The following is a 283,476-nucleotide window of genomic DNA, read 5'->3' as shown; positions in this document are numbered from 1 at the left end:
ACCTATGGGGAGACAGTGTTCACTTTTTTCCAGTATTTTTCAGGTATTCAGGGAATTTTGCTTAACCACCAAGAACATTTTTTACTTGCTTGCATTATTACTCATGTCCTGTTAATACTGATTGAGCATCCAACCATGGCAAAGATGATGTGAGAAGGTGATCATCTCATAATTAGTCGCATTTTACCACTGAGGAAATTAAGGGAATTAATTTCCTTACACACCTTAAGGAAATTAAGGTGTTTGCTGTGAGGTTGTCACCAGGCAGGTACCAACCAAGTGATGACGCTTTGACCAAACCCAGTGATGTGACCCTGACAGTCAACCTTCCCACCGTGTAGGCAACCTTCCCAACCTTCCTACCAGGACCGTGTAGTTATCATCTGTTCTCACGTGAGTATGATTAACTTATCAGTGTCTGTAGGATCACATCACACAAGGCCTCAAGGGGGTGAAATCCCTAAACTAGCAAGTTTAGAAAAACAGGTGAAATGTCCATTTTGTTGCTTCAAAAGAGTGAATCCCGGTTGTGCTCTGTGCTTCCAAGACTGACAGGGGTGGGGCAGGGTGGCAGGGAGAGGGCAGTGGGAACACATGAGGGAGAGGGCTCCTGTGCCACACCAGTCTTTAGTGGGAGTGTGAGATGAGCTTTCCCACGCCATGCACAACCCCCGAGAAGTAACCAAAATGGCTAAGGAGTCCCGGGGGCAGTGAGGCTGCAGGCTAGGGGTAACACTCAGTATGACCAAGGCTCTGGTGGCTATGAGGGTGGTTTCCTAGGTCTCTGAACTCTTGGTATCTCTGCTTCTGGTTGGTGCAATAAGACAGGCTTGGGGTTAGAAACATCTGCTCTCTACTAGCCAAGGACGCAGTCATAGTAGGGTGAAGAGGAGACACCACTAGGCTGTCCCCAACTGGGTAACAGAAGTCCTCACACTTGACAGACCAATGGGCTTGGCATTCCACCTCCGGCAGGCGATGTGGATATAGGATGTAGAGTTCTCAGAACCTCTAGCAGCAGCAGAAGGGTCTCAGGTCTCGGAGTCCTGGGTTCCAGCTCTCTTGCTCATCAGGCTAATATTAGCACAAGTGATAGGAATGCCTGGAAGACAAAATTCACCTTCCAGAACAACCCTCAGGGTTGTGCTCAGGGTCAGGCCAAAGAAGGAAGCTTCTGGTACCACTCAAGATATCTGATTTAGGGCGAAGAGTGATGTAGTTAGGGTTGGCCAGTGATTTGACAACTGCTAACATAACCTTTAACACGTGTATTAAAATGAATACTGAGCTTAGTTCAGTCTGTCATTTCCTCTTAATACTTGAAAAGCCACAGTTTTGTTTGAAAGTTCCCCCCCAAAGGCTCTAGCTAGTGAATTTATTCTTCTGCTTGACTGCACTTGGAACTCTGAAGTCAGAGCCACCTTGAAACTGAAACTGGGGAAATCCCTGGTATCTCTGGCCGGGAGAAGAAGCAAAAGTATGTTCTGAAGTTTATTAAATAATTACCCAGTTGTTGACATGTTGTAGGAGGAAGAAAGAGCTGAGGTGCTGGCAAGTAGGAATAGAGACTAGTTAGGATTTTGGGTCATGGGGCTTATAAATGTGGTAGAACATTCTGGTGTTCCCTGACCTTTGGCTCAAATCAGGGCACGTGTTCTTCCAAGTAGACTCAGTTCACCAGGCCTTGGCGTGCAACGTCATTAGTTTGACTGTCTGAATGACCATGGTCAGCTTGGATCCAGTTAATGCTGAAGATACTCAAAAGTCTTTAGCTGTTGGGAGCAGATGTAGCAGTGACTTGAAAGGAGTAAAATAAGTGAGAAACACAAGTTGGAATTGGCCATTTTGAATCTCATCTGCAGTCGGTGTGAATGGCAGATGAGGGCAGGTTTCCTAATGAACGGTTCTGAGACTAATTCGCTTCCGAGGTTCAGAGTGGAAGGATAATCCTTTTCCTCAGAATTCCCCAGACTTCAGCCATTTCTGTGTCTCCTTTGTGACTTTTGTGATGCTCTTACTGCAATTTACTGAATACTTGTCAATGACTTAACTATCTTTATCCATTCATCTGCTGAGGAACATTTAGATTGCTTACATATCTTGGCTATTGTAAATAATGCTGCTATGAACATAGGGGTACATATATATCTTTTTGAATTATAATTTTGTGTGGGTATTGCCCAGGAGTGGGATTGCTGGATCTTCTGGTAATTCTATTTTTAGTTTTCTGAGGAACCTCCATACTGTTCCATAGAGACTGAACTAATTTACATTCCCACCAACAGTGTAGGAGGGTTCCCTTTCCCCACACCCAGTTTAGCATTTGTTAACTTAACTATGTTTATTTTAAAGAGAAATTTCTTCTCCCACTGCTTCTTCTGGACTGCCTGGTTGGTAAATGGTGTTACCATTCACTGGGTTGCTCAAGGTAGAAACGCTCTGCTCCTCACCCCCACCTAATGCTCTGTTAACTTCATCTCCTATGTACAGGGTTAAAAGATAATTATCATCCAAACCAGGGCATTCTGTAAGTAAAAGTGACATTATTAATAAGTGTGCCAGAAATAAACTGGGTCTGTCAGAAGCAAATGGGGACTGTGTCGTTAATCATCTCTATGGCCATGAATCCTCTTCCTCCTTCCCATTCCTACCATCACTGTCTTAGTGCAGGCCTTCATAATTATTTGCTTGGACTAGTGCAAAAGTTCACTATGGTTTCCTTGATTTCATTCTTGGTTCTTTTCAACACATGTTACACACCACACATACATACACGTGTTATATCAGCCTCTTAAAATCCTTCAGTAACTCCCCATAGCTTCAGGATAAATTTCAAATTCCTCAGTATGGTTTACCAGGCTCTTCACAGATCTGGTTCTTTTTTATCCTTCCAACCTGTGAGCTCATTTATTTATTCATTCATTCAACATTTATTGAGAGTTACTCTGGATTGGCACCATGCTAAGTTCTGGAATATAACAATAAAGAAGATGGCTTTCTGCCCTCAAGGTATTTATAGTGGAGAGGAGAAACAGCCAAGGAAACACTAGAGTAAAGAAAGAAAAATGGGCAGTGGTGAAGTACTGCCCTTCCTGACCTCACTGCTCAAGGGACCTGGAAGCTTGATAGAAATGCAGAATCTTAGGGCCCCAACTCAGACTCACTAAATCCAAATCTGCGTTTTAATAAGACACACGTGATTGGAGTTAACACTAGTTTGCAACGCTGGGTCTGTGGGACCATACTAGTTGAAGAGCTTGGTTTGGGTCCTCAGGGAGGGTCATGTCCGGAAGGAGACTAGAAGGAGGAGACAGTCTACTCAGTGGAGGCGAGGTGGGAAAAGGGATTCACCTGTGCTGTGGCACCGAGGCAAGAGAACATCTGCTGTTTGGTGGGAATTGGGCTTTCCTGGTGGTTCAGATGGTAAAGAATCTACCTGCAATGTAGGAGACCTGGGTTCGATCCCTGGGTCAAGAAGATCCCCTGGAGAAGGAAGGAAATGGCTACCCATTCCAGTATTCTTGCCTGGAGAATTCCATGGACAGAGGAGCCTGGAGGGCTACAGTCCATGGGGCTGCAAAGAGTTGGAGATGACTGAGTGACTAACATCTTCACTTCACACATTGTTCAGTATTTAGATTGGAGGTGGGGAGCCTCATCTAACTCAGAGATACCCTTATTTAAGGAAGAAATTTGATCAGTTTCAGCATATCCATTTTTTATTTGGGCCTATCTGGAAACTGTGATTTAGAATGTATATTTTAATTCATAGACACAAACAATAGACGAAATGACTAGGAGCTTGGCACGGTGGGTGGGGTGGGGGTGGAGAGGAGAATGGGGGATTATTGTTTAATGGGTACAGAGTTTCTGTTTGGGATGATGAAAAAGTTCTGGAAATGGATTGTAGTGATGGTTACACAACACTGTGAATATACTTAATGCCACTGAAACTGTATGCTTCAAAACGGTGAAAGTGGCAATTTTTACATTGTGTATATTTTATTGCAGTAAAAAAAAAAAAAATCAGTACTTTTTTTGTCAGAGTCAAAGATTTTATTTTCAAGTTCCTGCTTTGACACCGCAGCAAGTCAGGTAACTTCTTGGAACCTCAGTCTCTTTACCTGTAAAATGGGAATAACGATATTACCTGCCTCATAGACTTGTCATGAAGAGTCACTGAAGCAAAGCCCATAAGGTATTGGGGAGTATGTTGGGTTTTCCTTATGCCCATTAACGACGCTTGCAAAGTATGTTCTTCTTTTGTCTATTAATTTTTTTTTTTTGACTGCTTTGGGTTTTTGTTGCAGCTCTCAGGCTCTAAGAGCAGGTGGGCTCAGTAGTTGCTCAGTAGTTTGAGGGCTTAGTTGCCTCACGGCATATGGGATCCTAGTTCCCTGACCAGGGATAGAACTGTGTCCTCTGCGTTGGAAGGCGGATTCTTAACCACAGGGCCACCAGGGAAGTCCCTTGAAAAGCATGTTCTTATATCTTCAGCACAATGCCTGGCACAACTAATCCTCTGCATCACTGCTATTTTCACTCCTTCCACATCCTCTTTGAGGTAGCTGTAGCTACACATTAGAATCACCTGGAGAGTTTTGTACATCTCTAGTGCCTGAACAGCTAAATCAATTTCAGGAATAGAGCAGAAGCATCATTATTCCAAGTGATTCCAGTGTGGAACCAAGGCTGAGGAACTCTGTTCTAGCGTGGTTCACAAACTTTAGTGTGTATGGGAATCACCTGAAGGACTTGTCAAAACAATTTCTCGGTACTCTCCCCTTCTCCAAGTTTCAAGTTTAATAGATATATAACAGTCTCTCACTTTATTCATCTATCTGGTGGCCCTTTCCTTTTGTTTGGAGTCTACCCACTACTTAGCTTCTTGCAGACCCATCACTCAACTGAACAATAACACTTAAGAATTAACACTTCTCTTAACAATGCCAGTCACCTTCTTCAGGCCAATGGTCTCAATATTTGCCAACTGTGGCCTTAGACACAATTCACCATGTCTCAAAGTTCTCCTCCTTTGAACCCAGTAGTGTTGTCCTTATTTCTCTTTCCTTCTCCCTCTCCCTCTTGGAAGTAGGGATTCCCGTGTGGGACTCCCATGACCATGTTCTGGGTTTCCTATATTCATCCCTTAAAATGAGCACAGTCTTAGCAGTGAAATGGACATGGGTTTATATCTTGCAACCTGGGCATTCTCACCGAGTTTCATTTTCCTCATTGGTGAGTCTTGCATGATGAGAATAGTACTCCTATAAACGATAAACACCCAATGGTTACAGTGTTTTACCTTTAAGAGCATGGTAAAATCTTGACCTTGAGGAGAACTCCAGGAGTGGTGGGACTGACCTATAGGATGCAGAGGGCAGAGCCAGGGATATCAAAACCACAGTGTGGAGGAATAAAGCCAAGATTTACCAAAGAGCAAGGAAATGGGCCCAACCAAGGATTTTCCAGGATACCTGGGCAGACAGGGAGGTGAGAGATAGGCTCTGAGAAAAGAAACTGACTGAGAGATTCCCTGTGACCGCATTAACGTGTGAGCCTGCGTACAGGCACGTGCACAGGATGGGGTGGTTAATAGTGCTATCATGGGCTATGGAATGACCCCAGAAGACACCCGCAAGGGGATTTCGACCCCATCAGTGTGGAATTCAGTCCCTTTGGCAAGAAACAAAGTGATAAACCTGCTACAGTTTGCACCATTTATTATGGTCATGTGCAAAACATGACCACGGGGCGTTACTCAGAGCTCTTGTTACGACAAGACGAGGTCTCTGAGTGCTGTTTCCCATCGGTGATGTTATTCAGCAGGATGGCTCACATGTTGAAATCTGAGACTCCTTGGGTGAAGCACCCCTCTGCAGGCTGTACCAGATGTTGCTTGTGTAGCTCCCCAAGCCCAGAAAGATGAGTTAATCCTTGAAGGAAATGATTCTGAACTTGCCTCAGACTCAGAGGCTTTGATCCAACAGGCCATGGCAATAAAACACTCAGCTATCAGAGAGCTGTGGGTGGTAGTCCCATCTCTGAGAGGGGAACAGGGCCACTGGCCGCCAGCTGCATTCCGGAAGGCCTCCAGATGAGAGAGCCAGGAGCAGAGGCCTCACTCAGTGTGATGTCGTGAAAATCCTGGACTTTAAACACATGTAGTCATAAACGAAAACTTCCTTACCCTTTACAGACCCCACTGGAGTATCACGCTCTCCAAGATGCTTCTCGGGAATGTTCCAGGCCTCACTGACCCCACTCACTTTCCTTTACCCTCATGCTCCATAGCACACAGCCTACCCCTTCATGCTTCTCCAAATACAGTCTTCTGCCTTCAGTTAAGCGGTAAGTTCCTAGAGGTCCTAAACTAAGTCTAGTTTGTATTTCTTTGCATCTCTGAATGTCTAGCATTCTAAGAGCCTTGTGGTTGTTGTTTCATCCTTAGGATCCAGCATAGTACCTGGCACACAGCATATGCTCAGTAAGTGTTTATTAAATGCTTATGAAATGAATGGAATTGTTGGTTGATAGCAAAGCTGAGCTGGCATGACAAAACAAATAAGAGAAGGTGTTACAGGTACCTCTTGTTTTGTTTGCCCAGCACCTCACCCGCCTTCTTCCAGAAGTTTCCTCATTCTTCACCCATCTTTGTGGTTCCATAGGAGCTGCCATGTTGTTTGATGGCTCTCTGGAGTTTGTCTGACTTAACACTACTTCACTGAGTCCTTCTAGGGGGGTTTTCACCTTGGAACCAGAGGGAATGTTAAGCTAATCTCTTTTAGGTGTCCGAAGCTATGTAGCTATACTGGTACATTTAAGAGCTATGGAGCCCCATGTTTTTCACCACCTGGAGAAAGGTGATGGCTAGCTAAAGGAAACATGTAAGTAAGAACATGAAGGAATGGAGGTACAGAGACAAGAATGAATGAAAACCCTGATGGTCTTGGAGTTCTGTGTTTCAGTGTTGGCTGTGTCCCAGGCATATGCCTCTTCGGGTTTCACAGGTGTCACATTAACCCTCATAACAGCCCCTTCTTTTGCTTCAATGAGTTTGAGTTAGTTCTCTGTCATTTGTAACCATACAAGTCCCAACTAATACAGAAGCTCCTGTTCTGTAGTAGAGATAAAGACTCCATCAAAAAATGAATAAAATATTATGCCACATTATGAAGTTTTGAAAACAGGAATATTTCAGAATCTCCCATCCTCATTTGTGATTTTTAATAAATCCCTCTGATATCCCACCCAGAGCTTGCCCAGTTCTGAACAGAGGGAAGGCACAGGGAAGCTACAGTTTCTAGTAGGTTGATTCTTTATTTTTCATTTTTGATGACTTTTTAAAAAGTTTATTTTTGGCTGAGCTGGGTCTTCATTACTGTGAAGGCTTTTCCTTAGTTGCAGCGAGTGGGAGCTATTCCCTAGTTGTTGTGTGCAGGCTTCTCATTTCAGTCGCTTCTCATTGAGAACCATGGGCCTTAGGGTGGGGCAGCGGGCTTCAGTCATTGCGGTTCCTGGCCTCGACAGCACAGGCTCAATAGTTGTGGCTCACGGGCTTAGTTGCTCCGAAGCATGTGGGATCTTCCTAGATCAGGGATCGAACCCACGTCTCCTGCACTGGCAGGTGGACTCTTTTTTTTTTTTCCTTTCTTAAATTATGAAAGTATGAGAACATGTTTACAGGAGACTTGGAAAACATAGGACAAAGCTACATAGTTTCATTGTATATTACAATTATTTTTTTATTAAGATTTTTAGTTCGTTTCAATATCAAATTCTCAAAAATTAAACTGTACAGAAAAGTAGAAGGATATAGTAGACCTGAAAAGCAGCATGAATCAATTCAACATAAATAAGATTTATATGGGTTTCACACAAGAGATGACTTTTTATCTATGTGTGCATCTGCACTTGCTGAGAATCAGATGCTTGGGGCTGCAGGGCCAAGTGCCTGTAGAATAGTGGGCTCTGAATGGCAGTCAAGAACTAGACATGAAAGGATGCTCTTCATGAACAGGGGTGATGGGAAAGAGCCTTTGAGCAGCTCCATATGAGACAAGATGCTGCTAGAGACTTACTAGTACCCACATCGTCTGAGCTTCAAATCCAGGTAAATGGCCCAGTGCATAAGCGGGAACTTATGGCAACAATGGGAGAAGCTTATTTGATGTTGGGTCCCTAGCACTATGGCTCTGGTGACCCTATATGTAGAGCTAATCTTTAGCATCAAACCCTTCTCTAGACACACTGGTCTACTTATTGCCACCCAAATAGGCCATGTGGATCTTATCCTTGGCACATCTGCTCACAAAATTCCTGGCGCCCGATAGCTCTCCTTCCCTTACTTCACTGCTTTCTGTTCACGTTAAACTCATCCTCCAAGGTCCAGCTATCTTATTTTCTACAGAAATGACTTAATTCTAATCAGTCACATCTGGCATTTCATCATTTATTCTAAGAATGGTAAATATGTGCAGTATAACCTCATGCATACGCCTCATTCCAGGAAAACATCACCAAATTGTATGGGTGCTCTCTTTCTCCAAGACTGTCAAGAACCTTAGAATTCTTCTTCACGTAGTGCTTGAGGCAGCTGCTGAAGGCTCACAGCAAGTGACACGAGACCTAGTTGCTCTCTCTGTTCCATTCCCTCATACTGTTATTTGAAGTTTCTAACTGTGCTTGTCTTCTATCACCACCTGGGCTATTAAGTCCTTTGGGACAGGACCAGTAATAGTAATAGTAACAAGAATCTTAATAACAATAATAATATCCACAATCATGATAACAAAAACAACAATAATAGTAGCCACAAATACTTTTTAAACACTTATAGGCGCCGACACCCTACTAACTGTTTTACACACGCAGTCAGCCCTCTGTATCCGGGCTCTGCATCTGCAGATTCAAACAGCCTTGGATTTCAAACTGGTTGGCTGAATCTGCATGGATGTAGAACCTTGTGCGGAGTGCTGACTGTACTACCCATTTATATAAGGGGCTTGAGCATCTGCAGATTTGGGTATCTGTTGAAGGTGAGTGGGTGGTGGAACCAATTCCACATGAATACCAAGGGACAACTGTATTCTCTAGTTTAACACTCAACACAATTCTGTAGATGAGGGATTAGTGTTATCTCTGTTTTATAGACAGGGATTCTGAGTTTCTTATTTATTTTATAAGTTGATTTTTTAAATAAAACTTGTAAATGTTTTAGGTGTATGGCATGGTGATTTGATAAACATATGTAGTGAAATGATTACTGCATTTAAGCTAATTAACATATCTTTTCTCATAGTTACCTTTTTTGGTTATTGTTAGTGAGAGCACCTTAAATCTACTGTCTTAGCAGATTTCCAATAATCATTATGGCATTCTCAACTACAACCCGAACATTAGATCTCTAGACTACATAACTGCAACATTGTACCTTTGACCAACATCTCCCCACTTCCCTCACCTTCCCTCCCCTGTTAACCATCATTCTATTCTTAACTCCCATGTATTCAACTACTTCAGATTCCACATATAAGTGAGATAATGCAGTTTTTTTCTGTCTGGCTTATTTCAGTTAGCATAATGTCTTTCAGGCTCATTCACATTGTTGCAAACGGCAAGATTTCCTCCTCTTTTTTTTTTTAAAGCTGGATAATATTTCATTGTATACATTGGGTTGACCAATATATGGAAAACCCAAATAAACTTTTTGGTCAACCCAATATATACACTATAATTTCTCAAGCCTCTCATCTGTCAATCAACACTTAGATTGTTGCCACATTTTGAGACGAAAGATGATAAGTAACTTGTCCAAATGTACATAACTGGAATGTGGCAGAACTGGAATTTAACCTCCAAGCCTTTACTCTTACCCAACATGGTATATCATCTTGAATCTTCCAAGAACCAGAAAGTCATGTACATCATAAGTATTTGCTAAATATAGGGTTGTTGTCGTTTTTTTTAAAATAAAACAGTTCAGTTTAGTCACTCAGTTGTGTCCAACTCTTTGGGACCCCATGGACTGCAGCACACCAGGTTTCCCTGTCCATCACCAACTCCTGGAGCCTACTCAAACTCATGTCCATCGCATCGGTGATGCCATCCAAACATCTCATCCTCTGTCGTAATAAAACAATGAGGTTCTTCAAAAGAGAGAGTGAAATTGAATTGAAAATAAAAGAAGCAATTTCTCCTCCCAAAGAGTTGGAGCATTCTTGAAAGGGGTTTCTTGCCCAATGTCCTTGGCTGAGGGTGATGCCATTTCGCATTCCACAAACAAACACACTTTATGGAAACAGGAATACGAAGGATCAGCTCTGGGGAGGAGATGGACACTCACTCGGGTGAAGAAGCAGCTCTGAGAGCTTGGGAGCCTCCTGGTGGATCTTCATGGTGGCTCTGCCACCTCCCAGCCTCTGGCACCTTCTGAGACTGTAACCTCATTTGTAGAAAGATTCATTTGAACTCAATGAGCACTTTTCTGAAGTCTTCTCTGAAATATTAGCCCTACAAGAAATTCATACATAAAGTGATTCTTGTTGTCAGATGATATTGAGAAACTGCATTTCCCCTTGGGAGACACACAATCCATGTTCAATGATCTGAGATGACCAGCCAGAAAGAACCTGCTTATCTAGTATTTAATTAATGTTAATTTTTTTTAATTTTAATTTTTTTTTGGCCATGGGATCTTAATTCCCCAACCAAGGATTGAACCCATACCTCCTGCATTGAAAGCACAGAGTCATAACCACTGGACCACCAGGGAAGTTCATAATTAATGTTTACTTAACCCAGTGTTTCCTAACCCATTTTGGTTTCACATAATAACTGCTAATATTTCTCAGAACTAATACCTACATTTAGGTAAAAACAATTGGCTAAATATTTTCTAAAGAGCCTTCCTAAAACCCTCTATGTCTAGAAATAATAATATAACTTGACTATAAACTGCCCTTCAGTGAATTAAAGGTAGAAGCATAGTTTCAAAATTTTGAGATTTCTTTGTCAGCAAAGTTTTCAGGGTGTTAAGATAACATGCTCAGGTTTAGCCCTTCACCCTGCCCTGTGAGTTTCTGGAAGTGGACGATAGGGGGCACTAGTAGACCGCAGTAATGGTCACCCCTCCACAAACAGCAGGAAAGAGGAACCATAGTTGTAGCAACCAGAGCTGTTCCTTTTCCAGGGCAGTGGAAAGCTACTGAGAGTCAACTCCTCTCCCTTTTGGGTCTCTCTCCTTCTCCTCTGGAGAAAAAATTGGGATTGAATCAGGATAGATAACATTGTACAGTTGCCCTTTACCTTTCTATGTACAAAATCATATAAAGCAACTCTTTCCAACTGCTTGTGGTTGGTTGTGTTCACTCTGGGGCTTTGTGTTGGTTCTGTTCACTTTGGGGTTGTGTTCACATTGGTCCATGGAAGTTCTTAGTGGACTAAATGTAGAGCCTATGAGTTGAAAAAGGAATTCTTTCTTTAATCAATTCTCTCATTAAAAAAAAAATTGTACAGGTGAAGAAAAGAACAAATTTCACAAAGATATAAAAAGTTCTTTGCAATTAATATTTTTCTCTAATCTTTGGGTGCAAGGCTTATACAGTAAGCCTTTTCAATGATGTGGCTATAAGAGACTTGGAGGCAAATGGGATATACATAACTCAACTTTTTCTCACTTATCCCCTCTTTTGTCCTCATTTTCCTATGAAGGAGGACAAAGCGGGCAGGCTTCCCTGTCCAAGTCAAACACAAGAGATTGGAGTGACTGGTTCTAAGTTGATATTTTCATTTTCCCAACATCTTCCCTCACTGTTAACTCCCACCTCGGCCCCAGGCTGCCTCTATACAGAACCCACCCCTTAGGAAAAAAACTTTCCATGGGTTACACAACTTTTTCTTCAAGAAAAGCATGAATAAGATTCAGGAGTGTAGCCCACAGAAACTAACAAAAGACAGAGAAATCAATTTCCGCAGATAGAAATTCTCTACATCCTGGCTCAGACGAACTTTGAGCTTGGAGAGTCTTCAGCCTTCACCCGACTTCATCTGGCTGTGTGCACAAGGGACCCGAGTGCCCAGGCCATACAGGGAGGTGTGCCAGCCCGGCCGCCGGAGCTTCCTCCGCCCTCAAGCTGGACCCCAGGCCCCAGCCCTTAGGTCCCAGGCACTCATCTCTGCAGGCAGTATGGTGCACAATCAAGAAACAGCTACATTCCTCCCTGATTCTCCCCACGTGTATGCATGCTAAGTTACTTCAGTCATGTCCCACTCTTTGGGACCCCAAGGACTGTAGCCCACCAGGCTCCTCTGCCCATGGGATTCTCCAGGCAAGAATACTGGAGCACGGCTTCCCTGGTGGCTGAGAGGCAAAGAATCCACCTGCCAACGCAGGAGATACATGTTCAATCCCTGATCCAGGAGGATCCCACATGCCTTGGAGCAGTTAAGCCCGTATGCCACAACTACTGAGCCTGTGCTCTACAGTCTTTGAGCCACAACTACTGAGCCTGTGAGCTGCAGCTACTGAGCCTGTGCGCCCTAGAGCCTGTGCTCCACATAAGAGAAGCCACTGCAATGAGAAGCCCATGTACCGCAACCAAAGAGTAGACCCCACTTGCCACAACTAAAGAAAGCTTGCATACAGCAACCAAGACCCAGCACAGCTAAAAATAAATACACACATAAATAATTAAAACAAAAAAGAATACTGGAGTGGGTTGTCGTTTCCTCTTCCAGGAGATCTTTCTGACCCAGGGATCAAATCCAAGTCTCTTATGTCTCCTGCATTGGCAGGTGGATTCTTTACCATGCTTACCATCTGAGAAGCCCTGATTCTCCACCCTATATGGAGCACCTTGCTTTCGACCATCCCATTCTTGTCCCAGTGAGGACAGTGGAGACAATGGAACATGGAGGGTGATGCTGGGCCAGGGGGCAAAGGTCAAGTTATGTGCCTGATGTTTTGATCCATCTTTACCACTGGCCTCTCTCAGACAGGAAGACTGGGAAACTTGAAATTAGGCAGTTGAAGCTACTCAGAAAGTTTTCAGAGCCTTAGAATTCTAGGAAGTCCAAATCATAGTCCCAAAAGAGGGAAAGATTCATGAGTAAAGGATGAAATGACAAACACAACATGGTAAAGCAAACATACTCCAATAATAATCAATTTTTAAAAAGGATGAAATGAGTGAAAAGGATCATCCTTTAAAAAGGTTGAAATAAATTGAACACCTCCCCTTTTATTGGACACATTTTTTTTCTTTAGAATTTTATTATATTTGTTTTTTGGCTGTCTTGGGTCTTTGTTGCTGCACAGGCTTTTCTCTAGTTGTGGAGGCGTTGTTGCTACTTTCTAGTTACGGAGCACGGGCTTCTCATTGCTGTGGCTTCTCTTGTGGAGCAGGGGCTCTAGGGCACGTGGGCTTCAGAAGTTTTGTGGCATGTGGGCTCTGGAGCATAGGCTCAATAGTTGTGGCACACAGGCTTAGCTGCTCCGTGGCATGTGGGATCTTCCCGGATCAGGACTGAACCCACGTCTCCTGCTTTGGCAGGTGGGTTTTTACCTCTGAACCACCAGGGAAACTCTATATTTTTCTTCAATCCCACAGTCACTCTCAGAGTTAGGCATATTATAATCTCCTTTTATAAAGGGAGGGAGGGGATCTGAGTGGTTAAGGAAATGGGCCCGAATCACTGAATAAATGAACTCAGTTTTGAACTCAGGTCTGTGTTCAGAGCTCAGAACCATTACACCATTACTTTCTGTTCTCAGCTCCTGTTTGCTGCTATAATAACATTCAATTCATATCCTCTAAATGTGAAAGATTTTTTTTCTATACTTTCTTCAAGTGTGCAGAGATAATTATATTCGACAATGACATTTGTGTCCACCTTTCATAGTCATTGGAGCAAGCAAGTTCCCTAACTTGACCCTGCACCCCAGATGCAATGGGAGCCCCTGCCTTGCCCTCGGGGAACTTGGATAATGGCTACAACATTCCAGTGAGCAGCAGCTCCTCCAGTCCTGCTTCCAAACTGCTTCTGTTAAAAGAATTGTCAATTCAAAACAAATGTGCTGTCATGAAGTCTCACTCCTATACCAGACGCTCAGCTCTGGGTCCCTTTTAAGGTGAGTCTGAAATATCAAATTGCCAACATTCACTGGATCATGGAGAAAGGGAGGGAGTTCCAGAAAACATCTACTTTTGCTTCATTGACTATGCTAAAGACTTTGACTGTGTGGATCACAACAAACTGTGGAAAATTCTTAAAGAGATGGGAATACTGACCATCTTACCTTTCTCCTGAAAAACCTGTATGCAGGTCAAGAAGCACCAGTTAGAATTGGACATGGAACTGGTTCAAAGTTGGGAAAGGAGTAAGTCAAGGCTGTATACTGTCACCCTGCTTATTTAACTTATATGCAGAGTGCATCATGTGAAATGTCAGGCTGGATGAATCACAAACTGGATTCAAGATTGCCGGGTGAAATATCAACAACCTCAGGTATGTAGATGATACCACTCTAATGGCAGAAAGTGAAGAGGGACTCAAAGAGCCTCTTAATGAGGGTGAAAGTGGAGAATGAAAAAGATGGCTTGAAACTCAACATTAAAAAGAATGAGATCATGTCATTTGGTCCCATCACTTCATGGCAAATAGATAAAAAGTGAAAGTAGTGACAGATTTTATTTTCTCGTTTTCCAAAAGCACTGCAAATGGTGACTGCAACCATGAAATTAAAAGATGCTTGCTCCTTGGAAGGAAAGCTATGACAAATCTAGACAGTGTATTAGAAAGCAGAAACATCACTTTGCTGACAAACATTCATACAGTCAAAGCTATATTTCTTCCAGTAGTCATATACAGACGTGAGAGTTGGACCATAAAGAAGGCTGAGCACTGAAGAATTGATGCTTTCAAATTGTGGTGCTGGAGAAGACTCTTGAGAGTCCCTTGGACTGCAAGGAGGTCAATTCTAAAGGAAATCAACCCTGAACATTCATTGGAAGGACTGATGCTGGAGATAAAGCTCCAATACTTTGGCCACCTGAGGCGAAGAGCTGACTCACTGGAAAAGACCCTGATGCTGGGAGAGACTGAAGGCAAAAGGAGAAGCGTGTGGCAGAGGATGAGATGGTTAGATAGCCTCACTTACTCAATGGACATGAATCTGAGCAAACTCTGGGAGACAGTGGAGGACGGAGGAGCCTGGCGTGCTAAGGTCCATGAGGTTGCAAAGAGTCAGACACAACTGAGTGCCTCAACAGCAGCAACAGAAACAACTGAAATATCACTCAGAATCAGGCCCTGTTATCCAGACTGCAGCCAGGATGGATTGAGGCTTTTCTTCTGCTACCATTCCTGGGCTGAGCTCTGATCAAATCCTTTCTTTAAAGTACAGTCCAGGGTTAACATTTTATGGGATCAAATACTTGGCCTATTCACATCTGAGCTGTCAGTGACCAGAAAACAAAATTTCTTACTTGGGGAATTTGGGCACCCTTTTTGATTTTTTACCAAAAAATAATTTTTTTTTTTAAATTTTGTGTTATAGAAAAATCTAGTCTGGGGATTCCTTTGCAAAAGATGTATGTGTCCACTATATTTAACATGGATAACCAACAAGGTCCTACCATAGAGCATATGGAACTCTGTTCAATGTTATGTAGCAGCCTGGATAGGAGTGAAGGTTTGGGGGAGAATGGACACATGTATATGTATGGCTTCATCCCTTTGCTGTTCACCCAAAAGTATTATAGCATTATTAATCAGCTATACACCAATACAAAGTAATAAGTTCAAAAGAAGAAAATGTATATGTGTCAGGCATCTAGAAAAAGAGAACATGTAGCAATATAACAACTTGCATTTAAGAGCCAGTGAAGGCTTTCAGAAAATGTATGGAATTTGGAAGTAAAAAACCTGAGTGTGAATCCTATCACAGCCTCTTATTGCTTAATCTCTCTGGGCTTGCATTTTTTTCTCTGTGGAATGCAAGTAATAATGCCTACATACATAATACATAGTTCATACATAACTGTTGAAAAGATTCCTATAAAGTACTTCATAAAATTTAAAAAGATACTATTATTGGTATTGCCGCAGCACTAAACAGCCTGCCTGTGATTTGAGAGGATAACGTTCAGTCTTGCTCCCTTGGGGCACACTTTTATTCTGGGTGTTTACTGTCTGCCAGGCCTTACATGTGGAGAAGGAAATGGCAACCCACTTCAGTATTCTTGCCTGGAGAATCCTGTGGACAGACGAGCCTGGTGGGCTGCCATCTATGGGGTCGCACAGAGTCGGACACAACTGAAGCGACTTAGCAGCAGTAGCAACAGGCTTTACATGTTTTCAGGTTCACAGACTCTAGCTCATTCCTACAACAATCCTAGATGGTTGATGCTGTCTTTAGCGTCTACATTTTATTTATTTTAATTTATTTATTTGGCTGCACTAGGTCTTTGTTGCGGCATGTGGGATCTAATTCCTCAACCAGGGATTGAACCCAGGCCCCCTGCATTGGCAGTTTGGAGTCTTAGCCCCTGGACCACCAGAGAAGTCCCTAGCATCTACATTTTGTAGCTGAGGCCAAAAAGTGAAGCAAAATCTCTGTAGCTATGAGCTAATAAGTGATTGAGCCTAGGCAGTCTATTCCAGAATCTATTCTTTTAAGCACTGTATCAGTAAAGTCTCACTTTGGAGGTAAGTAATAGAAACTCAAAATAACACTGGCTTGGGCCTTCCCTGGTAATCCAGTGGCTAAGATTCTGTACTCCCAATATAGGGGGTCCAGTTTCGATCCCTGGTCAGGGAATTAGATCCCACATGCCGCAACTAAGATCCAATGCAGCCAAATAAATAAATTAAAATATTTTTTAAAAATAACACTGGCTTAAACTAGATCAAAGCATATTTCTCTTTTATGTGAAAGTCCAGAGGTTGACAGTTTGAGACTAAAGCAGAAATTCAGCTCCATACAGTGCTCAGGACTCCTAACATGTTGTCTCATTCTCAGCATCTGAAACAGAGGCTAGAGCTTCAGTTTTTATAATCCATCTGCTTTCCAAGCAGCAGGATGGAGGAAGGCATAGGATAGAAAAAGGATAAAACACATGCCAGTTGTTGATTGTGGACTGTTCCTGGGTGTGGCTATACAACATTTCTGCTAATATCTCATTGAACATAATAGCAAGAGGGCTGGGAAATACAGTCATTATTCTAGATGGCTTTGTGACCCATGGAAACCAGAGGGTTTGATTACTGAAAAAAGGGGAGAGGCAGTCAAGGGCTAGTGGATGTATGGAGGAACAGTGGCAGATAAAGTTGGAGAGGTGGGAAGGGGCTGGGTGATGAGGCCCTACAGCTCACCACTCAGCTCACCAGTCTTTGGGTTCATCTCCCATTTGGGCATGTACCAAGGGAAGGCAGGGATGTCCCTTGAAAACCACCACTTGTGGCCATTGACTGGCCCTCAGAAGCTTTGTAATAGGCACTCCCAGAATACAGTGCAATTGTTCCCCTTGGTGGTGGACTTGGGACTGGTTCCAGTCTCAGTCTCATTAGCTCATTGGGTTAGAATGGGGATAGGTGGCTTCTGATTCATGTTTCCAGAAAGTCCAGAAAGAGGAGGTGGGGTAGGAGGACCCCAGGACAGACTACACAGCCACTAAATGGCCTTTGGCTGGCATCTCTGAATCTCTAGAGAGAGCCTGGATGCCACATGCTGGAAAGTGACTTCACTGTTTCCAAAGATCTTTCCCATATGCTATTTCTTTTGGAACACATAATATCATGGTGATAGGGGTTGCTCTGCTCCCTATTTTTCCAAGGAGGAATAGAAAGTCAGAATCTTATGTGATATTCAGTAGGATGAGGGGAGGTCTTAGAATCTGCTTTTTTTTTTTTTTTTCATAAGAGTGCCAGGGGTTTCTTGCATGTGTGATCAGTCATGTCTGACTCTTTGTAACCCCATGGACTGTAGCCCACCAGGCTCTTCTGTCCATGGGATTTTCCAGGCAAGAATACTGGAGTGGATTGCCATTTCCTGCTTCAGGGGATTTTCCTGACCTGGGGATCAAACCTGTGTCTGATCAAACCTGCCAATCTGCATTGGCAGGCAGATTCTTTACCACTGTGCCACCCACTAAGGTGATTCTTAGGTTGAAATAACTCTGAGAAACTGGTCACATTTTGGGAGGGTGCAGATGAATCAGGAGACCATAAGCTCCATGACGACTTTCAGGTATGTCTTTTGTCATTACCACAGCATCTCCACCTGTCACATTGCAGGTACTCAATAAAAATTTGATGAAAGGATGAATGAAGACAAATTTAGGTATCCAGCCTCTTGGATTGGAGAAAGCAATGGCACCCCACTCCAGTACTCTTGTCTTGAAAATCCCATGGGCGGAGGAGCCTGGTAGGCTGCAGTCCATGGGGTCGCAAAGAGTCGGGCATGACTGAGCGACTTCACTTTCACTTTTCACCTTCATGCATTGGAGGAGGAAATGGCAACCCACTCCAGTGTTCTTGCCTGGAGAATCCCAGGGATGGGGGAGCCTGGTGGGCTGCCATCTATGGGGTCGCACAGAGTCGGACATGACTGAAGCGACTTAGCAGCAGCAGCAGCAGCCTCTTGGATACTACTGTTGGGACCAGCCCAACAATGAACCGACCTGAGGGAGTGGTGCAACAATTGGTGTAAGGGCCTTAGACTTAAGAAAAGACGAGGTTATGCTCTTGTCACTTCAGATGATGGACAACAAAATTGTATACCAGGAAGACATGTTAAAGAAAGGAAAGAAGAGGACATGGTTCAACATCAATCCTCCTGGAGAGCCGCCAGTGATGGGGATAACAAGACTGACAATCAGCAACTGCCCCAAACCGGCTCCAAGGACCAGCAAAGCCAAACTGCCCACTTGGGGTCAATTGGAGAAATTTGACCATTGAAGGGGAAAAATTGGTCAAAGAACAGGGACAGCCTTTAACCTCAGCTACCTTGTTCTTGGCTATGTTACCTGTGGTAACTACCACGGTTGGTGCCAATCATACTTATTGGGCATATGTGCCCAATCCTCCCCTCAGTTCAGTTCAGTTCAGTCGCTCAGTCGTGTCCAACTCTTCGCGATCCCATGAATCGCAGCACGCCAGGCCTCCCTGTCCATCACCAACACCCAGAGTTCACTCAGACTCACATCCATTGAGTCAGTGATGCCATCCAGCCATCTCATCCTCTGTCGTCCCCTTCTCCTCCTGCCCTCAATCCCTCCCAGCATCAGAGTCTTTTCCAATGAGTCAACTTTTCGCATGAGGTGGCCAAAGTACTGGAGTTTCAGCTTTAGCATCATTCCCTCCAAAGAAATCCCAGGGCTGATCTTCAGAATGGACTGGTTGGATCTCCTTGCAGTCCAAGGGACTCTCAAGAGTCTTCTCCAACACCACAGTTCAAAAGCATCAATTCTTCGGCGCTCAGCCTTCTTCACAGTCCAACTCTCACATCCATACACGACCACAGGAAAAACCATAGCCTTGACTAGACGAACCTTTGTTGGCAAAGTAATGTCTCTGCTTTTGAATATGCTATCTAGGTTGGTCATAACTTTCCTATTAAGATCAATTATGTGGGAGGATTCTTCTGTTCCAGTTTTCATAAATGGCCCTTCTTGGTTACCTGGACCTTTTGACCCGAGCCTTCCTTTAAAACCAGAAGAAGAGGGCTGACAACTTTCAAATGTTATTGTTAATTATACTGTGGGAACAGATCTTACCCCTATATGTATGAGAGTGGAAACTCATTGTCTTAAAAGAGGATTACAAAGTTGGCTATCTATAGTTATAGAACCTTAAGTGATCAAAATTAATTTTTTTCTTATTAGAAGCATTTTCCTTATATATCACAGGAGAAAATACTTCTATGTTTCTGCCCCATCTACCTAACTGTATTATTTCTATAAAATCAGGAATAGAAAGTTGGATACAATGGAAATTATGTTAAGCTAATACTGGACATATTATGGCCAATACTTCTGATGGAGAAATTATTGATTGGAGTCCCAAAGGAGATCCTCTGGATAAAAATAATAATTTGGATTTGTCTATATTGTTAAACAATACTTTAGACTCCATGAATAACATTGTTAATAGTTCTATATATTGGCATGGAGGGAGTTTCTCCCCTCCCTTACCTCAATTACCTTATTTGCCTTTACATTCAGAATTATGGAAAATATCAGCTGCCTTCCAACTCATAACAGCATGGAAGGGACAATTTAATTCAACAGTATCCGGTCATTCCTTACCTTTTGATAAATATTCAACCCATTGGATTAAAGCATGTGTTTGTTTACCTTTCATATTTTTGATAGGACCTACTTTTATAATGCCTCTTCTGGGTTATTCACTTGTCAAAATTGTTCCTTTTACACTTGTATCAATTCTTCTCTCCAATTTAAGAATGACTTTCTCATCACCCCCAGGTGAAGGGCTGGGAGCAGTAAAAAGTACATTGTAGAAAAACATCTTGAAAACAAGAGGTTGAAGTACTGATATGACTGATGGAAAACCATTAGTGACTGTTCTCGTAACCAGAGCCTTGAGGGGATTGCTGAGAAAGGTTGTCACTAGCTGAAGAGCTAAACAGAGTCATGAAAGGCCTGAAGGTTTGACATTGAGGACTGTGCATTGTATATCTTTATCCTCAATCTGAGATTGTAAAAAACAGATATCTCTAGAGCATGTACAAGGAAATAGATGTTAGCAATAAAAAGCAGGCAAGGATTAGGATCTGAGCCTTTGCCTGCAAGCAGCATCAGCTCCCTGATCCCCACCTTATTTCTGAGTCTTATTTTTCCTTATTCTTTTGTGGCACCGTTCCCTCAGGTTGGTTCATTGTTGGACTGGCCCCAACATACTACTTCTCCTAGTGCCCTGGAATAAATCTAGAATGAGCTCATATTTTTCTATGCTTAGTGCTGACAAGGTAGGAAATAACTACTATTAAAATCTCCATTTAGGACTTCCCTGTGGTCCAGTGGATAGGAAGCCTCCTGCCAATGAAGAGGACATAGGTTCAATCCCTAGTCTGGGAAGATCCCACATGGCGTGGGGCAATTATGCCTGTGTGCCATAGCTACTGAGCCCATGCTCTCTAGAGCTTGTGCTCTGCAACAGGAGAGTAACTCCTGCTCACCACAACTAGAGAAAGCCCATGCACAGCAATGAAGACTCAGTGCAGCCAAACAAAAACAAAAAAACCAAACAAAACCCCTCAAACCCTCTATTTAGAAGCAGTAACTGAAGTTAAATGACTTGCCTAAGATTATAAAGATAGGAAGGAAGCACTAGAACTAGCATTCAAATTCAGGCTCTTAAATATCATGCTCTTTTGTTTCTGTCATAGAGAATAACTACTCCATGTCAGGAAATTTCCCATAGCGCAAATCATTCCCCATGAAACAGAAAGTCTATTCTATAGATATTTAACATAACAGTTAACCTGATACACAGATATGAGTCCTGTCATTTGACACCAATGTTATAGAAAAGTTCCACTCCACTTCATAGCCTATTTGCTTGTATTGAAGTGCCAAACTAGATTGCTGGAGAGCACTGTATATTGACCTTGAATGTTGACTTTACTAGTGAGCACACATCTGTTTTTGTTAATGGGGATGAGGGCAATCAGAGCGAGCTGTCAGAAGCAGACATTCCTGACGTGGAATTCTCTTCCAGTCTGTGAAGTGTTATCTATCATCCCTTGGGCTGGAGAGCAGGTTGTCAGTTTAGACAGCGGCCTGTTGGACCCAGAAGCTTCTGGACTCTTCTGTTCTTTCAAAAGAGGCCTTGTTTCTTCAGGGCCTTCAGCTGAAGTTGAATCTTAAAGGAGATGTGAGATTTTTGTGGAGTGACTACTTCAAAAGGACCCCAAGCAGGCTTGGAACAGTAACAACAGCTCTGTGGGAGTCCTATCTAAACACTCCTTTCTTTTCCAGCAACAGATTCCAAGTACAGGAGCTGACCTCTTTTCTGATCTGCCTTCTCAGGGTCACGTCCCCCCCACAGCTCTCCTTTGCCCACTTTTGTATCCACTGCCCCAGCTCTAGCTTGTGTGGGGGAGGGGAGGTTGTCCACATTGGGAATGATTTCCTTCCTTGACTGACATTCCTTTACAGACCATGTGACACACACATTGCTCAGCGTTGCCTTGTAACGTGTTGGGCATTAGCAGCCTTCATGTGTTTCCTTGCAAGTTCCCCATTTGTCTTCTATGCAGGGTGGTTGGCCCTTATACTGACTGACCTCTATAAGACAGGCATGTAGGTCAGTTAGCAGGTTTTGTGGGGACTTGGCTTTGTCACTCAGCTACCTTACCTGAAGTGTTAGTCACAAGTCCAGCTCTTTGTGATCCCATGGACTGTAGCCTGCCAGGCTCCTCCGTCCATGGAATTCTCCAGGCAAGAATACTTGAGTGGGTAGCCATTCCCTTCTTCATGGGATCTTCTCAACCCAGGTCTCCTGCATTGCAGGCAGATACTTTACCGTCTGAGTTACCAGGAGAGCCCTTACCTGAAAGAAGAGTTGATGACAGGACTGTATGCTCCTCGGAGGCAAGCGATTGTGACTGGGTTTGGGATCCACTCCACCACTCCAAGCGATGAGAACAGTTGTTGATTCGTCAACTGACTAAAACTGTATCCCCTGACATTTTAGTAAAGTGAAGCTTTTTCAAAGAGCAGTGTATGAAAAAACAATAGAGCTTCGAGGTGTGAATCCAGAGAGTCTTGACAGTAAGTCTGCTAATGAGGTGGTATTCATAGTCTGATTTTATATTTCTTTTCTAACTCAATAAAAATGTGATTTTTTTCTCGGTTACAAAAGAAATATGATGACTTACGGTTCAATAATTCCATATGCAATTTCTTAGACTTTTGACATTTATATCCTGCTGTGAATAGTTATACTGCTTATCATCTGAGATATCTGCTCATTTCACTGGGAGAAGCTTTTTATTATTATTATTTTTTAAAGCCAGAATTTTTATCCCCTGACTAATCGTTGAAATCCTTAAGAGGAACTGGATGTTGCAACAGCTGCTTGCTTGGGTTTAGGCGTTGCTCTTTCATGGAATCCGTGCCTGAATCTGAGGTATAAAATTTTTAGGTGCCTCATTTGACCAGCCCCTGTAGTATTTTGTCTTTTAGCTTTAGCACTCCAATTATACTTTCTCTTTCGCTTGGTCGGGTAACCACACTTGCCATGGGTCTACTTCTGAAGGTGGTAGGCCTTGGAGCCACAGCAGCCGAGACCAAAGAGTGGGAGAAGCATTTTGAAATACATGTTACCTCTGGTCATCCCAGCCATGTCCCGTCACCTCTCTATCCCCCACACACCACCTATAAGTTTCCCAAATTATAACTTGGTCAAATCAAAGGAACTAGAGGTTTGCGTCTTGGGCAAACAACAGGTGGTTAAAGATATGAGCCGGAGGGGACCTGCACCCACTCTGATGCCCTTGAGGTAGCGGGACTTGAATAAGATACGTCTAAGTGTGAGAATTGTACATGACCTTCAAGGTCGTGGGAACCCAGATGGACTTAGCTCTTCCTGGAGCTTCCCCTGTCTAAGCTTGCAGGGCAATGAGCCATCAACACCGAATCTCTTATCTTTACACTGCAGAGGTCCAGATTCTCCACCACCCTGGAAGTTGGAAAGATACCTGGTATTGAGCTTCCTGACAATTTTGTCCTTTGGGGCACTCAGATTGGATTTAATTTAATGTAGAAAAATAAGGAAATACTACCATATGCACTCTGAGTGTGGTGTAGGAATTTTTAACTATGAATAATACATGAAAGAAAAAGTCAACCTCAATTTCAAACAAATTAAAATTTAAATGAAATTTTTTTCTGCCCTGTTAAATTAGTGCTGTGCTTAGTTGCTCAGTCATGTCCGTCATGTCCAATTCTTTGTGACTCATGGACTGTAGCCCACCAGCCTCCTCTGTCCATGGGATTCTGTAGGTAAGAATACTGGAGTGGGTTGCCATGCTCTCCTCCAGGGGATCTTCCCAACCCAGGGATCAAACCCAGGTCTCCCACATTGCAGGCGGATCCTTTACCATCTGAGCCACCAGGGAAGCCCTGGTGGATGTTAGATTAGTAAAGAGATTTTTAAAAGCTCGTACTTGATAGTAAGTGAAGGTACAGTGAAATGGGTACCCTTGTCTACTTTCATTAGATATATAAATTGATGCAATCCTTGGTCTCATAATTTGGTAATTATTAAAGAGGCTTAGGGACTTCCCTGGTAGTCCAGTTGTTAGGACTCTCTTCTTTCACTGCAGAGGGCACAGGTTTGATCCCTGGTTGAGGAACTAAGATCCTGCATGCTGCATAGCTAAAAAAAAAAAAAAAGTACTTATTAAGAGTCTTAAATTTTGACCCAGTAATTCTTTTTCCACCAATTTATTATAATTAAGTAATCAGAAATGTGGATAAGTATTTATGCACAGAGATATTCATGGTGGTGTTTTAGCTGTAATAAATGTGATGTAATGAATTAGGTAACAATGTGTCTCTAAGAGCAAGAAAATGGTTAAATAAATGATGACACATCAAGATTTAATATTGAAGTAGTCATTTTCAATTAAATTCAATTCATTTTAGTTGCTCAGTTGTGTCCGACTCTTTGCGACCCCATGACCTGCAGCACGCCAGTCCTCCCTGTCCATCACCAACTCCCGGAGTCCACCCAAATCCATGTCCATTGAGTCGGTGATGCCATCCAACCATCTCATCCACAGTCATCCCCTTCTCCTCCTGCCCTCAATCTTTCCCAGCATCAGGGTCTTTTCAAATGAGTCAGCTCTTCGCATCAGGTGGCCAAAGTATTGGAGTTTCAGCTTCAACATCAGTCCTTCCAATGAACACCCAGGACAGATCTCCTTTAGGATGGACTGGATGGATCTCCTTGCAGTCCAAGGGCCTCTCAAGAGTCTTCTCCAACACCACAGTTCAAAAGCATCAATTCTTCTGCACTCAGCTTTCTTTATAGTCCAACTCTCACATCCATACATGACCACTGGAAAAACCATAGCCTTGACTAGATGGACCTTTGCTTTTCAATATGCTATCTAGGTTGGTCATAATTTTCCTTCCAAGGAGTAAGCATCTTTTAATTTCATGGCTGCAGTCACTATCTGCAGTGATTTTGGAGCCCCCCAAAATAAAGTCAGCCACTGTTTCCACTGTTTCCCCATCTATTTGCCATGAAGTGATGGGACCAGATGCCATGATCTTATTTTTCTGAATGTTGAATTTTAAGCCAACTTTTTCACTCTCCTCTTCTATGTTCATCAAGAGTCTCTTTGTAATCTTAACATTTTCAAGACAAGCAAACACATAAGCACATATCCTGGAAGGAGATATATCAGAATGTTAACAGTGGGACTGCAGGTAATTTTCTCTTCTTTCTGCTGTATATTTTCCAGATTATCTATAATTAGCTTGTATTACCATGGTAGAATATATTATTCTTTCTAACCACTACCCACCCACCCCCTGTCCATTGTCAGGTGTTTACTGTGCCTCCTGTGGGGAGATTTTATGTCTTCATCTCACTGGATTTGGTTCAGTCATGTGACATGCTTTGCCCAGTGAAATGTGGGTAAACACAGCATTTAGCATGTTGGAGCAGAAGGTTTATGACTCATCTTGAGTTCTGGCCAATGCTCTTGCTCTTTCGTAGACATGACCTATGTAGAAGCTGTTCTTTCAGCCTGGGTCCTGAAATCAGAAGACAGAGCAGAGCCCAGGGTGTAAGATAACAGAAATATATATTTGATCCCAGTTCCTAGCCCATAGCTCCTAAAACCCTTGAAATTCTCTTAGTGATAAAAGCACTGGTGGGAGTATCTTTTGCTCTAAAATTTGGTCTCTGACCCAGGTTCCTGACACAGAGCTTCTAAATCCCTTGGAATTTCCTGGGTGATAACAATGTCTTTTGTTCTAATTCGGTGACTCCTGGTGGGTAGGAGGCTGATCACCAGAAAAATCAAGAAATGATTAGAAGCTTGGAATTTTCAATGCTTACCCCCATCCTCCAGAGAAGAAAGTGGCCTGGAAATGGAGTTAATGATTGGTTATGCCTATGTGATGAAACCTCCACAAAAATCCCAAAAGTACAGGGTTTGGAGAGCTTCTGGGTTGGTAAGCACATGGAGGTGCTGGGAGAGAGGTGCCTAAAGAAGGTACTGAAGCTCCTCACCCCTTCCCCATACCTTTGCCCTATTTATCTCTTCCACCAGGATGTTCACCTGTATCCTTTATCATATCCTTTTATAATAAACAGATAAATAGTAAGGGAACTCCTTTCCTGAGTTCTGTAAGTTGCTCTAACAAATTAATCAAGCACGTGGAGGGAGTGGTAGAAACACTTGCTCTATGGATGATTGGTCAGCAGCCAGATGGGGACTTCTAACTAGCATCTGAAAGGGTGAGGAAGAGGGGTTGTCTTGTGGGACTGAGCCCTTAACTTATACAATCTGACACTATTTCCACGGAGACAGCGTCAGAACTGAGTTGAATTGTGGGACATCCAGCTGGTGTCATAGACTTGTTTGGTGCGGGAACACCCTCATCCCCACATCTGGTGTCAAAAGTGTGAGAGTAAATAGGAGACACACAGGAGGAGGACTGAGTCTTTCTTACCCACAGGGCCTGGTGAAAGTCACAGCCTAGCTCAGCCTCCAGATAGCATGAGGAAGAAATAAATCTCAGGGACTTGTAATAAGTTCCTGAGATTTACTTACTACGAAAATTCTTTTTTTTTACTTTCAAAGACATACATAAAGATAAGGCAACCTGTGACTCTTAAGTCACCAAATTCTAAGTCTTTCCCATAAAAGATACTGCTTTCTTCTTATTCCCATACCATCTTTCTTCCTCCTTTGCTTTCAATGGCAAGGTGTACCAGGGTTGTCATGTCCTTGGACCTGAGAAGAAGTAAAAAAGGAGCTCATCTCTTCCTCAGTAAGAAACATGTTAGGACTTCCCTGGTGGCTCTGCTGCTGCTGCTGCTAAGTCGCTTCAGTCGTGTCCAACTTTGTGCAACCCCATAGATGGCAGCCCACCAGCCTCCCCCATCCCTGGGATTCTCCATGTAAGAACACCGGAGTGGTTTGCCATTTCTTTCTCCAATGTATGAAAGTGAAAAGTGAAAGTGAAGTCACTCAGTTGTGTCTGACTCTTCCCGACCCCATGGACTGTAGCCTATCAGGCTCCTCTGTCCATGGGATTTTCCAGGCAAGAGTACTGGAGTGGGGTGCCATTTCCTTCTCCCTCTGGTGGCTCAGTAGTAAAGAATCTGCCTGCCAAGGCAGGAGACACAGGTTCAATCCCTGATCTGGGAAGATCCCATACGCCAAGGAGCAGCTAAACCCATGTGCCACAACTATTGAGCTTGTGCTGTAGAGCCTGAGAGCTGCAAATACTGAAGCCAACATGCCCTAGAGGCCATGCTCTGCAAGAGAAGCCCCACACTGAGAAGCCCGAGCACCACAACTAGAGAGCAGTCCCAGCTCACTGCAACTCGAGAAAAGCCTGTGCAGCAACAAAGACCCAAAACAGCCAAAAATAAATAAACAAAATTATTTTTTTTAAAAGAAGAAGTACTTCAGCCTTGGTAGAGAGAGAGAATGGCATGATTTAGAAATCACCAACCAGCACTGAATTCTCATCATTCCAAATTAAAATAGAATTATTTCACCCAAAACCCAGCCAGTGATGTTCATAAACCACACATATAGGGGTTGATCATTTGTACACAGTATACTCAGTTATTCAAAGAAAATGTGGCTTTCTCAGTTTCCTACAAATGATTCAACCTTCCTTATGAGCCCAGTCTGCTGAGTCACAAGGAATTTATGTTTAAGTATCTCAACATCCCCTCCCTGTCTTCTCCCAGATTACCTGGAAGTAACAAGGGTTTGCTTGTTGTCACTGTGGAGGTAGGCACGTGGAGATTCTGATCCCAAGTGGCTCCTTGGCTCTTCATTGACTTTGAAGAGTGATTTCCCCTTGAACCTTTACTCCTCGCTCTACTAGCAACCTTCTGCAGACACCTGGGGCTAGAATACCCCAGGCCTGCTGTTTCTCAGTTCATCAGGGCCTGGGGTCTTCTTAATTAGTCTCTTCTCAGCTTTCTGAGGTTGTGTATTTCTTTGAAGAACAGCTGGGATTTCCATTTGATTCCAGCTCAGGTGGTCTGCTTTTTAGTTCCACTTTGGTCACCTTCTGCTGAGCTGGCCAGCAGCACCACTGACTACTTTCTGTGTCTTTCACTGGCCCTGGAGGGGAGCAGGCACACTTCTGGATGATCTCCGTGCCAGATGGGAGCTGGGGACAGCTGGGCTTAGCCATGTGGCAGCCCAGATTGGTAGAGGGGGAACTCTGCTTCATTCCAGCTGCTGTCCTTGTGCAGAAGAGAAGGATGTGAGCTAGACTTCCTGCCCTTGGCCTTGGGTGAAGGTCATGGAAGAAAGTGGGCCATTGACCAAGGATCAGAAGTGAGGGCTCACTGGACTCCTCAAACTGAAGCAGGGTTCTCTTCTGTTTCTCCAAGAACCATGCTCAGGCCATGTCTGGGAACATATTTCCCATCTGTTTTTCATTCCTCCAGCACAGAATGTGGGAGGCCAGAATCACACAACATTCCCTTCTCACTCCCCAGATGCCTCTGAACTCCCTTGAATTTTTTGTTCCCATCCATGCTGAATTACTTGAACGGCTCCCAGCACACACCATACTATTTCATACTTCTGAGCCTTTACCCGTGCTGTTCTCTCTTCACAGGTTGCCCCTTCTAACACCCACTTCTACTCAGACCCCAAGACACTGCACAGGACTCTTCCCCCAAGCTGCTCGCTTGCCTCATGGCAATTTGCATGATGAGCTTCTTCAGAGAGATCTGCTGTGTGTGTTTTCATCACAAGACTCTGGGGTGCTGAAGGGAAGATTTCTTTTTAATAATTGAGGCTTCTTTTTAAATATTTATTTTGACTGTACCTGGTATTAGTTGTGGCAGGCTAGATCCAGTTCCTTGACCAGGGATCAAACTCAAACTCCCTGCACTGGGAGTGCAGAGTCTTAGCCACTCAACCACCAGGGAAGGCCCTCATCTGAAACATTTTTATTTTCCCGAGGCACAGAAAAAATGCTCAGTAGATGTTGGTTTAAAAATTTAAACCTCTGGTTTAAAAAATTAAATCTCTCTCTCTACAGAGTGACATGGTATCTCTCTGTATTTCTTACAACTGCATGTGAATCTACAATTATTGCAAAATAAAAAGATTTAGTTAAAAAAATAATCAACTTTAATGTAGAGCATCGGTTATTCTCAAAAGCTCCCTAGTTACCCCCTGGGAGGAAATCAGAGTCTGAAGGAAGTCCAAGGGCTTCATGAGGTTGCTATTTCCAAGTGTGTGTGGGGGGGACTCTATGAACTACTAGTAATTGAGTGCCCTGTATCCCACTTGCCCTCAGAACTATCAAGTTCTGAAGGGCTTCGAGTTGAGGGACTAGCATCTACTAGAACACACAAATGATAATGCCTATTATAAAAGGGATCTTTTCAGGCAGATTGATTAGGAAAAGTGGTTTCCTCTAGGCTTTGTAGGCAGATAGTGTCTGTGTGAGGAAGAAAATATGGGATCTTCTCCTCCGGGTGCCGGCACCTACACAAACAGACCGAAAGAGGCATAAAGGCCAGTTTCAGCACCACCCTGCCCCTCAGCCTTGCACATGTGTTTAAGGCCTCACCTGAATACAGCCCTGGCCTGAGTATTCACCGTCTCACTTCAAAGGCCTGACAGTTATGGTTCCATCCACTTGGGGTGTTTGCTTATGTTGAAACATTACTTGTGTGTGTAGCAAAAACTTATTGTTAATTTTTAAAAATGAGTCAAGGTAAGTAAAGAGTTACTGTGCAGTTCATTCATTATGAAAATTAGTTCATTTTCCACAAAAATCTTCTGCTTGGAGTTTGTTCCTAGTGAAAGTCATCTATGTGGGGATTCTTTTTTCCCTGCAGGGTGAAAATGAGGATGCCCCTTTATATGTGGCCCTCCAGGACTTTGTTAATCAGGCAGGAGATGAGTTTTCAGTAAGATTAAAATCTGCTGCCTGAAGTGGGGGGTGCAATCATGGCCTGTCAAAATCCCTTCTTATATGTCTATACGTGTTTGTTTTTCAGTCATTAAGTCACGTCTGACTCTTTACGACCTCATGGACTGCAGAACGTCAGGCTTCCATGCCCTTAATTATCTCCTGGAAATTGCTCAAACTCATGTCCATTGTGTTGGTGATGCCATCCAACCATCTCATCTTCTGCTGCCCCCTTCTCCTCCTGCCCTCAATCTTTCCCAGCATCAGGGTTTTTTCTAATGAGTCAGCTCTTTGCATCAAGTGGCCAAAGTATTGGAACTTCAGCTTCAACATCAGTCCTTCCAGTGAATATTCAGGATTCATTTCCTTTAGGATTGACTTGCTGTCCAAGGGACTCTCACGAGTCTTCTCCAGCACCACAAAATGTATTGGTGTCTACTTTGTCTTTGACTTCTTTTTCATGAGGCTGTGAGCTCCTTGTGTGTTCTTCACACCTGCGTGCTGTCACACCAAGGTGGCACAGACACTCACTTGACCAGCGACATGCAGCAGAAAGTAAAGCATGGTTTCCTGGGGAAGCCTCCACACAGAGAGTCTAGAGAATATGTCAGTACCTGGGCTTCCACAGTGGCTCAGTGGTAAAGAATGTGCCTGCAACGCAGGAGATGTGGGTTAAGTGAAAAAGTCCTTGTACAACTTTTACCATAATGCCTGGTTAATAGCCATGAGTAGTGGTGTAGCAGCGGGGCTTCCTAGGTGGCGCTAGTGGTAAAGAATTCACCTGCCAGTGCAGGAGACAGAGACTTGGGGTTCAATCCCTGGGTTGGGAAGATGCCCTGGAGGAGGGCATGGCAACCCACTCCACTATTCTTGCCTTTAGAAACCCATGGACAGAGGAGCCTGGCAAGCTATAGTCCATGGGGTTGCAAAGAGTCAGACACGACTGAAGTGAGTGAATATGCACACACATGAGGATGTACCCTGGGCCTACACCATTTAACAGAGAGAATATGTGCTGACCAACCAAAGTTGAGTGCACCCTGGAGACCGTTCTGGGGGAAGGGTCCCACTCTGTACTGATCCGGTGTAGCAGGTAATATGGGGGCATTCCTGGTTAAAGAAGCAGTCTGGTTGGAAGACAGTGCTTCTAGAGCTCAGCAGCTGCACAAGGCTGTTCTTCCCTCCAGTGGACATAGACCCTCTCAGCCAGCCTTTTGCCAAACTACTGAGGGGGTGGCTGGGGTTTGTCTCTCCTCTGGCACTAAGTAGGTGATTGGGCATTCTGTAAGTGTTGAATGGATAGAACTATTATTGTTAGGAGAAGAAGGGGATGACAGAGGATGAGATGGTTGGATGGCATCACCGACGCAATGGACATGAGTTTGAGTAGGCTCAAGGAGTTGGTGATGGACAGGGAAGCCTGGCATGCTGAAGTCCATGGGGTCGCAGAGTCAGACACGACTGAGCGACTGATCTGAACTGATTATCGTTAAGAGGAAGCTCATATTGATTTCATTTAAATTTGCTCTCCTCCCACATGGTTAGCTATGATAAGGCCCCTTAGGGGTAAATGAGCTGGGTAGGGTGGGGGGATTTACTGTGCCTGTCCACTTCACAGGGAAAGGAGTGGGCCAGTTAGCTATGATGGGTTATTTTTGTACCTAGATCCCTATAATGGAAAACAAGTGAACTTCTTTTTCCTGCTGGGTAGAAGATGTAGCCTCTGGAGAGGCATGGGTGTAGAGGGACCAGGTGGTGTGCTTTCTGCTCTGCATCACAGCTTGGGCAGAGCAGCCCCTGCTGTGTCCAGGAGAACCTTGTGACCATTCTGGACGAGGTCTGGTTAGGTATGGCAGTCACGTTGTCTCGACCAAAACATGAGGGCACTTGGCAGCCATATGGAAACTGTTTGGTGCTCTTTTGGAGATAGGTGAAGGGGGAGAAACAATCCAAGATCCATCAGGAAGATGGGTTTCTATAAGCTCTGAAGCCCCAGCAACCCTAGAAGTTCCAGATCTGCTATTCTGGGCTCAACATGGAGCAGGATGAGGCTCTGAAGGGGGAGAGTAGGTGAGAAGAGTCTACATCACTGAATGGCAGGCTCCCACAGTTGCAGTGATCAGGAGGGCTCACATTTTCTGGGGTCAGGGAAGGCAGGGCTCAGTGTGAGGTATCCTGGCCACAGCCAGCTGGCAAACACAGGGTAGAAGGAGCTGCATTTTCTTCCATGAACAGTAGGAGCCACTGCAGCTTTAGAAGGCAGAGGTTGCGCTTCTGAGCATGGGGCAAGCCTATTTTTTTCTCCCTCAAATTTAAGAGACTCCCAGGGTGGGATGATTCTGTGACTTCCTGGTAATGGCCAGGTCCATGAACTTGCCATGGCCTTCTCTGCTGAGGGACAATATGGCCCAACCTACTACTTCTATGGTTACTACTACTACTATCTGGTGCTACGGCGGTGCTCAGTCGTGTCTGACTCTCTGTGGCCCCGTGGACTGTAGCCCGCCAGGCTCCTCTGTCCATGGAATTTTCCAGGCAAGCATACTGGAATGGGTTACCATTTCCTACTCCGGGGGATCTTCCCAACCCAGGGATCAAACCCAAGTCCCTTGTGTCTCCTGCACTGGCAGGTGGATTCCTTACCACTAGAGCCACCTGGGCCTCTACTATTACACCACTACTCATGGCTATTAACCAAGCACTATGGCAAGAGCTATACAAGGACTTTTTCACTTAACTCTCAAAATAACTCTATGAGGTAAGTACCACTGCTTTAAGAATCTGAAGCTTAGTGAGGCCATGTCAACTGTTAAAGATAAAACAGCTTAGGGTGGTATAGCCTGGATCTGAACTCAGCCCACAAGCTTCACTATTAATTACTCTGCTTTGCATGTGCCTCAAATGTCTCAACAGTCAGAAATCTTTGCAGCCAAGATATCTTCCTTCAGAAAGTGCCATGTGGCAGGAGTTGTATTACCCTCTTCCCCTCTGCGGTCCCGATGCCTAGGCCAGTGCTTGGCCCATAGTCGATACTAGATATATATTTGGGGAATGAGTACAGGGCTGTGGATGTAGCAGAAAACCAGCAGTCTGTCCTGAGCCTCTTTTGTGAAGTGAGGTAGGAATCGTATTCCTATATCAGGTCAGGGAAAGGAAGCCGAGGACTATCAGGCTATTCGTGCTTTTTTGCGTTTCAGATTCAAAACAAGCATTGTTTTATGATCAGAATGAATTATCCTGACATTCTATCATATCTTATCAGACTCTTCTTTATTCAAAACATTGTTGGTACTATTACTTAATAAACTGGAGCAAGCAATAAATTCCACTGGTCTACAGAGACTAAGGTTGGGTTCCCAGTACCAAAATGATTTTGATTATTGAGTTGGCATATACCCCTAAACATTCCTAAATCAGTGGTTGGCAGCGGCAAGATTCTGAGAGAAAAAGAAAAAAACAGTGCACGCGTGTGTGCACACACACACACAGACACACATACCCATCCAGCAGCTTCAATGCATCTTGCACGTTAATGGATTCCTTATGGATTACATGGCTGTGATTGTGAAAGAGGACAAAGGACTAGAAGTAACCTTATTTCTCTAAACAACAAAAAAATTCTTTTTAATATTCCTTTGAAAAGTCATTTTTTTTTTTTGAAAAGAATAGGAAAAAAAACCCTAATATAATGAAACTCTTAAAAATGTGTGTCAGCAACACGATAGGAAACCAGAATAAATGGCAAGGCAACCACATGAAGCCGATCACAGAGTGAGTTCGTTTGTGCTCTACCAGAGGATTGAGATGGAGAAAACAACCCGGCGGAGGGAGAATGCCACTCATAGTAAGACGGCCTGGCATGGGGGCAGGGGTGCAGTAGGGGAGGAACATTCTAGAATTCAAAGCAACAGACTATTCCTATTATATTCCTAAAATCTGTACAATGAAACCTGTTTATATTATCCTCAAATTAATTGTTCACTGTTCAGATTTCAGAGTCCTGGCCAGTGACCCACCAACGATTTCCTTATTCATAACATTTTCTTTTCTCAGTCCCCTGAAAAAAATAACGAATGAGTTTCTCCGTTTGTAAAGCTGCTCTGAAATGTTTCCTTACGTCATGGGGGCTGGAAGGTCATTTTGGGACACTGGATGCAACGGGGGGCCCTTGGGCCGGGAACCAGGAGATTTTGTGACTGTGAGGCAACTTCTGATCCCATTAGCTGATGGTTGACTGACATTTTGGAACAAGATTTTGCAAGAGGCTGGGGAAAGAAGGAAAAGAAGGAGCATGGGAAGGAGGCACTTAAAGGATTGAAAAAGCAGGAATGAGCTGAGTGCTCCCAGATTCAAGGAGAATTTTATTATTGGACACAGACCTGTGGTGAGCTTTCAGCTGGGATCTCAGAGGCCCAGCTTGAGGGGCATCATACAGGTTTTCTTAGCATTTTGCTGACCTTACCAAGCAAACTGTGTCCATGAGAAAAGACAAGTTAACTTCTCATTTAAAAATTGAGCAGCAATGTATACAGACATAATGGGGCAGCCCTTCCTGGAGGGTTAAAAAGTGGTATTTTAGAAAAAATAAAAGGAATTACAGCTTCACATGCATGGAACTTGTTTATCAGAGATGTGACATAAGCTAAAAATAACTAGTATCATGAAAGATTAATCTAGATTCCTTGGTACTAGGTTTCTAATAATTAATTACTGGAAGTGAAGGACTTCAGGGGATATTCTTAAATTTTCATCAGTATTCCTCCCAGAGGCAGAATATTGGTTGGGTTGAATAGAGTCTGACTGAATGTTTAATTTCTCATTGAAAACAGTAATTACATTTTGAAAGATCTCAGGAAGCTCCTCTATCCAAAACGTGTTAGAGGATTAAAAAAAATAGGAAAAGATTTTACAGTCAGTGCACTTTGAAGCCCACTTGCACTCTGTTCTGGTCATTCTTGGCTGTGGGACCTTGGTTAAATTATTTAACCTCTCTGAACTTCCACTCAATGGTATAAAGACTAAAAACATGTGCCTAACAAGGTTTATGTGATGAGCAGGTGTGATCATATGTGTAAAAACTTAGTGTAGGGCCTGGCACATAGGAGGTTACCAATAAATATTAGTACCATTTATTTTCTATATCTTCATGTTCACTCCTGCCCCACCACCTCCTGCTCTCCGGTTCCTGAAATCTTTTCACCAATGACAGAACCTTTTCTTGCATATTTAAAAATAGGGAATTCCCTGGTGGTCCAGTGGTTAAGACTCTTTGCTTTCACTGCCATGGCCTGGGTTTGATCCCTGGCCAGGGAACTAAGATCGCACAAGCTGCATGGCATAGCCAAATTTTTTTAAAAATAAAATATAAAATAATGTAATCAGTACAACATAACATAAATATATAGCATAACATCGCTAAGTACTGTATCATATATTTCATCTTGTTTAATCCTCAAAACAATCCAATGACATAGGTACCATTATTGACCCCATTTTACAGGGAAAGAAACCAAATCTAAATAGGGTTAAACACTATTTCAAAGATCTATTGCTATATAATAAAGACCCCAAAACTTGGTGGCTTGAAGTGACAACCATTTTATTATATCTCATGATTCTGAGTTGACTGGGCTCAGCTGGGCAGTTCTTCTGCTCCATGTGATGTTGTATGCCCATGATGATGCGCATTTATCTGAAGATTTCATTTTCCTAGAACATCCAAGATAGCTTGCTCACATGGCTGGCAACTGGTACTGAATGTCAGCCAGGAGCACAACCAGGACTGCCCATCAGAGCACATCCATGTTCTTCCATTGCCTTTCTTGGGATGGCTGCTGGACTCTGAGAAGGAGCAGTGCAAGACAGAAAAAAAATGGAACCTTCCAGTTTGCTTAAGGCCTGGCCTCAGAAGTCTCATAATATTATTTCTGCTGTGATCCAATGGTCAAAGCAGTTACAGGCCCAACAAGGTTTAAGAGAAGAGGAAGCACATTTCACCTCTCAATGGTGGGCTTCCCTTGTGGCTCAGCTGGTAAAGAATCTGCCTGCAATGTGGGAGACTTGGGTTCGATCCCTGGATTGGGAAGATCCCCTGGATAAGGGAAAGGCTACCCACTCTAGTATTCTGGCCTGGAGAATTCCACAGACTGTATAGTCCATAGGGTCACAAAGAGTCGGACACGATGGAGCAATTTTCACTTCACTTCGGAGGAGCGGCAGGGAGGGAAGGAGTTGATCACAGCCATGGTTGGAGACTATTTGCCACAAATACTTTGCCCAAAGTCACAGAGCTCGTGGGTGTCAGAGTTAATATTCCATATGCTCAGCCACTAGGTCACACACATACATGTGACAATATACAATTAAATACCAAAGTCTGTGGAAAACATGGTAAGCACAATATCGTTTCAGAGGAGAGATCATTACAAAGTCAAGAACTCTAAAAAACCCTAAACTGAAAAAAGTACCTATTTTGTGCCCCTTCTCCCCGTGTGATATAGAATGAACGTTATTTCTTGAAATGTCACAAAGGTTACACATGCTAAAATAAATTCTTTCTAGATTTTTACATTTCAAAATTCTGGATACATTAATTGAATCTGAGGTTTCTGTGTGTGTGTGTGTGTGTCCATGCATGGTGAGGCACGGGTGTCGGGTTAGAACCCTGACTTACAAGCACTCTGAACACTACTCAGCCTGCTAAATAGACTCCCCATCTTCAGAGGTATCCCAAAGTAGCATTGAGAACCAGATTGCAAAGAAGGAAGATCAACATGAAACCCAGGTGCAGCTGGGTAAACTCTGTTTTGCCTTGGCCTTGCTGAAGGTAGATGCCTAGGGAGCCCTGTTGGGGGCTGGGTAGGAAAGATCCTGCTTGAGATCTTCCCAGTGACTGATCTGGGAACATCCCGGTTTACACCACTCTTACTAGTTTCATTTGGAAAGGGATTGACAAGCATAAAGCACACCCAGTCATCATAACCCTCCTTACAAAATTTTCCAGAGAGTTTATCAACCTAAATCTGTCTTATATTACCTATCTACCAGGACTTTCTAGTACAGACAAGGACTTGGGGACTTTTTTGAGTCATTCTGAGCAAGCGTCATCTTTAGATTATTCTCTTGCTAAGGTGGCTTCTATCATTTTCATTTGCAAAACCTTTTCTCTTTCTTCATATTTGAAAGAAACCCAGTATGACTGTTGTAATTTTTTCATGCAAATTGCAAATATTTAGAATCCCTGTCAAAGGAATGAAATAAAAGCAGATGTTTTTCCCTTATGCTGGCCCCAAGTAATACCACATTAGAAAACAGAGAGTATTTTCAAGTCTCCTTAAAAAGTATTTCAAGAAAATAAACATTTGTTGGATGCAAACAAGAACAGAATATGGTATTTTTTAATATGAATGTAGACTTTAGAGCTAAGAAGCCTAAGGCCCAGAGAGACTTGAGTGACTTGTGTAAGGTCACAGAGTGAGTTTACAGCCAATTCAGGATGTGAACTCAGTTCTCTCCAATTCAGCCTGATGTTCTTTCTATGCTCCATGTGGTAGATGGATTGCAAAGATGGCCCTGATATTTCATGCCTTCCCGTGTTGACATCTTTGCAATATGACTTAGCAGGTCCTCTCATCACCTCTGGAATCTGGGTCAGTATCACATGTAGTGGAATGGTGGGATGTGATAGAAGTGATGGTGTACCACTTTGGAGCCTTAATCTCAAGAGTTCTTAAGTGTTTCCACTTGTTCTATTGGAATCTTACTAACACCACAAGGACAAGCCTACGCCATCCTGATAGAGAATGAAAAGTCACAGGGAGAAGATCCAAGTTACTCCAGCTAAAGTCAGACTAGCCAACAACCAGTCAACTAGGACATATGACAGAACCTAACTTGAGCATCAGAGCCCACAGCTGATCATGAATGAGCATAGCTGAGACCAGAAAAACTACCCAGCTGACTCATGAGCAATAAAATATACTTATTTTTTAAGCAGACTCCAGCAAATCTTTTTTTTTAAAGGGCTAGATAGTGAATATTATAGGCTCGTGAGGCCTATGCTCTATAGTAACTTTCTTCTCTTTGCTGTTGTTGTTGTTTGACTGACTCCTGTCTGACTCTTTTGTGATCCCATGGACTGTAGCCCACCAGACTCCTCTGTCCATGGGATTTCCCAGGCAAGAATACTGCAGTGGGTAGCCATTTCCTTCTCCAGGAGACCTTCCCAACCCAGGGATGAAACCCATGTCTTCTGCATTGGCAGGTGGATTCTTTACCACTGAGTCACCAGAAAAGTGGTAGTTTATTGTAGTGTAAAAAACAGACAAACATATAAGGCAGATAACATGTAAATTAACAGGCACAGCTATATCCAAATAAAGTTATATTTACAAAGACAAGTGTCTGGCTCACAGACTGTAGCGTGCAGACCCTTCATTATAAGTCATCGACTTTGGGACGATTTGTTATACAGCAAGAGTCAGCCAATACACTGATTTTGACTTCATATCCCAAACAAAGAAAAGTACCAACGTAACTGCCAAAGAACTTAGTTACAAAGATAAAAGGGAGGAGTAGAAGGGAAACATCTCCACTTTTTTGAAGTTCACAATTTACCTGTAAAGCCTGTCAGCAACCTTTCTCATTTCAGTTTAGGTGTTGCTGTCGGAGAGCTGTTATTCCAGCCCTAACAAACAGGGTTTCTTGGGGATAGCCAAACTACTGGGGGACAAAATGGAACCTATTATGGTTGGAAACTCAGTTTTTAAGCTTGATTCTGGATTCCAACCCCAACTGAAACAGAGATGTGGAGAGACCTTTTTTCCTTAAAAGTATTTTACTTATTTATGTGTTTATTCTGGCTGCACTGGGTCTTCATTTTGCACATGAGCTTTCCCTAGCTGTGGCAAGCGGAGGCTACTCTTCATGGCAGTGTGTGGGATTCTCATTTTAGTGACTTCTCTTATTGTGGAGCGCGGGCTCTAGGCACAAGGGCTCAGTAATTGTGGCACAGGGGCTTAGTTGCTATGCAGCACGTGGAATCTTCCTGAATGAGGAATCAAACTCATGCAGCACTGAAGGCAGATTCTTAACCGCTGGACCACCAAGGAAGTTCCTGGAGAGCTTTTAAAGCCATATTTGGACTCCCCTGCCTAGTTCTCCTCATTCTCATGGTTTCTATAGCATTGGTTCTTCTGACCACATCCTTCTTGAAACCATCTCTTTCCTTGGCTCCCATCATGCTTTGAGCTCATTTCTTTCATCTCTGGCCTATCAGCAGAAACTCCCTACTCAGAGTTGTTTTTCCTTTTTACATTTTGGCCCTAAGCCACTCTTTCTTTCTGTTATATACCAGTGGGTCTGAGGTAGAAATATGTATCGGAATTCCTCATAGAAGCTATTTAAAGCTTGGAAGCATTATAGTCATGATTTGAAAAAGCTCCTCATGTGACTTTGGTGGACACTCCGGTAGCATTTAGTATTTTCCAAAGATAACCCCCAATATTTCCCATTTCACATGCCCTTCCACAATGTGACTGTGTCATTTTACCCATCAGGAAGTAGAATCTATTTCTCAGCCTCTTGGATCTTGGTTAGTTTCTGCAAAGTTTAATAGAAGTGAGACTGCCAGTCCTGGACATGGTCCTTGACTGACCTGGTAGCTTTACTCCTGCCTCTTGTAAGAAGTGTGGCCAGAGATCCTGAGACTATGAAACTCAAGTCATATGGAGCAGCCCAAAGGATACCCAAAGTTCTACCTCACGTGTAGAACACTGAGGCACCATGTGTAAATGAAGAACCATATTGAAAGTGGCTCCTCCAGGCCCAACCATTAAAGTTAATACCATGTGGAACAAAACTATATAGCCTAGTCCTTACCAAAATCTTGGCCCACAAGATCATGAGCAAAATAAATGATTGTGTTAAACCATTAAGTTTGGGGTAGCTGTTACACAAAAATAGGTAAACCAGACCAACCTCTCTCTCCATGCGTACATACAACTGTGTGAAGAACTATTGCCCTATACTGTCTACCTGGCTTATATGGTTCCAGCCACTGATGATGGGTTGATAGTTCAGAAATCATCTTACCTCTTTTCTGAGTTCTGGACCTGGTATTTATATAGATTTACATAGAAGTCCTACTGGCAATACACTTCAAATGCAACACATACTGAACTGAACACATCATCTCCTTTTTAAAAACTCCTGTTCTCTTTTGCAATTAATTGCTCCCATTGTCTACCAAGTCACCTTGGAGTAATTTTTCACTCTTCTCTCTTATCTGGGGCAGCCAGTAAGTCACAAAATCCTCTTTTTTCTCTCTACTGTCATGGTTCTGGTTAGTTCTGTGTCATCTCTCAGCTACATTATGATGGTGGCCTCCCATGTGGTCTTCTTACTTAGCCTTTCTTTCCTCCACCTTCCACATGATGGCCAGAATGGCCTTCCTAAAATGAGTCACTTCACACTTCTCACTGTGGCAATCAATACCACTCATTGTTGAGGAACAAAGTAACTCCTCCTTTATAACTCCCAGCTAACCTGGTCTATGAGTTCCCTTTCGAGGACTCTCATTTCTGAGTGGGCTCTTTTCTCAGCATAAAATGGCTTTGTTTTCCTTTTTCACATGTAGAAATCCTTTGTATTAACACATGCCAAAACTCAGTTCAATGTTCATCCTCCCCTGGATGCATTTTCTGGTTGCTCTTTTGCACAGGGCTGCCTCTTACAGCTGTGCAGGATGTGTACTACACAACTTTAAAGAGAGCTGTTCACAATGACTACAGTGTGAATTGCATCTCCTAAAGTTATATAAATATATATAAAGTTATATAGTCATAAGTAATTTTTCCTTCTCTGCACAACTTCAACATGGTTCTTTATTTTGTTTCCTTAAAAATCACTTCTAAAATACCCACTATATGCCAGGCACTGAATAAAGACCACAGACACAAAGGTATGTTATCAGGTCTCAGTCTTGAGTGACTTAAAGCTGGGGTAAACAGACATATAATGAAATGTATGTTATTTACAAAAGAATTTCACCTCTATTTTTATCTTTACCTTATTTTTTTCCATTTTGGAGTTGGTTGAGAAAATAAAAGAAAAAAAGGGAATTCCCTGTCAGTCCAGTGGTTAGGTCTCAGTGGTCTCACAGTAGGGGCCCTGGGTTCAATCCCTGATCAAAGAACTAAGATCCCACAAGCCACGTGGCATGGAACAACAACAACAACAAAAGAGTTGGTTAAGAGTTTCTATTTTATTTTTTAAAGAGTTCTATTTTAGAATACAATTCTTAGGGAGTGAAGTCCTCTCTTATTTATCATGGCCTACAATTAACACTTGGCTTTGCTCCATATAGTCTCAGATAATGGTTACTAGATTGTATCAGATGTACTAATTGTTAACAACAAGAGCAACCATTTATTGGCCTTTACATGGAACCCTGCTAGCAGCATGATGCTGGATGGGAAGTACACATGTAGAGCTATGGCAGACTGCTGTGAGTTCACTCTACCCTAGTTCCTTTTCTTACTGGGCACTCTGCTGGACTGCTTTTCCCAGTCTTCCCTGAAGTTAGGTAGGACCATATGACTGATTCTGGCCAATAAAATGTGGGTGGGAAATGATATATATCTAAGTCTGGTCTACAAAACTTTTTGCTTAATTGTCCAGTCTTCCAGTCTCTCTCTTTCCCTCCTGCAGCTTAGTGGAGAAGACTTTGAAGATCTCAAAGAGGTAACACTTCAAAGACAAAAGAACTTGGGTCTCTGAGATACTATTTAGGGCATCATTGACTAACCAAGAATACTTGCATTACACTATTGCATGTGTCAGCCATAAAATTGTTTTTCCTCTATCAAATGTGGTTTTTATTCAACTGACAAGAACTTTTCTACAGCTACACTTGTGGAACATCACATGGCAAAAAGAGGAGTTTCTTCCTCTAGACTTTTTCCCTTTTTTTTCTTTTATCTTATTAAAAGTGAGATTGGTCCTAAAAATAGAGAAAGAAGTTGAAGACTGGTTTTTATTATTGTCAGTTTGCTGCTGCTGCTGCTAAGTTGCTTCAGTCGTGTCCGACTCTGTGCGACCCCATAGACGGCAGCCCACCAGGCTCCCCCTCCCCTGGGATTATCCAGGCAAGAACACTGGAGTGGGTTGCCATTTCCTTCTGCAATGCATGAAAGTGAAAAGTGAAAGTGAAGTCACTCAGTCGTGTCCGACTCTTAGCGACCCCATGGACTGCAGCCCACCAGGCTCCTCCGTCCATGGGATTTTCCAGGCAAGAGTACCGGAGTGGGGTGCCATTGCCTTCTCCATCATTGTCAGTTTAAACTTGCCTAATTCAAGTGCTAAGTTTAAGGCAAGCTTCCTAGATTGATCATGACTACCTACTTTTCAAGAGTACCCAGTAGATTCCAAAATTGAATCTACTACTCTAAGTATGAGCTCTCTCATCTCCATGATCAGGAATAATGGCTTGTTTAATCTCTCACTTTTATAGTCCTTGAAATACATATGAGTGGTAACAAAACCAAAGAGCTGGTCAAGTTCTCCCAAAATATACTTTAGTAAACCAGAGAAAACTCTTTGGTGTAGAGTGTGAAAAGGTCTAGGGATCCCCACGCCTGGTTAGGATGAGGCTAACCAGTCTATTACCTACAGAGGCTGCCTAGGATGGGGTGGCTGATGTTTAGGTCTGTAAATGCTGGGAAAGAAATAGAGAGAACTAAGTTTTGACTTCCTTAATGCCTTAGAGCCAGATTGGCACTTGTCACCACTCAATGACTTGTACTCATGTGACAACCTTACCACTTCCTGTTTTGATCCAAAAAAAAAAAAAGAACTCTAAGAGAGAAATGAGGCAACAAAACTGAAGAAGGCCCAGTATGTCCTTTTTTTCTCTTCCATTTATTCAACATACATTTCATGTTATGTTGTTATGTTGCACCTATTATGTTTACAACTCTGTGTATATGTTTGGAAGGATGGGATTCAAATAAATGTAATAAACAGATCTGCTTCCAGGGAAATGTTTAGATTGATGGGATTAGACATGGCAAGCAGCTGTTTAAAAGAGATTATAGAGAAGATAGGGCACTGGGTCTTATGATACAGAGCCAGGTTCAAATGCAGGCTTCACCAATGACTGTGCTTCGAACTTGAGCACCTACTTAAACACCTAAATTCAGTTTCCTCATCTGTAATTTTTGAGGATTGCTGAAAGACTTAGAGAATTTCCTGGCACAGTGCCTGGCAAACAGTAGGTGTTTAATAAGTGATAGCTCTTCTTACATGGGGAGACAAGGCATACACACACATCTGAGCAGTTGGATGTTTAAGAAATGGCAAACAATTGGCATAGACAAGAAAAATTGTTCAGTATGGAGGAGGGAAATTACATTAGGCTGGAGCAGACAAAATAAGTCATTAATTTTTCTTAAGTCTTCCTTTTGAAACATTTCTCAGTTCTAATCTAATATGGATGCCAAATCTAAATGTATAATTCACATGCAGGCATCACCCTGAAAGGTATAAATGGAGAGAGGAATTCATTGTTCTAGAAGAAAATTTCCTCTGTTGGGTGAAAAATTCACAGCAGGCTTTGCTGATTCATATATACACATTTGTGTGTGTGTGTGCATGAGTGTGCACTCACATGTGTGTGACAGATATGCTATATGTATGAGAGATAAGTCATAGAAATTGTTTATATGCTCAGGAATAAAGAATTATGATACAGTTTCTAAAATTACAGAGATCCGGAATTCAAAGAGGATCTCTCAATCCAAGCCATTCATCTTACTACAGAGGAAACAGACCCAAAGAGGTGAAATGACTTGTTCAAGGCCATATAACTAGGTAACTTTAAAGCCAGGACTTGAATCTTAAATCTTCTGTATTTCTGGCCCAATGCCCTTACTACTAACTCCTTTCTAGTCAAGGCTTAAGGAGCTATTCCATAATGCAACTGGACAGAGCCCCCTTGAGGTCTTAGTTCCAAGGAGTAAAGACTTCCCCCGAAGACTTACCAGTATTATGGACAGAGGTCAGATTTGAACTAAAACTCTATTAATGGAGTTCACAAAATAGTTAAACATACTTAAAACAGCCCTCATCTATTGAACACTTGCTCTGTGCCAGGCGCTGTGCCAATTGCTTTATATATATATATATTTCATGTATTAATTTACTTAACTTTTTATTTGTGAGACAGGCATCTAAGTTCTGTGCTAGGATCCAATAGTGAAAAGACGTACATGGTTCTTGACCTCACGGAACCTCTAGCCTTCCATGTGTGCTGTGTTCTTAGTCTCTCAGTCATGTCTGACTCTTTGCGACCTCGTGGACTGTAGCCTGCCAGGCCCCTCTGTCCATGGGAATTCTCCAGGCAAGAATACTGAAGTGGGCTGCCATACCCTCCTCCATGGGATCTTCCCAACCCAGGGACTGAACCTAGGTCTCCCACATTGCAGGTGGATTCTTTACTGTCTGAGCCTTCCATAGCTTTGTTTATTACATCTGTTTACAGGTGATTTAATGGGCCCAGAGAATAACAATGATGGCTACCAAACATTGACCACCTACCCCACACCAAACACTTTTCCAAGCAGTCTCTGAGTAAATCTATACAACAACTCTGAAATAGGAAACAGGGCATAGAAAGCTGAAATGTCTGGTTCACACAGGTAGTAAGCAGTAGAACACAGACTGGAATCATGGTTTTCTGGTACCAGTGTCCATGATTTTAGCCACTACCTTACACTGACCAGTTGGATTCCAGTTATGCATGCTAAAAGATGGTACAGATGATGTCAAAACTCTGCCAGTGAGACCTAGGATCCAAGAAGCATAAATTACTGTTTACAGACAAATTCTGTGTTTTTGGCAGTTGTATATAGATAATAATATTTGCTTGAGTGCTTATCATATGTCAAAGTACTGCGCCTGTATACCTGATATCCAAGTAAAACACAAGCATAATACTGGCCTGTAGTAGATCCTCAATATAGTAGACAAATGGTAAGCAGTAGGGATAAATAAGTAAGGCTGGAGTAAACCTAGAAATTATTAAGAAATAGAGGCTGCTGGTAGTTACGTGTTGGATATGCATTTGGACAAAGATATGTTTATATTTTCTCAAGGCTGTAGTTTCTTAATTTAAATATAGAGGTTACAAATCTCTATATAAACCTTCACTCACCTGTTAGAAAGAGGGCAATTTCTGCAGAATTACATATTAGTCATAAAATTTATTGTGTTCTATACTTTATCCATCTGTTTAAGGCATCCTGTTGCAAGGCATGGACACACTCCTTGAAAATAAAAACACACACTTGAATGATTTTTGGTTTCACATAAATTCTATTAAAGAAAAACAAAACAGTGAAATCACAAAATTTCTCCATTCCCTTCCACCATATGGGTTTCTTTTAGGTTTAATAATATTATAAATAAAGCAGCCTCAAGATTAAATGCAAAACAGTGAACAATTTAGAAACATTTTGAAGAAGCAAGTATTATATCCCAGTGTTGCCAGACTTTCAACAAAAGTAAGATAGAAAACAGAGCAAGGACTCTCATTTGTTCTATCAAGAAAGCATAAATATTGGCTCCGTATTAAGCCAACCTCTTGCAGCTGTACACCAGCTCTCCACTATTAAAAAGATTCTTAAATTCCCAGGGAAACAAAAATCAATTTCAACCCTATAAGTCTGTATATAAATCTATTGTGCTTTATTCCAAATATTTTCTCATCAAGGAGCTTGGAACACATTTTTTTTTTTCCTGAAAGAGAAAGTCTCCAGTTCACCCATTACACCATTATAAATATTTGAATGACTTCCAGTAACTTTGCTTAGAAAAATCTCAATGTCTGCATAACATGTTAATGACAGCTCAGCAGCAATGTCAATACATTTCATTTCCCGGCAAGACAATCATTCAAAGCAATAGATTGGAATTCTGATTGCCCTTTTCATGTATTATATTTCACTTTTGTCACAGCACATTGGATGGTTACTCTTGCCCTCTTGGCAAGATACTCATTTCTGAGCTTATATTTAAAATCTATTTTATCTGTTAAAGCTTAGAATGAGCTAAGTGATTACTATTCTAATCCTAAATCAATATGCGTAGTCAGGTCTTGAAAGAATTCCAATCACTGTAGTCCTCGTTTATATTATAGATGGATAATAATGGCATTCTGCTGTTTTCCTTGGGGCTCATTTTATGTGTTCTATTTGTCAGAATTAAGGTTGCTGGTCTAGTGATTATGGTTCAAACAAAGAAACGGATGTGATGTTAATTTTTGGCAAAGGGAAATATATATATTTGCTAAAGTTTGGAGAAATAGAGTAGGATACAGTTGTACTTCTCAGACTTTAGTGTGCATTAGAATTTCCTGCAGAGCTAGTTAAAACAGATTCCTGGGCCCCACAGCCAGTGATTGTCATTGTAAGTCTGTGTAGAGTTCGGGACTTTGATTTCCAACAAGTTCCCAGGCGATGCTGATGTTGCCAGTTCAAGGACCACCTCCTGAGGAGCAGTGAAACAAAATGGAGTGGTCAATAACAAAGGCTAAAATCTTGCCTTTGCCATTTACAGGCTTGTTGATTTGGGGTAATTTGCTTAACCTATTTTTAAGCCTTAGTTCCCTTATCTGCTCAATGGGCTTTTTATAAGGATTAGATAATCCTATGTGTCACTTGACAGTGCTGGACAGATACCTGGTGTGTGTGAAATAAATTACAATCTTGGCTATTAGAAATGATGAATTCTCCTTTTCTGGGATCTGTCTGGTTGAATATGTAGTTCTTCTGTTCCCTATTCTAGTGTGTTTGACAAATTCTTTGTTAAGTATGTCTAGATTAGGAGTTATCAGATAGATGCATGAGCAATGATTCAGGATTTGAATTGCTCAGGTGGGACTTAAAACAGTTAAATATTTTGATCCCTGGGCCTTCCAACCAAATACCATGCTGAGACTTTGATTCTCTGTCCTTTGAAATATTTTTCATTTAAATTGCTTTCTAGTCCATATCTCTACAGTTATATTTCCTTATGAATGATCTTTTAAAGAACAACATCAGTTTATTTTCAAAATCAAACTCAAATCTTTGGAGACTAATATCCATTCTCTCCATATTTTGCTACTAAGAAGCCTGGTGTTCTGCCAAGGCAACATATTAATAAATTTAAGCTTGAGATTTTCATTGTCATGTGAACGTTGAAATTGGCTCTCAATTACACAAAGCAGCCAATTCAACAGGATACATGTACTGGATTTACAACAAATGTGTCTGTGAAAAAATTAGTTTAAAATCCCTGATTTTGTGGTTTGCATTTAATTTGTTAAATAGGCATAATCCATCAGTCATAAGCATCTCAGCCAATTCAGGGTAAGTTAATTTTGAGAAACATAGAATTTTACTTTAATCAAATGTTAACAAGTCAATTTGTCTTGCATTCAATCATTTATTGGTTTTCGCTTAACACTAAGTCCCATTTCTGTGGTAGGTGATGGTTTAGACTCTTGGGGAAAACACTTACCCCAAGCTCCCAGAGTTTACAGTTTAGGTAAAAGCACAGTTATTAGAACCCCATTTTAACAGGCTGATAAATCTCCAGTCTTTACCAGTTAACAAGCTGTAGAAAGTTTCAGTCCATTATTTGTGTTTATACTTTGGCCACCTGACGTGAAGAACTGACTCACTGGAAAAGAACCTGATGCTGGGAAAGATTGAAGGCAGGAGGAGAAGGGAATAACAGAGGATGAGATGGTTGAATGGCACCACTGACTCAATGGGCATGAGTTGGAGCATGCTCCGGGAGTTGGTGATGGACAGGGAGGCCTGGTGTGCTGCGATCATGGGGTCGCAAAGAGTCGGACACGACTGAGCGACTGAACTGAACTGAACTCATGAATCTGTTAGCCATCATCCAAAGCTTCAAATACACTGGATGATGTCTTCTAGAAGGAGAACATTTCCAGAGCTCCTAACCAAAGGAGAACTTTACTTCCTATGATTTTTTTCTTTTTGTAAAATGAATGTAGAGAAAGCAAATCAAGTCAGCTTTGTAGCTTGTAACTAGCTGTTACACAAATTCTCTTGTAAAATGACATGATTGAAGACAAATGTGTGTGTGCACTAAGCCGCTTCAGTAGCCTCTGACTCTTTTCGACCCTAAGGATTGTAGCCTGCCAGTTTCCTCTGTTCATGGGATTCTCCAGGCAAGAATACTGAGGTGGGTTGCCATGCCCCCCTCCAGGGGATATTCCCAACCCAGGGATCAAACCCACATCTCTTATGTCTCCTGCAGTGGCACACAGGTTCTTTACCACCATGGGCATCTGGGAAACCCTGAAGACAGGTACTAGTCTGTATATCAAACTTGATTTTTTGAACTTTTCTAAAGATGCAGAGATTTACATTCAAATGACCTGTTATGCACCAAATGTTGAGGCCTACCATCCAGTGTGATAATATCTGGAGATGGAGCTTTGGGGAGGTAATCAGAGTTAGATGAGGTCATGAGGGTGGGGCCTTCATGATGTTATTAGTGTCCTTATAAGAAGAGACACCAGAGAGCTTGCTCTCTTTCTCCCCAATGTGAGGACACAGCAAGAAGGTGTCTGTCTATGAATCAGGAAGCAGCTCTCACCAGAAACATGGCTCCTTAGATCTTGGACTTCCCAGCCTTTAGAAGTGTGAGAATAAATATGCTTTTGTTTAAGTCACTCAGTCTATATTACTTTGTTATGGCAGCCTGAATAGACTAAGACATGATTTAAGAAAGATGATTTGTCTTAATACAAAGGGATTAGTATTAATACAAGAAGGTGGAATACTTCAAACTTATCTCTTGTCATCCTCAAGCAGGGGCCTCAGTCTCAGTCTGTCAGTCTGGCTCTTGGCCACTACCAGCACATGATTTGTTCTTTCTTGCCTCCGGTAGGCACTCTTTGTGCTGTTTTCTTTACCCCAAAGCTTCCACTTCTGGCTCAGAGGCTCATATCAAAGTAATCTTGATTAGGCCTACTTATTTCCCAAATGATCTTTCATTGAAAAGTTTGTTTCACAGTATACACTTATTTGCATTTCTCTACTGTGTCTTCATGTGGTTCGAGGATATAAAGTTTATTTCCTTAACAAGACCTTGAGCATCTCCAAGCCAAGCATAGGGTCTAGACTTTTCCAATCTGTTGTGTTCTCTACTGGCCCTTGTAGAGTATTGTGCAAATAAAATGGGAATAAAACTTACCTAATGAAGATTAAACTAAATGCTGAGAGCCAACGAATGTTCTGAGCAAATGAATCAAGTAATGCAAGGAAGTACAATAAAAGCCTGGCTCCAAAGCCTATGGGTGGGGGTGCAAGAGGGTTGTTCTGGACAAATAAGTTTAATAGATGGCTGAGGATTTATCCTTTTAAATACCAAGAGTTTTAATTATCTTATATGGAAACATTTCCAGTATATTAATCTTCCCTGCCTTCTAAAATAATGCATTATAAACATTATCCAACTTGTAGTATTGTGCTATTACACTGAGAAGCCCTCAGGCTCTTTGGAGGTATGCAGAACTGTTTGTCTCTATTCTAAATGGCTGCAGATCACTGTTTTATTTTTTTTTTTATTGTTGCTTTGTTTTTTAGCTTTTTTTGGGTCCTCCCTTGTTGCTAGACTGTCAGTCTCACTGATGCCAATGTGACTGATTATGCCATGTCTATTCCCTGCTCCTAATTTGCTGCTTCTCATCTGAAATGAGCTTGTAAATCAAATACTGAAGCTTGCTGTGGTTGTTGTCATGATTATTATTGTTAAGGATGTGTGTAATCTGAGAGCAAAGGGCTCTGTGTGAGGGCTTGCCAGGGTCTCCAGGGCTAAACTGCACAAGAGACAAATACATATATGTTATGAACTCCTAGTTCAGCTTCTCTGAAGCCTTTTAAACTTAATTTCCATTTTTGCTTTTCTGGTCTGAAAGTAAAACTTTCTGGAAATTCATTTTTCAGATCAATTAGGAATTTAGCCATGAGTTTGGCAAGGAATCACTGAGTGCTTACAAAGTGTAACATACAGGCTGGGTGCTGCAAGCTGGGCATTTAAAATGGGTACTCCATTGTTCAGCTTACTCTCTGTTTTCTGAATTGTACTAGCACATAGTAGGTACTCAAGAAATATCTGTTCATCAATGAAATGAACTTTATTATCTGAGCAGATACAAGATATTGATATACATACTTACACAAACAAGCTTGCAATATAAGCTGTAGTAAGGATTAAAACAAAAATACAAAAAAGTATATACAAGGACTAAAAGATTATTTCCTGCTGGAAAATGCAGAAAGTCTTCATGGAAGAGGCAGTGGTTGTGACTGGGACTTGAAGGATGGGGTCATATTTCAATTAGCAAGAAGTTAAAGAGACAAAAACACCACAGACAAAGGCCAGATGCTAAGATGGGCAGGGCGTATTTGGGGGACAACTAGTACATTTTGACTGTAGTACATGGAAGGGAGTAGGGAGATCACATTATAACATTATATTGGGGTCACAGCATGGGTGGGCTTTGACTGTCAGGCTAAAGAGTCTGGATTTTGTTTATTAGGTAATGGGGAGGAACTGAGGGTTTTTGAGCTGGGGGATGACATGCTTTGAGCTGGGCTTTAGAAATCTTGGTAAATGTTGGAATTTAGGAGTTAAAGGGAAATAGGGCTGAGGTAATTCCAGGGGCACAAGTGGGAGACAAGATGGGCCTGAACTGGGATGTAGGCAGTGAGAACAGCAGAGGAGTGATTGTCAGAGATACTGCAGAGGTAGACGAAGAGGACGTGGCAACTTATTTTTGTTAGGAGCGATGGAGAAGGACATGTTGGGTATAACCCCAAGTGATGAACTTTCCAAAACAAACTAGAAGAGTCCAAAAGAACAGGCTTAAAGAGATGGTGATGAGTTTGTCTTGGGACATGCTGAGGTGTGAGAGTCAACTGTTGATAGCTCTGCTGTGAAAAGCATGAATGGGAAACTGCCCTGAAAAACACTAAAAGGAAAACAAATATAAAATTAGGGTTTACGTGAACCCAGCTCACAAAAAGGAGTTAAAAGGTCAACGTCCTATTTTTAGTTCTTTCTTGACATGACTGTATTAAAAAATACAGTAAAAAATGTAATAGTCATTCTTATTTTCAAGTGCACTTTGAAAAAACTTCTACTTGTTTTTCCTTGTCTTATCAAGAGTAATCAAGTGCCACTCTTGATAAGACTGGCACTATAATATTAGTGACTTCCCTGATGGCTCAGACAGTAAAGCATCTGCCTGCAATGCGGGAGACCCAGGTTCGATCCCTGCATAGGGAAGATCCCCTGGAGAAGGAAATGGCAACCCACTCCAGTACTCTTGCCTGGAAAATTCCATGGACAGAGGAGCCTTGTAGGCTACAGTCCATGGGGTCGCAAAGAGTCGGACATAAAGAGTCGGCGCTATAATACTACCTGAGCATTATTGGAATTGCTCATGGATTAGTAGCAGCTCTCATCTGAAATAAGACAGCGAACAAGAAATATACTGAGAAAACTTCCCCCAAACAGCAGGTGTATTTGACTTCTACCATCAGAAACAAAGATGTTTTCAGATTAGCAGGCAGCTTCCCTCCATGGAACAAGAACAAGTACAGAAGCTAGAATATTAACTTGGATTTTGTAGATTGGAAATATAGGATTCTGACCTGTAAACAAGAGGGAAAGTACATTCTAGGCGAAGAAAGCCGTGTATACAAACCTAGCATGAGAGAATGATATGGCACCATCAGGGGATGGCAAGAAGCCATCTGGCTGGAGCATGTGTGTAGAGAATATGAGGGAGAGGCCACACAATCAGGGAACTAGACAGAGCTGCAGCTTGAGAGCTGGGATGGGGCCAGGGAGTGGGGTGGGCTTCATATACAACACTGAATGAAGTTTGCACTTTATTAACAGTGGGAGCCATCCCAGGGGTCCACTGGGGAGGCACGACAATCAGATGGGTCCAAGCAAACTCTGGTGGCTCTAGTGGATGACTTAAGAATGGAGGAACAGAGGCAGAGATGAGGATGCTATGAGGTACTACAGAAAGCAATTGAGGATCTGAGTAAATGAGGTTATGAACTTAGTTTAGCCTATAATGGGCTTCCCTGATGGCTCAGATGGTAAAGAATCCACCTGCAATGCAGGAGATACAAGAGACACAGTTTTGATCCCTTCGTTGGGAAGATCCACTGGAGAAGGGCATAGTTACACACTCCAGTGTTCTTGCCTGGAGAATTCCATGGACAGAGGAGCCTGGTGGGCCCTAGTCCACGGGGTCTCAAAGTGTCAGTAAGACTGAACGACTAACACTTACACTTCTTTCACTTTAGCCTACAGTAGATACTCAATGTGTGCTAGCTCATAGACTATTCAGGTTGACAGCAGCGTTTGACCCACCCATCAGAATTGGACGAGCCTCCTCTTGGATTCAAATCAGCCCTAGCAGTAGGTTGCTGGGCCAGATGCCCTGAAATGTGAAAGGTGTGTGAGCGTGTGTGTGTGTGTGTGTTAGTTGCTCAGTCATGTCTGATTCTTTGCAATCCCATGGACTATAGCTCACCAGGCTCCCCTGTCCATGGAATTCTTTTTTTTTTTCAGCAATTAAGATATTTATTTCATTATAATAATACTAAGAAATATTGTAAGGTTGTGCATTTTTGTTTTCTTCTTGTTCAGTGATATTGTTTTTTTTTTTAATTTTATTTTATTTAACTTTACAATATTGTATTGGTTTTGCCATATATCAAAATGAATCCGCCACAGGTATACCTGTGCTCCCCATCCTGAACCCTCCTCCCTCCTCCCTCCCCATACCATCCCTCTGGGTCGTCCCAGTGCACCAGACCCAAGCATCCAGTATCGTGCATCGAACCTGGACTGGTGACTTGTTTCATATATGATATTATACATATTTAAATGCCATTCTCCCAAATCATCCCACCCTCTCCCTCTCCCACAGAGTCCAAAACACTGTTCTATACATCTGTGTCTCTTTTGCTATCTCATATACAGGGTTATTATTACCATCTTTCTAAATTCCATATATATGTGTTAGTATACTGTATTGGTGCTTTTCTTTCTGGCTTACTTCACTCTGTATAATAGGCTCCAGTTTCATCCACCTCATTACAACTGATTCAAATGTATTCTTTTTAATGGCTGAGTAATACTCCATTGTGTATATGTACCACAGCTTTCTTATCCATTCATCTGCTGATGGACATCTAGGTTGCTTCCATGTCCTGGCTATTATAAACAGTGCTGCGATGAACATTGGGGTACACGTGTCTCTTTCCCTTCTGGTTTCCTCAGTGTGTATGCCCAGCAGTGGGATTGCTGGGTCATATGGCAGTTCTATTTCCAGTTTTTTAAGGAATCTCCACACTGTTCTCCATAGTGGCTGTACTAGTTTGCATTCCGTCCACGGAATTCTTAAGGCAAGAATACTGGTAGCCATTCCCTTCTCAAGGGAATCTTCACAACGCAGGGATATAACCCTAGTCTACCTCATTGCAGGCAGATTCTTTACCATCTGAGCCACCAGGGAAGCTGGAAGTGTGAAAGGTACTAGAAGATTAATAATGTAGCCAGAAGCCAAGTTTTATCTTTGGTTTGGGGCACATTTTAATGCAGAAGATACATGAAAGCAAAATACCACCAGCTTCTGGTTGATCTGCTTCCTTACAGCATACAGAGCACCCTGAGGCATAGTCATACTGGACAGGGACATGGCAAGTCCTTTGTAGCGGGGTGCAATGGAGTTTCTAAAAAGTTCAAGGGAAAACTGCAAGAGATCTCTGTTAAAGAGACTCTATTTGTTGTTTAAACATAGTGAATATGTACTGCCCTACAGGTTCATTCTGTCCAACACAGTAATCACTAGACATTAAGCATTTGAAATGTGACCAGAGTTCAAATTCAGATTGTCTGTGAGTATAAAATATACACCAGATTTCCAAGACTTAGTGTGAGAAAAATAATCTAAAATATTTCATGAATACTTTTTGTATTGGTTATATGTTATAATACTGTTAGATTTATTGCATTAAGCAAAATGTATTGCTAAAGTATACTTTTTGAAATGAAGGTCTTTAGAAAATTTTAAATAATTTTATGTAGCCTATATTCTATTCTGTGGGACAGGACTACTCTGATTTTTCTGAACTTTTTCCTTGTAGTGATGCTGTCAACATGTGTACTAGGAAGAAATTAAAAGTGTAATAAATAGGTTAATGTATTCATGTCTATTATCCAGAATTGCTTATCTGCCTTTCAATATTACTATGGAGATTAGCTCACCTGTGCACAGAGTCGGACATGACTAAAGTGACTTAGCAGCAGCAAGCTTGTTTTAATGTTAATGGCCATGGTGTTCTGTACAGTTTTCAGAATATAAAAATTATATATATATATATTTGAAACAGCTCATTTTTGGGGGTTATTAATAATCAAGAAAAGATAAGGAAGGGAAAAGATCCCATGTTAATAACTTTCATATCAGGGCAAGCTGTATTTTGACATGTTTGAATGGACTCAATATTTCTAAAGAAGTTGTTTGTTGTTCAGTTGCTAAGTCATATCCGACTCTTTGCCACCCCATGGACTGCAGCATGCTAGGCTTCCCTGTCCTTCACTATTTCCTGGACTTTGCTCAAATTCATGTCCATTGAATCAGCGAGGCTATCCAACCATCTCATCCTCTGCTACCCCCTTCTACTCTTGCCCTCAATCTTTCCCAGCATCAGGGTCTTTTCCAATGAGTTGGGCTCTTCACTTCAGGTGGCCAAAGTATTAGAGCTTCAGCTTCAGCATCAGTCCTTCCAATGAATATTCAGGATCAACTTCCTTTAGAATTGACTGGTTTGATCTTTCTGCAGTCCAAGGGACTCGCGAGTTTTCTCCAGCACCACAATTCGAAAGCATCAGTTCTTCAGTGCTCAGTCTTCGTTATGGTCCAGTTGTCCCATCTGTACATGACTACTGGAAAAACCATAGGTTTGACCATACAGACTTCTGTTGGCAAAGTGATGTCTCTGCTTTTTAATATGCTGTCTAGGTTTGTCATAGCTTTCCTTCCAAGGAGTAAACACCTTTACATTTCATGACTGAAGTCCCCAACAGCAATGATTTTGGAGCCCGAGAAAATAAAATCTCTCACTGCTTCCACTTTCCCCCCTTCTCTAAAGAAGAGATTATTGCAAAATACCCATCTCTTGCAAAGCTTGGAGCCAATATCTCTTCCATTAGAATATCAAGTAACAATTGGGAATTCTCAAACCAGAGTACTTGAAGAATCATCTTGCTTTCACATTGGTAAACACCAAGTAACTGTTCAGAAAAAGCATACCTGGATTCAACTGCAAGGCTTCCAATTCTTTTCTTTTTTCCCTGTGGGTTAGTGGAAAATGTAACATTTCAGTATCATACTGATCTTTAGCTTAATTTCCCCTAATTTTGCAGAACCATCCTGCTTCACACCCTTATGATTCTACGTATTTGGTGTGTGTTAGCATTTAGCAGAATGTGAACTAATCTCAAGGATTCTCCACCAAATGGAACTGATTATGCAATGAAAATAAACTTGAGAAAGGTTCTGAGACATTACGTATTTTACTATGTTTCTGTAAGGCTCTTTGCATGTAGAAAGCAAGTAAGTTTGTTTTTTAAATAAAAATGGCCTCAAAAAAAAAAAAAAAAAAGCAAAATCTTATTCACTGTCTTTGAAGTGTGAGAAAAAAAATTTTTTTTTCCATATGTTAAATAATGACTATGAAATTCAAAGGGGAGAATTACAACCTGAGTGTTGCCTGCCAATGGATGGTCTGCTGTGCTTCAAAGCAGTTGGGAGCAGTAATTATGTACATAGACACTCTGATAGTGCTCAGTAGATACTGAACCTTTTGGACAGAACAGGCAGTTCTTAAATACCTGTCACCAACGTTACATGGCAGAGCAAGATGGAACTGAAAGATTCTTATGTCAAGTCTTTAATACTGGTACAACAAAGATGACTTCATCTGTGCAGTTAGTGTACAAGCTGTTCCCACTCATCTCATAGCTCCATGAGGAGAAACTTATTTTGACTTTGACTTGCCCTATTTTTCATGCATACTGAATGTTGCAACCTTATGTCAACTAAAATTTCTTGGCCTAATAATTATAGCCAACATTGAAAAACTCTTCCCTCAATTACTCGTGCAAACAAAATGAGGGGAAAATAAATTAAACACAGCCTTCTCATCCTCTTGTTACCGCCCCTTCTTCACCTCACAAGCTGTGGTCAAAATGTTTCAGCACCTTTTTCATCTGTAAAATCAAACTCTTTTTCTGCTTAGTAGTTAAATTTTTACAGAGCTTTGTTTTACTACTATTATATTTTCATTGCTTTATTGCCCTGTTTGGGCAGTGTATTCCCTAAATTTTTAAATAATTTTTTTTTCTTGTTTTTGGCTGCCCACGTGGCTTGTGGGATCTCAGCTCCCTGACCAGGGATTGAACGTCGACTCACGGCAATGAAAGCACTGAATCCTAAACACTGCACAGCCAGGGAACTCCCTAAATTCTTTGACTTAAAGGAGAGAAACTCTATGAAATTATTTTTTTTTTCCCCATTCAGATTCTAACGTCTAAAGGGAGAAGTTTGAAGAGAGGCATGGACTTCTAGAAATATATGGCTATTATGAGGCTTGTGTATATGAGAAACAAATTTTGACTTGATAGCTCATATACAAGAAAATTTTCAAATACGAACATATTATGCCCCAGAGAAATCAGGAAATAGATTTGTGGCTTAATTTTGACTCAGCGGTGAGCCTAAATAAACAGACTCACTGCTCTTTCCATCAAAATCTGAGAAGAAATATCCAAAACCCTTTCAAACTTACCATTCTTCCATATCTTGCTAGTGATAAGCCCTAGGAGTCTGGGGACTGTCAGCAAAGTTACTTCAAGTGGTGCCAATTTCTCCCAAGACTTAAAGGATCCATATTCATTATTACAGAGTGGAAAATGGATGTAGAATAAGGACAATATGTTGGGAAATGCTCCCTTTGAAAGTATCAGTAAAAAGTCACATATGCTATGGCTTGTAGGTGGCACTCTCACCCAATGCCATGTTCCATTTTAATTTGGGGGAGAATACATTACCAAAAATTTTATTCTCACTTAAAAATGTATTTCCATTTAATTCCACATCTGATTTATAAAAAATGAGGGGGGAAAAGATTTTTTTCCTCTTAGTGTTGGAATGATATATGTAGTTTTATTCTCATGTCATTCTACTTTTCAGAAGAGCAAATGTGCTAATAGAGACAAAAGAAGACCAGCTGTAGAGATGATGGAAGAAGCCCAAATGCTCACTATGTACTAATACAGTTATTAGCTTTGAACCAAATTTACTTTATCCTTCTAAAAGAGGATCTGATTTAGGGGATGATTTCACTCAAGACTTTTTTTTTTTTTTAGCATTTAGCCTGGTAGCCTGGAAGTAACAGAGTCAATGTGCTAATACTAGCTTTTTTTTTTTTTTTTTTCTTAGCACTTTCTAGTCTTCAGGCCATAAATTACAGAGTTAGACCAGGGCAAGGCTGACTGATTTTGGCAGATGAGGCATATGAAGCATTTCCTTTGAGGAAAACTTAGGGCACTGGATTGGATCACCATGTGATGGGTACACAATTGATTAGAAATGCTGCTCAAGGTGGTATCAGTAGATACCTCTGTAAGTTAACCAGAGACACCTACAGTTTATGCAGGTTCTCTCTTAGGATCTTTTATTTTGTTCCTAAACATTTTATTTTAAAAAATTATTTATGTATTTATTTTTATTTAATTTTTGGTTGCACTGGGTCTTGGTTGCTGCGCACAGGCTTTCTCTAGTTGTGGTGAGTGGGGGTTACTCTCTGGTTGTGGTGCGCAGGCTTCTCATTGCAGTCGCTTCTCTTGTTGCAGAGTACAGGCTCTAGGGGCAGGGGCTTAAGTAGTTGCAGCTCTGGGCTCAAGAGCACAAGCTCAATATTTGTGATGCATGGGCTCTGTTGCTCTGTGACTTGTGGGTACTTCTTGGACCAGGGATCAAATCTGTGTCCCCTGCATTGGCAGGAAGATTCTTATCCATTGCCCCACCAGGGAAGTCCTTTCCTAAACACTTTAGAACTGATATGGATGAATGTTAACAACACCATGATGAATATAGGAAAAAACAGGGTATATTTTGGAGAAGAGAATCAATAATGTTCTTGGCATATTAGGAAAATGGTTAGGCTTAAAAGAGGAAAAGTTCATTGAGGACAATGTTGGGAGGAAAGAGGATCCCATTCATTCAAAAAAAGTATTGAATGCCTATGATGTACTAAGCACTGTTCTAAGTGGTAGCTGAATTTCCAGGAGCCCACAGAATAATTAAACATTAGGGTCTAAAGTTGACACATGGGGCTTCCCATGGGCCGCTGGTGGTAAAGAACCTGCCTGCCAATGCAGAAGACATAAGAAACATGGGTTTGATTCCAGGTTTGAGACCTGGGAAGATCCCCTCAGGGAGGAAATGACAACCCACTCCAGTATTCTTGCCTGGAGAATCCCAAGGACAGAGAAGCCTTGTGGGTTACAGTCTATAGGGTCACAAAGAGTTGGAAATGACTGAAGTGACTTAGCATGCCCACAAAGTGGACACATTGAATTGCCACTTGCATTTGTGGAGGATTAACAGGGACCACATGTACCCTTCCTCCTTAAACAACGGAAAAACTGGTCAAAATCTATGAAGCTGGTTTTTGGACATTGGAAAACGGGCAATTCAAGGCAGAGAAATCTCTGCCAAAAAGGAGGAAGAAAGCCTAAGATGAGCCTGATGAATGTTTCAGTTTACTGCCTGGGGAGTTCCCAGGTCCTGCACAGAGAAGGGGATCCCAGCAGGCTGGGTGATCTTCCTGAGCTGTGGGACAGAGTTCAGGGATGCTCAGGCAGATAGATTTCACAGGGCATAGAACTTGAGAGAAGGAAGCTGCAATGAGAAAGAGTTCCAGATATCTTCAGAGGTTCTCCCTGAGTCTTCAGTTAAATAATAATTCACAAATTTCACAATTTTCAGGAAACTAGCAACACTGGAGAAGAAACCATAGCAAAGGAGATGGTGGCTAAGTTCCCAGAGCACACAGAGATCTGGGAATAGTTTGTTCCTGCCAGCTAGAATAGAAAGACTTCCAAACATACAAGGAACTGAGGGAGATTTCAGAAGCATATTGCCTCAACAGAAGGGCCAAATTAACCCTAAAGGCTGTTCTGTGCCCACCAAACAAACCTGAAGAGCAACTCTTGAAAATATCAAACTCTTCCCAAGTAATTTAATTGCATCTTATTGGAAAGTACAAAAATATTTAAAGGATTACAAACATATCCAATACCCTCCAAAAATTAAGCTTGCAAAGTCTGACATTAAAAATTACCAGACGTGCAATGAAGCAGGAATATAAGATTCAGTATGAGGAAAAAATCAATAGAAACAGATTTAGAAATGATATAGATGGTGGAAATAGTAAAAGACATAAAACAGCTACTATAAATATATCCCATGTGTTCAAGGAGTTGGAAGGAAAGCATGAGCATGACAAGAAGTGTAAAAGACCCAACTCAAACATCTACAGTTGAAAAGCAAACTGGATGGGACACAGATTAATAGCAGATTTGACATGGCAAGAAAAGATCAGTGAATTTGAAGACTGCAATAGAAACTACCCAAAATGAAACACAGAGATTTAAAGGCTGGAGAACATGAATAGACCATCAGAGAGCCTTGGGACAACATCCAGCAGCCTATCATATGTGTACTTGGAGTTACAGAAGGTAAGGAGAAGCAAGTGAAGACAGACCAAATATTTAAAAGAAACAATGGCTGAAATTTTCCATGTTTGATAAAATTTGAAGCATGGCTTGGAAAAAGATCCAGGGGATCTTTCTTTTCTTTTTTTTTTTTTAAACCATAGCTAGTTTTTTAAAAATTATTTTCTGGCTGTGCTGGGTCTTCGTTGCTGTGAGGGGTTTTCTCTAGTTGCAGCAAGTGGGGGCTACCCTTTGTTGTGGAGCACGGGCTCTAGGGCACACAGGCTCTAGTAGCTGCAGCACGTGGGCTCAGTAGTTATGGCTCCCTGAACTAGAGCACAGGCTCAACAGTTGTGGTGCTGGGCTTAGTTGCTCTGCAGCATGTGGCATCTTCTGGGACCAGGGATGGAACCTACGTTTCCTCCATAGGCAGGCAGATTCTTTTCCACTGAGCCACCAGGGAAGCCATCAGCAGCTCTTTTAAAATTATTTTTATTATACAAAGCACTATCTCAGAAGCCCCTTCAAGTAGAATGCTCTCCCTCTGTTTCTCCATCTTCTCTGCTTAGCACAGACTTTTTTTGTTAACTATAAATCAATTTATTTTAATTGGAGGCTAATTACTTTACAATATTGTAGTGGTTTTGCCATACATTGACACGAATCTGCCACAGGTGTACATGTGTTCCCCATCCTGAACCCACCTCCCACCTCCCTCCCCATCCCATCCCTCTGGGTCATTCCAGTGCACCAGCCCCAAGCACCCTGTCTCATGCATGGAACCTGGACTGGCGATCTGTTTCACATACGACAATATACATGTTTCAATGCCATTCTCCCAAATCATCCCACCCTTGCCCTCTCCCACAGAGTCCAAAAGACTGTTCTATACATCTGTGTCTTTTTTTCTGTCTCACATATAGGGTTGTCGTTACCATCTTTCTAAATTCCATATATGTGTTAGTATACTGTATTGGTGTTTTTCTTTCTGGCTTACTTCACTCTGTATAATAGGCTCCAGTTTCATCTACTTCATAAGAACTGATTCAAATGTATTATTTTTAATGTCTAGTAATATTCTATTGTGTATATGTACCACAACATTTTTATTCATTTGTCTGCCGATGGACATCTAGGTTGCTTCCACGTCATGGCTATTATGAACAGTGCTGCAATGAACATTGGGGTACACATGTCTCTTTCAATTCTGGTTTTCTTGGTGTGTATGACCAGTAGTGGGATTGCTGGGTCATATGGCAGTTCTGTTTCCAGTTTTTTTTAAGGTATCTCCAAACTGTTCTTTATAGTGGCTATACTAGTTTGCATTTCCACCAACAGTGTAAGGGGGTTCACTTTTCTTCACACCCTCTCCAGCATTTATTGCTTGTAGACTTTTGGATCGCAGCCATTCTGACTGGCATGAAATGGTACCTCATTGTGGTTTTGGTTTGCATTTCTCTGATAATGAGTGATGTTGAGCATCTTTTCATGTGTTTGTTAGCCATCTGTATGTCTTCTTTGGAGAAATGTCTGTTTAGTTCTTTGGCCCATTTTTTTGATTGGGTCATTTATTTTTCTGGAATTGAACTGCAGGAGTTGCTTGTATATTTTTGAGATTACTTTTTTTGTCAGTTGCTTTGTTTTCTATTATTTTCTCCCATTCTGAAGGCTGTCTTTTCACCTTGCTTATAGTTTCCTTTTTTGTGCAGAAGCTTTTAATTTTAACTAAGTCCCATTTGTTTATTTTTGCTTTTATTTTCAATACTCTGGGAGGTGGGTCATAGAGGATCCTGCTGTGATTTATGTTTGAGAGTGTCTTGCCTATGTTTTCCTCAAGGATTTTAATAGTTTCTGGTCTTACATTTAGATCTTTAATCCATTTTGAGTTTATTTTTGTGTATGGTGTTAGAAAGTGTTCTAGTTTCATTCTTTTACAAGTGGTTGACCAGTTTTCCCAGCACCACTTGTTCAAGAGATTGTCTTTTCTCCATTGTATATTCTTGCCTTCTTTGTCAAAGATAAGTTGTCCATAGGTGCTTGGATTTATCTCTGGGCTTTCTATTTTGTTCCATTGATCTATATTTCTGTCTTTGTGCCAGTACCATACTGTCTTGATGACTATGGCTTTGTAGTAGAGCCTGAAGTCAGGCAGGTTGATTCCTCCAGTTCCATTCTTCTTTCCCAAGATTGCTTTGGCTATTCGAGGTTTTTTGGTATTTCCATACAAATTGTGAAATTATTTGTTCTAGTTCTGTGAAAAATACCGTTGGTAGGTTGATAGGTGGAGAAGGTGATGGCACCCCACTCCAGTACTCTTGCCTGGAAAATCCCATAGATGGAGGGGCCTGGTGGGCTGCAGTCCATGGGGTCGCTAGGAGTCAGACACGACTGAGTGACTTCACTTTATTTTTTCACTTTCATGCATTGGAGAAGGAAATGGCAACCCACTCCAGTGTTCTTGCCTGGAGAATCCCAGGGACGGGGGAGCCTGGTGGGTTGCTGTCGATGGGGTCACACAGAGTCAGACACAACTGAAGCTATGCAGCAGCAGCAGCTTGATAGGGATTGAACTGAATCTATAGATTGCTTTGGGTAGTATACTCATTTTCACTATATTGATTCTTCCAATCCATGAACAGGGTATATTTCTCCATCTATCTGTGTCTTCTTTGATTTCTTTCACCAGTGTTTTATAGTTTTCTATATATAGGTCTTTTGTTTCTTTAGGTAGATATATTCCTGAGTATTTTATTTTTTTCGTTGCAATGGTGAATGGAATTGTTTCCTTAATTTCTCTTTCTGTTTTCTCATTGTTAGTGTATAGGAATGCAAGGGATTTCTGTGTGTTAATTTTATATCCTGCAACTTTACTATATTCATTGATTAGCTCTAGTAATTTTCTGGTGGAGTCTTTAGGGTTTTCTATGTAGAGGATCATGTCATCTGCAAACGGTGAGAGTTTTACTTCTTCTTTTCCAATCTGGATTCCTTTTATTTCTTTTTCTTCTCTGATTGCTGTGGCCAAAACTTCCAAACTATGTTGAATAGTAGTGGTGAGAGTGGGCACCCTTGTCTTGTTCCTGACTTTAGGGGAAATGCTTTCAATTTTTCACCATTGAGGATAATGGGTTTGCTGTGGGTTTGTCATATATAGCTTTTATTATGTTGAGGTATGTTTCTTCTATTACTGCTTTCTGGAGGGTTTTTTTTTTTTTATCATAAATGGATGTTGAATTTTGTCAAAGGCTTTCTCTGCATCTACTGAGATAATCATATGGTTTTTATCTTTCAATTTGTTGATGTGGTATTTTACATTGATTGATTTGTGGATATTGAAGAATCCTTGCATCCCTGGGATCAAGCCCACTTGGGCATGATGTATGATCTTTTTAATATATTGTTGGATTCTGTTTGCTAGGATTTTGTTAAGGATTTTTGCATCTATGTTCATCAGTGATATTGGCCTGTAGTTTTCTTTTTTTGTGGCATCTTTGTCAGGTTTTGGTATTAGGGTGATGGTGGCCTCATAGAATGAGTTTGGAAGTTTACCTTCCTCTGCAATTTTCTGGAAGAGTTTGAGTAGGATAGGTGTTAGCCCTTCTCTAAATTTTTGGTAGAATTCAGCTGTGAAACCGTCTGGTCCTGGGCTTTTGTTTGCTGGAAGATTTCTGATTACAGTTTGAATTTCTGTGCTTGTGATGGGGCTGTTAAGATTTTCTATTTCTTCCTGGATCAGTTTTGGAAAGTTATACTTTTCTAAGAATTTGTCCATTACTTCCAAGTTGTCCATTTTATTGGCATATAGTTGCTGATAGTAGTTTCTTATGATCCTTTGTATTTCTGTGTTGTCTGTTGTGATGTCTCCATTTTCATTTCTAATTTTGATTTTGATTCTTCTCTCTTTGTTTCTTGATGAGTCTGGCTAATGGTTTGTCAATTTTATTTATCTTCTCAAAGAACCAGCTTTTGGCTTTGGTGATTTTTGCTATGCTCTCTTTTGTTTCTTTCGCATTTATTTCTGCCCTAATTTTTAAGATTTCTTTCCTTCTATTAACCCTGGGGTTCTTCATTTCTTCCTTTTCTAGTTGCTTTAGGTTTAGAGTTAAGTTATTTATTTGACTTTTTTCTTGTTTCCTGAGGTAAGCTTGTATTGCTATGAACCTTCCCCTTAGCACTGCTTTTACTGAGTCCCATAGGTTTTGGGTTGTAGTGTTTTCATTTTCATTCATTTCTATGCAGATTTTGATTTCTTTTTTGATTTCTTGTATGATTTGTTGGTTATTCAGCAGCGTGTTGTTCAGCCTCCATATGTTGGTATTTTTAATAGTTTTTCTCCTGTAATTGACATCTAATCTTATTGCATTGTGGTCAGAAAAGATGCTTGGAATGATTTCAATTTTTTTGAATTTACTAAGGCTAGATTTATGGCCCAGGATGTGATCTATCCTGGAGAAGTTTCCCTGTGCACTTGAGAATAAGGTGAAATTCATTGTTTTGGGGTGAAATGTCCTATAGATATAAATTAGGTCTAACTGGTCTATTGTATCATTTAAAGTTTGTGTTTCCTTGTTAATTTTCTGTTTAGTTGATCTATCCATAGATGTGAGTGGGGGTATTAAAGTTCCCACTATTATCGTGTTACTGTTAATTTCCCCTTTCATACTTGTTAGCATTTGTCTTACATATTGCAGTGTTCCTATATTGGGTGCATATATATTTATAATTGTTATATCTTTTTCTTGGATTGATCCTTTGATCATTATGTAGGGTCCTTCTTTGTCTCCTTTCACAGACTTTAGTTTAAAGTCTATTTTATCTGATATGAGTATTGCTACTCTTGCTTTCTTTTGGTCTCTATTTACATGGAATAACTTATTCCAGCCCTTCACTTTCAGTCTGTATGTGTCCCTTGTTTTGAGGTGGATCTCTTGTAGACAGCATATATAGGGGTCTTGTTTTTGTATCCATCAGCCAGTCTTTGTCTTTTGGTTGGGACATTCAATCCATTTACATTTAAGGTACTTATTGATAAGTATGATCCTGTTGCCATTTACTTTATTGTTTTGGGTTTGTGTTTATATACACTTTCTGTGTTTCCTGTCTAGAGAAGATCCTTTAGCATTTGTTGGAGAGCTGGTTTGGTGGTGCTGAATTCTCTCAGCTTTTGCTTGTCTGTAAAGCTTTTGATTTCTCCTTCATGTTTGAATGAGATCCTTGCTGGGTATAATAATCTGGGCTGTAGGTTATTTTCTTTCATCGCTTTAAGTATGTCTTGCCATTTCCTCCTGGCCTGAAGAGTTTCTATTGAAAGATCAGCTGTTATCCTATGGGAATCCCTTTGTGTGTTATTTATTGTTTTTCCCTTGCTGCTTTTAATATTTGTTCTTTGTGTTTGATCTTTGTTAATTTGATTAATATGTGTCTTGGGGTGATTTGCTTTGGGTTTATCCTGTTTGGGACTCTCTGGGTTTCTTGGACTTGGGTGCCTATTTCCTTCCCCATTGTAGGGAAGTTTTCAACTATTATCTCCTCAAGTATTTTCTCATGGTCTTTCTTTTTGTCTTCTTCTTCTGGGACTCCTATGATTTGAATGTTGGGGCGTTTGACATTGTCCCAGAGGTCTCTGAGGTTGTCCTCATTTCTTTTAATTCTTTTTTCCTCTCTGTTTCATTTATTTCTACCATTGTATCTTCTACCTCACTTATCCTATCTTCTGCCTCCGTTATTCTTCTGTTGGTTCCCTCCAGAGTGTTTTAACCTCATTTATTGCATTATTCATTATTGATTGACTCTTTTTTATTTCTTCTAGGTCCTTGTTAAACCTTTCTTGCATCTTCTCAATCCTTGTCTTCAGGCTATTTATCTGTAACTCCATTTTGTTTTCAAGATTTTGGATCATTTTCACTATCATTATTTGGAATTCTTTATCAGGTAGATTCCTTATCTCTTTCTCTTTTGTTTGGTTTGGCGGGCAATTATCCTGTTCCTTTACCTGCTGAGTATTTCTCTGCCTTTTCATCTTGTTTAGATTGCTGTATTTGGGGTGGCCTTTCCGTATTCTGGTAGTTTGTGGTTCCTCTTTATTGTGGAGTTTCCTTGCTGTGGCTGTGGTTGGACGGGTGGCATGTCAAGGTTTCCTGGTTAGGGAAGCTTGTATCGGTGTTCTGGTGGGTGGAGCTGGATTTCTTCTCTCTGGAGTACAATGAAGTGTCCAGTAGTGAGTTCTGAGATGTCAATGGGTTTGGTGTGACTTTGGGAGCCTGAATATTGAAACTCAGGGCTATGTTCCTGTGTTGCTGGAGAATTTGCGTGGTATGTCTTGCTCTGGAACTTGCTGGCCCTTGGGTGGTGCTTGGTTTCAGTGTAGGTATGGAGGCTTTTGATGAGCTCCTATCGATAATGTTCCCTGCAGTCAGGAGTTCTCTGGTGTTCTCAGGATTTGGACTTAAGCCTCCTGCTTCTGGTTTTCAGTCTAATTCTTATAGTAGCCTCAAGACTTCTCCATCTACACAGCACCAATGATAAAACATCTAGGTTAATGATGAAAAGCTTCTCCACAGTGAGGGACTGTGGAGAGGGACACAGAGTTACATGGAGAAGAGAAGAGGGAGGAGGGATATAGAGGTGACCAGGAGGAGAAGAGGGGGAATCAAAAAGGGAGAGAGTAAGCTGGCCATTTATCTCTTCCCTATGTGCTCTCCACAGTCTGGATCCCTCAGAGATGTTCACAGAGTTACACAGAGAAGAGAAGAGGGAGGAAGGAGACAGAGGTGGCCAGGAGGATAAAAGGGGGAATCAAAAGGAGAGAGACAGATCCAGCCAGTAATCAGTTCCCTAAGTGTTCTCCACAGCCCAGAACACACAAAGAGATTCACAGAGTTGGGTAGAGAAGAGAAGGGGGAGGGAGGAGACAGAGGCAACCTGGCAGAGCAAAAGGAGAGTCAAAAGGGGGAGACAGCAATCAAGCCAGTAATCTCACTCCCAAGTAAAAATGGGTACTGAAGATTGGGTTCTTAAAGGTACAAAATTGATAACAAATACCAAAAAGCAAAGATTAAAAATCTAGAGTAGAGGTTAGACTCTCAAAAATACAATATTAAAAAAACAAAACAAAGTAACAAAAATTATAATATATATATATATGAAGTTTGCTTTAAAAATAGCATCTTTTTTTTTGCAAGGTAAAAATAGGTTATAAAAATGAAAATTAAATGAGTAATAGAGGACTTAAAAGTAAAAAACAAAATTTAAAAAAATTAAAAAAATGATAATAGTAAAAATATATCTAGGACTTTCTCTGGAGCTGTTGTAGACAATGTGGGGTCAGTTCATTTTCAGATAGTTCCTTGATCCAGCTTATACTTCTCAAGATCTATAGGCCCCTTCCTATATAGTCAGTGCTAACTACAGGGTTTTAATCTATTGCACCTGTCACTTCCAAAATGGTTCCCTCTATTTTAGCTTCTTCTGTTTGCTGGTCTCGTCAGTGTCTAATTTCTGCCCTGACGCAAGGGGACGGTGGTGGTCACTTTTTTAGGCTCACTTGTTCAGTCGTGCTGTGGGGAGGGAGAAATACTGCAAACAAATATCACTGGCATGTGTGGGGAGTGCTCGCAGTTTTTGGCCACACTGGGTTTGCCCCCTGCTCACGGCATGTGTGCTTTCCCAGTCTACACTGCTCAGGCTCTACGTTGCTCTGCCGGGAACTGTCTGAGGTGAGCTCTGGGTTGCGTGCACTTCCCAGGTCTAAGCCGCTAAGGTTCAGGTTCTTGGGTACTCCACAAAGGCGCAGACTTGGTTGGGCCTGTTTTTTGTGCCCTTCCCAGGTCTGAGAAGCTCAGGTGACCAGGTTGCTTGGTGAGCGCAGGCGCCCCCAGTTGGAGGCTGTGTCTTATCACCTCCCCTGTCGCAGCCACTCATTTTTCTGGGTGTACAACCAGTGTGCATTCTCAGGTGTGCCATGTGTCTTTCTGGGGAGCTGATCTCTGGCTGCGACCCTCCTGGTGGATGTCAACCATCCAGAATCCCAAGAAGTCTTGGTTAGCAACGAAGCCTGCTTGCAGTTGGTAGAGGATACCTCTCTGGGGCCGTGGTTGCCCCGCTTCCAACTCTGGCTGCCCTTACCTGGTTGTCTCCGGCGGGGGATGGGCCGGTCCGCAGCCACTAGCTCTGCTCAGTCCTTTGTTCTGTGAGCGGGCCTGGCAGTGTCTTAGGTTAGGGGTTTTCATGGGATAGCTATCCCACAGTCTGGGTTGTTATCTCAAGTTAGTTCCCTCAGATTGTCCTCAGGGCATTCAGACCCGGTCCTTACCCTAAGCAATGCAGCCCCTGCCTCCCTGTCCAGCCCCTGCTTGCTAGTGGGGGATGTAAGCGTCTGGGCTGCTTCTCTGCTGGGAGTTGCTGTTAGGCACGTAATCTGTGGGTTTTATTTATTTATTTATTTTTTCTCCTGGTTATGTTGCCCTCTGAGATTCCAAGGCTCACCACAGACCCACCAGTGAGAGTGTTTCCTGATGTTTGGAAACTTCTCTCTTTTTTAAGACTCCCTTCCCAGGACAGATCACCTTTCCTGCCTCTTTTGTCTCTCTTTTTATCTTTTATCTTTTGTCCTAAGTCCTTTCAAAGACAATGGGCTGCCTTTCTGGGTGCCTGATGTCCTCTGCCAGCATTCAGAACTTGTGTTGTGGAATTTGCTCAGCGTTCAAATGTTCTTTTGATGAATTTGTGGGGGAGAAAGTGGTCTCCCTGTCCTATTCCTCCACGATCTTAGGACCGCCCCCCACCCCAACACAGACTTTTAAGATCCAGCTCAAATCCCACAGTCTCCCCAAAAGTTCCCAGTCCCATGCAACTGATTTCATCCTTTCCTGACATGGATCCCTTTTAACCACTATTTGTTTGACAATTAATCATGCTGACAGGAGTTCTTGCATAATTGTTTCTATTTGAAGCATTTGTGTGTGTGTGTGTGTGTGTGTGTGTGTGTGTGTGTGCGCGCGTTCAGTCATGTCCGACTCTTTGCAACCTGCCAGGCTCCTCTGTCCATGGGATTTTCCAGGCAAGAATAACTGGAGTGGGTTGCCATGTTTATGTCTTTCTTCCACCCAAGCTCTGGATTCTATCCCTTCTACCTTCAGAATAGTCTCCTCTTTTCCTATTCAGGTATCTACTATTGCTAAAAAAATTTAAAGGTTTAGCGACTAAAACCCTCCCATGTGCCTTCCGCCCTACTTGACTCCTAGCTGTTGTTTCATCTCTTCCTCTTCTCAGCTAAATCTCTGAAAAGATTCTCCTTTTTTTCTCAGTGCCACTTATACCTCCACCTACTGCTTTATGGTTTTAACCTCACCACTGTTCTCATAAAGGTCTCCGGTTACCTGTTGCTGTTGTTCAGTTGTTCAGTTGCCCAGTTGCCTATTTGCTACCAAATCCAGCAGGTGTTTTAAGCTTTACTCTTTGTTTATTCAACAAAATTTATTAAATATATACTGTGCACATGGAGCTGGAAATATGATGGTAAGAAGTACAGATGTCCTTCTAGAGCTCAAGTCTGGCACAGAAGTCAATTAAGTAACAAGATATGGCCTTAGTTGATGGTGGCTGCTCCCTCCTATCTGAACAACTCTGATATTGGCTTCTGAGATGCCATCTTTTCTGGACCCTCTTTACCTGACTGTGCCTTAATGGCCTTTTGCTGGCCTGCTCTTCCTCTACCTGTCCTGTGAGTACAGCGGTTCCTTTCCTTCTGGTTCCTTCCTTGGCAGCCTTCTGAATCTATATCTCAAGTTTCCACATGATCTCATCCAGGTCCATGGTTCCATCTTTGTACTACAGGATGATACAACCAAATCTATATCTTCAGTCCAGAGTTTTCTCCTAAGCTCCAGACTTGCTCTACTGAACAGCTTCATGTGGATGTCCACAAGTGGTCCAAAATAAACAAGTCTCAAATCGAATTATTATTTACCCTAAATTTGTTCTCCTTTGTAGTCCTTAAATTGGTACATGGTACCTTGTCATCATAGCCTTAAACCTTGGTATCATCCTCAATGTCTCTGTCCTTCAAATCTCACAACTAGTTGGTCACCAAATTGTATTGATTTGCTTTGATGGGTCTCAAATGAGTCTTTATTCCTATAGCCAGTGCCTTAATTCAATCTTATAATTTCTCTTTTGGATCCATTAGTCCTACCTCCCTGATTCTGGCCTTGGTTTCTTTCAGTCAGGTCCGTGCATCAAGTAGATGCATCTAAAGTGGAACCCAATAATGTCACTTCCATATCTCTAATTGAATATCTTTTGATAGCTCTCCACAGATGTCCAGATAAAACACAAAACTCACATCATGACCCATAATGCCCCAACCGCCCACCTCCTCTCTCTCTTCATCCAGAATTACCCAGTTCCTTGGATGCCTCATAGTGTCTCATATATCCTGGTATTTGTCCTTGAAGCTCTTTCTACTGATCTTGCCCCCTCTTCATGGCATTCTTTAACACTCATATCACACACTGCTCCACCTAAACAATTTCCCTGATATTTCCCTTCTCCAAGGTGAGATTAGATGTCCTTCCTCAGTACATCCATAAAATATTCCACATGTATTCTTTGTGGAACATTCATCTTGATTTTTACAATTTTTTAAATTTATTTATTTATTTGGCTGATCCAGGTCTTAGTTGTGGCACATGGGATCTTTAGTAGTGGCATGTGAACTCTTAGTTTCATCATGTGGCATCTAGTTTCCTGGCCAAGGATTGGATCCAGGTCCCCTGCATTGGGAGTAGCCACGGGACCAGCAGGGAAGCCCCATCAGTATTTTGGATTTTAATCATTTTAATAGGTATGTGGTATAATCACATTGTAGTTTCAATTTGCAATTTCCTAATGATATATGATGATGAGCAATTTTCATATTTTTATTAGACATCTGGATATCTTCATTAATAACAGATTCAATTTGCTAAGACATTTTAAAGAAAATTTACCTCTGTTTTCATGAAGGATATTAGTCTATAGTCTTATTACAATGTCTGTCTGCTTTGGGTATCCTATTAATTTTGGTCTCACAGAATGAACTGGGAAGTGGTTTTTCCTTTCCAATGTTCTGAAAGAGTTTGTGTAGAATTGGCATTATTTTTTCCTTAAATGTTTGGGAGGATTCACCAATGAATCCATGTGGGTGTCCAGTTTTCTTTATGGGAATCTTTTAAACTATACATTCAATTTCTTTTATAAATATAAGGCTATTCAGACTATTTATTTCTTTTGGAGTGATTTTTGATAGTTTGTGTCTTTCATGGAATTTTGTCATAGATTTTACCCTTGGGGTTTTAAAAATTTTGCTCTCTAGATACTCTGTGTTTATATACGCCATTTAATTTAAAAACTATGCTGACAGTTTCTTAGAATTTTCTAAGGTTTGATTTGGAAACTAGACTGATAGCATAACAGTGTATAAACTAGTATGGTTAAGATGTCCCTAAAATGACACCACCCTTATGGCAGAAAGTGAAGAGGAACTAAAAAGCCTCTTGATGAAAGTGAAAGTGGAGAGTGAAAAAGTTGGCTTAAAGCTCAACATTCAGAAAACAAAGATCATGGCATCTGGTCCCATCACTTCATGGGAAATAGATGCGGAAACAGTAGAAACAGTGTCAGACTTTATTTTTGGGGGCCTCCAAAATCACTGCAGATGGTGACTGCAGCCATGACATTAAAAGACACTTACTCCTTGGAAGAAAAGTTATGACCAACCTAGATAGCATATTGAAAAGCAGAGACATTACTTTGCCAACAAAGGTCTGTCTAGTCAAGGCTATGGTTTTTCTAGTGGTCATGTATGGATGTGAGAGTTGGACTGTGAAGAAAGGTGAGGACCAAAGAATTGATGCTTTTGAACTGTGGTGTTGGAGAAGACTCTTGAGAGTCCCTTGGACTGCAAGGAGATCCAACCAGTCCATTCTGAAGGAGATCAGCCTTGGAGAAATGATGCTAAAGCTGACACTCTAGTACTTTGGCTACCTCATGCGATGAGTTGACTCATTGGAAAAGACTGTGATGCTGGGAGGGATTGGGGGCAGGAGGAGAAGGGGACGACAGAGGATGAGATGGCTGGATGGCATCACGGACTCGATGGACGTGAGTCTGAGTGAACTCTGGGAGTTGGTGATGGACAGGGAGGCCTGGCGTACTGCAGTTCATGGGGTCGCAAAGAGTCGGACACAACTGAGTGACTGAACTGAACTGAACTGAAGAAAATGTAAAAGTAGTATTACTTGATTGTCACGGGGTCACATATTTTAATATAAGTAAAAAAAATTGAGATATTGATATTAGAATATCTTTAACTATAAAACATTTTTCACAGCTCTATTTTGCAGATTACAATTTGATATTTTAATAAGATTACTGAAATTTTACGTATTTTGTTTTGGTGTGAATAACTATTAGTATTATTGTATTAATAACTATTAGTAACTATAAGTATTAATATTTAAGATAAGAATATTACTGATAGATTAAGCATTTCTGTTTATATAAATCAACCTGTTTTCTTTTTTACATTTCTTGGGGTAATCATTCAACTCCTCTGGGCTTCAATTTATTCACTGGTAAAAATGAGGCAATTAGACCAGAGATTTTGCTAACATTTCTTCTAGAATGTTATTATTCCAATACTTAGAACTTACCATGAAAAAAGCTTGTGATGTTAACTATGAATCAAAGTATTTATTTTTAAAGTGCTTTAACCTAATTATGTTAGTTTAAACATAAGTATACACAGATACCTAGTAAATACTTTGTAGAGAGTGTGAAATGAGTTTTTTCCAAATTTATTTATTTGTAAGCTGCCAATTGAAAGTAATATTGTTTGGGGAAGAGAAGAAATGGGGTCACAAATAAAATTGTTACACTCCATGTTCCAAAGGAAGATAAATGCTTAATTTAAAGCTATCTATCTGAAAGCAAAGCCAGAGGGACACTTGCTTTAGTGTCAGTTCTTTTGTTTATTAATCTTACTAACAAGAAAGGTAAAATGGAATGTTTTTGAAAGGACACCTTGGCACCATTGCAGCATTTGTTTAAAGTTCAGGGTTAAATTGTGGGAATTTAAGTTCTTCAGGAATTCTGGAAATCAAGTTTGTTTTGGGGAAGAACTTGATCAGAAACAAAACAGTTTTCGCTGAATGTTACATTGTCTGGGCACTCTTCACCAGCACATGGACACAATTTATTCTTTGATGAGAGCCATGCTCTAGTTCAGATAAAAAAGTTTCACAGAGGATCTTGGTAGGATATATTTAAAAGGAAACCTTTAAAAATCATACTATGATTACAACATACTGTATAAAGATATAGATTAAGTCATTGTTTCTCCTTTGCTCTTTCTTGGAAAATTTTTAAAACTAAAAATTAAAAATTTTAATGAAAAGGTTCTGGAAATCTTGAGGGTGGCTTACCATTCAGTTTGTCTTTCTATCCCAGAAGAAAATTATACATTTTAAATAAAGTTAAGTTCAGGTTGGGCTTCCCAGGTAGAGCTAGTGGCAAAGAACCTGCCTGTCAATGCAGGAGATGTAAGAGACACGGGTTCAATCCCTGGCTTGGGAAGATCCCTGGAGGAGGGCATGGCAACCCACTCCAGTATTCTTGCCTGGAGAATCCCATGCATGGACAGAGGAGCCTGGTGGGCTACAGTCCATACAGTCGTACAGAGTCAGGCACGATTGAAGCAACTTAGCCCACACACAGGTTTAGGTCAGTTTGGTGTTTTGGAAGCTGTAGTGGATGCTTCTGGTAGTGCCTTGAAACACCTCCCCCAGGCCCACGTTAGACTTCAGCCACAGGTAGTGGACAGTTCACCTCAACCTCAGACTCACCTCTCACTGACATCCACCCTCCTCAAATGAATGCCCCATCTCTCCACTTCCCGATAGTGTCCTTTTCCAGGCCATGGAGCCCTTGAGGCCTAAAGGCAAATGTATCCCCAAAGTGGAGAGGAGAAATGTCCTCAACTAAAGGGTCCAGACTAGTGGATATACGATCCAACCTCTAGTTCTTCTGGTAGACAGTTCTGAGAAGCACCTGCTCATTTCTAAAGGGGTGCTGGGCAAGTCCCTGGTGGCTCAATGGTAAAGAATCCACCTGCCAATGCAGAAGAAGTGGATTTGATCCCTGATCTGGGGAGATCCCACATGCTGTGGAGCAACTAAGCCCCATGTGCCACAACTACTGAGCCTGTGCTCTAGAGCCTGGGAGCCACAACTACTGAAGCCCGAGTGCTCTAGAGCCTGTGCTCCTCAACAAGAGAGGCCACAGCAAGGAGAAGCCCGTGCATCACAACTAGAGAGCAGCCCCCACTCACTGCAACTAGATGAAAGCCCAGGCAGCAACGAAAAGCCAGCACAGCCAATACATAAATAAACAGGTGCTTGTCCTGGAATCAAGTCCTGAACACTCCCAACAGAAATCTTGATAACACATCCTTGTGTCACATTTTCCTCCCTCTCTCATTCTTTCTGCTCTCCCACTCCCTAGGATTAATTCCAAGATCAACTACTTGTACCCAAATGTTTGTCTCAAGGTCTGTTTCAGAGGACTATAACACATGACTTTGGTTTGAGAGTGATCCTCACAAACAGACCATGAGGATGGGATTCTGGAATGGGATCACTTACCTCACTGATAGGATAAGCAGGGTGGTGGTAATCCCTGGTCTGCATCTCAATTCCTGGGAATCTCACCTGGGATGGAATGAAACAAGAAGAAATGGGTTATCCAGTATCTCTGTCCCTAGAATGGTTTGGGGGTAAAGGATTGTGGAATTTGTTAGCATTTGTTAACTGCCTTGGAAGCCTTGAAAAAAGAAAGTAACAAATTCTGATCAGCCAACTGTCAAATTAGGGCACACTGAAAGCCAGAAGGTCACCTTGGCAGTGTTTAGAGTGACCAATATCTCCTTAGCCATAGGACTTCCATAATGATAATCAGGCTCATAGTATAATTTTAAGGGTGGCAGAGCTGCAAAGGAGTAATTAGGCTCAGAGTGTAATAGTAAGGGTGGCAGAGCTGCAAAGGAGATGAAATTTGCAGCTTGCACAAGTCTCCTTTGCTAGTATCATAGCTCTGATAGCAAAGGACAGGGACTGACACTTGGGTTAAGACGATTTTGGGAGATGTGCTTGAACAGCTTGAATTCCTGGTTTTCTCTGAATCTTCCACACCAGACAAAGCAGTTCTTTCTCCCTCTCTAGAGAAGAGCAGCCTCCCCTTAGCTGGAGACTATGCAGTGGCCACCTGAAGTAGATGTCTTGTAAGATGACTCTAATGACCTCAAAATTGAACCATTTTCCTACAATTGCCATGAGAAGAATAACTAATGCCAAGTCTGAGCTGAGAGAGAAAACATAGTTCTTGATCTGGGAACAGATAGCTTTTACTGAAAGAACTGTAGGAGCTGGCTAATAATTACTGGCAGGAGTTTGGAGAACATGTGTGGGAATAGATCTTGAATGTGCTGGACCAGTGGCAGAATATAAGATTGGATAGAGGAGAGTTTATTGACATGGGAACACACTCTTATGATTTAAGATTTAACAACCTGGTAAGGACGGTTGGTGCTAACAGGGTATTGGAATGACTTCTTGAAATTTGGTGGCCTAACCAAATGAGATGGACAGGCTGGAATTGCCTTGTCAAAGTACTAAAGAAGAGGTTAATGACTCAAAGAGGCAGGAATGTTAGAATGGATTTATGTCATGTGTTGAGAAAACTAGCCTACTGTTTTCCTAGGAAGAGCCCAGAGGCTACTCTGTTTACTAAGGCATGAAAGACTGTATTAATGAGAATGGCAATAATATCTTTGAGAAAATTAGACTTATCTAGACCAGAATTCACAGTAGGAAATGATGTCACAAGATTGGGCTCTCTTGCATTAATTGAGATGATAGAGTAACGGCAGGGGGCAGGTAGTGGTATTCCAAATATCTCTGGCAAAGAAGCAGCAAAGCTGAAGGGGCAACTGAGGTTCCTTGATGTGTAGGTAGCACAGTGTACCTCATGTTCAAGGTGGAAGGCAGTAGACTAGAGTGTAGTTTTACTTATAAAACCCAAAAAAGCAAGAGCTGGTTAGCAGAAAGTTGATGTCAACTGTTATATAATGGGAAAGTGTTATCCTATAACTATTATTTTATGTCCATCGGTTGAAAAGGTGGCCAGTGCTCTTTGAAGGATGCTATCTAAGCCACTACAAATATATAGAATAAATATTTACCTACTTTCTCTAGAGTACCATAAGCAACTTATCAAAGTAACTTTACAATGCAATCCTTTCAAAGGTAGTTGGATAAGAGGGCTGAATTGACTTGATACCAAGTGATCTAAAATGTCATGTCCCGTTTCATATATTATACATGTTTCAATGCCATTCTCCCAAATCATCCCACCTTCTCCCTCTCCCACAGAGTCCAAAAGACTCTTCTATACATCAGTGTCTCTTTTGCTGTCTCGCAGAGGGATGGTACGGGGAGGGAGGAGGGAGGAGGGTTCAGGATGGGGAACACGTGTATACCTGTGGCGGATTCATGTTGATATATGGCAAAACAAACACAATATTGTAAAACAATAAATTGTAAAACAATATTGTTAAAAAATAAAATAAATAAAAATAAAATAAAATAAAATAAAATGTCCCACACTTCAGAGTGGGAACTTATGGATGCCAGGTAATAAATGAAGTCCTGGCTCCAGTCCATCTTACAGTAGTTTCAATTGATCCAGATGGGTCCCTGTAGCAGTCAGATGGGTCCCTGGAATTTTCTTAACAGTTTTACATTGGTTCCCTGCCATGTGGAATAAAATCCATATGGTGGGGAGGATCAGGCAGAAATCTCTAAAATTGTACTCCTTTCCCCCAGGTAAGATAGTAATCCAAAACCAATATTGCACTCTGAGTAGAACTGCGAGATGGGCACCACCTTCAAAGATGTAAAGAATGCAGAGGTGGCACCTTCTGCATTCACCTGTAAGGCCTCTGCTAAAACCACAAGCATCATGGTAGGAGACAGCTGACTACCATAAACTCAACAAAGTGTCAGAACTGATCGTGGCTGCCATGACAGTTAATATACTTTTTCTGGAATGTATCAATGCAAACTCTGGCATGGCATGTGGCTGCTGATTTGACAAACTTTTTTTTCAATCATTAAGAACATCAAAAGTGTTTAACATAGGAAGGATAGCACAATGCATGTTAACCTATTGTCACTCTCCTCTTCTCTCTTCCACAGGGAAGCCTGCAGGTATCTTGTTCATTTTGTTATTCCATGGCACCTCGTTCTGTTCCCCTATGCTGATAAATCAGGCTGATCATATCTGGTGAAAAGGAAGTGGAAAAGACTCCTGGTGCTCTATAAGACACACACAAGCCAGAGAATGGAAGATTCAGACCCTGCAGATTTTAGGGGCCAATGGTCTGGAGGATGCTGGGACATGCCCTCCAAGTTAAGGACAAGTTATTGAACTTGCACCCTCTACCATTAAGATGGTAACTTTGACTCTTGAAATTAAATGCTGCTCTCACTCATATTTGGGGAAGAGTTGGAAGCTTCTCGTTTGAAGTGGGACTCAGAGCAAGACAGAGTACTCTGCTGCAGGCTCAGGCTGTGATGCAAGCGGCTCTCCTGCTCAGGCTATATGACAGATTATCAATGCTACAAATATCTGTGGTAGAACATTGTATGGCATCTCTGACAAGCTCCAACGGAAGACTAACAGTACAGCCATTAGGTTCTGGAACAATGGCCTGCCCTCTCATTGTTTGAAAAGCAACCCTTGGCATGCCTCTGTGCCTAACAGACTCTCAGAATGTGCTCCCATATGATACCAAGTTATGAACCAGAGCTACCCATCATAAGCTAGGTGTCAGGTTCATTAAATCATAAGATCAGATAGTAACAGTAACAATCCATTATTTGATGCAAATGATACATCTCGGATCAAGCCTGAGTAAGTCCAGAGGGCACATGTAAGTTACATATACAAGTAGCCTAGGTTCCCGTATCATTTACTTCTCATGCAGTGATGTATCTCCTTAACCTACTCCTGTGATCCATGGAGAATCCCCTATGGTCAGTTGTATCACTATTTATTGGTGCAATAATGTTTTGTAATAACCAAAAAAATCTTTGATACTCAACCATAAGCATTCATTATTGAGGTGTCAAGGGCCAACTGAGAATTGGCTAGGGAGGTTTTCTGATCTTGACTGGGCTTTCTCACATCCTGGGATTAGCTGCTAAGTCACTAGAACAACTTAGTTCTGCTCCACACATCTCTTTCTTCATCAGACTATCCATCATGTTTCCATATCAGTGGCAGAAGCATGAGAGAAGGCAGACCAATCATTCAAGTATTTTTCAAGTTTTTGCTTGGATCAGATTTATTAACATTCTATTGACTCAAAGAAAATCACATGTCTAAGTTCAAAGTCTCAGGTGAGGCAGAATGTTCCACCCAGAAAGCAAAGGCAATGGAATTTTATGAGAAAGGGCATGGAGACAGGGAGAAGTGAAGAAGTAAGGCTACTGCTGAGGTATTAAATACCAGATGGCAGAGAAGGAAAATGTGGGCCTTGTTCCTGGGTGGACCAGTTTGATATTTGGTGTGAGCCAAAAATGGCTGGTTTTCACACTTAGCCTCTCTCAGAGGTGGCTAGAAGGATTAGTGATTGGGAAAAAATCTTCCTGACAGACACAGCTTCAGATAGTGTACTTGGGTCACTCATGGTGATGGAGAAAGATGTGGCCTGAGTTAAGGATAAACATAAATTTTTCTATAATTTTTTTTTTTTTTTTTACAGGAAAGTGTGTAGACTTTTGTATCATGGAATGTCAACAAAAGAGTATTCAGCTGAGGAGGCAAAGATAAGGTGGACAGGATGATTCTTTCAGTAGACTTCAGCCAGCCTTGTCCTTGACCACTTGAGGCTTGCACAACAAACCCATAAGTGAAGTAAGTGTGATGGCAGAGACAGAGGTTATGCATGAATGCAACAACTTGGGCTTTTTCTAAGGCTAATGTAGTTATGTCACTATTGAATACGCGATCTGTCAGCAGTAGAGACCAGTGATTTTGTAACACTCCAGAAGATAAATTAGTCACTTGGGAGCAAGTTATTTGCATTAATTTTCTTCTATCTTGGAGGAGGAAGCAATTCTCTCCCATTGTAATTAATTTGTGTTCTTGTTTTCCCTTCCATCAGTCCCTCTGTCATCATTACTGATAGTCTACAGAACGCCTACTACCAACATGGTATCGTGCATTACCTCACCTCAGATCAAGAACTATTTTGTGGCAAATGAAGAGCAACATGAATTACTGGATCCATGATCCTAACATATGCAGCATTATCTAGAAGCAGTCAAAAAGGAACCACAAAATGAACTATTACTTAGACACCAGCTTGGAGACGACAGCGTGCAGGGCTGGGGTGCTGTTTTTCAGGATGGGATACATGCACTGTTCCAAAAGCCAGTATGTGATTCCACATCCCCAACTGCTAGGATTCATGCAGCTAAGAGCCAAGGGGATAGAAAGAGGACTGGCCCTCCAGTATTCTCAGAGACCTACAGGCATAATGGTGCTTCCCACCCTTACCACGTTGGAGGTCACCAAGGTGGTCACCTTGATAAGGTGGTAAGGTGGTCACCTTACCACGGGATTGGAGGTTATTTCAGGGGAACAGGAAAAAGCTAGCACATTTCTATCAAGAAGCACAGTAAGATTTAAACAGAACTGCAGCCAACTGATCCTGCTGGACTGCTCATGTCTCTGGGGCAACAAGCAAAAAAAAGGGGAGTTAATGTGTTGGTTAACAAGGAGCTAAAATTACAACTACAAAATGAAACAAGGAAAATGTATCTGGAACTCATGCAATTCAGTGATTTGCCTGATTCCTGATGCTTCCATGCCTGGTGTGAACAGCAAACAGACAAATGTGGTAACTGTAGCTGAAAAGGGGCACAGTAACCAAGGCCCTAGATCTTGGAAAGGATGAAGGTCTGGGTCACTCTACCAGGCAGCTAAACTAGACCTGCTGAATTTCTGGAAGAGAGCAAGCAAAGTCTCAAATTGGTAGTGCAGGAAGAGGATGATGAATATGAGTTTTGGTCTTTGGTTCAGTTGTAGCAACAGGAGCGATAGCTTGTCTCACTAATCCTCCTGGGTAGTCTTCAACAGACTGTGACTCCTCATCACTTTGAAGATATGGTGATGGGTAGACTTAACATGGGACTCAATTCTGAATAGGCAAGGGGTAGACAGCAGAAAACACTTCTTTTGTCCCACATCACATCCTTTTGTCAGCTTCTGCCATCAGCTCACTCTGAACCACACTGAAACTACCTACAATTTAATCTCTATCTGATGACAAATATCTGAATTTGATGGTATATCTAACTAATGCACAAGCTGTGAAAAGCTTTACATGCTAATAAATACTACCAATAAGTTCCAGACCCACAATAAATGTGATATATAAGCTTCCAATTGTCACAAAAAATTTCAATCCAGTATTACTTTCTGCCAGAAATTTAACAACTCTTATGATACAAGTGTACATAATACTTTTCATGCTAAAGTATTCACAAAAATTGAATCATTCACTTTGCCAAATTCATTTTTTTTCTTTTTTCTGCATTGAGTCTATTTTTGATCACTAACCTCACACTGACTTCATTCTACATGCTCCTTGCATCTCTGAAATACTCCATCTTGGTACTTTATTTAGGCTATTCTATTTCTCAGCAGGGACCTTTATTTTGGTAACAAGACATACTGCCAGCTTATTATAAATGCTTTATTTATTTTTTAACACAGAGGAAGCTTGGTGGCAGATCTGTAGCCACTTGATGTTTTTATAACTAAGAATTACAGTTCAGGCTCTCTTATAGAATGTAAAGGTGCACTAACACATGTATATGTAATTGTTATGAAAATTAAGCTTAGTCACTAAAAGAAGATTCGCTATCTGAACTTTCTTCTGTGTTTTTTTCACCTTCACCATCAGGCACTGGAGCATCTGGCCTCCTGAAAGAGAAGGAAAAAAAAAAAAAAAAGAAATTTAACGGTTTTTCTAGTTGAAAAAAAAATTACTTACTGTAAATTAGGTTCATCCTAGAATACTGCTGCTAATAAATCTGCCAAGTCTGCATCCTTAACTGAGAGCCTCCTGCTCTCTACCACAGCATGCTTCTCACAGGCTTCTCCAGTACCATGGGGATTCAGTGCTATTCCTGTACAGGCCATGGCACCACTTCCTCCTGCCAGTCCTTACACAGTGTGCTACTTCAGCACTTTCTGCTTCTCATTACCATGGAGACCCAATGACAGACAGAAATGTGATCTGGAGAGGCTGGCATGACCAGTGTTAAATCCTTGCAGCCTCCAAGTGTCTGTAAGGTACAGAGAGAGGAAAGCTAGAAGTGGGGAAAAAAAGAAAACTTTCATGTTCAGGAAAGCTGAAGGGAGTAATTTAAAAATGGAAGAGATTTCAAGAATGGCCAGTAAGAAACACAGGTAATACGGAAATCTTGTGGGGGAGGAGAGTGACTGTTCAAAGGTGGTTCTTAATATCTGCTGAGTGTTTTCACTTATATGCTTTATCATCAGATAAACATAAGAAGAATTAGTTCATAAAAATAATGTCTTGAAGATTCCCTAGGCAGAAGATGATGTGAGAATGGTTGAACTCCAGCTTTGTATAGATGTGCTATAAAAAAAACCACAGGAAATTTATTGGTGTCATTAAAACAGTCAAATTGATAGGTTCCATAGTGTTTATTAATAAATCATTTCAATCAATGTGGCAGCACTATCACTCAGCACCTATTCACTCTAACCAAGAAAGCAAATTAAGCAAAGTATACCTGGGGAAAACTAAGAGGGAAAGGAAGACTAATACAGCTGCTCTGTTTTAGTAATTAAAAGCTACAAAACTTATTTTTCTCTCAGGCTCCTTAATTCTTAATAAGATTTAAGATACCAACAAACAAAACTCTTCTTTGCCACAAATATAATAATTATTGCTAAAATAAAATGTATAGTCCCCTACTTACTTGTTATTATGAATTATGTTATTAGTTATTATGAATTATGGCCGAATTCTGACTTAGTTTTTAATACCATGTCTGTCGTGCTATGAAGCAAAAGAAATGCTGGCATTGCTCCCTAGCAATGGGTCAAACATAAATCCCTTTGCTCTGCTGTACAATTTTAGATTATGGGGGGCGGTCCTAAGATGGTCGAGGAATAGGACAGGGAGACCACTTTCTCCCCCACAAATTCATTGAAAGATAAGTTGAACGCTGAGCAAATTCCACAAAACAACTTCTGAACACTGGCAGAGGACACCAGGCAGCCAGAAAGGCAGCCCACTGTCTTTGAAAGGAGGTAGGACAAAATATAAAAGATAAAAAGAGAGACAAAAGAGTGAGGGATGGAGACCCGTTCAGGGGAGGGAGTCCTAAAAGAGAAGTTTCCAAAATCAGGAAACCCTCTCACTGGCGGGTCTGTGGGGAGTTTTGGAATCTCAGAGGGCAACATAACTGGGAGGAAAAATAAATAAATAAAACCCACAGATTACGTGCCTAACGGCAACTCCCAGAGGAGAAGTAGCCCAGATACTCGTATCTGCCACCAGCAAGGTGGGGGCTGCACTGTTTAGGGTAGGGACTGAGCACGTATGCCCTGAGGGCAATCTGAGGGAGCTAATGTGAAACAGCAACGCAAACAGTGTGATAGCCAGAGAGAGAGAGAGAAGAGAGAGAAAAGAGAGAAGAGAGAAGAGAGAGAAGAGAGAGAGAGAGACAACTTCCCTGTGAAAAGCTCTAACCTAAAGCACTGCCAGCCTGCTCACAGAACAAAGGACTGAGCTAATACCACAGGATAGCTAGCCGGCTTTGGACTGGCCCATTTTCTTCTGGAGGCAGGGAGGCAGGTGGGCAAGAGCCAGAACCAGAAAGGGGCAATCTCCGCCCCAGAGACAGCATCCTATACCAAACTGTGAGCAGGCTCCCAGTTGCTAACCAAGTCTTCCTGGAATCCTGGACGACTGACATCTGCCAGGAAGATTGCAGCCAGGGATCAATTCCCCAGAGGAGACACACAGCACACGTGAGACGGTGCTCCCGCTGTGCATCCAGGAAACCCAGAAGTTGGGACAGGGGAGGTGATAAGATGCCCCACCCCACCTGGGGAGAGTGCGCTCGCCAAGCACCTGGTCGCCTGGGCTGCTCGGACCTAGGAAAGGCACAAAACGCAGGCCCAACCGAGTCTGCGCCTTTGTGGAGTACCGGAGAACCTGAACCTGAGCGGCTTAGACCTGGGAAGTGCATGCAACCCAGGGCCCACTTTAGACAGTTCGCCTGCAGAGCAACCTGGAGCCTGAGCAGTGTAGACTGGGAAAGCACACACGCCATGAGTGGGGGCAAACCCAGTGTGGCCCTGACAATGCGAGCACTCCCCACACACGCCAGTGATATTTGTTTGCAGTGTTCCTCCCTCCCCACAGCATGACTGAACAAGTGAGCCTAAATAAGTGATCACCACCGCCCCCTTGTGTCAGGGTGGAAATTAGACACCGGAGACTTGCAAACAGAAGAAGCCAAAATAAACAGAGGGAACCTCTTTGGAAGTGACAGGTGCAACAGATTAAAATCCTGTAGTTAGCACTGACTACACTGGAAGGGACTTATAGACCTTGAGAAGTATAAGTTGGAACAAGGAACTATCTGAAACTGAACTGACCCCACACTGCCTGCAACAGCTCCAGAGAAATTCCTATATTTTTCTATTATCATTTTTTTAATTAAAAAAATTTTAAGTCCTTTATTACTCCGTTAATTTTCATTTTTACAACCTACTATTACCTTGCAAGAAAAAAAGACCCTATTTTTAAAGCAAATTTCATCTATTTTTTAATACAATTTTTGTGATTTTGTTTTGTTTTTTTAATATTGTATTTTTGAGAGTCTAACCTCTACTCTAGATTTTTAATCTTTGCTTATTGGTATTTGTTATCAATTTTGTACCATTAAGAATCCAATCTTCAGTACCCATTTTTACTTAGGAGTGTGATTACTGGCTTGATTGCCCTCTCCCCCTTTTGACTCTTTTTCTCCCCTAGGTCACCTCTATCTCCTCCCTCCCCGCTTCTCTTCTCGCTTAACTCTGTGAATTTCTTTGGGTATTGCAGGCTGTGGAGAACACTTAGGGAACTGATTACTGGCTAGGTCTGTCTCTCTCCTTTTGACCCCCTCTCTTCTCATCCTGTTCACCTCTATCTCCTTCCTCCCTCTTCTCTATATAACTCCGTAAACCTCTCTGGGTGTTCCAGGCAGTGGAGAGCACATAGGGATTTGATTACTGGCTAGATTGCTCTCTCCCCTTTTGATTCCCCTCACCTCCTCCTGGTCACCTTTATCTTCCTCCTCCCTCTTCTCTTCTCCACGTAACTCAGTGAACCTTTCTGGGTGTCCCTCACTGTGGAGAATCTTTTCTACGTTAACCTAGATGTTTTATCATCAGTGCTGTGTAGATGGAGAAGTCTTGAGGCTACTGTAAGAATAAGACTGAAAACAAGAGGCAGGAGCTTAAACCCAAAACCTAAGAACACCAGAGAACTCCTGACTCCATGGAACATTGATCAGTAAGAGCTCATCCAAAAGCCTCCATACTTACACTGAAACCAAGCTGCACCCAAGAACCAACAAGTTCCAGAGCAAGACATAACATGCAAATTCTCCAGCAACACAGGAACATAGCCCTGAGCTTTAATATACAGGCTGTGAAAGCCACACCAAACTCAAGAACTGGACACTTCATTGCACTCCAGAGAGAAGAAATCCAGCTCCACACACCAGAACACCGACACAAGCTTCCCTAACCAGGAAACCTTGACATGCCACTCGTCCAACCCCACCCACAGGGAGAAACCTCCACAATAAAGAAGAACCACGAACTGTGAGAATACAGAAAGACGACTCCAAACACAGCAATCTAAACAAGATGAAAAGGCAGAGAAATACTCAGCAGGTAAAGGAACATGATAAATGCCCGGTGAATCAAACAAAAGAGGAGGAGATAGGGAGTTTACCTGAAAAAGAATTCAGAATAATGATAGTGAAAATGATCCAAAATCTTGAAAACAAAATGGAGTTACAGATAAATAGCCTGAAGACAAGGATTGAGAAGATGCAAGAAAGGTTTAACAAGGACCTAGAAAAAAATAAAAAAAGAGTCAATCAATAATGAATAATGCAATAAATGAGGTCAAAACACTCTGGAGGGAACCAACAGTAGAATAATGGAGGCAGAAGATAGGATAAGTGAGGTAGAAGATACAATGGTAGAAATAAATGAAACAGAGAGGAAAAAAGAAAAAAGAATTAAAAGAAATGAGGACAACCTCAGAGACCTCTGGGACAATGTCAAACGCCCCAACATTCGAATCATAGGAGTCCCAGAAGAAGACAAAAAGACCATGAAAAAAAACTTGAGGAGATAATAGTTGAAAACTTCCCTACAATGAGGAAGGAAATAGGCACCCAAGTCCAAGAAACCTGGAGAGTCCAAAACAGGAAAAACCCAAGGCGAATCACCCCAAGACACATATTAATCAAATTAACAAAGATCAAACACAAAGAACAAATATTAAAAGCAGCAAGGGAAAAACAATAAATAACACACAAGGGGATTCCCATAAGGATAACAGCTGATCTTTCAACAGAAACTCTTCAGGCCAGAAGGGAATGGCAGGACATACTTAAAGTGATGAAAGAGAAAAACCTACAAACCAGATTACTGTACCAAGCAAGGATCTCACTCAAATATGAAGGAGAAATCAAAAGCTTTATAGACAAGCAAAAGCTGAGAGAATTCAGCACCACCAAACCAGCTCTCCAACAAATGCTAAAGGATCTTCTCTAGACAGGAAACACAGAAAGTGTGTATAAACTCAAACCCAAAACAATAAAGTAAATGGCAACAGGATCATACTTATCAATAATTACCTTAAATGTAAATGGGTTGAATGTCCCAACCAAAAGACAAAGACTGGCTGAATGGATACAAAAATAAGACCCCTATATATGCTGTCTACAAGACATCCACCTCAAAACAAGGGACACATACGACTGAAAGTGAAGGGCTGGAAAAAGATATTCATGCAAATGGAGACCAAAAGAAAGCAGGAGTAGCAATACTCATATCAGATAAAATAGACTTTGAAGTAAACTCTGTGAAAGAAGACAAAGAAGGACCCTACATAATGATCAAAGGATCAATCCAAGAAGAAGATATAACAATTATAAATACATATGCACCCAACATAGGAGCACCACAATATGTAAGGCAAATGCTAAACAAGTATGAAAGGGTAAATTAACAGTAACACAATAATAGTGGGAGACTTTAATACCCCACTCACATCTATGGATAGATCAACTAAACAGAAAATTAGCAAGAAAACACAAACTTTAAATGATACAGTAGACCAGTTAGACCTAATATCTATAGGACATTTCACCCCAAAACAATGAATTTCACCTTTTTCTCAAGTGCACACAGAACCTTCTCCAGAATAGATCACATCCTGGGCCATAAATCTAGCCTTGGTAAATTGAAAAAAACTGAAATCATTCCAAGCATCTTATCTGATCACAATGCAGAAGATTAGATGTCTAGTACAGGGAAAAAACTGTTAAAAATTCCAACACATGGAGGCTATCCAGTATGCTTCTGAATAACCAACAAATCACAGAAGAAATAAAAAAAGAAATCAAAATCTGTATAGAAATGAGTGAAATTGAAAACACAATAACCCAAAACCTATGGGACTCAGTAAAGGCAGTGCTAAGGGGAAGGTTCATAGCAATACAAGCTTACCTCAGGAAACAAGAAAAAAGTCAAATAAATAACCTAACTCTAAACCTAAAGCAACTAGAAAGGGAAGAAATGAAGAACCTCAGGGTTAGTAGAAGGAAAGAAATCATAAAAATTAGGACAGAAATAAATGCAAAAGAAGCAAAAGAGACCATAGTAAAAATCACCAAAGCCAAAAGCTGGTTCTTTGAAAGGATAAATAAAATAGACAAACCATTAGCCAGACTCATCAAGAAACAAAGGGAGTAGAATCAGATCAACAAAATTAGAAATGAAAATGGAGAAATCACAACAGACAACAATGAAAGACAAAGGATCATAAGAGACTACTATCAGCAACTATATGCCAATAAAATGGACAACTTGGAAGCAATGGACAAATTCTTAGAAAAGTATAACTTTCCAAAACTGAACCAGGAAGAAACAGAAAATCTTAACAGACCCATCACAAGCATGGAAATTCAAACTGTAATCAGAAATCTTCCAGCAAACAAAAGCCCAGGACCAGACAGCTTCACAGCTGAATTCTACCAAAAATTTAGAGAAGAGCTAACACCTATCCTACTCAAACTCTTCCAGAAAATTGCAGAGGAAGGTAAACTTCCAAACTCACTCCATGAGTCCACCATCACCCTAATACCAAAACCAGAAAAAGATGCCACAAAAAAAGAAAACTACAGGCCAATATAACTGATGAACATAGATGCAAAAATCCTTAACAAAATCCTAGCAAACAGAATCCAACAACATATTAAAAAGATGATACATCATGCCCAAGTGGGCTTTATCCCAGGGATGCAAGGATTCTTTAATGTTCTCAAATCAATCAATGTAAAACACATCAACAAATTGAAAGATAAAAACCATATGATTATCTCAATAGATGCAGAGAAAGCCTTTGACAAAATTTAACATCCATTTATGATAAAAACCCTCCAGAAAGCAGGAAAAGAAGGAACATCATTTCAGTTCAGTTCAATTCAATCACTCACTCGTGTCCGACTCTTTGCGACCCCATGAATCGTAGCATGCCAGGCCTCCCTGTCCATCACCAACTCCCGGAGTTTACCCAAACTCATGTCCATTGAGTCGGTGATGCCATCCCTCAACACAATAAAAGCTATATATGACAAACCCACAACAAACATTATCCTCAATGGTGAAAAATTCAAAGCATTTCCCCTAAAGTCAGGAACAAGACAAGGGTGTCCACTCTTACCACTACTATTCAACATAGTTTTGGAAGTTTTAGCCATAGCAATCAGAGAAGAAAAAGAAATAAAAGGAATCCAGATTGGAAAAGAAGTAAAACTCTGTTTGCAGATGACATGATCCTCTACATAGAAAACCCTCAAGACTCTACCAGAAAATTACTAATCAATGAATATGGTAAAGTTGCAGGATATAAAATTAACATACAGAAATCCCTTGCATTCCTATACACTAACAATGAGAAAACAGAGAAACTAAGGAAACAATTCCATTCACCACTGCAACAAAAAGAATAAAATACTTGGGAATATATCTACCTAAAGAAACAAAAGACCTATATATAGAAAACTATAAAACACTGATGAAAGAAGTCAAAGAGGACACAGATAGATGGAGAAATATACCATGTTCATGGATTGGAAGAATCAATATAGTGAAAATGAGTATACTACCCAAAGCAATCTATAGATTCAATGCAATCCCTATCAAGCTACCAACAGTTTTTTTCCACAGAACCAGAACAAACAATTACACAATTTGTATGAAAATATGGACCTGGAGGAATCAACACTATGGTACTGGCACAAAGACAGAAATATAGATTAATGGAACAAAATAGAAAGCCCAGAGATAAATCCACGCACCTATGGACACCTTATCTTTGACAAAGGAGGCAAGAATATACAATGGAGAAAAGACAATCTCTTGAAGAAGTGGTGCTGGGAAAACTGGTCAACCACTTGTAAAAGAATGAAATGAGAACACTTTCTAACACCATACACAAAAATAAACTCAAAATGGATTAAAGATCTAAACCTAAGACCAGAAAGTATAAAACTCCTTGAGGAAAACATAGGCAAGACACTCTCTGACATAAATCACAGCAGGATTCTCTATGACCCACCTCCCAGAGTAATGGAAATAAAAGCAAAATTAAACAAATAGGACCTAATTAAACTTAAACGATTTTGCACAATGAAGGAAACTATAAGCAAGGTGAAAAGACAACCTTCAGAATTGGAGAAAATAATAGCAAACGAAGCAACTGACAAAAAAGTAATCTCAAAAATATATAAGCAGCTCCTGCAATTCCAGAAGAATAAACAAACCAATCAAAAAATAGACAAATGAACGAAACAGACATTTCTCTAAAGAAGACATACAGATGCCTAACAAACACATGAAAAGATGCTCAACATCACTCATTATCAGAGAAATGCAAATCAAAACCACAATGAGGTACCATCTCACTCACGCTGGTCAGAATGGCTGGTATCCAAAAGTCTACAAGCAATAAATGCTGGAGAGGGTGTGGAGAAAAGGGAACCCTCTTACACTGTTGGTGGGAATGCAAACTAGTACGGCCACTATGGAGAACAGTGTGGAGATTCCTTAAAAAACTGGAACTAGAACGGCCATATGACCCAGCAATCCCACTACTGGGCATACACACTGAGGAAGCAAGAATTGAAAGAGACACGTGTACCCCAATGTTCATCGCAGCACTGTTTATAATAGCCAGGACATGGAAGCAACCTAGATGTCCATCAGCAGACAAACAGTTAATAAAGTTGTGGTACATAAACACAATGGAATACTACTCAGCCATTAAAAAGAATACATTTGAATCAGTTCTAATGAGGTGGATGAAACTGGAGCCTATTATACAGAGTGAAGTAAGTCAGAAAGAAAAACACCAATACAGTATCAGATCATATCAGATCAGTCACTCAGTTGTGTCCGACTCTTCGCGACCCCATGAATCACAGCAAGCCAGGCCTCCCTGTCCATCACCAACTCCCAGAGTTCACTGAGACTCACGTCCATCGAGTCAGTGATGCCATGCAGCCATCTCATCCTCTGTTGTCCCCTTCTGTATGCTAATATGCGTATATATGGAATTTATAAAGATGATAACGATGACCCTATATGCGAGACAGCAAAGGAGACACAGTTGTATAGAAGAGTCTTTTGGACTCTGTGGGAGAAGGCGAGGGTGGGATGATTTGAGAGAATAGCACTGAAACATGTATATTATTATATGTGAAACAGATCACCAGCCCAGGTTCGATGCATGAGACAGGGTGCTCTGGGCTAGTGCACTGGGATGACCCTGAGGGATGGGATGGGGAGGGAGGTGGGAGGGGGGTTCAGGATGGGGAACACATGTACACCCATGGGTGATTCATGTCAATGTATGGCAAAACCACTACAATATTGTAAAGTAATTAGCCTCCAATTAAAATAAATAAATTAAAAAAAATTTTAGATTATGCCCACGAGGAAGTCACATGTACTCAGTATAATAAAGTGTTGGAGCTAAGTACAGCATTTAGTGGTTTTGACTGATGCTCCACTGCCTAAAATGCTAACATGGGAACAGTCTTCATTAGTCTCCACAGAAGCAAGAACTCTATTAGTAGTGGGTATAAATACTGGGTTCAAATCCTAGCCTTGCTATGTAGTTTCTGAGCAACTTTGGGGAAGCTATTTAACTAGACTGTGTACCCAACTGACTGACTGGATTGTTGTGAATATTAGGATGAATTACTAACTGCAAAATACACTGAATAATACGTGGCACATTGTTGTTGTTGTTCAGTCACTCAGTGGTGTCCTGACTCTTTGTGACCCCATGAACTGTAGCATGCTAGGCTTCCCTGTCCTTCAACATCTCCCAGAATTTGCTCAAACTCATGTCTATTGAGTGGGTGATGCCATCCAACCATCTCATCCTCTGTCGTCCTCTTCTTCTCTTGCCTTCAGTCTTTCTCAGCATGAGAGTCTTTTCCAATGAATTGGCTCTTTGCATCAGGTGGCCGAAGTACTGGAGCTTCAGCTTCAATATTCCAACGAATATTCAGGACTGATTCCCTTTAGGATTGACTGGTTTGATCTCCATGCAGTCCAAGGGACTCTCAAGAGTCGGCTCCAACACCACAGTTCAAAAGCATCAATTCTTCAGTGCTCAGCCTTTTTTATTGTTCAACTCTCACACCCAAACATGACTACTGCAAAAACCATAGCTTTGACTATACTGACCTTTGTCAGCAGAGTGATGTCTCTGCTTTTTAATACACTGTCAAGGTTTGTCATGTGGCACATAGTAGGTATATTAAATAATGGCTAGCTATTATTATGATTATAATTCTCATTGTTATCATGTACCTACTACTTGGCCAAGAAAGTTTTTAGGTGTTGCAGGTACAGAAACAAATAATAAGTAGTTGCTGCTCTGAAGTTGATAATTTAGTGCGGGAGACAGAAAGAAATAAACTATTCTTATACAGTGTGATACACAAAATATAGTTGTACTAACTACACTTGTTTGAAAGGAAAAGGTAATTCATTCTACTAGCGTTAGTCACAGAAAACTCAAGAAAGGTGAATACACTTGTGAAGCGTGTTGGGATAGGCATGAATTTGTCAGGAACAGAAAATGTGGGAATAAGTGAGGATGAGAGCATTCTGAATAAAGAAAAAAACAGGGATGGTGCAGCACAGTGCATTTGGGACCTATAAATCTTTTGGTAGCTAGGGTGTAGGAAAGTAACTGGGGTAAAACAGTAGATGAGATTAGGTCATTTGGTAGGGACAATAGGTGGAGAGTGGAGAGAAGTTATATGAAATGTCAGCTTTCAGTGAAATCACACAACTAAGTTTAGGAATTTTAAGAAGTCATTTTTAAAAAAATTTAAGTATGGTTGATGTACATAATTATATAAGTCACAGGTGTACAATGCAGTGATTCATAATTTTTAAAGGTAATATTCCATTTATAGTCATTATAAAATATTGGCTATATACTCTGTGCTGTACAATATATCCTTGTAACTTACTTATATTATACATAAGTTTGAACCTTTTAATCCCCTCTCGATATTGCCCCTCCCCACCTCTCCCCCCCAACTGGTAACCACTAGTTTGTTCTCTATATCTGTGAGTTTGCATCTTTTTTGTTATACTCACTAGTTTGTTGATTTTTTTCAGATTCCACATGTATAAGTGCTGTCATACAGTATTTGTCTTTCTCTGCCTGACTTGCTTCACTTAGCATAATACCCTCCAAGTCCATCCAAATGGCAAAACTTCATTCTTTTGTATGGTTGAATAATGTTCTATTGGATATATATACCAAGTCTTTAACCATTCATCTGCTGATGGACACTTAAGAAGTCATGTATTTTTTTAATTGAGATATAATTTCACATACCATAAAATTCACCATTTAAAATTGTACAAATTAGAGGGTTTTTTTTAGTATATTCACAAGGTTGTACAACCATTACTGCTATCTAATTCTAGAATATTTTAATTACTCCAAAAAGAAACCTAAAACTCATTAGCAGACACATTCCATTTCCTTTCACTCTCATCCTCTGACAACCATGAATCTACTTTTCTGTGTCTATGGATTTGTCTATTCAGGACATTTCATATAAATAGGATCAAGGATATTTAACCTTTTTGTCAGGATTCTTTCACTTAATAAAATGTTTTCAAGGTTCTTCCATGTTGTAGCATTTATCAGTACTTCATTCCTTTTTATAGCCGAATATTATTCCATTGCATGGATATACCAATTTGTTTATCCATTCATCAGTTGATGAACATTTAGGTTATTTCTACTTTTTGGCTATTATGAATAATGCTAGTGGAACATTTGTGTACAAGTTTTTGTGTGAATGTATGTTTAGAATACTCGAGTACAAACCTCAAGTAGAACTGCTGAGTCATGTGGTTAACTCCATGTTTGACTTTTTGAGGAACTGTCAAACTGTTTTCCCCAGTGAATGCATCATTTTACATTTCCACCATCAGAATATGAGTTATAATTTCTCCATATCCTTGTCAACACTTGTTATTCTGTCTTCGTTCATTTCTTCCTTTTCTCATTTCTTTTACTGTGGTATAATACACATAACATAAAACTTACCATCTTAACCATTTAAAAGTGTACAGTTCAGTGGTGCTGAGTACATTCACAGTATTGTGCAATCATCACCACTTAACCAACCTCCAGAATTCTTTTCATGTTGCAAAACTGAAACTCTGTACCAGTTAAACAATAACTCCTCATTTCTCTCTCCTTCTAGCTCGTGACAACCACTCCTCTACTTTCTGTCTCTATGACTTTGTCTACTCTAGGTACCTCATGTAGGTGGAATTATACAATACCTGTCTTTTTGTGACTATCTTCTTTCATTTATCATGTCTTCAAGATTCATCCATATTGTACCATGTATCAGAATTTCTTTTCAATTTTAGGATTAATAATACTTCATTGTATGCAGATAATACATTTTGTTTATCCATTCACTTGTGGATGGGCATTTGGGTTGTTTCTACTTTTGGACTATTGTGAAAAATGCTGCTATGAACATGAGTATAAAAGCATCTATTTGAGTCTCTGCTTTCACTTTTTTGAGTATATGCCCGGAAGTGATTTTTGGAGAAATTGCCATACTGTTTTCCATAGTAATTATAATTTTACATTCCCACCCAGAGTGCACAAGGGTTACAATTTCTCCATATTCTTACTGATACTTTTTTGCTTGCCCTCATTCATTTTTAAAATAAATTTAAAGCTACTTTGAATTGTAATTGCTATGAAAACAAAAGAAAAGCTACATACTAGAGTTCGTTTTGTTATATAAAAAACTTCAAAAATTGTGAAAATCAAATAAGGTTAATACATGAAAACATTTTATAAGTTATAAAGCTTTAAAAATGTTAATGTAATAATAAAACTCTTAACAGCATTTCCAGACTGGATATTCATATTAATATTCTTAGGGGGAATAGTATTTGGCTTTTTAATGATCAGAACTGCTCTGGCTTGATTCTGTGTGTGTGTGTGTGTGCACATACCTTTTAATTTTCTTTCATAGAAACAAGTTTTAAAGATATGTTTTAAATGGTTGCTACTTTAAACTACAAGTCACACTTCACTATTAAAATGTGGAAATGAAGATTTCATAATACTCAGTATTTTAAACATATAAATGAATCACTACAAAAGACTATGTCAGCAAAATGCAGAAAAAAATATGAAGTCAAATTCATGATTTATCATGTATATATTTTTAAAAATCTCAATCTTTAGTGGTTATCTTGGTAGCTATATTTTAATAAGCATATTTATATAATTTGTGGCATTAAGATTATCAATAAAAGTCTTAGTAAAAGCAAAATTTTTAAAGCTTAACTTTAAATTTCTTACTGTTTAATTTCTTTAAAAAGAGATATTTTCAAAGATTACTAGGTTGACCTCAACTAAAACTGAGCCAAAATTTAGAAAGGAAAGGACTGCTGCTGCTGCTGCTAAGTCGCTTCAGTCCTGTCTGACTCTGTGAGACCCCAGAGACAGCAGCCCACCAGGCTCCCCCGTCCCTGGGATTCTCCAGGCAAGAACACTGGAGTGGGTTGCCATTTCCTTCTCCAATGCATGAAAGTGAAAAGTGAAAGCAAAGTCGCTCAGTCGTGTCCGACTCTTAGCGACCCCATGGACTGCAGCCTACCAGGCTCCTTTGCTCATGGGATTTTCCAGGCAAGAGTACTGGAGTGGGTTGCCATTGCCTTCTCCGAAAGGACTAACCATATACAAATCAGTACTTTTTAGCAAACAGAATGCTATGTGTATGTTATTTCTGCCATCTTTCTCCCATTTACATAAACAAGACTGTCAACCACAATCCCTGCTGTCTTCATCCTTTCCTTATACCGTTCCTTGTTTCAGTCACATAATCCAGGACTGGCAGGTCAGGAGAATCATTCTCTGCAAAGAGACCGGCGTAAGGGAAGGCTCATAAACCAAATGGGGACAATCAGAATGCTTCCCTAGAAATGAGCTATGGACTATGAAGAAGGGGTTCTCTTTCCTTTCAGTTGGTGAAACTAGCAATATTACAGCCATTTAAAATATAAAGCAACTATTATTTGCTAACTCCTTGTTTTCCAGGAGGAAGCTCATCAGCAATAGGAGAAAAGTGATTATTATGCCACGTTTGATTAAAGGCAGACCGAGGAACAGGTGAGAGAAAATACCAACCAGCCAGCAATAATAGTGCTGTGCCCCTGATTTTGTCCTGCTTAGACTTCTTAGGGATGTGAGTCAATAACTTCCCTTTTTACTTTAGGTAGATTGAGCTATGTTTCTGTGATCCTGTACATAAAGGAGTCTTAAAATATAAATATCATTGATCTGATTTGTTTTCATTAAAAACAGATTTACATTTGTGCTTAAAATCAAAACCACTCTGATGGCAAACATTATAAACATTCTTTAGAAAAACATTTATTTATGTAGGTAAATAGTTTAAAGATATTTTTCATTTTCTTTCAATTTAAAACAGTGGAATTTAAAGCAGATGAAGTGCCAAAAACATTGTTAGTACAAATACTGCTGAGTAGCAGGGTTGTGGGGATAGGATGTGATAGTTATTCAAATCACTTTTCAATATCAACTATAGCACACACAGTTATAATGTCACATGATACTTGTTGATTAGTGTCGTTCTCAGTGTTAGTTGCTCAGTCATGTCTGACTCTTTTTGACCCCATGGACTGTAGCCCACCATATTCCTCTGTCCATGGGATTCTCCAGGCAAGAATACTGGAGTGGGTTGCCATTCCCTTCTCCAGGGGATCTTCCTGACCCAGCAATCGAACTCAGGTCTGCCTGTGTTGCAGGCAGATTCTTTACCATCTGAGCCACCTATGCAATAGCAATAAGTGGTCTTAAGGAAACAGCCAAACACTGAATTCCTGAACTAAGATTACATTGACTATATAAAGACATTTGGGATAGTTAAAAAAAAAAAAAAGACAATTTTGACTGCAGTAACTAGTAAGACTTATTTCAGCATTACATTTACTCAAACTACACAGTTTGGTCTTTTCTATTCTGAATGCCCATCAAGGCAGGTATACCTGTTCTTTGCTGTGGTAAGCAGATTCCCCAGCCAGAGAAACGACATAATGCCTAATATGATAAAGAAAAAGAAAGCTAGCTATCCTAGGTAAGATGAGTTTCTGCCATTTATCTTGGGGTTCTTACATCCCAATAGCTCCCCTAACTTCTTGCTTGCTAGACATTGGCAGACCCCAACTGTTTTTAACACTACTTCTTCAATATTTTTATTATCTCTTATCTCTTACTGTTGTGAAGCAGAAGTTAGAACTAGACATGGAACAACAGACTGGTTCCAAATTGGGAAAGGAGTACATCAAGGCTGTATATTGTCACCCTGCTTATTTAACTTATATGCAGAGTACATCATGAGAAATGCTGGGCTGGAAGAAGCACAAGCTGGAATCAAGATTTCTGGGAAAATATCAATAACCTCAGATATGCAGATGACACTACCCTTATGGCAGAAAGCGAAGAAGAACTAAAGAGCCTCTTGATGAAAGTGAAAAAGAGGAGAGTGAAAAAGTTGGCTTAAAGCTCAACATTCAGAAAACGAAGATCATGGCATCCGGTCCCATCACTTCATGGCAAATAGATGGGGAAACAGTGGAAACAGTGGCTGACTTTATTTTTTGGGGGCTCCAAAATCACTGCAGATGGTGATTGCAGCCCTGAAATTAAAAGATGCTTACTCCTTGGAAGGAAAGTTATGACCAACCTAGACAACATATTAAAAAGCAGAGACATTACTTTGTCAACAAAGGTCCATCTAGTCAAGGCTATGGTTTTTTCCAGTGGTCATGTATGGATGTGAGAGTTGGATTATAAAGAAAGCTGAGCACCCAAGAATTGATGCTTTTGAACTGTGGTGTTGGAGAAGACTCTTGAGAGTCCCTTGGACTGCAAGGAGATCCAATCAGTCCATCCTAAAGGAGATCGGTCCTGGGTGTTCATTGGAAGGACTGATGTTGAAGCTGAAACTCCAATACTTTGGCCACCTGATGCTAAGAGCTGACTCATTTGAAAAGACCCTGATGCTGGGAAAGATTGAGAGCAGGAAGAGAAGTGGACGACAGAGGATGAGATGGTTGGATGGCATCACAATGGACATGGGTTTGGATGGACTCCGGGAGTTGGTGATGGACAGGGAGGCCTGGCGTGCTGTGGTTCATGGTGTCGCAAAGAGTCAGACATGACTGAGCACCTGAACTGAACTGACTCTTGTGATCTAAGTCTCCAACAGTGGACTAATCACAGTTATCTGACAGTGTTTTTTCCTGTTCTATACTTTCTAGCCAGTATGCCAGCCAGTGGTCAAGGACTGGTTGTTGTTCGCTTGCTAAGTCATGTCTGACTCTTTGTGACCCCATGAACTACAGCACACCAGGCTTCCCTGTCTTTCACTATCTCCCAGAGTTTGCTCAAATCCATGTCCGTTGAGTAGGTGATATCATCCAACCATCTCATCCTCTGTTGCCCCTCTGTTTCATCCTCTGTCACTAACGTCTGGTAATTACCTTGAATGGAGTACCAGTTAAGCAAGAACTAGAAAAATGGAACAAATAAAAAAACCCATTTCTGGAATTGCTCATCTGGGGAATTGAGATCAATTCTATGCTCAACTAGTCAAAATCCAACCTTTAATCCATTATGTTGTTCGGTAGCAGGAGACAGGCAAATCATCGGCAGATAAGGAATTCCCTTAGAGGGCAGGAAACTCTGCTGGATATGCCTTGAATATAATTAAATAAAGTTTTCTTGCTTTCCAGTATCCTTTTGTTTATCACTAATAAATCTCCTCTCGTCTCAGTGATAAGTAGGCTGAAGTGGTTACTTTTATTCCTGGTAACCACAATCATGGTCACTGCACAGTCTGAGAAAAGGGTATAAATTTCTTTTGAATAGATATATCCAGGACAAATGCCAACTGAGCTGGTTCTGTTTAAAGCCTGCATAACTCGATTTCTTTAGCCAAATCAGTATGCTGCAAACTGCACTCTCCTACTAACATTAAGAATGTGACCAGTTAAATTTAAATTTCAGAAGTCTGTTCTTTACTACAAAGTTGAAAATACAGACTTTTCAGTTTGGGAAAACAGAGAATATAACTCAAAAGGATAATTACTCTGTGTATATTATATATGTCTGTGTTGAGACCACAATGGTATACAGGCAACTACGGGACTATAAACAAATTGTGATCTGAGAGCCTGGTAAATCTAGTTGTTTAGAACTTGCTACATATTCTTCCATTAAAACATTCATAAATCACAACTAACATTTACTGAACATTTACTGCTTGTTCAGAGCTGCGCTGAGTGCTTACTTAGTCTGAATGAATCTATAAAGAGTGAACTCTTCTATTTCACATTTATGAGGAAACGGATGCACAGATTGATTAGGTAATTAGTTCAGGGTCATACAGCTAGAAAGGGGCAGTGCAGAATCTGGACCTCAGCAAGTAGACCATTTCTAAAGTCTGCCTTAGACTGAGACTTAACCACCAAGGATTTCATCTCTTGCTAGACAGGTTCAGAGGCTAGACTATTTATCTTAGAGTAGTAAAAGCAGTAATTACTAGTAATAGTAACCTTAGTTATGGGACATAAATGAAACCATAGAATAGGATAGGGAGAAACATTTTTCCTTTTTCTTGGTAAGAGAATCTAGGCATTGACTGAAAAAATTTATAAGACATGATTTATCTGCTCTGTATTTCTAAAACAGATCAACCTGAAAATTTTCTATTTTCTTTCCCTTCCATCAACTTGTGTGTATGATGACAAAGGTGACAAAGTACTCTTTCACATATCTTTTTAATTCACTGCATTTTTTAAAACTAATTTTTACAAGCTAGAGCCAAGAACTAAGTCTTGGTTATATAAGCCCTATCATCATTTTTAAAAACTTAGATTTTTAAGAAGATTAAATAATCACTAAGAAGTAGCAAACAAATACTATTTATTTGGTAATTATCTGGCATTTTCTTCAGTTTTATAGACTTTCTAAAATTCAATGATAGTCATTTTTGTAGGAAAATAGCCAGGTTCTCTTCTCCCTTATCAAATAAACTGTTTTGGTTCAAAGTTATATACTCTTAGTTTCCAAACTGTTATAAACACAAGCTAATTGAGTAACAGTGTATTTTCTGATCAGTATTTATTCCTATATTAACCTCAGTTTTACTCTTTGTTCAGTGCAAACAGATTTAGACTACTTCTTCCTACAGTTACATAAGTCTGTCTCACTACCTAGGGCTAAAAAAAAGTTTATGTTTATACTTTAAAAGAGAAAAGAATCATCTTTACTGAAAGTTCTTGGCTTAGGCTTAATATGTACCTAATATTCTAAATAAAAGCACACTCTTTCCTTGGATGGCACATTTTCTTCTTCATCTCAGACTTTCTTCCCCTTAAAGCAAGGCTCCTTAACTTTTATGTAAACATGATTCCTAAAGTGACAGAAGTCCTCTTTAGCAAGGTGGTTGATTCCACTTATCATATCTAGCTAAACGTAGCTGCAGCTGGTTTTCTAGTGGTAGTGGTGATAGGTTACAGTGAGTCACCCTACTCCAACCAGCGCCCCTTGTGACCAATGGCATGTACTCATGAGGTAATGGGTCAGAATTCAGGCTCCAGGCTGTGGTTGAGGAGCAACTTTTCTGTAAGACAATGTTAACTGTTACTGGAATTCTACCCTAAAACTTGGCACCACCTTGCAGCTGAATGTTTCTCAACATTTACAGACAATGACGTGCGCTCAAACTTGCTAAGTGAGATACATCAAGAAAGTACTGGAGGTCCTAGGGGTTCTCCCCTTGGTAATCATCCACGAACTTCTTAAAAAGGTGATACCTAAATGGGATCTTAAAGAATATCAAATCAGCTTGGCCAATAACATGGGGGAAGGAAGTGCCATGGGGAAGAATACAAACTTTCAAAGACACCAGGAAAATGGTCAGAGAACCATATAAGTAGTCTGCTACAGCTGTAAGAGACAGGGATGCATGGATGATTGGCAAGAAATGAAGCCAGAGTTTTGATGATAAATGTATTTATTTTCAATTCTAAGATCTCAGAGCATATGTTAGGGGCAGCAGAGAGTCACAGGAAGACTTGTATGTATGAATAGATGAACTATATGAAGACATCCACTTAAGTTTTTAGTGACGGACTGAAAGAGAATAGAAAACCAAAAAGGAGCAATTAAAATAAATCAGGTGAGAAATGATGAAGGCTTGAACTAAACAGCAATGACATGGAGGCATATGGTCAGATGTGAGATTAAAATGAGGAAACCACAGTGACTGACATAGTGAGGGGAAGGGAGGATGGCAGAATCAAGGGTGACTTTCAAGTTGCTAGTGTGGGTAGCCAGTTGAAGTAAAGGATTATGAAGGAGTTTCAGGCTAGGCAGGGGATGCAATGCAGCCAGGAGGGGGTGGAGGGAATGGAGAACTAGCATACGCTGATGCTTATAGGGCTGCTAATTTCCCATTTATTACATTTTCTCTAGAGAAAAAAATCATCATTTTAAAGGTCATTTTAGCTCTCTGTTAGTACAGAAGCTCTATTGTGTATTTCCAGAAGCAAAAAAGAGGTCATGGTCAATGTTAGATATATTTACAACATATATTCCAATGAGTACCAAAATGGATTGGACCCATATGTTCAATTCACATTAAAGTATGTGTCACAATCCATCTGCTTTTAAAGTGTGTCAGAAACAATTTCCAGAACAAATGCCAAATATCCTGGAGATGTTTGGTTCAAATTACCAATCCATACCATTGTACTTGAACTGTTTGCTACTGAAATATATACTAAATGGAGATACGTGAAGGAAATCTGTTCTTCTAATTTCTTCAAAATATGTTTTTAAATTTCATACTTTGAAAGATAAAATGAGAAAAAGATTGCATATATGAAAGAAAAAAATGCATACATTTTCTTGAAGGGCTCAAGGCCAAGAATTCCAAAGTATACTGCTAGTATAGTATGAATGCCTGGAGAGCTAACATAGCTAAATACATTGGGGTGAACTAAAACCCCCAAACTGGAAAGACTCTTTACATGTGTCTAGATACTTGCAAAAGAGAATAGTTCTGAATAATCCATTAAGATATATCTTATCCAGGATGAGCTGTGTAGCCAGGTTTGTCTGGATGGAATAAATAACTGTCAAATTTCTGAGTCACAACTTTCCAAAACATTTTTTATAAAACTCACACAAACAATATCTAGTTCCATAATAACCATTACCATAGACTTACTCTATTTATTTTCCCATCTGGCTCAACCTAGGTCATGTAAAGTAAATTTCCTATATACTAAGGTCTCATACATAAAAAACTGCTGAGTGACTGAACAACAACAAATTAGAAATAAGAAAAAGAGGATTGGGAGGGACGGAGAGAGAAAAAATGCAGCACAGAAAGAAAAGGAACAATGCTTCTTGTGGATACTACTGCTGTCAAACAAAAATGTCATCAATTTCCATCTCTTTTGCATATACAGGTTCATCACCAATTTATTGAAAATACTCCTAAAATGTTTTAAGGCTAGTTTTAGTAGTATAGCATAGATTTTTCACTTTTTAAACATAGCAGACACATTATTTGTGGAGGAGGTTTCCTTGACCATAAAACAATGTATAGGAAAAACATATATAGAGCTTGAAATGTTTTTATGAAGACTGATAAATTCAACACCTTGAGAGTAATATCATTATATCATTAGAACTACTTACTCAAGAAGATCTGGGTCTAGTCCTTCTGATATCATTTTGTTTCTTATTGCCATCACTGGAACACCCTAAACAAAGAACACAAGATAATTCAATTATTAAATATGCCTCCTTCATAAAGACATACAAATAAACCAATGGAACAGAACTGAAAGCCCAGAAATAAACCCAAGCAACTAATATTGGACAAGAGAGCCAAGAATACTCAGTGGAGAAAAGAGTCTCTTCAATAAATGGTGCTGGAAAAATTAGATATTCACAGGTAAAAGAATAAAACTTTACCACTATCTTGTACCACCCATAAAAACTAACTTGAAATGGGTTAGACTTAAATGTAAGACCCCAAATCATGAAACTCCCAGAAGAAAACACAGAAAGCTCCTTGACATGGGTCTAGTAATGGTTTTACAGAAATCATACCTAAAGATTAAGAGACAATGTAAAAAGTAAACAGGTGAGACTACATCAAACTAAAAAGCTACACAGCAGAAGAAACCATCAGCAAAGTGAAAAGACAACCTATGAAGTGGGAAAAATATTTGCAAATCATATTCCTGATAAGAGGTTAATATCTAAAATATATAAAGAATTCATAAAACTCAAGAGCAAAAAAAAAAAAAAAGAAACTTAAACAAAAAATGGACAAAGAACTTGAATAAACATCTTTCCAAAGAAGATATATGAATGGTCAACAGATACATGAAAAGATGCTCAACATCACTAGCCACTAGAGAAATGCAAATTAAAATCACAATGAGATATCACCTCATGCCTGTTAGAATGGCCATGATTAAAAGACAGAAGATAACAAATGCTAGTGTGGATATGGAAAAAAGAAAACCCTGCGCACCGTTTGTGGCACTGTAAACTGGTAACAGCCACTGTGGAAAACAGTATCGTATATAATTCTCCAAAAAATTAAAAGGAGAACTACCACATGGTCCAGCAATTCCAGTTCTGAGAGCATATCCAAAAACCTCCAAAACACTAACTTGAACCAATGTCTGCATCCTCATGTTCATAGCAGCACTATTTATAATAGCCAAGACATGGAAACAATCAACATGTCTACTGAAGGATGAATGAATAAAGAGTGTATATACATATACACACAATGGAATATTATTCAGCCATAAAAACCAACAGAATCCTACCATTTGTGACAACATGGGTGGATTTTGAAAGCATAATGCTAGGTGAAATAAATCAGGCAGAGAAAGACAAATACTGTATGATCTCACTAATATGTGGAATCTAAACACAAAACAAAAAGCCAAACTCCTAGACAAAGAGATCAGACTTGTGGTTCCAGAGACAGAGAGGAGGGCCAGGAGGAATTGGAGGAAGATGGTCAAAAGGTACAAACTAGTAAGAGTTATAAATAAACATGGACTAGGGATGTAATGTACAACAGGATGACTACAGATAATACTTGTATATGATATGAAAGTGTTAGTCACTCAGTCGTGTCTGACTCTTTGCAACCCCATGGACTGTAGCCCACCAGGATCCTCTGTCCATTGAATTCTCAAGGCAAGAATACTGTAGTGGGTAGTCATTCCCTTCACCAGCGGATCTTCCCAACCCAGGTCTCCTGCACTGCAGGCATATTCTTTACCGTCTCGGCCATCTAACAGTAAATCCTAAGAATTCTCATTACAAGTGAACTTTTTTCTTTTCTTTATATTGCAGCTATATGAAGTTATGGATATTAACTAAACCTAGCGTCGTAATAATTTCATGACAAAAGTGAACCAAAACATCATACATCTTAAATTTATATTGTGATGTATGTCAATTATTTCTCAATAAAACTGGAAAAATATAGAAGCCAGAAAAAAGGCCTCCTTCTATATGGTTCATTATTTTAAATAACTCTTATTTTGCTTTTATATTAATATGTGCATAGCACTTGAATAATCTAATAAGGTATATATTTTAAATGACTTAATGGAATCAGTGCTATCCAATACCACATAAGCCCAAATTAAATCATTTTAATTTATCCATTACTGATGCTGCTGGATAGAAGCCAGATATCATATTCTCACTCTTCTTATATCACCAAAAAAAAAGAAAACACTGATAAGTCAAATGATTAAGGCCTTGGCCGGGATGGTGCCACGAACACTTAACAATATGAATAAATGTCTTTTCAAATCAAGATTTCAGGGCCTTCTCCTCTTAAGTATAGCTATGTCAATGTTCCTTTCATAAGCAAACGGTCAAATTTCACTTGGACACATTACGCACAAAGGTCAAACAGAATTCAAGAACTCTTCTGGGATTACATTATATATTGTCTCGATACCAATACAAACACAATGTAATGATAATCCTAGAAGTGTGTAAGTCACAAAAATATTGAGAACATGTGAATTTCAAAGTTCAGGATAAGAACATCAAAACAGAAGAGGATATGTCAGAAATAAATATAAATTTACTTGAAAAGGGGACTGATTTGATATAAACATTTATTGAAAGCTCACTTATACAGCTCTAAGGGGAGCAGATGCAATCAAGTCTCTTTGTCAACTCCTCCACTTTCCCAAAAGATGAGGAAACACTAATCTGATGTGTTAAATTTTAGGACCTGGATTGTATCACCTTCAAAAGTGAGGTCACCAAGCTTTAAAAGGTTGTACATATGGTGGGGACCCTTCTCCCTCATATTGCTTCATCTCACATGGCAGAAAAGCTAAGCTGAGCCAGGGTCCACATGGGAAAATCTCAATCACCTCTCTATGGTGTTGTGTGCTCTTCTCTTTGGCCCTCCCTTGTCACTAGTCAGTTGTGACATTCAGTTTTGAACCTAATGTATAGAAGAGGCCATTACAGTCCAATTTCACAGAGCCTTACCCAGAAGTTTCTGGGCACTAACCTAGATAAGGCTCCCCTGCTTTCTTCTGCAGTTGTTCCTTGTATGTTTTCTGGTCTCAGGGATCTTACAGGGTGAAAATAAATCTACTGGGGTTAGCAGTAGAATTCTACTATCACAATCCCACACCTCAGTGTTTAATACCACAATGGCAGCGCAGTGCTTTATGATGAGAAAATAAAGACATAATCAGCCCCTGCCATCAGAGAGTATAGTCTAATAGGTGTGTTAAAAAGATGATCACAATACAGTCATAAAATTGGTAACAGAGATCTGCACAATGGGCAAGGTGAGATCGAAGGAAAGGAAGACTGAGTGAGAACCAGCAAAGAATTCACTGAGGTGAGTCTTAAAGAGGGTACAGGGATTTATTAAAAACAAACAAAACACAAAGACTTAGAAATATATATAAATCTTCAAATAATCTGTTATACATAAACTTGTTTCAAAAATATTTTAAAGAACAAATATAGGTATTTCTCTCCAGAAGGCTGATTTTATTTTACATTTTACCCAATAAATATGTATTGAGATCCAGGCAAGTATATATAAAAATATGAGAGTAAAATGTGTCAGGAGCCACCACGGGAGATCCCACCCATGACAAAGGTCATGCAGAGAAGACCTGACAGGCAAAGGCAGATTAGGACTCGAGGGATTCCCTAGACCTGCTCGAGCATCTACCCTGAAACCAAAATCTGTCTGTCTACTGTTTACTATATTATGTCTTTCAACCACCCTTTTGATATTAGCAGGGGGCTATCTCTGACCACCTTTTTTTTAGAGAAAATCAACTTAGGGCTCTAAATTGATAAGTCTCCTGGGCATGAAAGGAATATTTTTATTTTAACCCCTCTGTTGGCATTCTAGCTTGCTTGACAGGTTTTTTTTTTTTACTCTTATAACTAACGCACATCATTGTTGACAACTTCCCAACCATGAAAGGCACGGGAAGCCTAAACATTCTAAAAGTCCTAATGGGCACAGAGTCCTTTAAGGGGTGAAAAATTATTAAAATAGTAGTGGTAAAGGGCTTTATTATTGGGCCAATGCTTGCTGCCAAGTTCCCATATCCCTTATCTACTGTGCACCTGGGAGTGCATTAGTTAATGTAGTTGAAATGTAAGAAAAACAAGTAGTAGCCTTGGTATTAACCACACCAGACCTTTGAGCTAATAAGCTCTTTCTTTGTTGTGACCCACTGCACCTTTGCTCCGTGAAAATGTAACTCTGTTTAGTACTTTCTGAGGCTGACACAGACTAGAAATATAAAGAAAAAACACTTTCAGGGAAAACAAGTTTTCTGGTTGATCAACCTTTATCAAAAAAGGTTCATAAAATGTCAACAGGCCTCCAGGCCATAAGATAATGTACATAGCATAAGACCCTTGTTTATAAAAAGGCAAAAAAAAAAAAAAAATCCTGGTTTCAATAAGGACAAAACTGCTGGAGTGTTTGGGCTGACTCTGCATGACCTTGCATCTTTCATTTCCCTCTATGTTCAAGTCAGGGTATCAGTTCAGTTCAGTTCAGTCGCTCAGTTGTGTCCGACTCTTTGCGACCCCATGAATCGCGGCACGCCAGGCCTCCCTGTCCATAACCAACTCCCAGAGTTCATTCAGACTCACGTCCATCGAGTCAGTGATGCCATCCAGCCATCTCATCCTCTGTCAGGGTATAAAAGCTCCTTTTAAAAATAAAGTTACGGGTCTCGCTCACCGAAGCTTGGCCTTCCCGTGTCATTCATTCGCCGACGCTGTCCATCCTGAGGGTACCTTTAGATCCTGCTGGGGCTGGACTCCAACAAAAATGGATTATAAATTTATATGCAGAGATTTCAAAGTTAATGACCATATATTTGTCACCGAAGTGGTACAGTTCAGTTTAGTTGCTCATTCATGTCTGACTCTTTGCAACCCCATGGACTACAGCAAGCCAGGCTTCCCCTTCTGTCACCAGCTCCTGGAGTCTACTTAAACTCATGTCCATTGAGTCGGTGATGCCATCCAACCATCTCATCCTCTGTCGTCCCCTTCTCCTCCTGCCTCAAATCTTCCCCACCATCAGAGTCTTTTCAAATGAGTCAGTTCTTCCCATGCGGTGGCCAAAGTATTGGAGTTTCAGCTTTAGCATCAGTCCTTCCAATGAATATTCAGGACTGATTTCCTTTAGGATGGGCTGGTTGGATCTCCTTGCAGTCCAAGGGACTCTCAAGAGTCTTCTCCAACACCACAGTTCAAAAGCATCAATTCTTTGGCACTCAGCTTTCTTCACAGTCCAACTCTCACATCCATACATGACTAGTGGAAAAACCACAGCTTTGACAGACAGACCTTTGTTGGCAAAGTAATGTCTCTGCTTTTTAATATGCTGTCTCGGTTGGTCATAACTTTTCTTCCAAGGAGCAAGTGTCTTTTAATTTCAAGGCTGCAGTCACCAACTGCTGTGATTTTGGAGCTCCCGCAAAATAAAAGTCTGTCACTGTTTCCATTGTTTTCCCATCTAGTTGCCATGAAGTGATGGACCCGATGCCATGATCTTAGTTTTCTAAATGCTGAGTTTCAAGCCAACTTTTTCACTCTCCTCTTTCACTTTCATCAAGAGGCTCTTTAGTTCTTCTTCCCTTTCTGCCGTTAAGTGTGGTGTCATCTATATCTGAGGTTATTGATATTTCTCCCAGCAATCTTGATTCCAGCTTGTGCTTCATCCAGTCCAGCATTTCTCATGATGTACTCTGCATATAAATTAAATAAGCAGGGTGACAATATACAGCCTTGACGTACTCCTTTCCTAATTTGGAACCAGTCTGTTGTTCCATGTCCAGTTCTAACTGGTGCTTCCTGACCTGCATACAAATTTCTCAAGAGGCAGGTCAGGTGGTCCGGTATTCCCATCTCTTTTAAGAATTTTCAAGTTTGTTCTGACCCACACAGTCAAAGATTTTGGCGTAATCAATAAAGCAGAAGTAGATGTTTTTCTGGAACTCTCTTGCTTTTTCGATGATCCAATGGATGTTGGCAATTTGATCTCTGGTTCCTCTGCCTTTTCTAAATCCAGCTTGAACATCTGGAAGTTCACAGTTCATGCATTGCTGAAGCCTGGCTTGGAGAATTTTGAGCATTACTTTACTAGCATGTGAGATGAGTGCAATTGTGCAGTAGTTTGAGCATGCTTCGGCATTGCCTTTCTTTGGGGTTGGAATGAAAACTGACCTTTTCCAGTCCTGTGGCCACTGCTGAGGTTTCCAAATTTGCTTGCATATTGAGTGCAGCACTTTCACAGCATTATCTTTTAGGATTTGAAATAGCTCTACTGGAATTCCATCACCTCTACTAGCTTTGTTCGTAATGATGATTCCTAAGGCCCACTTGACTTCACATTCCACGATATCTGGTTCTAGGTGAGTGATCACACCATTGTGGTTATCTGGGTCATGAAGATCTTTTTTGTATAGTTCTATGTATTCTTGCCACTTCTTCTTAATATCTTTTGCTTCTTTTAGGTCCATACCATTTCTGTCCTTTATTGAGCCCATCTTTGCATGAAATGTTCCCTTGGTATTCTAATTTTCTTGAAGAGATCTCTTGTCTTTTCATTATAGTTGACTGGAATGCAAAAGTAGAAAGTCAAGAAATACCTGGAGTAACAGGCAAATTTGGCCTCGAAGTACAGAATGAAGCAGGGCAAAGGCTAGTAGCGTTTTGCCATGCGAATGCACTAGTTATAGCAAACTTTGTCTTCCAACAACACGAGAGAAGACTCTACACATGGACATCACCAGGGGGTCAATACCAAAATCCGACTGATTATATTCTTTGCAGCCAAAGATGGAGAAGCTCTATACAGTCAGCAAAAACAAGACCAGGAGCTAACTGTGGCTCAGATCATGACCTCCTTATTGACAAATTCAGACTTAAATTGAAGAAAGTAGGGAAAACCACTAGATCATTCAGGTATGACCTAACTCAAATCTCTTACAATTATACAGTGGAAGTGAGAAATAGATTCAAGGGATTAGATCTGATTGACAGAGTACCTGAAGAACTATGGACAGAGGTTTGTGACACTGTATAGGAGGCAGTGATCAAGACCATTCCCAAGAGAAAGAAATGCAAAAAGGCAAAATGGTTGTCTGAGGAGGCCTTAACAAATAGCTATGAAAAGAAGTGAAAGGAAAAGGAGAAAAGTAAAGATATACCGTTTGAATGCAGAGTTCCAAAGAACAGCAAGGAGAGATAAGAAAGCCTTCCTCAGAGATCAATGCAAAGAAATAGAGGAAAACAATAGAATGGGAAAGAAGTGGGACAGATCTTGCCAAAGTAAAAGTGAAAGAAAGTGAAGTCGCTCAGTCATGTCTGACTCTTTGCGACCCCATGGACTGTAGCCCACCAGGCTCCTCCATCCATGGGATTCTCCAGGCAAGAATACTGGAGTGGGCTGCCATTTCCTTCTCCAGGGGAATCTTCCCCACCATTAAGTTCAAATTATTTTTAATTACAATCCTTATTTTTAAAATCAGAAAATGTATTAAAAATTTAATCCTTACTTAGAAAAAAAGCCCAGAAAAGAGAGCTGTAGCAAGAGTCAGAGATGCCTTCTACAACTATAATCTCTTATTTTGGCTATGGAGGAGAAAAAGTTGAGGTCTCTACAGCTTGCTAGGTTAGAGGAGGCTGGGAAAGCAAAGGCTTTCAGATTCACAGGTTACCAGGAAGACTCTCTTGTGGAAGAGGCAAGGCTGCCATTTACAGGCCCATCTACATATTCACCTTCATAACTGCTACATTTTATATTATAAATTTGTTATACCTAATCTATTAAGACTCTGATAGCAACAGATACTTTAATGCATCCTAAATACTAGATGGATGAAAATAAATAGCATCATTGTAGAATTCTCTTCAAGACCATACTTCTCAAAACAATACTGTTCCATGGGGCAATCTTTTAAGGTATTCTGCAAAGTGAAATATGGTAGGTTTAGAAGACAAAGGAGATAGAAGACAAAATTTTGGATCTTTTGCTAGCTTATGAGGTTTAAGGATAAATGAAAGATAGGGAGAAAAAAAGCAATTATTTGCTTTAGGGCATCCAGTGTGAACAGACTCTAACATTTGGAATAAAGTATGCTCAAGATTAAAACTTGCACGACTTTAAAAATATATTACCTGGAGCTAAGACTTGAAAGATTTTGAAATAAAATGTACTTAATAATAACTTTTTAATAAAAATTATTTAACAGTAGAGGAGAAAGCTGATCACTTGAAATACAAGTTTGGAAATTTTTACTTGATAATTTAAATGCCACTCAACTCTTTTGTATAACAGGGAAAGTTAGGAGTTTGAAACATTGCATAAAAAACACTGAATTGCTAGGGAGAAATGGGAAAAGAGCAGAGTTAAGGTCATACTTTAAAAAAACTTTCAGTTTTTATTAACTATGGTTTGATGGTATAAGGTCTTTGAAACTCAACTACATGATTTATTTATTATAATTTAGCATAATCCACAGGATATCACTGGAAAGGTTATATAAATAAGTTATAAAGCCGAGAAAACAGAAGGGAGGAGAAATGAGGATTGAAAAAAAAGTTTCCTAAAATACAGCAGAGAAAGTGTGTACGGGATTGGAGAGGGGAGGTAGTGGGTGGAAAGGGAGAAGTGGGGAACAGGGAAGTTGGTAAAACTAGAAAAGCTTCCTATTTTAACATTAGTTTCCTGGAAATGGTTATAGTATAAGAATAAGAGAAGCCTAAATCTGTAAGCTCTGTATTTTATCCTTAGTTTCTTAAAACTGGTTACATCATGAGAATATAGGTATTATCAAAATTTGGTGCATCTTTAGTCATTTCTGTATATGAATATAAAGAAAAATACATACAACTATCTTACTATATTAAAGACTTTACTATTATGATTACCTTAACACAAATCTGATTAAAGCGCAATACAAAAATAATTTGGCCTATGTTCCAAACAATCTATTTCAAAGAGATCTGCTGCTGTGTTTCCAGAGATGTTGTTTAGAAAATGTTGTTTTGCTATATTCTTCCTTGGAGGTTAAGAAACAGTCTGGCTTGTTAGACATCAAAAAGAAGCATCCAATTTCTGATCTCCAAAAGACAAAGCTACTGGTGGTCTAAGGAGGACATGAGAGACCTCAAAACTGAAGTCTACTAAACTGTGGGATTATTTTTGGCAAGTGATAATGATAGTTTGTCCAACATAAGTAATGAAGAAGAGAGAAGGCAGCCATAAGCCTGATGTTCCAAAAAATCATGTCTGTATTTGCGTCACTGGAGAAAGTGTGTAAAGAAGCCACACTAATGAAATTATGATGGCAATACTAATAGTTAAACACTACTTTCTTATATCACAAAAACTGTTGGGAGGATTATAGGACTGCCACTATTTACATCTATTTATTATTATGTTAATGAAAACCAAGATACTAAATTCCTTTATAAATCCTGTTGAAATTCTCCTACAGTTTTAGATTAGAAGAGGGAGGGGAAAAAAATAACCCTCTTACTCAATCTAACAGAAATAAATGATTTTCCTTTTTAAAAATAATAATATACATATTTTCAAGTTTTTTCCTCTCAGTTTATGAGCCTGTATCACAATTCAGTTATGAAAGATAGAAAATATGTTATCTCTTATTTAGGTAAACAATAAGGATCTATGGAGTTGATAGGTAGATGGTACTTTTTGTTATTGGAAGGAAGAGGGAGTGAGTAGGAATTGAAAAAATGCTATGGGTTAGAAAAAAGCAGCCAGTCCTCCAATCAGGCTGTGTTTACTTAAATTTTAATTTAGGTAAATGGATTCAACCATTCCTTTGCCTTCTGATTTTCTATAGTGCTGTATTTAAAATATCTATTCCATTATATGCAATATAAGGTATTACATTTAGAATAAAAATTTTAGGTGAAGTAGTCTATATAATAGATAATAAATGTTTACTGAACAAATAACATAAAAACAATTACATGCTCAATTATCTCCTTGTGAAAGCTTTCCATGAAGGGATATAAAATTTATTTAAATAAATCTCTTATCTTAATCACTGTAAAATGGATGATGGCTATCTAAAAAAAAGCAAGCTTCATTTCTAATGACGTACAGATTTAGAAAATGCTATGACGCTGATATTAACTCTCATACTGCTGCCACCAAGGATCATTAATTTGAACCTAAAAATGTGGTCAAAAAAGTGGCTCAAAAATTTTGCTAAGCTGCTAAGTCACTTCAGTCGTGTCTGACTCTGTGCGACCCCATAGATGGCAGCCCACCAGGCTCCCCCGTCCCTGGGATTCTCCAGGCAAGAACACTGGAGTGGGTTGCCATTTCCTTCTTTACAAATCTTGACTAGCACTAAATACAGTGGTTTCTATGGAGCTAAAGAGTAATTTCTTTTTCAGTGATTATCTCAAGTGATTATTATCCCAGTGAGAAAGTGTTTCTCACTGACTGCCTATCAGATATCTTTAAAGATGTAAGAACAAATCACATGATAAAATGGACAAAAATGACACCAGCCATGATGACCAAGGCCCAGGCAGTTATTATTACTTCATTCATAAAATAAATACGTTAGCAGTTCCATCTATAGCTTTTAGAAATGTGAACTAAAGTTAACCTAAATGCCTATCAAGAAAAACCCTTAAAGAAATTATTTCAAAAACTGAGGGATCTATTATCATGAGATAATAATTCACAATACAGCTGTATCGATTTCCTCATGTGTTGATTTTCCCCCAGGATATTCCTGTAATATGGTAACTATTAGGTGTAATGACCAAAAAAGCACATGGTGTTTTCTTTGTACTCAAGTAATTGTTGACTTCACAGTACTCTGTGGAAGACTCATTTCCCCCCTTCATTATAATGCAATGATAATATCTATAATTTGAAGTCTTGCTTTGTTAGGTCAATTAATGCTATAACTCCATTATAAACGTCAGCTACACTACAATCCCTAATTTCACTCAAGTGATATTTGTTCTCTGAAATATGTATTAATAGCATTTTCTAAATTTAATTATACTTTTGCTTTCTAGCTAGCAATTAAAAACATCAAAAGAACTTCTATAGCAAATCATTTTGGAATTTGTTGCTTAAAAGTATAATAAATTCAGATGGACTCCTGTTCAGTTTTTGAAAACATTATTATATATGCCTATTAAAAAGGACTCAATGAAATACCTGCAAATATGGTAATAAAAGCTATACACATACCAGAATTCTTAGTAGTTAATTATAAGGATATTCTACTGATCAAAATCACAGAATATTTACTTCCGAATAGTCTCATAGTGGTAATGTGTTTGAATTAGTGTTTCAGGAGTCTTTCATTCAATGCTCCTAGTGATGCATTCAAAGAAAGATGACAAAGATGAGGCATTCTATGTGGGTTCAGAACCACAATGAAAGGGACTGAATCAACTGGTCATCAGCACATAGTCTAACCAACCAACTGAATGAAAGTCATTCATGAACTTGGGCTAGAAAAAGAAAAAGAAGAGAGAAGTTAGGATGCTGTCTTCTGAAAAACTTTGGTAAAATATAGGTACATCTGGAATTTTTTTTAAAAACTGCAGTATTAAGATAGATACAAAAGAGGTAGATATCTTCAGGTAAAGGAAAAGATAACTTTCATTTTTTCCCCAATAAAATTCAGTATTTTAAAATCTACTTTATTTCCCTTTAAAACATACAGTTAACACATTAGCATTTTCTCCAAATTATAGCATAATACTTACCAAAAAATTAATTCACAAATGATGTTATCAATTCAAGACAAATTATCTTCTATACTAGGACTGACCACCTCCTTGTGAATGCTTATGCTGAGATCCTTGTTAGAGTGTGGTACTAAAAGTGCCTTCCTGGGACTTTCCTGGTGGTCCAGTGGCTAAGACTCCATTTCCCAGTGCAGTGGGCCTGGGTTTGATCCCTGGTCAGGGAACTAGATCCCACATGTCGCAAATAAAGATCCCATACAGGATGACAAAGACCCAACACAGCCAGTAAATAAACTTTAAAAAAAAAAATGCTTTCCTCAAGTTGATGGTCTCTAAAACCTCTATGACACTTTATCCCACCTGAGGTGAGCCCATTTAGTTATTAAAGCTCATTTGCTTCTCTGGTCTTTACTTTTTCTCCCATTAATTTACATATCTTAGACAACTTCTTTATAGTTAAGGTGAAAATCACAATATTTCTAAAAAGAGTAAGCAACTACTTAATTTACATTACTATTATTTCCTCCTTACCAATCTGTAAAACTTTTATGTGAGGGCCCTTACTTCTGTCATAGGTGGTCAGCAGGAAAAAACACAGATGGGGAAATCAGTTGGGTAACTAAAAAATACCCAAATTACAGTTGGTTTCAGAGTAAAAGAACCATACTACACATTTCAGCAAATATAAAAACTGTCATTCTTAGTAAATCTTCAAAAGCTTCCTTATGAAATTTAATAGTGGTGTACTGTTCTTTCTGTCACAACTTCTATCATAAGAGTTAAGGAGTTATTTAAATTAGTTGGAATGAAAGATATGAAGTCAAAAGATAAAAATATTTTTCTGCTAAATCCCCTGGTCTTTATATTGTTTCCCATTTATATATCACTTAAAAAAATCCCTAAAAAACTTTTTAAAGGAAATTCCTACTAAATTTAAAACTACCTTAAGCTTATCCTCTGCAGCCATGAAATTAAAAGACGCTTACTCCTTGGAAGAAAAGTTATGACCAACCTAGAGAGCATATTGAAAAGCAGAAGGTCTGTTTAGTCAAGGCTATGGTTTTTCCAGTGCTCATGTATGGATGCGAGAGTTGGACTGTGAAGAAAGCTGAGTGCCAAAGAATTGATGCTTTTGAACTGTGGTGTTGGAGAAGACTCTTGAGAGGCCCTTGGACTGCAAGGAGATCCAACCAGTCCATTCTGAAGGAGATCAGCCCTGGGTGTTCTTTGGAAGGAATGATGCTAAAGCTGAAATTCCAGTACTTGGCCACCTCATGAGAAGAGTTGACTCATTGGAAAAGGTTCTGATGCTGGAAGGGATTGGGGGCAGGAGGAGAAGGGGACGCCAGAGGATGAGATGGCTGGATGGCATCACCGACTTGATGGACATGAGTTTGAGTGAACTCCGGGAGATGGTGATGGACAGGGAGGCCTGGCATGCTATGATTCATGGGGTCGCAAAGAGTCGGATACGATTGAGCGACTGAACTGAACTGAACTAAGCTTATTCTCTAAAAATTCTCTCCCCTGTATTAGATTGCTTACTTCTACTTCTTTTTCTTTCTTTTGTGCACTATTATGGTGTTATAATGAATGTAACGCAGATGAAGTAAAGTTTATTAGTGTTTAGCAAAATAAATAAACTGAAACAAGGAATTAAATCTGAAAGAACTGTTTCAGATAAGCTGTCCCACACATTACCTGAATTATTTTACTTATGAGACTGAAGATACAAAATATGATGTGGAGAATAAATTCTTACAGAAATATAATCTTTTCGTATCTACTGTTAAAAAAAAACTGATTTGACAAATTTAGCATCCTAAATTTATTATCTTATCAATTATTTTTAAAAGAGGATTATTTTGTGTTCCCAATTCTCTTATGTGGCACTTATTCCTCCTTTAAAAAGTTTTTATTTACATTAATTCAAATTATCTGATACATTACTAAAAAACAAAGAATTCATACAGCAGCCAAATAACCCTCTACAACTCTACAGGAGACAGGCATCTGTGTAGATCAACTTGTTGGTGTGTGACCATTCATCAAATATGACTTAAGAATTCTAAACCCTCCTGAAGTATACAGTTCAAAACATGTATATATTTCTAGAGATTATAAACACCATAAATAAAAATAGTTATGGTTAAACAACTAGTTCCCATAAACAAATTATTGAAATCAATACTTTCATGGCAACTGAAGGCTACACAAGGATAGCTATAATGAAAAAATATGCAAGCATTAACATTCTGAGCTGTATGGTTATGGGCAAAAGTGGTTATTAGTGAAGATTATATGAGGAACAGATAAGCACCAAGGCAGGTGAATCACCAAATGGATACTGACAACCATTCAACTTAGTAGTCTCTGCCCACTACATGCATTCCCTTCAGTGTTCTAAGGAAAACAAGAAATCAGGAAAACAGATACATAAGGAAAAGCAAGAAATTTCAAACGTGAATTTAGCAATACTGTTGTTTACTGCTCTAACAAAAACATGTAAGAAAAATAAAATAGCAAGGAATAAACATAAGAGCAAATACATCATAAAAGCAAAATTTCTTAACTTTAAATGTGTACATGACAAGACTGGTTCTGACCTTCCAAACTTTCATCAAGACAACATGGGAAGGATTCAAAAAACAGCCAAAATATTGAAAAATTGTAATCTGGAAAACTGGCATAATTCTTTACATGTGGTTTCCTTAGAGGCTGGTTCACTGACTTTATCTGAGAATAAGTAATTTCAGTAGTGCTTTTTTTTTTCTTTGCCAAATACAATGAAAAGTACCTGTTCTAGGTTTTCTAATTACTCAGGCCATGGCAAAGGATGGGTTGTTACCTCAGGGGCTCTCCATTGGCAGCTAACTGTCACATTAGCTTAGGAAAAATCTTTATCCAATCTTTCTTATGTTTGATGAAAGACAGAATGTAGAGGAAACAGGATGACTGTGGTCACTGAGTTCCATTGTGTATGCTCAGTGCTCAGTTGTGTCCAAATCTTTGCCTATAGACCCCATGGACTATAGTCCATCTGGATCCTCTGTCCGTGTGATTTCCCAGGCAAGAATACTGGAGTGGGGTGCCATTCCTTCTCCAGGGAATCTTTCTGACCCAGGGATCAAACTGTCTCCTGCAATGGCAGGTGGATTCTTTACCATTGCACCACTAGAAAGCCCTGAGTTCTACTTATGTCAACTCAAAGTAACTACTCATGTGGTTCATCATTCTGCTAAGCTTTGCTTCTTTCTTTCAAATGGAAAGAAAGTTATAGTCAAATGGAAATGAAACTGGTAAGGAAAAATATTTTCCCTTTTCCATTTTCAAAGTTGGCTAAATTACACAATTAAACAGACAGATATGTTCACTTTTATCTTTTCTTTATCTACATTCATATGTGTGGGTAATCAGTCACTGTCCATGCCAGCTTTTACCTTCAATGAACAGTGTGATACTAAAACACCAGAGAAAACTGTCTGCCCCTAAACCTTTATGTAATGAAAAAATGTTGACCTTGATACTGATCAGTAAACTTTAGCTATTATAAAGGAAACAAAACACATATTAAAATACCTACAGAATTAGAAATTTTTTTAAAGTGACATAGAGTTGTTAAAACTACATCTGCAATAATGCTTTCCATACCTTTGACTACATATGAACCAGCAGCTTCTCCTTTTGACTATATTGTTAATCAGTGATGAGAAACCTATCCTGGAACTCTCTACACCATGGGAAGTCACATGGAGGTCATATCACAAACGAGGTTTTAAAGCCCTGAGCCACTCTTAAAAACCTATGCCTTACCTAAAAAGCATTCTACTTTATGCTTGATTAGTTTCCCCAGGTCCAAGGTGTATAATTTCTTGATGTACATTTTAAGAATCAGTTGGAGATGCTTTCCTTAGGTAATGGAAGTCACATTTCCCCAGGCCAACATCCAGGCTGGCAACAGATGCATCAGAACCACCAGAACCAAGGAGATTATTCAATTCACATTTAAAGCCAGCCAAAGAAAACAGAGGTTAAAAAAAAAACAAAACTAAGTGTCCGAAGAGACTGTTTTGGCAAATATGGTTTCAAAAAATACAAGTCATTAGCTTCTTAATGTGGAAGTCGGATTTTCCCAATGAACAATTTATTACTGGCAAAGTATTCACCAAGCTCTGCCAGTAAAAAAAGGGGGGAATTGTTGGAAAAGTGATCTAGGCACACAATTCCAGTTAAGTTATAAATGCAATATGTAATTTAGTAAAGACTTGTGCTGCACTATTATGACAACAAACGTTAAATCAGAATCAATTATGTGCCACATTTGGAACACAACAATATTACTCACTGAAAAATCTTGTGCAAAACTTCCTTTAAAAGGAAAAAAAAATCAGAAAAAGCCAGCAGGTGTTCCAGGAACATTCTTTAATAATGAGATCCAATTTGGAGATCAATTAATGGGTCAAAAATTTAGAAAGAACTTTAGATATCGTTTTATGAATGAAGGGACTGAGATCTTAAGAGGCAATATGGTCAGAATATGGTCACGTGGGATTGCGTGACAAAGCTAAGAAAGTATAGCGTGATGCATCCGGAAGTACAGCGTAAAGGTCTGGGTGTCCTCGGAGGCACCTGAAAGGTCTCAGAGGTAACTGGTTCCTGGAACTGCAGTCATTCTTGTATCTCACAGAAGGCAGTAATCCAGGGGTGAAAGAAAAAACAAATGAGACTAAAAAGCAAGGTACCGTTTATTTCCCTGTGCATTGGTACTTGTGATTTTTGAAAGACTCTGTTGGCTTCTGTTTAAAGCAGTTTATATTAATTAAGTAGTTTTAATTACCTCATCTCTAAAGTGAATTTACAGGGACATGACAAGAGAAGCAAGGCCAATATTAATATAAAAGCAGCACACTCCAGGAGACATCTAGGACACGGGAAGAGGAAGTTTTCAGGGTAGCTTACAAAGAAAGCCAGAAAAGACTGTAGTCCATCCTGATACCCAGAAAGCCTGATTTTTTTTTTTTTTTTAAGTTTGTGTTTGTAAGTTACAGGATTTTCTGTGTCTTCCAAGTGATCACTACATTGGAAGTCAGCAAATTCAAACTTCTATACAAATGGAAAAGCTTAAAGAGCTTGAGAAACACACTCACTGTCTTCTGAGAGAGAATGGCATGGTTCTAAGTAATAATTCAGGAAGGAAGGAAAAGCAAAGATTACAAGAGGGTTGAGGGCCTAGTAAGCATTAAGATTTTGGAAAAAGATGAGAAACAGTATATGTGGGATTACAGGTATAAGACACTGCTTCTGTACAATGGAGATACGACAATCTCTTCAACAAGTGGTGCTGGGAAAACTGGTCAACCACTTGTAAAAGAATGAAATGAGAACACTTTCTAACACCATACACAAAAATAAACTCAAAATGGATTAAAGATCTAAACCTAAGACCAGAAAGTATAAAACTCCTTGAGGACAACATAGGCAAGACACCCTCCGACATAAATCACAGCAGGATTCTCTATGACCCACCTCCCAGAGTAATGGAAATAAAAGCAAAAATAAACAAATGGGACCTAATTAAACTTAAAAGCTTTTGCACAACGAAGGAAACGATAAGCAAGGTGTAAAGACAGTCTTCAGAATGGGAGAAAATAATAGCAAACGAAGCAACTGACAAAGAATTAATCTCAAAATTATACAAGCAGCTCATGCAGCTCAATTCCAGAAAAATAAACAACCCAATCAAAAAATGGGCCAAAGAACTAAACAGACATTTCTCCAAAGAAGACATAGAGATGGTTAACAAACACATGACAAGACGCTCAACATCACTCATTATCAGAGAAATGCAAACCAAAACCACAGTGAGCTATCATCTCACTCTGGTCAGAATGGCTGCGATCAAAAAGGCTACAAGCAATAAATGCTGGAGAGGGTGCAGAGAAAAGGGAACCCTCTTACACTGTTGGTGGGAATGCAAACTAGAACAGCCAGTATGAAGAACAGTGGGGAGATTCCTTAAAAAACTGGAAATAGAACTGCCATACAACCCAGCAATCCCACTGCTGGGCATACACACCGAGGAAACCAGAATTTAAAGAGACGTGTATCCCAATGTTCATCACAGCATTGTTTACAATAGCCAGGACATGGAAGCAACCTAGATGTCCATCAGCAGATGAATGGATAAGAAAGCTGTGGTACATATACACAATGGAGTATTACTCAACTATTAAAAAGAATGCATTTGAATCAGTTCTAATGAGGTGGATGAAACTGGAGCCTGTTATATAGAGTGAAGTAAGTCAGAAAGAAAAACACCAATACAGTATATACTAACGCATATATATGGAATTTAGAAAGACGGTAACAACAACCCTGTATGCGAGACAGCAAAAGAGACACAGATGTATAGAACAGTCTTTTGGACTCTGTGGGAGAGGGAGGTAGGGGATGATTTGAGAGAATGGCATTAAAACATGTTTAATATCATATAAGAAACGAATCGCCAGTCCAGGTTCGATGCAGGATACAGGAAGCTTGGGGCTGGTGCACTGGGATGACCCAAAGGGATGGTATGGGGAGGGAGGAGGGAGGGGGTTCAGGATGAGGAACATGTGTACACCCATGGCAGATGCATGTTGATGTATGGCAAAACCAATACAATATTGTAAAGTAAAGAAAATTAAAAAAAATAAAATAAAAACACCAATACAGTATACTAACACATATATATGGAATTTAGAAAGATGGTGACGATAACCCTATATGCGAGACAGCAAAAGAGACACAGATGTAAAGAACAGACTGTTGGACTCTGGGAGAAGGCGAGGGTGGGATGATTTGAGAGAATAGCATTGAAACATGTATATTACCACATGTGAAATAGATCGCCAGTCCAGGTTCGATACATGAGACAGGGCACTCAGGGCTGGTGCACTGGGATGACCCTGAGGGATGGGATGAGGGTGGATATGGGAGGGAGGTTTAGGATGGGGGACACATGTATACCCATGGCTGATTCATGTGAATGTATGGCAAAAACCACTACAATATTGTAAAGTAATTAGCCTCCAATTAAAATAAATTAATTTACAAAAAAATGACACTGCTTATGGAGCAGCAACTAAAATTTTAAATGACAAAAATATAAAGACAATTAAAAACGAAAGAAATCATATTACTGCCCTCAAATTAAGTGTCCTGCGGCACTGTTAACTCCCTTTTGAGTACAGAATGGTTATTTTGGGGATCTGAGGCGTAGATTTATTTTTACTGTTGGTATATACAGATTTCTTTCAGAAAGACAGGTTTTCTGCAGACCATGCTCTCTTTCCTTTTTTTGATACAAACAATTCCTTAAATTCCAGAATGCAGGCTTCTAAAATTCAGCTTTGATAACATGTAGTAATGTGTATGGTGAGTGACAAACTACTTAAGATCATAACAACAAGACAAAGTAAAACTCGTTTGATGAATTATGCTGATATGGTCTTTATGTTAATAACTAAATTTTTATTAAGTGGGTAAGCAAGAAAATCTTACTCTCAGAAGTTGAGGAAAAAATGGGCATTTTAATGAAAATCCACAATGTTCTTGGGAAAGTGAAACATTTTCTAGTATTGATAAGATAATTTCTAATAAAGCTACCCTCTAGAATTAGCTGGGGTTAAGCTCTTACATCAAATTTATTTTTCTTTCTTATATTCATTGCTCTCAGTCACTGTCAAGGAACTGAATCATCTTGGAAGAATAAACAACTGTTTAGAATAGGAAGGTAATTTACTATCCTGGAGTACAGAGATACAAAGCTATCTAGATTATTCCCATGCTAATGACAGAAACTGAAGGATTCAAAGCCACAGATTGCAAAGGGTGTCTAATGACTCTTCTCCACTTGTGTGAGGTATTTTCTAAAGGAGGGTGGTATTGTACTTTAAAGCTATAGTTTTGTAAAGACAATGATAAAGGAAACACAACTAGCTATGCACATGTCGCTGAATCATATTTTAGGGATGACTTATGACACTAGAATGATTATACTCCTGGAAAAGTGTTAAATAATTTAGAAGAACCAAAATTATGCTTAGCAAGACCCACAGGTATGATCAAGGGGCTTTAAACTGAAATCAAAGGATAAGAAAATTCCTCAACTACAACTCTGAGACTACGAACAATAACAACATCATAGGAGAGAAAAATAAAGTAGAAGAACTATGAAGTTAAGAGATATAAACAAATAGAAAACAAATCCAACCACCTAAAAAGAAGTGTGTGTGTGTGTATTTGTACATAGCAAACTTGAAATTTCAAATAAGTGAATTTTAGGGACTAACATTAGTGGGAAGGAATTCATGAGTGGCAACTGACATTTGAAAGGAGTATGTTACAATGTTATATAATGGAAGGCAGAAGATACCTTTAAACCGATTCATATAAACTACTTGGAGATTCCTGAACATGGGATAAAGGAATCATCAAGCTAAGTTAAAAAAAGGTAAAGGCTGTATTACCAGAGGGGACGTACTTTTTGGTCACCTGATCAGATGGAGGATTTAGGTCAAGTTTTCCTGAAACAGGCTGCAAACAAACACAAGGATGAGATACAACCATGATGGGCGGGTGACATTAGCTCTTTATATGTACTGGCAGCTTTAATTTCATTCAGATCAGAGCATCTGACAGACTCCTAAGTTACCCTGTTGAAAACTGCATCCTTCAACAAAGGAAGCAATGAGGGGAACTGATTCAATGATTTCATACTTAAGTTTAAACAAAAAGCCAGAACTAAATGATGATGCAGAAGTGACAAGAAATCTAGAGTGACCATGCCAATGAAAGACAATTCTGGGCTCTGTCAAACAAGTTGCTACATCTGCAACTGGATATTTTGAAGGTCACTCATGATATTCTTAGGAGACAGGAAAAATAGTGGATTTATAGATAGCTTAGTAACTGTCATCTGAAGAGTAATGACAGGCAGGTTCACATCAACCTTGAGGGTCTATTTTTGATTTGGGTCTATAAAATATTTTAAATCAATAACTTGAAAAAATAGGACATTTATACACTTCCAGGGGATACAAATTGGGAAAGAGTTAATATGCAGGATAAAATAGTACATTCCACAAATACTGGGACTTCCCTGGTGGTCCAGTGGTTAAGACTCCACACTTTCACTTCAGGAGGTGGTGGCTTGATCCCTGACTAGGGTAGTATGATCCCACATATTTGGGGATCTCAGTGTGGTCACTGAGTGTGAGCTCAGTTTGGCCACTCAGTGTGGTCAAACAAAACTGAGTCAGCTCAGTTTGGCCACTCAGTGTGGTCAAACAAAAACAAAAAAGAACAACAACAAAAAAACAGATGTTGATTGAGCAACCTTATAGGCAAGGTGTTAAAGTGAATATAAAGATTGGCCAAGGCATAGGTCTTTTGCTCATGATTTTCTTTTCAACACAGTAGATAAAAATATTTTTAAATTATCAAGGAACAAGATATGAAGTAATAAAAAAAATACAGATAAAGCGGTTGAACAGATAAATGAAGGGAGACATCATCACCTCTGGCTTTGTATGTCAGTGGGTTCAGGATCCAAGGTAATGTAGTTAAAGTGTTCATAGGAACGTGTCAGATGAGTAGAATCTGGACAGGTAGTGATCAAGAGGAGGATCGAGATTCAGAGGTGGAAAAGCATGGAGCTTATATTGAGAAAGTTTTGTGGTTTTGTCTGAAGAATGAAATGTAGGACAGGGAGCAATAGGATACAAAAGTTGGGTAATAAGGTTCTGGGATACAGGTTGGCACAATGAACTAAAAACAATAAAATTAAATTTAACTTGGATGAACTTATAATTTCAAAGCAAAGATGCTGGTCCCTGTTTTCTTCTTGAAAATTATTACCCCCAAATACTAAGGCAAAAAAGAAATAACATGAACTCCAATTTTAATGACTAAGAGGCATCCATGAACCACAATAAATGGAAATTAAAAGCAGATAAAAGAATGATGACTTAGCAGAGCAAAGGAAGGCCAAGTCCATGTGCCTAAAGAGGAGGATACCACAAAGAAGCAGCACTTCCAGAACCCTGGAAATGTTTAGGAATTAGAAACACCCGTACCAAAGGCAGAAGGAGGCAGAGGACCAAAATCAAGAATGTTGGGTTAAAAACAGCAAAAACACTGAGGCAGAAGAAATTAAACTCCTGCTCATGGCCACACCAAACAAAAAGGATGGGCTTGAGCTAAGAGCCAGGTACCACTATAGAATAAGATAGTTCAAAAAACTATAATTTTAAAAAATAGTTTAAGAAATAAGGAAATAGTTTAAAAAATAAGAAAAACAACAATTTATTGCTTCTTAAATGTTTTTAGATAAAAATTACTTGAATGATGTTATAAAACAGTGTAAAATATTTGTAAACAGTTCTTAATCAGAAGAGCATTTTCCAAAACACATATGCTCTGGCTCCAAGTCTCAACTACAGAGATTCTCGTTTAATGGGTGGGAACTAGCAACCTGTATCCAGAAAGTTTCTTACTCTGAAGACCACTGAGCTAGTGTAAAAAAGTAATCTATCACCAAAACCTATCAAAGGTTAAAGTGGCATTTCATTTTCATTCATAGGTATATCCTATGTGCCTGATATGGTTCTAGGATCTGGGAATACCAAAGTAAACGAAAAATCCCCCACCCTTGTGGAGTTTATATTCTAGAAGCAGGAGAGACACCAATAATGTATGTAAAATATGTAGTATTTTGCACATAACTGAATGGTCATATGAATAAAAATACAGTTGGGAAGGAGTCAAGGGAGTGGGACCAGAAAGAAGGTAATATTTCTGCAAATATTTGAAGTAAGAAAAGGAAAAAATAATAAAATATTTGTGAAAAGTGTTTCAGGGAGAGAGAACAGATGCAAAGGCCCTGAGTTAGGCAACTGTCCATTGATTTATTTAAGATACACCAAGGAGGCCCATAGAGCTGGAGCACAGTGAGTGAAGATAACAGATTAAAAAAGTAATAAGGGAGCTGAATTGTACAGGATCTCACAGGCCTGTGAAGGACTTTGGCTGTTATTCCTAGTGAGATGATAAGCTATATGATTAGAAGAATGAATATGTAAAGAATCCATTTACAGATATACATACAAACATATGATATATGAGCTTCTGAAAAGCAATGAAACTTGTCTAAGTAATTAATAACAAAAATAAAAATGTTAAGTGGTGTCTGGAAACCTTAGCTGGCTAAATAAATCTAGACAATACTTAATATGGTACTTTAGAACTAATAAATATTTGTGGAATAAATGGACAATGAATTTACACTGAAAAAGGAGATTGAGAGTTTTTCAAATTCTTGTAAAATTTGAGGCAATGTATTAAGAATATAACAGTTACCCTAAAATGGGGTCTTTTATTAAATATTTCATGGTAGTCTTACAGATACAACGTAGATTTTACTATTTCCTAATTATATCAGTTAGGCAAGAAGAGACTAAATAAAAAGCCTTTCACAGTTACTCTAAAACTTTTGAGTTTTCTTTTGTTTGAAACAGTCAAAGACATAGTTTTTAACAGTTCATATTTTAAGCTTAGCTTAAGCTTTCATCGGTTCTAGTTTTAAAAATTCATTCATCATGATTCACACTCAAACTAGCGCCATTTTATCTTTATTAGTTTAAAAAATTCATATATTTTCACTCCAAAGTCTGTTTTTTTCTCCCCAAAGCCTAAAACCCAGAGTTTTGACTGCCAATGAAGAATTCTGAAAGTGAGAAAGCCATTTCTTCTGATAGTTAGAAAAAGTGACTGTACTTTCTTCTCTCCATTGTCACCACTGTAGCTTCTAAATAAGCCAATCTACTCTTTTTGGTTGTCAGACAGTCTTTGTTTTTAAATTATTTTGGTGATAATGCCAAGGTCAGCAAAACTGTTCTTATTTAATGTTAGTATACTTCTTGTGCCTGATAACAAAATTTTACAAAAGCATTAAATTTTTTGATCAACTGAAAAAGGACAGTTAGCTCCTTCCACTACTGTAATAGGACTTTCTACAGGAATGAAAAGCAACTAACTTCTGCAGTTACAAAACAACAAATATTGTGTTATATTTTTTTGCATCATACCATGTAATGATGATTTCTTAGAAAAATTACCCATTCTCAAGTCATAATAGTAAAAGCATTACTTTATACGGCCAGGTAACTTATGCTCTTTTCTGTGAACCAAACTATTGATAGGTGAAATTCAGAATAAAAATACACAAAAAACCCATGTGTTAGAATATAGGAAATTAAGCTAAAGTCATACGATGTACTAAGTGAATAATTCACTTTCATTCTTCTATCTGATACATCCAAGATTTGCAAAGATTATGAAAGGCAAAAAGTTTATATAAATCTATATCAAACTATACTAATTTTGAAGTGTGAGATCAGTTTTCATTAGAAAGATTTGACTTTTGCTTACTCTTTATCAGGGCATTCATTAAACATAGGAAAGAAGTAAGAGGATAGAAAACTTGGTCACTTGGTTTAGCAGTTTTCTCAGACTGAAAAAATAACAATGAAACCTCCAGGGTTAAGAATTTCAAAGGAGGCTGCAAGACAGAGAAGATAGACCAAATCAGCTTACCACTTGAACCATTTTGAGATATCTGGCATATCTTGGATCCTTGGCTACAGTTAAGATATTTTCTGGTGTTACTTCACTTTCCTGTGGTCCAGAGTCTTGTAAACTGTTCTGCTGTAGAGAGCATGGTGTATAAATCTTTAGACAATTCACAAAAGGGGTCCATCATGTTACTTAAAAGGGATGTTTCTTTTTATTATTCTAAAGCAAACAATATCAGAAAAAATCATATTTCTAAATTTAAATACCAATAATTTAATTATAGGATATATGTTTCCAAATATTTACAAATATTTAAATATGATTGCAGAGGAAGTTACATGTAATGTCAACACTATATTGTTCCCATAAAAGTGCAAACATATTCAAGGCATTAAAAATTAAAATTCTGCTTTATTTGTCCCTCGAGTGTGGATACAAAACATGAATTATTTATGGACCTATTATTTTAATAAAACTTTTAATAAAGCTAGTAAAGCTATTTGATTTGTCAGTTGTTCAACTCCAGTGGACAGAAAATCGGTTTTCTAGGTATCTATACCATCTACACAATTATACTTCTCATTCATTGAATAATCTTGTTCTAAGTGGATATGGCTATTCTAACATCTCTAAAGGCAAGGCCTGGAGAACTTGTGGAAGAGAAGTTCATTTCTCAAACAAAATTATGTTTATATATATTTCAGCTACTGATGGAATTATTAATATTCTCCAAAGAGTGGTTAAGATTATAAATACTACTTATAATGAAGAATAATGGGGAATGGTCTTTTTGGATAAAAATGGTTTCATCATATAGGCAGTTCTCAACTTTGCATGGTACCGTGTAAACGGTAACTCGTCCAAACTGGAATCCTATCTTCATTTAAGTGCAAAGCCAAGACTGTATATAATTCTTGGATTTTTCTATTAACCTAAACATTTATAGTAAGTCTACTTAGTGACTTACTGTATGTTAGCATTAAGGGTAAGTTCCTTAACTGAATGATATCAATTTTATGTTTGTTGAAGCATATCTCTGTTGAAGTGTAAATAAATAAAAAAAATCTTTCGGTATTCATAGTTATTAGAATATAAATTATATGTTAAGGTTTTTCCCCAGATAATTCAAATATAAATTAAATCTCTTTTAAATGCTGAAGCAAGTAAAATATCCCCAAATTCTTTAGGTTACTCCAGTTATATGACAGTGTCAAGTGTACAAAAGTGCATGTGTGTGTGTGTGTGTGTGTAAATATGTATATACATATACACATCCATCTGCAAAATACATTAATTACAAAACGTCCAAAATATTTAATTAAACAAAAAATTTCAACAAGACCCATGTATGCTTTTAAAAAAATAAGGACAATAAACTCATACAATAGCACAATGGAGCAAATGGTAATTACATATAAGACCACTGGATTTTAGAACTCAGCCTTTAACTTTAGCCTAATAACCAAGACCTCAACAAGGTTTAATTATATCAGGTCTTACACCTTTGCTATTTGTATGACCCGTTAAATCTTCTATCATATCTCTCAACTGTCCTTCATTTTATTCTCAAATTAATCTCAATCTGTACAATTAGATGTTCTCCTGTGAGTAATGATAAGATCTGAACCATGAAATTAAAGGTGCAGAAAAATCAGTATGCAAACCTTGGGTCTTTGACTCATATATAGATTGGAGATTGCAATGAATGGATGATTTAAAAAAAAGTTCATGATTATCTTTTAACTGATAAGCAAGTTGACTGTAATGTCAATGGAAATTCTGTGTTAAGAAATACTTCAGTCCATTTCAAAATATTTTACATAAAATATACCAATTAAAAACAATGAAGAGAAATAAAAAGTTGATTTCAATATTAAGAACATGCTGAACAATTATATTAAGCCAATCAATACACAACTTTACCACATTTTTTAAATTTAGGAAGCCAACAGTACTTCATATATCCTCCAAATGAATTAATAACTATTTTTCAATACAATTGCTAGAATAATAAGTAATTATGAATTTTAGATAATTCAGTTGTGATTACTCATAATCAATTTTTTGAGACTTTAAATAGGCAAGACCAACACAACTGCACAAGTTTTAAATACATATCATATATAGGCGTGCACAGTAACACCTGGAAAAGTTAATACTGAAAGTCAGATATCATTTTATAAATTTACAGAAATATAATAATGGTTAGTATCCACCAAAGAATAACTACTAGGTAGAATGGAAACATGTAATAGTTTTTACATATGCCTTGTTTTAGAAAAAGGATGGTTCATCTTTAATTGATAAAACCTTGTAAAGTTAAATTCCTCTAAACATTTGAATTTATTTTTGTATATTATATATATTCCAGTGATCATCACAATGGAATTTGTCATATTAATTAAATGGATGTTAAATTTTCTAATACCTAATTGTTAAGTAAAATGAAATGAAGTGAAAGTCACTCAGTTGTGTCCGACTCTTTGCGGCCCCATGGACCTCTCTAGGCCAGAGAAGTCCATGGAAATCTCTAGGCCAGAATACTGGAGTGGGTAGCCTTTCCTGTCACCAGGAGATCCTCCCAACCCAGGAATCAAACCAGGGTCTCCTGCATTGCAGGTGGATTCTTTACAACTGAGCTATCAGGGAAGCCCTAACTGTTAAGTAAACGGTCATCTAATTCATCTGCCAAATATACAATATTTCTAAATATATGGCTCCTCCCACACAGAGCCTTAGACCACATGTGCTCAGTTGCTCAGTTGTGGCTGACTCTGTGATCCCATGGACTGTAGCCCGCCAGACTCCTCTGCCCATGAAATTTTCCATGCAAGAATACTGAAGTGAGTTATGTTTTATGAGTTCAACACAGGTGCTAGAGACAGTGCAGTGTAGCAGATAAGAGATAGGATTCTTGACACCAGATTGTTTGGGTAAAAATTCTAGCTCTTACATTTATTGTCTGACTTTCAACAAGTTAACCTCTGTGCACCTCATTTGACGTATCTGTAAAGTATTAATAGAACTGATAAAAGTATTTACTTCATAGGGCTGTTGTGAGAATTAAATGAGTTAATTTATAAAAAGCACTTAACACACCACACATACAGTCAGAAACCTTTATATGGGAGGTATTATAATCACGGTCAACGTTATTATGATCTAAAAGATATCCCATAAAAAGTACCTCCAGGTACAAATGCAAAATTCCATATACATAGGAAGTCTGTTTGTTTGGTATTACTTGTTAGACCACCATTTTAGTGATTATTTTATTTTGGATTTTAATACCTCACTGAGATACACTAGTGATTATTCTTAAACAATGAAGAATTTTTATTTCTTGAAATAAAAAGTAATACACAATTTAAATTTATACAGAGCATAAATGAACATTAAAACATAAGAGCCAAACAGAGTGCGGGCCTTACAAGGATGCTGATTTGAACAAATTAACTTCCCAAACACACTTTTTTAGACAAGTGGTGTTTCTTAGATTAGGACCTCTCAAATTTCAAGAGCCTTCAAATCACATACGGATCTTGTGAAAATGAAAATTCTGACTCAGTGGGTCTGGGGTGGAACCTGAGATTCTGTATTTCTAACAAGTTCTCAGGTAGGTTGCTGGCTCATGGAGCAGAGTTTTGGTAACAAAGAGTTAGATATTATCAGGGAATTATTGCTCATTATACTGTATATGATAAAGGCACTGTGGTTATACAAGAAAATGTCAGAACTTTTCACAGATGCTCAGGGAATTATACATGGGTGAAAAGACATGATGCCTGGAATTCACTTCAGTGACAAAAAAAGACAGATGAAGCAATTGCAACAAAATCTTAACTGGTGAATCCAGGTAATGGGCACTTGGTTAGTCTTTGTACTATTCTATTTTTATTCATGTGTGAAAGTGTCATACTAAAACATTTAAAAGACACATTTCTTACAAGAACTAAGAAAAAAATTTCCAGAGTGAACTTGAAGAAAGTAGTTATATTCAAGACTATTCCTAGTCCTGTATAGGTCAATTTTCTTTTTTATAGGCAAGAAAAATATTAACTTCAGGAAACTGTTCAGAATAACAAAATGAAAAGCTAGTAACTTTTTTCAAACTTTATTTTTTATCTTAAAGTTAAAAATATTACTAGTCAAGTGCTACATTTTTATTTAACTTTATTTGAACCTGCAGATTTGGTCTATCTGGTTTACCCAAGAAGAGGTGCTCATGCTTCCTGGAACTTAATTACATACCTGTGATTGCTCTGAAGTGGCTTCAGAATGTGTTCCATTTGTGATCCTAGTGACATTTACAGGAGATACTTCAAATGTGACATCATCTAGGCCCGGGATAGATGATAACTGAGAGGAGAAAATTAATGTTGGTATATGAGGATAATATTAGATCTTTAAAGACTAAGTTTCTAAGTATGTGTTGTGTTTTAAATAATTTTCTTAAGTTTTAAAGTTATAAAAGTGGTTTTATAAAATCTCATCTTTGGTTGAAATTCTCCATGCCATAAACTACTTAAAAGTGAAAGGCATTGACAAATAAAATATTTTTGAAGAATTTCTCACTAATCTAATTTAGCTTGTCACCATTCTTTCTCAGGAATTATTATTTTTTTTTAATAAGGAATCCTAGTGTAAGGAATGAGAGCATGGGCTTTGGAGTCAGATTGCCAAGGTTTAAGTCACAACATATGTAACCCTATGCATATCTTCCTAGGCCTCAATTTTCTCACCTGTAAAGTGGGGGATGAGAAAACTTACATCCCAAAGTTGCAAAAAGATTTTGATTAAATATATTTTGTTCCCCTTCAAAATGTGCTCTGTAGCACATTTTAAGTTTGAATAATCTGGGAAATGAGAAAACTCTTGCCACATGTTAACATATGATGCAGCTTGTTCTTTTCTTCTTTCTTTAGTAATATCACTGAATGTTACTACAATGTGTTACTCTCCATACACAAAAAATGAGCATGATGTCAGTGGTTAAGCATTTTAGGTCGGATTTCCAAGATCCATGCACATATTCTTTTCTGATTTCATCCTGATATCAGTGACACACATCTGTCAAATGTTTGGCTAACTTTGAGGATTAACTTATGGTCATGGAAATAATTAAGGTTAACCTGTCCACATGGCAACTTAATTTGTGACTGTGGACTCTAACTCAAGAATTCCACAAACATTAAAATAATACACATATTCATAATAAAGAATAATGAAAAAGCAATGGCAATAAGATCTAAAGCAGCAATATTCATTGAAAACTGTTGACTGATGACAGTATTTAGCACAGTGGCCATGGCCCTAATAGTTTCAAGTGGGTATGGCTGCTAAGAAACTATTTTGAACATGTTCAAGGCCAAATATCCTAAATTACAAGCTAAGGAAATGTTCTGAGGGAAATACAGTAGCTGAAGACCACATGAAGATGTAGAAAGCCTAAACCAGACATTCTGATCCCTATGCTAGAAGATATTAGTAATTTCACTTCCTTCAGTTCAGTTCAGTCACTCAGTCGTGTCCAACTCTTGGCAATCCCGTGGATTATAAAAGTCAATAAATATTGTTTCGTGTCAATTTTTTTTGATAAAAGAACAAAGTCACAAAAATATATTAGCATCTCCATTATTTTATATATAAGAAAAGCACACAAAACCTGCAAGCTTTCAAATTGAAACAACCTTCTATTTTTGCTTTTATATGACAGTTACCTTTTGTGATTTCTGACATCAGAACTGGTACTACTCACTGCTGCTGCTGCTGCTGCTAAGTCGCTTCAGTCGTGTCCGACTCTGTGCGACCCCGTAGACGGCAGCCCACCAGGCTTCCCCGTCCCTGGGATTCTCCAGGCAAGAACACTGGAGTGGGTTGCCATTTCCTTCTCCAATGCATGAAAGTGAAAAGGGAAAGTGAAGTCGCTCAGTCATGTCCGACTCTTAGCGACCCCAGGGACTGTAGCCCACCAGGCTCCTCCGTCCATGGGATTTTTTACAAATGCAAAATAGCTGAGATTTTCTCCAAATTTTGTTCTGGAGACATGTAAAGTTTTATAGAATTTTTCCTGTGTTATCAATGACTACTATTAAGATAATTGTGAGTTTTCCATTAAATGAAGCAAACTATATAACAATTTGTTAACATGTTACTCATTATGTTTTTGATTAAATAAGGAAAGAAACCTCGACCCACATATATATTTAAACAGACTCAGTCAGTGGTTCATAATGAAGATTATTTCCTTTGCAATTATAATAAATTAAACAAATGAAAGCACTGCACCACGTCATGGATGCAGGAGCTAAACTGAATTCATTCCTAAATACAATTAAAGTTAAATGCGACTGAGAAAGTTGATATATGTAGAGCAAGTTTATCCTATAAATTACTCAGAAATACAAACCTTTGCATCTAAAATATTGAGAGTTGTTTCAATCTGCTGGATACGAAGAGAAAGGTCTGCTAGTTTCTGAAAAAGAAAGATTAGAAACGAAAGGATAAAGTTAAAAACTATGGTTTAAATATTTGTGATTTTCTAATATACTACTCTCTTATTTACATGAGTAAGAACTGAAACTCAAGTATTCAATTATCTTCATTAGCATGTTTCATGGTTATTTTATAAAACTGTATTCATAGAGAGGAAGTTACATTTTCAGTCTTATGAAACTCATTATCAGAGCCATAATCAATCACTGGGACCAGAATGTAAACTCCTCTGAAGACAGAGTTTTTTATTCACTGTTATACCCCTTGTGACCAGAACAGTACCTGACACTTAACAGGAGCCCAATAATTACTTGTTGCTGAATGAAGGAATTCTTCATAGAACACAGGATTAAAAACTAGCCCCAAACAGAAAGGAGCAGGGTCTGCCTTTGTATATCACTTAAACACAGAAATATATACAATTAGTCCCGAATTCAAACTTTCCAAGTTTGAAAAGTAAAAAAAGATGAAATTGGAAGATAAGTAGTTAATGTCGGGAATAATTAAAACAAAGAAAAAAAATAAGAATACTAAAAAAGCAAAAGGAATCAACCAACAATTAAAACCCAAGATGAACCAGAACCAAGAGCTTACCATGCTCTAGTTATTCTGTACCATTACATTAGCCATATATATGTGTTGTGTGTTAGTCGCTCAGTCATGTCTGACTATTTGTGACCCCATGGACTGTAACCTGATAGGCTCCTCTGTCCGTGGGATTCTCCAGGCAAGAATACTGGAGTGGGTTGCCATGTCCTTCTCCATTTTAAAGTACACACTTGATATCATTTATAATCCCACACATTTTACGCATTGAAAAACATTAATTTCATTTCATTAGACTGCCAAAGGATCCATGGCAAAATTAAGAACCTCTGCTTTTCAATTATTCAGCATAATAAATGTTTTTGAGTCTGTTCCTGTGTAATTACTGCTATAACACACATAAATATGTACTTTCTAAAATGCCACTGTCACTTGACAAAATACACCTGGTTTCATTCATGGGCTGCTAAAGCTCATTTCTATGATGTTTATGTCTTCTGCATTTTCCTTCTAAACTCCTAGACCACCAGAAAGCAGGTTTCTCAGTCTTGGCTCTATTGATTGAGCTCTATTGACTGGCTCTATTTTGGGCTGGATAATTCTTTGTTGTAAAGGTCTATCCTGTGCACTATAGGATAGTTAGCAGAATCTCTGACCTCTACCCACTAATTGCCATAAAAACTCCCCAACTGCAACAACGAAAAATGTCTCTAGACATTACCAAAGGTTCCTTGGTTGAGAACCACTACTCTGAAGTGTAGATGACTATGGATATAAGCAACATGATCAATAACAGTAATTGTCCCCACCTCTGAAAGTTTCAGCAGAGAGGAAACAGAAAGGTATGTCTACTTTCCCATCCATTTAACCATCCATCCTCTTTATAAGGATTTAAAGCAAACCTGAAATATCTTGAGTTGGGACAACGGGAATTTACAAGATTCCTAGTTTTTCAGATAAAGTTGAAGAGTTCTTGATGCACCACCCACCTATTTGCAAGGCAGTGCATTTTACTCAAGTGAAAAAAAAAAAAAAAAGAGGAAGAACTATGGAGCTAAAAGTTGAACATGGGAAAAAAAGTACTGTGGGACTTCAGGTTTGTAAAATATCCCATTTGCAGATCCGGTTCTTTAAAAGAGAAACAGTATTTTAAGTGAATGGATCTCCTGGTACATCATTTTGGGTTGAGTATGTCCTAGAAGCCAGAGAGGGAAGCAACTGATGGTTTTACTAAGCTTCATCTGACACTTAATCCAGTAGTTGTAAAAATTTTAAAAGCAGTTGTAAAAGTTATAGCAGTAAATAGGGTTTTCAGCAAAACCTTATTTGGTTTAAAGTGAAGTCTGATGGTGGGCCTAAAAATTGGACATAGAAGATAAGCACTAAATTTTTTTTTAGGTCATGTGAAAATTCTCAGAGCTTTTGCTTGTATTTAAAGTTTTTGTTTTTTTTTTTTTAAAGAAATGTTTTAGAATATTTAGAAATGACTAAAATCCCAGTATTCTAGGCATGTTACCAGTCTAAGTCAAAGATACCTGATTGCCCTGTTTGCTGAATACCTTTAACTTTAAAATTCACAATAAGGTTAAACTTCCAGTCTTATCTATGCTATGCACAGAACTTGTGCTGTTCTCCACGTACTTCCTATTTAAAATTTAGGTGAAAAAGTTAAAACAAAAAAACCCCCAACAGCTCCCCACTTCACAAAAAAACCCAAACAAACTAAAACCCACCAGGTTTTCTTTTCCCTCCAGTTCACTTCAAGTTCAAAAAGTAACAGCTGAAGTTCAATTTTTTTTTTTTTTTTGGAGGGAAACAGAGTGGTTTTGGTCCTTGTTTAAGGCTTTAACTAAACAAAGACCACAGGTTTAATAGCTGCTATAAACAAATAACAACCCAGTTTGGAAATTGATCTTAACTTGGAAGAAAATGGCCCTTCATGTATGAATATGTATATTATATCCCTGGAGTTTATCATATATAAGACATTATATTAAATAGAAATGGCATGGTAAAGAAGAGAACACAAATCTAAAAACTAAATTTTGAAATAACTATAAAGAAGACAGTGTAATCTCTCACTTGAAAATGATATAAACACGCCTCTTATTCAGATCAGATGGTGCAACAGAACAGAAGATTGCAACCAGTTAACATATCAGAATTGGAATCCCAGCTCTTACTTTCTAGCTATTTGAATGTAGGCAAATAGCTACTGCAGCTATAAACACTATGCCCTCAAGTATACGATGAGTGCATGAATAAATGACTAAGTAAATGATTTAAGCCTTTCTACATCTCAGTTTCTGTATTTCTAAAAAAGAGATAATTGGACCTTTCTTAAAGGTCTGGGCTGTGATAATTAAGTACATGTAAAGCACTTAGCACAATGCCTAGCACAGAATAAATATTACTGTCATCACACCAAGTAAAAAGTCTACAATCGACATAAACATCCAAGATGAATGCTACAAGCTGAATTCTAAATAATGAGTGACAGTCAATCCTAAATTACCATCCATTAAGGAGAAAAAGGCAATTAGCTACTTTTAAATTTCATGAATTTTTGTCAACAAAGTTTTTTCTGGGGTTCAAGGAAGTAGGAAATAGTGATATAGTCAAAACAGTTGGAGGAGGGTAGTTGAGAGAGGAACAGAAGGGAGGAAAGAATGAATCATGAGGCTTGGATAATGGATAAGCAATCAACAAGACATTTATTGTTATACTTTATCTGTATGTGTGCTCAGTTGTGTCCAATTCTTTGAGGCCCAACTCTCAGAGACCTGACTCTGAGACCCTGTGGACTGCAGCCCATCACGCTCCTCTGTCCGTGAGATATTTTGGGCAAGAATACTGGGGTGGGTTGCTATTTTCCTCCTCCAGGGGATCTTCCTCACCTAGGGATCAAACCTGCATCTCCTGTCTCCTGTACTGCTGGCAGATTCAGCTGAGCCATCAGGGATTCCCCACTGAAAGGGTATTTAATTTTAAGTGGTCACTGAACTTTTGTAAAGTAGAATTTGCAAGCTTATGGAGAAATACTGTCATATCTGTGTGGGAATTTTCTCTAGCCTCTGGACTGAGCACAATGATTTTAATATATTAAAGTGTATATAAGTGTATCCTGTTCTTAACACAGAATAATGGCCCCAAAGACATCTATATTCCTATACTTTTTAGGCAGGAACCACCCCTCAATGAAAAGTCTCATTCAAGGACTGGATTGTGTAAGTAAGTGTTAGTTGCTCAGTCGTGCCCGACTCTTTGCAACCCCATGGACTGCCGCCCACCAGGCTCCTGTGTCCATGAGATTTTCCAAGCAAGAATACTGGAGTGGGTTGCCATTTCTTTCTCCAGGGAATCTTCCCTGACCCAGGGATTGAATCCGGGTCTCCTGCACTGCAGGCAGATTCTTAACCAACTGAGCTACAAAAGTCTCATTCAAGGACTGGATCGTGGGGGATACTCAAATGATGAACAGTAATTTCAGCACTCAGGTAGTTCATGACCCCAAAGTGGAGCCCTAAGGTTTAACACGATCCTCAAGTAGTAAAGGAAACTGATCAAGAACCTTTTGGTTTTAGATGACTGTCCCACTTCCTTGTCCTCTTTTTCTCCTTTCTTCAAACCAATTTCAAGTCATGCTTCCCATCTTCCTTCCCACTCTCTTTTTTAGTTTTTTGTTAAGACAGGTGTCCCTGGATCTGGTACCTAACCTGTCACTGGGTTGTGTGTGCATGCTCGGTTGTTTCCGACCCTTTGCGACCCCAAGAACTGTAGCCTGCCAGGCTCATCTATCCACGGGACTTCCCAGGCAAGAATACTGGAGTGGGTTGCCATTTCCTAGTCTAGGAGATCTTCCCTACCCAGGCATCAAGCCCATGTCTCCTGCACTGGCAGACAGACTCTTTTACCACTGTGCCACCTGGGTCATTGGGTTACTTGATCCTTAATTCACAACTCATTTGCAGAAAGTATTTTTACTTCTATCATGATATTTGATGCCCAAGTTATGTTTCTATGCTACCTCCCCAATCATCTTTTTCATCAAGCAATGTAACATAATTTTAATAGAAACTGAAACAGTATATATTTAAAATGCAATCCTTAGGAAAAACATAACCAACTTCAAAATTAAAAAAAAAATGTTTTTGTGAAATCTTGGAACTGCTTTTGTTGTTTAATCACAATAAACCTTACTAAACTATTTCACAAAGCCTCCAGAAAGTTCATTCAGCAGAGATGGGCTGTAAGAACTGACCGTAATAGAATCGAGGAGGATTTAAGCTATGTCAACAGAATAACTGGGGGACAAGCGGTCATAGTACATGATTGCATACACCGTAATTCTTACTTTACTCATTTGTTACCTTCTAAAGTGCAAGGTGACACTGGGCCACTCATTAAACCAGTATCAAAGGACCTACCTCCTCACAAACTGTAGAAAATCGGTTGAGGAACTGTACAGTGTGCACCACAAACTGGTTTAGAAATGCCACCGTTCTTTTCTGTTGAATAGCTGGCACCTGTTTTACGTAAAAATAAATATGATCCGTACAGGACGAAACGTACACCACGCAATCACCTTGATATTAATAATAAGGAGGCGTTCTCCTGTGTGATACAATTACTGGAAGTACTGAGAATAGTCATTAACTTGTTTTCCTAAACTGTAGGAGTGGGGTGTCCAAAATGACAGAGGCTGCAAAGTTTGAGAACGGGTTCTGGATTCACAGATGCGAACTTTGGCAGGTAAAGGCAACACACATAAACACACGAAAAACTGAAGGGCCAAATATAAAAGAGGTCGGGTTAGAGGTCGGAACGGGTAAGAGTTCTTACCCTTGAACATAAGAACTCGTGACTCGGGAAGGGAAGGAAGAGAGGCATACTACTCCCGCCCCACCTTAGAAGGCTCGGAAAGGACCCCTTTTTAAGGTGAACTGTGGAACCCTCCCTCCCAAGAGAGGGTGAAGACAAGCACAGACCAGGGCTGGGCAGAGAGGTGGGGTCTTTCTGGGAACCCAGCGTCCCTTCCCCATCCTCCTCCCAGGTCGCCGAAATCCAACTCCATCTTTACAAACCTTAGTCAGGTCTATGCCTGAGCCCATGAGAGGAAGCCCATCCTCATCCATCTCCTCAGCGGGCGGGGGACTCAGGGCTCACCCCCAAACCCCTCCCAAGCCCGGCCCGCCCAACCCGGTAATAGCGTCCGAACGCCTCTCCCAGGGCACGCCTCCCGGTCCGTGGAAACGCCGGAAGGAAACGCCTCCTCCCGCCAATCACTCGGCGCCTTCCAGAGAGCCGGCCCATTCGCACAGCATTCTGGGAATGGTAGTTCCAGCTCCGGATTGTGACGTCAAACAAGGCGGGGTCGGGTGGAGCAAGGCTGTAATAGTAGTCGTAACTACCTACCTCCAGTCTGCCCCCACTCCAAAATTAAAAAGTAAGCCATGGGGTCTGTTTGAGTTTATCTCTGCTTAGTCTGGTGTGCAGCTAAGTTATTCGTTAATTAAAAAAAAAAATTAAGTGCCAGATACTCTGTTAGGCCTTGTGGTGAAAACAAAGATTGAATGTGGTTTAGCATATGTGTCTATATAGAGAACTATGCATTGGAGAAGGAAATGGCAACCCACTCCAGTGTTCTTGCCTGGAGAATCCCAGGGACGGGGAAGCCTGGTGGGCTGCCGTCTATGGGGTCGCACAGAGTCAGACACGACTGAAGCGACTTAGCAGCAGCAGCAGCAGCAGAGAACTATAGAAACGTTATCCTAAAGTGCTCTTTAAAAAGGAAAAGAAATATAATGCTATGAGATGTAATTTCTAGTTAACAGAAAAGTGGGAGTGTCTCTCCATCTCCTAGGATCCTTGATCATTAGTGTTCATCAATCATCCATAGCTCCTGACAGCAGCGCCACTCACAACTTAACTGAATTTCTAGGGCTGTTAAAAACAATATCTAGAAGTTTTGGACAACTGCCAGAAATCCTCTGGAATGAATAATCGTTCCTCTAGAGTTTCTCTCATTGGATTTCACTTATTGTATTAAATTCTGGAGACAAAGCAAGTAAATTGTAATGAATACTGATTTGAGGAGTCAGACATTTTAAATGCCACCTGCATATAGCCATTAAATTAAAGTCTTTAAGAATCTTTTAATAGTTATCTTTGTTTTCATAGCAGATAACTAGAAAGTCACTTTTATAATGAATCAGTTCTTAGGTGGGGGAAATGAGACTGGGGTCCTATTTTTTTGTTTTTCTTTCTGCTCTGCTTCAGGATGAACAAACAATTAGAGGAGTATAGTATTGGTTCAGCATAGTGGGAAAATAAATTTAAATATCCCCTACCCTGCTCTCCCCTTCCCCCAGGAGTAATGCTATGCTTAGATCACTCAGATGTGTCTGATTTGTTGTGACCCCATAGACTGTAGCCCGCCAGGCTTCTCTGTGGGGATTCTCCAGGCAAGAATATTGGAGTGGATTTCCATGCCCTCCTCCAGGGGATCTTCCCAACCCAGGGGTCGAACCCAGGTCTTCTGCATTGCAGGCAGATTCTTTACCATTGAGCCACCATGGAAGCCCAAGAATACAGGACTGGGTAGCCAATGCGTTCTCCAGGGTTTCCTTCTGACCCAGGAATCGAACCGGGTCTCTTGCATTGCAGGCGGATTCAATCATCTATTGGGACTTGGTTAAGTAAAGGAATTCTAGCCTCTTTATTCATTCTAGGCTAGATATAACCTAACCTAGTTAAGAATACATTGTTTCAGTTTCCTTCTTAAATTGTGCCTTTTAATTGTGCCTACAAAATTGGGTTCTAGGCTTTTGTAGGCAGTAGTCCCTAAAAAGTGGATTACCTCAGGAGAAGATATCTGGATATATTTACAGTTGGGGGGCCCAATAAAACAGCATATAGCTTAATGATTAAGAAAGCTTGCTTAGTACGGGGGAGGTCCTTTTGCTATGTTGTACCCTGGGACTTTAACTTATGTAGTTGATGAGTGATGACTGAATGGTAATTACCATTGAAAGGTTACTTATGTCTCCCAAGAGAAGGGGACCCGTGATGCCACACAGGTTGTAGGGGAAACACCAAATTTTGGTTGGGAGACAGACAGAAGCAAGAGCCAGGGGAAAGTCTATGCCATATCCTTTATTGTGATTTCGGTTGAAAGGCAAGGCAGGACAGGAGAAACAGGTGAAGGCTGGATGGTGTGAATAATTCCAGTGGGTTTAGGGCACAGGAGTTGTCCCTTTTGTCTGTACCTTGACCTGGGTTAAATTATGGCAGGGGAAATATTGGCTTGGTGTAAAAGTTTAGATAAGGAGGTGGCTGGGGGTAATGGTCTCAGATTGGTTGGTTTGTGTATAAAAAACGTGCTTGCAAGTAAATTGTTTGATTAACTTTGGGAATTAGCTAATCCTGGTAGATGCTTCTCTTTCCCAGGATCTTTAAGTCCACAAATGTCAGAGCTTCAGGGATACAGAAATTTATATATATATGTATATATAGGTATATGTATATACATAAATGTTATATATATTATATATAAAGTTATATATATAGTTACATATATTTATATATAATTATACATATAATTGGGGCTTCCCTGGTGGCTCAGAGTTTAAAGCGTCTGCCTCCAATGCGGGACTCCCGGGTTCGATCCCTGGGTCAGGAAGATCCCCTGGAGAAGGAAATGGTAACCCACTCCAGTATTCTTGCCTGGAGAATCCCATGGACAGAGGAGCCTGGCAGGCTACAGTCCACAGGGTCGCAAAGAGTAGGACATGACTGAGCAACTTCACTTTCACACATATAATTAATATAACTTTATGTGATGAATATGTGCTAAAAAGATAATTACAGAATCCAAGAAAACACAGAACACTCGCCTTTCAGGTAACAGTTTCAGAAAGGCACCTCACCTCTGGATCTAGAGCCTCATTCAGTTTCTCAAGAAGTGATCAGAGGGGAAGGAGTAGCTGCTGGCTATGGACACCATGGGGACACAGGGTCTAATGATCCCTTATCCAGACTCTCAATTAAACCTCCTGTTTTAATAACCCCTAAAACATTGCTTTGCCAACAAAGGTCCATCTAGTCAAAGCTATAGTTTTTCCAGTAGTCATGTATGGATGTGAGAGTTGGACTGTGAAGAAGGCTGAGTGCCGAAGAATTGATGCTTTTGAACTGTGGTGTTGGAGAAGACTCTTGAGAGGCCCTTGGACTGCAAGGAGATCCAACCAGTCCATTCTGAAGGAGATCAGCCCTGGGATTTCTTTGGAAGGAATGATGCTGAAGCTGAAACTCCAGTACTTTGGCTACCTGATGCGAAGAGTTGACTCATTGGAAAAGACTCTGATGCTGGGAGGGATTGGGGGCAGGAGGAGAAGGGGACAAGAGAGGATGAGATGGCTGGATGGCATTACCGACTCGATGGATGTGAGTTTGAGTGAACTCCGGGGAGCTGGTGATGGACAGGGAGGCCTGGTGTGCTGCAATTCATGGGGTTGCAAAGAGTCGGACACGACTGAGCAACTGAACTGAAAACATTGCACCCCACTTCTTAAGAACTGGTGCCCCACATCCAAGTGTCTTCTAAACTGTCACTTCTCTTTTAGTCCATAAAGCACCTTGCTTTCATCACTCATTTGATACCTAACACATTGTGACCATGTGGTATTGTTAACCTCTTTGTAATTTCCTAGAGGTCACAGGCCAGTTTCCATTTCTTTGTTATTGTTGTTCAGTTGCTCAGTCGTGTCTGACTCTTTGTGATCCCATGGACTGCAGCACGCCAGAATTCCCTGTCGTTAACAATCTCCTGGAGTTTGCTCAAACTCGTGTCCATTGAGTTAGTGATGTCACCCAACCATTTCATCCTCTGTCATCCCCTTCTCCTCCTGCCTTCAATCTTTCCCAGCATCAGGGTCTTTTCAAATTAGTCAGCTCTTCGCATCAGGTGGCCACAAGTATTGGAGCTTCAGCTTCAGCATCAGTCCTTCCAATGAATATTCAGGATTGTTTTCCTTTAGGATTGACTGGTTTGATCTTGCAGTCCAAGGAGTCCATTTCTTTATACCCTTATACCTGTTACAGAGCCATGCACATGATAGCAGAATCTGCTTATTTTTAAGTTAAGAATTTATTATTAAAAGTGAAATATTTATTTACGGAAAACATAAAGAAAAAATGCATAGGAAGGAAGAATGTAACCCACAATAACTCTTCTTAGAACTAACCATTACCATTTTGATAGAGTCAAGGTATTTTTATCTTGAATTCCTAAGTCAGATTTTTTTCTTTTCCCCATTGGTGGGGGTATTAATGAGGCAGGCTTCAGTCATTAGCTTTGTACATCTTCTATAGTACCCTGTCTTCTTCACAGAATAAGCTTCTCTATTTATTAAAAAAAAAAAAAAAAGCAGCAAATGATGCCACTATCAGCTGCTTCTAATTAATCTCCTCTGGCAGTTTCAGTAAATGACTCAGCACCAGGACTCCTTAAAGCAGTCAGGTTATTTTGAATCACAACCTCATAAAATCACTTAACACTACTCTGTAAGTTCAATGTCAACATTTCTTCATGTAGCCTTGTTTCTAGAATTCAAAATGATCATGTTAGAACCTTTTCTATTACCCTTTAAAAAATGACTGGGCCAGAAGGTATGAGCCATTTAGTCTAGGAAAGTGGTTCACAATATTTTCCAGCATGAGAAGCTGTTTTTAATAGAAAAATTTATATTGAGGAACCCCAGATGATTGTGGCTCAATATTTAATATTTGTTGAATAAATACATATACATTGTTGAGGATTTAAAGTGAGAATATTAAATGGGAATTGGTTAACTATATTGGAAATCCATCTTAAAATCCCAAGTTTTCATTCAAAGATAGTATTTCAATTCCTTTTATTTTCTAGGCCAGGTCCTACTCATTTTCCTGTAATATATCCTGCTTTAGAGAATCTTGCCTTACATATTACATAGGCAGGGATAAAGTATTCTAGCTTTCATCTGAACTTGAGCCAAACCTTGGGTCACAAAATAGTTATCAAGATGACAGGCACACCTTGATGTATCTGGGAACTTTTTAACCCTCTCAAGAATTCTGAATGAGATCTTCAAAAGCCAGACTCTTTAAACTGGAGGGAAGGCCTCATTGGCAGGCTCATTCCTTCTACTGTTAATGGGTGTTTTGGGGGAGGAAGTGGGAAATGGCAGGACACTTTAGGTCAATGTCTGTGAGAATTATGTGGGCAGTTTGATTTGGGGGCCATCTGTGTTATCTTAGCACCCCAGGAGTTCACAGCTTCCAAGGAAGAAGAGGATTATGATAGTCGTAAGATGATTGACAAACTCTTCCAATATCTCATATTCTCCCAGTTATTTGCAATCAACAGATTGGGAAGCAATGACCCAGGGTTTTGTAAAGATTATACATACATGCAAACACATCTTAGTTACTGTGGTAGGTGGGTAGAATGATAGGGAAAGGAATAGGTCAAAAACACTAACAGAATTTCAGAATTGCTCCATGGGTCCAAGTACATGGGTTAATGTACTTGGTGTGGGGAGGTCCAGGATGGGGTGAGCATCAGGTTTTTTACTTTACAGGGAAATCTCATTAGAACTCTACAGATTTCAAGTGAAGGATGCTCCCACAAATGTTCTCTTTAGTACATCAATTTGGAGAGAACAGAGCAGTTAGCTGTTCACAACACAGCTTGAGGCACTTGTGTCCAACGTGCAGGAGGATCAGTCCTACAGAACTTTTAGCAAAGTATCTAAAATGCTAGAGAATTTACATCTTAATGGAATCCTCTTCCCCAACCCCCTTTTTTGGTAGGCTGGAAACCAAGCCAAGCTATTATACAATTATAATAAAACATGGGCTTCCCTGGTGGCTCACCTGGTAGAGAATCTGCCTGCAGTGTGGCAGACCTGGGTTCAATCCTTGGGTAGGGAGGATCCCCTGGAGAAGGGAACAGCTACCCACTTCAGTATACTGGCCTGGAGAATTCCATGGACTATGCCATGGGGTGACAAAGAGTCGGACACAACTGAGTGACTTTTACTTTAATAATAAAACGTATCTGAGTTATTTTATCTGTTATATATAAACACTTTGTTGTTGTTTTTCAGTCTCTAAGTCATTTCGGCTCTTTGTCACCCCATGAACTGCAGGACTCCAGGATTCCCTGCCATTCAACATCTCCCAGAGTTTGTGCAAACTCATGTCTATCAAGTTAGTGATGCCATCTAACCATCTCATCCTCTGTTTCTCCCTTCTCCTCCTGCCTTCAATCTTTCCCAGCGTCAAGGTCTTTTCCAATGAGTCGGCTCTTAGCATCAGGTGGCCAAATTATTGGAGCTTCATTTGCAGCATCCGTCTTTCCAATGAATATTCAGGATTGATTTCCTTTAGGATGGACTGGTTTGATCTCGTTGCAGTCCGAGGGACTCTCAAGAGTCTTCTCCAATACCACAGTTCAACAGCATCAATTCTTCAGTACTCAGCTTTCTTTACAGTCCAACTCTTGCATCTGTACATGACTACTGGAAAAACCATAGCTTTGACTAAATGGATCTTTGTTGGCAAAGTGATGTCTCTGCTTATTAATACACTGTTTAGGTTTGTCATAGCTTTTCTTCGAGGTGCAAGCATCTTTTAATTTTATGGCTGCACTCACAGTGATTTTTGAGCCCAAGAAAATAAAATCTGCTACTGTTTCCACTTTTCCCCTATCTATTTGCCTTTAAGTGATGGGACTAGATGCCATGTTTTTTAATTGTTGAGTTGTAAGGTACCCTTTTCACTCTCGTTTTTCACCCTCATCAAAAAGCTCTTTAGTTCCTTTTTGCTTTCTGCCATTAGAGTGGTATCATCTGCATATCTGAGGTTGTTGATATTTCTCCCAGCAATCTTGATTCCAGCTTGTGATTCATCCAGCGTGGCATTTCTCATGATGTAGTCTGCATATAAGTTAAATAAGCAGGGTGACAATATACAGCCTTGATGTACTCCTTTCCCAATTTTGAACTCGTCCGTTGTTTCACATCTGGTTTTAACTGTTGCTTCTTGACCTGCATATAGGTTTCTCTGGAGACAGATAAGGTGGTCTGGTATTGTTGTTCAGTTGTTCCATCATGTCCGACTCTTTTCGACCCCATGGACTGCAGCATGCCAGGCTTCCCTGTCCTTCACCATCTCCCAGAGCTTGCTCAAACTCATGTCCATTGAGTTGGTGATGCCATCCAACCATGTTGTCCTCTGTCATCCCCTTCTCCTGCCTTCAATCTTTTCCAACATCAGGGACTTTTCTAATGAGTCAGCTCTTCGCATCAGGTGGCCAAATTGTTGGAGCTTCAGCTTTAGCATCAGTCCTTCCAATGAATGTTCAGGGTTCATTTCCTTTAGGATTGTCTGGTTTGACCTCGTTGCAGTCCAAGGGACTCTCAAGAGTCTTTTCCCACACTACAGTTCAAAAGCATTCATTCTTCAAAGCTCATACTTCTTTGTGGTCTCTCACATTTATACATGACTACTGGAAAAACCGTAGCTTTGACTTTGCGGACCTTTGCTAGCAAAGTAATGTCTCTGCATTTTAATATGCTATCTAGGTCTGTCATAGCTTTTCTTCCAAGGAGCAAGCGTCTTTTAATTTCATGGCTGCAGTCACCATCTGCAGTCATTTTGGAGCCCAAGAAAATAAAGTTTGTCATGGTTTCCATTGTTTCCCCATCTATTTGCCATGAAGTAATGGGACTGGCTGCCATGATCTTAGTTTTTTGAATGTTGAGTTTTAAGCCAGCTTTTTAAAGGGTTTGGTGTTCTCATTTTTTAAAGAATATTCCACCGTTTGTTGTGATTCACACAGTCAAAGGCTTCAGCATAGTCAATGAAGCAGAAATAGGTATTTTTCTGGAATTTCCTTGCTTTTTCTACAATCCACCGGATGTTGGCAAAATCCTAAAAGATAATGCTGTTTAAGTGCTGCACTGAATATGCCATCAAATTTGGAAAACTCAGTAGTGACTACAGGACTGGAAAAGCTGTTTTCATTGCAATCCCAAAGAAAGTAATGCCAAAGGATGTTCAAACTACTGTACAATTGCACTCTTTTCACATGCTAGCAAGGTAACCCTCAAAATCCTTCCGCCTAGGCTTCAACGGTATGTGAACCTAGTACCTCTAGATGTACAAGCCGGATTTAGAAAAGGCAGAGGAACCAGAGACTAAATTGCCAGCATCCATTGGATCATAGAAAAAAAATAAACACCTAGTTTTCATTAGTACTAGTGGAAGAAAGAACTAGCAATTAAACAAGAAACATTAAAGAAAAGATCTCTGAAAGTTATTTTAAAATAATTTCTATTGGTCTGGTTTAAACTTAAACATCAACTAAGAAATTAATTTCTTACAGTTATAGTCTAAGTAAAAATGAACCAAAAATTTGTTTAGACAGTCTCTGCCTTATCACTGTGGTCTAATTTACCACTAGTTGTCTCTGGCTTATTTGGAAGTTAGTTGTCTGGGTCTGATTTCCTTTATACAGTCTCAAAAACAGATTTCCTAAAACAGTATTAGAAAGTTCTTCAGATGGTTGCAGAGATTAACCTTAATTTTGGCCAAAGTCTAATCTTGTCTGGATTTGGCTTACTGATAGGACAACAGCTGTGTTTATAAGAAAGATGAAAGTTTTGTGTTTAGCCACCATGAGAAGCAAAGGGATCAACAGCATTTACTGTCTTTTATTACAAAGGGAGGAAACACTCAGTTCAATACAGCACTAAAACTGCAGTTGATAGAAATGCTTGTTTCATAGATCTTTAAGTCTATCGGTTACTCAAACTGTTTGCAAAGGCTGAGAAACCTGGTGACCTCACTTTTACTTACCAGTGTTCATATGGATTTTATAAGCTTATATGTGTTACAAGTCCCAAGGTAGTGTATTCTGTTGCAAGTCGGTCAACAAGGCAAATAGCTATATAACAAAGACATAAGTGAAAACAGAAATAAGGTCATCCAGAGAAATTGTCAGGCAAATGTAACTGGATCCTCATAAGGTCAACAACTGTTTTACTAATGTAGTTTAAAGAACAGCCGAGTAGGTCAGCAAGACAATTCAATGTTTCTGATTTCCCATGAAGTCTGTGTCAGTGCATGCAAAAGAAATTGGTTCTGTTGAGTCTGAGTAATGGATATGTCATCAAATGTGTGCTCGTTTTTCCTTTTGTGAAATGAGATCCTCAAAGCTGATATCCTAATTATTTTGTTGTGTTACTGTGCTTAGTGAACAAATGGTAGCTATAAATTAAAGCCACATTAATAATAACAAAACTTCTACCTATGTTTTAAATAGCACATTTCTTTAGATGTATAATTAGAAACAAATGTTAGCTTGTTTGAAATTCTTTTTAGATGCCTGTTAAACATAAATGTTTTTGAACCAGCAAGGTTGTTGTTCTCTCCTGTCCCTGCGGTTGAGCACAACAATAGCTTGATAGAATATACTGGAACAGAATGCTGCTTCTGAGGGCCTGAGCAAGCTCTCATCAAGAATGTATGGAAATGGACTATCATAATGATCGTTTTTACTTAAAAATTTTTATTTGGGCCTAGAACCAAGGATATTACTGGTATGGTCTAAAGTTGGGTTAAACTGAGTTTAATTTTTTGAGGTACAAAAAATATGGGGAATAATTTGGAGCAAATTTCTCTCTTCAGAAATTAGTCTTGGGCACAATACTGTCTCATAACCTCCCAATCAGCATTTCTGGGATAATGTCAGATTTTGGACAATTACAGAAAACCAGACACAAATGTGGAAACCAGATTTCAATTTCTTCTCCACTGACATGAGATTTAAAACAGCAACAGGAACATTTCAAGGTCAGTGTCAATATGTAGTCACAAATTACCAAAGAAAGAAACAAATTGGAGAGCATGGGTGTACAATTTTGTGTTTTTGGCATGGGAGAGACATTGAAATACTCATAACATAAAAGCCAAATCATAAAAATAAAATGAGACTTATGATCCCATCATTTTGAAAGGGTAGGATTTAGTTCTGACATCTTGCAGATTTGTGATGTCCTGACTTTTACTTCAACAGTCCTAAATAATACAATTTTTAGAACATAAGCACAACCTTTTTTTCTTCTTTCTAAAATGTTTGTAAGAGAAGCAATCCTGAGGAAAACTTATTCAACAAAGAGAAACCTCTTAAGCATATTTATAAACAAACATGGAAAAACTAAAACTAGGGGACACATACACAATCAGGTCTTGTATTATTTATCAGGAATTAGAAGTGATGACCAATAGTTAATTCCCCATCAAACATTTCCTCCCATTTTAGTTTAATTTAAACACAGTTTACTAAGAACAAAGTTTACTAAGGAAAAAGAATATCTTTGTACCATTTAAAGTACTTGTTGGCCAACCCAATAATTGAACACAGTAAGTTTAACAAAGTAGAAGCTGGGAAATGGTCAAATAGCCTATATATGAGATCTAAACAAAGAGGTTAGAATTCTCAATGCTTCAGTCAGTTCAGTTCAGTTCCTCAGTTGTGTCCGACTCTGACCCCATGGATTGCAGCACACCAGGCTTCCCTGTCCATCACCAATCCCAGAGTTTACGCAAACTCACGTCCATTGAGTCAGTGATACCATCCAACCATCTCATCCTCTGTCATCCCCTTGTCCTCCCACCTTCAATCTTTCCAAGCATCAGGGTCTTTTCAAATGAGTCAGTTCTTCACATCAGGTGACCAAAGTATTGGAGTTTCAGCTTCAGCATCAGTCCTTCCAATGAATATTCAGGACTGATTTCCTTTAGGATAGACTGGTTGGATCTCCTTGCTGTCCAAGTGACTCTCAAGAGTCTTCTCCAAAACCATCAGTTCTTTGGTGTTCAGCTATCTTTATTGTCCAACTCTCACATCTATACCTGATTACTAGAAAAACCAAAGCTTTGACTAGATGAACCTTTGCTGGCAAAGTAATGTCTCTGCTTTTTAATATGCTGTCTAGGTCTATCATAGCTTTTCTTCTAAGGAGCAAGCGTCTTTGAATTTCATGGCTGCAGTCACCATCTGCAGTGACTTTGGAGAAGAAAATAACGTTTGTCACTGTTTCCATCGTTTCCCCATCTATTTGCCATGAAGTGATGGTACCAGATGCCATGATCTTAGTTTTCTGAATGTTGAACTTTAAGCCAACTTTTTCACTCTTCTCTTTCATCAAGAGGCTCTTTAGTTCTTCTTCTCTTTCTGCCGTAAGTGTGGTGTCATCTGCGTATCTGAGGTTGTTGATATTTCTCCCAGCAATCTTGATTCCAACTTGTGCTTCTTCCAGCCCAGCATTTCTCATAATGTACTCTGCATAGAAGTTAAATAAGCAGGGTGACAATATACAGCCTTGACTGTACTCCTTTCCCTATTTGGAACCAGTCTGTTGTTCCATGTCCAGTTCTAACTGTTGCTTCCTGACCTGCATACAGATTTCTCAGGAGGCAGGTCAGGTGGTCTGGTATTCCCATCTCTTGAAGAATTTTCCACAGTTTATTGTGATCCACACAGTCAGACTTTGGCATAGTCAATAAAGCAGAAGTAGATGTTTTTCTGGAACTCTCTTGCTTTTTCAATGATCCAACAGATGTTGGCAATTTGATCTCTGCTTCCTCTGTCTTTTCTAAATCCAGCTTGAACATCTGGAAGTTCATGGTTCACACTGTTGAAGCTTGGCTTGGAAAATTTTGAGCAGTACTTTGCTAGCATGTTAAGATGAGTGCAATTGTGCAGTAGTTTGAGCATCCTTTGACATTGCCTTTCTTAGGGACTGGAATGAAAACTGACCTTTTCCAGTCCTGTGGCCACTGCTGAGTTTTCCAAATTTGCTGGCATATTGAGTGCAGCACTTTCACAGCATCACCTTTCAGGATCTGAAATAGTCTCAAGTTTACTCAGGATAAAATGCATACCACTCCCAAAGGGCTAAAGACATCCCTCTCATTTCTTGAGAATGTCTTATCTCCGAGTCACCTTAATTTACAGATGTAATCACCTTTTCTCTTTTGAGGGTAACACTTCCTGCCTCTCTTTGGCAGAACTGTATTCACACAATCACCATGAGTTTTCCCCCAGTATGTTCCCTACAGACACCAGGCCCAGTGGGTAGTTTCATTGGATAACTTTTATAAATGGGTAAGCCCTTATTCCAGAGGATCCATCTCCAAGATACCCCAATACCCAAGCCCCTACATACTTTTCCAACCTCTATTCCTAAGTCCACTCAATTCCTAAGTATAAGACAATTTTCAAATATACTGACCCAATTTATCATTTTTGAAATACACCCTAAAATGACGAACTTACAAAGTCTTTGGTCTATCTTCACACTTTTAGGGTTCTCTGTCCCCTCACAGAGACTGTAAAAGGGAACCATGTCAAAATTCCTTCAACTTTGCCTTAAGTTAAAAATCTACTTATGAAGGGGTAAAATATTTTTAATATTTGGTAATAATATTTTACTGTATTCAATACTTAACTTGGGAACGGCTATGCTATTCAACCTGATGTGAAGAATTGACTCATTGGAAAAGACCCCCATGCTGGGATTGAAGGCAGGAGGAGAAGGGGACAACAAAGGATGAGATGGTTGGATGGCATCACTGACTCGATGGACATGAGTTTGAGTAGCTCCAGGAGCTGGTGATGGACAGGGAAGCCTGGCGTGCTGTAGTCCATGGGGTCGCAAAGAGTCGGACATGACTGAGTGACTGAACTGCTATGCTATACAATTTTTCCTTGTAATTAAACACATGTATCAGTTTATACATGTACATGATTACAAGATTTTACTAAAAAAAAAAAATTTACCTGTAACAATTCTGTATCTCTCAAAGATAATTTTGATTTCATAAGATGTGTCATAGATACTTAAGATGTCTTATGAAAAGAAAACTTGAATATTTATTTGCATTAATCTCCAGTTCTTCAAAAATAAGAATTATTCATCTCTGAAATAAATTAGTATTACCTACAAATCTATGGTGGACATGTTAGGTGTCTTTATTCACCTTTACTTAATCCTCACAGTAACTCCATTAGACAGTGATTCTCATCTCTATTTTATAGGTGGAAATGCAGCTTCAGAGGGGGCATTAATTTGTAGGAATGGAGAGTTTGTAGAAATTTATTTAGCTGTATTATACTCTTCTGACTAGATCACATGACATGGCTGCCTTAAACAATGTTTACTTCAATGACTGTGAAGAGGGTGCATGGAGTTCTATTGCCACCAGGTGCCATCTCAAAAACATTCAACTTTGGTAAGAATGGTGAAGATTTATAAAAGGTGGAGATTGTTATTAAATCATAAGTTATTTTCTAAGGTAAGCTTTATCCCATATACCAAACGTTCTGAGAATGATGAGATGCCCAAACAAAAGGAATTCGTATATAGTAATAAGCAGACTGATAACATGAGATAAGAAAATTATTTCTTATATTAAATTGAATAGTAATCCTTTATAATTACTGAGAAAGTTGTAATAAGACTCCTATATTTATGAGGTTAAAGTCGCTCAGTTGTGTCTGACTCTGTGACTCTATGGACTGTAGCCTGCCAGGCTCCTCTGCCCATGGAATTTTCTAGACAAGAATATTGGAGTGGTTGTTATTTCCTCCTACAGGGGATCTTCCCTATCCAGGGACTGAACACACGTCTCTTATGTCTCCTGTGTATATATATACTGCTAACAGAATATGCCTATGCATTTACCCACACATACATTTAATACATTCAACCAATTTCCAGAATAATGGTGAAAGGAGAGGCCTTTTTTCCCTTTTGTAAATGTTTATGTCTTTGAGAATTAGGAAAGTAGCATATATTTAAGGTATAGAATATAAGATACCGTTTGGAAAATCCTGTGATAAAATCAAAAGCATTAAGCTTCCCTAATCATCTCTTTCCTAGAGCTGCTGAGTTAGTCATTGTCTTTAAACGCTGACTTAGGAAAAAAAAAAAAGAAAACCACACACATACATAGAATAGAACAGGAAAATGATTTTTCAAACCATCAATATTTTATTTAACAAAAGCAACAACTGGAATATTTCTAGATCTTACAGTATATATTTGATATAAAAATAAGAAATTCTCCAAAATATGTACTAATAATACAGTTTTATGGATCTAAGTACACAGAAAATTTATTCTACATTTCAGTCACCCAAAACAACAGCTTGTGGTCACTTCCGATTGCACACAGTGGAAGAGTTCTATGCCAGGAAAGGCCAGATCCAACAGCCACAGAGCCAATGAGGATGGGCTACAAAATATGTGAAGGATTAAAGAAGTTCAATACATCACCAACATTAATAAATAAAAACTACCTTTCAAAAACAAGAAGTACATTGGAAAACTGTCTGTGTTTATAGTGGCAACAGAATTAAAAAATGTGCTCCCTCATAGGTGAAATACATAGTATTTTGTTTGTAACTGACTGGAATGAAGTGTACAAATCAACTATGGATAACTGGTGCAGCCTAGACACAAACATTTTCAGTCTAAACCAACCAGGCAAGCACAATTATATTTAAATGAAGGAAGAAAGAGAAGAAATAAAATACTTCATATGTGAATATTAGCAAAAAGTCTGTTACCACTGGTGATTTAAACATCAAAAAAGGCTTTCTCTTTTTTGATGTTTTTTTATGAAAGAAGAGAGAAATTTCTCTTCTTTCATAAATCCTTTAGTTACTTACATATTACAAATCTGGGGAGCTATAAGTGGAAAAGTAGAAAACACAAATTTAAAAACACCTATGCCATCAAACATCACCACATTACCTGAGGATGTCCTAAATGATGAATCTGAAACTGACTCATCATTTTGCCAGGATAACCAGTAGTTGCAAATAAGTTTTCATTAACTGTGGACCATCTAAGAAAAGACAAAGGATGAAAATAAGTACAGAATCCTACAGACAAACACAAGCTTTTCTAAAATTGGTTATTTCTCTTTGTACCAAAATGCTAATTTTATAAGTCTAAATTTGATAATATGGATTTACAATCAGACTGGGAATTTCAGGGAAGTTAGCTATAAATATTTTCTCATTCTGTGAATGTTTATTACTTGCTTATCATGGGCCACCTCATAAAATTTCAAAGTTACACAAAGTCAGCAGTTCCCAAAAGTCTGACAATATGGCAGGAGATACAAACAAGGAATCAGACAAAAAATATTTCACAGCACAATACATTAAAAACCCAATACATTTAAAATTCTTATTGACATTTGTTTTAAAATTAATGATAAACTCATGAGTTTAAATTCCTTTGAATAAAGTAAACACCTAGAATACAAATGGCACCCCACTCCAGTACTCTTGCCTGGAGAATCCATGGACAGAGGAGCCTGGTAAGCTGCAGTCCATGGGGTCGCTAAGAGTCGGACATGACTGAGCGACTTCACTTTCACATTTCACTTTCATGCATTGGAGAAGGAAATGGCAACCCACTCCAGCATTCTTGCCTGGAGAATCCCAGGGACCGGGGAGCCTGTGGGCTGCCGTGTATGGGGTCGTACAGAGTCAGACATGACTGAAGCGACTTAGCAGCAGAATACATAGATGTTTAAATATTCAAGTATTTAGGCAACATAGACATTGGAATACATTGAATCAATGAACCACCAAGTGTTAATGGACCTCCAGCAACAAGTGTGCCACAATAATAAGTGCAGTAGGGGAGCTATGAGGGGAAAAAAAAAAGATTCCTTGACCAAAAAAAAAAAAGGCTGTAAGTCTAGTTAATACTTTAATGTGTGGTAGATATTATTAGTTGCTGTCCAACAGGCATTCTGCCCTGTTTCTGAGCTAACTGAACCCCAGCTGGGGCCTGACAGAGGGTGTCTGACCCCAAGGGGTAAGAGACAATTGGTATAAGGCAAAGATAGCAATCCCCAATAAAAGGGGAGTGGCTCCTTCCTCTCCTCTTATTTTGGACAACGTGGTATGAGGCTATGGTGTCTGGAACACTGGAAGTCATCTTGCAACTGGGAAGCACCAAGTCAAAGCCTTGCCACTGAGGGTAGCAGATGGAAAGATCTGAATACTTAATGACATAAACCAATCCTGAGATGACCTCCTTTAGACTTAAGTATCATAGTTTGCTGGTTTTATTTTTAGCAACTGGGAAAAAAAATTAAAACTGAAGTATAGTTGATCTATAATATTATGTTAGTTTTAAGTGTACAGCACGGTTATTCAGTTATTTATATATTTTATATATACATATGTATGTATTTCTTTTCAAATTCTTTTCCTTTATAGGTGATTACAAAATATTCCCTGTGCTATACAGCAGATACTTTTTGGTAATCTCTTTTATATATAATAGTGTATATGTGCTAATCCCAAACTCCAAGTTTATCTCCTCCTCTCCCCTTCTTTCCCCTTTCGTAACCAAAAGTTTTCTATGTCTGTGAGTCTATAGTTTGTTGATTTTAAAATGTATATTTGCTCACATCTCTGAAATCAAGATTCACCTTATAATCTATGGCATGCTTACGTTTAGTTGAATACATTTTTTTCTTAGGAATACATAAAATAATAGTGTCCTTAGGTTCTACAGTTTCATTGGGGGTATTTTAGATTTGATGAAATACAGCATATAATAAATGTTCTACTGATTTTAGTCTCTGTTAGTAAATTTTCCAAGACTACACTATACAGTGCAATATTATGTAAAAATGAATGAAATGAAAAACAAGCACATTAAGTGGGAAAAAAGCCACAGATCTATAATATCCAGTGTGTTCTCACTTGAGGACAATAATGGATGTAGTTTACATGCATAGACATGGGCCCACCCACATTTTACATTTTTATCAGCAGAAAAATTACGAAAGCAAATGCTCTCAATTGTTGAGGTGGTATTAGTGGAGTAGTAATTCTGTATTTTATAAACATTTTCAAAGAAAATATTGGAAAACAATCTCTCACCCAGACAAAAAAAAAAGCAAAACATCCATTTATAAAACAACCAGAAAAAAAGAAAAATTCAGTGCAAAGGAGAGGACTAGAAACATATTCTAGAAGTTGGCACAGCATGAACAAAGTAATCAAATACAAAAATCAAATTATAACTGCCACCCCTCACCCCCCCAAAATGGTACATTACCTGAATAAGCAGGCTCGATCCATGTGGACAGGTCTCTTATCTTGAGGGTAACTAAAAGATATTATTTTGCATCTTATGAATTATGTGTTGGTCTCAGGTAGGTGAACTTAAATTAAGGATTACAGGGTTATTTTCTCTTTAAAGGACACAATGCCCAAGGTACTTAAACTGTGACAAAATTCCAAATAAGCACTGAATTAAAATAGCTGAAATATGATAAAGATATGAACTTGATTTAGAACCATTATAGAACAACATCATTTAACAAGGTCAGTGTTCTTCTTTTTTTTTAAACATAAGCAAACATTGCTTAATGGATTTCCAGGTAGCTCAGTGGTAAAAGAATCCACCTGCCAATGCAGGAGATGCAAGTTGGATCCCTGAGTCAGGAAGATTCCCTGGAGTAGGAAATGGCAACTTGCTCCAGTATTCTTGCTTGGAAAATTCCATGGACAGGGGAGCCTGTTGGGCTACAGTCTTATGGGGTCGCAAAGAGTCAGACATGACTGTGTGTGCGCACACACACATGCACGCACGTGTGCACATACACACACACACACACACCCTCAATGAAAGATCTCCTCTGCATTATTCTTTCTGTTACCCTCAAAGTAAATCTGTAAAACCCATGACTGTTATGTAAAAGCCCACTGACTCTGGCCCTTTTGTAGGAGAGTCTTATTTTTGCTTTACAATGTGGCCCAGATATACAAGAATAGGTCAATGGATCATTTAGCAATAGTGACTGATTTTTTGGTAAATAATAGATAAATATACTAAGGAAGTACCTGGATCGAGTAATATCCCAAATTAACCAATCATTCCCTGCAACAGCTCCAACTTTGAAGGTGTTTTTTAAGCACCAGTGTGCTGACATTAATGGCATCTGTTCTGATTCAAGGGATAAAATAGCCTGTTGAGCCAAAAGATCATAAAACCGAATTGTTCCATTCTTCTCTGCAACCATCAGCTGTAAGACAGAAAAACAAAGAGAATTCAACGACCTAATTTACTAGTCAAATCTGAGAAGGAGACAGAGATTCAATGTCATATATATAGTAATATGTAAACATGTGCATATATTACAAAAGGGAGGTAAAATGCAAAGGAAATAAGATAAGCCTAGGTAAAAAAAAAAGTATCAAATATTAAAAAACTTCACAAGAAACTGGCAAAAAGAAAGACACAAGAAAACTGGGTACAATTTTAAATGACTATACACAGTCCCCAGGAAGAAGAGCATAAAGATTCACTCTAAGTATATACATATATATACACATACACAGTTGAATTATTCACAGTAGTTAAGGTTTTATAAAGTTGCTGCAAACACTGAGTTAGTGAATATCAAATCACTGATTCTAAAGGAAATTAAAGGGTTGTGTTCCTGTGAGTCTCTGACCACAACATTTTTGTCAACTGATCAATACACAATCTTGTTTCTGTTTATAGACATCTTATTTAATACATATTGATTCATTAACATAGAAGTCACAGGCAACAGCACTGCAACTCATGCCTGAACAAAGCTTATTTAACATGTATTTTCTCTGTAAGGCGTCTCACAGTCTTCCTGCATTTAGGAATACTAAGTAGCTCTTTATTGACTATGCCAAAGCCTTTGACTGTGTGGATCACAATAAACTGTGGAAACTTCTTCAAGAGATGGGAACACCAGACCACCTGACCAGCCTCTTGAGAAACCTATATGCAGGCCAGGAAGTAACAGTTAGAACTGGACATGGAACAACAGACTGGTTTCAAATTGAGAAAGGAGTATGTCAAGGCTGTATATTGTCACCCTGCTTATTTAACTTATATGCAGAGTACATCATGAGAAAAGCTGGGCTGGAAGAAGCACAAGCTGGAATCAAGATTGCTGGGAGAAATATCAGTAACCTCAGATATGCAGATGATACCACCCTTATAGCAGAAAGTGAAGAGGAACTAAAAAGCCTCTTGATGAAAGTGAAAGGAGAGTGAAAAAGTTGGCTTAAAGCTCAACATTCAGAAAACTAAGATCATGGCATCTGGTCCCATCTCATGGGAAATAGATGGGGAAACAGTGGAAACAGTGTCAGACTTTATTTTGGGGGGCTCCAAAATCACTGCAGATGGTGACTGCAGCCATGAAATTAAAAGACGCTTACTCCTTGGAAGGAAAGTTATGACCAACCTAGATAGCATTTTGAAAAGCAGAGACATTACTTTGCCAACAAATGTCCGTCTAGTCAAGGCTACGGTTTTTCCAGTAGTCATGTATGGATGTGAGAGTTGGACTGTGAAGAAGGCTGAGCGCAGAAGAATTGATGCTTTTGAACTGTGGTGTTGGAGAAGACTCTTGAGAGTCCCATGGATTGCAAGGAGATCCAACCAGTCCATTCTAACAGAGATCAGTCCTGGGTGTTCTTTGGAAGGAATGATGCTCAAACTGAAACTCCAGTACTTTGGCCACCTCATGCGAAGAGTTGACTCACTGGAAGAGACTCTGATGCTGGGAGAGATTGGGGGCAGGAGGAGAAGGGGATGACAGAGGATGAGATGGCTGGATGGCATCACCGACTCGATGGACATGAGTTTGAGTGAACTCTGGGAGTTGGTGATGGACAGGGAGGCCTGGTGTGCTGCAATTCATGGGGTTGCAAAGAGTCGGACACAACTGAGCAACTGAACTGAACTGAACTGAACTTACAGTATGAGGGCTAAGACAAGATGGCAGAGTACTGCCTCATTCAGCCCTAGCTAGGAATGTGCATATTAGTCAACTCAAATTTTGTGTTGCTCCATGCATGTCTGTGACTGTCAGAGTGATAAGTATTAATTTTGGGGTTACAAATAAATTTTAGTGAGTAGGCACACTTGCAAATGTAGGATCTGTGAATAATGAAGATCAACCATATAAACACTTGTATATAAAACACCATGCTACATTCAGTAAAGGTAAATGACATGATCCTTGATCTTTAGAAACTTTCCATCAAGAGAGAGAATCATGAAAAAAAAAAAAAAACTGACTATAATTTAAGGGGACATACAGTGGGATGCAAAAGGAAGAGCAATTATTTAGAACACAGGCAGTCTTTAAAAGTAGGGGATTCTTAAGAGAAAAGGTGGAATTTAAAACTATTCTCAATAAGATGAGGTCAGTGACAAATACACAACAAAAATAATTTGTTGTATGTATACATTATTAGTATAATTTGTAATATATAAAAATATTTAGTCGTCATGACCACTATCTGAGGAAACTGCTATCATCAATCCCATTTTTCAGAAAGGAGACTGAGGTGCAGAGTGATTAAGGTAACTTGTGGAAGATCTCATCACTAAACCTGTGGCAGAGCCTGGGTTTGAACCCAGGTCTAACTACAGCACCATGTGTGTTCCTTACTACAAGACTAGGTTATGAAGACTGAGGAGTGATCTGGTGGGCTGTGTAAAGTCACGGGTCGGGAAGGACTGGAAACGGGAGAAGACCAGGAAGATTTATTTTGGACCTAGTAAAAACACTTGAGATTTTGAACCTGTCTCCAAAAGTCTTGAGAATTTCAGGTTTAACTTATGAGCTATGGAAGGGCCAAGTCTGTCTGGACCTCAGTTTGGACAGGCAATAAAGCATGGTGGGTTAATAGCACAGCTTCTTTAGTCATGTGGATTCTTATCCACTGTACTACCAGGGAAATCCTACTACTATCAACGGCTGTGCCATGTGGCCTGTGAGATCTCAGCTGCTAGACCAGGGATTGAACTTGGGCCCTGAGAGGGAAAGCACTGAGTCCTGACCGTTGGACTGCCAAGGAATTCCATGTAACTTTATTATTAATTAATGGCATTTGTGTGTTGCTTTCTAGATTACATGGCTCTCTTGTGTAATTTGTAACGGACTCATTTGAAAAGACCCCGATGCTGGGAATGATTGAAGGCAGGAAGAGAAGGGGATGACAGAGGATGAGATGGTTGGATGGTATCACCGACTCAATGGACATGAGTTTGGGTAAGCTGTGGGAATTGGTGATGGGACAGGGAGGCCTGGAGTGCTGCAGTCCATAGGGTCACAAAGAGGCGGACAAGACTGAGCAACAGAACTGAACTGAAGACTTTCATAAGAATTTTAAGAGATAGGTGATCACAGACTTAACTTTCTTCTCTGGCTGCCTCGTTTTTATCAAGATCAAGCAAAATAGAACAAAAATTTTGGGTTTGATCTGACAGACCAATGAGAACCACCACCTACTACATTTAGTAGTAAGGATCGTGTCAACAATGACAAGCAGCTGAAACTGACTGAGTGCTTATGATGCATCAGGTTTTCTTTTAAGGACTTTATAAGTGTTCACTCTTTTAATCTTCATAAGTTTCCTTTTTATAAGATGAAGAAGTGATTGAGAAGAGATTTTGTGACTTGCCAAAGATCATTTAGCTAGGAAATGGTGGAACTGGGCACTGACTCTAGGCAGTTAACTCAAGAGCCCATACTTTTAACTGCTATTGTGTTGCCTTTCTATAATTATAGGTTTCTGAGTTAAGTAGTGACACAGTTAAACTGATATTTAAAGGTCAGTCTTAACTAAAGTAGGCAAGAAGAATCAGATTGAAGAGCCAAAGATTTTCGAAACAAGCTAAGGATTGGCAGGGATTACTTGCGGAAATAGAAAGGTGAAGAATACACATTAATGACTAAGAGGAATGTATTCTAGAGACAGTGAAGAAAAACTTTAAAGATCTGGAAAAACTTGCATATAGGAAAGGAAGATATCAAAGATGATTTTAGGATATTGTTCAGTTCAGTTCAATCACTCAGTCATGTCCGACTCTTTGCGACCCCATGAACCACAGCATGCCAGGCCTCCCTGTCCATCACCAATTCCCGGAGTTCACCCAAACCCATGTCCATTGAGTCGATGATGCTATCCAACCATCTCATCCTGTTGTCCCCTTCTCCTCCTGCCCTCAATCTTTCCCAGCATCAGGGTCTTTTCAAATGAGTCAGCTCTTCACATCAGGTGGCCAAAGTACTGGAGTTTCAGCTTCAACATTAGTCCTTCCACTGAACACCCTGGACTGATCTCCTTTAGGACACTGAGTCGATGCAATTTAGAGCAGGGACTTCCAAACATTCTGAAGTCATGGAAACAAGAAAAACAAGGAGATGAGTAGGGTGAAATTTCAAAGACATAGAGAAGATTAATAGAAACTAACTTAAAGCATATGGAAGAAAGGAATCTTAAATAACCATGAATTAAGTATTAAGATATAAATTTTGGGATAGAGATTATGATAAACATTCTCATTTCTCATCTAGGTCACAGGTTTTTGCTTTTTTGGGTCAGTTTTTAAAAAGTAGCCTATTATATTTATACATGGTAATATTAACATTCTGGTAGACTCTTTGATTATGCTTCATGTAGACTCACTGCTGCAAAGGAGAAATCTAGACGTAAAATAAAATTTAGAATCTGGATTCAGAAATAATATACACATGGAAATAAGCCCTATACATGTAATATAAATAAATTATAAAATTTCACTCATCTTCACATATAGAATATAATTCTGATAAAATATCCAATAGGCCTGAAACAAGATTTCACGGTATCTCAGGGTTCAGAGAACACACTAATGTATTCTGGGGCATCTCAGTTCAGGATTATTTTGAAGGCTGTGAGTGTATATAATTAATCCTTCTTGACGTCATCAGTTTACTTAACTAGATGTTTGATTCCAACACTTAAAGTCTGTGTAACTGTATTTACATGTTTTTCTTTCTTATAAGTCAGTGTGTAACTCAATGACAAGGACTTCATTCTTTCTTTTATCCTCTACTATAATAAAGGGTACAGTGTAGGTGAGAAATACTCTTTACAACAATTTATAAATACATAGTGAAAGAAGAGTTAGCAGAGGAGAAAGAGAAAGGGAATATACATGCATAGATGTTCAAGATGGCTACAATAATGCAGCTTTAAAGACCAAGTGAGCAGCGTTTCGAGGCAGAAATGATCAACAGTATAAATGCTGCCTTGGGATTAAGAATGGAAGAAAAGCCCATTCTTATGCCATTGGATTTGTTAAAAATATCACTGATGATTTCTGAGAGAGTAGAGGAGATTTAGATCATGGGATGGGTAAAGAGGAACTGAAGTTCAAAGATGTGATGGGTTCAAATATTCAGAAATAAAGATGCGAAGGTGATAGACTGAAATGGGGAAACAAGAATGCTAGGGTTAAGAGTAAGGCCTATGGAGTAGGCTGCTGGGGAACAAATGTCCATTTTTCCAGTTAGTAGCTGTGTGAACCTGGGCAAGTTACTTAACTTTTCTGAGCTTTGGTTTCCCTATGTGTAAAATGAGATCATCACAGTACCCATCTCATAAGGCTTGTGGTTTAAATGAACTAACTACATGAAATGCTGACCATGAGTCAAACATAAGTAGGTATTATTAATCTGCTGTGATTAGTCAAGTTTATCTTTTTGTGCAAGTGTGAGGACAGAAAAATCATGGAGAAGTATGAAGACCTTAGAGGGCTATGAAAAGCAGGATGCCTACAAACTAACAGGAACTCTGGACAGTGGAAGAACTCACCTTAAGAAGATGAATGTGGCAACGCTTTAGATTCTGGAATGTAGAGTAATGCCCAGGAGAAGATACTGGCAAATGACAGAACTCTTGTATTGAATGGCTCCTATCTTCTCAATGGAATTTAGGCCAACTGATAATAACTCATAGTGTATTTTTAGAATTTTAGAAAGCTTTAGTCTGAATAGAAATTGAATACTACTGCAGCTAAGTCAAATTTGTCTTATGCCCTGAGGCTTTCTGTTTACACACTATGGCTCACAAGTACGGATTTAATATATTTTTTTAAAAACAAATACTGCTTATTAGATAGTCCAGGCATTAGTGTTTAGATTATAACCTATCAAAAGGCATGAAAAGTATATTCTGAGTAAACAGATGATGGTTGTCAAATAAAAACTTGATTACAGAGAACTTAAAACGTTCTAGACTAACCTCGGAAAGGCAATGGCACCCCACTCCAGTACTTTTGCCTAGAAAATCCCATGGACGGAGGAGCCTGGTAGGCTGCAGTCCATGGGGTCGCTAGAGTTGGACACGACTGAAGGGACTTAGCAGCAGACTAACCTAAATGCATTTGTGACAAGAGTCTCTGAGGTGAAAAACAAATCATTAATATTTTTTTTCTTCTCTGTGCAGGTATTTCACATCTGTATGTCTTTTCTGCTTGATAAAAGAAAGCTAAGTTTTAAATAATAACCTTAAAAGTTTCTTCAGGATGCCAGCACACACTCATTCCAGGGGAATGAAGAACAAAATGAGCTGTCTGTATTCCTTCCAAGTTCCAAATCCTAATAAAAGAACAGGAGTATAATGTTAAAAATTTTTGATATGTTACTAAAACAAAGAAATTCCCTAAATTTATTCAAGGCTATCAACTAGAGATTATAGGGTAGATATCTGTATTTAAAGCATCTTTTATAGAAAATTATAACAATTATAATTATTTTAGAAAATGTAAAATCAGTATGAAGAATTTAAGTTTTACCACATTCAATAATGGAAAAACAGGCACATACATTTTCTAATTAATCTACTACAGCAATACCATAACACAGTAACCAAATTAAATTATTCATGAACTCCTTCTTTTGTGGACAGAATCTTGAGGTTTTTCTAGGTCACTAATCAGGTTGTATTCCTACTTCAGTGAGTGAAAGTGAAGTCGCTCAGTTGTGTCTGATTCTTTGCAACCCCATGGACTGTATGTAGCCTACCAGGCTCCTCCATCCATTGGATTTTCCAGGCAAGAGTACTGAAGTGGGTTGCCAATTCCTTCTCCAGGGGATCTGCCCAACCAGGGATCGAACCCAGGTCTCCTGCATTGTATACATACCATCTGAGTCACTAGGGAAGCCCCTTCAGTAGTCACTTCAATTAACAATAATTTCTACCAGGGGTATTTAAAACATACACCTGTACCCCTCTCTTCCACCCCAGTGCTCCCATTTTAAACATAAAGAAGCTAGTATGAGGTGATGTGAATTTAGGGAGATAGGAGTTGCTCACTCCTTCTGCCTTTGGGTTCCCAGGCCAAGGGCTATTTCCTATCATTTACCTTTTCTGATATGGCTCACTTCCTCAATTCTTCTCTAACGAGCCTTGACTAATAAAAAATCAAAGGACAGAATGGCTGAAGGAACAAGCATCTGGTTCCCTGTACTCTCCCTCTCTTCAATACTTAAAACAAACCTACTCAATTTCCATCTCAATTTTTTTCCCATCCCGCGGAGAGCTCAAGATTCCGAAGTCTCAGTAATGACTTGTGAGAAGTCCTATTCTTCATCTAGACTACTGGTTTTTGAGCTCATTCTTCACATTCAATCTTTGTTATATCTCACTGGTACAGAGTGTGGCATAGAGTTAGGATGGCAAGAGACAGAAGGTAAAGAGTAGCTGGCAAAGTGTCCACAGAATCTGGTCCTTAAGAACTGAATGCATTTATTAGAATGCCTTGGAGTTTTTCTTCTATATTATAGTTTATATCTCATTAGGGACCATAAAACAGTTTCAAGAAACTTAGGGAATGTTTTTAAGGTTGAAGCAAAATTTTATTTCAAAGAAAGCAGACATATTTATTTTACAATGCCTCTACTATTCTGTGCCAAATCACAGGATTTAAATATTTTTCCTTTCTATAGAAATTATAGGTTCTCCAATCTTTAAATATCTTAGTTACATATAAACTAACATAAATATGCTTTAAAATGATTATCTATTTGATTAAATAGAAGAAGCATACACTTTTTTTCCTCTCGCTAAATTAACACTTCTTCTGTATTTACTACATAGCGAGACAACTACAATTTAACTGAGGAGGTTGGAATCACATTTCCTATGGGTTTATTCAATTGTGTTTCCACTTTCCACAATATAGAAGATTATTAGTCAAGGCAACTGAATATTTCTTTCTTCCTTATTACCGTTTATACAATAAAGTAGTGGACTAGCATATATTTTACCACTATTGAAGTAGCAGAAATTTGTCTTGCATATTCAATGAATCCCATGAGAGAATGGTTTAAAGGCTCCATTCTTTTGATTTTATTCTAATATGTATTTGACTTTTGTTTGCTATTATATTGAATGAATACAGACCAGGATATTTTCATGACTTTTTAATTTCAAATGAAGGAAACTGAAGAGATTTAAAAAATGGATATTCTTTAAAAAACAGGCCAATTGATGAAGTATATTCTTGTCCACTGAACCAAATTTTAATCTCATTTTTAAACAGTATTTAGCCTCAACAGAATCTGATACATTTTGGGAAAAAACAAACCAAACCAAACTGATTTAAAAAATGAGGAGAGTGATCCAGATTACTTTATGGGATTAGGGTAAAATGATTTATAGCTTATAATTATATGCTTATTAAATAATTCTCAGCAGTTGCATAATCCAAGTACTAAGCATGCAAAATACAACCAATTGGGCTGAAATGAGTTATCACAGCTAAATTAGCTACAGATGGTACACTTTAACTTGTTAGGTTTTATTTCCCATTTTGATAGATTCTATAATTAAGCTTCTCTCAAATCCTTTTGTGGAGCTCAACTTATTTTCCTGTGTCTTTACTACATATCTCATCTAGCTAACATAGTCCCATCAGATGAAATCACATTTCTTTTTTTGCAGTATACCATAAATAATAAAAATACATAAATCTTAAGCATGCAGCTCAAAGAGAACACACCTGAAGCATCCAGATTAAGATAGCATTTCCAGAACTTCAAATGTCATCTGTGCTTCCTTATAGTCCCTATTTCCTTTGTTGTCGTTGTTGCTGTTCAGTTGCTAAGTCATGTCTGACTCTTTTTGACCCCATGGACTGTAGCCTGGCAGGCTCCTCTGTTCTTCACTATCTCCTGGAGTTTGCTCAGATTCACATCCATTGAGTCGGTGATGCTATCTAACCATTTCATTCTCTGCCACCCCCTTCTCCTGTTTTCTTGCCTTCTCATAAAAAGTACCCACCATCCTGACTTCTGCTGGTTTGGGATATTATAAAGATGGAATCCTATGGAAAATACTATCCAGTGTATTTTCTTGGTCTGGCATCTTTTATTCATTATTAAATCTTGTGAAAGTTACCAACATTGCTGCATGTTGTTCTTTGTTCATTCTCATTGCTGTACATAGTATTCCATTAATTAAGTACACTGCCAAGTATTTATCCATTCTACTGCTGACAGACATTTAGGTTGTTTCCAATTTATGGTCATTACTAATAATCCTTCTACAGATTTTCCTGTATATGTCTTTTAGTGAATACAGACATCCACACACTCATTCCACTCTTACATAGACACATGCCCACATTTTTCCACCTCCACTTTCTGAATACTCACTAGATCATAGCTTACAAATACATTCAACTTTAGCAAGTATACTGTCAAATAGGTTTCCAGACTGGCTGTACCTCATTTATCTTCTTTCCCCTTTCATCTTTCTTTGTAATCACCAACTGAAAATGCCTAAACTTTCTCTGACAAATTTTCTGACAAAACAATCTTAAAAGAATTATTTGTCTCAATAGCAAAAGGCACAACTTTTCAGTTGAGCTTATCTGTAAGGTTGATTTCTCAAATCATTCCCTTTCCACTTGCATTTTTTGTTATTTTCATGTATTTGTAAATGAATAAATTTCTATCAGTTTTAAAATGTAGTGAACACAATATATAGTAAAAACTCTCTTAATTGACCTCCTTCTGAAAGATTACTTTTTCTCTCTCCAGAACTGACAAGAGTAAGATTATTTTCTAATAGCTCACATGTGCATCTGTTGTAGGCTTACCTCACAGAAAAATGGGCTTAGTGAACTGCTGCTTGTAAGTCATGTAAACCCATGTTTATTAGTCTATTGTAATTACATAATTATATAAGCTGGCAAAATATGAATGTGAAAGAACTGTTTCAATGGAACTAAGTTGATGGTAACTAAATGAAGGTAAGTTTCTAAATGAAAAAATGCTCTTAAATTAAGCATGCATGACAGTTACAAAAGAATAAACAGTTGAAACAAAAACATAGCTATATTTGAATTATGACTGCTTGACAAATTTTGTTTTCATTGTAGACACTGGATTATGGGTGTGGTTTAAGCAAAAAAGAAGTCCAAAGCAAATCAATGGATACATAATTTAAGAAAAACAAAAATCCTTGGTCTATACCAAAAAATTGGCAAATTTTCATATATACATTATTTATTAAAATAAGGTAAGACTTCCCTGGTGGTGCCCTGGATAAGAACCCATCTGCCCATGCATGGGATATGAGTTCAATTCTTGGTCCAAGAAGATTCCACATGCCACGGAACAATGAGGCCTCTGCGCTGTAACTACTGAGCCAGTGCTCTAGAGCCTGTGAGCTGCAACTACTGAAACCGGCAGGCTCAGAGCCTGTGCTCTGCACAAGAGCAGCCACAGCAACGAGAAGCCCACATGATGCAACGAGACAGCAGCCCCTGTTCTCTGCAACCAGCCCACGTGCAGCAACAAAGATCAAGTGCAAACGAAAATAAAAGAAGTAAATTAAATAAGTTAGATAGACATTCCTTTAAAATGATTTCCTGAGTTTGTTGACTTTTTGGTTATCTAAGGAACTGCAAGTTCAGACCATGTCAGATAAGAGTTTCTACTATAATTGGGAAAAAAACCCCATAAATTCACATTTTAATATTTCCAAATTTATTGCTAGTATATTTGTATATAATATGTAAAATTACCTAAAAGTTCATTATAACTGAAGAAGCATACTTTTCAGGCAAGTGGTATAGCAAGAAATAGAAAAGCTATAAGGGTTTATAACTTTCTTAATATACACAATAAAACATATTGAAAGATAATAGACTCTTCATCAAAGTATAAAAATGGGTTGCCATTTCCTTCTCCAATGCATGAAAGTGAAAAGTGAAAGTGAAGTCGCTCAGTCGTGTCCAACTCTTAGCGACCCCATGGACTACAGCCCACCTAGGCCCTCCGTCCATGGGATTTTTCAGGCAAGAGTACTGGAGTGGGGTGCCATTGCCTTCTCCTAAAAATATAACATTAACAAGTTAAACTACCATGGTCAAAAATCAGGAGCTATATAAAACATATATGTATACCTATTCAAATGTTTGCAAGGGAAATTTCAAAACAAAAGCTTTTAAGGTAATGCTGACATATTAAGAAATCAATCATATAGACTGAACCTAAGGGCACTGGATACAGATAGCATTACTCTTGAGGTAAATAAAATGACAGTTTTGATGCAATTTGACTATGACTATAACTTCCCCACCCCTCTCAACTCTGTGGTCTTAAGTAGAACTCTCAGATTTAGTTCTTTGAGGTACAGGTGAAGAGGTATGCTGATCTAAGATTAGGAACTTATCTTACTTTTGGTAGTTCATTGTCAAAATTTTTGCTTCATTTCAGGCTGAGTGCTTTTCAGTAGAATATTAAGTATTCCTAACCATATGGTTGGAGAAGGAAATGGCAACCCACTCCAGTGTTCTTGCCTGGAGAATCCCAGGGACGGGGGAGCCTGGTGGGCTGCCATCTATGCAGTCACACAGTTGGACACAACTGAGGTGACTTAGTAGCAGCAGCAATCATATGGTACTTAAATGTTAAGTGTCCCATTTAATTAATAAAAAGGTCTCATAAATTAGGTGCTGGCATATAGGGGATAGCCTAGATAGTCTCAAGAGGTCTTTTACTTAGAGGGAGGTGTTCCCTCTGAAAATTCAAAAGGAAATTTCCTGGATAATTTTATTTTCCACTTTTAATTGGCAGCTCATTGTCTATTAAGGAGTTCATCACAGAAGGAAATTTCTGCTACCAAATGTTTACAACAGACAAAAGAAGGAATAGATGACATTAAATGACACATCTGTATTCATTTGGCCCTTTCTAACTGGTAAAGTGAAAAATACAAACCATAATCCTTTTAAAAGACAGGACTGGAACACATGAATCACTGTGTTGATTAATTAAATATAAAAGAATAAAGGCAATACTTAGATGTAGTTATAAAGATGAGAAGGCACTTTACAAATGTTACTTGTACAGGAAAGCGACCTTTAACACTCCTAGACAAGAAACATAATTTTCACTGAGTTTGTGACAGCAAAATGAAGATTCTCCCCCATCATTTCCTAATCAATCACTAATCAATTTCACTAATCAATCACTAAGTCACTCATCATGCTATGGATGATTCAAAATAGGGGAAAATGTGGTATCTTTCCACAGTAAGTGAACACACAAATAGGAGGAAGAGTGAAACAAATATAAAACTATTCAGTACTAAAATATCTGGTTTTAAGTTGAAAAGGAGTTCAGAGGTGGGGAATCACATAATTGAAAGCACAAATCTAGGGATCAGGTAGACAAATCTTGACAGGGATATGGGAGGTTAAAGAGATGAATGAATAAACTGTCAGCTTGTGGCTTAGACTATAGAGAACTCTGATTCTCTATTCCCTTTAAAGGGAGAGGCTTTAACAGTGGAGGTGACAAAATGGTGAAAAAAGTGAAGGTCGCTCAGCTGTGTCCGACTCTTTGCAATCCCATGGAGTATACAGTCCACGGAATTTTCCAGGCCAGAATACTGGAGTGGGTAGCCACTCCACCTCCCGACCCAGGAATTGAATTGGGGTCTCCTGCATTGCAGGTGGATTCTTTACCAGCTGAGCTACCAGGGAAGCCCACAAAATGGTATGACAGTGTAAAATAAAAATTTTGCAAAGGATACTTTCAGGATATGTTAGTGTTTCAAATATACTCAGAAAAAATATTAGACTAATTCTGCTTTTTTTAAAAAATCAATACTTGATACTAAGCAAATAGTATTAGTAACAGATGAAATGGACTACCAGAAATTTTACTGACAAGAGTAAGAAAATTATAAGGATGAAAATGAAAGATAATTACTTATGCTATTTTATCCTTCAATAATTAAAAATCATGAATCAACCAGAGGACAGTGTGAAGGCCAGATACACAGCTATCCCTCCTCGTGCCCAGAAGTTTTATTAGATTCTCCCTGTACCCAGGAAGTGTTTTGGGAAGGAAGAAGGGCAAGGAGATATCCTGAGAAGTAAATTACCTTCTGGGTTACTACCCACAAAAGACTATTAAAACAGAATAAACTAAGATGTTTTAACTAAAAAGACTAAACTAAGTGGTTTCTGAAAATTACATTAATGAGTGCTTAAGAAAAAGGTATAATCCATGATAGGAACATTCATGCTCTATTATTTGTACATCTAAGCTATTATATCTTTATACTGACTTGTCTACAAATAATATTAAAATTTATGAACACAAAAATTCATAAGTCAAAAATAGAGTCAATAATCAAAGGCTGTACTTTGAAGGGGAGAGGAAGTGGCCTGTTTCAAATATAATACTAATAAACCAACTTTACCACACAAACAACAATGTACTATTATACATCATGAAGCTTCGGAGGGGTTAAAAAATCTTACACATTTACATGTCATTCCTTCATTTTTTTCCTTAAAATTATAAACAAATGCAGCAGAAACTACCAATTTATCATACCTGAGGGCCACCCCAGAGGAGAAGTGACATCTTATTTAACTTACAAAGACAAACATTTCTGAAGCATAGGAATTGTGAGATATTTTGTCAGATTTAAAAATAAACCTCGAAATTAAACTCTCAACTGCAAAGAAATAGCATATGGTAGTTTTCAAACAGATATTTAGTTATTTCATCTTCAAGGAATTCAGAATAAAAGGACTTTTCCTTTAACTAACATAAACCTTAACACAAACACCAGTAATACTACCCAGGAAATACTCGCCTTTCATTACTTTCAAGAAAAATTTCAATATACTTTGTAAGTTATTTGACTATATGCTACAAAAGAGGGAAGGTACTCCTTATCAGTTACATTAGTGGACTTTCAAAATAAACCTGAATGGATATGTTTCAAGAATATGGTTATTATTTGTACAATTCACTTCTTACAACCACACAATGGCTACAATGGCTAAAAAGCAAGCTTAAGTTACTGCAGTCACTGATAGGGTAATACGCTTTATGAAGCACTGGTTTTATATTTCATCTGCAAGAGCACGTGAGAGACCAAAGGGTTGAACACCACAGTGGTATTACCAGTACACGATCATACAAAATTTCAGAAAATTCTTTCATCATTTTATAACTTTTCACTCTATTACAATCTTTTATTAACACACTATTTCTTGGCCTCGACATAACAGATCTGCAAAGGTGATCAAAAGACTTTACTATAATTTTTGGATGGTTCTTATAAAGACATTAAATCCTTATGTTTCACTCACTAGAGGTAAATTCAATACAAGCTGTCTCTTTTATCTCATTCTTAAAGCTCTTATTAGAACTATGAAATAATTAATCTTGATTCAAAATGTTATAAAAAACTAGAGGAAATTTTAGAGGACAAGCAGAAAACTTTATTTCTGTAATTATTTAACCATACATTATAATGAATAGTATACATTCTTCTGATTTCACTTTGTACCTGTAATTATCAGGCATCATTTAACTGCTCCTAAATGCAGATTGATCTTCCAAGCAATGCTCTCTTGGCCTATCTTCAGAAGGTTCTCAGTCTTAATTTTTCTCTCTTTCCCGTAAGGACTAATTTTAAGTAAATCACTTATTTTGTGATCTTAGCTGGGGTGGGGTTCGGGGAGGAACACTGTCTTAACTGTGGATCTTAAAGATGCAAATATACATGAGCAGAAGTATTATGGGAAGAATGTAGCTAACATGGGATATATAGAAGACAGTTGATAAACATTCTATTTCTCTCATAATAATTTTCAAAAAACAGCATTATTGGCTTAGTGGATATCTAAGGTAATTTAGTATTCCCTTATCTAGCAATTTGGTTATATTCCTAAAAAAAATCATTATTTTTTATGTCTCACCCTTCCTCCCATTTTAGTTAAATTGATGACAGCTAGAACATGACAACTACCAATATTCCGTGTTTTATAGACAAAGTGAATGGCACATTACACGCCTCTATTATTTTAGTCTTGAACTAAGAATTTCTTGGTTTTTGGAAGCCACTTTTCCTTCACCATAAATTTTATCTAATATTTTAAAAGATTACTGGGGAGGAGGAGGAGGAAATGGATTTAGTTCTGACATCTTCTGTAGTTACAGTGAGTACTGCATCTTCTATTTCTTTTGTATCCCCCAAAGTACTAAATGTTGGCTATACTAAACATGTTTAATAAATACTTGTTGATCTGACTTGTTCTTACAGAACGGTACTGTTTTTAATATACAAGAACATCTGTTATTTGGCACTGACTAGGAATGAGATGTTCTGTATTAGTGAGTTTTTAAAATAATAAGCTTAACCCGGTAAATACTTAAACACCATTTTTACCTTCTTTGGGAAGGAGGGGGATAATAAATCTTTCTAAATATGCATTTACTTACCTCTCAAAAATAATAATTTTAACTTTCTTCAGATGATTCTAGGTCATAATTTGAAGTACTAGTACTTATATTTTCCTGTACATAAATGTATGTATATGATAGATCTATATATGGAGAACATGAAGAGGGACCATAAAAGAATGGTGTTCTAACATGAGGCCGAATGACTAGCAATCCTATGATTTACTTGGGAATTCTTTTCTTAAACACATCTGTCAGATGTTTGTTTGGTAATGGCATTTTTTTAATAAAGACATGGTGACAGATAAAGGATTGTATTCATTCATTCACTCACTCACTAAATACTTAAGAGGGTACTCTTCTAGGGCTGGGATGACTCTAGGGTAGTCAAGCATGGCTGACCCTGTAAAATCCCTTAGTGAAAAGGGCAGTCTACTCTAGGATCATTTTCCTTGTCCTCTACAAAACTCCATTTCTCCTTTCTTGCTCCTCATCTGAAAGCTGGCCTAATGACATATGAACGAATATGACATCTTCGTTTCAAGAAATGGTACTGGAGTGTTTTAGCAAAGATATCTTTCAAAAATGATAGATTCTTCCCAAGCAGAAGATGATAACATGTCTGTACACATTACCCTAAGTATAATTCTATCAATTTTATTAAACCCTACATAACGCTTGATTTTAATTAGGGCATAGAAATAATATGAACATTTGCTTTTTCAATAATATAAAAAGATCAAAACTTCAATTGGAGAATCTACCAAGTAGTATTTTTGAGGAGTAAATGAATTAATTTATATAAAACATAGTATGATCACTTACTATTAACTGAATCAAAATTTCTCAACAGGGCATGGTTCCAACACCTAGTTACATTTCTGATTGTCCTAATGAGTGGGGTGCTACAAGCATTTAGTGAAAGGGAACCAGGGATGCTAGCCATTCTACATGACTTTTGCATGTCACAGTAAAATTGAGAAATACTAGGTGGGGCCATTTCAAGATAGGAAATATGTTTTTTTCAATCTTTGTTAGTGTTCCATCCCATGTCATAACAGTGAATTACTCTGACACCATCCATATAAAAATTGGCTACTTTGCAAGAATATTATCCTTCCCTATTTTTTCAACTTGACATCCTATAATCTGTCTTGTCAGGTTATTTCCATTTTGATTAGCCTTTATTTCCATACTCTTTCACTTCCCATAGTACAATTTTGTTTTTTTAATTACTACTGACTTCAGATTTTAGTCTAATACCAAGTTTTGCTCAAGGTTATGACATTGCAGAACTCCAGATGGCACTATTTACATTGTACTCTGTAAGCCATAGCTCTGGAATTGTGCAGCTTGGCAGCTTTGCCTCTGCCTTACATTTTCCTGTTATCTTATGTTTCTAATACTCAAATTTATTTCCTGTAAAGAGTGACAAAGACTACATGTTACTATATCTTCTTATGTGGTCATGTCTGAACACATATACACTGTACTGCTATTCTATAACTACTTGTTTTTTTTATAGATATGTGTAATATAATTAAAACACTTATATAATATTAAAATATTTTAGAGAAATGTACAATCAAAATATTTTTATCATTATATATTTTGATAGGTTATATTTTCTATGAGGTTCATTCAAAATTGTATAGTACACTTTTTTTTTTCTCATTCTTTTTTACTTTACAATATTCTATTGGTTTTGCCATACACTGACATGAATCCGCCACTGGTGTAAATGCACTCCCCATCCTGAATCCCCCTCCCACCTCCCTCCCCATACCATCCCTCTGGGTCATCCCAGTGCACCAGCCCCAAGCATCCTGTATCATGCATTGAACCTGGACTGGTGTTTTGTTTCACATATGATATTATACATGTTTCAACACCATCCTCCCAAATCATCCCACCCTCGCCCTCTCCAACAGAGTCCAAAAGACTGTTCTATACATCTGTGTCTCTTTTGCTGTCTCGCATACAGGGTTATCGTTAATACCTTTCTAAATTCCATATGTATGTGTTAGTATACTGTATTGGTGTTTCTCTTTCTGGCTTGCTTCACTCTGTATAATAGGCTCCAATTTCATCCACCTCATTAGAACTGATTCAAATGTATTCTTTTTAATGGCTGAGTAATACTCCATTGTATATATGTACCACAGCTTTTTTTTTTTATACCTCTAATGCTTTATTAAGAATTTCCTCCTTGTTGTCACATTGGTTTTCTAGCATGTCTTCATAGATATCCATGAGATAGGCAATGAAGTAGGGAGAGCTGTGACTTAGTTGTAAATCAAGTAATTGATTTAACAGATTGGGATATTTGAAAAGACTACGACCCTGCAAAATCTCTTTCAAATAATTCCATGCACTTTCATTATGTGGAACTAGTTTGATCATTTCCAGAGTGTACTGGATTTCTCTCTCCAATATAGCATGATCATTGTAGCCCGTAGTGTTAGAAATTATGAAATATCTTTGGTTCCAGACAGTTATTTCTCACATCCTCTTTGAGAAGTTGGTCTACATACTGCAACTCATTATCCCAAAGTTTAAATTCCTGAATAACCTGTCGGTGTTGCCAGGCATGGTAATTCTTTGCACCCTGAGTAAGAATATCCGCAATAAACTGAAGCTCCTGAGATGGGTCTCTCAGCCATTCCACCAGCACTCACCTATGATGCCAAACTTGATAGTTTTTGGGCCATTGCTCAATTATTGCCAAGACGAGTAGTTCATTTCCTCATGTAGATCTTTCTGAAGTGACTTTGAGAGAACACTCCAGAAATGCCACACTATGTAACTGGCTGCATTTAACTCAATAGCATCTCTGATTAATTTAAAAGCCTGCTCACTTCTCTCGTCCCGCTGCAGGACAGCCCAGAAATAATCATAGACGTCCTGAAATTTCTCACTATAAATGATCTGGACCACTGGATTGGGGCCATCATTCTGCGGCACTGGATCTATATCAGGCCATTCTGCTCTGTCCCTGTATAGGACATAGGTGGGCGAGTCCAGGCTCAGGAACCCATCATCCATAAGGGATGCCGCCTCTTCCTGCAGTGGCTGGGGAGGCGGCGGAGGAGGATGGGGCTGAGGAGGCGGCGGCGGCTTCCGCTGACCTGGTTCCCTGCCCCGTGCGGCCTCCCCGACCCCAGTGGTGGCCGCCATCACTGCTCTGCCCAAGCTGAGGCGGCGGAGGCCCCGCCCCCAGGGCTACCACAGCTTTCTTATCCATTCATCTGCTGATGGATATCTAGGTTGCTTCCATGTCCTGGCTATTATAAACAATGCTGTGACAAACACTGGGGTACATGTGTCTCTTTCAATTCTGGTTTCCTCGGTGCGTATGCCCAGCAGTGGGATTGCTGGGTCGTATGCCAGTTCTATTTCCAGTTTTTTAAGGAATCTCCACACTGTTCTTCATAGTGGCTGTACTAGTTTGCATTCCCACCAACAGTGTAAGAGGGTTCCCTTTTCTCCACACCCTCTCCAGCATTTATTGCTTGTAGACTTTTGGATAGCAGCCATTCTGACTGGCGTGAAATGGTACTCATTGTGGTTTTGATTTGCATTTCTCTGATAATGAGTGATGTTGAGCATCTTTTCATGTGTTTGTTAGCCATCTGTATGTCTTCTCTGGAGAAATGTCTGTTTAGTTCTTTGGCCCATTTTTTGATTGGGTCATTTATTTTTCTGGAATTGAGCTGTAGGAGTTGCTTGTATATTTTTGAGATTAATTCTTTGTCAGTTGCTTCCTTGGCTATTATTTTCTCCCATTCTGAAGGCTGTCTTTTCACCTTGCTTATAGTTTCCTTTGTTGTGCAGAAGCTTTTAATTTTAATTAAGTCACATTTGTTTATTTTTGCTTTTATTTCCAGTATTCTGGGAGGTGGGTCATAGAGGATTCTGCTGTGATATATGTCGGAGAGTGTTTTGCCTATGTTCTCCTCTAGGAGTTTTATAGTTTCTGGTCTTACGTTTAGATATTTAATCCATTTTGAGTTTATCTTTGTGTATGGTGTTAGAAAGTGTTCTAATTTCATTCTTTTACAAGTGGTTGACCAGTTTTCCCAGCACCACTTGTTAAGGAGATTGTCATTTCTCCATTGTATATTCTTGCCTCCTTTGTCAAAGATAAGGTGTACATAGGTGTGTGGATTTATTTCTGGGCTTTTTATTTTGTTCCATTGATTTATATTTCTGTCTTTGTGCCAATACCATACTGTCCTGATGACTGTGGCTTTGTAGTAGAGCCTGAAGTCAGGCAGGTTGATTGCTCCAGTTCCATACTTCTTTCTCAAGATTGCGTTGGCTATTTGAGGTTTTTTGTATTTCCATACAAATTGTGAAATTATTTGTTCTAGCTCTGTGAAAAATACCATTGGTAGCTTGATAGGGATTGCACTGAATCTACAGATTGCTTTGGGGAGTATACTCATTTTCACTATATTGATTCTTCCAATCCACGAACACAGTATATTTCTCCATCTATTTGTGTCCTCTTTGATTTCTTTCACCAGTGTTTTATAGTTTTCTATATATAGGTCTTTTGTTTCTGTAGGTAGATATATTCCTGAGTATTTTACCACTTCATGGGAAATAGATGGGGAAACAGTAGAAACAGTGTCAGACTTTCTTTTTCTGGGCTCCAAAATCACTACAGATGGTGACTACAGCCATGAAATTAAAAGACACTTACTCCTTGGAAGGAAAGTTATGACCAACCTAGATAGCATATTGAAAAGCAGAGACATTACTTTGCCAACAAAGGTTCGTCTAGTCAAGGCTATGGTTTTTCCAGTGGTCATGTATGGATGTGAGAGTTGGACTGTGAAGAAGGCTGAAAGCCAGAGAATTGATGCTTTTGACCTGTGGTGTTGGAGAAGACTCTTGAGGGTCCCTTGGACTGCAAGGAGATCCAACCAGTCCATTCTGAAGGAGATCTGCCCTGGGATTTCTTTGGAAGGAATGATGCTGAAGCTGAAGCTCCAGTACTTTGGCCACCTCATGCGAAGAGTTGACTCATTGGAAAAGACTCTGATGCTGGGAGGGATTGGGGGCAGGAGGAGAAGGAGACGACAGAGGATGAGATGGCTGGATGGCATCACTGACTCGATGGACGTGAGTCTGAGTGAACTCCGGGAGCTGGTGATGGACAGGGAGGCCTGGCCTGCTGCGATTCATGAGGTCGCAGAGTCGGACACAACTGAGCGACTGAGCTGATCTGATCTGATTTTATTCTTTTCATTGCAATGGTGAATGGAATTGTTTCCTTAATTTCTCTTTCTGTTTTCTCATTGTTAGTGTATACGAATGCAAGGGATCTCTGTGTGTTGATTTTATATCCTGCAACTTTACTATATTCATTGATTAGCTCTAGTAATTTTCTGGTGGAGTCTTTAGGGTTTTCTATGTAGAGGATCATGTCATCTGCAAACAGTGAGAGGTTTACTTCTTTTCCAATTTGCATTCCTTTTATTTCTTTTTCTGTTCTGATTGCTGTGGCCAAACTTCCAAAAGTATGTTGAATAGTAAGTGGTGATAGTGGGCACCCTTCTCTGGTTCCTGACTTTAGGGGAAATGCTTTCATTTTTCACCATTGAGGATAATGGGTTTGCTGTGGGTTTGTCATATATAGCTTTTATTATGTTGAGGTATGTTCCTTCTGTTCCTGCTTTCTGGAGGGTTTTTATCATAAATGGATGTTGAATTTTGTCAAAGGCTTTCTCTGCATCTATTGAGATAGTCATATGATTTTTATTTATCAATTTGTTAATGTGGTGTATTACATTGATTGATTTGCGGATATTGAAGAATTCTTGCATCCCTGGGATAAAGCCCACTTGGGCATGGTGTATGATCTTTTTAATGTGTGGTTGGATTCTGATTGCTTGATTGCTAGAATTTTGTTAAGGATTTCTGCATCTATGTTCATCAGTGATATTGGCCTGTCGTTTTCTTTTTTTGTGGCATCTTTGTCAGGTTTTGGCTTTAGGGTGATGGTGGCCTCATAGAATGAGTTTGGAAGTTTACCTTCCTCTGCAATTTTCTGGAAGAGTTTGAGTAGGATAGGTGTTAGCTCTTCTCTAAATTTTCGGTAGAATTCAGCTGTGAAGCCGTCTGAACCTGGGGTTTTGTTTGCTGGAAGATTTCTGATTACGATTTCAATTTCCGTGCTTGTGATGGGGCTGTTAAGATTTTCTATTTCTTCCTGGTTCAGTTTTGGAAAGTTATACTTTTCTAAGAATTTGTCCATTTCTTCCAAGTTGTCCATTTTATTGGCATATACTTGCTGATAGTAGTCTCTTATGATCCTTTGTATTTCTGTGTTGTCTGTTGTGATTTCTACATTTTCATTTCTACTTTTATTGATTTGATTTTTCTCCCTTTGTTTCTTGATGAGTCTGGCTAATGGTTTGTCACTTTTATTTATCTTCTCAAATAACCAGCTTTTGGCTTTGATTTTTGCTATGGTCTCTTTTGTTTCTTTTGCATTTATTTCTGCCCTAATTTTCAGAGAAGGCGATGGCACCCCATTCCAGTATTCTTGCCTGGAGAATCCCAGGGATGGGGGAGTCTGGTGGGCTGCCGTCTATGGGGTTGCACAGAGTCAGACACAACTGAAGTGACTCAGCAGCAGCAGCAGTAGCTGCCCTAATTTTTAAGATTTCTTTCCTTCTACTAACCCTGGGGTTCTTCATTTCTTCCTTTTCTAGTTGCTTTAGGTGTAGAGTTAGGTTATTTGACGTTTTTCTTGTTTCTCCAGGTATGCCTGTATTGCTATGAACCTTCCCCTTAGCACTGCTTCTACAGTATCCCGCAGGTTTCGGGTTGTTGTGCTTTCATTTTCATTCTTTTCTATGCATTTTTTGATTTCTTCTGTGATTTGTTGGTTATTCAGCAGCGTGTTGTTCAGCCTCCATATGTTGGAATTTTTAATAGTTTTTCTCCTGTAATTGAGATCTAATCTTACTGCATTGTGGTCAGAAAAGATGCTTGGAATGGTTTCAGTTTTTTTGAATTTACCAAGGGTGGATTTATGGCCCAGGATGTGATCTATTCTGGAGAAGCTTCCATGTGTGCTTGAGAAAAGGTGAAATTCATTGTTTTGGGATGAAATGTCCTATAGATATCAATTAGGTCTAACTGGTCTATTGTATCACTTAAAGTTCGTGTTTCCTTGTTAATTTTCTGTTTAGTTGATCTATCCATAGGTGTGAGTGGGGTATTAAAGTCTTCCACTATTATTGTGTTATTGTTAATTTCCCCTTTCATACTTGTTAGCATTTGTCTTACATATTGTGGTGCTCCTCTGTTGGGTGCATATATAATTGTTATATCTTCTTCTTGGATTGATCCTTCGAACATTATGTAGTGTCCTTCGTCTCTTTTCACACTCTTTGTTTTAAAGTGTATTTTGCCTGATGAGTATTACTACTCCTGCTTTTTTGGTCTCTATTTGCATGGAATATCTTTTTCCAGCCCTTCACTTTCAGTTCATATGTTTCCCTTGTTTTGAGGTGGGTCTCTTGTAGACAACATATACAGGGGTCTTGTTTTTGTATCCATTCAGCCAGTCTTTGTCTTTTGGTTGGGGCATTCAACCCATTTACATTTAAGGTAATTATTGATAAGTATGATCCCACTGCCATTTATTTTATTGTTTTGGGTTCGAGTTTATACACCCTTTCTGTGTTTCCTGTCTAGAGAAGATCCTTTAGCATTTGTTGGAGAGCTGGTTTGGTGGTGGTGAATTCTCTCAGCTTTTGCTTGTCTGTAAAGCTTTTGATTTCTCCTTCATATTTGAATGAGATCCTTGCAGGGTACAGTAATCTGGGCTGTAGGTTATTTTCTTTCATCACTTTAAGTATGTCCTGCCATTCCCTCCTGGCCTGAAGAGTTTCTGTTGAAAGATCAGCTGTTATCCTTATGGGAATCCCCTTGTGTGTTATTTATTGTTTTTCCCTTGCTGCTTTTAATATTTGTTCTTTGTGTTTGATCTTTGTTAATTTGATTAATATGTGTCTTGGGGTGATTCGCCTTGGGTTTATCCTGTTTGGGACTCTCTGGGTTTCTTGGACTTGGGTGATTATTTCCTTCTCCATTTTAGGGAAGTTTTCAACTATTATCTCCTCAAGTATTTTCTCATGGTCTTTCTTTTTGTCTTCTTCTTCTGGGACTCCTGATTCGAATGTTGGGGCATTTAACATTGTCCCAGAGGTCTCTGAGATTGTCCTCATGTCTTTTAATTAGTTTTTCTTTTTCCCTCTCTGTTTCATTTATTTCTACCATTCTATCTTCTACCTCACTTATCCTATCTTCTGCCTCCATTATTCTACTGTTGGTTCCCTCCATAATGTTTTTGATATCATTTATTGCATTATTCATTATTGATTGACTCTTATTTCTTCTATGTCCTCGTTAAACCTTTCTTGCATCGTCTCAATCCTTGTCTCCAGGCTTTTTATCTGTAACTCCATTTTGTTTTCAAGATTTTGGATCATTTTCACTATCATTATTTGGAATTCTTTATCAGGTAGATTCCCTATCTCTTCCTCTTTTGTTTGGTTTGGTGGGCATTTATCCTGTTCCTTTACCTGCTGGGTATTTCTCTGCCCCTTCATCTTGTTTATATGGCTGTGTTTGGGGTGGCCTTTCTGTCTTCTGGCAGTTTGTGGAGTTCTCTTTATTGTGGAGTTTCCTGGCTGTGGGTGGCGTTGGATAGGTGGCTTGTCAAGGCTTCCTGGTTAGGGAAACTTGTGTCGGGTGTTCTGGTGGGTGGAGCTGGATTTTTTCTCTCTGGAGTGCAGTGAAGTGTCCAGTAATGAGTTATGAAATGTCAGTGGGTTTTGAGTGACTTTGGGCAGCCTGTAAATTGAAGCTGAGGGCTATGTTCCTGTGTTGCTGGAGAATTTGCGTGGTATGTCTTGCTCTGGAGCTTGCTGGCCCTTGGGTGGAGCTTGGTTTCAGTGTAAGTATGGAGGCTTTTGGATGAGCTCTTGTCTATTAATGTTCCCTGGAGTCAGGAGTTCTCTGGTGTTCTCAGGATTTGGACTTAAGCCTCCTGCTTCTGGTTTTTATTCTTATAGTAGCCTCAAGACTTCTCCATCCGTCACTTCCAAGGCGGTTCCATCTGTTTTAGTTTCTTCTGTTTGCTGGTCTCTTCAGTGTCTAATTTCCGCCCTCATACAAGGGGGTGGTGGTGGACACTTTTTTAGGCTCACTTGTTCAGTCATGGTGTGGGGAGGGAGGAACACTGCAAACAAATAACACTGGCATCTGTGGGGAGTGGTCCCAGTGTCTTGGCTACACTGGGTTTGCCCCCGCTCATGGTATGTGTGTTTTCCTGTCTACACTGCTTAGGCTCTAGGTTACTCTGCTGGGAACTGTCTGAGGCCGGCCCTGGGTTGTATGCACTTTCCAGGTCTAAGCCACTCAGGTTCAGGTACTCAGGTAGTCTACAAAGGCACAGACTTGGTTGGGCCTGCGTTTTGTGCTGTTCCCAGGTCTGAGCGGCTCAGGTGACCAGGTGTTTGGCAAGCGCAGTTTCTGTGACTTATGGCTTCCCACATCCCTGCCACTCAGTTTTCTGGGTATACAACCAGCGCACCTTCTCAGGTGGATGTTGACCGTTCAGAATCCCAAGAAGTCTTGGTTAGCAACAAAGCCTGCTTACAGTTTGGTAGATGATGCCTCTCTGGGGCATGACTGATCCCTTCTGGCTCTGGCTGCCCTCACCTGCCCGTCTCCAGTGGGGGATAGGTCTGTCCACAGCCAGCTAGCTCTAATCAGTCCTTTGTTTGGTGAGCAGGCCTGGCAGTGTTTTACGTTAGAGCCTTTTGCGGGGTGGGTATCCTGCAGTCTGGTTTGCTATCTCTAGTTAGTTCCATCAGATTGCCCTCGGGGCATTCAGGCCGGGTCCTTACTCTAAGCAATGCAGCCCGTGCCTCCCTGCCCCAGCCCCCACTTGCTAGTGGCGGATACAGGCATCTGCACTGCTTCTCTGCTGGGAGTTACTGTTGGGCACTTAATCTGTGGGTTTTAATTATTTATTTATTTTTCCTCCCAGTTATGTTGCCCTCTGAGGTTCCAAGACTTGCCACAGACTCACCAGTGAGAGTGTTTCCTGGTGTTTGGAAACTTCTCTCTTTTTTAAGACTCCCTTCCCAGGACGGATCTCCATCCCTACCTCTTTTGTCTCTCTTTTTACCTTTTATATTTTTTCCTACCTCCTTTTGAAGACAATGGGCTGCTTTTCTGAGTGCCTGATGTCCTCTGCACACATTCAGAAGTTGTTTTGTGGAATTTAATCAATGTTCAAATGTTCTTTTGATGAATTTGTGGGGGAGAAAGTGGTCTCCCCGTCCTATTCCTTTGCCATCTTAGGACCGCCCCCCAAAATTGTATAGTACACTTTAGAAAATGTTTACAAAAAGGTAGTATTGGGACAGATAAAGAACTTTTAAATGAGAACTCAATTTTCTTAAGAACTTGCAGATATTATAGAATATTAAAACTAGATGAAATCTTAAATAAAAAGTCATATTACAGAATGCACATTAGTAAGAAATATCTAAAATATTATTAGATTCAAATACTATCTTCTCACAGGATGAATTTGAAAATTGCCACTGAGAAGGGTGAATGAATTAAGACTGCAGGTAGTACAGTCAGACTGCCTGATACTCGAGTTCCTCTCCTTAACAGCTGTGTCCCTTTCCACAAATTATTAGCCTCTCTGTGCCCTGTATCCTCATCTTATAAATGGAGGATAAAAATAGAACCTATCTCAGATGTGTTGTAAAAATTAAATAAACTTACATAGGTAAGGCACTCAGTGTTGGTTAGTATGCAGTAAAGTACTCCATAAAATATTTAGTAATATTATTTTTATTATAATTCATTTACAGGAAATAAAACACCTGTGTGAGTCTTAGAGAAGCTTAAAATGGTTCTGAAATGATTATTCACAGGTTTAAAAATATATCGGTGATTACCAAGAACCTAGCACAGTGGCTGGCACATAGTAGATACTTGACATTTGCTGTCTGGATGAATTAGTCTACATATTCATTTATTTTCTATACATTCAGTCTCTGTATCAAGAGACAAACAAGTGACAACTTTTAATGGATAGACTGAGACATTAGTACAAGTGAGACCATCTTCATTCTGAATCAGAATTTGGGAATTTTCAATAAAATAGGTTAAGTTTTATGAACCTCTTGAAGGGGTAGAGTGTTTTGAAATGGTGTCCCTAAGGCCACAAATCTCTTAGCTGATTATAATATTGTGTCTCCTTGAAAAGGTTAAAGTCAAACATCTGAAGATATGCACAGATCAACAGTGTATGAAAAAGAATTTTTTTTTTTTTGAGTTGCAGAAAAGAAACATTCTTTCTGCTCTTTATAGTACAAAACATTAAGAATCCATCTTGTAGCACTGTTTCATATTGTTGGATTACATAATAAAGCTTAGTATTTAAAAAATTTTATTCACCATTTAAATAGTTTTAAAATAGTTCAGGAGCACTTAGCACATTCACAATGTTGTGCAACCACCACCACTATCTAGTTCTAGAATATTTTCATAATTCCAAAAGGAAACACTGTACTCATTAAGCAGTCACTCCTATGTCTGGTCCTCCAACTTCCTGGCAGCCACTAATCTGTTTTGTCTAATGATCTGCTGCTTCTGGAGAATTTACCTAATGGAAACACAGAGTATTTTATCTCTGGCTACTTTCACTTAACATAGTGTTTTCAAGTTTCATCTATGGTGTAGCATGTATCTATATTCATTTTTGTTTACAGGTGAATAGTATTTCAATGTGTGGATATCTGTGCTTAGTTGCTCAGTCATGTCCAACTCTTTGTGACCTCATGGACTGTAGCCTGACAGACTCCTCTGTCCATGGGGATTCTCCAGACAAGAATATTGGAGCAGGTTGCCATACTCTCCTCCATGGGATCTTCCCAACCCAGGGGATTGAACCCAAGTCTCTTGCATTACAGGCAGATTCTTTACCATCTGAGCCACCAGGGAAGCCCATGTATGGATATACATTTATTTGTCCATTCATTTACTGATGGACATCTGGGTTGCCTCACCTTTTAGCTATTGTGAATAGTGCTGCTAGGAACATTCCTTTGTAAGTTTTCGTTTGAATGAACACCTGGTTTTAATTCTCTTGGGTCTATACCAAGGATTGGAAATGCTGGGTTACATGTTTAACATTTTGAGGAAATGCCAAACTCTATTCCATGATGGCTACACCATTTTACATTCCTACCAGCAAAGTATGAGGGTTTCAGTTTCTTCACATTCTTGTCAAGACTTGCTTTTTCCTTTGTGTTTATAGTTATCTTAGTGCTCAGTGGTACTTTATTTTGATTTTCATTTCCCTAATGACATTCAGCATCTTTTCATGTGCTTGTCAGCAATTTATATATCTTCTCAGAAGAATCGTCTATTCATGTATTTTGCATATATTTTTTTCTAAATTGGGTTGTTTGTCTCTTTATAATTGAATTAGAAGAGTTTCTTGTATATCTTGGATGACACTCTTATTAGATATATAATTTGCAAATACATTTTCCCATTCAGTGGAATATCTTTTCACTCCCTTGACAGGGTCCTCTGGTATTCAAAAGTTATAAATTCTGATGAAGCCCAATTTATTTATTTTTAATAGATGTGTTTTTTGTGTCATATTTAAGAAACCATTACCAAATCCAAGACCCTAAAGCTTTGTCCCTGCTTTCTTCTTCTAAGAGTTTTCTAGTTTTAGCTGGATATTATTGAGGATTTTGCATCTATATTTGTAAGGAATACTGGTGTGCAGTTTTCTTTTTTTATGAAGTCTTTGTCTGGCTTTGGTTATCAGGATAATGATGGCCTCACAGAATGAGTCAGAAAGTGTTTCCTCCTATTCTACTTTCTGTAAGCATTTGAGAGACAGGTGTTAATTCTTCCTTAAATGTTTGGCAGAATTTACCAGTGAAGAATCTTGTCCTGGGCTTTCTTAGTTGAGAAATTTTTGATTATCAATTGTTTATTTTTTATAGGTCTATTTAGATTTTCTTTTTTTTTTTTTCTCCCCCTTGAGTTTTGGCAGTTTTGTGTTTCTAAGAATTTGTCCATGACACCTTGGTTATCTGATTTGTTGGCATATAACTATTCATAGTATTCTCTTATAATCCTTTTTATTTCTGTAAGGTTAGTAGTAATGTTCCCACTTTTCCTGATTTTTACCACTTATAGTATTCTCTGTTTGTCTAGCTAAAGGTTTGCTAATTTTGTTATATATTTTCAAAGAACCTCTTTTGATATCATTGACTCTGTTATTTTCCATTCCCTATTTTGTTAATCTTTGTTCTAATCTTTCTTATTTCCTTACTTCTGTTAGTTTTGGGTTTCTTCTTTTTAAGCTTCGTAAGGTATCAATTTAGGTTATTAATTTGAGTTCTTCTTTTTAATATAAGTGTTCACAGCTATAAATTTCCCTCTGAGCACTGCTTTTACTGCATCCTATCAATTCTGGATGTTATGTTTCTTCACTCATCTCAAAGTGAAATCTAATTTCCTTTGTGATTTCCTTTTTGACTTATTGGCTGTTTAATGAGAGTGTGTTATTCACTTTCCATGTACCTGTAGCTTTTCCTTCTGTTAAAGATTTTTAGTTCATTACACTGTGATTAAAGAAGATACTTTGTGTGATTAAAAACCTAGCTTTGAGGACTAATAGATGGTTTATTTTTATGTGTTCCAGGTGCACTTGAGAAGAATGTACATTTGGCTGATGTTGGGAGTGTTTGGATGTTTTATATATGTCTGTTAGGTACAGCTTGTTTAAAATGTTAAAATCCTCTACTTCTTTATTGACCTAGTTATTCTATTTAGCATGTTCTTTAAAAGCATGGTATCACCGGCATACAATTCTAAATCCAAGATGACACAGGTTTTGAATATGATTGCACAAGGATTTCACTAAGGTACCTTTATCACCAACATACACAGATCCAGACTCCAGTAGACATCACTTTAGTACAATGATAGGAATGATTCCTGGGATATATTTGGCTATTTCTTCTACCCAAATCGCAGAGCTGCCATTTGGCTGGTGTCTTTATTTGTCACTCGGTAATTGTATACTTTGAGTTAATGGAGACAGTTGTACTCAAACATTTTTCTATGGTAGTTTGTCCCCTCAGAATTCCTACTTTCTTTGTTACTTTGAGAGTGTATGTTACTACTCTTTCTTAAACCTCTTGATTTAGCTACATCTTCTGTTTCTTTTAAAGATCTTATCTGTATTGTTTAACTTTTAGTCCAAGAGGTTTGACTCTGAAAGCCAATCAGAATTGTCCCTCTGGTTGGCAAATTAAGCTGATAAATACTATATTTAGCTCCCCAGCCACTGCTGCTATGATATTATCAACCTCAAGTATCTCAGACTTACCAAAATAGGCATGCATTTATTGCTTATGGGTCTGGGGACACTCTTATTTCATAATGCCAGATGGGTCCATCTCTGCTTAATGTGTTTCTCACTCTGGGGCCAGTAGCTATCTAGGACATGTTTATTTAAAGTGTCTGCTTGAGTCACATCTGCTAACATTACAGTGGCTTCAACAAGTCTCATGGCTAAGGTCAACAGAGCAAGCAAAGTCTCTGTCCACAGGAGCATGGATGGGAGAGTAAGTATTTACTGAACAGTAACACCATCAACCACAGGCTAGCAAAGCAAGACAATTAGGAGCAACATAATAAATTTTAAGTTAAATTGATTTAAATTAAAGGTCTCATTTTGAAGTTAAGTCCTTTCTCCTATTTAGAGTAATAATGATTTTTTTTAATAAAATGATAATAATAGAAGGCAGTAGACTTTAAAAAAATTCTTATCACTTGACAAAATAAAGAGGTGGCAACCCTCTGCTAGTCCCCCAAATTTTAGGACAATTTTACTATTCTACAAAGATCCCAAAGTATCCTACAAGAAATAAAAAATCACAGACCTCTGAATGTAATCCCAAGTCTCTGGTGGGTATTCACTATTCAAAGGATATTCCTTGGCTTGCAAAGACACTCATTTTCCCCCTTCAAAGATTTCATTATTCCAAATGCTGTGATTAGGAAACTCCATGTGTTAGAGAACTAAAGTGTCATTATTTCTTTCTAGTGATCTAATTTAAGCTTTACATTAAAAAATAGTCCCACTAACTCTTCCGTCTCTATACAAACTCAGTTTTTTAACACTTGGGGCTCTAGTATCTTAATGTTATGTAAATCTTTTATGTCTCTGACATGAAAATCTTAACAGGCAGTACATAAAAAATGATGGCCTATGACTCTATAACTTTAAAAAGAGCTACTGAGAAGATTAAAATTTAAAAAGAAGTTAGTGGCTTTACTTCTAATGTGAAAGGACACATACTTAGTAGTTTTATATTTGTACAAGTATTTATAAATACTAGCAATTTTGACAACGGAGAAGGCAATGGCACCCCACTCCAGTACTCTTGCCTGGAAAATCCCATGGACGGAGGAGCCTCGTAGGCTGCAGTCCATGAGGTCGCTAAGAGTCGGACATGACTGAATGACTTCACTTTCACTTTTCACTTTCATGCATTGGAGAAGGAAATGGCAACCCACTCCAGTGTTCTTGCCTGGAGAATCCCAGGGACGGGGGAGCCTAGTGGGCTGCCGTCTATGGGGTCGCACAGAGTCGGACACGACTAAAGCGACTTAGCAGCAGCAGCAATTTTGACATAGCTTAATCAAATATTAAAACTATGCAAAATAGCAGAGCAGTGATTTTTGTTTTCTTTGTGTGTGTGTGTGTGTGTGTGTGTGTGTGTGTGTGTGGTTCAGTTTGCTCACAGCACTGTTAAAGCAAACGAGGCAACTGGCATTCCTCTAATGACTGCTTTACTTCTGATTCCTTAGCTTATTTCCACCTCCTACACTTGGTCTTTATCTTGTTCTTTACTTGTGATATTCTCCAGCTTTAGGCACTAGTAAAATGTTATAGCTACCTCATCTGTTCAATCTAGGCAGGGGTGAGGGGTGGGGGTGGTAAGGTGGAAGAATATAATATTGAATATCTACAGAAAAGCTTTAGAAAGAGACTTTTGAATTTGTCAAAACACTAAATTCCCCATGAGTCTTGCTTTAGTAAATGAGATTCTCAGTTCATTATTAAACATTAACTTACCAGATAGAATCTGTGAAATAATTTCACAGAATGGCAAATGCCTTTTATTAGCCTACTGATCCTGTTCAATGTTTGACCTGATATATACTTAGATTTCATAAATGCGCAAACCTAAAATAAGAGGGAGAGAGGCACCCAAGAACTAGTTAGGGAATTTTCCATTAACTGAGATGAGAATTCAACGTACTGGTTTTGAAACTCCTGTTGGTGCCATACTTACACTTTAAATAAAGTATGCTTCTTTTATAACATTTTGTGGAATATATGTAGAAATTTACATTTTCTTTCATTTTTAAAATGTAATTCTCATTAACATAAGATGAAAATTCAAAAATTTTGTTGTAAGCAACATACCTGCATGTATGATCATCACTCACACTTGCAATTTCTTGGCCTTCTCTGGGATCAAATACCAAACCATTAATGAAATCTGAATGGCCTTCTAAAACCTGACATCAGGGGAAAAGTTAGTAAGAACACAAGAAAATAATCTACAATATTCTGACCTAATATTTTTACTTCACTGCATGCTTCTCTTTTCTATAAATATTTCTTAAGTAATCTGCTATTTTTAAAACATGATTTATACACCCACTTTTTTGGAAGGTTTATCTTGGAAAGAAGCTGATCATTCAACACACTGTTATTAGCTTGATCTTTTCTAGTATGCATTTCTTACAAAAACACACATTCTTTGTTTTTATTTTTTTAACTGTACCTGTCCTCAAATCACCTCATTTCTCACTTATTACATAAAGCTTATACAAAAGTTAAAGCCAGGAGAACTTTCTAGGAGCCCTGAAATAAGAGTCCCCTTTTGATTTTCTATCTCATTACCTGCTGCTCTGTACACTGGCTGCTACCTAATAAACACATAGCAGGGACTTCATCTTCTACAGTTTTTATTTATTTGTTCAATGTGACTGCCAGCACTTTAGACAGCTAGAATTATAAGCCCATTATCACAATAACCCAGAAACCCTCTTTTGGCCACAGAAGGAGCAAATGGGAAGTTGTAAGTTAGAGGACTATGCACGCAGGTTAAGGTCCAATTAGTCTAAATCTGTAAAACTGAAATCCTGACCAGGCCTGTCAGATATCAGATATTTAAATAATTTAATGGATATTGTTTTTGCTTCCTATTTACCTTTTAGACACTTGAATTTGATCTCAGTTCTAAGATTAATAAAGTAATTCTATTTGGTACTACTGAGTGAACTCCGGGAGGTGGTGATGGACAGGGAAGCCTGGTGTGCTGCGATTCATGGGGTCACAAACAGTCAGACACGACTGAGCGACTGAACTGAACTGAACTGAACTATTTGGAAATGAGGGAGAAAAAAAGGATTTCATTCAAACATTCTGGTGTAAGTTTAACAAGTCCAGGTCCTTCTTCAGAGCTTATCTCACAGTTTTTACGCCACATCACATTAACTATTTAATGTCTTTTTAAACTGGCAATAATAGTTAATAACTATTGACTTTTAATGGGTCAAAATTCTATGTGTCACTGTACACTCAGATGTTCACTGATATGGCTTTAAATAAACTAATATATACAGTGCATTTATTATGGTAAAATTGTATATAACCCACTGTATATAACTTAGAGCATAACTATTACTGTTTTCTAAATGATTAGGTTTATAGTTTACCTTTGTTTTGTAATATTATTCATAGGTTTTATTTACTAGAAATTATTTACTAGAAAGTCAGGAAGGCAATACTGTTCTTATAAAAAAACATGATTCAATTTCAATCCAAACTGAGAGGTACTTAATGAATTTCTCCCCACTTTATTGAGCTATATAACACTATGTAAGTTTAAGGTGTATAACATGATGATTAGTACATGATGATACACACATACACTGTGACATGATTACTGTAACAGGGTTAGTGAAATGACTACCATGATAGGGTTAGTTAATACTTCTATCACCTCACAAAATTACTTTTGTTTTGCGGTGAGAATATTTAAGATCTAGTCTTTTAGCAACTTGCAAGATATAATACAGTATTGTTAACTATACTCATCATGACGTACAGTAGACCCCCCCGAACTTACTTCTCTTAAAACTGGAGGTCTGTACCCTTCCATCATTGTCTCGCCATTCCTTCCTTCCAGGCCCTGACAACCACCACTCTATTTTCTGTTTCTATGAGTTCAGCTTTAAGAAGAGCTCCTCACATAAGCGCAATCATATAGTATTTGTCTTTCTCCGTCTGACTTATCTTACAGGGTTATTGATCATACCAATAGAAAACTCACATACAGGGCTTACTATGTAAAAAGCACTGTTCTAAGTGTTTTATATGAATTAGCTTAGCCAATGCTCATAATCCCATGAAGCAGATGCTATGATCATCCTCATTTTACAGGTAAGGAAATGAGAACAAGAGATTGGGAATTTGACCAAAGTCATACTGTTACTAAGGTGGCACAGCTGGGCTTCAAATCAGATGTTCTGGCTCCCGTGTCTGTGCTTTTAACCACTTTGTAGTCCTGCCTTGCACTGCGCTGTACTGAGCTTGTTCCCTTCAAGTTCACCTCTTACTCTATGCGTGTTCATGTCTATTACACAAAGTTTCTAGTTCCCTCTCATTTCTGTGCTTACCTACTACTGTAATTTAATAAGTGATATTAGATTTATAATTCGCAGTCCTTACTATGATACTAGTTCCTTACTATAGCCTAAAATAGAATAAATGAGATTCTAAACTACATATTTCAAAGACAACCATAAAGTCATTTTAAATTGGGATAAATTCAATAAAAAAGCAAAAATAATAAATGTTTTAAAATAGACTTACAAATTAAACTTGTCAACATACCTTGTATTCATTTTTATCTTGAAGATCTGAAGTAAATAATCTAATTTTCATATCAGCAGCAGAAGTACAAAATCTGGAAGTAAGAAAACAAAAATAAGGCCATTTTTAGTCTAGGTAAGTGCTTCCCACCTTTAAGCACCAGAGCTATCTTCATGACTCATAATCATGCTTTTGTTTGGGCAGAAGGGGGATGCTCTGGCTCCACTGTAAAATCTGTTATACAACTATGGCTGAAAGTAGGGGACACAAATTTTTTTTGGAAAACATAAAAATATTAGTATATTAGATTTGTCTCTTTAATTATAAAAGCATAGAATTTTATTATAAATCACCACACGAATTTAACATTTAACTTTTTCTTAAAGGTTTAAAAAAGTATCTTCTTTTAGCTAGGTCAATATAAGGTATAAAAATATACTTATACATCTATCTTAGTCTTTGCCTCCTTCAGTTATCTATAAGCCTTCTTACTTTAAGATACATTAAATTCACTAAATTAGATGAAAGATAATAATCTTTTTATACCTATAAATGCTGGTGTATTTATTACTAAAAGTTGGAGTATTATCATACTGATCCTATTAAGGTTATTGTTTAGATGTACATCAATGTATATTATAAAACAAACTAAGCAATAAACAACTATTTTTAAACTAGTTTGCCTTTAATCCTAAAATTCTTAGATTCTTAGCATGGCAGATTATGGCTGAGGAAGAAATAACTTATATATCTGTATGTACACGTATCTGTTCAATCTCTCAGTCGTGTCTGACTCTTTGAGACCCCAAGGATTATAGCCTGCCAGGCAGCTCTGTCCATGGGATTTTTCAGGCAAGAACACTGGCTGCTGCTGTAAGTCGCTTCAGTCGTGTCCGACTCTGTGTGACCCCCTAGACGGCAGCCCACCAGGCTCCTCCGTCCCTGGGATTCTCCAGGCAAGAATACTGGAGTGGGTTGCCATTTCCTTCTCTAATGCATGCATGCATGCAAAGTCGCTTCAGTCGTGTGCGAATCTATGCGACCCTATGGACAGCAGCCCACCAGGCTCCTCTGTTCACAGGATTCTCTAGGCAATAATACTGGAGGGGGTTGCCATTTCCACCAGAACAGTTGCCATTTCCTCCTCCAGGAGATCTTCCATCTAGGTATCAAACCCATGTCTCCTGCATTGGCAGGTGGATTCTTTACCACTGAGCCAGCTGGGAAGCCTTTGTATGTCTATATTGAAAAACAGAGCTTATTTCCAATTGTCTTTAGGTAAATGAGTATCATATGGATCTAAATTCCTCAAGTTTTGACTGCATTAAAGCTAATATTTTTTTCTCACCTAAAACATTTAATTTAAAGGAAGCTTAAGTTAAAACAAGTCTCCTAATCTAGAAATCCAGATATGTTGGTAAATCTCTGGTACCATGCCTTTTCAATGATTAATTAAGAGCCATTGGAAGAAATAGATCAATTAGGCAAAACTCATTTCTGATAACAGAAATTGGATCAATAGTTGCTTAGGCAGGGGACGGGGTACAGGGATTAACCAGAAGGAACACAAAGAATCTTTTGGGGGTCACAGAAATGCTATGTATTACTAGCATCTAGGTTATAAAAGTACATGTATTTGTCAACACTGATCAAACTGTTCCTTTAAGAGTTGAGTTCACTGTATGTAAATTATTCTTTAATTTAAAAAAATTAGGTTAGCTCAGTAAGAGCTAAATTATGACTGTTAAATATTGTTTACTAAAAGAAGACATACATTTTAGATCTGACATTTATGGAAATAAGGTTAGTGTTTTGTAACAGACCTTAAATAACCTGACATATCATTGCCTTTGTGAAGAAGGCCTCAGCAAGTGTGTTAATTTTTTTCTCAAAAAGCAGTCATTCTTTTCAAATGCTTTCCACAAAACTGAAGCCCAAGGATTAGAACTACAGTTGGTGGCTCAGATGGTAAAGCATCTGCCTACAATGTGGGAGACCTGGGTTTAATCCCTGGGTCGGGAAGATCTCCTGGAGAAGGAAATGGCAACCCACTCCAGGATTCTTGCCTGGACAATCCTATGAATGGAGGAGCCTGGTAAGTTACAGTCCACGGGGTCGCAAAGAGTTGGACATGACTGAGCGCCTTCACTTTCCTTTCCTCATTTTATGTATGGGGCAGTAAGGGTGATTAATGACTCAATCAAATTTAGTTATTTTAACAAAGCTGCACTTTCAATAAGTGGTAAATTCAGTGAAGAATTTATGATTCATAGGAATCTCACATAAACAGCTTTGTAGTCAGGCTCAAACACATGCTTCAAGGCATCACTGCTACGTCTGCATATAAGTCACAAATTTAAACAATAAGCTTAAATTATGAAATAATAGCAAATATTAAAATACCTAACACCTGGAGTTGCGGTAATGGAGGAAAAACGTCCCCATGATCAGAGGCTTCAGATCACTTAACACAAAGGATATTAATAAATGCTGCATTTAATAACTTTCAACTTACTTGATTACTGGAGGCAATGAATCAAGTCTAGTCTCTGGGCTCCAAGCTATGCCATCAACTCTGACTCCATGGTGAAATGTTCGTAGTGTTTTATACTGAATTCCTTCAACGTCTGCTTCTTCCTCCTAAGCATACACAGTAAATGTTTAAATAAGTCATGAGAAAAACAGTATAAAACTGTGTATTTTATTATAATGAAGAATTTGTCAGGGGGCCATGAATATTCTTTTGAGAAGTTCAAAAAGCAGATTAGATATTAAGCAGATTAGATGTTAGGCTATAATCCATGGGGTCGCAAAGAGTGAGACACAACTGAGTGATTTCACTTTTATTTTCTTTCACCCAGTTTATTGAACAACAAAAATATTCAAAGCTGTCTAAGTGTTACAAAATAACTCTCTAAGATAACTAAAAACAATATACTTGTTATACTATCTAAAAAGACATTTTATTCCTAATAGTAAATATATTTCACATCAAACACAATGAAAATGGAATGCTCTAAGAATCAGAATGTTCTAGGTAAATGAAGTAACATGCATGGATTATCAAATAACAGTATCAAAAATATATACTGAACACAGTTTTGATTATGTATAAGATACCTTGTACCTTACTACTACTACCTTACGATGCCTCAAAGTCATTATAAGGAGTATCAATGATTTTCACATAGTATTATACATGGAAATAGTTGGACACAACTCAGCAACTAACACTTTCACTTTCATACATGTGTGGGATTGAACAAACTGTTGTTCATCTATACCATTACTATGAAGAGTGGATATGCAAATTACTGATAAGTCTTTTAGATATTTGATTCTGGATAAGATGTTTAATAAAGTCAGCTTATCTATTTGATTCAGTACTACTAAAATGATTTCAGTTTATTCTCATGGGAAGACAAGAATGAATTTTGACAAGTCAAGTCATCTTTGTCTGGCAATATGGACAATAACCTGAAAAGCTTTCTGACCACAAAAATAATGCAAAAATTCAAATCCAGAGAAGCAACTTAGCACAGAGGCAGAAAGCTATCTTAAGGACATCTGCCCACATCCAATAATTAATAACTTTTGTTTGTAGGGGACAGAAGACAAAACTTAGTGTCTACACAAAGAGGGATGCAGATCAGGGACCTTTGCATAGATCCAGAACCTTTAAAGTGGAAGTAGGGAAAACTACTTCAAATCAAAATCAAAAGCGCCATGCAAAGTATGTACCATGGCTGAAGGCCAAGAAAAAGAAAAAAGTAACGTGAGAAATCTCAACCACTGGCTGGCCCTAACATAAGTTTGGGGCTTGAATTCACATTAACTATGTGCTCCAGAAAATGAAAACTTATTTCAAAATGTCCATATGTTGTTAGTGGCCCCAAGCACATGATGGATAAAGGCACATTCTTTTTGGATGAACTTCCTCTACCCAGGTATCAAAATTCTCACAGATATAGTTCAATCAAATATGATCTTACAGGCATGCACTACTACATATGAAAACAAAATACCACAAACAGAAGAATCAACCTGGAGACATTAAAAAATCAGATTAAAAAAATGTATTTTTGAGGATGTAGACGAATCAAAAAATATGACTAAGCAACATGAGATTACCCAAAGTGACCAGACAGGTATTAAAGAACGAAATGAAAACATATAGATGAAAATACTATCATGAGAAAAAAATAAACAATGCTCAGAGAAGCTGGAAGACAGAATGGAAAAACTTACTCAGAATGTAGTTAAGAGAAGACAAAAAGAGATGTTAAGAGGGATTCAGTGAGCAGTTCCACTATATAGCTAATTTGGGTTGTAGGAGAAAGCAGTCAAAGGAATGGGGGAAGAGGCAAGATTTGAAGAGATAATGGCAAAGGATTCTTCATACTTGATTACAAGCACCAATATGTATATTCAGAAAAAATAATAAATCCAAGGCAGCTTAAAAAGAAATCTGTAGCTAGACACTATACAGTAAAACTTCAGAACACACAAACTCTCACATATGGGTGTGCATGTATGTGAGAAGAGGGGAGTGAGGGAGAAGGAGCAAGAGTGAGATAAGGGTCTTAGTAATAGCAATCAGAAAGAAAAGATAGAGGTCCTGAAGGCAATGGCACCCCACTCCAGTACTCTTGCCTGGAAAATCCCATGGACGGAGGAGCCTGGTAGGCTGCAGTCCATGGGGTCACTAAAACTCGGACACGACTGAGAGACTTCACTTTCACTTTTCTCTTTCATGCATTGGAGAGGGAAATGGCAACCCACTCCAGTATTCTTGCCTGGAGAATCCCAGGGATGGTGGAGCCTGGTGGGCTGCCATCTATGGGGTTGCACAGAGTCGGACACGACTGAAGCGACTTAGCATAGCATAGCATAGCATAAAAGAGTAATAATTAGAACAACCATCAGCTTCATAGCAGAAACAAATGCGGGAAGTCAGTGAAATATCTTCAAAATGATACAAAAAACTGTTGAACTGTAGCCACAACAAACTAGTATTTCAAGAATGAAGCTGTTTTAAAGGTATTTTCATAAAAACCAAAACCAACGATTGGCATCAATAAAGTCTCACTAAAGGATCTTCTAAAGCAGGGGCTGGCAAACTATGACCCAGGAGCCAAATCTGGTCTATGGTCTGCTTTGGTATGGCCCACAAGCTGAGAAAGGACAGAAATGGTATGGACCTATCAGAAGCAGAAGATATTAAGAAGAGATGGCAAGAATACACAGAAGAACTGTACAAAGAAGATCTTCACGACCCAGATAATCACGATGGTGTGATCACTGACCTAGAGCCAGACATCCTGGAATGTGAAGTCAAGTGGGCCTTAGAAAGCATCACTACCAACAAAGCTAGTGGAGGTGATAGAATTCCAGTTGAGCTATTCCAAATCCTGAAAGATGATGCTGTGAAAGTGCTGCACTCAATATGCCAGCAAATTTGGAAAACTCAGCAGTGGCCACAGGACTGGAAAAGGTCAGTTTTCATTCCAATCCCAAAGAAAGGCAATGCCAAAGAATGCTCAAACTATCGCACAATTGCACTCATCTCACACGCTAGTAAAGTAATGCTCAAAATTCTCCAAGCCAGGCTTCAGCAATATGTGTACCGTGAACTTTCAGATGTTCAAGCTGGCTTTAGAAAAGGCAGAGGAACCAGAGATCAAATTGCCAACATCCGCTGGATCATGGAAAAAGCAAGAGAGTTCCAGAAAAACATCTATTTCTGCTTTATTGACTATGCCAAAGCCTTTGACTGTGTGGATCACACTAAACTGTGGAAAATTCTGAAAGAGATGGGAATACCAGACCACCTGATCTGTCTCTCGAGAAATTTGTATGCAGGTCAGGAAGCAACAGTTAGAACTGGACATGGAAAAACAGACTAGTTCCAAATAGGAAAAGGAATACATCAAGGCTGTATATTGTCACCCTGTTTATTTAACTTATATGCAGAACATCATGAGAAACACTGGACTGGAAGAAACACAAGCTGGAATCAAGATTGCCTGGAGAAATATCAATAACCTCAGATATGCAGATGACACCACCCTTATGGCAGAAAGTGAAGAGGAACTAAAAAGCCTCTTGATGAAGGTGAAAGTGGAGAGTGAAAAAGTTGGCTTAAAGCTCAACATTCAGAAAATGAAGATCATGGCATCCGGTCCCATCACTTCATGGGAAATAGATGGGGAAACATTGGAAACAGTGTCAAACTTTATTTTTCTGGGCTCCAAAATCACTGCAGATGGTGACTGCAGCCATGAAATTAAAAGACGCTTACTCCTTGGAAGGAAAGTTATGACCAACCTAGATAGCATATTCAAAAGCAGAGACATTACTTTGCCAACAAAGGTTCATCTAGTCAGGGCTATGGTTTTTCCTGTGGTCATGTATGGATGTGAGTTGGACTGTGATGAAGGCTGAGAGCCGAAGAATTGATGCTTTTGAACTGTGGTGTTGGAGAAGACTCTTGAGAGTCCCTTGGACTGCAAGGAGATCCAACCAGTCCATTCTGAAGGAGATCAGCCCTGGGATTTCTTTGGAAGGAATGATGCTAAAGCTGAAACTTCAGTACTTTGGCCACCTCATGCGAAGAGTTGACTCACTGGAAAAGACTGATGCTGGGAGGGATAGGGGGCAAGAGGTGAAGGGGACGACAGAGGATGAGATGGCTGGATGGCATCACTGACTCGATGGACGTGAGTCTGAGTGAACTCTGGGAGTTGGTGATGGGCAGGGAGGCCTGGCGTGCTGCGATTCATGGGGTCGCAAAGAGTCGGACATGACTGAGCGACTGATCCGACCTGACAAGCTGAGAATCATTTTTATATGTTTAAGGAGCTGTAAAAAACAAATAATAATTTGCAACAGACACCTTAAATGGCTGGCAAAGCTTAAAATATTTACTATTCCACAGAAGAAATTTAAGCTTTTTCTTGTAATAAAGAATATCTTTCAGGTAAAGAAAAATGACCCCAGAAAGCAGACCTGAGACATAAGGAACAGTGAGTGAAAAATCAAAGGCAAACATGTGGATTAAACAAATACTAGACACATAAAACAATGCTGAATTTGTGGGTTAAAATGAAAAGAAAAATGATAGAGAACTAAAATAATAATATAAGTCTGTAGTGGGTGATAGCAGTTCAAGTGTCAAAGGTTCTTGCTCTATTCATGAAGTAAAGGTATTAATTTTAGCTTTGTCTAATTAAGGATACATATTAAATACCTTTGGTAACCATTAAAAGAAGAGAAATAACATGTAAACTTCCAAACTATCAGGGAGGAAAAAGATGAAAGGAGAAGGTAACAAAACACATGGAATATGCACAAGAATATGCATGTTACACTTTCAATAGAAAAATACTTCCAAATGAGGAATAGATTAATTGTGGTATATTCATATTATAAAATACCATAGTACAATGAAGATATATGAACTTTGACAAGGGAGAATCTAATAAATAGTTAATTTGGTGGGGGTGGTGCTCAGTTGTGTCTGACTCTTCGCAACCCTATATGGACTGTAGCCCACCAGGTTCCTCTGTCCATGGAATTTTCCAGGCAAGAATACTCAAGTGGGTTGCCATTTCCTACTCCAGGGGATCTTCCCGTCCCAAGGATTGAGCCCATGTCTCTTGTGTCTCCTGCACAGGCAAGTGGATTCTTTACCACTGGGCCACTTGGGAAGCCCTTTAATAATGAAGAGAAGAAGAACATAATACAGAATAATTTCACTGATACAAAGTTTAAAACATGAAAAACAATATATTGATTTGCAACACCAACACATGGCAACTGAAGAAAAATGAAATTTCACACATGGTTATGTCCTGGGGCTGAGAAGAAAAGGTGGTAAGGAAAGAAAACCTAGGGGGCTTCAAAAGAGTTGCTGTTCCCTTTCTGAAGCTAGGTAGTAAGTATACTGCTAAGTCACTTCAGTCGTGTCCGACTTTGTGCGACCCCATAGACGGCAGCCCACCAGGCTCCCCCGTCCCTGGGATTCTCCAGGCAAGAACACTGGAGTGGGTTGCCATTTCCTTCTCCAATGCATGAAAGTGAAAGTGAAGTTGCTCAGTCGTGTCCGACCCTCAGCAACCCCATGGACTTCAGCCTACCAGGCTCCTCCATCAATGGGCTTTTCCAGGCAGGAGTACTGGAGTGGGGTGCCATTGCCTTCTCCGAGTAAGTATACAGGGATCTACTATTATTATTCTTTATACTTTTTATCAGTAATATACATTTTAAAACACACTGTATAAGCTTAAAATATTGTCATTTAAAAAATAAATCATCTTTTTGTTATTTAAATCAAAACCCTACATGGATCTAGAGACTAAAAATTTTCATGACAAAGTTGCCCAAGGAATCGTCTGTGTTAAGTGACTATAGTTATCCTTTATAAAAGTTTTTTAGATTATAAAATAGGATCTGGGGGAAAATTCAGGTGAAACTTGATATTTAATTGAATTGGGAAGGATTGGGGGCAGAAGGAAAAGGGGATGACAGAGGATGAGATGGCTGGATGGCATCACCGACTCAATAGATGTGAATCTGAGTGAACTCTGGGAGTTGGTGATGGACAGGGAGGCCTGGCATGCTGCGATTCATGGGGTCGCAATGAGTTGGACACAACTGAGCGACTGAACTGACTGACTGACTGATATGTCTATATAGATAGAAGTTATGTGAAGGATTGTTCTAAGAATTCCATGCATCCTGAATCTAAATCCAAAGTTTTACAATGTGTACTTTAATTGAATCCTAGTGGATGTATTGATTTTTCCAGGATAGCCTTTGGAATCCTAGCATAATCATTTCACAAACATTACATATACCTTTCGCTACATAATTCAGATACCCTTTGAAAATAACTTTACATTTCAGGTGAACTTAATAGAAAAAGGTTTTTCCATAAAAACATAAAAAGGGAAACAAATGTATTTATCAAGGAAAAAAAAACACTGTCAAATTTTATTACTTCATAATTTGTCTGTATATTAACTGTATAGTTAACAGCTAGATATGCCAAGGCAGCAATCACTAAGGAACTTAAAAATAAGGTTAGGAGCCTAATCACAGCTGACTTTATAGATTGGGTTATATCTATTTTTCCACACTGACAAACTAATCTTTAAAAATGAACTTTTTACCATCAAAACACACTATTTTTGCTAATGTAACAACAGTATTGACAATTAGGTCCCATAATTTGTTACTAAAGTACATATGGAGTTATTGGGTGGTCATGGGGATAAAGAAATCCCAGTGACTATACAGTCTGCATTTTATGTATCACCAGTGAAACCATTTTTCCTGGCAGCAATGTCTAACACTGAGCCAACTAAAAGGCCAGGGTGTGTGCGTGTGGTATAGGCAGAGAGGAATGCTATTTTGGGTTTAGCTTGAGGTGTAGGCAGTATTGTATAGGCAGGAAATTAAGATACTTTGGAAAACTTGCTATAATGCACATCATTATATAAGTCTCCAGCATATTTGAGGTTGGGGCAAAGCCAGGCTGATGAAAGGGCTACTCTAAGGGTTTGAAATTGGCTGTTCTTCCCACCACACCCATTTAAGGCCAAATACAGAATTTTAGTTGGATGAGACTGTAAAGTTTACCTAGTCTACTTCTTTTATCTAATGCTTAAATCTCTAGTAGAACATTTGAAAAAAAGTTTACATAATCCTTCTCTGAATATTTCCAAGTGAGAGAGAACTAGCTACTTTTGTGGGGAATTTATTCAGTTTGGGGGTAGTTCTAATTATTACAACAGTCCTCTTTAACATTAAACCAAAATCTGTTTCCATGTAAATTCTATTCATTGCTCCGAATTCTGCTCTCTGGAACCATCACTGAGGTAGTTTAACTCAGTGACAACACATGTCTGGTCATTAACTGACCTCCACTAGGTGAACACACTTAAAGAGGCAGTTTCAGCCTTAGTCCTAAAGCACCGTAAGTAACAACTCCACTCAAACAGAATTGATGACATAAAAGTTACCATTCTGAGGTTAATCCCTCTTTCACATGATGGTTTTAAACTTTTTAATGCCACTTTGAAATCTGTCTTCAAATACATTATCTCCTTTGAATCATAATACACTGCTAAGAACTGAAGTAAACACTAGATATTACTGTCAATTTACAGCACAGAATATAGAGCTGTGGTGTCCAATCTGGTGGCCATTAGCCCCATGGGGCTATTAAGCACTGGAAAAATGTGGCTGGTCCAAGATGCACACTTTATAAAGTGCAAAATCCACACCAGATTTCATAGACTTAGTATAAAAGAAATATGTAAGGATTTCATTAATAATTTTTATATTCGTTACACACATAAAATATATTGGATATGCTGGGTAAAAATACATTATTAAAATTAATTTCACCTGCTTTTTACTTTTCATAATGTGGTTACTACGACATTGAAATTTATATTTGTGGCTCACATTCTATTTTTATTGGACAGCACTGAATTAAGTTCCTTTGGCAGTTTAATCCAATTTTGGATTGGATCTATTAAAACAATATTTGGATTTTGAGCAGAGAGTCTGGCATATAACAGGTGCTCAATAAAAATTTGTTAAATTAAGTCTGTCACCCAAAGCATTAGGTAGCCTTTTCAACTTCATGTTCTATATAAATTCAATGTGCTTGTCCAAGTCTTCTCATCCAAGTTCCAGTAGAGGTTGCAATTCATTATTTTTTTAAATTAATTTTATTAGAGTATAGTTGATTTACAACAGATTTACAATGTTGTATTAGTTTCAGGTATATGCAATTTATTATTGACCACCCTTTAAACAGAATTAGAAACTTTCATGCTCCCTCTACTCTTTACTTTTATAGCATTATCTTATTGCATTACATTTAAACATCTCCTCGAGGGCAGGGTCCTTGATTTTTTAAAATATGTATTGTTAGTTCCCAGCACCTGATCTGCAATTAATGAGTATTTGACAAATATATGACACCAACCAACAGTACTGTCACTTGGCTCAAATTTCCAACATATTCAAAAGAATATCATGAAATTCTGAAAAATGCTTTGTGGAAATTCAAATTTACTATATCAGCAGTGTTTTCCTAATAGTCTTAGAGTGAGGATTGCCCTTCTGACAGCAATGTGAAATCTTTCAATTCAGTTTTTCCTAGTTTTTTTTTTTTGAAGATAAGAAACTGAGTGCTACAGAACTTGAAAGTTCTAACATTAGAGACTAGGAACAATGTTCAACAGTGCTTAATTAGATAAAAAAATAATTTCAGAAGCAGCAATCTGAATCTCCCCTGGCAAATTACTGGAACTCATTTCTCTAGAACTGTTTGAACTATGGCTTCAACCGCTCTGAATAGCAGCACAGGAGGAAAAGAACAGGGGTTTAAAAATCTAGTATAGAGTTTGTTTTTTCAGTTATTAGTCAGATAAATCCTTGCATTCCTTTAAAGTAGAATGGAAACTCCATGAGGACAGAGATAGTTGTTTAACTGTATCCCCAATACCTGGCACAGAAGATAATTTGTGTTCACTGCTTGATAAGTTAATAAAAGTCTAATTCTTTCCTTAGGTTATTTGGGGTTAAGACCCACATTGCCAGCCTCACAGTCTAAGGGTCCACAGGGATAATGTCTGTGACCACAAACAGTTACAGAGCAATACAAATGTTTTTGCTCTTTTTTTTCCCCCCTCATTTTGTCACCTTCCACCTTTTGCTCCCTTTTTCTCTCTGCTACCCATCACTTCTTTGCCTTCTTTTTCCTCTCTTCTTGACTTTCTCCCTCAGAACTCCTTGGGTGAACATAAAGCAAAGCATATTTTTTCAGTACTTTTGAATACAATTAGCTATTAATTTCTAAAGCACTGAAACAAAATTCAATTTCATTTGTAGGAGGCTGCTTTTTTCTTTTGTAGGTTAGTAGTGTGCATTAGAAAAATGGTTTCCCTTTGGTTTTTTTCAAGAGTGTGTTGTATTATTTCTCCTAACTATGTGACTTTTTATGATCCTAACGTGATGAGATCTTAACCTGGTCCAGCTGAGATCAGGCTGAAGGTCATATTCAGCCTAAAAGCTAGAAATTCCTACCCCAACTCTAAGAGGCAATGTGGGATAATGTAAGAACTCCTGTGTTCTACTCAGACACCAACCAACGGAAGCTTTTAATTCATACTTTCTTTTTAGGATAAATATACATGCAGTCTAGTTGTGTATAACCTAATACATTTATGCCACTGTAAAATGTCAAATTGCATTTATGATGTTAAAATACTGTAAGATACTAAACTGCCTCCTCTGTAAAAGAGGAAATAATATTTACAATGTTTATAATATCACTTTGGTGTTAAAGTTATTTAAAATCTTTGAAAATTGGTCACTGCCAAATTACCTCACCGATTAACCTTAATCTAGGAAACAGTGTTACATAGATAACATTCTGATAAACAAAGGATTAACCAGAGGTTCCTGAGGGTTGACCTCCTATTGTTCAAATTCTCTCTGACACGTAGAACTAGCTTTCCTGTGAGAAAATGTGATGTGTGCCACACCATTAAATATGGGGCTGTGCCTGAGTGTGCCTGACCAAATCGATGACAGTCATATGTATTAAATGTGTCAGATACTACATAGGAACTGTACATGCTAACTTATGACATTCATACAAAATCCTGTTAAGTACAGCTGACCCTTGAAAACCATGATTTTGAACTGTGTCCACTTATATACAGATATTTTTCAAAACATACCTACTAGAGGACTATATGATTTGCTGTTGATTGAATCCATGGATGAGGAATCAGGGAACTATAGTTACACCTGGATGTTGACTGCATCCATTGGCAGCCCTTACCTCCACAATGTTCAAGAGTCAAGTGTATAATTGTTCTCATTTTTATAGAAGAGAGGTTAAGTACCTGCTCAAGGTCATCTAGCTATTAAGAGGTAAAGCCAGGCAGGCACAAAAACCCAGGCATTTTGGCTCCAGAGTTCACAGTCTTAATGACTATGCTGAATTGCCTGTTCAATTGTAGATCTCATAGTCTGTATACTCTAGATATATAAAAAGCATGAGAGCAACTAGGAAAGCTGATATCATCACAGCTATAAAATCTCCTGGAAGATCATTTTTAAGCTCTCCATACTACTAGCTTGTTTTTTTTTTTTTTCCCTATGTCAAAGTGGAATACAGAAAAGCTGGATTTAGTAATTAATCAGATCTCATTTAATTGGTATTTTCCCTGCACATAACAAGGTATAGTTAATTATAACCTTCAATTACTAGAATATTCCATTTCTAATCATGAAGCATAAGAGGAGCCTTATATATGTATATGGCCTTGCCCCTGAATAATGGGGGTTAGGGCAGTGACTCCACACAGTTGAAAATCCTGGTGTAACTTGCAGTAAGCCTCCCTGTGGCTCAGATAGTAAAGAATCTGCCGACAATGCGCGAGATCCAGTTCGATCCCTGGGTCAGGAAGATCCTCTGGAGAAGGGAATGGCAACTACTCCAGTATCCTTGCCTGGAGAATTCCATGGACAGAGGAAGAGCTTGGCAGGCTATAGTCCATGGTGTCGCAAAGAGTCTGACACCACTGAGAGACTGATACTTTCATTTTTCTCCCTGTGGGCAGTTCCTTGGCATCTGCAGATTCAACTAACTGCAGATTCTATAGTATCCTAGTATTTACTACTGAAAAAAAAAAAAAAAATCCATGTATAAGTGAACTATGCAGTTCAAATCTGTGTTGTTTAAGGGTCAACTGTATTCTTCCTTTTCAATACTTATTCAATGTTTGCACAAATATTAGGCATATATTACTAGGAATGTCTTTCTCGGTAGTTCTTCATCTCATTTTTTTTTACATTTAAGCTCAGTATACTTTCAACGTTTAGTGAAAATTACCAAAGTGTGTATAAGTTTTCTTTTCAGTGTAACATCTTCACTGTCACTCAGTGCAGTTTTGTACACTAACCTGAAATGTACAGGTGCCAACGAACACAAAATTATTGCCACCATATGCAATTAGGTTTCCTGAATCCCCACTCTCAAAGGGATTGAATTCTACCACATGCACATAATCTTCACAATCCACAGTGTAGGCAGCATTTCTTGTGGCATCTTGCTTCATCTTGTATGGCAAAACTTGTGCAGCTGCAAAAATGGCCTTCTATTGGACAAGGTCACAGGACTGTGGATTACAGCACAGAAACAGAAACCATCAAAGTGTTAGGATGTGATGACAGGCAGCTCAAAAAAAAAATTATTCAACTACTTTGTGAATGAATGGTACTTGCAGAGAGTCACTACAAAATTCTGTTTGGATTATTTAAAGGACAGGGAGTACTTAAAGATGGAATTACACTACTAGAAAATATACTCATAAAAAATTAATGATCATTAACATTATGGAGCTCTACCTGCAAGCGCCACCATTAAGTATTTTACAAACATTACCATGCCTAATACTTGCACAAACCTAAGAGGGAGGTACTATGATCCCCTTTTTACAGATGAAGAAATCGAGACTTCACATGGTTAACTCGCTTGCTAATCTCATAAGAGGAGCCAGAATGTGAGACTTTCTAAGTGTTGGGCACCAGTACAATAAAGAGAAACACAAAAGCCTGTTTTGAAAGAGCTCACAATCCAGGGTTATTTATGATTCAGTGTGAACAGTACTATAACATAAGCAGATACAAAATATACAATCTGGAGGAAGGAATGCCAAAATGGGATACAAAATAGTATTAATAAAACCAGGCACAAAACTTCAGCTAATGTTTCATGGCCTGGTGTGCATTCTCAAAGTAGCATTCCCAGATGAGACTTACAGATTCTGAAGAGGTCACTTTTTTGGTTTTGTTTTTTTTTTTTTTTAATGGGACGGTAATTGTCCTGAAAACAGCTGGGCTTGATAGCAAACACATCAAATATCTGATGAGTAATCTACTAAGAAATCATATGAGTTCCGCCTCGGGAAGTCTATAACCTAGTAACCTTAAGAGTGGGCATCTGGGACTAAACAGTTGTAAAAAGAGACCAATAGGTAAGGCAGCAGTGTGGGAAGTGCAAAAGATTCCAGAATAGGAAACTCGGTTTCTAATTGTTCATTAAAGCAGTGACCAGTCTAATTACAGTTTCAGGGTCTCACTGTACAAAGCGGGCTGGACTCGCCCCTCTAAAACTGCGAAAACAGGGGAGGGAGAGAACAACAGAAGTCCCAGCATAGCCCTGACACCTCTTCCAGAGCCACGCAAATACCGCGAGACCCCGCCACTACCTCCCGGAGCCCGAGATCGAAAGGAACAGGGGTGGGGAACAGCCCGAGGAGAGGAGGAACTCCCACGGATAGATTGGAGGCGCGTGGCGACCCGCAGCCGAGCAGGGATGCCCCTTGGGCTCACGCGCGATACGCACCGGAGGGCGCCTGGAAGCAGCTAAAGCCGAACTGCTGTTCACCTCGGGCTGCTGCGGCGCGCGCCGGCTCTGCTTCCGGGTCAGAGGGCGGGAGCTGCGATTGGCTGACGGGCCCTCCCGCGAGATTTAAAATGTAAACCCGCGATCTCTGGAACAGTTGCCCTTGTGCAGCCAGCTGGAGCCTTCTTCAGGGGAGTCTGCACCTACTGGGTTCTCCCCGAGCCAGGTGAGTGTCACCTTTTTCTCGTCCGTCTGCAGGCTTTAAGCTGCGACTTGTGAGGGTTTTTCGGTAACAGCAGAGCGCCATGTGGTTGCCTAGAGTAATATTTGTGGAGTGTTTTTGCTCCGGGGCCTGGTTTTGGTCTGGGGGTATTGAACAGAGTTCTTATGTTCCATTGATGGAGCTGGAAGGTGCTGAGGGATCATCTGCTGACTGGAGGAATAAGGTCCACAGAGCCCTACTTAGATTACTTAGTTAGGCAGGAAACCAGGCTTAGGTAGACTCCACTTTCGCCCTCTCCCTTTTACTTCCGCCCAAAGAACTGTTAGGACCTGCATACCATGAGCAGCAACGATGCCCTTTTTTATTGAGCACCTCCTAAGTGTCCAGCACTAGGTCGATTATTTACTGTCTCACTAACGTGTCCTAATTTTATGAACTAGGAGATAATCATTTCCGTTTTACAGATGAAGAAATTTATGCTCATCAGAGGTTTTAAATACTGAAGGACATACAGCCAGTAAATGGGGACCCTGGCATGTCTCTTTTATCCATCTCACACTGGCTCCCCAGTGACATTTTCCTGCCTTATAATTTTTGCTGCAGTGCAGCTTGGAATCCAAATGCTAGAAACAAGTGGTTATTATTGCTGCTATCTTCTACTACACTTTGTATGTTGCAGCCTGACATTCAGAATACTTGCATAATCATTGTCTCCTTGATTTCTGGAAGTAGTCTACATCTTCCTAGGCAGTCAGGGCTTGTTGCTTAGACTCACGCAGCCAGCTAGCTACTGAAAGAGTCAAGGCTAGAGGCTTGGCTAACTGGTGGTACTGCCTGTTTTTGTGCAGCCAGTTCGTGAGCTAATTTTACGTGTTTGGTTGGTTGGAAAAAAAACAAAAAGTCCAGCAGAATAATATTTTATAATATGTGAAAATTTTATGATCTTTAAATTTCTGTAAAATTTTGCCAAAGCCGAGCTGTACTCATTTGTTTATGTATTGTCTGTGGCTAGTTTCACCCTGCAAGGTGAAGTTTGAATAGTTGTAAGAGACCTTATGTCCTGCACACCTCACTGTTTACTGTTGGAACCTTTCCAAAAGTGTTCTAACTCCTGAATAAGATGGACTTTTATATGTGCGAGGCGTTGTTCTAAAAACTAATCTTGTACTTATGTCATTTACTTTTCACAAAACCCTCTGAGATAGTACTATTATTATTTTTGTTTTCAGTTGGAAAACAAAAGGAAGGAAGGTTTCACAAGGAAGCTTCATACGGAAGCTGAGGCAGAGAGAGGTGACATAACTTGGAGTTCTCACAGCTTGTAAGTGGTGGAGCCAGAATTCAGAACAGTCTAATTCCAGATTAGTTTTCATTCTTAGCAATCCGAACTCATAGTATGTTTAAATAATACCAGTAAATAATTTACTACTAAATATTGATTCTAGGCAAACTGATCATGTTACTGAAACTTTATTTCTTCACTTTATATTTTTTTCTTATAAGAGATGAAGGTGATATTTTGAAGACAATTTTACTGTTTACTTGGATTTGTATTTTTGTAGATCCTTTATAGTCTTCTACTTGTATCTTTAAATTGCATCCCTGATTATGTCTGCAAATTATTGTTTTGTAAATGGCACATACCCATTTATTTTTTTTAATCATGCAAACCCAAGATACCTAGTAAACATCCTGGATTCTGTTTATGTCATATGAAAAAAGGAAGAAAAAGATAACGGAGTAAATTGATTGAATGTGAATAGTAAAATACCCAAAATAAGATAATGGCATGTGACTATGTTGGAGACTAGGGTACTTAAAAGAGTAGGGAAAAAAAGTTGTAGTGATAATAAAAGTGCACACTTTTGGAGTTAGGCGTCTTGAATTTAGGTTTGTTTGGCCATTTGCTAGCTCAGCAGCATAGGGTGTCAGTTTCTTCAGGTGTAAAATGAGGATAATAACAGACCTTCCTCAGGACTCTTGTGAAGATTAAATGAGGTAATAAATATTAAGCTTTTGAAAAGTACCTGGCTCCAAGAAACCTTCTAAGTATTAGCTATTATTGTTTTGGTTGTCTATTGCTGTGTAACAAACCACTCTGAAGTTTAAGTGGTGTTAAACAACAGCCATTTTAAATGTTTATGATTCTGAGGATCAACGATTTGGGCTGTACTCAGCTACATGGTTCTGCTGGTCTTGTCGAGGGTCACTTAGGGTGCTGTATATCATCTGACAGGTTGATTGGGTGTAGGTAATCTGTGATAGCCTCACTCACATGTCTGTTCATGGTGCTGGTTATCAGCTGGAGTGCCTATCAGCTTGGAGAAGGAAATGGCAACCCACTCCAATATTCTTGCCTGGAGAATCCCAGGGACAGAGGAGCCTGGTGAGCTGCCATCTGTGGGGTTGCACAGAGTTGGACACGACTGAAGTGACGCAGCAGCAGCAGCAGCAGCAGCCTATCAGCTGGTTCTCCTCCACACAGCCTTTCTAGCAGGCTCATTTGCAGTTCTTCATATGGCATTCAGAGAATAGCGAGAGAGTAAGAGCTAAAACTGTAGGCTTGTGTCAGGAGGCCCCCAAGATTGCTAAGAGGACTCAAAGGACTCAGCATATAGTTGTACTCATGCTATAATATATTACAGCAAAAAGATGCCAAGCAAAATCAGCAAAGGGAGAAGGTACATGGGGGTGAACTCCAGGAAAAATCAAGCACAAACTTACAAAAGTCTTCTCTTAGGGGAGTCACACAGGATATAGTTAATTCTCCTAGCAACAAGTTATGACAGCACATGAAATGTTGTCTGTCAGGGTAGCTCTTTAGAGATTCAGTCCCCAGGCTTTTTACTGGGGTTTGAACATGTAGATATCTTCTATGTTCCCAAATTATAGACTAAAAAGAAAAGCCTATCAGCATAAGCTATATTGTTTGTACAAATAGTTTAAGTGCAATGAACCATTCTTACTGAAAATCTTCCTGAAATCTTAAGTTTCCAGATGCCAACCAAGGGCCAACCCTGTAAACATGCTTTTTAAAAGATAGTAGTCGGGTCTCCCATATTAACTCTTTCTGCATGGGCCTTTGGGAACTAGATCTAGGCTTGGAACGCTTGTGATGTCATTCTTGTCACATTCTATTGATCAAATCAAGTTACAAGGCTAACCCAGATTCAAAGGGGTGGAAAATAGACCACCCCTTTTGGGATAATACAAGGATGAGAGGAAATTGACTTTGTTTTGTCTTCTGCCATAGATATCACCATCTATTTCAAAATAAATATTTTAAAAAATACAGCTTGCTATGTTTGTGTCTATAATCATGTTTGCAGAATTTGCCTTTATCTGTTTTGTATTAATTCTCAGATCGATGGTTGGATTTCATTGTTTTACAAGATTTGGTTTAAGAAAACTAAAGGAGAGGAAAGTATGATTGGGTGGAAATTGTATCACTCTGTTTTTCTAAATTTAATTAAAAGCAGTCGTAGTATATATGAAATGATCTCTTGTTCACTATTTTTCTCTTACTCTGCTTCCTTACACATGTTAAATGTTAATTTCCAATTAAAATATGGCTTTTTAACATTGCATTCTGTCCTACATTAAGAGGATGGCTGGGCTGAATCAGAAGTCTATCTTGGATATGATTAAAGAGTTCAGAAGGAACTGGCACACTCTTTGTAACTCTGAGAGAACTACTGTGTGTGGTGCAGACTCCATGCTCTTGGCATTGCAGCTTTCCATGGCAGAGAACAACAAACAGGTTAGTAGACTGTATTTAGGTTAACTTTTTTTTAAAAGTGAATTTTGGTTGCTGCCCATTTGAATAAGCTTAATTGCATTAATTTCTGAGCAATATGTGCCCTTCTATGATAATGTCATTATACTATATTCACAAATGTCTCTGTGTGTCTGTGTCAAAATATTGCCATTGGATTTGAAATGATTTGTTAATTTGTCAAAAGTGAAGCTTTTATATGTATAATTTAATGTGTGACATGCACATTTGATGTTTAATTTATAATTTTAAGGTAGTTCAGTTCAGTCGCTCAGTCGTGTCCGACTCTTTGTGACCCCATGAATCGCAGCATGCCAGGCCTTCCTGTCCATCACCAACTCCCTGAGTTCACTCAAACTCAGGTCCATCGAGTCGGTGATGCCAATTTTAAGGTAAACATACAACTATTATGATTATTATGGTTAAAAATTATTTTTATAAGACTTCTGCAAAAAGTTCTAGAAGGCACACATAATGTTTATTTAAATGTAATCAAGTATTTTATGACTAATTTCAGACTCTGTGGTATAGATTAATTATTCCTAAGCCAGGCTGTGAAGCAGAATCACTTGGGAGGGCTTTTAAAAAGTACTGGCTCCTGTGCCCTAATCTTGGACACTGATTTTCCTGATCTTGACTGAGACCCTGGAAATTGTCTTATTTTTTAAGCAAACTTTTAATCTTTATAACCTGAAGTGATTTTTGCACAGTTGGCTTGGGATAAGAGTGTTTGAAATAAGTTCTACCTAAGGGTTGAGCGATGTTCAGATGAAAGAAGGATGAATCTAGGCTGCAGTGGTAAGGAAAGTCTTCTTGGACTTTACATAATATACTTAAAAGAGGGAAGTCTTCAGATGGGAAGAATTTGAAGAAGTGGTGAAGAAGATAATCAGTTCAGAGTAAGCATCCAGGGGGATTAAAATCATGATGGTTTGAAAATGGTCAGGAGACTTAGCATTATCTTGACTAGAGAAGAAAATTTTTGAAGGGTAAAATGTTTTCAATGGGTCTGTTGGGCTAGATAGTGAAATGACATTCTGATGAATTATTTTAATTCTATATGTCAGTAGTTCCCAGACTTTTACATTTCATATACTAGTAAAATTACCCTCTCAAATTAGACATTGACATATTTGAACATTTCTCATGTTAGCACATAAAGCCATTGAGAAAAAATAGTGACTAGAACCATCATTTTGAAAAAGTAAGAATAATTTAATACCTAAAAATTAGGAATTTTAAACGGTGCTTAAGTACACCTTTAAAAGGATACCTTTTGAGGTATCTTTTTCTTAAACTGTCTATTCATATCCTATGCTTACTTTGTTGTTCAGTCGCTAAGTCATGTCCATCTCTTTGGGACCCCATGCCAGGCTTCCTAGCTTACTTTACTGTTGACTTATTTTTGCCTCTATTCTTACTCTTTGAAAGAGTTCTACATGTATTTTAGGTGCTGTCTTGTACACTTTGTCAATATCTTTCAGTGTGCTCCATTTACCCATGTTCACTGGATATACTTCCCTTATGTTCAGTTCAGTTCAGTTACTTAGTCGTATCTGACTCTTTGGGACCCCATGGACTGCAGCATGCCAGGCCTCCCTGACCATCACCAAATCCTGCAGTTTACTCAAACCCATGTCCATTGAGTCGGTGATGCCATCCAACCATCTCATCCTCTGTCGTCCCCTTTTCCTCCTGCCTTCAATCTTTCCCAGCATCAGGGTCTTTTCAAATGAGTCAATTCTTTGCATCAGGTGGCCAAAGTATTGGAGTTTCACCTTCAACATCTGTCCGTCCAGTGAATATTCAGGACTGATTTCCTTTAGGATAGACTGGTTGGATCTCACTGCAGTGGAGTTTCACCTTCAACATCTGTCCGTCCAGTGAATATTCAGGACTGATTTCCTTTAGGATAGACTGGTTGGATCTCACTGCAGTCCAAGGGACTCTGAAGAGTCTTCTCCAAAACCATAATTCAAAAGCATCAATTCTTCGGTGCTCAGTTTTCTTTACAGTCCAACTCTCAAATCTGTACATGACTACCGGAAAAACCATAGCCTTGACTAGACGAACCTTTGTTGGCAAAGTAATGTCTCTGCTTTTTAATATGACATCTAAGTTGGTCATAACTTTTCTTCCAAGGAGAAAGTGTCTTTTTATTTCATGGCTGCAGTCACCATCTGCAGTGCTTTTGTAGTCCAAAAATATAAAGTCTGTCACTGTTTCCACTGTTTCTCCATCTATTTCCCATGAAGTGATGGAACCGGATGCCATGATCTTAGTTTTCTGATTGTTGAGCTTTAAGCCAACTTTTTCACTCTCCACTTTCACTTTCATCAGGAGGCTTTTTAGTTTCTCTTCACTTTCTGCCATAAGGGTGGTGTCATCTGCATTTCTGAGGTTATTGATATTTCTCCCAGCAATCTTGATTCCAGCTTGTGCTTCTTCCAGCCCAGCATTTCTCATGATGTACTCTGCATAGAAGTTAAATAAATGGTTGACAATATACAGCCTTGACATACTCCTTTTCCGATTCAGAACCAGTCTGTTGTTCCATGTCCAGTTCTAACTGGTGCTTCCTGACCTGCATACAAATTTCTCAAGAGGCAGGTCAGGTAGTCTGGTATTCCCATATCTTTCAGAATTTTCCACAGTTTATTGTGATCCACACAGTCAAAGGCTTTGGCATAGTCAATAAAGCAGAAATAGATGTTTTTCTGGAATTCTCTTGCTTTTTCAATGATCCAGAGGATGTTGGCAATTTGATCTCTTGTTCCTCTGCCTTTTCTAAAACCAGCTTGAACATCTGGAAGTTCACCGTTTACATATTGCTGAAGCCTGGCTTGGAGAATTTTGAGCATTACTTTACCAGCGTGTGAGATGAGCAATTGTGCGGTAGTTTGAGCATTCTTTGGCATTGCCTTTCTTTGGGATTGGAATGAAAACTGACCTTTTCCAGTCCTGTGGCCACTGCTGAGGTTTCCAAATTTGCTGGCATATTGAGTGCAGCACTTTCACAGCATCATCTTTCAGGATTTGAAACAGCTCAACTGGGATTCTATCACTTCCGCTAGCTTTGTCCGTAGTGATGCTTTCTAAGGTCCACTTGACTTCACATTCCAGGATGTCTGGCTCTAGGTGAGTGATCACACTATCGTGATTATCTTGGTTGTGAATATCTTTTTTGTACAGTTCTTCTGTGTATTCTTGCCACCTCTTCTTAATATCTTCTGCTTCTGTTAGTTCCATACCATTTCTGTCCTATATGGAGCCCATCTTTGCATGAAATGTTCCCTTGGTATCTCTAATTTTCTTGAAGAGATTTCTAGTCTTTCCCATTCTGTTGTTTTCCTCTGTTTCTTTGCATTGATCGCTGAGGAAGGCTTTCTTATCTCTCCTTACTATTCTTTGAAACTCTGTATTCAGATGCTTATATCTTTCCTTTTCTCCTTTGCTTTTCGCTTCTCGTCTTTTCACAGCTATTTGTAAGGCCTCCTCAGACAGCTATTTTGCTTTTTTGCATTTTTCCATGGGGATGTCTTGATCCTTGTCTACTGTACAATGTCACAAACCTCTGTCCATAGTTCATCAGGCACTCTATCAGATCTTCATTGCTGCTGCTGCTGCTGCTAAGTCGCTTCAGTCGTGTCCGACTCTGTGCGACCCCACAGACGGCAGCCCACCAGGCCCCGCCATCCCTGGGATTCTCCAGGCAAGAACACTGGAGTGGGTTGCCATTTCCTCCTTCATTACTACATTGCAAATAAAATTTTAGCCTTTCCTTTTTTTGGAATTGGTTCTGTAGATTTAATTTGTCTGGCCATTGCCCGATTAGGGCTACTTTTCAACTTAACTAGCCTTAAGAACCCTATGAATATTCCTTTGAATGAAACAAAATATTAATTTTATAACTTCGTGGAAAGGTGTCACAGCACCTGTGGTTGACTGTCAGATTTGAAAATGATCCAATAGTGATATAATAAATAGGAAGAAACAGTTTTAAAAATTATATTCTATTTATCTACCACCCTTCCCACAACAAACTGTTATTTTACATTGAATAAGAAAAGAGAAAGGAAACTGACAGTTTTGATTGCTTACAGTTTATCAGGTGTTATTTAATATGTACAATCTTACTTTATAACCAAGGAAGCTGAGTCAGGGATTTCAGTATCTTATTCAAGGTCATACATCCAATTAATGCTCTTAAGTAAACTTGCTATCTATTCTCTTTCAAAAACAAGAATTCCAGTTAGTTAAAAAATAAAGTTTATTTAAAATTTTGAATAATTATATAAGTACAATAATTATACAAGTATACATTTGGTAAAATGTAAAAAGTACAAGTACTCTGATAAGTGTAACTAGCTTTTTCTCATTTTATTCTTGTGAAATACAATCCTTCTTATGTCCATCAGAGAACTAAAGGATTGAACGTTTTGAACTTCCTTCAAATATTCGCCAGCTGGCATGTTTTCTTAGCAAAACATTTTCTGATTTGACCGCAAACTCTCTCAATCAGTTGTTACTGGTTTGAATAATAGAATATGCTGTCATGATGGGCACCTGATCGTGAAAACTGATATTTGAAGTGCATTTTTATTTGGATTTAAAATGTTTTTATAATCCCAGTATAAACACTGTTAATGTAGTCAAAACCTTTTCTCACAAGATTAAGAACTTGTATAGTTTCCTTTAGTTATAGTCATTAGGATAGGACTTCCCAGGTGGTGCAGTGGTAAAGATTCCGCCTGCCAATGCAGGAGACACAAAAGACGTGGGTTCAGTCCCTGGGTTGTGAAGATTCCCTGGAGTTGGAAATGGCAACCTACTTCAGCATTCTTGCCTGGAGAATTCCATGGACAGAGGAGCCTGGCAGGCTACAGTCCATGGGGTTGCAAAGAGTCGGACATGACTGAGGACAGCACAGAGTCATTAGGATGAAATCTGTACATTTATATTAGGCAAAATCTTTATTTATTTTTAATATGAAGGTTGTTATTCCAAAATAGTTGTTAGGAATTTTTGAGATATAACAGTTTAGTTTTGAAACTCTAAATGATTGAATTAATTCAACTAACTAATTAATTAATTATATTAGTTAGTTTAACTTAAATACCATTTGGAAACTCTTTGGTGTGTAAGTAATCTTTGTGGGATTGGGAAGTAAAGTATACAGTTTTGATGCAATGCTGAGAAATTACAAATCTGTCTTACATCTGGGTCATAGTTCCAGTGTTTGAGAGTTAATGATTTTTTTTTTTTGATTGTGCATTGAACTAATTTCATGAAATATAATTAATTTTAAGAATTTTTATATAATGGATCCTTACTTTAAAGACAATAAAGATAATTTTCTTAGTTGCTGCCATATGGATAAATAAAAAGTTACTTATTGTAAGGCAGTTTGGGCACCTTGTCTTAAATTTGGATATTAGTTAGAAAATATGGCTACTTTTTATAAAAGATACAGAGATTTGAAAGAATCAGATATGTAGAAAATAACATATTATTTGGCTTCCTTTTATTTCTTTCTATTAATCTTCATTGGCTAAAGATGATGTTACAATTTAGTTCCAATGAATGGTATTTAATGTTCCAATGAATGTTCCAATGAATGGTATTAGTTCCAATGAATGGTATTTAAATACCCACCCATTTTTAAATGCTATTAATGGAAAGATATTGGTGTTAGCAAAAAAATGCTAACATATTAAACTTAGCTGTGGAAGAGGGCAGCAAAATATATTTCTCAAAACCACATACAGATACTTAAAAATATTTGTTATTCATACTGCATTGGAAAGCAGTAGTTAGATTTTTTTTTTTTTTTTAACTAAATTAGGTCTAGCGTGTTTTGGAGGACATCATTGTTAATATCTGGGATACTTAAGTGGAACAGAGTACAGTCAGTTAAAAAAAATCTTCAACATGTCCACTGAGATAATTTATCATGAAGATATTGAAGAAGAGGAAAAAAAGAACAATTTTGCCTAATTAGTAACATCTGACAACTTAGAGAAAGAAACCTGAACGGTTGCTTTTTAGCATTTGTTTGTGATAGTTACGTGTGATGATAAGCGGGGAAGGTTTAAAATTCTTCACTGACCCTAAATTTTAGCAGATATTTTAGCTTCCTTGGAAATAGTAATAAAACATAATTTTTAAAAATTTAAGTTTTGTGATCATGCTTTAAGACTGACATTTGGGATAATGTAGTATGTAGGAATCCAGTGTGGCACTGAAGTTTTAAATAAGAGACCAAACATACCTTAGCAAAAAGAACTAAAAGGAATTAATGTTTCCTTAATCAATAGCACTTAAGTACAGCTCAGTATTCACCCATCCTCCCCCAATTTTGGTAGAAGAAATTTAGTAAAGTTAAGGAAATAAGATGACTATGTTTGTTAAGGCTTTCCTTTGTGGCTTTGATGTGAAAGAATCTGCCTGCATTGCAGGAGACCTGGGTTTGATCCCTGGGTGGGGAAGATCCCCTGGAGAAGGGAATGGCAACCCACTCCAGTATTCCTGGCTGGGAAATTCCATGAACAGAGGAACCTAACGGGCTACAAACCATGGAGTTTCAAAAGACTGGACACGATTAAGCAAATAACGCTTTCACTTTCTTTCATATTTGTTGTTTATCAAGTGCAAACTTTTTATAGTTGATAGTATTTTTTTTAATTTTATTATTATTATTTACTTTATATCATCAAAATCTTTTTCTTTTATATCAGGTATTAATATTATTCTTTAGTTCAGCTTGGATGTTCTTTTAAAATCTGGTGGAATTCAATGTAGAGTTTTTTATGACAAAATTCAATTTGTAACATTCAGAAAACAAAGATCTGGTCCCATCACTTCATGGCAAATACATGGAGAAACAGTGGGAATGGTGGCAGACTTTATTTTTGGGGCTCCAAAATCACTGCAGATAGTGACTGCAGCCATGAAATAAAAAGATGCTACTCCTTGGAAGAAAAGTTATAACCAACGTAGACAGCATATTAAAAAGCAGAGACATTACTTTGCCAACAAAGGTCAAGGCTTTGGTTTTTCCAGTAGTCATGTATGGATGTGAGAGTTGGACTATAAAGAAAGCTGAGCACTGAAGAATTCATGCTTTTGAACTGTGGTGTTGGAGAAGACTCTTGAGAGTCCCTTGGACTGCAAGGAGATCCAACCAGTCCATTCTAAAGGAGATCAGTCCTAGATGTACATTGGAAGGACTGATGTTGAAGCTGAAACTCCAGTACCTTGGCCTCCTGATGCGAAGAACTGATTCATTTGAAAAGACCCTGATGCTGGGAATGATTGAAGGCGAGAGGAAAAGGGGATGACAGAGGATGAGATGGTTGGATGGCATCACCGACTCAATGGACATGAGTTTGAGTAAACTCAGGGAGTTGGTGGTGGACAGGGAGGCCTGGCATGCTGCAGTCCTTGGGGTCGCAAAAGGTCGGATATGACTGAGGAACTGAATTGAACTGATCTTAATTGTAAGTTAATGAGTAACTAGCATCCAACTTAATCATTTTATTTTTGGTAATTTTTAATTTTTATTCTCTTTCAGCATAGTGGAGAGTTTACAGTCTCTCTCAGTGATATCATATTGACCTGGAAATACTTTCTACATGAGAAATTAAACTTACCAGTTGAAAATATAAAAGTGATTGACCATTATGAGGACATCAGGAAGATTTATGATGATTTCTTAAAGAATAGTAACATGTTAGATCTGATTGATGTTTATAAAAAATGTAGTGATTTGACTTCTAATTGTGAAAATTATGCGAACATATCTCCTGTAAGTATTTTTTAAATAATTCTGTCTTGGTTGAATTAAAATTTGACTAGATTTATTTTTATTTTAAGTGATGGTATTAGCATTTATAGTAACTTGATAATGCTTTTGCTTCCTGGATCATGTTAAGAATGGAAAATTTAGCTACCTGAAAGTCATTACTTGAGGGAAATATTTTGGTGGTAAATTTTGTTGAACTTGTGTTATTAATATTTTGTTAAATTATAAGAACAGCTACTTATTAGATTAAAACATTGTTAGTAAATCGATACCAAATGTGTGATTTCTTTTTGAATAATGTCGAGGATTGCTTTTGTGTTTTACTTTCTTGGTTTAGGGTGCATCTGTTCATTTGGCATATATAGTATAAATAATTGCTATGACTATGGATTAATAGTTTTTTACTAAGGTGGAGTATGATTTAATGAGAATGTTCAGTATGATACTCTCTGCATGAGGTAATATTCTATTCCTTTTTTGAAGACATTCATTGCCTTATTTTTTTATAGAGTATGAATTTTAAAGTTAATGTAGTATCATCCTTCATAGCTTGGTTGATATACTATTCTAGAATATATTTGAATATATCTAGTATGTTTTAACATATTAAAAAGATATTTCTTTATCTTAATATTTACCAAGTGCCACTAAAGTAGTAATTAAACAGTGGTAATAAAAAAAAATTAATTGTAGCCATAATTAGAAGAAAATGTTTACTGGAATTTCTAACATAATATTTTACAAATATTTCTTTTCAATAACTTGGCAGTAATATTTGGCTTCTTAGAATAGAAACCTCCACAATAACAGTTGTTTAAGATAATGGAAGTTTGTTTCCTTCTTTTGTAAAAGATGTCTAAAGGTTAAGTAAGCATCTAGGACGTGTGTGATTGGTTCATGGTTATCGGATACCTAGGAGTTTTCTGTCATTCTGTCCTCTTTCCCATCTTAGTTCTTCACTTCTCCTCTCAAGATCACTTGTGGTTCAAGATCACTTGTGGTTCAAGGTAGTTGTTGGAGCTCCAGATGTTGTATCAGCATTTCTTGCAGCAGAAAGTGGTAAGGGAGGACAGTCTCTTTTCCTTTTAAGTGGTGTACCTCTTTGGCTTGCATCTCACTAACCAAAGCTTAGTCACATGGCCACACCAAGATGCTAGCCAGGATGGAGAATATAGTTTTTATTCTGTGTAGTAACATGCCAGAAACAAAAGGAAAGCTCAGATACTAAGGAAGAAGGGGAGAATGGATACTGGCATGTGGTTTGTTGTCCTTGCCTCATGGGGCCATCATGAGAATCCTTGCCCATTTTTAACTTTCTCAAAATACATTTACGTACATGCATACCCTGGCATACACACCCCCACCATACTAAGGATACTTGTGAATGAAGATAGTTTTTTTTATAATTCCCCTCTAGTTATATTTTATTTGCTTACTTTTAGAGATGATTTTTAACTATTTTTCACAAAGTTAATTTAGAGAGACTAATGAAACACAAGTTTTAGATTGTAGGAATAACAAACAAGAATTTCTGAAAAGCCAGTGAGAGTATTATCTGCCTGAGGTCTTTGTTTTCATTTTATCCTTTGCCTCTAAGTTCTCTAACAAGTTTCTTCATTTAAGTGGATTAACTAATAGTGTGAGATATATAAGGTTCTGCATTTGAAGATGTTCTGCCTCCAAATATCAGTATGTCTCCTCTGCAGAACATCAGGAAAGAAGTGGGAACTGCTGAGATAGTAATATGTGAAGTAGAACATTTTCTGTGTTTAAATCTTAGAAGACTAACAACTTGGTTGATACTTACACTACTCAAAGGAAACTTTCAGTGAGGAAAAAATGAGCAGGAAAATATCCTTAGATTGATTTAAAAAAAATGCTAAATATCTTAATATAAAGTATCTTTAAAGATACATATAAAGTTCTAAAGATTTCTGAAAGATCCTGAAATTTCATGATCCTGATAAGTGTTCTTTGTTTTTGATTTATTGTAGCCTAAATAAGGTAAGAATTATAAGGTGTTAAGATAAAGATAATGCAGGAAAGTTCTGGGAACATAATTTGAATGATGCCCCTCTCCCTTTTATTTCCTACTTTTATAATTCCTCTCCTGAGGGATATGGATGCAGGGCCCCATGGGCATATAGGAGCATAAAGTGAAGTTGCTGAGTTGTGTCCGACTCTTTGCGGCCCCATGGACTGTAGCCTACCACGCTTCTCTGACCATGGGATTTTCCAGACAAGAGTACCGGAGTGGGTTGCCATTTCCTTCTCCAGGGGATCTTTCCAACCCAGGGGTTGATCCCAGGTCTTCCGCACTGCAGGCAGATGCTTTACCCTCTGAGCTACTAAGGAAGCCCCGTCTAGGAGCATAGAAATCTTTATTCTAACTGAACTCTAGGGAGAACTGGAACAGCGATTGCTTTCATAAGCTGAGCAATTATCTGGAGGACAAAATCAGAGACCTAGGCTGAGGAGCAAATATGGTGAATCTTGAGAAGAGCTTGGTGGTGGTGGTGGTGGTGGTGGTTTAGGCACTAAGTCATGTCCAACTCTTACGACGCCATGGACTGTAGCCCTCCATGGAGGCTCCTCTGTCCATGGGATTTCCCAGGTAAGAATGCTGGAGTGGGATGCCATTTCCTTCTCCAGGGGATCTTCCCAACCCAGGAATTGAACCCCCGTCTCTTGCATTGCAGGCGCACTCCTTCACTGCAGGCAGACTCCTGCACTATAGGCGGATTCTTTGCCAACTGAGCTACGAGAAAAGTCCTGAGAAGAGCTTAGTAGTCCTTAGAGATCTCGGGAACATCAATACATGCCTTCTATGAGTGTGCCAGGGTTGCCAGACTCTCAGGAAGCCATTAAGTAGCCCAACAGATTGTTTTACTGTTGGTGAGGCTTGAGAGACCACAAGAAGACTTTCTTAGCCTAAGCAGGTGACTGGCAGCCTGTTTATTTCTCTACAGTCAGCTGAGCCTCGAACTAGTGAAAAAAAGCTCTTTGGGATTCAGTTGACTGTTTAGGTATATTAAATGATGACAGTTCTATGAATAATGGAAGTTGAAATGATCTCTACTCGTTATGGGGGCTTCCCAGGTGATGCTAGTGATCAAGAACCTGCCTGCCAATGCAGGAGATGCAGATTTGATCCCTGGGTCAGGAAGATCCCTGGAGGAGGGCATGGTAACCCACTCCGGTATTCTTGCCAGGAGAATCCCATGGACAGAGGAGCCTAGCAGGCTACAGTCCATGGAGTTGCACAGAGTCAGACACAACTGAAGTGACTTAGCACACATGTACTACTCCTTATGGAGCAGCAGTGGAATTCTCAGCTGATTGTAGTAATATTGTGTAATTCTTGCAGAGTCGCCTATTGGATTTTCTGTCTGGCAGAGAGTATGCAGTAGATGATGAGACTGATTTTTCTGAACCAGTATCACCAATGAGTAAACACAACCAGGAAAATGAAAAGGTATGGATAAACTGAGTAAATGAAAGCTGGATATGATCCTCTTCAAATCATTATGAATTTGATTGTACATTACAGTTATTTTTTTTTTGTTACTTTTTACAAGTTTTTAATTTGTTGAGTAAAAATATATTTGCAAAGAGTAGTACATTAGAGACTGGCAAGAGCATGATATCAATAATAATCAGTTTATTGTTTTGTACCATGGTAACAGGCACTGTGCAAAATAGGTATCTCTCTAAGTATCAGAAAAGTAGTTAAAGATACAGGTTGCCAGAGTTCTTTGAATTTTTGTATTTGGTATACTTCCCAGGTAGCATTTTAAGTGGTTGATTCTTAGGAGGATATGTACAATTGAAAAATCTGTTCTCTACTCTTTGCAGCAGAACAACTGATGTATCATGAGTTCTGATAACAGGATTTGTTGTGCAAACAAACCATAGAAAAGTAATACAGGCTTGGTCTAATGTAATTTGCCTTCAGTTGAACAGTATGCTAGATTCCTAATTACAGTAGTAATCCCCACCCCCCCCTTTTTTTTTTAAACTGCTCCTCGAAGCTTTTGAAATCTTAGTTCTCAGACCAGGGATTGAACCCTGGCCCTCAGCAGTGAAAGTACGGAGTCTTAACCACTGGACTACCAGGATATTTTCCAGATTGCAGTTTTAAAAATATATTTTATCACTATGGGATTCCCTGGTAGCTCAGATAGTAAAAAATTTTGGTAATGTGGGAGACCTGGGTTCGATCCCTGGTTTGGGAAGTTACTCTGAAGAAGGGAATGGCAACCCACTCCAGTATTCTTGCCTGGAGAATCCTATGGACAGAGGAGCCTGGTGGGCTACAGTCCATGTGGTCACTAAGAGTCAGACATGACTGAGTGACTAACCCTCAGGTAAATACCTGTATGCCTACTTTTTAAACTGAATAATGTACTTTATGTTCTTCCCAGGTGGCTCAGTGGTAACGAATCCGCCTGCCAAGCAGGAGATGTGAGTTTGATCCCTGGAATGGGGAGTATCCCCTGGAGGAGGAAATGGCAACCCACTCCAGTATTCTTGCCGGGGAAATCCCGTGGACAGAGGAGCCTGGTGGGCTACAGTCCATGTGGTTGCAAAAGAGTTGAACACAACATGGTGACTAAACAATAGCAACAGTGCGGTGTATATCTGCATCTAGTATTTCTTCTGTCCTATTTGAAAGTTAAATTGCTGACATTATGATGCTTAAGCCCTAAAATTTTTCAGCATATTATTTCCTGAAAATGAGGGCAGAACTACAATACCATTATCATATACAAGAAAACTGAGGTAGTCCCTAATATCATCCATTTACTAAACTTCCAATTCAAATTTTTCCACTTGTCCCCATAATGAGTTTTATGTCTTTTTAGATTCTTAGCATTCCCTTCTTTTTTTTTTTTTTCCTTGTTATTTTTCTGTTGAGTTCCTACAGGTATTATTTAACGTGTTCCTCTATTTCCAATAAACTGGAAGCACCTAACTGCTTGCTTAGATCGAGCTTTAACATTTCCTAATAAATACTTCATAACCATTGCTGAGTATTTCATTTTGTATCATACCAGGAGACTTCCCTGATGGTTCAAAATTATTTACCTGCCAATGCAGAAGACCCGGGTTTGATCCCTGATTTGGGACGATCCCCTGGAGAAGGGAATGGCAACCCACTCCAGTATTCTTGCCTGGAGAATTCCATAGACAGTGGAGCCTGGTGGATTCCAGTCCATGGGGTCTCAAAGAGTCTGACACAACTAAGCTACCAATAAGCCTGGTGGGCTACAGTCCACGGGGTCGCAAAGAGTCGGACACGACGGAGCAACTTCACTTTGCTTTAGGTACATCCTTGGCAGTCCAGTGGTTAGATTTCTGCTTCCACTGCAGGGGGCATGAGAGTCAATCCCTGGTCTCACAGGTGAGCTAGGATCTCACATGCCAAGTGGCAAAGCATTGTTCCTTCCCCACCCCCACCCCCCAAAAAAAGAAAAGATTTAAATGTCACTTCAAGATGACAGTTGAAGAGAGTCAAAAGGCTGTGTATCATTAACATACTTGCTTTATTTTTTATTCTCTTTTTAAATTGAAAATGTGGTATGTTAAAATGATTTTTTAAAAGATGAACACTGAAAACTTGATCTCCTTCCCACCCTAGGTGTCCAGTCACCTTCCACAAAGACAGTCCCTTAATAGTATTTTATGGATCTTTCCAGAAGTGCCATTTACTCTTTTAAGAAAAAATTTAAAAATAAGGGCATAACAAACTCAAGTTGTCCTGAATTTGTGAGGTCTTTCCAATATAAAGATGTAGTTTTTCTTTTGCTGTCAAAAAAGATCTAGTGATAGTCTGACACTGTAAATGTCCTGTTTCCCAATTACGTTTCACCACATGGTTTTGAGCGTGCATTGATAATCCTGGTATGAATCAGTTATTATTTTAGAATTTGCAGAATGGTTAGTTTCCAAGTCTGTCATGTCTTTGCACGAATTTGCTGTCATTTCTCAGTGAAGAAGAGCTTTATCTCATTAACTGGGATGAAGTACAATTCCCTAAAAATGGCAGGATCACTATTTAATTCTTTCCTTTTAATTACCAGTTTAGGAGTTAGTGTAATAGTTACTTATAGGAAGCAAATAGATTTTTTTCTATTTTCTTTCTCTTTTTATGTGTGTTTATATTACTATGTACTTACAAATTTTTATTTATTCAGAATTTTAAAATCAATTAGTCATTAATCTTTGGTGCTAAAATGTAGGGGTCCACTTCAATTTGGGCCCTCTTAGACTTTTGAGCACTTCCTTCTTTTCTGGTACAAGAAAATATCCAAGCCCACCTTTGATTGCTTCCTGCTTAGGCATAGTTTCTTTTAGTGATTGTAACTGTTTTCTCTTGCTTGCTTGTTTTTTCGTCCTACCTTGACAAGATGCTTACCAAATTGCCTCATCTTTTCTTGTGATACTTAAGGAGTACTTTCCCCCTCGAGATGGTAGATCACTTATAGATCTTTTTGATCTATCTTAAAGACCTTAGGGAGGAAGCAATAATTGTTATTGTGCCTTTTACTTAAGAGGATAATTATACATGTAAAATGACCTAAATGACCAGCAGTGAGGTCCTGCCTGTTCTAATGGAAAATCCTATTAAGGAGCCTCTTAAAAAATTGTATTTTATGTGGAAAATGGGTAGATTATAAGAATGTACAGCTTTATCCCAGTTTATTTCTCTATTTACTAGATGAATTTATGGAAGGGATATAATAGGTCTTTGTTAGAAGAAACAAAAAGAAATTATAAAAGTGATTAAGAGAGCTCAAATAATGGGGTTTATGCCAGTTGCATATAAGAATCCAGCATAACTCAAAGACCCTAATATTTGTAGCTTCAAATTCTGGGAGTGAATTATATAAAGTTATCACCACTAAACTTATTTTACAATAAAAAATTATCCTAAAGGGATAACCATGAAAAAGGATTTTATTAACAGCCTACAGGAGAACTGGAACGAACTTTTTGTGAACTTGGTACATAGAAACTGAAGGCCTTCATTGTAAGCCTTTAGTTTTTTATTTAAAAAAAGGGAACCCTCTTACACTGTTGGTGAGAATGCAAACTAGTACAGCCACTATGGAGAACAGTGTGGAGATTTCTTAAAAAACTGGAAATAGAACTGCCATACGACCCAGCAATCCCACTGCTGGGCATACACACCAAGGAAACCAGAATTGAAAGAGACATGTGTACTCCAGTGTTCATTGCAGCACTGTTTACAATAGCCAGGACATGGAAGCAACCTAGATGTCCATCAGCAGACGAATGGATAAGAAAGCTGTGGTACATATACACAATGGAATATCACTCAGCTATTAAAAAGAATGCATTTGAATCAGTTCTAACGAGGTGGATGAAACTGGAGCCTATTATACAAAGTGAAGTAAGTCAAAGAAAAACACCAATACAGTATATTAATGCATATATATGGAATTTAGAAAGATGGTAACGATGAGCCTATATGCAAGACAGCAAAAGAGACACAGATGTAAAGAACAGACTTTTGGGCTCTGTGGGAGAAGGCAAAGAGAATAGCATTGAGAGAATGGCATTGAAACATGTATATTACCATATGTGAAATAGATTGCCAGTCCAGGTTCTATGCATGAGACAGGGCGCTTAGGGCTTGTGCACTGGGATTACCCAGAGGAATTGGATGGGGAGGGAGGTGGGAGGGGGGTTCAGGATGGGGAACACATGTACACCCATGGCTGATTCATGTCAATGTATGGCAAAAACCACTACAATATTGTAAAGTAATTAGCCTCCAATTAAAAAAAAAACAACAAAAAAACAACAACAATGGTAGTTTCTTAGTGTTAATCGTCTACTTTTATCTTTTGCCTTCTTGGATTATATTTTCTGAGAGATTTTTATCCACCAGTTAGCTGATGAATTCAATTTTATGAGGACTATTAAAGTAACAGCCATCCTCTCAACCATTTTTCTGTTACTTGCAGAATTCTAATTTTTCTTTTGCAGAGTATTTTTGGAGGGCAATATATTTCTATTAAAATTCCAAAATAAGTTTTTGGGCTGTATTCTTGCAAAGATATATTTTGATCACCAAGTGTGCCTACTAATGCCACACCAGTTTCTCAAGTAGATGAATGGAATGAGTTGGAGAAACACTGTTTTTGTTTCCTTATTTTGCTTCATTTTCTTCCCCCTGAAGTATTAAACATTGCTTTAGAAATTCTGTAGTAATGAAGGGAAAAATAGAATAAAGGCCACAAAAGAAAATAATCAGTTAAATAAAAAATTCTACAAGTATATTAGTTCTAGTCCAATTTTTTTGTTCATTAAATGTAAGAATTTATGTATTGACAAAGAAATAAAAAAATACTTGTATAAATTTTAATCTCAACTTAGAAAAACTGACTTTCTTTAAATTAAGATTGAGTATATATGCATTTCAATAATAGTTAAGGGATAGGAAAAGAAACTTGAAGTTCTCAGAAAGTTTAAATAAAATTGTTCAACTTCTAAACAAACATTGCAAGTATTTTGTGGTATGGATAGAATCAGTTTATTAAACAAATAAATGGAACAGTATCTTTATTTTTGGTATCTTTGTAAAAGCTTCAATCTTGTGGATTTTTTCAATTTAGGCCCTTGCTTCTGGATATCATAACTGTATTTATGTGGAATGCTTTTCCAGAGAGCCACTTTAAAACCCACTTGCAAATACAAGAGCAGGGAAACCATAACTGCCATGTTATCTGACCATAATGATAGGGATCGATTTCCAATTGTAGCCATGAGTTAAAAGAAACACTCTGTGAGGACTCCAAGATGTTTTTGCCTGATGTTTTTCTAACATCACAAAAGGACAGAATTTTCTAACCCTAAAGAAAATCTCCTATAGCTGGAGATGTGGGAGTTTAAGCCCTGGTTTTATACCCAGTGAGGATCACACATATACCTATTGGTAAACTCTCATTGTTTTTGGACAGGAGAAGCAAAGTGAAACAGATTGCATGAAATTAAATGTAGAAAGAGTAAAAAAGTTTCTGATTACAATGTCTCTTTTCTCTGCTTTGATTTTTGGGAATTTGTGTCACCCTTGCTGTGTGTTTTAGACAGACTGTTGCACTGTGAGGTTAAAATGGAAACTTGTATTATAAATTCACATGATGTATTATGATTTACTGTGAAAGTAGAGATAAAAGGACTTTTGAAATAAAGCAGAAAACTATGTTATACCTTTTATTAAAATAAAATTTTAGAATAGATCTTAAAGATGATTTTAATTTAGTTGTACCTCAGTACTTTTCTTTGTAAGCCAATGTAATAAAGAATATGTGAGCACTAATTTGATCCCAGATAAGGGCTTCTCAGGTGATGCTAGTGGTAAAGAACCCACCTGCCAATGCAGGAGACATAAGAGACATGGGTTTGATCCCTGGGTCTGGAAGATCCCTCAAAGGAGTGCATGGCAAACCACTCCAATATTCTTGCCTGGAGAATCCCATGGACAGAGAAGCCTGGTGAGCTATGGTGCATTGGGTCGCAAAGAGTCAGACACACCTGAAGTGACTTAGCACACAAGTTTTTATTATTAATTTCAATTTTGAAATAATCTAAAAGGGCCAGCTACATGTATTAGTTTTTCCTTCATTTACCATTGAATAAAAGCAGATTGAGAACCTATTAATAAAAATGGATTAATTACCTGCTATAATGCCAGTCATTCTTTTAGGCCCTGAGGATACATCATTTGCTCTCATGGAACCCATAAAGTAGTAGAAAGACTTAAGAAAACAAAGTATTAGAAAGTATTGATACTTACGTAGAGAATTATAATTGACTGATATGCAGAGGTATAACAGGTAATAAGAAGGAGAATATGTGAATTGCTACTTTATACTGGAAAAGCGGAGATCCTCTCTGCAAAGGTAACATTTAATATCTTTAATACTTAAGAAAAATAATTTCATAGAGTTAATATTCAAACTGTTTGTTTTAATCAGATTTGCTTAAATTATATTTTGAGTCCATATTTAAGGTAACCTTTTCCTGTCCATTGAGATTTTTTTAATTGACCTTGACTGCCTCCCATGTTTCAAGAATTTTTTTTTTCCCATAAAACTTAAGTAATCCCAAAGCATGTTATCTTTAAAACTGCTTTTAGTATGTATATGAACTTGAAGCTTCCTTAATAATTGTCTAAGAAACTTTCTATTGATTTGTGAGTTTTTATTTCTACCTTTTAACTCTCTTATGCTTCTTAATGAGATTAGACAGAATATGAAGAAATTTTAATTTTAATAAGGAAAATATTTTCTTAGAGTTTACAGATGATAAATTATTGGATCTTTAGCTAAGTTATCAGTCACTGCATAGTTTATGAATTTCATAAGTTTTGAACATAAGTTGAGGTTAGCCTTTCTGAGTCCATTTTCCTAAGATAATAGCCAAGGGGAGGATTTCAAGTGAAGATTCTGAGAGAAACATCTAAGAATTTAAAAAAAGAAAATAAAAACTGGATTCCAGAGCAGGGTGAAAGTAGTTGAAAGGGTGAAAATAAGATGGGAGCACATACAGGTAATTTAATTTTGATGAAATCCAATTTATCAATTTTTTTTCATATTATGGATTGTACCTTTGGTGTCATATGTAATAACTCTTCCTAATTCAAATTCATGAAGATATTGTCCTGTTTTCTTCTGGTACATTTAGGTCTGTGGTCTACTTTGAGTTAATTTTTATAAAAGATGTGAGGTATAGGTGAGGTTCATTTGTTTTATATGTAGATGATCAATTGCCGCCACTCTCTGAGTTGGGTGTCTTCCTGGACTGTTCTGTTTCATTTATCTGAGTGTCTGTCTCTTTGTAAATACTGTGTTATCTTTTTTTTTTTTAACAATTTTTATTTACTTATTAAAAAGATATTTATCATCTCAAGGTTGAGAAGGCTTCTTAAGACCCAGAAAACAAAAAAGATTAGGGAAAAGATTAATGAATTTAATCATTACAAAGCATAAATTTCTTGACCTGTTCTGTTAACAGTAGTAAAAAGTAAGCAACAGACTGAGAGATGATCTTTGCTGGGGTATAAAAAGAACTACTGTTAATAATAAGAAAGCAAACAAATTACACAATAGAAAGTTATGCAAAAGAAAGAGCAGTCAATTAATATGAAAAAAAAATAAAGATGGCCACCACAATTTTAAAAAGATGCTTAGTCTTCCTGGTAATGAGAGGAAATAGGTAAAAATTTTAGTTTATAACACTAAGCATTGGCCAGGGTATAGGAAAATGGGAACTCTCCTACACTATAGGTGAGGGTATAAGTAGGTACAAGTGAACAACACTTGGCAGTATGTATTAAAATAAAAAAAGTAGTACAGTAAAAACACTCAACATGTATACTGGGAGATCAGTATTAGAATATACATGCAGCAATGTTTATAATAAAAATTTGGAGGAATCTAAATGATCCTCATTAGGGGAATGACTAAATTGTAATGTTTTTATATTAGAATGCTTATATTAGTGTTTATATGAAGACAGGTTAAGTCCATCTTTATAGGCCTGAAAATTTCCTGATGCTCATTAAGTAATATTTTTTCCTTTTTTTCACAGAAGGTGGAATTAAATTGTAACATATTAGCAATTTATAATAAGATTTGTGTGTTTTCCAAGAATATATATACTCCTGTGAGAAGTCTTTTCATTAAAACATATTTTCCAGTCTATTTAAAGTATCTGTTAAAAAATAAGAGGGGGAGCACCCCTTAGTGCCTCAAGGAAATAGGAAAGTTAAGACTGAGTATCACTTGGGTTCCAAAGTTTCTGCCATGGGAAGGAAATCAATACTATGCCATCTTGACTACTGTAATTGTAATTTTTAAGATCATGTCTCAGCATATTTAATATGTTGTTTCTATTTCTTCTGGCTTACTTAATTTTTGATGATGTGTTAACCTTATCTTGCATATGTAATGTGTCATTTTGCTCTGGCTGCTCTTAAGATTTTTCATCTTTGGATGTCAGAGTTCAATTGTAAGTTACAGGAGTGAGTTTCTTTGTGTTTTCCTGCTTGAGTAGCTTCTTAGATCAATAAATTGATGTTTTCCATCAAATCTGGGATGCTTTTGTCTATAATTTCAGCAAATATATTTTCTGTCTCTTTCACTCCTCTACAGAGATTTCAATTACAGATACGTTGATTATTTCTTCTTTTTTTTTCTTCTCTTTTGTTTTTCAGATTTGGTTATTTCTATTGATATATCTGTATGTTTGCATAGTTTCTTTTACTTTCTCCAAATTGCTGTTGAGCACACCTGGCAAATATTGTGTTTCGGTTACTGTACTTTTTATCTCTAGAATTTTCTTCCGTTATAGTGTCCACTTTTCTGTTGTCATTTCCTCTAAGTCACCAATAACATACTTTGCTTTAATTCACTGAACACATTTTATTTTAGTTCTTTGACTATAGCAGTTTCTTTGATCTTCTGTCAGCTAAATTCTAATACGTAGGTCCACTTGGTGACATTTTCTATTGACTGCTTTTTATCCTGAAAAGGAGTCACACTTTCCTTTTTCTTTGACTGTCTAGTAATTTTTGGATGAAACCAAGACATAGGTAATATTTTATAGAAACTCTAGTTTTTTCTTGTGTTCTACTGCAGAACATTGGTTTTTTGTTCTGGTATGCAGGTGACTTGCCTGGATTCCAACTTGATATTTTGTCTCCTTGGTGGCGTGCAGCTTTTTGGATAACTCTCTTATGATTTCCCTTTACTGTGTGTGTTTCTTTTTGTTTTTTTTTTTAGCTTGGCTTTTATAACCCTTCCCTCTGCCTGCCAAATTTGGCCGTTAGCCAAGTATTTGGGAATGATATGGAGCTTATTCTTTCCATGGATTCCTTTTTCCTAGGGATTTTCCTGAATTTTCCAGTTGTTCTGACAGGTTTTGGCTTTGTATATTTAATATTTCAAGCCTGTCCAGCTTCAGCTCTCTGTCACTTAAGCTATACACAGTTGTGGAGTGCACTTGGTTTAAGAAACCTTCAGACCCATAGCTCCAGTTCTTTATAACTCAATCTTTCTAGCATATATTTCTTTCTGATTGCTGTCTATTTTAGATGGAGCCTGTGAAATCTTCCCTATGCTTGCATAGTTTCGCTGTCAGCTAGGGATTTTGGCTATTTATAATCTCAGTTGTTTCCAGAATTTCCTATTTTAAATTTCTAGCTGTTTTCCCAGCCCTGAATTCTAATCTCTGGCACCTTTAGTCACGTCTGTTTTCCACAGCCATAGTCATGAAACTTGGGCCAGTAAACCTCAAACTTAATTCATACCCTTCTTATTGCAATTCTTTTAAAACCAAATGTTTCTCCAGCTTCTATTTTTTGAATACTTCCCAGTATCTTTTAGTAGTATTTAAAATTTTTAATTTAGTATTTAATGTTTGTTACTTAAGGGGTTCACATGATCAGTCACTATTACTGGAAATCACAATTCCCCTATTATTGAATAACCACAAACTTGAAATTCTTACCCTATTTGTTGCAGTTCTTCTAAAATTAAGTTCTTCTCCAGCTTGTGTCTGCTCTTGGATGCTGTCCATGTCTTTACATAGTTAGGTTTTAAAAAATTTACCTAATATTTTGTAGTTGTTACCTGTGGGAATTCATATTATTAATTCTGTAGTAGTAGAAGTTGCAAGGCCTTGAAAAGCTATGATTAGCTAATTTGAACAAAAAAGATCTTTGAATGCCCTGGTTTATCATTTGACTGTGAAGGATTATTCATATATGAAAGAACTGATGAACATATCAAGTTCTCCCAAATATTATTTTTATCTTGTGCTTTAACAGTCTATAGTTCTGTGTTTTAGGGTAGTTAATGCCAACAACAGCTACTTGCTGTTATTTGCTAACATTTGGTTGAATCTCTTTTAATACTCAGTTGGTTTCTTGGTATTATGAAAGTCAGTATCTTGTAATTCTTAAAAAATTGAGCAATTTAACTTCAGCCCTTATATCTTGCCCTGTAAAGAGGCATGGGTATAGGACCAAATAGTGCCCATAGGCCCGTCCCTTATGCTTCAGGGGACTTCATTATTGGTTATTATTTAGTGGCAAATGTATGTAGGGGAATGAGATCAGGTCTCATCAGAAATGCAGCTGTACCTTTTATATCATTTCTAAGATGACATTTTCCAGCAATTATGATAGTTGTTATTTACAGATTTTCATTGATGGCAAGTTAGTTTCATGAGCAAGGATATGTTCTTTGTTCAAACCAAATTTTTGGTTTATATGGCAATTCTCATTTCCCAAAGAGCTGAGTAAGCATTTGTCATTAAATGATCATAAGTATTTTACTGCATATTAAAAAGATTATTTGTGAATTTAGAAATCTTCAATAAAGGAAATATTTTATTGTACAGGTACAGTTACTAGCAAAGAAAATTATCTACTCATATTTAAACCTGCTAGTGAATTCGAAGAATGACTTGGCTCTGGCTCATATTCTCAATATTCCTGATAGAGGACTTGGAAGAGAAGCCTTCACTGATTTGAAACATGCTGCTCGAGAGAAACAGATGTCTATCTTTTTGGTATGGACATGTTATATTTTCAAGATTTTTTAGAGATTCTGAACTGTGGATCCATGTACCTTAATGTAGAATTCTTGTAACTATGATATAACAACTTTTAAATTGTGAATATGTGTTCTACCTCATGTATTTGAAAGTCTTTGGTATTTTTTTCCTTACTATATCCTTCAAAGTTAATAAGGGAATATTTTATAAAGCAGTGTTTGCCTACATGTGTTCTGTAGAATGCTAGTGCAGTTAAATTTTCCTGAAATAAATAATTTCCAGAGGCAGAATTTCCTATTCAGTGTTCTTTGAATAAATATTTCCAAGGGCAAAAAGTTGGAAATCATGTATACCCTTTTTGGATATACAGAACACATGAGTTTATATCAAAAGCTCTGAGAAGTCCTGCCATAAGGAACTCAGCTTAAGTTAACCTTGCTATTTAATTTGTTGTTTCCTAAATAATTTAACTATGGAACTTTTCTCAGATTATTTAAATTTCAGAGATTTTTCTTTTTCTTTCTTTGGATATACTTTGGAAAATGCAGCTTTAGAACATTTTGTTTTTGATGGAGATGGCCTAATGTATAACCATCAAGCATGTATTTTTTATCATAGTAAAAGCAAGGCCTTTTGAACTACACATGGTCAAATAATCCTAAAATGTGAAAGCTAGATGGGGCTTAGTAATTATCTCATCTAAATCTTTATTTTACAAATAAAGAAGCTAAGATTTAGAAGAGTGGAATTAATTGTCCAACCTTGAATAACTCAACACGGTTGGCACTGAAAAATCCCTTTGTTCCATATAACAATTCCAGTAGCCAGTAGTTAATCTGTTGAAGAATATATTTATTCTTTATAGAATATCACTGTCTAATGCTTTATAGACAGTGATATACTTCCTTTTCTTTTTTTGCTGCTGCTGCACTGTAAAACTCCCAGACCAGGGACTGAACCTGTCCCTTCTGCAGTGGAAGTGTGGAGTCCTACCACTGAACCACAGGGAATTCTCAACAGTGATACACTCTTGGGAACATATTCTTATGCCCTTAATTTGTCCCTAACTCGACTCTTCAGTCTCAGTTTCTGTCTGTATGTTGCCATCACTCTGGCTGGCACAGCTTCTGCATGACACCTGTTTTTTTTTTTTATTTGCTTCTGAATGAAAATGTAGCATGAATCATAAAAAAATGAGTCACCTTACCTATATACATAGAAATATGTAAATGTGCCTAGGTTCATAAAATAAGATGTAGTTTTACTAAATCATTAAACATAACCATCTGTTTTAATTCATAGGTGGCCACATCGTTTATTAGAACCATAGAGCTTGGAGGGAAAGGATATGCACCATCACCATGTGATCCTTTAAGGGCACATATAAAAGGATTGTCTAATTTTATTAATTTCATTGACAAATTAGATGAAATTCTTGGAGAAGTCTCAAATCCAAGGTATGACAAATATGTGTTATTAGTCTGTCTTTAAAGCTTCACAGAATCAAGTGGATAGAAAAATAGGAGCTATTGAGATGATCAAACATCAAACCAAACTAGGAATGAGAAACAAAATGTCCAGATAAGGAGGATGGCAGAATTTAGGAAGGAGGGATAAATTAGGAGTTTGGGATTAGCAGATACAAACTATTGGATACTATATACAAAACAGGTAAACCACAAGGTCCTATTGTTTAGTACAGGGAACTATATATCCTGTGATAAACTGTTGGAAAAGAATATGAAAAAGAATATGTATATGTGTAACTGAATCCCTTTACTATACATCAGAAATGAATACATATAAATCAACTGTACTTCAGTTTTTAAAATCTAGATTAATAAATTATAATCACATGGCTATTCCACCTAAATTCTAGATAAATACTCAATTTAGAGAGGAAGAAACTGAATTTAGTCACATTGTTGTTAAGTAGCACAGTTGGGACCTGAATTCAGTTCTGACCCTGGAACCCATTCTCTTAATCACCGTTTCTTATTCTGTGAAACTTCTTTCCATTTTAAGATTCCAGGAAGAATTATTCTCAGGATTTTGTTCTGAATTGTTTCCTTCTATCGTCTTATGCTTGTGCTCAGACATCAGTTGTGTCGGACTCTTTGTCACCCTATGGACTATAGCCAGGCTCCTCGGTCCATGGGGTTTTCCCAGCAAGAATACTGGAGGGGGTTGCCATTTCCTCCTCCAAGGAGTCTTCCTGACCCAGGGATCAGACCCACGTCTCCCGTATCTCCTGAATTGGCAGGTGGATTCTTTGCCGCTGAGCCACCAGGGAAATCCCTATTTTCTTATATGGATATCTATTATAGTGAAGTGAATTTGGAAGAGGATTTGAATATGACTTATAGTCAATATCAGTGACATCTTCTGCACATCCAAATAATATATTGACTGGCCATTTCTTCTCAGACAGGAGATAATTAATTTTCTTTTTCTTTTTTTTTTAATTTTTTTAAAAATTTTATTTTATTTTTAAACTTTACAATATTGTATTGGTTCTGCCATATATCGAAATGAATCCGCCACAGGCATACACGTGTTCCCCATCCTGAACCCTCCTCCCTCCTCCCTCCCCATACCATCCCTCTGGGTCGTCCCAGTGCACCAGTCCCAAGCATCCAGTATCGTGCCTCGAACCTGGACTGGCGACTCGTTTCATATATGATATTATACATATTTCAATGCCATTCTCCCAAATCATCTCACCCTCTCTCTCTCCCACAGAGTCCAAAAGACTGTTCTATACATCAGTGTCTCTTTTGCTGTCTCGTATACAGGGTTATTGTTACTATCTTTCTAAATTCCATATATATGCGTTAGTATACTGTATTGGTGTTTTTCTTTCTGGCTTACTTCACTCTGAATAATAGGCTCCAGTTTCATCCACCTCATTAGAACTGATTCAAATGTATTCTTTTTAATGGCTGAGTAATACTCCATTGTGTATATGTACCACAGCTTTCTTATCCATTCATCTGCTGATGGACATCTAGGTTGCTTCCATGTCCTGGCTATTATAAACAGTGCTGCAATGAACATTGGGGTGCACGTGTCTCTTTCCCTTCTGGTTTCCTCAGTGTGTATGCCCAGCAGTGGGATTGCTGGATCATAAGGCAGTTCTATTTCCAGTTTTTTAAGGAATCTCCACACTGTTCTCCATAGTGGCTGTACTAGTTTGCATTCCCACCAACAGTGTAAGAGGGTTCCCTTTTCTCCATATCCTCTCCAGCATTTATTACTTGTAGACTTTTGGATCGCAGCCATTCTGACTGGCATGAAATGGTACCTCATAGTGGTTTTGATTTGCATTTCTCTGATAATGAGTGATGTGGAGCATCTTTTCATGTGTTTGTTAGCCACCTGTATGTCTTCTTTGGAGAAATGTCTATTTAGTTCTTTGGCCCATTTTTTGATTGGGTCATTTATTTTTCTGGAATTGAGCTGTAGGAGTTGCTTGTATATTTTTGAGATTAGTTGTTTATCAGTTGCTTCATTTGCTATTATTCTCTCCCATTCTGAAGGCTGTCTTTTCACCTTGCTTATAGTTTCCTTTGTTGTGCAGAAGCTTTTAAGTTTAATTAGGTCCCATTTGTTTATTTTTGCTTTTATTTCCAGTATTCTGGGAGGTGGGTCATAGAGGATCCTGCTGTGATATATGTCGGAGAGTGTTTTGCCTGTGTTCTCCTCTAGGAATTTTATAGTTTCTGGTCTTACATTTAGATCTTTAATCCATTTTGAGTTTATTTCTGTGTATGGTGTTAGAAAGTGGTCTAGTTTCATTCTTTTACAAGTGGTTGACCAGTTTTCCCAGCACCACTTGTTAAAGAGATTGTCTTTAATCCATTGTATATTCTTGCCTCCTTTGTCAAAGATAAGGTGTCCATATGTGCGTGGATTTATCTCTGGGCTTTCTATTTTGTTCCATTGATCTATATTTCTGTCTTTGTGCCAGTACCATACTGTCTTGATGACTGTGGCTTTGTAGTAGAGCCTGAAGTCAGGCAGGTTGATTCCTCCAGTTCCATTTTTCTTTCTCAAGATAGCTTTGGCTATTCGAGGTTTTTTGTATTTCTATACAAATTGTGAAATTATTTGTTCTAGCTCTGTGAAGAATACTGTTGGTAGCTTGATAGGGATTGCATTGAATCTATAGATTGCTTTGGGTAGTATACTCATTTTCACTATATTGATTCTTCCAATCCATGAACATGGTATATTTCTCCATCTGTTAGTGTCCTCTTTCATTTCTTTCACCAGTGTTTTATAGTTTTCTATATATAGGTCTTTAGTTTCTTTAGGTAGATATACTCCTAAGTATTTAATTCTTTTCATTGCAATGGTGAATGGAATTGTTTCCGTAATTTCTCTTTCTGTTTTCTCATTATTAGTGTATAGGAATGCAAGGGATTTCTGTGTGTTGATTTTATATCCTGCAACTTTACTATAATCATTGATTAGTTCTAGTAATTTTCTGGTGGAGTCTTTAGGGTTTTCTATGTAGAGGATCATGTCATCTGCAAACAGTGAGAGTTTTACTTCTTCTTTTCCAATTTGGATTCCTTTTATTTCTTTTTCTGCTCTGATTGCTGTGGCCAAAACTTCCAAAACTATGTTGAATAGTAAAGGTGAAAGTGGGCACCCTTGTCTTGTTCCTGACTTTCCTAATGCTTTCAGTTTTTCACCATTGAGGATAATGTTTGCTGTGGGTTTGTCATATATAGCTTTTATTATGTTGAGGTATGTTCCTTCTATTCCTGCTTTCTGGAGAGTTTTTATCATAAATGGATGTTGAATTTTGTCAAAGGTTTTCTCTGCATCTATTGAGATAATCATATGGTTTTTATTTTTCAATTTGTTAATGTGATGTATTACATTGATTTGTGGATATTGAAGAATCCTTGCATCCCTGGGATAAAGCCCACTTGGTCATGGTGTATGATCTTTTTAATGTGTTGTTGGATTCTGATTGTTAGAATTTTGTTAAGGATTTCTGCATCTATGTTCATCAGTGATATTGGCCTGTAGTTTTCTTTTTTTGTGGCATCTTTGTCAGGTTTTGGCATTAGGGTGATGGTGGCCTCATAGAATGTGTTTGGAAGTTTACCTTCCTCTGCAATTTTCTGGAAGAGTTTGAGTAGGATAGGTGTTAGCTCTTCTCTAAATTTTTGGTAGAATTCAGCTGTGAAGCCGTCTGGTCCTGGGCTTTTGTTTGCTGGAAGATTTTTGATTACAGTTTCAATTTCCGTGCTTGTGATGGGTCTGTTAAGATTTTCTATTTCTTCCTGGTTCAGTTTTGGAAAGTTGTACTTTTCTAAGAATTTGTCCATTTCTTCCACGTTGTCCATTTTATTGGCATATACTTGCTGATAGTAGTTTCTTATGATCCTTTGTATTTCTGTGTTGTCTGTTGTGATCTCTCCATTTTCATTTCTACTTTTATTGATTTGATTTTTCTCCCTTTGTTTCTTGATGAGTCTGGCTAATGGTTTGTCAATTTTATTTATCCTTTCAAAGAACCAGCTTTTGGCTTTGTTGATTTTTGCTATGGTCTCTTTTGTTTCTTTTGCATTTATTTCTGCTCTAAGTTTTAAGGTTTCTTTCTTTCTACTAACCCTGGGGTTCTTCATTTCTTCCTTTTCTAGTTGCTTTAGGTGTAGAGTTAGGTTATTTATTTGACTTTTTTCTTGTTTCTTGAGGTATGCCTGTATTGCTATGAACTTTCCCCTTAGGACTGCTTTTACAGTGTCCCACAGGTTTGGGTTGTTGTGTTTTCATTTTCATTCGTTTCTATGCAAATTTTGATTTCTTTTTTGATTTCTTCTGTGATATGTTGGTTATTCAGCAGCATGCTGTTCAGCCTCCATATTTTGGAATTTTTAATAGTTTTTCTCCTGTTATTGAGATCTAATCTTACTGCATTGTGGTCAGAAAAGATGCTTGGAATGATTTCAATTTTTTTGAATTTACCAAGGCTAGATTTATGGCCCAGGATGTGATCTATCCTGGAGAAGGTTCCATGTGCGCTTGAGAAAAAGGTGAAATTCATTGTTTTGGGATGAAATGTCCTATAGATATCAATTAGGTCTAACTGGTCTATTGTATCGTTTAAAGTTTGTGTTTCCTTGTAATTTTATGTTTAGTTGATCTATCCATAGGTGTGAGTGGGGTATTAAAGTCTCCCACTATTATTGTGTTATTGTTAATTTCTCCTTTGATACTTGTTAGCATTTGCCTTACATATTGCGGTGCTCCCATGTTGGGTGCATAATTGGTATATCTTCTTCTTGATTGATCCTTTGATCATTATGTAGTGACCGTCTTTGTCTCTTTTCACAGCCTTTGTTTTAAAGTCTATTTTGTCTGATATGAGTATTGCTACTCCTGCTTTCTTTTGGTCCCTATTTGCATGGAAAATCTTTTTCCAGCCCTTCACTTTCAGTCTGTATGTGTCCCCTGTTTTGAGGTGGGTATCTTGTAGACAGCATATGTAGGGGTCTTGTTTTTGTATCCATTCAGCCAGTCTTTGTCTTTTGGTTGGGGCATTCAACCCATTTATGTTTAAGGTAATTATTGATAAGTATGATCCCATTGCCATTTACTTTATTGTTTTGGGTTTGAATTTATACACCGTTTTTGTGTTTCCTGTCTAGAGAATATCCTTTAGTATTTGTTGGAGAACTGGTTTGGTGGTGCTGAATTCTCTTAGCTTTTGCTTGTCTGTAAAGCTTTTGATTTCTCCTTCATACTTGAATGAGATCCTTGCTAGGTACAATAATCTGGGCTGTAGGTTATTTTCTTTCATCGCTTTAAGTATGTCTTGCCATTCCCTCCTGGCTTGGAGAGTTTCTATTGAAAGATCAGCTGTTATCCTTATGGGAATTCCCTTGTGTGTTATTTGTTGTTTTTCCCTTGCTGCTTTTAATATTTGTTCTTTGTGTTTGATCTTTGTTAATTTGATTAATATGTGTCTTGGGGTGTTTCGCCTTGGGTTTATCCTGTTTGGGACTCTGGGTTTCTTGGACTTGGGTGATTATTTCCTTCCCCATTTTAGGGAAGTTTTCAACTATTATCTCTTCAAGTATTTTCTCATGGTCTTTCTTTTTGTCTTCTTCTTCTGGGACCCCTATGATTCGAATGTTGTAGCGTTTAATATTGTCCTGGAGGTCTCTGAGATTGTCCTCATTTCTTTTAATTCATTTTTCTTTTTTCCTCTCTGATTCATTTATTTCTACCATTCTATCTTCTCATTCACTAATCCTATCTTCTGCCTCTGTTATTCTACTATTTGTTGCCTCCAGAGTGTTTTTGATTTCATTTATTGCATTATTCATTATATATTGACTCTTTTTTATTTCTTGTAGGTCCTTGTTAAACCTTTCTTGCATCTTCTCAATCCTTGTCTCCAGGCTATTAATCTGTGATTCCATTTTGATTTCAAGATTTTGGATCAATTTCACTATCATTATTTGGAATTCTTTATCAGGTAGATTCCCTATCTCTTCCTCTTTTGTTTGGTTTGGTGGGCATTTATCCTGTTCCTTTACCTGCTGGGTATTCCTCTGTGTCTTCATCTTGTTTAAATTGCCGAGTTTGGGGTGTCCTTTCTGTATTCTTGCAGTTTGTGCAGTTCTCTTTATTGTGGCGTTTCCTCACTGTGTGTGGGTTTGTACAGGTGGGTTGTCAAGGTTTCTTGGTTAGGGAAGCTTGTGTCGGTGTTCTGGTGGGTGGAGCTGTATTTCTTCTCTCTGGAGTGCAATGAAGTGTCCAGTAATGAGTTATGAGATGTCTGTGGTTTTGGGGTGACTTTGGGCAGCCTGTATCTTGAAGCTCAAGGCTGTGTTCCTTTGTTGCTGGAGAATTTGCTTGGTATGTCTTGCCCTGGAACTTGTTGGCCCTTGTTTGGTGCTTGGTTTCAGTGTAGGTATGGAGGTGCTTGATGAGCTTCTGTCAATTAAAGTTCCCTGGAGTCAGGAGTTCCCTGGAGTTAAGGTTTGGACTTAAGCCTCCTGCTTCCAGTTATCGGTTTTATTTTTACAGTAGTTTCAAAACTTCTCCTTCTATACAGCACCATTGATAAAACATCTCCTTTCAAAGACATGGGTTGCTTTTCTGGGTGCCTGATGTCCTCTGCCGGCATTCAGAAGTTGTTTTGTGGAATTTACTCGGCGTTTAAATGTTCTTTTGATGAATATGTGGGGGAGAAAGTGTTCTCCCTGTCCTACTCGTCCACCATCTTAGCTCCTCCCCCCAATTTTAAAGAATATTTTATTTTTAGTAAAACAAAATAGGTATATTTTGTTAAAATCAAATGGTACTACAGACTTACAGTAATAAAGTCCTCAGAGGAATCGACTTTTAATATTTTTTGTGTTTGTTTCTATATTTACCTCATTTAAATGGAATTTTTATACAGTTTTTATGAAATTTTATACTTTTTTTGTTGGAATATAATTGCTGTACATCTTTTTGTTAGTTTCTGCTATACAATACAGTGAATCAGCTATATGTATACATATATCTTCTCCCTCTTTGACCTCCCTCCCACCCTCATCTCAACCATCTAGGTCATCACAGACCACTGAACTGAGCTTCCTGTATTCTATGGTGGGTTTCTGCTGCTGCTGCTAGGTCGCTTCAGTTGTGTCCAACTCTGGGCGACCCCACAGATGGCAGCCCACCAGGCTTCCCCATTCCTGGGATTCTCCAGGCAAGAACACTGCAGTGGGTTGCCATTTCCTTCTCCAATGTGTGAGAGTAAAAAGTGAAAGTGAAGTCGCTTAGTCATGTCTGACTCTTAGCGACCCCATGGATTGCAGCCTACCAGGCTCCTCCGTCCATGGGAGTTTCCAGGCAAGAGTACTGGAATGGGGTGCCATTGGCTTCTCTGTAGTGGGTTCCTACTGCCTACTTATTTTACACATGATAGTGTGTGTATGTCAATCCTGATCACCCAATTCATCCTATTATTCCCATCCCCCCTGCATCCACATGTCTTTTCTCTACATGTGTGTCTCTATCCCTGCCCTGGAAATAGGTTCGTATGTAGCATTTTGGAGAAGGAAATGGCAACCCACTCCAGTGTTCTTGCCTGGAGAATCCCAGGGACAGGGGAGCCTGGTGGGCTGCCATCTCTGGGGTCACACAGAGTCGGACATGACTGAAGTGACTTAGCAGTACCATTTTTCTGGATTCCAAATATGTGTGTTAATATATGACATTTGTTTTCCTCTTCCTGACATACTTCACTTTGTGTGACGGACTCTTATGTCTATCCACGTCTCTACATAGCTAAAGCTGAAGTAACTAAAGTGAAAGTCACTCAGTCATGTCTGACTCTTTGCAACCCCATGGACTATATAGTCCATGGAATTCTCCAGGCCAGAATACTGGAGTGGGTAGCCGTTCCCTTCTCCAGGGGATCTTCCCAACCCAGGGATCAAACCCAGGTCTCCCTCAATACAGGCTGATTCTTTACCAGCTGAGCCACCAGGGAAGCCCAAGAATACTGGAGTGGGTAGCCTGTCCCTTCAGCGGATCTTCCTGACCCAAGAATCAAACCAGGGTCTCCTGCAATAGTTGATTTACAATGTAATGTTAGTTCCAGTATAAAGCATTCAGTATTTTTGCAGTTTATATGCCATTATAGGTTATTATAAGATATTGTGTATATTCCCTGTGCTATACAGTAAATACTTCTTGCTGATCTATTTTATGTATAGTAGTATCTATTAATCCTATATTCCTAATTTATTCCCTACTCACTGTGGTAACCGTAAGTTTGTTTTTTGTGTCTGTGAATCTCCTTCTGTTTTGTATATACATTCATTTGTAGATTCTACATGTGAAGGCTATCATTTAGTATCTCTGACTTTACCAAGCATAATATTCTCTAGGTCCATCCACATTACTGCTAATAGCAAGATTTCATTCTTTTTTATGGCTGAGTAATATTCCATTATGAATATATACCACATTTTCTTAATCCAATTACCTGTTTTTAGACACTAAGGTTGCTTCTATGTCTTGGCTGTGTTAATAGAGCTGCTGTGAATATTAGGGTACTTATATCTTTTCAAATTAGTATTTTCAATTTTTCCAGATTTTTCGGTTCTACCCAGGAGTAGAATTGCTGGATCATAATGGTAGTTCTATTTTTAATTTTTTAAGGCACCTTCATACTGTCTTCTATAGTGGCTGCACCTGTTTATATTCCCTCTAACAGTGTTTGAGGATTCCCTTTTCTCCATATCCTCTCCAGCACTTGTTATTTATAGACTTTTGATGATGACCATTCTTACAGGTGTGAGGTGATACCTTATTGTGGTTTTGATTTGCATTTCTCTAATAGCAATATTGAACATCTTTTCATGTGTCTGTTAGCCATCTCTATGTTTTATTTGGAAACATGTCTATTCAAGTCTTCTGCCCATTTTTTGATTGGATTATTTGGGTTTTGATAGTGAGTTCTATGAGCTGTTTGTATATTTTGTGTATTAAACCCTTGTCAGTCTATGCAGCTATATTTGAATTTCAAGTTTAGACATTACCTGTTAACTTCCTACCATGGGAGATGAGGATTTGCCACCTACTCACTAACCTCTCAACACTCCTCTTTTCCTCTCCCCCTCCTTCCACACACATAGACACATATGCATACTTGTTATAGCTCCGTATATTGCCTGCAGCTAAACTATATTATATACTATTATTATACTTCCTATCTTGTGTACGTTTTTGTTTTTTCTAAAGTCAATGATTATCTACTTTTTTCTTCTGCTTTGCTTTTTATACATTTATCATTAATTCTTTTTTTATCATTAATTCTTTATCAAGTTTGCTGATGAAACTATACAGTTTCTTCTTTTTATTAGGTCATCTATCAGTTCTGGTTTTTGCCCTTGCAGACTTTTTTTTCTGGAAAGTCATCTGTCTTCTTCATTCAGTCTATGTACTTTTGCTTGCCAGGCCTGTTTCAGAGTGTCACCCGTGAAGCTTTATCACCTTGTGAATTTTCTTTGCCTCTGCCTTGTTTCCTGGATTTCATGACTTTATTTTTTTATTGGTTAAACCTTTTATTTTGCTCAAGTAGTTTCCTGAGAAAGGGTAAATGGGAGATAAATATCATTATTCTCACATGTGATTGTATGTGGTCTTATGTTTTATTTATCTCTTTAAGATTATTTTTATCTGCTTCCTGGATAGTCTTTGTTTTACCTAAGTTGAGTGTTTTTGTTTCTTTTGCCCTCTTTCAAGTTAAAGGTGCTCCTAAAATGTGGTATGATTCTAGACTGTTGTTTCATATTTAAGAATGAGGCCTGATTAGAACAGCATAGTCACACCAGTTGGCTTTTTTATTGGGGATTCTCCAAATGTAAATAACTACAGGTCTTTCCTTTGGAACTTATCCCCAAATTTCCACAATGGCATCCTTTAGTCTCCTTTTAAATATAGTCCATCTGGCTAGCAATATTCTGGGATTTGAAGTAGGGTAACTTGATTCTGAGTCGCCCAGTTGAACATGCAGACTTTTACTCAGTCTCTCTGTTTTCAGTTGTTGGTGCCTCTAGGTCTGGAGCCTCCCTGGCTTAGTTTCTTCAGCATGATCCTGCTTTCCATTCTGAAGTGAGAGAAATTCACTAGTCCTGACTGCTCAGAATAAGACAGGAGATTTAGGGATCTAAGTGTTCCTTGTATATACTGTTAATCAGCTTTCTTATTTGCAATGACACCTTCACCATAGCCTTCAGTATTGCCTTCAGTTTCTGAGATTACTACTTCTTGGTGTCTCTCTGAGCGGTTATTTGGCTTGTAGCTTTCTCTGTTCTGGGTAGTCAGTTATACTTTTCCATCTGCTCTTCGTCTTTCTGTAGTTTCATAACATGTCTCTGCTCTCGACTATTGTCTCCTCTCTCACACTCTTTTTCTTTATGGATTTAAAATCTTTGCCTTTTTTTGTTGCTTTAATGGTACTTTAGAAGAGAGCAGATATAAGTGCATATATTGAATCCATTTGTTGTAATTACATTCTTTTTTGGAGGAATTTCTGGTTGGCATAAGTTAACAGGGTAAAAGTACATTTGTACATACACTTTTGTACCCAGGGTAGAAGTATGTTTTAGAGGCACCTTGGATAAGAGAATAGCCTTCAGTTCTTCAGTTTAACAGCCAATTATTTTGAATATCCTATCTGGTCATCAGTTCAGTTCAGTTGCTCAGTTGTGTCTGACTCTTTGCAACCCCATGGATTGCAGCATGCCAGGATTCCCTGTCCATCACCAACTCCTGGAGCTTGCTCAAACTCATGTCCATCGAGTTGGTGATGCCATCAAACCATCTCATCCTCTGTTGTCCCCTTCTCCTCCTGCCTTCAATCTTTCCCAGCATCAGGATCTTTTTCAAGGAGTCAGTTCTTCGTATCAGGTAGCCAAAGTATTGGGAGTTTGAGCTTCAGCATCAGTCCTTTCAATGAATATTCAGGACTGATTTCCTTTAGGATTATTTGGTCATAACGAGTAATTATTAATATTCTATATTCTAGAGAAGATACTGAAGAAGCAGGTGTCTAAAGAGTTTATTGAGTAGTCCTTATTTTCTTCTATAATGTGATTTTTTTATGTGTTAAGTATATATTCATTTCATGATTTTAAATAGTAAAGTTATTACAAACCAAAGACATAAATTCTGTTTATATAATAATAGAAGGATATACAGAGGAAAGGACAATTGACCTAGTTTGTGGGAGCCAGGGATAAGATTGTCAGGAGAGCTTACCTGAGTGGGTGTTACAATTGAGCTTAATCTTGAAGGATGAACTTGAAAGAGTTAAACATACATGGAGAATGGGGGTGACATGAAGTTCAGATGGGGAGAAGAGAGGAATTTCCTATAGTGAGTATAATTAATGTAGGTAACCTGTTGGGACAGAGTTTCATTGATTATTCATTTTTTTTCGTAATTTCAGCTTCTGCCAGCCCTTCTGTTGTTGTTTAGTCACTTGGTCGTGTCTGACTCTTGTGGCCCCATGGATTGCAGTCCGCCAGGCTATCTATCCATGAGATTTCTCAGGCAAGAATACTGAAGTGGGTTGCCATTTCCTTCCCCAACTAGTCCTTTAGCCCCAGTCTATAAACATTATAAGAAAAAACAAGTCATCTTCTCTGTTTTTGTCAGTTCCTTTCTTTTATAGCTCAAATTCTTGAAAAAATACTGTCTTTTATTCCAATTCCCAATTATTTTCCCTCCCAAGTGCTAATAGTTTGAAATATGTTTCTCTTGAGGCTGTAAACTCTGAGGGCTTTATTGGTTTTCTTCACCAATATTCCCTAGCCCTAGCACGGTTTCTGGCATAGAGTAGGCACTCAATATTTATTTATCTGTGTTTAATTGACTCACACTCATTCACTTTTCCACTCTACTGAAGCTATTCTACCAAAAATCTTTTATGATCTTCTAGCTGTCATAGTTTCTGGTCTCTTTTGAGTCCTCAAATTTGATCATTTTCTTTCATAGAACTCTTTTCCCATTAACTTCTGAGGTGTCATTCTCTTGTTTTCCATCTGCCTCTCTGACTTATATATTCAAATTCTAATCCATATTTCAGTGAAATTCAAACTCTTTTCCTAGCTTCAAAAATACATCTTTTAACTTCCTGTATGTTGTTACCTCAAAGGGACCTCAGACTTAGCACCTCCCAAACTAAATCTTTGTCCTGGCGAGTCTGCTTATCCTCCTAAAGCACCCAGCTTGATGAAGCCTCTTTCCCTCTAGCCATCCAAACAGAATTTGGAACAAATCTTAAACTACTTTTTTCCCCTTTACTACCCCTTCAGTTGCGAAGATCCATCAGTTCTTCTTACTTAGCATTTTTGATACTCTTTTTTTATCTCTATTCCTATTGCTCCTATCGTATTCCCCTTTTTCATCGAAAGTCTATTTTCAGTCTTTCATCCTTTTTTGCCTGGATTTTTTTGCTTACTTATCTCTGAGTTGTTCATTCTGCCTCCAGTCTTGAGTTGCTCCATCCTGTCATCCTCACTGCTGCCAGGGTTTTTAAAACAACAGATGTTACCCACTTAATTAAAACCCTTCAATGATTCAATATTAGGTACAGGATTGAACTTCAAAAGTGTCAGTGTGATGTACACATTCTATGCTCTCCACCCCCTGCTTGTATCTTACCCTGGCCTCTGTCTCTCAACCTTAAAACTCAGAGAGAAAAATATGTTTAACCCTTGTAGCTTGTCTTATAATAGGATGGTAGTGGTAGGGAATCACAGTAATCTTTGAGTTCAAGGAAAGGTGGACGATAGACAGACAGGGAAGGAATCAAGATCACGCTTGCCTCCCCACTGCCAGCTGTTGATCAGGCCTTCTGAGCTATAGTATGGCTGCATTTCTATACTTTGCCAGTAGGTGCCACCATAAAATGCACTCTATAGTTTCACCTGAAAAACATCTTAAATTAGGGGTTTCAGGTTACATAAATTAGTTAGTTCCCTGTTGTTCAAATGTTTAAAATTCTATGTTTCCATTTTATTACACAACTTTTCAGTGCACACCTGCATTATATTTATTGGACTAAATATTGTACATTTATAGAATGTTAAGTCTGATTCAAATTAGCCAGTCCAGAATCCTAATGTTACATTTCTCATTTCAAAATAGTTCAAAAGCATTTTTGATATATTTAATATAGCACCTTTAATCACATTTAATTTTTAAAGATATAATTTACTATGGCAAATAGTTACCAAATTCTTAAAGATGTTAGGGAAAAGGCAAGCCATTCTATATAGTAAGTGAAAGAAAGTGAAGTCACTTTGTCCAACTCTTTGCGACCCCATGGACTGTAGCCTACCAGGTTCCTCCGTCCATGGGATTTTCCAGGTAAGACTACTGGAGTAGGTTGCCATTTCCTTCTCCATTCTGTATACTAAAGATAGTCAATAACTATAGTAAAATATTGCCAATTATTTGTATTATTGCTTATTATCCTCTTTCAGTCACTATGTTTTGATTCAGTTTTAAGGTTTTAGTTGTGTTTTTCCTCACTTGCTTCATTTTTCTGTTTCTGCCTCAGGGCTTTAATGCGATGCATTTATTAGTCAGGAATTTTAGTTTATTTCTTTCTCACCCACATTCTTCCAGAGTAGTAATTTCTTCTGAGTGCTTTCCTGAAGACCCCTTCTTTCTTACCTCCGCACTTAAATTAGCGCTGTACCTTCCGTATCTTATTGTATCAAATGATCAACTGTGACCTTTTAAAAAGAAATATTCATTTTGTATCTCTAGTGCTTAGCACAAATGTCCTGGCATCATTTGGGTTAAAACTTCAGGAGTTTCTTAGACACTAGAAGCAAGAATTTAAATTATGCTACTGTGTTGCTGAGCAGATATTTGAAGAGCTAGTATTAGCTCTTGTCATGAATGTATAGCAATAGAAGTCATAGCACCAGTGTTTGCAGATTTTGTTAAGGGTCAAAATGCTGAGCTTGGCAAGCATCTGAAATACAAATCTTACAAATTTTTCCTAAGTACAGTTCATCCAGGGGATTATATCATCTTTAAAATTTAGAATATTTGGTCTTATAGAAGGAATGAGAAAAGAAGGCAAAGGTGACTTTTACCTTTAATATTATTGAAAGCTTTTTCTTTTGTTCTTAGAACTGACACTATGATACTCTTTCATATTTGATTATGCTTTTGAATCTTTGCCAGAACTCTTCCATTAGAGATTAATTCCCAGAAAAAGCACACAGTGTTTAACTATGTTTTCATTTTGACTACATTTCATCCAATTATTTTCTATGGTTTTAATTGAAAATTAAGAAGAAAAGCCAGTTGTAAAATGAATGTTTGTTTACATAAAAGAATTCTTAGAGTTTGTTCAGACTTCTGATTACAGATATATAGCAGACTAGGTCCCCTGATTGACCCTTCCATTGAAAATAATATTGCTGGATAACATATTTATAAACTAATTCTTAAATGTATTGATTAGGAGGTGAATGTAATGAAAATACAGGCCAAAAACAATGGGAAGGAAGAAAGCCAGAGAGGAAAGTCAAGAAGGGAAGCCAGCTTTTATTTTGAAAGTACTTGCTGAATTTGGTGATTTGGAGGGTCTGTTTTTATAGCCACCAAAGTCTAAAGGGGCAGGGGGACAAGCCCAGGGATTGCTGAAGGTGGGATGTCTATTGGGACATACCCAGCTTATAGGGCTACTACCCTTTTAGTGTAAAATGAACTAAGAATAAGGACTTTAACTTGATATAGGGTTTCTTTGAAAACCTACTTAATGATAAAATGTTTTAGAATATTATTTAAGATTTAGAACAAGACAAGAGTTCCTACTCTCATTTCTTTTCAGCATAACATTGGATGTCCAGTTCAGTGTACTAAGGTAAGAAAAAGAAATAGGAGATATAACAAATGAGAAGAAATTAAAGTCTATTTAGTGATAATATGAATATGATTGTATGTGTAGAGAACTCCAGGAATCTAAATGCAAATTATTAAAATTAACGGTAGAGTTTAACAGTGTTGCTAGACACATATCAATATAAAAAATTTTATATCTATGCCATAACCAAATAGAAAAAAATTTTTTTTTAAACTTCAAAAATACAAAATATTGTAGAATAAATATAAATAAAACTCATACTAGTTGCTACCCGCTTGGAAGGTTCAGACTCTAGAAATTTCTTGCACTTAGGGTTTGGGTCCTGATCACATTGCTTTTTGTCCTCAGGAAAACCCTCATTCATCCTACTTACCACTCACAGCTTCCAGCTTTCCACTCCAACTTTTGTTTGTCACTTTTTAGGGATGAAATTGGGTTATACTTGGACATTTTCCCTGATTCCTACCAAGCCTAGTGGAATGTTCCCCTAGAGTAACTAGTCTGCCATAGTGTAAGTTGAAACTAAGTACTTTTCTACCACAAATAATAATATAAAAATAGTAAAACATATGTCTTTTGTCTTACAAGTAAAAACTTCAGACTGTTGCTTGTGATTGTTGTTGTTTAGTCGCTCAGTCATGTCTGACTCTTTATGACTCCATGGACTGCTGCCCGCCAGGTTTCTCTGCCCATGTGGTTTTCCAGGCAAGAATATTGGAGTGGGCTGCCATTTCTTTCTCCAAGGGGTCTTCCCATAGCTGCTGCCACATCTTCTGCATTGCAGGTGATTGTTTACCACTGAGCCACTAAGGAAGCCCTGTTGCATGTGATGCTATTCTGTGCTGTGCTTAGTTGCTCAGTCATGTCCAGCTCTTTGCGACCCCATTACCTGTAGGCCACCAGGCTTCTCTGTCCATGGGGATTCTCCAGGCAAGAATATTGGAGTGGGCTGCCATGCCCTCCTCCAGGTGATGTTCCCAACCCAGGGATCAAACCCAGGTCTCCTGCCTTCCATGTGGATTCTTTACCATCTGAGCCACCAGGGAAGCTGTTGCATGTGATAGTGGTCATTTATTCAATAGAAATATCAATTATTTCTTCTGTTTGCCAAGTTAGTGTGAAGATTAGTAAAATATGGTTCCTTTCTTAAGGAGCTAATTTTTTCATGAAAATTTTCCCAAGCTTGTCTAGTCATAAGAATCACCGGAGGTAACTGCAAAATAAATGCAACTCTTTAGTACCCTTTTCTGGAGATTGTGATTCAGTAGGGTGGGCTCGAGTTGATCAGATATCATATATAACTAAATTATTTCCTTCAGCTTTCAAATCAAGGAAGAAGTAACTTACCTTATTGAAGTAACTTGCTTTTAGGAAAACTTTTAAATTTTGTTTCTAATGGTTCTTATGCTTTTCTTAAACGTGTTACTGTTTGATTTGTAAGATCAAAGCCATATTCTCTGAAAAGTGTTGATTAACTCTGAGCATTATATTTTCAAGCTTATAAACATATTGTCATCTCAAAATGTTATTATAAAAGTCATCTTTTTTCTATTTTCAGCATTGCGGGGGGTCGGATACTCTCAGTGATAAAGATGCAGCTGATTAAAGGCCAGAACAGCAGGGATCCTTTTTATAAAGCAGTAGAGGAAGTGGCTCAAGATTTGGATTTGAGGATTAAAAATATTATCAATTCTCAACAAGGAGATGTAGCTCTTAGTACCACTGACATCAGTCCTGCACGGGTAATGAGGTTTTTATTTTATCCTTCTATACAAAACATTATCTTTTCTAGTGGCTGTAGAAATGATTTACTATTGCTACTTAAATCAGAAGACTGTTGAAAATGTAAGTTTCTCAATAGGATTATGCAGGATTATGTTCAACTTGGGGAAATCATAACATCTATGGGACAAATTATCTCTGTTTATCAAAGGAAGGCACTGGATAATCTTCAGCATCTCTTGTAGCACTAGAAATTTATAGTTCTTGAGGGATATTAAGGTGTTTTGTCATATTTTTCAATAATTATTTTTACAGAACAATTATTTCCTCGTGCTCAGATGTGAAAGAAGAGTGGTTTCTCTGGTTGTGATCCCAGGGCTAGGCACTCCATAGAAAAACCACAGAAATGGTTTTTATTCAGCAGTTTATTTTTCTTCTATAGATTTTTCTATTTCCATGATCTCTTATTTTCTACCTCTGTTGCCAGTTTACTGCTAATATTAGGAATTTTTCCTATACTTAGTAATCTTTTAATTATATGTTCCAGAAAATTTACCTCTTTCTTTTTTTTTTTTTTTTTAACATAGATAGTCAAACATTATAAGGTTTTGTAAGTATAGTTTTATAGGAGAAATTGACTACCGTGCTTTTAATTCTAAAACAGAATTTTGGAGTATGTGTTACAATAATTCATTTGTTGCAATTTAACTGTTCAGGTAACAAAATCCTCTTTTCCTTAGGTGTAATTGTGATAGCCTGTGTATGAAGGAAGGCTTTCACTTAATTTTTGTAATTCATTTGTTTATCTCCAGTCCTCATGCACTATTTTTAGCTGTTTTCTGTATCAGTGCATGCTTTTAGCTTAATTTGAAGGCAGGAGAGATTCTGGGTTGTTTTCCCATGTATTTTGTGTGTGTTAACACTTCCTATGGCTAACTTGGCTCAAATGACCACCAGGTTTTATTATGTCAGGAGCTATCACAGTGCAGATATATAAGAACATCAGTCTCTGCCATTTCCTATCACAAGAAATGAAGATGTAGACAACTTGGTTCTTAATTTCATGTTTCATCCAAATTGAAAATCTTTGAAAAATAAAATTCTATAATTCTCAATGAAATTAGTATTAAACAGTATGGACGTATTTGGTACCAATGATAAATGTATATTAAGTACCAGTTTTTGATAGGCAGTTTGTTAAAATTCTGGTGTAGCTAGCTAGAGTCAGGCTACCAATTCTTGGTAGCCTGAGTCAGCCAAGTAGAGAAAGGAGGCCAAGACCATGTTGATGAAACTTGAAGAAAATGGTACATCTATAACAGATGACCCCGAAAGGGCAACTCTTTCTCTTAAATAGCACAATGTCCAGCAACCCTCTGGTTAGGCACTATCATTATCCCTATTTTACCTATGATTTAACTGAAGCACAGTGAGGCTGAGCAACTTTCCCAGAGGTTTACAGCACACACAGCTAGTTAGTTGGTATGAACCCAGCCAGAAATACCATCAAAGTTTGTTCTTAATGTGTATCTATGTGTAGTATTATCATATATTTTCCCTATTCTTCTGTCTAGTTACTAAGTTTTTCCAGCTTTCCCCTTTTAATCTACTATTTCTTTATCTCCACTGCTACTGTTTTAGTTCACTGTTACTACCTTCTTCATTTCTGAGCTGGACTATTACAGTCTCTTAATTTGTGGTCCTGTGTCCCAGGTTGCTCAGTGGTAAAGAAACTGCCTGCCAAGCAGGAGATGTGGGTTTGATTGCTGGGTCAGGAAGATCTCCTGGAGAAGGAAATGGCAACCCACTCCAGTATTCTTGCCTGGAAAATCCCATGGACAGAGGAGCTTGGCAGGCTACAATCCCCGGGGTCTCAAAGGGTCGGATACAAACTTAGGGACTGAGCACACATGTATGCTCCATGTTTAATAACAGTCTTAGCCTGGAATATATTTTATACATTGCCATCTTTTTTCTAAAACGTAAAAAGTATCATTTTATTTCCCTTTTTTAATAAAGTAAGAGGTTTTAACTTTGTAACAGACTGACTTGTAAGCCTCATCCCACATGACTCCCTCTATGTTACCCTTCTTTGCTACCTTGTCACTGAAAATACCATATTCTTCCTTACCCCTATGTGTCTCCTTTGTGAAACCATCCCTGATACCAGGGTAAATTGGTGTGCTTCCTTTGATGTGCTCCTACTGCATAAGGTATACATTGTCTTCAAAATAGCACTTAGCACTCTGTAATGCCTTTATTGGTTACTTGTTTATTTTGTCAAAGAGACTAAGGGTCCCTTGAGGTATTGGTTTTTACCTTTCAAACATAGTTCTTGGGACTTAGGATGTACTTATGGCTGATTACTGAAAGAATGAAGGTTAACTAGTCTTTTTATTTTTGCATTTGGGTAGATCTTTACAGCCATCTGTGGTGTTGGTATTCAGATCACCAGAATCCCACTTCTGGTATAAGAGAGAAAAAATAAACAGAGAGATTAAGTCATGTGTCTGAAGTCACATTTGTTGTTGTTGTTCTGTGCTCAGTCGTGTCGGACTCTTTGAGACCCCATGGACTGCAGCACCCCAGGCTTCCCTGTCTTTTACTGTCTCCCACAGTTTGCTCAAACTTATGTCCATTGAGTCAGTGATGCCATTCAACCATCTCATCCTCTGCAGCTCCCTTCTCCTCCTGCCCTCAATCTTTCCCAGCATCAGGGTCTTTTCAAGTGAGTTGACTGTTCACATCAGGTGGTCAAAGTATTGGAGCTTTAGCTTCTACATCAGTCCTTCCAACGACTATTCAGGGTTGATTTCCTTTAGGATTGACTGCTTTGATCTCCATGCTGTCCAAGGGCCTCTCAAGAGTCTTCTTCAGGACCACAATTCGAAAAAGTCAATTCTTCAGCGCTCAGCCTTCTTTCTGGTCCAGCTCTCATATCCATACATGACTACTGGAAAAACCATAGCTTTGACTATATGGACCTTTGTCAGCAAAGTGATGTCTCTGCTTTTTAATACGCTGCCTAGGTTCATCATAGCTTTTCTTCCAAAGAGTAAGCTTCTTTTAATTTCATGGCTGCAGTCAATGCCCATGACTTTCTTTGAAGCCCGAGAAAATAAAATCGGTCGCTATTTCCATTTTTTCCCTATCTGTTTGCTATGAAGTGATGGGACCAGATGCTGTGATCTTAGTTTTCTGAATGTTGAGTTTTAAGCCAGCTTTTTTACTCTCCCCCTTCACCTTTATCAAAAGGCTCTTTAGTTCCTTTTCACTTTCTGTCATTAGGGTGGTGTCATCTGCATATCTGAGGTTATTGATACTTCTCCTGACAATCTTGAGTCCAGATTTTGATTCATCCAGTGCAGCATTTCAAATGGTGTGCTCTGCATATGTTAAATAAGCAGGGTGACAATATATATAGCCTTGACATAGTCCTTTCCCAATTTTTCAACCAGTCCATTGTTCCGTGTCCTGTTCTAACTGTCCTGTTCTTGACCTGCATAAGGTTCCTCAGGAGGCAGGTAAAGTGGTCTGGTATTCTCACCTCTTTAAGAATTTTCCACTGTTTGTTGTGATCCACACAGTCAAAGGCTTTAGCGTAGTCAGTGAAGCAGAAGTAGATGTTTTTCTGGGATTCTTTTGCTTTTTCTATGATCCAGCAGATGTTGGCGATTTGATCTCTGTTACTCTGCCTTTTCGAAATCCAGCTTGTGCATCTGAAAGTTCTCGGTTCACATATTGTGAAGCATAGCTTGAAAGATTTTGGATGTTACCTTTCTCGGTCACATAAATTGTAGTTAAACTTCTTGACGTAAAGCTTAGTGTTATTTTGTCCAAAATCTAATGTCTTCATTTGATAATATTATTTTCTGTATTTTTTGGTGCTTCTGGAAGCTCATAAGGTAGATTTTAACATGGCTCAAGGGAGAAATATTCACAAGCCTTAAAGCCACTTCTTGTGGCTGATTTTTTATAGCTTAATAGAAGAGGAGGGATAACAATAGCACATGAAATGGAAAAGAATGGTTGATTGACCCAGCTGGAGTGATTCTTACATTTATTTGAAATTATTTCTTGTTCTAGCCAAAATCTCATACCATAAACCATGGCACTGCATACTGTGGCAGAGATACTGTGAAAGCTTTACTAGTTCTTTTGGATGAAGAAGCAGCCAGTGCTCCTACCAAAAACAAAGCAGAGCTTTTGTATGACGATGAAAACACAATTCATCCTAATGGAACTTCTGTTCTTACACTTTTTCGGTAAGTAATGTGGAAGTTATATGTATGTGAATGTTAGGTCTATAAAGGAAATTTTTGAAAAAGCCCCTCATTGGTTATAAAAGAATTATATGTTATGGTAGGAAACTTGGGAACTACAGAAAAAGTGTGAAGAGAAAAAACAAAAGTTAGTTAAAGGGAGATTTAGCATTTGAATGTGAGGAAGTCATATATAAAATGCTATTTTGTGAGATTATGACCAGTAATTTTTGTTTCTTCATTCTTGTTTTTTGTTTTGGAAATATTTGTTTGCTAAGATATTTGTGTCAAAAACATTGCTGAATGCTTCACTTGTATCAACCTTCACAAGAATCTCTTTTAGTAGTATCCCCACTTTATAAGTAAAGAATTAGACTTGAGAAAGATAGTAAGCAATTTGTCCAAGTTAGCAAGTGGCAGAGGTGTCCTTCTCCAGAACCTGAGGTCTCTGCTCCAAGGATTGTGCTATTTTGCCTGAGAATAGGAGAGTTGCTATACTCCAGACTTGCACTGGAATTGACAGTTACTTGTTCTTCCTCACATTAGGAAGAAAATACTAAATTACCTTTGGTATTCTGTACAAGACATTATGATACTCTCCAGTTTTAACAATTTAGTCAAAACACTGAGTAAGTTGGTGATATTTTAATTAATGAATATTCATTTATAGAAACATTTAAAATTTTAGAACAACCATTTAAAATTGTATTTAGTACATTGTAAAGGATTTTTACAAAATTGACCTGTTTGATCTTTTCTATTTTCTGCTTGAACTACCTTTTAGAAATCTGACTTTCATCCAAAATTGTTCAGATCCATCCATGATTGTTTTATGCTCTTTCTCCTGTGCTTCACTGTCTTTTCTCTTGAAAGACTAACTTCATGATTCTCTATCATTCAGTGTTGTCTTCTAATTCCTTTACAATAAAAGCTTATTTTATCAGTGATTTACTTATACCATGGGTTGGAATCCCAGAGAACAGTATAAAGAAGATGAACCTTATTTTTTTTTCTCCTCCTGTTAATTTATTTCTGTTTAACAAAGTTTGCTTTTAGGTAGAAATATTAATGGTTTAAGTTTTCTCTTAGATTGAATTATGTAATTTTCTAAGAAAAAGTTATTTTGTGTTTATAGGATTTTCTAAACAAAATTAATCCCCATATCCATTTTAAAGAGATACTTTTCTGTACTCAATCATGTATCCAAACACATGTTTATAGTTACCTTAGCATTTTCAGTTGTCATTGTGCAGACAAGTACCAGTCCATGGCGGGGGTGTGTGTGTGTGTTAGTCGCTCAGGTGTGTCCGACTCTTTACGCATGGACTGTAGCCCACCAGGCTCCTCTGTCCATGAAATTCTCCAGGCCAGAATACTGAAGTGGGTTGCTATTTCCTTCTCCAGAGGATCTTCCCCACCCAGGGAACAAACCCAGGTCTCATGCATTGCAGGCAGATTCTTTGCTGTCTGAGCCACTAGGAAATAATGGTCTGCATTGAAATGTTAAAATTAAGGACAGAGTATATGAATGTAAGTCAATGTAGTGTTATAAACTAGTCTTTCTTATAATAGACTATCCTTTATTCTTATATAATGGTCTTTTGACTCTAAGGGGTTATGACTCTGGCTCTATTAAGCTAAAAATGGATTTATTGAGGAATCCAGGTTTGACTGGCTCCAAAGTGCCAGCGTCTACTTCTCTATTGTGTCTTCCCTGACCCTCCTATTTCTAAACTATGTTCTTCTCTTTTGAATTTCCCTGCTATGGCATCTGTCCTTTTTTACTTTGAATTTTAGTTATGTGTATATCTTATTTCGCTTAGATCAAGATTCCTGAATTCAGAGTCAGTGAATGAGTGAACTTTCTGTTCTTCACAACATCTTATACAGTGCCTTACATATAGTAGAAGCTCAAGTGTTTAGTTACTGAACTAATTAATTAAGCAAATTATTAGTATTTAGAACTCTCAGAATAGGAATATGAACACTTTTATATAGTATTGTAAACCACTAGGTTCAGAATAAACTTTTATTCTCTAACTGTAGGGTTGAGGAGAGGTGAAAACAAATTTAAAAGCTACTTTGGTTTGTAAATGTTTACTTTTTTTGGACGTAGATCTCCCACACAAGTGGATAATTCACCAATGAAACCCTTAAGAGAACGCATCCGTAAGTCAATGGAAGAGAAAAAAATCAAGGTACAATTTAATGTACTATAATGAAAATGATAAAAATTTGTTTTGCTTTTAGAAGAAATAAATATATAAAGCTGAGCTGCATATTATAAATATACATTATACATGGAACTATGGGGATTAAATGGAAAATAAATTATGACAGTTGATATACAGAAACTTTCCTTTTAATACAATCTTGGCTAATCTGTATCTGACGTATTCAATACCCTGGACCTAAAAGAAGGAAAGGAATAAGCACCTGCTGTGGTAAGTGGTCAATAAATATCTGTTCAGTGAATGAAGGGGAAAATAAAGAGAACATGGTTTTCTCATTTACGTTTCTGATATCTTAAACTGAGTCTTGAGAGTCTGTGTAGTTTCAATTTTGTTCCTGTCTGAAGACATAATGGCAGAATGTAATTGATTGTAGATTGAGACAAGGAGAACATTTCACATTGTTCATTCACTAAAGCTATTCTTTATATTTTCATTTAGCATCCCTGTTCACATATGAAACATTGTGCCTATATGTAATTAATAACATGTTTTTAGGCATTTAAATTTTTCTTAATCTTTTTCTCAAAAAGAAGCTTATTTTTAACTCATTTATTCATTTAATATATATATATTTATTGAGTATCTGCTATATGCCAGACACTGTTTTATGATTGGGAATTCATTCATTTAACAAAATTTTCATGTAAAATTTACAGTTATCCTTAAATTATCAAATAATTATTCATCTCTTAATAAAACCTGAGAACTCTAATTTGTTCTTTATATTCACATTTGGCAAGTTAGTCCCAGTTAGTAAAACTTATAGTTATCTGTTTCATCTACATACTGCAAATCTATTTAGTTTATTTAGATTAATAAGCCTGATCTTTCTATTGATTATTAGTAGCTATTAGTAATTAACATCTATGGAATACATCATTGAGTTTTGCATAATTTTTCTGTGGAAAAACTTTCCAATTCTTTGTTAACCCAAGTACTTATAGCCAAGGCATAAGATTTTTGAAAAAACAATCTATCCTTTGGGCTTGATTAGAAACAGAAATGTAACAAATTCTTTAATTTTTCCCTTCTATGGGTAATGACAAACTTTAATATTTTCATTTAAAGATCATTTGCACTGGGACGACCCAGAGGGATGGAATGGGGAGGGAGGAGGGAGGAGGGTTCAGGATGGGGAACACATGTATACCTGTGGCGGATTCATTTTGATATTTGGCAAAACTAATACAGTTATGTAAAGTTTAAAAATAAAATTAAATTAAAAAGAAAAAAATAAAATAAAATAAACTGAACTGATAAAAAAAAAAATCATTCGGATATTTTGTTCAACTAAGTAAATCAAAATGAGATGATCTATCTGAAGAAAGAGAAGGTCTTTTTAGAAATTGATGAGTCAACTAATTGCTATAAAATTTATTAACCAATTTGTAAAGTTTGAAAAGTAGAAAACAGCTTATCTGATCCAGTCTTATTTATAAATGAGGAAATCAAAATCCTTGAGAAAGCACCTTATCCACGATATAACTACCAGGACATATCTTATGCCATTGTGTGAAGCTATGGATAAGTACTAATAAGACTGTAATTACATTGCTTTTGTTACTTAATAGTGGAGTGGGCTTAGTCTACATAGCTCTGAAACTAAATGGCAATAGAGAAAGGAAGGAATTGGTGTTTATGGTTATATTTTATAGTACAGTACTCTTTATGAAAGCAAAGTGTGAAAATAATTGGCTTAGCCAGGTATATAGCTGAACCATGACCAGGTTGAATATTTGCTGGAGTAACAAAAAAATGCTGCTAATATTTACTACTAAGTAACTATGGAAAAGTAGTTTAACAACTTTTATTACTTTATTATCCTGTTACTTTTTCTCTTTTGGTATTTAGTTCTTTTCTTTTAGTCATGGAAAGAAGATATGATCTGTACTTGAAATACTGTCTTGGAAAGACAACAGTAGATAATATTAGAGAACTTAGAATTTTGATGTAGATCATACTTGATTGTGAAATATCCATGTCATTAGTATTTGGGGCAAATTAACTTTTCTTGGATTTTCATTTCCTTGTTTATAAATAGAAGTAGGCACTCCTGATCACAAAATCCTATGAAACCACTTTGGAAAGTGTTCATTAACTCATTTTAAGTGCTCAAGTTTTATTTCCTACTGTACCTTATTTGGAAAATTGTCTATGATGGTCAAATAAATTCCCCTGTGAAGGAAATTAGAAGGTTCTTCCTGAACCTTCATGGTTTTGGTAGGAACCATTAGAAAATGCTTTATCCCCATTCTTACTGCCAGTTTCCAAGTGGTTTATACAAGTACCTTCGTACTTTTTTATTACAATATTTTTTAGAGAGATATTTACCTTCTTAGATTCTTGTAAATTAATTAGTTTTGTTCCTTCCAGCTTGATTTAGCAGTATTTTGCTTATCAGATGCAACTCAAAAGTTGTCTATACATCTCTTTTTCTTATTCTGAGTCTAGTATTTTCCTTCATATTATATGTATGTCAGAATACTTACAAGCGTTAACTAAATAGCTTAAGTCAGCAGATCAGAAAAACACTGGATCCTTAAAGCTTGGCATAGTTGGGACAGTAAAAACTAGCATAGGTAGTGTGAAAAAATAGGCTGGATCTAACTCTAGTACCTTTATAAGCAGCCAGGCAATAGAATGCTCATGGCATTAGAAAATTAGACATCTGTGTTTAACCTTTAGGATACTTGCAAACTGAGTATATCCAAATTAAAATGGTGGATTGAGTTCAAATCATAGAATTTCCCTCCCCAGTACTTAAAATGAGTACAGAATAGCAAAACCTAGTAAAAATATTCACCAAAAGCAAACAACAGAAAATAATGTAATTGGATACTGTAAACTTCAAAAATGATGGCTAAGCAAGGAAACTGATTTCAGAGGGAAAAGGGGCACAACATGATTCAGCAGCTCAGTCTAGCTCCAGTGTCCATATAGTGTGCTAGTGAGTTGACAAAGTCCTGAGAATTATTACTGAAATATTTCCAAAACTGAGAAGCCAGCTAAGTATGTGGTGTGTGTGTTTTTTTTTTTTTCCTTTTTAGAGGAATAATAGAAGTGGCAACTGCATAGTAATGTGGAAAATGAACTCTAGAGTTCACACATTGACTCTTTGGAGGCTCTAGTGCTGCATACTGAATTGTGGCAATTATCCAAATGATCACCTTCCATTTGAATGAAATACAGACTCTAAGTAGAGGGACTTTTTCTAATACATATGATACATAATGAATTCTTAGAAGAAAGTGCAGAACTAACCCAGACATTTTTTCAGATGATCTGTCTCCTCTGTTGAGCATTACTTCTACCTCTGTCATTCTTCAGGCTACAGAAAAATGGGGGATAACAGAAAATATGCAGCCTTCAAGATGTTATTGAAGAGAAAGTAAAATGCTCTCAAGGAGGGAACAGAATCAAGAAATCACTCAGACTTGGAGGCTTCTGTTTCTAACTAGGATGTAGTAGATCATCGCAAAATACCGTTTCTATTACAGTAACAAAATAAAAGGCAGACAAGTTGGGGAAAATATATTTAAAAGACATAGGAAAGCTGTGTAAGCAAAGCAGTTTAAATAAACGAAAAATCTGGAGAGGGTAAAGTTCTGAGGTGAACAGTCTGTTATCAGAGTTTTCTTCTCTGGGATGATTTTTCCAATTTTGGGTATGAGCCAGGGATTGCTCTTGGCCCATATAAAGGAATTTCATTGAAGCAAAGAGGAACTAATAAATATATTGGTGTTTTGAGGGACTGGCAACAATTTGGAAACACTGGGGCGCTGGATGCACACTTATTTTTACCTAGGATACCTATGCTGAATTTTAGAGAGAGTAGGAAGTTAAGGAGTCTCAGTCCAGTAGACTAAAATCACCTGCGGTCTTGCAGTTGCTCAGAAGACAAGGCTCCACTTGAGGAGTGGGACCTGCCTCAAACACATGGTTGTTGCCTTCTCAAGATATTTGCCACATTTGGAAATGAAGTGGGTTGGGAGACCAAAGAACACAATGTAAAAACCTTTGAAAGACAGAGTCCTTCAACACTTAAAAGTAATTAAAGGAATATATGGGCAAATTGGATGTAAAATTTGGGAAATTCTAACAGCGAATTTTTTTTTTTTTTGGACCATGCCATGCAACTTGTGGGATCTCAGTTCCCTGACCAGGGTTTGAACTCAGGCCATAGCAGTTAAAACGCCAAATCGTAATTCCTAGACCACCTGGAACTCCTGAGAACCAAACATTTTAAATCAAAACCAAATAGAATTTCCAGAACTGTAAAAACATTATCTAAAATTAATAATTAGGTAAATTTAATAGTAAACCAGACATAGCGTTAGGTAGTACAGGTGGACATGAAGATAGGTCATTAGAATAATATACAAACTAAAGCAAGGAGAGAATAAGGAATGCAAAAACAAAAGAGAAGATAAGAACACAGAATGTGCCTAACATATGCCTAATTGGATCCCCAGAATGAGAGGAGAAAATAGAATTGAAATAGTATTTGAAGATATAACGATTGTAATGTTTTCTGAAGCTTAACTGGCCCTTTCACATCAGGTAGTAGTTAAAGACGGGAGGAACAGATGCATCCTTTAATAATGTAAAGCTACATCTTGGTTCCAATATTATGGACCCAGAAAACTAAAAAATGTCCCTGAGTCTTTTGAAAATCCATCTGCCTTTCATGTATGTACCATGGGAAATAGATTGTAAAGCTTTGTTACATAGTAGTGTTCAACAGAACTCTCTGTGGGAATGTTCTGTAGTTTTTGCTGTCCAGTATTGTAGGTGTTAGCCACGTGTCTCGTGAACACTTGAAATGTGCTACTGCTACTGAGGAACTCCATTTTTAATATTGTATAATTAAGAAGAGGTGGCAAGAATACACAGAATAGCTGTACAAAAAAGATCTTCACAACCAAGATAATCATGATGGTGTGATCACTGACCTAGAGCCAGGCATCCTGGAATGTGAAGTCAAGTGGGCCTTAGAAAGCATCACTATGAACAAAGCTAGTGGAAGTGATGGAATTCCAGTTGAGATATTTTAAATCCTAGAAGATGGTGATGTGAAAGTGCTGCACTCAATATGCCAGCAAATTTGGAAAATTCAGCAGTGGCCACAGGACTGGAAAGGCAATACCAAAGAATGCTCAAACTACTGCACAATTACACTCATCTCACATGCTAGTAAAGTAATTCTCAAAATTCTCCAAGCCAGGCTTCAGCAATATGTGAACCATGAACTTCCAGATGTTCAAGCTGGTTTTAGAAAAGACAGAGGAACCAGAGATCAAATTGCCAACATTCTCTGGATCATCAAAAAAGCAACAGAGTTCCAGAAAAACATCTGTTTCTGCTTTATTGACTATGTCAAAGCCTTTGACTGTGTGGATCTCAATAAACTGTGGAAAATTCTGAAAGAGATGGGAATACCAGACTATCTGACCTGCCATTTGAGAAACCTATATGCAGGTCAGGAAGCAACAGTTAGAACTGGACATGGAACAACAGACTGGTTCCAGATAGGAAAAGGAGTATGTCAAGGATGTATATTGTCACCCTGCTTATTTAACTTCTATGCAGAGTACATCATGAGAAACGCTGGACTGGAAGAAACACAAGCTGGAATCAAGATTGCCGGGAGAAATATCAAATAACCTCAGATATGCAGATGGCACCACCCTTATGGCAGAAAGTGAAGAGGAACTAAAAAGCCTCTTGATGAAAGTGAAAGAGGAGAGTGAAAAAGTTGGCTTAAAGCTCAACATTCAGAAAATGAAGATCATGGCATCTGGTCCCATCACTTCATGGGAAATAGATGGGGAAAGAGTGGAGACAATGTCAGACTTTATTTTTTGGGGCTCCAAAGTCACTGCAGATGGTGATTGCAGCCATGAAATTAAAAGACACTTACTCCTTGGAAGGAAAGTTATGACCAACCTAGATAGCATATTCAAAGCAGAGACATTACTTTGCCAACGAAGGTCCGTCTAGTCAAGGCTATGGTTTTTCCAGTGGTCATATATGGATATGAGAGTTGGACTGTAAAGAAAGCTGAGCGCTGAAGAATTGATGCTCTTGAACTGTGGTGTTGGAGAAGACTCTTGAAGAGTCCCTTGGACTGCAAGGAGATCCAACCAGTCCATTCTGAAGGAGATCAGCCCTGGAATTTCTTTGGAAGGAATGATGCTCAAGCTGAAACTCCAGTACTTTGGCCACCTCATACGAAGAGTTGACTCATTGGAAAAGACTCTGATGCTGGGAGGGATTGGGGGCAGGAGGAGAAGGGGACGACAGAGGATGAGATGGCTGGATGGCATCATCGAGTAGATGGACATGAGTTTGAGTGAACTCCTGGAGCTGGTGATGGTAGGGAGGCCTGGCGTGCTGCAATTCTTGGGGTCACAAAGAATCGGGCACAACTGAGCGACTGAACTGAATTTTAATTAATTAGCTCCAGCGTATTAAATAGTTGCAGTTCTAGTAGATTAAAGATACACGCAAATGCAATAACTAGAAACCCTTTATAAGACTAAGAAATGGTGTCTGACCACGAGAGACTAGAATAAATAGGATTTAAATAGGAAGAGAGGATGGAAGAGAGCATTTCAGGCTGAGCAAACAACCCAATGAAATTATTAGATTTCTTTACTAGTATAAAGAAGTTGTGTATTCGGTAGTGTACAAAAAGAGTGAATAAATAATGTGGGGAAGATTAAGAAAGGTGTGGCTTTTGTGGTTTTAAGGAACAGTTTTTTTTTGTAGGGCTTATTGTAAGGATATGTACATGAGAACCTAAGAAAGGCGGAATATTTAAGAACTTGAAAGGAATGGTGGATACAATGGGGCTTAAGGACTTTAGCTGCATGGTTCTCTCCACTTGAATGTGATATAGCTCTTTTGTGCATGTATATCTCTCTCTTGTTTCTGTACCAAATGGTTTTCTTACTATACTGAACAGAGTAGAGTTTACTCTGTACCTGTTTTTCTATTTCAGAGCTTTTGTCCTTAGGGTAATTTAGCTGTTCTTTACCAGTCTACTTCTCTCATTTCTGTACCCTGTGGTTTCTTTACTCTCTGTACATCTTTTTTTCTACCTCCAAGCTTTTGCTTCCTCTTGGTTTCTATTACCTCATACCTTCTGCTCACATACACCTGTTCAGTTCAGTTCAGTCGCTCAGTCGTGTGCGACTCTTTGCGACCCCATGAATCGCAGCACGCCAGGCCTCCCTGTCCATCACCAACTCCCAGAGTTCACCCGGACTCACGTCCATCGAGTCAGTGATGCCATCCAGCCATCTCATCCTCTGTCGTCCCCTTCTCCTCCTGCCCCCAATCCCTCCCAGCATCAGAGTCTTTTCCAATGAGTCAACTCTTCGCATGAGGTGGCCAAAGTACTGGAGTTTCAGCTTGAGCATCATTCGTTCCAAAGAACACCCAGGACTGATCTCTGTTAGAATGGACTGGTTGGATCTCCTTGCAGTCCATGGGACTCTCAAGAGTCTTCTCCAACACCACAGTTCAAAAGCATCAATTCTTCTGCGCTCAGCCTTCTTCACAGTCCAACCCTCACATCCATACATGACCACTGGAAAAACCATAGCCTTGACTAGACGAACCTTTGTTGGCAAAGTAATGTCTCTGCTTTTGAATATGCTATCTAAGTTGGCCATAACTTTCCTTCCAAGGAGTAAGCGTCTTTTAATTTCGTGGCTGCAGTCACCATCTGCAGTGATTTTGGAGCCCCCCGAAATAAAGTCTGACACTGTTTCCACTGTTTCCCCATCTATTTCTCATGAAGTGATGGGACCAGATGCCATGATCTTCGTTTTCTGAATGTTGAGCTTTAAGCCAACTTTTTCACTCTCTACTTTCACTTTCATCAAGAGACTTTTTAGTTCCTCTTCACTTTCTGCCATAAGGGTGGGTGTCATCTGCATATCTGAGGTTATTGATATTTCTCCCAGCAATCTTGATTCCAGCTTGTGTTTCTTCCAGTCCAGCGTTTCTCATGATGTACTCTGCATATAAGTTAAATAAGCAGGGTGACAATATACATCCTTGACATACTCCTTTTCCTATCTGGAACCAGTCTGTTGTTCCATGTCCAGTTCTAACTGTTGCTTCCTGACCTGCATACAGATTTCTCAAGAGGCAGGTCAGGTGGACTGGTATTCCCATCTCTTTCAGAATTTTCCACAGTTTATTGTGATCCACACAGTCAAAGGCTTTGGCCTAGTCAATAAAGCAGAAATAGATGTTTTTCTGGAACTCTCTTGCTTTTTTCCATGATGCAGCGGATGCATACACCTGTTAGTGTCTGTTATAATTTTACTTAATTCACTCAACAAACATGTATTAAATGCCTACTGAGTACCAGGCTCTGTCCTAAGAATTGGAAATACATCCGCAAACAAAACAGACACTCCCTGCCCTGCTCTTTATGGGACTGGGGTACAAGAATATAAATGGAAACCTCTGGTCTGCCCCTGTTGCTGCTGCTGCTGCTAAGTCGCTTCAGTCGTGTCCGACTCTGTGTGACCCCATAGATGGCAGCCCACCAGGCTCCCCCATCCCTGGGATTCTCCAGGCAAGAGCACTGGAGTGGGTTCTGGTCTGCCCCTACAATTCCTTTAATTCTGGTTCTGTTCCCTGCTCTTAGAGACCCTCCACCCAGAAACATACACATCCCATTCCCCAACACCCTTGTCATAAGCAGTAAGCCCTTCCCAGAGGAAGAGGCCAATTCTGGCCCAGCCCCTTGGCAGTTTGAGCAAGGAATTCTGGGGCCCTTAGATACTTGGAACAGGATCTATAAAGAGAGATCATAGTCTCTTAACTCCTCACCCTGTGTGATGAAGAGCACCATAAGAGGACCGGAGCACACCATCGGTTGGCAAACTAAGTTTTGTTCATGGAGCTTACCTTTTAGTTGGGAGAGGCAGAAAATAAATAAGATAATTATATTGTATCAATGTATTAGATGGTTATCAGTGCTATGGAGGGAAATAAAGCTGGGAAGGGTTATAAGGAGAGTATGTTCCTTTGTGTGTGTTTTGGTTCTAAAGAGAATGATGCAAAACTAATACAATTATGTAAAGTTTAAAAATAAAATAAAATTAAAAAAAATAAATAAAAATAAAACGTTTATGTAAAAATAAATAAATAAATAGAATGATCAGTACAAGTCTCTTTAAGAAGGTGGCTGAACAGTATTTTTCATTAGAATGGATATGGGATGTTTATATTTGAACTAAAATTTGAACACATTTTGACTGAAGGAATGAGGGTGGGATTTATTGCGTACCTTCTAAGTGTTATACTAGACATTTTATATACCTCATTCCAATTAATCCTTGCTGAAGTCTAAAAGGCATTATTTTCCAGTCCATATACCTAGTAAGTATCAGAGTAAGGATTGTATTTAGATGTAAAACTTCTAGTAGTCATGTATGGATGTGAGAATTGGACCATAAAGAAGGCAGAGTGCTGAAGAATTAATGCTTTTGAACTGTGGTGCTGGAAAAGACTTGAGAGTCCTTTGGACAGCAAGGAAATCAAACCAGTCAATCTTAAAGGAAATCAACCTTGAATATTCACTGGAAGGACTGACGCTGAAGCTCCAATACTTTGGCCACCTGATGCCAAGAGCCGACTCATTGGAAAAGACCCTGATGCTGGGAAAGATTGAAGGCAGAAGGAGAAGAGAGCAATAGAGGATGAGATGGTTGGATGGCATCACCAGTTCAATAGACGTGAACTTGGGCAAACTCCTGGAGATGGTGAGGGACAGGGAAGCCTGGCGTGCTGCAGTCCATGGGGTTGCAAAGAGTCGGATAGGACTTGGTGACTGAACAATAACAGCTTCAAAGTTTGTGCTGTTTCTAAAGAGTAAATGAAGGCATAGCAATTATAATAAGGAGTCATAAAAATATCATGCTATTACCTAGGTCATAATATCATCTTTCCATTATTTAGCAAAGTTAAATGGAATTTTATTGATGAAGAAATGGATCATTTGATATACTCACAAGTTCATATTTCACTAAGGATAGCAAATCGCAGGCTTTCCTGGTAGCTCAGTGGTAAAGCATCTGCTTGCCAATGCAGGAGACACAGGTGTGATCCCTTACCTGGGAGAATCCCACATGCCATGGAGCAACTAAGTCCATGTGCTACAACTATTAAGCCTGTGCACTAGAGCCCAGGAGCCCTATATAGCCTGTCCTCCTCACCAAGAGAAGCCACTGCCATGAGAAGCCCTCTCATTGCTACTAGAGAGTAGCCCCACTCACCACAACTAGAGACAAGCCTGCAGCAACAAAGACCCAGAACAATCAAAAATAAATAAAGAAAATTATAAAAAAAAAATCATAGCAGATCTCTTTTCTTTTGAAAATGTGGTATTGTAAGAGTGAAAAGATAAATTTTGAGTAGTTATATGTCAAATAGGTATGTTGAGTAATTTCCAAACTTGTTAATAAAATATATCTGTATAATGGGGGCTTAGAAATTTCATTCTCTTATTAATACAGCTAACTGGAAGTTTCTATGACTTTTCAATATTTTGACTCATTTGTCTTAATTTAACTGGAGTCAGGCTTTCCTTTGTGAAGTACTATTTTCCTTAAACTGGGAACCTACTAATAATTTCAGTTTTAAAAAAAGTTGTGGCAAAAGGACTTTTCCAATTCTTGGCAGGTTTGAAGTTCATTGCAATTTTACTGTGGATAGAAATCTTTCCAAAGAGGGGAAATCACTCTACAAAGGAAAACTTTGAATCCTTTTCTCTCATGTGACTTGAACATAAAATGATTTTAACAGCCATGTATGAATCTGAACATTATTCTTAGTTGTTTAGTACTTCAAAAGCACTTTCAGAAGGGAATTGTTTTGCTTATTTGTGATTCCAAATCAAATACACAGAGAGATCTGGAAAATTTGCAACAGGAAGTAATCTCAGTTCTATGTAGCCACTAATCCGGTGCAGAAAAATTCAACTTTTATGAACAAAAGAAAAGCAATCTCTTTTAAGTTATAAATACAAGTCAGTGTAGCTTGTATTGTATTAATAACTAAAATGAAGAAGCTGACTGTAAATTCATTTTTTGAACTACATTCCTAGAATCATTTTAGAGTTGACTGGGTCCTGAGAAACCTAATTCAACAGATTTCCTATTCTATAGGAATACTCTCTTTATATGTTGCTACATTAGTAACTATATAGTATCTACATATATCTTTAGAGTTATATATAACTCTTTCATATTTTTCACTTCACTTAATCTCAACAACTCTGTGAGGCAAATATTCCCATTTATGTGTGGATAAGTGAGAGATTTTGAGGTTTACCCAAGATCATCTAGTTAGTAAGTGATAGGGCCAGTATAAGAAGCCAGGTCTTTTGACGGCAAATCTGATGCCTTTTGCATCATATCATCTTGTCTTTTTATGTGCATTTCTTAGTTCAATATCACAGTGTTGGCTTCAGTCAAGTTCATGATCAATTAAAATCTGTGGGTCTTTTTCATATGTTTTTAAGTCAGATTCTCATCCTGTACATCTGTAATTGGTATTTTGAACTTAAATATAGGACTTTGTTTATCCTCATTCATTTTCATTTTGTTATTTTCTACTTATTGTTCTAGCCTGAGATCTTTTCAGTCTTGATTCTATTATCCAATTTATTATTTCTTCCAGCTGTGTGTCAACAGCAAATTTTATAAGTAGAGTGTCTTTGTGATTATAGAAGCCATCCTAGTAGTCTAGTATTCTGTGTGCCTGTTACATAGTTGGAACTTAATAAGTGATAATTAATTTAAAAAGATATTTGTACAGGGCAGAGAAAAAACTCACATAGAATCTCTTACCAAAAAAAAAAAAAAAATATCCTCAATATAACTACTCTCAGTTTTGGATATAAATATTGCAATATTACCATAGCACCATTATGGTTCTCTCTTGTATTTTGTTATGTTTATAAATAATGTTTTTCGTGGTAAATATAGTGGCTAACTAATTTCCTTTCTCATATCAACTTGTTATCAGTGTTTTAAGAATCCATTGCCTTATAACTCTAGTTTTCTGAAACTGGCCTACTCTGGCTAAGGACTAGAGAATTTCTATTGGAGGCCTGAAGAGAAGAAATCTAGTTGTCAAGAGGGCTATTGAACTTATTTTACAACTGTATTTATATAGCAAAGAGAGGTTTTTACTCAGATGTAAGTTTAAAATTAGTAAAAATAACTTTCCAAAGAAATTTTTATTCATATGAAGTATAAGATTGAGACAATGTCAGTTGTCTGTGTTCAATAATATAATTATTGTCTTTTTATGTAGAGTGTTTTATGAGTGATACTAGGGCTTCCCTGGTCAGATGGTAAAGAATCTGCCTACAGATCATGGGTTTGCCTGCAGGATACCTGGATTTGATCTCTGGGTCAGGAAGATCTCCTGGAGAAGGGAATGGCTACCCACTCCAGCATTCTTGCCTGGAGAATCTCATAAACAGAGGACCCTGGAGGGCTACAGTCCATGGGGTCGCAAAGAATCGGACACTTCTGAGTGACTAAGCACGCACACATAAGTGGTACTGATGAAGGTTTTTTGGTGGGAGGTTGAAGTCCCTCAAGCCACCTGTAGGTGCCATCACTATTTGGATACTATGGGAGTGCTCCTTGCCAGTCACTTAGCATCTGTTTGCTTTCATGGTCTTACCATACTCTTTATAACTCTTTGCAAGCGGTAAATTTATAATTTTCTATATAGGCAGTTACCTTGGTGAAATGAAAGAAACATTGTATAAAAATATATTAACAGTATTGATTTTGTAGATGGAAGTAAAAGTTTTTGGATAATTTGCTCTAGTAATGATATGTAATATAAATTTTATTTTATTAACTATTTATTTTAATAGTTTTATTAATTGTTTTAACTCTCTACTTATGAAATTAATACAATCCAGAAAGGGATTAAAGTTAAATCCCTAGTTAAAGCCTTCAATTGTATTTTAGGGCATCTCATGGTAGAACCTATCTAAGAGTAGTTGCATTCTTGTGGATTCATGAAGATCTTGCGCTATAGCTCCATCCATTGTCAAAGCCTACTGTATTTCACTTTTTAAAAAAATAGTTTTGATCTTTTACATTTTCACATTTTTTCAATTTTGTGTATTTTTGTGCTTAAATGGAAGATAAATTCTAATTGTCTGAATCTTCAAGCAAATTAAACATAATTTTTAGTGTTCTGGGAGCTAGAGGCTCTCATAAATACCATTACTCAAAAAGATATAAAATTTGTCATCCTGAGAAAACTTGCTTTTATGAAGCAGCTGGACTGGGGACTATTCTAATTTCTTCTAAATTATAGTCAGTGGGTTTCACTGCCATTATCTCTGCAAACATCAGAGGGGGTTAATGCAGTTATCTCTCTGAATATAAAACACAATATATAATTACTGAATATATAATATAAAATCTTGCTGTTTTAGACTTCGTGAAATGTATCAATATATGCTCTGTGAGCTTTGTTCAGCATGATGTAGTTATACTTTGAAGTATTAATTATTGAATTGTTGAAGTCCTCTTTATTTAATCATGTATTTGAAATTTAAACTTGTCTATTTCTGAAAAGGATTTGAGATGATTTCTAATTATTTGGAGAAATCTCACTATTATAATAACTAAATGGCATTATACAGCAGCTGCAATTGTTGAAATTTGCATTATCTGTGTAGATTACTTTGTTTTGAAATTAATTCCTCTTCTTAAAACAGCCACTGGTTTTATGTTTACAGAATGCATTTCCAAAAGTATTTTCTTGACATCCTTTTCAGTGCTTAAGAATTAAATTTAGCCTTCTAATTTTCTCCTATTTCTCATGTTTTAAGATAATTACAGGAGTATATTTTGAATACTCAGCTATTAAATCACTTGGTCAGATCTTTTTGTTTGTTGTTGTTTAGTCACTAAGTCCTGTCTGACTCTTTTGCAATCCTGTGGACTGTAGCCTGCAGGTTTCTTTGTCCATGGCGTTTCCCAGGAAAGAATACTGGATTGGGCAGCCATTTCCTTCTCCGTGGGATCTTCCCAACCCAGGGATCGATTCCACGTCTCCTGCATTGCAGGCAGATTCTTTACTACTGAGCCACCAGAGAAGCCCATCTTATTTCTTAATTTTCTAAATATTCAAGTTTTTAATTAAGAAATAAAGCCTTTCATTCAGCACTGTTTTATCTTGTTTCTTTGTTAGTTGCCTATTTTTGCTTCTTTTACCTTTTCCTATTTCTCTATTTCATCCTAGTGTCTCTCCCTTCCTTAGTTTCTCTAATTTCTTTTTTTTCCCTAAAAGAGTTTACTCTGTAATTTGTTAAGATTAAAAGCTTCTATTTTTCTAGGATTATGTATATCATGTATGTCATTATTAAACTTATAATAAAATCCACTTTCTAAGGCAACTCGGACATAGGAATGTGTAACAAAGGCCTTTGTAGAGTTTATAATTGATTTGGTAAGCTTTTACAAAAATTATCAAAAACATACACAAAACTGATATTACTGAAAAAAAAAAAAAAAAAGCTAATTGTAGCAGTGAATGAGTTTGCAAACTATGGAATATTAAGGATTAAAAGTTCCCAATAGATAATGAAATTTTTAAGGGAAATTTTTATGGTACCTCAATTACTACAGAGTATATTTCTATATATATGAAAAAGTAAGTAAAAATAAAGGGCAAATTGCATATTTTCTTCTTCTTTCTTGTTACCAGACGAAGCAAACCTCAATTAGATCTCAGTTTGCCTGTACTTATAAAGATGACTGCATGATAAGCAAGGATAAATGGAATAATGTTAATTCAGCATCAAAGCCTTTGTGTGTTCTTCACATGGAAAATGACCTTTCTGGTAATTGACCTAATTGAACAATTTAATAACAATTTAATTCTAGTGTACTGATGGTTTTAACTTAAGTAAAACTAGATTTTTTTTTTTTGTAATGTAAAAGTTTATATTTTTAAAGACTTGAGTTTATTTTAAAAGTCATATCTAAGTACAAATTGGTGTATAGAATTAGGACTTAGTTTGATTTAGTTAAATGTATTTAAGAAATAACTTGTAGTAGCATTTAAGGATTGTGTTGTGCATTCAGACAAAGCAAATTTATTGTTTGTAGGGATGAAAAGTGATACGGTAAAATGAAAAGAAATGTGATGGTAATATTGCTGTATCTGTTAGTAATGTAATTTATATTTGATTGTAAATCATAAATTTTAAAATATTCTTTACTTTAAAAGTTTATAAAATCTCATGTGTAATAATTTTAAGTATTATGTAATTTCTTTCCTCTTTTCATCTTGCATAACAGAAGGTGTAAATTCTTCTGTTGGAAGACCAACAATTGGAACAAGTTCTGGAAATGTTCATCTGGGCAGAAGTGAAAAAGAAATAGTAGCAAGAAAATCAAGTAGTCTGACAGGAAATACAAGCTCAAAAAGGAAACAGGTGGATTTGGATGATGAAAATATTCTCTGTGATAATGGAAATGAACCACTTCAACACAAAATTGTTAAGATACGTAAGACATCAAAAGATTTGCAGAATAAATTGGATGGCAAACTACTCAGAGTTGCAAAAAACAATAGATGTACCACCAAGGACAAATTGATTACCGGCCAGACGAAGTTGACTCAGTTTTTTAGATTATGAAATTATCTTTTATGTTCTTTAGGTTTGTGTATATATATATAAAACCATTTACCAAATTCTTCTACTTAATTTTTAAGCAATGAAGGTGTAAGTTATAGTGCTTTGTTATTTTGGTCTGCAGTGTACGTATGGTTAGCATGTTAAGCATTGTTTTAAAAAAGTACCAGTAAGTCATAATTATGCAGAAAATTCATAAAGTTTAATGCACAAGTAAAGCAATCATTTAGGCATAACAATACCACTTTCTTTTAAAACAGACATTTAAAATAATACAAGTCATAGTAACATTAAGGGTTTTTTTCCCGAGAGGCAATTAAATGATTTTGCTTTCTTTTTAAATGATGATGTGGACCAACAGGCATCAGACTTGCCAACAAGGTCGATAGACTCTTCCCAGCATACACCTAAGCACTGAAGGAAAAAAAAAATTGTTTAGAGGACTAGTATCGCACAAAGTTGATTAGAAATAAAAGAATGGATCTAGTATAGCTAAATCTGAGTAAATTACAATTGTAATAACTAATTAAATACTTTTTAATTTCACATCTTTTGCAAGAGTCACTTAATATCAAGTACAAGTTGAACCATGGTCTTGTTTGATTTTGTTATGATTGGACCCAAATTCCGTTAAATTCAAAGTTCTATTTTATGATATTAAGGTATAGGAATTCAATTTTAAAAAAACTACTCACTGTCAAAATCTCTCCTTCCTATAGGAAATTTAGCTGAGTTTTCTTCATCCCCAATTTCTCTTTTTTCTTGTGTTGATTCAGTATTTTGAACTTCATTCTCAGCTGGAAAAGCTACAGATCCTTTTAGTGCAAGATAAGGTTTTATAGCCAGATTCAGTGGCAGGCCATGATTTAAGAAATTATGTTTGGAACCTGCATTCTGTAAAGAAAAGGTTGATTTGTGTTTTAACTGTTCTATTGGGAATGGAACTATAATACAATTGTGTAATATTCTTATTGATCAATTTAAATATGCCCTGCACTGTTTTTACCCTTTAAGAAATACTTTAGATACAAGATTTTCAGGGAATAAAAACTTTTTGAATAAGAGATATTTCCCAGAATGGAAGAACAACCTGGTATGTATGAAATTTGTTTAATTGTTCTAATGCATACTGTAACTTTTTTTCACATGCTTCTGCTTATAAAAGTATCAACTTTACTTTCAAAGGATTCATAAAGATCATTCAAATTTCCATTGAAATAAAGGGCAAGTCGCATTACCACTTACCTTTGAATTTTTGTTTTCTTCATCATTCATGAAACTGCTATCATCATTTTTATATTGCTCCAGGGAAGGAACAACAATTGATTTTTCTGCAGTATCTTCCTTCTGAAAGGCTTTCCCCAGCCTCAACGTTTTAAATACCATGTCATCTTCTAAATTGCTTATCGATTTGGATGCTGAATGTGAAATGCCTTGAGAAAGCAAAGAAAAAGTTAGTATTAATACGTAGGAAGAGAAACTCATTTTTGCCATCCTTAGTTTGATGTTTGCATAGAGTCAAACAAGGATGTATAAAATGAAGTGAAATGTCTCAGTCATCCTGCTTTCTAAATGATTCTTGCCTTTATATATTTTCCAGCTTGAATAGAAAACACTTGAAAAACTTTCATCAGTTTAGAAATGACTCATCAGATAGAAACCAACCTTTTGTAGAGCTGGTAATACCTTGTTTTGGTTTTAGTGGCATATTGTTTAAGTGTGAATTTTCTCAGAATCTTATTAAGATCCTTGGTAGAAAGCTTTGTGTTGAGGAGATTATAGTCTCTTGAAAGTGAGTTCTTATTAAGGAAGACCACAGGACATCAGACTCTCCATATTCTTTTCTTGTTTATTTATATTGTTTCCTTCTGTATATTTTCAATTAAGTACAATATTAAAACTGAAGTTACTTCTTTTACTCAGGATGTGTGGGTATGTGCTCATGCTCAATCATGCCCAACTCTTTGCGACCCCATGGACTGTAGCCCACCAGCCTTCTCTGTCCTGGAATTTTCCAGACAAGGATACTGGAGAGGGTTGCCATTTCCTACTCCAAGGGATCATCCCAACCCACGAATAGAACCTGTGACTCTTGCATTGGCAGGTGGGTTCATTACCCCTATTGACACCTAGAAAGCCCTTCACTCAGGATTATAAGGGTCAAAGTTTAAATACTTTCAATCCTGATTAAATTGAAATAATCTTCAAAAAGATTTTTTTTTCCATAAATGCTTGGAGTAGTCTTTGGTGTTTAAAGTACATATGCCTGTCAGATGTGTTTCTATCTTTGTATTTACAGAAGATTCAGTTCAGTTTAGTCGCTCAGTCGTGTCCGACTCTTTGCGACCCCATGAATTGCAGCATGCCAGGCCTCCCTGTCCATCACCAACTCCCGGAGTTCACTCAGACTCACGTCCATCGAGTCAGTGATGCCATCCAGCCATCTCATCCTCTGTCATCCCCTTTTCCTCCTGCCCTCGATCCCTCCCAGCATCAGAGTCTTTTCCAGTGAGTCAACTCTTCACATGAGGTGGCCAAAGTACTGGAGTTTCAGCTTTAGCATCATTCCTTCCAAAGAAATCCCAGGCTGATCTCCTTCAGAATGGACTGGTTGGATCTCCTTGTAGTCCAAGGAACTCTCAAGAGTCTTTTCCAGCACCACAGTTCAAAAGCATCAATTCTTCGGCACTCAGCTTTCTTCACGGTCCAACTTTCACATCCATACATGACCACAGGAAAAACCATAGCCTCGACTAGACAGACCTTTGTTGGCAAAGTAATATCTCTGCTTTTCAATATGCTATCTAGGTTGGTCATAACTTTGCTTCCAAGGAGAAAGCGTCTTTTAATTTCATGGCTGCAGTCACCATCTGCAGTGATTTTGGAGCCCCCCAAAATAAAGTCTGACACTGTTTCCACTGTTTCCCCATCTATTTCCCATGAAGTGATGGGACCAGATGCCATGATCTTCGTTTTCTGAATGTTGAGCTTTAAGCCAACTTTTTCACTCTCTACTTTCACTTTCATCAAGAGACTTTTTAGTTCCTCTTCACTTTCTGCCATAAGGGTGGGTGTCATCTGCATATCTGAGGTGATTGATATTTCTCCCGGCAATATTGATTCCAGCTTGTGCTTCTTCCAGCCCAGCGTTTCTCATGATGTACTCTGTATATAAGTTAAATAAGTAGGGTGACAATATACAGCCTTGACGTACTCCTTTTCCTATTTGGAACTAGTTTGTTGTTCCATGTCCAGTTCTAACTGTTGCTTCCTGACCTGCATACAGGTTTCTCAAGAGGCAGGTCAGGTGGTCTGGTATTCCCATCTCTTTCAGAATTTTCCACAGTTTATTGTGATCCACAATAAACTTTGACTGTGATCCACACAGTCAAAGGCTTTGGCATAGTCAATAAAGCAGAAATAGATGTTTTTCTGGAACTCTTGCTTTTTCGATGATCCAGCAGATGTTGGCAATTTGGTCTCTGGTTCCTCTGCCTTTTCTAAAACCAGCTTGAACATCTGGAAGTTCACGGTTCACGTACTGCTGAAGCCTGGCTTGGAGAATTTTGAGCATTACTTTAGTAGCGTGTGAGATGAGTGCAATTGTGTGGTAGTTTGAGCATTCTTTGGCATTGCCTTTCATTGGGATTGGAATGAAAACTTTTGGAATGGGACTTTTCCAGTCCTGTGGCCACTGCTGAGTTTTCCAAATTTGCTGGCATATTGAGTACAACACTTTCACAGCATCATCTTTCAGGATTTGAAATAGCTCAACTGGAATTCCATCACCTCCACTAGCTTTGTTCGTAGTGATGCTTTTATTACTAATATTTATTAGTGAATTTAGCAGGTCCACAAAGAGAATATTTACATTATCCATAAACCTTAATTTTAGATAATCAGTGTGTTGTATAATTTTTAGTTAAACATTTCAGAGTTAATTTCTAATGGTGACCCTGCCAAGTAAGAGAATACATTCTTGTATATATTCTTCTGGTATACAGTGCCATAGTTTTTCTAGGGTATTTTTCTAGTTTTGGCATTGCTGGCTTATATATTATGTGCATTTCGGCTTTTTAATGCTGAAATGGCTACAGAATAGTAGTAGCCAGTTTAAGCCCCCACCTGCAAGGTATGAGAGTTCTTACTGCTGTAGGCTGTAGTTAACACTTGGGTATCTTATTGTCATTTAATGTTTATTTCTCTAATTACCAAGGAGGCTGGATGTCTTTTCATATGCTTATACCATTTAAAGAAAAATTTTTCATTATTGGGTTGTTTATTTTTTTCTTGTTGATTTATGGAAGTTTAATATATGTTGGATATTAATTCTTTGTTGTGTTTTGACATTTTTTATTACATTATGTCTTATCTTTTGAATCCCTTCATGATGTCTTTTGGTGAACCAAGCTCCTTAATTTTAATGTTTTAATTTTTTTGTGGTTTTGTGGTTAATATTTTTAATATGCTGTTATTTGGAAGTCCTTCTGAGATCATTAACATATTTCTATATTTTCTAAAAGTTTAAATGTTTTGAATTTCAGATTTAAATCCTTAATTCATCTAGAATCTTCTGTTTAAGAACTAAATTTCAACTTTCTCCAGACGTCCTTAATTTCTTGAATAACTCATCTTCTTCCTGCCAATCTGCAATGCCATCTCTGCAGTGCATTAGGTTCCTATGTATGTGTAGGTCTCTTTCTGAACTCTATTCTACTGCCAAATCTACAGTATTAATTGTTATAACTTTGAAATAACTTCTGATATCTGGTAGGTCAAGTTTCTCAGCCCTCTACTCAGTGACCAGTTTTTCTTCCATAGAAGTTTCTTGGCTGATTTTTCCGTTTCTTTTCCACATAAATCTTGGAATTTTGAAGGGAATTACATCCGTTCTACAGATTAATTTTGGAAGTGAATTGACACTCTTAAGGTAATTTACTTATTCATGAGTATGGTACTTTTCCATATTTATTAATATCTTCCTTAATCTTTTAATGATATTTTATTGTTTCCTTCATATCTTTTTCTTACATATCTTTGTTTCAAGAATTATAATTGTTTATAATTTTCCCAGCTCGTACTAGTGCTAAAGAGCCGATCTGACAATGCAGGAGACTTGGGTTTGATCCCTGGGTCGGGAAGACCCCCTGGAGGAGGAAATGGCAACTCACTCCAGTATTCTTGCCTGTACAATCCCAGGGTTAGAGGAGCCTGGTGGGCTATAGTCCATGGCCTCACAAAGATTCGGACTCAACTGGGCAATTAATTACATAATTTAATTAAGCTCTTTATTTTTAGTTATTATAAGTGGTATTCTTTTAAAAATTTACCTTTTCTAACATATTGCTGGTTTGAACACATGCAGTTGGCTTTTCTCTAGTGTTCTTATATACAAAACACTTGTTAAAATCTTGAACTCAATAGTAACAATACTTTAATTCAGTAGTTTATATTAATTCTTTGTGATTTCCCATGAAGACAGTTGATATAAATAATATGTTATTTCCTTCTTGCAAGTGTGTGTGTTTGTGTGTGTTTATCTCTGTGTCTGTCCATGTGTGCAAACAGACTGACTCAAACTTGTGAATGTTGGATATGGATATAACAATTCTTTGCAGTATTACTGATTTTACAGAGAATGCTTTCAACTTTTCACCTTTGAACATGATGTTTGCTCTAGATTTTTTTGTAGGCTCCCTTTATGACTTGCAGGATGTTCTTTTCTATTTTTAGCTTACAAATAATTTTTATCATGAATTATTGAATGTTATTGAATGCTTTTTCTGCATCTCTTGAGATGATTGTATTTTTTCTCTGCCAGTCTTTCATTTAGAAAATGAACAGATTTTCCCCATATTAAACCAACCATGTATTTATGAAACAAACCTTTTAAAATATTATTGAATTCAATTTGGTAATATTTGATTTATACATTTTGCATTTATTATCACAAGTGAGACTGATTTATAATTTTCCTTTCTTTTATTGCCAACATGATAATATGTTGTTCAAATCTTGTGTCTTACTGATTTTTTGTCTGCATGAATTATCAGTTATAGAGAAATATTTGCAAATCTTTCATTATGATAATGGGTTTATCTAATTCTATTTCTAGTTTGCAATTTTTCCTTCATTTATTTTGAGCATATGTTATTAGGACATTAAAAGTAGAAATTGTTTTGCCTTTCCCATAAACTAAACCATGTATCATGACCCTCTCTAGCTTTAATAATGTGTCTTTTACTATCACTTTTCCTGTATCATGTGTATGTTTTATATGTGTCTGTTGTAAATATCATATAGCTGAATTTGGAATATTTTGTCTTTGTTGTCTTTGTCTTTTACTTGGAGAGTTTAGTCCATTTACATTTACCTTGTTTATTGAATTACTAATATTATGTGCTACTTTCTTTTGCGATTTTTATTGGTTCTAATATATTTTCTCCTTCCCCTTATTGCCTTCTGATTTAAATTTAATATATTTTTTGTTCTTTTCAGGTAGAATTGATTTTAACTAATGTTTGTTATTGTTGTACTTGGGTTTTTTTGGTTTGTTTTAAAGCCAACTTTGTAAAGAAGGATTTTCTGTAGCACAAGCAACTGTATTCAATATCTTGTAATAACCTAAAATGGAAAAAAAATTTTAAAAGGATATAGTTATATACATATATGGGTGTATAACAGAATCTTTTTGCTGTACACCTGAAATTAACACAATGTTGTAAATCAATGATACTCCCATATATATACATTCTTTTAAGGACTACCCTAGCAAATAACACTTTCACTAACACTTCACTAGACATTTTAGTATCTTCTTCAGTTATATACATTTATTAAAGTTATCAGTATTTTTGTCCTCCTCCCAAATAATGTAAAAACCTTAAAATTTTTAAATCTGGTCACCACTATTCCTAATTTGTATGCTATTATTTTCAAAAATTTAAGTTCTATCTTGATTTTTAATGAAACAAATTAGGGATTATTTTATTATTTTATGGGCTCCCCTGATAGCTCAGTTGGTAAAGAATCCGCCTGCAGTGCAGGAAACTCTGGTTTGATTCCTGGGTCGGGAAGATCTGCTGGAGAAGGGACAGGCTACCCACTCCAGTATTCTTGGGCTTCCCTTGTGGCTCAGCTGGTAAAGAATCCACCTGCAATGTGGGAGACCTGGATTCGGGGTTTGGAAGATCCCCTGGAGAAGAGAAAGGCTATCCACTCCAGTATTCTGGCCTAGAGAATTCCACAGACAGTCCGTGGGGTCGCAAAGAGTCGGACACGACTGAGTGACTTTCACTCATTATTTTATACAGTTAACATTGATTTAGATTTACCTACAGGTTTACTATAACTTCCCACCATTTCCTTTTATAGCAGATCTTTGGATAACCATTTATCTTCTTTTTGAAGTACATGTTTTTAAAGTATACTAAGTTAGATGCTAGCTTAGTGAAGTTCTGTTAGTAATAAAATAAAAAAATTTTAAAAAGTTTTGTTTAAATGTCTTTTGCTGTTGTTCTTGAAAAATACTTTCATGACTATACAATTACTCATTTGATGATTATTTTCCCTTAGTACTTTATTTTATTTCAGCTCTTTTGGTTTTCATTGTTGCTGCAGAAAATTCAGCTATTGGTTTTAATCATGATTCCTTTATAGGTAATCTCTGTATTCTATCTAGCTGCTTTTAAAATCTTCTCTTTGGCTTCAGTGTTCTGCAGTTTCATATGATGTGTCTGGGCATGAGTTCCTTAAATTTATCCTGGCTTAAATTTTTGAATCTGAGGGTTGATGTTTTTCATGAGTTCTAGAAAAGTATTACTTAATATTTCTTTGTTTTTCTTTCTTTTTTTATGGCTGCACTAGTAGAAGGGCAGAGTCTTAACCACTGGACTGCCATGGAAGTCCCAAAGAGGAGATGTTTGTTTTTTCTTTGTTTGCTTATTTTTTAGTTACTATTTCTTTGAATATTGCTTCTCTCTTTTTCTCTTGTATTGGACCTGCCTGCTCCATATCTTTCTGTTTCCTATTTTTCTTTCTCTTTTTGTGCTACACTTTAAATAATTTCTTCAGCATTGTATTCCAGTTCACCTGTACAATTTCACTTGTATTTAATCTGCTGTTTAAACTGTGTATTGAGCTTTTAATTTAACTTCTTATATTTTTTTAAAGTTCTAGTTGGTTCCTTTTCAGATCTGCCTGGTTCAGTTAGGTTTTCTATTTTTATTCGTATTTTCAATCTATTTTATTGCTTTAAATTTGTTAAACATTAATATTTATTTTTAAACATTTTATATTTTTATCTAGTTATCCAGTGTCTGCTATCTTTGCTTGTTTGATTCTACAGTTTGTTATTTCTGCTGATCCTAGCTCATGGTATCTTCTTCATGTATCCAGTGAATTTTCATTTTGTGCATATATTCATTGAACTGCATCCCAAGGAATTTTTGAAATTCCTGTGTTTTCTTCTGCCAGGGACCTGGAAGAGTATCAGTGCAGGGCCACTTCAGACCAAAATTTCTTCTTGAGGCTTTTTAGGCCCCAGAGTCAGTGCAAATCCTAAACTAAGTGAATATTGTCGTTATGAATTCTTTGGGATGTAGGGGTGTGTGTGTATGTGTGTGTGTGTGTGTGTGTGTGTGTGTGTGTGTATAATTTTATCCCTCTTTTCTCAGAACCACTTCTGACACAGGCACATTCCCTTCTACTAGCTGATTTTCTTTCTAGTGTACTTCCTTAGTGGGGTTCTGAGCTTTAAGAGGGAGTTTCTGATCTGGTCTCTCATTTTACATGATTCCTAAGTTTTGTCCTCTGTTCCAGCATATGTGGACTATTAACACCAAGTGCTAGGGCACCAGGAATTCACAGAATCTCTCAGAGAAAATGCAGGCTCTAGTCCTTGTTAACTCCTGTGAAATATTGTACTTCCTTTTTTCTGGTCCTCTGTTGCTTTCCTTATTTTACCACCAATCTAGCCATACTTAGCATTTTAAGGTGTTTTTTACTGAGAGGTGTTCTCTACACAAGTAGTCTGCCATATTGCTGGAAATGGATGTCTCAGTTCATTCTTCAGTGGAAAATTCTCTCTACAAGTAAGTTTGAATCCATTTGCACAAAATGTGTATGTATATATTGCATATTAAGTTATTTCCTTTTAAACTCATGTTATGGGGCTATATTTCAAGTTCTTAAATGGTAGTGTTTAATATTCTGATTTCTTTATATTGGATCAGAGATGGGTATAGTTAGCTGCTAATTCTCTTGAAGACTATTTAAATCTAATTAGGCACATATTTCCTGAGAGTGTATTTATAAATAAAAGATTTCAAAGTCCTCTGACTTCTTTGCTCTTAGGGCTCCTTTATTTTTTTAATGTAGCTAATCGTGCCTTGGTTTGTTTCCCAGGGTATGAACCTGCTTTGGAGGTTGTTGTTTAACCTACAAAAGTCCTTGTTAATGGTAACCTTTTTTTCTTAGCTGTTGTTCTGGAAGTGTAATAAATATTAGCAATTATGTATTTTGTTTTAAATTTCCACCAGATGAATTGGTTTGGCTGATCTTCACCCAAAATTGGGACCAAATCCAAACCATTTTGACAGTTTAGAAAAGTTAGTTAATGTTTTCCTTTATTTTGCTTAAATTGTCATAGTCTCTGAACATTATGAGGTTTTCCCATAACCATTTAATTATGGAGATAGTTTCCAATTTTTTTAAATGATAATTTTTTTTAAACATTGGTTACTCTGATGTGCAATGGAGCATAGTAGATTTCTTTTCCATTGATGCTGAAAATTAAGTGTCCCCAAGTGGTAGAGAGGAACTTTGAAGAAGAAAAACTATTGCCAGATGGGCTTGGGTGGTTCAGAAAACCTTGGAAAGGCAAAAAGTTTATATCAAATGAAATCTTAATTTTTTAAAGAACTACTACTAACACTATATATTTGTAAGTCACTTTGTCAAAATTCTCTTTCCTTCAATTAACATACCTTTGCCATGTGATGCCAATAAATTCATTGCACCCCAAATTAGAGATTGGTCATTGTTTTACTGAGAACCCTGAATTTCTTAATGGCTAATTTTATAAGTCCCAAAGCAAAGATTGCTCACTTACATTATCAAAAAAATATAGGTAAACTTAGAATTCCTTCTCAGATTTATACAGTGCAAAACCCATTCACCTTCACATAGTTTTATGAAAAAGATCACATTTCATGATGACGTAAAGTTTATTTCAGCAATGTAAAATGGTTTAACTTTTTAAAAAATTCAATGAAATTCAGCACATTAAATGAATAAAGGAGAAAAAACATGATTGTCTTAGTAAGTGAGGAAAAGCACAGTGGCATCAGTTATGCCAAATGCTGCTGAGTGTATAAGATGAGTACTGAGAATTTATCTTCGATTT

The 283,476-nt window shown here is 38.2% G+C and overlaps 4 protein-coding genes, 2 long non-coding RNA genes and 1 pseudogene across 12 annotated transcripts; 2 read left to right on the top strand and 5 right to left on the bottom strand.

Moving 5' to 3' along the window:
• Positions 1-25,553: 25,553 nt before the first annotated feature.
• On the bottom strand, positions 25,554-28,272 carry LOC123333240. 2 transcript variants are annotated; one of them, XR_006550466.2, is made up of 3 exons: positions 27,978-28,272; positions 26,941-27,001; positions 25,554-25,793 (listed from the first exon to the last, which is right to left on the bottom strand). It is a non-coding gene; the product is annotated as an uncharacterized LOC123333240 (long non-coding RNA). The 2 variants fall into 2 exon arrangements; XR_006550465.2 differs by lacking the exon at positions 26,941-27,001.
• Positions 28,273-77,252: 48,980 nt separating this feature from the next.
• LOC112584538 lies at positions 77,253-80,773 on the top strand. The gene is made up of 3 exons (XR_003108792.3): positions 77,253-77,610; positions 78,925-79,076; positions 79,327-80,773. It is a non-coding gene; the product is annotated as an uncharacterized LOC112584538 (long non-coding RNA).
• A 135-nt stretch (positions 80,774-80,908) lies between these two features.
• On the bottom strand, positions 80,909-138,405 carry WASHC3 (WASH complex subunit 3). Of its 4 annotated transcripts, none has more exons than XM_006058802.4 (7): positions 138,240-138,403; positions 137,583-137,681; positions 132,524-132,589; positions 130,366-130,473; positions 126,136-126,243; positions 101,878-101,942; positions 80,909-81,152 (listed from the first exon to the last, which is right to left on the bottom strand). In XM_006058802.4, the coding sequence occupies exons 1-7, from the start codon at positions 138,288-138,290 to the stop codon at positions 81,068-81,070; spliced, it is 582 nt and encodes a 193-aa protein (XP_006058864.1). In that variant the 5' UTR covers positions 138,291-138,403; the 3' UTR covers positions 80,909-81,067. The 4 variants fall into 4 exon arrangements, with proteins under 4 accessions (XP_006058864.1, XP_006058863.1, XP_044797366.1 ...); XM_006058801.4 differs by having other exon boundaries at positions 126,136-126,246; positions 138,240-138,399; XM_025283624.2 differs by lacking the exon at positions 80,909-81,152 and adding an exon at positions 100,166-100,302 and having other exon boundaries at positions 126,136-126,246; positions 138,240-138,401.
• A 13,830-nt stretch (positions 138,406-152,235) lies between these two features.
• Positions 152,236-206,464, bottom strand: NUP37 (nucleoporin 37). The gene is made up of 10 exons (XM_006058803.3): positions 206,334-206,464; positions 204,889-205,104; positions 193,410-193,534; positions 190,916-190,988; positions 188,435-188,529; positions 162,639-162,729; positions 156,149-156,330; positions 155,361-155,411; positions 153,024-153,117; positions 152,236-152,502 (listed from the first exon to the last, which is right to left on the bottom strand). The coding sequence occupies exons 2-10, from the start codon at positions 205,042-205,044 to the stop codon at positions 152,389-152,391; spliced, it is 981 nt and encodes a 326-aa protein (XP_006058865.2). The 5' UTR covers positions 205,045-205,104; positions 206,334-206,464; the 3' UTR covers positions 152,236-152,388.
• On the bottom strand, positions 173,913-175,171 carry LOC102395001 (annotated as a pseudogene).
• On the top strand, positions 206,451-274,315 carry LOC102391658 (PARP1 binding protein). 3 transcript variants are annotated; one of them, XM_006058805.4, is made up of 12 exons: positions 206,453-206,559; positions 207,786-207,877; positions 210,161-210,316; positions 217,905-218,138; positions 221,503-221,610; positions 232,572-232,742; positions 234,030-234,184; positions 250,706-250,889; positions 254,956-255,134; positions 257,248-257,329; positions 272,138-272,273; positions 272,734-274,315. In XM_006058805.4, exons 3-12 carry the CDS (start codon positions 210,164-210,166, stop codon positions 273,072-273,074), a joined length of 1,743 nt encoding a protein of 580 aa, XP_006058867.1. In that variant the 5' UTR covers positions 206,453-206,559; positions 207,786-207,877; positions 210,161-210,163; the 3' UTR covers positions 273,075-274,315. The 3 variants fall into 3 exon arrangements, with proteins under 3 accessions (XP_006058868.1, XP_006058867.1, XP_044797364.1); XM_006058806.4 differs by lacking the exon at positions 207,786-207,877 and having other exon boundaries at positions 206,451-206,559; XM_044941429.2 differs by lacking the exon at positions 272,138-272,273 and having other exon boundaries at positions 272,734-272,859.
• Positions 273,334-274,565, bottom strand: PMCH (pro-melanin concentrating hormone). Its single transcript, XM_025282497.3, has 3 exons — positions 274,317-274,565; positions 273,767-273,965; positions 273,334-273,485 (listed from the first exon to the last, which is right to left on the bottom strand). Exons 1-3 carry the CDS (start codon positions 274,563-274,565, stop codon positions 273,436-273,438), a joined length of 498 nt encoding a protein of 165 aa, XP_025138282.3. The 3' UTR covers positions 273,334-273,435.
• Positions 274,566-283,476: the final 8,911 nt, after the last annotated feature.

This window comes from Bubalus bubalis, chromosome 4 (genome assembly GCF_019923935.1).
Source record: "Bubalus bubalis isolate 160015118507 breed Murrah chromosome 4, NDDB_SH_1, whole genome shotgun sequence".
In the NCBI taxonomy this organism is placed as follows: domain Eukaryota; kingdom Metazoa; phylum Chordata; class Mammalia; order Artiodactyla; family Bovidae; genus Bubalus; species Bubalus bubalis.
Note: the sequence above shows the minus strand (reverse complement) of the source record. Positions and strands in the feature narration are given on the sequence as shown.

Coding starts and splice junctions, on each gene's coding strand:
- PMCH (XM_025282497.3), bottom strand. CDS start 274,565: ATGGCAAAAATGAGTTTCTCTTCCTACGTATTAATACTAACTTTTTCT. Junction 273,966..274,316: donor AAGAAAACAAAAATTCAAAG/GTAAGTGGTAAT, acceptor TTTTCTTTACAG/AATGCAGGTTCCAAACATAA. Junction 273,486..273,766: donor AGGAAGGAGAGATTTTGACA/GTGAGTAGTTTT, acceptor TTTTTCCTTCAG/TGCTTAGGTGTATGCTGGGA.
- NUP37 (XM_006058803.3), bottom strand. CDS start 205,044: ATGAAGCAAGATGCCACAAGAAATGCTGCCTACACTGTGGATTGTGAA. Junction 190,989..193,409: donor TCATTGCCTCCAGTAATCAA/GTAAGTTGAAAG, acceptor TCTTACTTCCAG/ATTTTGTACTTCTGCTGCTG. Junction 152,503..153,023: donor ATCATTTAGGACATCCTCAG/GTAATGTGGTGA, acceptor CATATTTTGTAG/CCCATCCTCATTGGCTCTGT.
- WASHC3 (XM_006058801.4), bottom strand. CDS start 138,290: ATGGATGAGGATGGGCTTCCTCTCATGGGCTCAGGCATAGACCTGACT. Junction 132,590..137,582: donor TTTCTACAGTTTGTGAGGAG/GTAGGTCCTTTG, acceptor TTTCTTTTTCAG/AAACTAGCAGACCTTTCTCT. Junction 81,153..101,877: donor CTAGACCCAGATCTTCTTGA/GTAAGTAGTTCT, acceptor CTTCTCTTTCAG/GAGGCCAGATGCTCCAGTGC.
- LOC102391658 (XM_006058806.4), top strand. CDS start 210,164: ATGGCTGGGCTGAATCAGAAGTCTATCTTGGATATGATTAAAGAGTTC. Junction 257,330..272,137: donor TGGAAGAGAAAAAAATCAAG/GTACAATTTAAT, acceptor TCTTGTTACCAG/ACGAAGCAAACCTCAATTAG. Junction 272,274..272,733: donor CATGGAAAATGACCTTTCTG/GTAATTGACCTA, acceptor CTTGCATAACAG/AAGGTGTAAATTCTTCTGTT.